This window comes from Cottoperca gobio, chromosome 14 (genome assembly GCF_900634415.1).
Source record: "Cottoperca gobio chromosome 14, fCotGob3.1, whole genome shotgun sequence".
NCBI lineage: Eukaryota > Metazoa > Chordata > Actinopteri > Perciformes > Bovichtidae > Cottoperca > Cottoperca gobio.
Genome location: NC_041368.1, coordinates 15,367,909 through 15,614,543, shown reverse-complemented (window position 1 = coordinate 15,614,543; position 246,635 = coordinate 15,367,909). Strand labels below are relative to the sequence as shown.

The 246,635-nt window shown below is 40.7% G+C and overlaps 13 protein-coding genes, 2 long non-coding RNA genes, 8 other non-coding genes and 1 pseudogene across 33 annotated transcripts; 16 read left to right on the top strand and 8 right to left on the bottom strand.

Annotated features, from left to right (window-relative positions):
* Window positions 1-9,959: 9,959 nt before the first annotated feature.
* Window positions 9,960-36,773, top strand: caln2 (calneuron 2). Its single transcript, XM_029448917.1, has 6 exons — window positions 9,960-10,730; window positions 16,214-16,338; window positions 21,397-21,540; window positions 23,315-23,427; window positions 30,166-30,316; window positions 33,303-36,773. Exons 2-6 carry the CDS (start codon window positions 16,221-16,223, stop codon window positions 33,428-33,430), a joined length of 654 nt encoding a protein of 217 aa, XP_029304777.1. The 5' UTR covers window positions 9,960-10,730; window positions 16,214-16,220; the 3' UTR covers window positions 33,431-36,773.
* Window positions 36,774-37,702: 929 nt separating this feature from the next.
* sdf2 (stromal cell-derived factor 2) lies at window positions 37,703-41,299 on the bottom strand. The gene is made up of 3 exons (XM_029447559.1): window positions 40,938-41,299; window positions 39,735-39,931; window positions 37,703-38,908 (listed from the first exon to the last, which is right to left on the bottom strand). Exons 1-3 carry the CDS (start codon window positions 41,119-41,121, stop codon window positions 38,609-38,611), a joined length of 681 nt encoding a protein of 226 aa, XP_029303419.1. The 5' UTR covers window positions 41,122-41,299; the 3' UTR covers window positions 37,703-38,608.
* A 138-nt stretch (window positions 41,300-41,437) lies between these two features.
* On the top strand, window positions 41,438-58,669 carry supt6h (SPT6 homolog, histone chaperone and transcription elongation factor). 3 transcript variants are annotated; one of them, XM_029447556.1, is made up of 38 exons: window positions 41,438-41,574; window positions 42,928-43,038; window positions 43,127-43,291; window positions 44,876-44,949; window positions 45,049-45,229; window positions 45,357-45,438; window positions 45,668-45,923; window positions 46,090-46,191; window positions 46,364-46,477; window positions 46,638-46,727; window positions 46,859-47,001; window positions 47,180-47,325; window positions 47,477-47,587; window positions 47,912-48,192; window positions 48,294-48,448; window positions 48,946-49,141; window positions 49,298-49,437; window positions 49,729-49,846; window positions 49,949-50,025; window positions 50,151-50,286; window positions 50,408-50,545; window positions 51,085-51,252; window positions 51,344-51,471; window positions 51,617-51,824; window positions 52,112-52,259; window positions 52,444-52,586; window positions 52,692-52,832; window positions 53,077-53,272; window positions 53,455-53,600; window positions 53,679-53,771; window positions 53,891-54,004; window positions 54,129-54,253; window positions 55,073-55,185; window positions 55,279-55,356; window positions 55,455-55,592; window positions 55,630-55,673; window positions 56,090-56,343; window positions 56,790-57,128. In XM_029447556.1, the coding sequence occupies exons 2-38, from the start codon at window positions 42,939-42,941 to the stop codon at window positions 56,980-56,982; spliced, it is 5,235 nt and encodes a 1,744-aa protein (XP_029303416.1). In that variant the 5' UTR covers window positions 41,438-41,574; window positions 42,928-42,938; the 3' UTR covers window positions 56,983-57,128. The 3 variants fall into 3 exon arrangements, with proteins under 3 accessions (XP_029303416.1, XP_029303414.1, XP_029303415.1); XM_029447554.1 differs by having other exon boundaries at window positions 55,455-55,673; window positions 56,790-58,669; XM_029447555.1 differs by lacking the exons at window positions 55,073-55,185; window positions 55,279-55,356; window positions 55,455-55,592; ... (1 more) ...; window positions 56,090-56,343; window positions 56,790-57,128 and adding an exon at window positions 54,402-54,559.
* LOC115018531 (ras-related protein Rab-34-like) lies at window positions 58,508-64,894 on the bottom strand. Of its 2 annotated transcripts, XM_029447558.1 has the most exons (11): window positions 64,716-64,850; window positions 64,304-64,352; window positions 63,699-63,790; window positions 62,765-62,830; window positions 61,597-61,698; window positions 61,016-61,080; window positions 60,861-60,912; window positions 60,680-60,761; window positions 60,008-60,098; window positions 59,797-59,904; window positions 58,862-59,579 (listed from the first exon to the last, which is right to left on the bottom strand). In XM_029447558.1, exons 2-11 carry the CDS (start codon window positions 64,349-64,351, stop codon window positions 59,518-59,520), a joined length of 768 nt encoding a protein of 255 aa, XP_029303418.1. In that variant the 5' UTR covers window position 64,352; window positions 64,716-64,850; the 3' UTR covers window positions 58,862-59,517. The 2 variants fall into 2 exon arrangements, with proteins under 2 accessions (XP_029303417.1, XP_029303418.1); XM_029447557.1 differs by lacking the exon at window positions 64,304-64,352 and having other exon boundaries at window positions 58,508-59,579; window positions 64,716-64,894.
* A 1,464-nt stretch (window positions 64,895-66,358) lies between these two features.
* Window positions 66,359-67,960, top strand: LOC115019239 (uncharacterized). The gene is made up of 5 exons (XR_003833449.1): window positions 66,359-66,444; window positions 67,088-67,160; window positions 67,346-67,392; window positions 67,588-67,666; window positions 67,858-67,960. It is a non-coding gene; the product is annotated as an uncharacterized LOC115019239 (long non-coding RNA).
* LOC115019490 (small nucleolar RNA SNORD65) lies at window positions 67,440-67,512 on the top strand. The gene has a single exon (XR_003833493.1). It is a non-coding gene; the product is annotated as a small nucleolar RNA SNORD65 (small nucleolar RNA).
* Window positions 67,711-67,783, top strand: LOC115019487 (small nucleolar RNA SNORD65). The gene has a single exon (XR_003833490.1). It is a non-coding gene; the product is annotated as a small nucleolar RNA SNORD65 (small nucleolar RNA).
* Window positions 67,961-68,001: 41 nt separating the features above from the next.
* On the top strand, window positions 68,002-68,074 carry LOC115019486 (small nucleolar RNA SNORD65). The gene has a single exon (XR_003833489.1). It is a non-coding gene; the product is annotated as a small nucleolar RNA SNORD65 (small nucleolar RNA).
* A 19-nt stretch (window positions 68,075-68,093) lies between these two features.
* LOC115019134 (uncharacterized) lies at window positions 68,094-69,547 on the top strand. Its single transcript, XR_003833431.1, has 5 exons — window positions 68,094-68,246; window positions 68,448-68,517; window positions 68,718-68,788; window positions 69,208-69,247; window positions 69,441-69,547. It is a non-coding gene; the product is annotated as an uncharacterized LOC115019134 (long non-coding RNA).
* LOC115019485 (small nucleolar RNA SNORD65) lies at window positions 68,293-68,365 on the top strand. The gene has a single exon (XR_003833488.1). It is a non-coding gene; the product is annotated as a small nucleolar RNA SNORD65 (small nucleolar RNA).
* Window positions 68,564-68,636, top strand: LOC115019484 (small nucleolar RNA SNORD65). Its single transcript, XR_003833487.1, has one exon. It is a non-coding gene; the product is annotated as a small nucleolar RNA SNORD65 (small nucleolar RNA).
* LOC115019483 (small nucleolar RNA SNORD49) lies at window positions 69,042-69,119 on the top strand. Its single transcript, XR_003833486.1, has one exon. It is a non-coding gene; the product is annotated as a small nucleolar RNA SNORD49 (small nucleolar RNA).
* On the top strand, window positions 69,288-69,360 carry LOC115019491 (small nucleolar RNA SNORD65). The gene has a single exon (XR_003833494.1). It is a non-coding gene; the product is annotated as a small nucleolar RNA SNORD65 (small nucleolar RNA).
* A 5,449-nt stretch (window positions 69,548-74,996) lies between the features above and the next one.
* LOC115018781 (calpain-1 catalytic subunit-like) lies at window positions 74,997-81,073 on the top strand. Its single transcript, XM_029447996.1, has 22 exons — window positions 74,997-75,116; window positions 75,206-75,464; window positions 75,627-75,714; window positions 75,833-75,948; window positions 76,049-76,182; window positions 76,688-76,880; window positions 76,966-77,040; window positions 77,161-77,246; window positions 77,376-77,447; window positions 77,802-77,956; window positions 78,088-78,248; window positions 78,415-78,426; window positions 78,542-78,744; window positions 79,031-79,115; window positions 79,206-79,289; window positions 79,381-79,438; window positions 79,549-79,604; window positions 79,774-79,842; window positions 80,010-80,088; window positions 80,220-80,333; window positions 80,475-80,527; window positions 81,047-81,073. The coding sequence occupies exons 2-22, from the start codon at window positions 75,231-75,233 to the stop codon at window positions 81,071-81,073; spliced, it is 2,154 nt and encodes a 717-aa protein (XP_029303856.1). The 5' UTR covers window positions 74,997-75,116; window positions 75,206-75,230.
* A 227-nt stretch (window positions 81,074-81,300) lies between these two features.
* nsrp1 (nuclear speckle splicing regulatory protein 1) lies at window positions 81,301-86,943 on the bottom strand. 3 transcript variants are annotated; one of them, XM_029448698.1, is made up of 8 exons: window positions 86,685-86,943; window positions 86,139-86,171; window positions 84,935-85,019; window positions 84,686-84,742; window positions 84,422-84,550; window positions 83,985-84,192; window positions 83,523-83,625; window positions 81,301-83,416 (listed from the first exon to the last, which is right to left on the bottom strand). In XM_029448698.1, the coding sequence occupies exons 2-8, from the start codon at window positions 86,156-86,158 to the stop codon at window positions 82,579-82,581; spliced, it is 1,440 nt and encodes a 479-aa protein (XP_029304558.1). In that variant the 5' UTR covers window positions 86,159-86,171; window positions 86,685-86,943; the 3' UTR covers window positions 81,301-82,578. The 3 variants fall into 3 exon arrangements, with proteins under 3 accessions (XP_029304558.1, XP_029304559.1, XP_029304560.1); XM_029448699.1 differs by having other exon boundaries at window positions 86,820-86,837; XM_029448700.1 differs by lacking the exons at window positions 86,139-86,171; window positions 86,685-86,943 and adding an exon at window positions 86,005-86,031.
* A 3,406-nt stretch (window positions 86,944-90,349) lies between these two features.
* ssh2b (slingshot protein phosphatase 2b) lies at window positions 90,350-109,807 on the top strand. The gene is given in 18 exon segments (XM_029448137.1): window positions 90,350-90,409; window positions 94,555-94,598; window positions 99,737-99,967; window positions 101,761-101,873; window positions 102,016-102,080; window positions 102,173-102,294; window positions 102,381-102,446; window positions 102,557-102,622; window positions 102,773-102,967; window positions 103,247-103,340; window positions 103,543-103,671; window positions 104,038-104,084; window positions 104,247-104,393; window positions 104,574-104,774; window positions 105,388-105,964; window positions 105,966-106,250; window positions 106,252-106,446; window positions 106,917-109,807. Coding segments are annotated over 16 exon segments (3,702 nt in total). The 5' UTR covers window positions 90,350-90,409; window positions 94,555-94,598; window positions 99,737-99,839; the 3' UTR covers window positions 108,189-109,807.
* Window positions 109,808-110,978: 1,171 nt separating this feature from the next.
* Window positions 110,979-125,616, top strand: coro6 (coronin 6). Of its 2 annotated transcripts, none has more exons than XM_029448365.1 (11): window positions 110,979-111,192; window positions 113,887-114,086; window positions 118,292-118,414; window positions 121,173-121,302; window positions 121,457-121,635; window positions 122,306-122,425; window positions 122,535-122,639; window positions 122,782-122,927; window positions 123,422-123,479; window positions 124,074-124,301; window positions 124,598-125,616. In XM_029448365.1, the coding sequence occupies exons 2-11, from the start codon at window positions 113,889-113,891 to the stop codon at window positions 124,676-124,678; spliced, it is 1,368 nt and encodes a 455-aa protein (XP_029304225.1). In that variant the 5' UTR covers window positions 110,979-111,192; window positions 113,887-113,888; the 3' UTR covers window positions 124,679-125,616. The 2 variants fall into 2 exon arrangements, with proteins under 2 accessions (XP_029304225.1, XP_029304224.1); XM_029448364.1 differs by having other exon boundaries at window positions 110,982-111,192; window positions 124,760-125,616.
* Window positions 125,603-134,787, bottom strand: LOC115019039 (von Willebrand factor A domain-containing protein 7-like; annotated as a pseudogene).
* A 1,468-nt stretch (window positions 134,788-136,255) lies between these two features.
* On the bottom strand, window positions 136,256-148,997 carry LOC115018427 (von Willebrand factor A domain-containing protein 7-like). Of its 4 annotated transcripts, none has more exons than XM_029447338.1 (17): window positions 146,570-147,207; window positions 146,353-146,400; window positions 143,974-144,173; window positions 143,544-143,816; window positions 143,176-143,269; window positions 142,909-143,043; window positions 142,064-142,250; window positions 141,789-141,964; window positions 141,525-141,637; window positions 141,327-141,443; window positions 139,575-139,757; window positions 139,354-139,486; window positions 138,883-139,032; window positions 138,615-138,707; window positions 138,259-138,536; window positions 137,874-138,167; window positions 136,256-137,352 (listed from the first exon to the last, which is right to left on the bottom strand). In XM_029447338.1, exons 3-17 carry the CDS (start codon window positions 144,160-144,162, stop codon window positions 136,948-136,950), a joined length of 2,820 nt encoding a protein of 939 aa, XP_029303198.1. In that variant the 5' UTR covers window positions 144,163-144,173; window positions 146,353-146,400; window positions 146,570-147,207; the 3' UTR covers window positions 136,256-136,947. The 4 variants fall into 4 exon arrangements, with proteins under 4 accessions (XP_029303198.1, XP_029303197.1, XP_029303199.1 ...); XM_029447337.1 differs by having other exon boundaries at window positions 146,353-146,397; window positions 146,570-147,206; XM_029447339.1 differs by lacking the exons at window positions 146,353-146,400; window positions 146,570-147,207 and adding an exon at window positions 148,979-148,997.
* Window positions 148,998-151,304: 2,307 nt separating this feature from the next.
* LOC115018606 (protein ABHD15) lies at window positions 151,305-154,033 on the top strand. Its single transcript, XM_075074143.1, is given in 3 exon segments — window positions 151,305-152,084; window positions 152,777-153,006; window positions 153,103-154,033. Coding segments are annotated over 3 exon segments (1,722 nt in total). The 3' UTR covers window positions 153,815-154,033.
* A 130-nt stretch (window positions 154,034-154,163) lies between these two features.
* Window positions 154,164-176,550, bottom strand: taok1b (TAO kinase 1b). 2 transcript variants are annotated; one of them, XM_029447673.1, is made up of 21 exons: window positions 175,972-176,550; window positions 168,785-169,043; window positions 168,111-168,182; window positions 167,474-167,575; window positions 166,900-166,945; window positions 166,664-166,760; window positions 166,461-166,574; window positions 165,960-166,051; window positions 165,626-165,719; window positions 164,159-164,240; window positions 163,155-163,325; window positions 162,716-162,922; window positions 162,016-162,150; window positions 161,538-161,774; window positions 161,286-161,414; window positions 160,763-160,846; window positions 160,276-160,395; window positions 159,930-160,169; window positions 159,608-159,820; window positions 158,707-158,889; window positions 154,164-158,314 (listed from the first exon to the last, which is right to left on the bottom strand). In XM_029447673.1, the coding sequence occupies exons 2-21, from the start codon at window positions 168,914-168,916 to the stop codon at window positions 157,796-157,798; spliced, it is 3,069 nt and encodes a 1,022-aa protein (XP_029303533.1). In that variant the 5' UTR covers window positions 168,917-169,043; window positions 175,972-176,550; the 3' UTR covers window positions 154,164-157,795. The 2 variants fall into 2 exon arrangements, with proteins under 2 accessions (XP_029303533.1, XP_029303535.1); XM_029447675.1 differs by lacking the exon at window positions 175,972-176,550 and adding an exon at window positions 175,414-175,508.
* A 2,355-nt stretch (window positions 176,551-178,905) lies between these two features.
* Window positions 178,906-192,506, bottom strand: smg6 (SMG6 nonsense mediated mRNA decay factor). Its single transcript, XM_029447892.1, has 19 exons — window positions 192,366-192,506; window positions 188,740-191,140; window positions 188,370-188,562; window positions 187,882-187,992; window positions 187,433-187,539; window positions 187,209-187,287; window positions 186,771-186,881; window positions 186,447-186,662; window positions 184,826-184,887; window positions 184,544-184,689; window positions 184,134-184,247; window positions 183,281-183,455; window positions 182,779-182,998; window positions 182,408-182,587; window positions 182,029-182,196; window positions 181,743-181,887; window positions 181,275-181,537; window positions 181,026-181,107; window positions 178,906-180,910 (listed from the first exon to the last, which is right to left on the bottom strand). The coding sequence occupies exons 1-19, from the start codon at window positions 192,454-192,456 to the stop codon at window positions 180,780-180,782; spliced, it is 4,995 nt and encodes a 1,664-aa protein (XP_029303752.1). The 5' UTR covers window positions 192,457-192,506; the 3' UTR covers window positions 178,906-180,779.
* Window positions 192,507-209,557: 17,051 nt separating this feature from the next.
* Window positions 209,558-212,033, bottom strand: ovca2 (OVCA2 serine hydrolase domain containing). Its single transcript, XM_029448260.1, has 2 exons — window positions 211,604-212,033; window positions 209,558-210,420 (listed from the first exon to the last, which is right to left on the bottom strand). Exons 1-2 carry the CDS (start codon window positions 211,755-211,757, stop codon window positions 209,900-209,902), a joined length of 675 nt encoding a protein of 224 aa, XP_029304120.1. The 5' UTR covers window positions 211,758-212,033; the 3' UTR covers window positions 209,558-209,899.
* Window positions 212,034-214,440: 2,407 nt separating this feature from the next.
* On the top strand, window positions 214,441-214,513 carry trnar-acg (transfer RNA arginine (anticodon ACG)). Its single transcript has one exon. It is a non-coding gene; the product is annotated as a tRNA-Arg (tRNA).
* Window positions 214,514-246,635: the final 32,122 nt, after the last annotated feature.

Sequence of the window (246,635 nt, the reverse complement as noted above, 5' to 3'; positions counted from 1 at the left end):
ACCTGTCAGTCATCTTTAAGCTGCACTAATAAAGATGTTTACAATAAAGATGAGGGTGAATATGAGACTTACATTCGTCACGTGGACAGAAAAATGTTGCTCTGCTGGATGTGTAAATAGGCAACTGTTTGCTAACACGTGTGCCATAATAACTGTGTCAATGTTGTGTTTACAGCTCGTTCTGCTGCCCTCAAGTTGGCAAACAAAATCCATTGATGCGGCTTCAAGATTTGATCCACCGAGAGACAGAAATTAGAAGAAGTAAGATTATTAATTTCCTAAATTCTTTTACAACTTGTTTGTTGGGTTAGAACAGAACATACATTATAAAGCAGTTCTCACTTGGTACTCTAATCTCCCTCAAAACTAATCTCCCACAGAGTATACTTAATTTTTTTCTTTCTACCTGTCTATCTTTGGCTCTTTTTCTATTCATCTCTGGGTAGATGATTTCTGCTCTGTAGATCTAGTCTCTGGGCCAGCGGTAAACCCCCAAACCATCAATCCCGCATCCTGGCAGCCCAAACGCTATATGGCAATGAAATGTTGCCACGTTTGTTGTGACAAAGCTGACCTCCTTTTCTGCGTCTCTGGGGAATGAGCCAGCAGGAGGTGAGAAGAGAGGATGTGGGAGGAATCAAGGGAGACGTGGATGATGAGAAAAGGCAACTGTCAACAATGAAATGAGAAAATTGGGTTTGTGGAGGTAAAGGTGAAGTATTGGAGTTAGATGAAATCTAAGGTAGAAGCACTGGAATGAAATGGGCGACTTGCAAATGGTGTGCTCAAGGCTGGGAGGTAGGAAAGTGGAGGGAAAGGTGTAGATTGAATGTGGGGAAAGGGGTGAGAACAGGTGGAGCTCAATCACTCTCTCTGGTTTCTGCCTCCTTGTGCCTCTAGCGTTGATTTACTGCACACCACCGAATGAAGATCCCCTCCACGGCCGTCTGCCTCCGTCTGCAGCTTAGTGCTCCCTCCCAGGGGTGGTATTAATACCTGAGGAAACACGGTGCTTCTATTCACCTGGAGCAGCGGGGACGTTAAAGGGCACTTCACTGCCAGAGAGGAAGAGCATGTCATCAGAAAAAAAAGTGTAGTGCTATTATTGTTACAAATTATTCTCTGCTTTGCAAGAGCAACACTCCACAGGGCTGTTACGGCCCTTCACCAGAACTTGAATGGAACAACACTGCCTTTTGTTGTCGCGCTGCACCCTGTAAACAGTCGTCTGACTGGTGCATTTACCTTTAAATGTTTGATGGTGTTGTCATAGAAATTAGCTCTGGTTTCGGCTGCGAGTTTGGTTCAACGAACATATGACTCAGAAAGCTAATATGTTGCCATGGCAATTCCCATGGCAGCTGAGTTGAATATTCCTGTCGCTTGAGTCTGACGAGCTGGCCACACATGAAACGACGTGTATTTCCATCACATTATTTTCCTATTCAGATTTGGTTTACAAAGGGAGATGTTACACAGATTGAGACACGCACATGGTCCTCCTGTCTCCTCATCAGCTGTGTTTGTTTACTGAAACCTCTGTGCTCGCCCCCCTCTCTTCGCTCCTCCATCATTCACTCTTTCTCCTTAACTTCACCCTGCTCTTTTTCCCTCTTCTCCCTCACCTCTTTCTCTCCACGACCTCTCTTTCACCTTAAATCTACATAAACTCTTTAGCTGCTTCTCTTTCCCACTTCTCTCCTTCCCCACACTATCCCTGCACAACATTTCCATCCTCTCCCCCCGCTCCTCAGTGATGTTTCATTTACTTTAATCTAATTTGATGTTATTTAATTTAGAGAGCCGTGACTTGTGATGGCGCAGCAGGGATTCGGGGGTGTAGCTGCACTCTCGCGTGTGTGTGCGCCTGTGTGTGTGTGTGTGTGTGTGTGCGTGTGTGTACTATCACGTACATGTGTGTGCATCTACGGGTCCGCAGTGTGCACACATGCACAGATGTGCCCTTCGGCGGAGCAGAAATGTTTGATTTTTGCAGCCTGAGTTTGTCTCCGAGAAAACAAACTAACTTCGAATCTTGCCAAGATGGTCATTACTTATTTACACGGCTGAGTAAGAGTTAGGAGACACTATGAAGAGCCAGATTGAAAGGATGATGAGGGATAATGTTCTGATAGCCATTGTGGGGAAGGAATGAATTCTGCAGGATGAGAAATAGATGAGAAGAGGAAGAGGAGTGACCTTGGGGAGGCCAGATAAACAGATGTATTGTGATTTATATGACTTCATGCATTATTGACATGATAAGTATTAACTGCAGGGAATGGGCTTCACTGGCAATAATCTCCAGTTTTGTTTTGACATGCTGCTATGAAGACAAAAGAGTATTCCCCATTTAAATTCAACCCAAAATCCTGAAAGTCCGAGAGATAAAGTAAAATCTTCTCCGAGGAATATTATCTGCGATGTGTATCAGCTGAAACAAGATGCCTCGGGGCACAGAGCCGCTTTATCAATTTTGTTTGACCTGTAGCTCGAGTCATATGAGAGTATTTCTGTCAAATTCTAAAATTTAAAAGTTTAAAATTGATTGTAGCAACAACAGTTTTTATTTAACATACTGTAACTCTATATATACTCTATATATAGCAGTATAGTACAGTACACTTTATACCTTTTACTGTAAGTATTAATATGGACACTGCAGAGCTGAATCTTTGCACATTTCTTACCTGATACTATGCATATTCTTGATATGATTCATATTATTTTCCTGTGCATTTATTTGCATATTGTATAGGATAAAAAAAAAGATTGTGCAGCATTATAGTTGCTTTACAAAATAATGAATAGAAATGCCTTCGGGTAACTAATATGAACGTAAGAAAATATAGGCTTTCACTGTAAAACAGGGTTTTGAGTTGCGTTTGCTGCTTTTTTTGGTTCCCTTAGGCTGAATCGACTCCTTTACCGTTGTGTTGTCAGAATTGTTTGTTTACTTTGGACGTCATGAAGTTTTGGGCTCAGATGAACTTGTAATCCTGTTCATTTTTATCCCTCAGAGTTCCTCAGAGAACAACAGTGATGCCAGCAACATTACCATATCATGAATTAAAAGTCATGTAATTGTGTTTTAATTAAACCTCATTTGGATCTAGTAACAGCGCGCGCGTGTGTGTGTGTGTGTGTGTGTGTGTGTGTGTGTGTGTGTGTGTGTGTTTGGAAGTGACTCTAAGCTTTTGCATGTGGTGCACACGAATGACTCCACAGTGAGTTTTTAAAGTAACCCCTCTAGTACATGAGCTTATAATGCTGCTCAGACCGAGACGGTCTTCTATGCTGCACTGAGAATTCTTTCTCATCTCATTGATTCAGTTACTTTTTCCATTTTACTTTTTGTTGTTCCTCTCTTGCTGTGGGTTTGTATTTACCTGTCTAAATTAAATCCGCTTGAGATGTGGCTTTGACTGTTGCTTTTCACACAGTTATACACAACGATACATAAAGATTCTGCGACACACACTCAAAATGTGTCCAGTGAAGTGTTTTTATTAGTTTGTTGACTCTGTCCACGTACTGTGTGTGTGTGTGTGTGTGTGTGTGTGCTTTTTGGAAGTAGTATCAGGCTGATTCAACGTCAAACCATTTGGAACCAGACAGGATACGAAGTATCCTGCTGTAGCTGTATTTGGGTGTCTGGAGGTATGATGGACTGGCAGCTGCATGGCTCAGAAGAGAAAACGGACTAGAACAGCTTAAACCTACCAAGGTGTGAAATGTATTCATGCTGTGTGTGGGTGTGTGCATGTGTGTATGTTTGCCAGGTTTCCGCTGATATGGGATTTGTAAAGGCTGATTCTTGATATTTTTGCATGGAAGGTTCCTGTAGCTGCTATTTTCTGCTTTACATTTGATTTTCATGCCAAACTCATAAGATTTCTAAGTATCACCTCATTTTTTTCTGAGGTGGAAAAATCTTCTAAAATAGCATTTAGCCCATCATGTTGCACTAAAACTTCCCCTGAAATCCCATAAAAAATTAAATGATTTCAGAGTTTAGCAGCTCATACTGAATGCTGGGGGAGACTGTGGGATAAATTGAGCTCTTAATTTACCAAAAGATTCCTAGATAATTAAATGAGGGAAATTAAATCTGCAACAACATAAAAACTGGATCTGTGTATCGCTCATGTAAACATTGAACGACACTGACTGACTGACAAGTAGCAGGATACTATATACTGTGTGTGTTTGTGCCTGAGTGTGTATGTGTGTATTCCGGAGTGTATCCATCTATTTAAGGGAGATGATGAGTCACCCAGTAATCTCCAAATGGAAGCAGGGTTACATTTTGAGAAAACATCCATCATGTCTCTTGCAGGTACAAGCAGGTCATCGGGGTAGTTCGCAGTGCACAGCTAACTCGTTAGCAGCTCTACCAGCCTCTCGCTTTGCCTGTCACCACTCCGGAGCTGGCAGTAATTCCTAATTTTATGGTCTGTGGACAGCAAACTATTTAAAGTTACCGTGACTAATGTCATTACAGGCTGTCAAACATACTTTGCTTTAGTTATTTAGCTGACAGCTTATAAACAGTGAGAAGGTGAAGCTTCGTTGACTTTCTTAAAGGCACTCTCTGTGCCCTAATTGCATGCTACAGTTTGTACTAATTGAGAAAGTGTTTTCATTACGCAAATACACCTCATTACTGGGGGGGGGGGGCTTGGATCAATTATGCTCACTAATGCATTCATGCAATCAAAAATTGCTCCTTTTTTGAGTGTGGTGCTGATGGACACCATTTCCCCATAGTTCAATCTACAGCTGGGAAGAAGTGATGGGAAAATGGCAGATGGTGGTGTGATGGTTCAAATATATCTTAACTACCACATGGTTTACATATTGTTCTATTTGTACATAATATGAAATGGTGGACACACTGACTGACAGAAGAAGGTTACTTCTTTTAAAAACTAGTTTTCTTAAGTAGGTACTTGTATCCAGTAATATAATCCTCCTCAGTAATGTATCGTGATCACATTTAGTTACTTTCAGTCATATCTGAGGCATAAAAGCACAGATAAAATATCTCTTTCCGTCCCATTGTTCCTTGTCGGTTCGTCATTGTTGTTACCTGGTGTGCTTCCTCGTGCTTCCTCGTGCTTCCTCGTGCTTCCTTGTGCTTCTCGTGCTTCCTCGTGTCTACCTCGGTTTGTTCTGTGCAGTTTTTCTTTGTACCTTGTTTTGTTGTTTTTGTTAAGCTTTTAAGATTAAAGTTCTCTTTTTGTTTAATAACTCTCGTCTGCATTTGGGTCCTCCCCTATACCACACCGTGACACATTTGTATTTTTGGAATATGTAGTGCCCTTACATTTAACTACCCAACCATGGACAGGATACCTCTGGCCTTAGCCTTAGTTCCCCAAGCAAAATGATGAAAAAAGAATTATATATATATATATTCTACTCAGCCTAGACAATGTCAGTCATTTGTATGATGTCTCATAGTGTCCATTATCTTGTTTAATGTTTCTGCGAGCAGCTGTGTCTGCACACATTCTTTTCTGCAAAGGTCTGGATGTAAAACCCAGTCTGTGTTGAATTATTGATGAGGAGTTGCAGACGTAACCTCCCTGGGGGGAACTTTAGGTTTTACCCCCAGCTCTTGAAAGTATTGTATATTTAACAGGACATGCATTTGTTTGTGTGTGTGGAGCAGAGACAGTGTTTTTTATAAGTGCACATGATGGCCGAGCTTATTGTTTGGCTGTCATGTTGCGATTTAATTATATATTTGTTTCAGCTCAAGTTCCAGCATTCACCTGTTAACCACATATTACAGTTGATCTCTGCCTCTCTGTTCATTCCCCAATCATTCACTTATTCAGGTCATTGTCTCACGTATCTGCTGATTGTTTCACTATCTCCCCCTGATCACAATCCTGTGTACATAGGTGAATGTGAAAGAACCTCCTTAGGGGTTTTAAAATTAATTTTCGATTATGGCATAAAACTCTGGCTGACAGGATCCTGTTTTTCCCCCAGGGAAGGTCATCGTTGCTGCAGGACTTGGAATACGCATGGCAGGGATGTGGAGTGGAATGGATGATGAAAATATTTAAATACAAATTAAAATGAGGTTAGATTTGGAAAGATGTTGAATGCATTATACAGCAGGGTTGTGATCTGAAACCGTAATCTGCTTTCTCATGTTCCTGTGGCTGCCATGTTCCCACTTCATGAGGAAGCAGGAAACCAGATCAGTTGAAACTTTACAAAGTGGACATAATTTATAAAATAAGTATTTTATATATATACATACATATATATATATATATATATATATATATATATGTATATACAGTCTATGAGTACCACACGTGTATACGTACAGAAGAGGGTTGTGTCACCTGCAGCTTTACACTGCAGTATACAGACTGAAAGGTGTAGTTCATTTGCCGTTATCACCAGTTTGAGCTTTATTATCATAAAACACACAAACTTTGCTGCCCTTCAAGAAATTACTTTCATTTTGATAAATACAACACTCCGAACGAGGCTCTTAAAGCAGCACATTATCGATACCTTTTACTGTCATGGAGGAAATAAATTGCCATATCTGAACAGGACCTTTGAAATGCGAAATCTTTCTTGTTCAGAAGACTGCTGTAGTGTGGCCTCAACAGAGACTCTTTCAGTCTATAAATTCATTATGGTGCATTTTTCTTTTTTAATCTGCTACTGCCTAATTTTTGTTTGTTTATTATTTTACTTATTTATCCAGTAGATTTGTCTTAATTTGAGTTTTGGGGTTATCGCAAATCCTCCAAGACTGAAATTCAGCTCTTTTAAGACCTTTTACTGCATGTAGTTCTCTTGTATTTCTTGACACTCTACACTGTCAGCAGCCTAATTTAAAAAATAATTTAAGTGTTAAATCTGTCGCTTCAGGCTATGTTTTCGTCATGGTCCCATTTAGTTATTCAAGCTCAGCAGGCAGGATAAAAGCCCGCTGTATCTCTATTAGTGAGCCATAAATGGTCTGACAGAGCAAACATTACTGGAAGAAATAGAGCAGCCACTTTTGATTGCCAACATGACTCCCTGTATTGATTTGCTGAGAGGTCATAGTCCATGTTAGCGTGTCCCTGTGGCTCTATTTGATGGTTTAGACTGAATCCTTTCTTTATATTTGTGAAGCCTGAGTTCTTGCCAATTGTTAGTTCTCTCGAGTCACTTAGCCGGATCCAGCTGTGAATGTAAAATCCATGTTATACTCTGGGTGTCAGTCAGCAGAGAACTGCAGCACAGCTGAAAATAAGTCAAGTTCCTAAACTCAGTGGAGAGGTTTGTATTGATGGAAACACAAAGAGGAGCTGCTGACACTTTTGTTATTATGTCAGAGTGGGGTTTTTTTTTTTGTGAATTAATTGGAAATGTCCCATCTTTGCAGGATAATGAATAGTGTATGACCAACTGAAAAACAATCCACTATATTGGATTTCTCAACACCTGAGAAGAAATTGTGCTCAATTTACCATGAGATTTAAATGATTACCTGCTGTGTCAAGTTAGGACAGCAGATGGACTCCAGTAAAAACAAAACCAGGACCTGCGTGGGAACCAGTAGTGGATTGAACTTTATAGTTTAAAATTGAAACATTCAAATAGTAATTTCACTTTATTTTATATTTAGTTATCACTGCTAAAAACCTGCTGATGGCAGGTGACACAGGAAAGGAAAAATGCTACAGAACTCACTGTATGGTTTGATGAGTGTGAGAATGATGTGTATCATAAGCTATGGCCTTCAGTCATCAGATCTCCGCCCATACGAGAGATTTTAGAGATCCTTTTCCATCACCATTTTCAAAACACCAAATGAGGGAATGTCTTTTGAAAGAATGATTTATATCCCTCTAGTAGAGTTAAAGAGACTGTTCAACCTAAAATCAAAAACCCATACCTGAAGTGCTATTTATCATTCAGTATGGTTTTGGTGTGAGTTTCTGAGTGTTGGAGATATCGGCCGTAGAGACGTCGGCCTTCTCTTGAATAAAATGGAACTAAATGACACTCTGCTTGTGGTGCTCAAAGCGCCAAAAAACTACATTTGCGAAACTCAACATCAATGTCTCTTTCCGGAAATCATGACCTGGTTACTCAAGATGATCCACAGACCTTGTTGTGAGCAGTTTCATCCATCCATCCATCGTCTACCGCTTGGATGGATGGATAAAACTGCTCACAACAAGGTCTGTGGAATCATCTTGAGCAACCAGGTCAAGATGATCCACAGACCTTGTTGTGAGCAGTTTCATGTAGGTGCTATTTTCTTCCTACCGAGCTACACTCGCCAACGAGCACAAGCCTCTCGTCCATGAGTAGATGCAACACACTCTCATACCCAACTCGTAAAAAACGGCAGCTTGGTCATTCGCCCTACCCTTCAAACTATGAAGCTCTAGGTACCCATCTCGAGTCAGTGTTGGAGTGTCAGGGACAGCGTGTAAATTTGCGCTCGTTATATGTATCATTTAAAATTAAACTTCTTTCTTCACAGGAAGTAAGGTTTATGCAACAAAACTACTAACAAGGTTAGGAAAAGATGGTGGTTGACGCTAACTTCAGCGACGAACGAGTCACGTGACAAAATGACCTTCAAACTTTTAGTTTTACACCAGACACGAACACCTTCATCAAACTTTATGTTGTTTTTCTTTATATTTCTTTGTGTGGACAGGAGATTTGGGCTGTTTAAGAAGTCAGAAAGGGGTCATAGAGTGTTATTTTTGGGGTGTAATATCATCAATGGTTCATCAATCCTCAGTGACATTTATATATCTATCAAATGACATTTATGGATTTATTATAGAATTAGAGGTGATGTATGAAATGGAAATAGCCTCTAACTCTCTCTCAAGATAATCCTGGTGCCTTCTAACAAACTCAAATCTAATACAAATTCGTATAAATCACAGGGATGCAGTTTAGGTTGTCTGTAAATGCTGACATGAGGCGCATCACATCACCTTCATTTGTCCTGTCTCTGCAGGAGAAAGCCCTTCAGTACCATGGACAGTGCCAAAGAAATCAGCACCACAGAGAAGAACGTGTTCAGAGAACTTCCACCTCTTTAACATGATTTATATGAGAATTAAAGGGTACATTAACTCTGTTTTCTTTACTTTTCATTGAAGCCTCAACTCCCATTGACTAACAGCAGTCCAGTGGCCATCACCCTGTAGGCGTACAGTTATTAACCTATTGCAATCAGCGGAAGGGAGATAGAATGGCTGGTTAAATAAGTTGACCACTTTTTTCAATTATAACATTGCAGCAGAACGAGAGACACAGTTTTCAATCTTAAGGCCAAGTCTGCAATTGAGCTGCAGCGTTTCCACTGGCAGGGGGGGGAAACAGAGGAGTCACACAGGCTATTACATAATTAGTATAGTGGATGTAGGCTAAATGGGATAGTGGTGGGGTATCTAATCAGAGGCAGAGAGCGAAAAACACAAACAGTCTGCGCAGAAGATAACAGAGAGAGGACGACTAGTTGCAAAAAGAGAGAGAGAGGTTTCGGTGGAGAAAAGGGCCTCAAATCTTGACGCCATGGCCCACAAAGAAGAAGATGAAGATTTTGGATGGTGGGGAGGAAAGAGGAGGGGGGGGGGATAAGACACACACTGCATCATTTAAGTACTGCGGCTGATGTCATTTCCTAAGCACCATAATTGGTCATCAATGAGTCTTAAAGCTGAGAAGAATGGCCTAATGAAAACACACACGCACTTCCCCAGGGAAATGTAGCCTTACTGATCTTGAAACCTTAATTGCTCGGACATCAGCCCCCCACCTCCCGTCTTTGACTTCTCTTCTCTCTCTCTCTCTCTCTCTCTCTCTCTCTCTCTCTCTCTCTCTCTCTCTCTCTCTCTCTCTCTCTCTCACACACACACACACACACACACACACACCTGAGCACCAAGGCGTCGCATATGCCCAGCTCACCTATACACAGTCGCACCTCTGCTGCCGTGGCCCCCATGTGGCCCCTCCCTTACCGGACTGGACAGATACATGGGTTAACTCTGTCACCGGGAGAAGCCGAGATACAAGCACCGGGAGCGTCGGGAGATCCCCTCCCATCACTCTGCTGTTATACCGATCTGCGCTCTAAGCGTTCACCAAGCATCCTCCGGTTTAATTTGACAGAGAAGATTAATTTCAAATCGTTTATTTTTATCATTTTATAAGAGGCGACAGTCAACAGCAGCAGCACCAGCTCCGCTTGTTAGACCCAGACCCGTGGGCGGCTGGGTGGCGTCCGACTCGGCGAGCTGATAGGACGAGGATTTGGCACTCTACCTACCAACTGCTTCATCCCAAATTCTCATGATATGGCGATGAGAAGTGAGATGTAGAAAACGAATGGGAGGCCATTCATGTGGGTCTGGGCTTCAGCTAAAAAGGACAAAATCTCCCAGCACCACCACTGCCATCCTCCTCATCTAACCAGTTGATTAATTTTTCTAATAACTATCTAAAAAGTGTGGAGCACATGACACGTTGGTGAATCTCCGAGGCAGGTCCCACACATAGACTGAATGAGTCCATCTTTGACTGTCGGACGGACTCCTCAAGAGCACAGGACGGATGCAAACAGACTAAACACATCTTGGCAATTCAAAAGACCCTCAGCATCTCCGCCAACGGTGCTCTAACCGAGCGCGGTGAATCTCACACCGGGGGACGAGTCTTTTCACGGACAGGTAGGCTATTCCCCGACGGCTCATTAGTGTGCCACCTCTGGGTTGGTGTGTTAAAGGTGATCAAGGTGATTACCGCGACTGACCGCCCATGCATCGGTCCCGCTGATGGCCGCAGAGCCGCGCATGAATCGACTGCACCTGTTGTGATCAGGGTAAATGTGCGGAGCGTGCTTGTGCGCGAGCGTGTGTAAATAGACCTATATGTATAGTGTTGACAGTCTATATGAGCTGTGTTTTAATGGCTGACAACGTAATCATGTCTGTGTCTATTTGCGTTCAGTATCCGACTATTTCAACTGCTCCTGAAAATCTCTTTCCAGCTGTTTGCGTGCGTCGCGCGCGTCAGTTCGCACTGTGTGGGTTTGATCTGTGTGATTAGGTGATTATAGGTCCATCACACACGCGCTATAAGTGTAATTACAGTGTAATTGTCCCAACACGCAGTGGGAAGTAAAGCACTCCATCACTATACATCATGCTTTATCAGCCGCTCTGCTGTTCACTCAGGCTCAGATATTGGTTCTGATAAATGGGGACTGGCTGCAGTCTGAAGCCCAATTGTATTAATTATCATTGCCAGATGCTTAAAACCCCACAGTCATAAAGCGTGATGGCCAAATCTGTCACCTGCCTCACATTCATCATCTGATACCCTGGGGGGCCCGCCTGTGGAGGGTAACTGATGGAGGGTGTTACAGTACGTGCGTAGTATTGGGCGGTCTGGGTGCGAGCATTTTGGAGGGTAGCGCGCTTGAGTGTTTTTCTCATACATTTTTTTATTTGTTATTCTCAGACACCCCATTCTCGGTGCAATGAGGTTGACATATAGCAGCGACTTTGAGCATCAGGCGGTGTGAGTCCAGCTGCGCTCCCTCCGCTCACTGCAGATGCGCGCAATGTGGCAGACAATCGTGGGAGTCCAACTCTTATCCCGTCGTGTCTGACTCATTTAACATCCAACAAGCGTCGTTTCAGACCACCTGACAGAAGACCAAGGGCACACACGTCCACATCTCCTCCTGCCTTGGCTTTTGGTGAAGCACCAGAGCTATTCAACTGGCGCAGCAGCTGGTGGTGGGGTCAGAGAGAGCGTGTTGGATGACCCATGTTGACCTGTAGACGGCTGTAGGCGACAAGATGGGCAGCCCACCCAGTGCCTCTGTTGAGGAAATGTTTTTAGAGTACTGTCTTGATGGGAGAGAGACAGCCGAAATGACAGCAATGTAGAAACTGCCTGTCTTTGCCCAAGGTGACTTCAGGAGGACACTGACAATGTGACATTGAGCAGTGACATACATGAGAGCTAGTGTTTTGATTTTCATTAATTGCTTTCATTATTATTTATTTAGCTGCAAATCTAATAAGAAGCCATTTTACGGTTGCCTGTTGAGGGAACACATGTCTTTCTTTGATGTGTAAAATGTGTCTGCTATCCATTTCGTTCGGCTTTGTGGTGTATCTGACAAAGCACAGAGTTGCAGTTTACCTTTATCCAACACTGGTGCGTCAACTGATCAGCTGTGGTCTCTGATTATATTTGGCAGGCGGCATGGGGCCTTATCTCCAAAACTGGAGAAGCCATGGAGAGCTAACTGACGTTTTAGTGGCTTGAAGTAAAAAGAGAATCATTCATTGATTTATCTTGAAGTCCCATACACATCACAGTGCTTTATATGAAGTTAAATCACACAGTTTAGCATGTTTTGATGGTTAATCAGTAATAGTAACAACTTGTTTTTTTTTGATCTGATGAAAAAAGGCTTGATTCTGTTGTCTTGTCTGGGCTGCCTGCTTGTGATGGCAGTGCTGTGCATGTGCTTTTGGGAAAAAGTACTGTTGTGACCTCTCAGCCATTCTGCTAATGCATTCCTCTCCATGGGGGCAGAGGGAGGTGAGGAAAAACATGATTCTCCTGTCTCTCCATATTCCCAGTTTTTGGCTCAATCTCAGTTGCTACTTTTCCCTTCATCTCCGCCGGTTCCATCCAGTCCCAGCTTCAATTCGTTCTCATCACCAGGCTACAGACTTGAAACTCAGCTCCCTGGGGTGCAGGTGACCCCACAGTTAAAACACCGTCAGCCATCCCGCTTTCATCCCCTTTGCACCCTCCCTCCTCCCCCTCTTTTTTTCACCTGTCTGTCTGTCTATCTGTCTGTCTGTCTATCTATCTGTCTGTCTTTCTGCCACTCCTCTTCCTGCTCTCAGCCAGGCGATGAGGCTTATCAGATGGAGGTTTTCTGCAAAAGCTTGTCCTTGTCAGCTCTCATGCCCGTCTCTGTGACAACAGTCTGTGTTTTCACGAGTGGAAAAAAACGCAATCCAAAAATATAGGGTAAAAAAAAAAGAGAGAATCAGTGTGTGATTGAGTTTGATGTGTGTGTGTATGCGTCTCTGCTGGTTTGTGCAACAAGTGAGTGGGTGTCAGTGGAACAATTGTGAGAGCAGATGGAATGTTAAAATATATTCTCATATTCATTTCATATCATATGTCTTATTAATTTGTTCACTGATTAAATAATTGCTGGGTTCTGTTTAATTTGAGGAGTTGAAGAATGTAGGGATTTCAGCTGACTGTGGCTTATTGAACAGCCATTAAATGTTTCTTTCATTTTTCATTGAGACTTTTCTTTTTTTTTATCTTGTGATTAATTCTTTAGTCATTTCCTTAAATGACTTCACTTGTGAATCCACCACACATCACTGGTTCATATTGACAAACTTCATACACCATAATGTAAATACAAAGCACTCTCATCTAAAAGCAACGAAAATAACAATAGTACATCTCATATACACGCATGATCCTAACATCCACACATTAACTTGTCTTACAGACATGCATGCACAAATGCACCAATAGGAAATATATATTCATTCATTTACAATTTCTGCAAGAATACACTCCAAAATAAATCTGGAAATCTGGAAGCGGACAATATTTTGGAGGTTCTGGTATATACAGCGGATATCCTTTTAGATTGTTGGTTCAATCCCCGCATGTTGACGTGTCCTTGAGCAAGATGCTCCTGATGTGCAGCAAAGCAAAATACACTTATTTCCAACATGTTTACTTTTGCACTCCGGATGACCTTATTAGTCACCACTAGAAGTAAACAACAACTGTTGTCAAGTGCAATATGATGCAGAGGCTTTGAAAAAGCAGCCATTTTGTTTTGTTTTTTACCTCTCTCATATTCATATTCATGTCTTTTATCTAAACCTGTTGCTTCCTGACAAATGTTCTATCCATCACTGAATGAACGTTTTTTCATTCAACCTTTTAGTTATTTCATCTGCCTTTGTGAGAAACTGAAGAGAAATGGCTCTTGTGCAGTTTGTAAAACAAACCTGATGCCACAGAGGGTATAATGTAGTAGAAGGGCTGCCAGTGAGAATCTTATTTATTCATTTAATTAAATCTTAAAACAAATTCACTCTCAAAATTAGTGTGGCAATATTTAATTGATATGGATGTGCGTTGCATAGCACTTTAAGGCGAGACCATGTCATTCTGCTAAACAGCTGCCAAGTGAGAATTGCATGTATGAACACAAGTATTAAAGACTGCAAAAGGACTCAATGATAGGTGCACAGCAACATCTGTCTAAAGCTGCTACATCAGCCACCTCAAGCAGCTGGGATCTGAGACTCACATCTGCAGAACAGATATACCCCGATGCAGTGTTTTCAAATGCGGGAAAACCCTCTAAAAATAGGCAATACACTCCTTTCCCATTGCCAGTTGACAAGTCTGCCTTTCTGTTTTTACTTTTCTGGCGTGTTGGGTTAGTAAACAACAGTAGTAAGTAAGTAGTTTAAATATCTGTTACTTTAGTGTCTCCTGTAAACCCTCGAACCAGAGATGGTGATTGTGTGAACAGTGGAAAGACTTGATGTGTGTTACAATACAGTAAAATGACTGTTTCTGTCAATGGAGTCTGGTGGCTTTAAGTAGGGCATATTAATTGTATGTTTTGTACGTTAATAAATTATAATAATTGTCCTAATCTCTGTTGATTTTATTGATCATATATATTGGTCACACATCATACCATCCGAGTCTCATGTGTCCATCACTGCCGACCGAGCCGGCACTAGCCACTAAAGACAAAAGGCAGATGTTAGTGGGTGTGAGAGGGGTTTTTTATCCAGTGGGAAAGGGGCTATACATGTTACCTTGTGTACCTTTAGTGTGCAGGTGGAACAAGACTAGAACCAGGAACTATGTGCACATACACACTTTTCTGCACACACACTGCGTCTGCTGTCTATCTTTGTCTCATGCACTCATACATACAGCTATTTTCCTGGTGTCCTCTACAGATCACCAGAGCAGAGTCGCACCTATCCTGCAGCTCTTAACCTTTTACACTGTTTTTGTCTTTACACTGAGTCTGTGTCCTACTCCTGTCTTAGCTCTGATCCACAATGATTCCCAAAGGATTAAAGTCTTGAGGAGAGGAGAGGAGAGGAGAGGAGAGAGAGAGAGAGGAGAAGAGAGGAGAGGAGAGGAGAGGAGAGGAGAGGAGAGGAGAGGAGAAGAGAAGAGAGAGAAGAGAGGAGAGGAGAGGAGAGGAGAGGAGAGGAGAGGAGAGGAGATGTTTATACTTTAACCATGTTTCCTGTAACAGAGACATCCCCACTTCTTTCTATCTCTATCTCAGTGTGACAGCGGCACGCTCACAAAATACTCTCGGGATCTCTATCTCTTCCTGCCTCCCTAACTTTCTCTCTCTCCCTCACCTCGACAGTTCAGCATGTACTATCGGCAGGAATATTACATGAAACATATCTCTAGTGTCAAAACATTACATTGGGAAAGCCGTCAGAGGGGCAACTCTCATGAATCAAAGCAGAGCGTCACTCTGATCATACGACAGCAGTGGTCATGACTGATTGATGCCCTGTCAAGCCCTGAGGTCTCCTGTGAGGTGTTTTGTGGCAGTGAGGATTGTCTGGCGGGACAAGAAGTCAGGAGATCTGACGGGGAGGGGGGTTAGAGGACACGATAGCGAGTGACAGGACTTTAGTGCTTTTCCCGAACAAAGAACAAGCAGGAGGAAGACAGCGAGAGAAAGATTGCTAGATTATACAGAGTTGCTGATGGTATTTATCAGAACAATAGCAGTGGAATATTTTTTTGTGACTCCATTGAAATATAATATGATTACATAACTTGTCACTATGATTTTGCCTTGAGGAGACAGCGGTTTCTCCCAGAAATGAGCATTAGCAGAGTGGAAGGAACATTGTTCCCTGCACAGGAGCTTGTGTTTCTAAAAAGGGCTCATGGTAGTCAGGATGTACATGCACACACTGAGACTCAAATCCCTCTTACCTGTAGTTTCTCGCACATACACACATGCAAAGTGTATTTATACTGTGTGTGTGCTTATGTGTGTGTGTGTGTGTGTGTGTGTGTGTGTGTGTGTGTGTGTGTGTGTGTGTGTGTGTGTGTGTGTGTGTGTGTGTGTGCTCTGCAGGGAGAAGATGCCATTCCACCATGTGCGGGCGGGCCTGCTCTATCCAGACAACTACCTGAGCAGCTCCCTGACGGAGGGCAGTGAAGCCTTCCAGCTCAACAGCATATCCTCAGAGGAGCTGGGAGGTGAGTGTGCTTACAGGGAGAAGGTCGGAGGTGGCAGGGTGCAGAGCAAAGTGTGAGCTACTAGCAATTAATGTTTCACTCCTGGAACAATGCAGTTGCAACGCCTCAATTCTCCCGGGGAGAGGTTTTTCCATTTAGCCATTTTGTCAGAGCTTGACTGGATGCATTGGTTTCCAATTATGGTGCTTATGTAATTCAATCAGTCACAGGACTCAGAATGACAGGAATAAAATATATACGTCCTCAAGTAGGACACCAATGTATTGATTTTTGTTTCGTAATTCAAGTTTTCAATCCATCTTGCATGAAAACCGATGCCATCAGGGCTCACAAAGGCTAGTTTGCTACATTATACAATTATATAAGAAATAAAACTTCACCGTGACAATTTGAGCTTAAGGGAAGTGAAAATACAAGTATCTCATTTTACATTCAATGCACGTTTTCTTTGGTAAGATTGTGGCTCAATCTTTGAATGTATTTATTACCCAGGATAATAAGTCCAAAGACCTTTCTGATACAAAACCCTTATGATTAAAGGACAAGTATGGTTTATTATAACATTATAACATTGCTTTTATCTTCGTAGCTTTGCTTTATTGGTTGTATCAGCAATGATAACGTTACTCGGTGTGGTGGTAATTAAAAAATGAATCACCTTCCGCTAAGAAATGAACAATTATAGAAGTTAGAGCTTTGGTGTTATTTAATGAAGAGTCCAAATGACAGATAACCTGCAGCTGGTCTGCTACAAGTATCTGACCCTGAGTATATAGAAACACAAGTCATTTATACAGTACAATTGCATTGGCAGGATCAGGTAATACAAATTGCCGTCTACCAAATGGGAACAAAAGGCACAGAGACATCCCACATGTTAATTACAATGGTTAACATCTGTCTGCTAATTGCCTGTCAATATGGTCAAAGTACCACCTACTGTCTAGTAGTACTAGCAGACTCAGGGACATCAGACATGTGTATGACAACTGTGAGAAAGCACAGGGTTAGTGACTGTAAGGCCAAACAACTTTATAGAGATAAAATATAAGAAGACTATGTGATAAATGTCCACGACACTCGGTACTCACTAAAGTAATCCCTGAGATCCAATGTGGCAACAAGCGTGATAAGTCCGATTCTTTCTTTTTTTCTGGCTTGCAGGTAAGATGTAAACATGGAAAGTAAAATGACTTGTAAACAAGTGTAAACCAGGACATCTGTATGTATACTGTGGTCTGTCACAGTGTTACGCACTCGCAGTCATTTCTTTAAATTGGCTTTACTTTCATGCAGTACAGCGTGTGTTCACTGAATGCACGACTGACCGCAGTCTGAAGGATCCTGAGTTATACTGTATGTCTTTACATTTGGCTCCTAATTATGACATAACCACACAAGTGCTATTTGACTGGCTGCACAAATCAAAAACTTCTACACTGCAATGGTTGCATATATTTCTGACAAGAAAGAAACAGCTCATCTTGACACCGAGCTAGGACAGAGAGGGTGCCTCTGACTGTGGCTGTTTGTTTATACATGTGGACTATTGTAGTTTGCTCAAATGAGTTTTGGTATGAAGTACTTTGTAGCAGAAATCTTTTAATCCAATGTCCCTTGTGCACAACTCGACTCAACCCAGTTCACTAAAACAGTTGCTTTGTTGTGCTGATGCAAAGCTGCTACAGTGACTGAATCGTCTCACCATCATTAGTCCGTTTGGCCTTTGTCTGGGTTTTGTTCGTCAAGGACAGTGAGAAGGGCACTAAAGTTTGGACCTGTATAGAGCTGTTATATAAATTAAATGTGGACTCTTAGACTCCAGACATCATGATGATGCATTATCTAAGTCCTGTCAGCCACAGATCCAACGCAACCAACAGGATTGTTTGATGTGGACAAAATATCCGTGATGTTTGCTGCCAGCATTTGAAAACTCCTAATCCGACTTCAGAGAGATGCTGAAGCTTCTTCTATCTGTTAGCGCAGATAGAAGGCTAGTTAATCACCCCTGTGTTGGATCGCGGCTATCCTTTTCTCTCGTTTTGAGGCGTTTCATCAATCACAGTGAGAACATGTACTGTCCTGGAGGGTTGGGTTCATATTACACCACCGCACACAGGCAGGACTGCATGTTCATATAACCACACAAACACACAGGCATTGCACAGTAATACATCAAGGACCAGCTCATTCCTACCCTGTTGAAAATGTACTCTTCACTGTTGAGTTGCATACAAATTCATCTCACTTTGTTTTGGGAGGCTGTACGGTCTCTCATGCAACTGACAGAGCAAAGACAGTTATAGGAGGCAGATCTAAGACAGACTTATTACACATAGGAATAAAGAAGCCGCATGTCAGGATGAGAATATTAATGACACACAGCCTGACAGAGACAGAGAGATAACTTCATGTAAAATTCATTGTTTTAACTTAGGAAAAGGATTAGTCTTATGGAAAGTGTGATATGACTTTCTACGTGCAGCAGGCTATTACTCTTCTCGATTGCATTTCTCCTGTAAAGATCTGCACAAATGTCGAATGGCAGCTGAAATGACACCCTCTCCTGTCCCTGAAGTGGAGAGATCCACAGGAATAAATGGAGTGCTCGCGGAGTGTGAAAAGATGTTGAATGAAGACTTGCAAAGTCTGTCTCTGCTGTCTTTATCAAGTCGATGAATTGGATCACCTCCACCCCAGCCCTAAGCTCCACCTCCGCTCAGACGGTGCCAACTGATTGGCAGGTAATTAGCCGGAGATTGACCGGGGTATTTTATAAGTAGGTCCTCCGAGGTTTGAGTAATTCTGCTGCACGAACAGATAGATGCCTCGTGAGCTGTGTGCGTTTACTTGCAATTTCAAGTTAGAAGGGAGCCTTTTATGTGGGAGGAGAGTCGGAAATGCACTTGGCACTGCTGGTGGAGATTGTGCTGTGTGGTGGGATTGGTACAGGCCCCTCTGGGTTTGTAAAATACAATAAGTATATAAAGATGTAAGAGAGACAAGGAAAGAGAGAGGGGGAGAAGGGACGGAGCGCAGGAGAGCGGGAGAGCGGGAGAGCGGGAGAGCGGGAGATCACCCTCACCTTGATGTGTCTCTGAGAAAGGCTGCTGCATTAATGGGAAAGTCTGATATCAACACCTGGGAAGCACCTTTTAGCCACCGTCTACAGACCTGCTCAATACTGTGAATCATTCATTTCATCTCATGGATCAGTCCAACTCCTGCACACCATCTGATGGCTCACTGTTACAGTGTGTAAGTCTTTAAGCAATTTGAATGGTTACAACTTCAACGAGTCCTCAAACCTAAACAGCAAATAGGATATGTTGTCATTGACACATGTCAGCATTTTCTGATGGGGTACCCCTATTGTCAGTCAATCAATTAATCAATCAATCAATCAAATGTATTTGTCACATGAAATTGTGCAAGGAACAACTTTGTGCACACGCCTTTTTTCCAGAGTCAAGACACCGCTGTTATGATCGCAATTAAGTCGTATGATTTTGATCTGCAACCATTACGGTTTAGGTTTGGTCAGGGTTGGCCAAAAACAACTGCTCGGTTAAATCTGCATTCAACAATCTTTTAGGTTGACATGGTGAACATGTTGGCAAACAGTTGCAGATATGGAGAAACATTAACATACATTTTGAGTAGTTTTTCTGTCCATCTGACACATGCAAGTCCAACATTCCCTTTCCTTTAGCTCTGTTTTTTTTTTTTTTATCTCTACCACCTCCTGAGAAATATCTGGCTCTAAAGCTGCTAAACGCTCCTCTGTGTTCACCACTAACTGTGTCTGTCTGATGTTTGACTTAATCATTGAAAACACTGAACCAAAACGGATAAGTTGTGGACACGGAGAACAAAAGCTGAGGAGAACTGCAGTCGGAGGATAATTCTGTGAGTTTATCACTACGAGTTCATAGACCACGGCCTCCACCTGCTGATTTTCACAACGAGAATCGTTCATAAATAAAAAATATATTTAGCGCTCTGATATTGCTTTGTTCTATTGTGAGTGCTCTGAATAATAAATGTATTCTTTGATTTTGAATTAGTAGCCTTATGACTTTGCCTTTATGGGTCTATGCATGGTTAAATCAATTACTTTTATTTTATGAAAATAAAAGCCCCTTTGCACTTTTTGAAAAGCCCCCTCAGTCAAATCACTCTGGTTTCTGGTCTGGGTGTCTGTAACTAGTCAATGTCATACATCACTAATATATGTCTATGTCTTTCTCAAAGCATATGCCCCCACCCCCGCCGCGTGCCTTGGAGTCATGCCCCCCTTGTTCAGATGCCTCCGCAGTCCATGAACCCCTTTAACATGCAAGAGGTTGTTTAATCCGTTCTTGGTATAAAATATTGATTAGAACCACTTCAGGGTTCGGGAGAGATTGTGGTAATGATTAAAAGAAACCGAGGCTGAACTGAGGTAAGAGATCCAGTGCCAGAACCACACAGTTTGATGGTTCAACCACCCCGACCTCCTCCCTGAGAGGTTTAGCGTCGCTATGACAACGTCACACTATTTCTGCCTTCACACGACCACAAGAATCCATGCCAGAAAAAATAAATAAAATAACATGTCATTTGTATGTCAAGTGTTTGTCGTGTATAGACAAGGAAATTATAACACGTGTTTTTATTGCCAATAAAGAATAAAGATGAACAAATATTTGAATCTGCTGTGATGAGCCCCCTGATCTTTAAGATGCATACAAAACAAGAAAATACATTTTAAAAAGAAAAAGATACATTCACATCTGACACCACACATGCCATTCTGGTCTCAAACTAACCAGAAGCCCTCATTCAGCACCAACAAGTCACACATTTAACTGCACATAGAAACTAAATGGATCCACCACAATGTTAACAAAACATTGCATAATATGCAGTTTATCTATTTAATTATTTATTTGCATATATACAGTAGTCGATCTCATCAATACTCACAGGATGATAACTGACCAAAAGACTCAAGCAGTAAAATATGAAGGCAGGCAGTTATGTACGGTGATATGTTGTGTATTTGTCGTGCAGAGATCCGTGAAGCGTTTCGTGTTTTGGATCGTGATGGGAATGGTTTCATCTCTAAACAGGAGCTGGGCATGGCCATGCGCTCCCTGGGTTACATGCCCAGCGAAGTGGAGCTGGCCATCATCATGCAGAGACTGGACATGGATGGTGAGGCACTACATAAGGACACACACTTGGGTGCATGCACGCAAACACATAGAGGGAACCTTTTCATAAAAGGCTGTTTAACATATACTGCATGTGTATAATGTTTGTGTTTGTGGTCAAATATGATGTGTAGAAGAAGAATATTTTCCTTCCAATTAAATCAAGTCATCAATGTGTTGAGTTTTATGTGCAAGGAATTAAAAAAACGCTGTTAAATTATGTCAAAAACACAGAACTTGCTCTTGCTTGAGGAAAAATGGAGAGTTTGAGTTACAGACCTCTTCAAATTGTTCTTGCAAAACTGCTTCTAAACTGCCTTGCCTTGTCAAAAATAAATACCCCTGGAGGTAATAAAGAGAGAACCTGTGTGTTCCTGCTCCTTAATCTCCAGCTCTGCTTGTAAATCCATAGACGATTGCAATTACTCCTAAGCAGTCCCTGAATCACAAACAAGCTAGTCAATCTTACAACTGGTTCTTATCTGCCTGCTCTTGATTTCCCAGCACGCGGTAAATATCAAAGGTCAAAACTAAAAGCTTTTTGCTTTTCCCTCCATGAGTAGTCCGACCATCTGAGAGCAGCGCTGCCATTTGGTCTGAGGGACAGTATCTCTCCAACTCTGACTTCTATCGTCTCTACGTCGGCGCTAATAAGTCACTGAAAGTGGTCGCGGACAACTAGTTTAAGAATGTTAATTATTATCAGGTGTTAGACAACCTGCGCGTTCCTTCAGATGATTCATTTCATGTCATTAAATCCATTCTTAGGAAATCTTAATCCTCTGATCTCTGGCATTATATTTGTACCTTTCCCTCAGGATTTAGGCAAAGTAGTCTTAAAATATAAGATTCTATCGTGCTAATTTAAAGCTGCGTTTTTGAAAACTAGTCAGGTTTCAGAACAGAGATCTAATGCTGTTTGATACTAACAGTATACTGTATTAGAAGGTAATATACATTTTACTGGTCTGCAATTTCCCTGGAAAGAACTGTGTAATTTGGCACTAATCGTAGGGGATTGAAAACTTAATTCTCCATACATGTTGAATTGCATGCTTGCCTGTCGACATTTTGCATGTTCAGCTGGGCTGCTGTGCACTGACTAAAATACTCTCTCGGTTAAACAGCAATTAATTACAAATCATTCATTGCAGGAGTGTCAATTGAATATTGTCTCTATTACCACTTTAATTAGCACCAAATTACATCGTTCTTTCTAGGGAACTTCATAGAAATTATTCAGAAATTACAGACCCATAAAATGAAGTTTCATCCTCCTACCAATACCAGCAGCACTGAGACTTGTGCTCTGTAAACCCATGCTGTGGGTGAGATGTTCATTGATTATTAATTCCACGGGTCGCTGGCTGTTGGTTGCTATCTCTAACAACATGCAGCAGTAGAATACATAATGCAAACACTTACAAGCTGTGTCCCTTGAATCTAAAATCCCAAAAAGTTCCACGAATTGTCGCTTCCCACATTAGCTTGCACGCAGGCACACACTCACACACACACTCACACAGGTGCACAAACCTTATTTAAAAGGTGAATTAGTGCTGATGAAGCCTTGGTGTTTGTCACGGATGAGAGCATCCATCTGTTGATCTATCTCAGGGCGCTTTTGTTTTGTTTCAGCAAGCGAATAAACTTCAGCATGAAATGTATTATTTAGCTCCTGTCTGCCAGCCTTCCTGTCTGTGTAACTGATTTTCTATTGTCCCGGTCTGTCTGCCCCTGTATATGTGTGTGTGTGTGTGTGTGCGTGCGTGCAGGGGACGGCCAGGTGGACTTTGAAGAATTCATGACGATACTGGGGCCCAAACTGCTGTCTTCTGACAACAGAGAAGGATTCCTGGGCAACACCATCGACAACATCTTCTGGCAGGTGAAAGACAAACCCTCCTCCTCTTTCCAACGCTGGAGTTTGTTTTGCATCACTCACAATCCTCATCACTTATCGGTTACATCCTTTACGCCTCCTCTTACTAACTCTGCCTCACCTCTCACTCAGTCTTACATCCTTAAGCACAAATCCTACTTTTGGAGGTACTCTGCACACACCTTCTTAAGTGCAAAAATACACACACAAAAACACACTCTCAGGCCCCCCACCTGCTTCTTCTGTTCTCTGAAAGAAAAACAGAGACTTTCTTTCTTTCGACTTAGGGCCTTGAAGGAAAAGAGACCTGCTGAGAATTAAGTATATTTCTTTATGTGAGTATGTTTTGGTGTTCGGGTGTGTTATCATTCAGACTGTTGCAGAGGGTATTAACATAATAAAGATTTCAGGGATGTGCCCCAGTATGTGGAAAGTCTGAGCTTGTGTGCTTTCAAGTGTTCAAACTGGGCTCACTGGTGATTAAGGCTGCAGCTCATCTACATGCTTTTGAACGTGCTTGCTTTGTTTTTGTAAATTGTTCCGGACAGAGAATGTGCTGCTCTCAGAGTGCTTCTTTGCCGCTTAGGTAAGGCATGCGACAATAATGAAAAGTGCAGGTGTGTGTGTGTGTGTGTGGAGGGGGGGCTGACAGCTCTCAAGACGCTGTTCTCTGCTTTCCTTGAGTCAGATGAGAGGAGAAACATTTAGCGTGTGACTCACTGAAATGAGGTGTGTGTGTGTGTGTTTCAGGTTACAAACACACACTGGGCCACATTTACATAAATGTTCTTTATTTTAGATTTCATTGTGCAATCATTTCAGAAAATGTTAAAAAAAAATCTATGCCATTCACAGAAACTTCTGATTTCAACATCAAGAGAATTTATTTCTAAAACGTAGGAAATGGAACGCCTTATATAAACAGGACACATTGCATTTTGAAGGAGGGACGGAATAAGACGGACTTGTGTGCCAGCCAGCAAGGCTGAGAGAGATGGGAGTATAGAGCTGCAAGCTGGACAATATGTGAGGAAGGGGAGGGTGGAGTTGGTGGTGTGTGTGGCGGGGGGGGGGGGGGGGTGATGCCCCATATAAAAACACAGGAATATAAAAGAAAACCACAAAGCAGGAGAGTGGGAGAAAATGAAACAAGAGGTACGAGAGCCTTCGATTCGTGAAGGTCACAGACAGTGTTCGTCTCAGGGGTGATTTAAAATGTTCACCTCCCACAAAGAGAAAGACAGACTAAAAGAAAACAGGAAGAAGGGGTACGAAACATTTTGAGACACGGAGAGAGGAGCAGGAGAGAGGGAGCGAGAAAATAAAGCAGAGAGCAAAAGAATATAGGAAGAGAGAGGAGGAGGAGGGGGGGGGATGAAATGGTGGGAGGAAGTGTGTCTCTGGGGACAGTGAGAGCGTTTTGTGGGTGTATGTTGTGTGTGTTTGTGTGTCTGTTTATATTACACAGACCTCAGAGGGAGACAGGAAGAGAGGGAAAGTCATTGTATTGAAAAGAGAAAGATGGAAGAGAAGGAGGCACATCATGGTGGACCATAATGACTCAGTTCAGCCTGTTCAGATAATATCCTCGCACAGTAAGATGTATAATGATTGACTTCTTCAAGGAGACTGGAGTTGGCACGTTTTGTGTATAATTACATTTTGTGTGCATTTGTGTGTAAGTGTTGAATACATTTAGTGTGTCTTTGTGATCCTGTTTTTTTAATTTTGTGTAGCATTAAAATATCTGAAAAGATATTTATTTTCCACATGGCCTGAGTAAAAGCTCAGGGAGATTTAGACATATGCTTTGAAAAGCTCCTGACACAAGTTACCACATTTCTGCTGACAGTCAGTAAATTAGATTTGGAAGCAGCCAGCCTGCGATTTCAAATGAAGCTACACTTCCTAAAAATAGAAAACAATACGTGTTTTTTTTGCCAATATCACAACAATGTTTATAGTTTATGAGAAATATGTTTGTGCTGAGAGGAAGCGAGACATCTGCAGAACATTCTACCGGTGTTCAGTAGCTGAAAAATGTAATCAGTGCCTAGTCTTTGCATATCGATTACTCGCCCCGTGTTACCTTGAATTTGTGAAGAAACCATTGTTTTTCTCACATGCCTCAACGGCAAACGAAAAATAAAAAGACAAAGAAAAGTCGTGATGAACTAAAGTAAATGGTACTGGTACACAGAGTGGCATGCCTGCGCAAGTGTGAGACTGTCCACAAGTGTTTTAAATAGTAAGGTGTAGGATACGAAGAGCATACGACTGGATAAATGAGACTTGGGTTATACTGCACAAGTTGCGTGAGACAAACAAATGTTTTGATATAGTTTTGCAGTTGTTAAACGCGGCCCCCGTTTACTTCTATTCATCTAGACTTTTCTGCGTTTTTGGATTCTTCATTCGCCGTTGAGGCATGTGAGAAAAACAATGTTGTCTTCACAAATTCAAGGTAACTGATATGCAAATGATCAATTCCTTTACATGGGTACAAACAGTTTTGGGGTTCTTGCTCAAGGACACTTGACCAAACATGTAGACAGGAGAAAATGGAGATTGAACCAACCCCCTTACAACTGGCCATTTTGAAAACCATGCTATAGTGTTTGGTTGGCTATATGCTTGATTTTATGCAACTAAAACAACTTGTTTTTAGGAATAGTTCAACATTTCGAGACATACACTTGATATACACAAGCTTGATCCCACTCTCACGTGTGGACAGTAATTATGAAACAGCCGGTTAGCTTAGCTTACACTGGAAACGGGTGGAATCAGCTAGCTTGGCTCGGTTCAACAATAACATAACAGTCCACCTACCAGCACCTCTAAAGCTCACTAATTAACATGTTATATTGTTTGTTTAATCGGTAGGAAAACTGTAAGAAAAACGCAAGTTGTGGTTTTACAGGGGCTCATGTGAAGGTGTGGTGACTCTCCACAACCTCACAAACCAAAGCTAAGCTAATTGGGTCTCTCTCTCGGAGAGGCATGCGAGTGGTATTGATCTGCTCCTGGCAACAAAGCAAAAAAGCACATTTCCCAAAATGTCGAACTACTCGTTTAACGTTAGGTAAAGATTGTGGTTGTGATTAAAAGAAACCAACATTGACTAATGATAGCAGATGGGACGTCAGGCATTGTCTCCATGTGTCAAAGTAATATGCAGTCAACCATTCACCTTCAAGACCTTTTGTAGTAATATGACTTGTGTTGTGCAATAACTAACATGAGTCATTTTAAGTACTTGAGAAACCTGCACTGTCATTTATTTTGGTGAGTCTCTCCAGCCGGCAGCCAATGATGTCGATTTATTTCCACAGTGTGAAAATCAAATGACTCTTTTAACTTGTGAACATCCAGTCTGCACTCATTTGTGTCAAAAGTCCCTTTAGGTGTTAAGTTAAAGTTACATCAAGTTCCACAGTTTTTTTCTACCATTAATTTGTACTTTTTTCAGTCGACCACCTGTCAGTATTATTGTCAATGAAAACAGACACTGAAGGAAGCAGAACGGAATAGCCGGCCAATGACAGGCTTATCACCGCCGTCTGCATCTGTTGAGACAGTCTGCAGCATTCATACTGATGACCAGTGATGCCAAATTAAAAATGTTACATAATAACTGCCATTTGGCGGATGGTTGTATCCAAAATACAATACTTATTTTAAGGCGAGACACTACAGACAAAAACATAATTCTTCATCCTCTGGTCAATTTTGAGAGTTTGTTTTCTTTCAGACTAGTGGAAAGGAAACACATTTAGGTGTTTATTCTACTTTGTCTATTTGCGTGTGTAGATTTCTCTTAAATTCAGCCAAAGTTAGCGTTAGATAACGCCTCATTTGCATATTTAAACACAACATTTAAGAAAATCTTTGAAGAATGTTTTCTCAAAATGAGTTTTCTTCTCATAGTCTGAGCCAGAAATCTCCACTTCAGTAGCAAACTTTCCAGTTTTATTTCTATCTATGCTCTGAAGGTTATTACAGAGGTTTCTTTCTTCAAATATCATTCATAACCTAATTTATATAGCATTTTATTCCTAAAACATGGCAAAACTAGATTTGTTTATGGCTGTTGACAGTATTTTCTCATTTATAGAGTGATGTGAAGAGATATCCAAAATATGTTTCCGTTTTTGACTCTATTATGTCAACAAAATTAAACAATATTTTTTAACCTGGCTTTATCCAATGTTTAGATTTCTGTTCTTGAAATTAATGCTGATAATCACATATTTAATAAGTTAATGCGTCTTTTGCATATTTAATCTTACAATTATAGAAAACTTGTAATATAAAAAATTGTCTTAGTGTAAGTAATCACCTGTGGAAGTATCATGCTGATATCTAATAAGTAAAATGTTTACCCTATTCACCTGCAGTGTCTCCCCTACACTCAACACATTCAATTGTGCTTTTGTGGATCTAATTCTTCTATTATTCGTTTGTGGTTTGGCAATAGGCCTTTGCTTTCTTTGTTAAAAATAACTTATCTTACCTGCAATGTCATACTGACACGTGTCCTCTATACAGTATGTGTGTGTTTGCATATGTGTCCATACAGTGTAGGGCACGTGTGCATCTTTAAATATACATTTCTTCCTCTTCATTAAAGCGACAGAAAAAGGAGAGAATGAGTACAGAATAAAAGAAACAATTCTTGCAGGTTGTCACTGGGTGACTTTTAAGAGAAGGACCAGAAGACAAAGCAGGTGGACGACTGACAGAAAACCTAGTTCTGTTCTGAGGCAGGATTAGGAGTGTGAGCACCTGTTCTTCTGATTGATGTGTCCTGGCTCCTTCGGTATGTCACGGGTCACTGCTCACGATCCCTTGCTGTTTTCCTGTCACATGCACAAACACACAGGCACACAAATTTGAGTTCATTCAGTGAAAGACGAAATGCTCAGACAGGCAAACGATCGATTATTTACATCCTCTGCTCGTCACTCTGTGTGTGTGTCTGTGTCTGTGTTTGTGTCTGTGTGTGTGTGTGTGTGCGTGTGCGTTCGTGCGTGCCTGCGTGTCCTTCAGAGACCAGGCAGGAGGAGAAATCCCTCTGTTGGTTGGTAACAGGTTGTGGCTTTTCCCCTCAGACAGACAGACAGGAACATTTTGTGCTCCTGCTCTGAGCTGTCATGTTGTCTATCCTGCGGCTGCAGTCCAAAAAGTTGTTCCTCTTTCCCAGCATCCATTCAAAGCAGAGACAGCTTTGGCAAGAAGGGGAGCCCCACAAGGTTGCACGAGTCAGAGCAGTTAAACGGGGGAAAGACACTTTTGTTTACATTTGGATTGTGTTGTTTACAATTTATAATGCTATAAGTTTGAATCTTGTTTGTTGTATCAGACCAACCCTCCGTCTTCAACTTCTCCTCTCACTTCTGTTTGTTTGCTATTCAAAAAAGCGTGTGAGTGAAACTGAGCCCTTTTAAAAAGCAAAAGGTTAAAAAATTAGTTTCTTCGAATCGATACCGCCACAGCTCGGAGACAGTTAGCTTAGTTTAGCATAAAGCTTGGAAGCAGCTTGGCTCTTCCAAATGTAGAAAATATTCTGCCTACTAGTATTGTAAAAACGATATGCTGCGGTTTTACGAGGTGTTGAGTCCCCACTAGTTGCCTGGCAACCTTATGGTGACGACAGGACTCTAGAAAGTCCCCCCCCCCCTTAGCTATAGTGGTTCTGGTTTTGGGATATAAGCGTGTTTTCCCAAATTGCCAAAAGGTTTGATAGCCATGCCTAACATTTCTAACCTCTCATCAGTTATTATTACCTTGATAAACCATATGTCTGTTTTACGCGAGGTGGTCGAGCTTAAAAGAATGTGTTTCTTTTAGCGTTGAGCAAGTGTAATAAAGCCTGAGCAGTTTTACCATTCCCTCGTTAAAATGAGCATCTCCTCATCACCATCACAACTATTTTACGTCTCTACCACAATTATCTGCCAGTTCTGTTTTCTCCATCTGTGTCTCCCACTACTGCCTTCATCTCAGTTTTCTGTGACCTCACCATACTTTCCTATTACAATATCACTCTCGTTCTCTCGAGATATTTACCCCATATTTTCTTCTTCTTTGCCTCGCCTGCCTCAGTATGTCCATCTGTTGTGCTAAACCAAGCGACTGATTGTATTTGCGGCTGTCGGGGAGGTAAATAACCTCGACATCGTTGGTAGTGGGTTTGATGATGGTGTGTGCAAATGTGTCTATGGATTGGATTGTAGAAGGGATCTGCAGGGGGGGGTGGGGGGGAACGTGATGTTTTAGAAGGGCAATAGGACAGAAGCTAAGATTCAGACTTAAAGCCCATTAATCATTTTAAACACAAACATGCGCACACAACTGAGAATACAATCACTTACAAGGGCATGGATGTGTCGGTATTTCCATTGTATTTCCATTAAACCAGTTGCACATGTATCCCCCTTCATCAGAGCACACACAGGTTTGCATACTGATTCAGGACACCCAAAAATAGCACCAGTGATGCATAGGCAAACATGCTGCCATTACATTACAACTGACATCATTCCTACTCATAGCGTACATAGTGTACCTGTACATTACGCATACTGTATATAGTCAACAAAACACAAATTCATACGTGCCATACTTTTGTGCAGCTTGTGCATTTCACACCTCATTCTTATCTTCTATATTTATCTGCCCTCATTAAGCCCATTTGTGGATGACATGTGTTTTTGCATTGATCGCCTTGTGCCCCTGCAGTTTGACATGCAGCAGCTGTCTCTGGATGAGCTGAAGCAGGTGCTGTTCCACGCCTTCAGGGACCACCTGACGATGAAGGACATAGAGAACATCATCATCACCGAGGAGGAGAGCCTCAATGAAACCGGGAACTGCCCTGAGTATGAGGGAGGTGAGGAACCTGTTCTCTTGGAAACTTTGCTGTTATAAAAACCTTTACTTATGAAAAGTAATTTCGTATTGTAATTCACATCAACTGTTTAAGTGATCCATTGACATTTTGAGAAATGCATGTATTTGTCTTTTTGCTGAGCGACCCAAGAGGCTGCTAGCTTAGCTTAGCATAGGATAAAACCCTCTTCAAGACATCGACCAACAGGAACACGATGACATGGCTGAATGAATGGAAACAAAATGGCAGTTCAGTCTGTTATCAGGTTTTGAGGAAACGGCTTGTCTGGCTCTCTGCAAAGTTCAAACATACATCCAGCAGGCGATTTGAGGGGGGGGGGATGCTATCCCCCTTGTTAGCAAAATGACCAAAATGCATGCCCTCTCTGCCATCCCCAGTAGCAGAGAGAGTGCAGGGGCCGAGGTGTTGTTTAGTTGAACAAATGAATGAACCAACAATTAATGCACGTAAATCCCTGTAAAACCACAAATTCTGTTTGTGCAGGGATTAAACAAACAAGATGCAATGTGTTAACTAGGGAGCTTTAATGCTTTTGTTCGGCATGTATTTGAACTTTGCACAGAGACAGGCTTGCTCTTTTCCCCTGCTTCCAGTCTTTTTGCAAAGCTAATTGCCTCCTGGCTCTGGCTCCAAACTTAGGGCGCAGATATGAGAGTGGTATCGATCCACAACTTCCAGCCAGAAAGAAAATTAATATATTTTCTCAAAATGTCAAACTACTCCTTAAAGCTTTAGACAAAACCGACACATTCATGAATCTATTGCTGCCTCCAGCAGTTGATACGACGGAACAGTTGTCTGTATTATGAAATCCCACTTGTCAACACAGGTGTTACTAAACCTACCAGAACAATGAGTAACATTTTAAGATAGGAGATTCAGCATAAGGAAATAGAAAGGGGAAATATTGAGCAGTGTGAAGACAAGAAGATAGGCGAGATCACACAGTGACAGTAGAAGACTAGTTCTGAAGTCTTTGGGCAGTTAGAATAAAGTAGAAACAACTAAATGTAATGTTGAGGGGATAAACAATAGAAATTAAAACTTTCTCATTCCCTTGGCGTCACCTTGGTTCCAGTAACTTGGTTAGGTTTATGAAACGATCATGATATGAGTTCAAATAAGTATGTTTTTTATTGGTGAGTGACATGTATACATAGACAATAAATAGAATATACGTAATGGACAGACATACAGACAATAACAGAGCAGTTACAACGATGTCTGGGATAATATGAAGCGTCTGTGAGTAAAGATCAGACAACGTTAAGCAGTGTATGTGCTGGACACAGTGAGGTATCTGTGTTGACTGATCCTGGTTGTTGTTGTAAGATGTTGTAGTGACCATAAAGTATTTGATATAACGGCACTCAAGAGGCAAACGAGAGGCTTGTTGTTTTTAGGCGACCTGGGAAGGAGACCGGGCTGTAAAAAACTAAGACTTTTTTAACAAATACACTTTTAAATGACTTGCTTTGAACATTTCAAGGTGAAAACCTTCATTTTAAATTTGCTGCGCTACCAACACAAGTATCCACCACAGAGGTTTCATCAGTAACGGGGAGATCCTGAGAGCAAGGTCACGAATGCTGAGGCATATTCAAGGAAATGAACGTTATATTTAAATCATAAAATCTATTAATCTCAAGGTCATGCATTTGTTTCTTTGGGTTTAAAGCCAAGAACGAGAACAGGTTGTTAATGTTGAGTGCAAAAGTGAAACGCACTAGGCATTTTCGTTGAGACATACTTTAAGACCAAGTTATGTTGCTTTAGAGAGAAGAGGAAGAGAATAACTAAATCTGACCCTGTGTTAGTTATGGTGCAGGGCTGGAAATTGCCTTTCTGCTGTGAAACATCCACAAGTCAGACTAGTACAGAGGTAAAGACAGATCAAACACGCTAAGAAAGTCTTAATGAATCCATTGGGTACTGGCCTAGCGTCTTGGGAAGACCTAAAAAGAGACAGCTGGGAGGAAATGGAGAAACTTAGCAGAGAAGTGACGGTGAGGGAGAAGATAAGAGGCTAAAGAAGGGATCAGGGAACTGCTGGCTTGGCACTCTCTTTCACAAAGTTTCTGGTGTTGAGGGAAGGAGTTAGGGAGAGGGAACAGTAGAAAGAGGAAGAATAAGAAAAGATGAAAATAACAGCTGTATTACACCCTACATTTAACCATCTTCCCACATCCTCAACTTCTCTCTTTCATGCATGCTTCCCATCTTCTTCCTGTCCGTCGGGACTTCAGGCCCCTTTCACAGTCCCTCTTAGATCCACGACTCAGAGCTCTGAGTTGATTTATTGATGCAGCGTGTGATTCTAACAAACTAAGACAAGAGGGTAGAAAGAGAGGAAACTGTTGGTTGTTGCTTTTGCTGCAAGGCCTGTTGGAGGACACATCTGTCTCTGCTCTTCTTTCTTTTTTCAATGTCCTGAGATTATATCTTTGGGGGGGGGGGGGGGGGACAACTTTCATCCCACATATATAGGTAGCAGAGCAGAAAAGTTCCATGTCACTCCTCTAGTCTTTGTTTTCGCTGCATCATAGAGAGTATTACAACAAGTTTGATGTTTTTACATTAAAGACACTTGATGATTTGGGTCACAGTGAACTGCAAAACATGACAACTAGAAATGTTAGCTGCTATTTCATTCATACATTATTTGTTTGGGTCAGAGGTACACAGAGCCAGTCCGGCGGTTTCTCCTTGCTCCCAGTCTTTATGCTAAGCTAACCTTAGCTCCATAATTAACACACAAACATGAGAGTGGTATCAATCTCGTTCTCCAACTCTCTGCAAGAAAGAACATAAGTGTATTTCCCAAAATGTATTTTGTATCATTATATTGAAGTCAATCAACGAAGCAATTCATTAACTAATAACTATCACATAAGAGGCACAAACTGGAGCTACAAAATGATAACTATACTCTCTTATTTCTTTTCTCTTCTCTTTTATTCCTCAGTCCATCCTAAGAAGAAGAATCGGCAGACGTGTGTCAGGAAAAGCCTGATCTGCGCCTTCGCTATGGCTTTCATCATCAGTGTCATGCTCATCGCAGCCAATCAGATGCTGCGGAACGGCATGGAGTAACCAATTGCACTGTGAGCATGGAGAGTGGACAGAACAGCCATGACCTCACATCGTGTCTTTGCAGCCAAAGCAGGACCAGCCACAACCCGAGCACGTCTCTAAACAATCAGATGAGTTTTTTTAGTTTAATTTGAATTTACCTTATAGAAGTAGACAACGTGAGAGAGATATAAATGTGTTCTGCATTGAAGATGTCACCATGTATAGTTACTGGACTTACTGGCCACAAGGAACCGGACCTGAAAAAGAATTATGTTTTTATAAAACAATAAATAGAGGGTATTATTTTGACGAAGACCACCCTTTAAACTTGATTTTCTAATTACCGAAAAATGTTTATCAGGTGCTTTGAGCCATTCCTAATTCAAAATACAAACAGTGGTTATTATGTACAACTGCTTATTTACCCTAAAGAAGTAGCGTTGAATGTGAGTGAATGTGGGCACTGTATGTTGGGCACAGTATTAAAATGTGTTGTAAATCCCTAACAGTTCATAGAGTCATGTATAAACATCACACTTTATGTGAAACGTCAATTTAGTCCACTAATCTTGTAGCTCATGAAGTCTTTATGTGGAAGGAGCACAACTCAATACTCAGCGAGGGACCAGTCAAGAATCATCACTGTCTCGCTATCTCCATTAAGTCTTAGCATTGATTGATTGATTGATTTATTAATTGCTCGATCCCACACTTAACATTTGTGTTGGTGTGTAAATGACAGTACATAATGTATCAGGAGAGACTTCAGATATTTAGTCCGAAGTATACTGGAGCACACGGATGAAGACAAAAAAACGGCAGGTCAGAGTCGACTCCTTTCGCAGGGAAACGTCAGTCTTTTTGCATTAAATCCGTGTCCTCCAGTATACTTTGGACCAAATATCTGAAGTCTCTCCTAATACATTACTGCCCTACTCTGAGACACAGGCCTGTAATTCCTTGTGAGGCGGTGGAAGCGCAGTGAACCTCTTCCTTCATTAGACAGTACATAATTAGCTCAGGCTGTCTGAGAGGAAATGTATGAAGGTTTATCACAAGTAACAAGTGTAGCTATGGTTGTGGTTATTAGTAGGACCAGATATAAATTCCCATGTTTTTAAGTTATGTGTTGGAAGAAAATATTTCACCTCAGCATCTCATTGTAACACGGCCCAACTGTGGTAAATATAAACTGCACAAACAGCATGCCAGTATATACACTGCCATATCAAACATTTGTCTAACTCCCATGGATTTCTCTGTATATATAGTTGAACTCATCCCGTGTAATCTTGTATTATTGTTCTCAACAGCAGAATGTATGAAGGGTAGAAACTAGTGAGATAAATCAGGGATATACAGTTGAGCTGTAACATGCTGTAGGTACAGCTGTTTTCTTGGAAAAGGTTGCAGCCTAGTGGTTAAAGTGAGAACTGCAGCTGAACGCTTGAACAACCATGTTTACAAGGTGTTCCGAAAATCAACACCACTGAATTTGAGCTTTGATATGTGTTGTGTCAGTTTCACAAGGGCAATTTGGTCTGTTTTGGTGAACATTCTCTACTTTTAATGGCAAAACCAAGTGTTCACCACCCCACACCCCCGACCCAAATTATGCTGTCTCAGCAGTGTGCAGCTCAGGATTGGATGAGAGACTGAAGGTGACTGCTGGAGTAACTTCGGTAGTTTCTGGGGTCATGGTTATGTTTTATGGTCCAGATCTGATACCGCTACAATTTTATAAAGCTCACTGGGGTGAAAGAGTTTGAAAAAAGACCCATCAGTCATGCTCCCATTCTTTTATAATGGAGCCATAATCCCAGTGACGCCTCGGTTTAGATTTGAGGATGTTTTTTTACGCGGGTGTAGAGCTGGGCGATGAAAAAATGTCCATGTCAATGTTTATCCACTGTGAGAATAGTGTCATTGTCATTCAAAACCAAGATTATGGCTGAGATTAAGTTCTTAAACACGTTTAGAGAGTCAGTGGAACACAGTTCATTACAGTGAACATCATTTATATTATTTTTTATGTGATTATTTTCTAATATTAATAGATTATCATGAAAATATTTTCATTAATATTGTGACAATTATTTCAACAGAATCGCCCAGCCCTATGTTGATGCTATCTTTGAAATGCACTTGTCAGTGTTCATTACTACTGATTATGTGCCATAAAAGCAACATAATGGATTCCTAAATTGCTCGGTGCTCCCCTTGGACATGATTGGATCAGAGACTGGTTGGGTTTCGTCACTACCTTGGAGCAATTATTTGTTCTCATGTCTGATGAAAAGAAAACTATATATTTCAATCAAAGTAATGTGCAGCAATGTGACTTTCTATGCTGTCCGGGATAGATGAAATACAAAGGGAAGAGGGCTTTCTCTTAAAATAAAAAAAACTAGCTTTGTAAGATCAAGTATCACAGCAAAAATGTATTATACTGTAAATCAGTATGCATGTTGTTGTTTAGATTTTCATGTCTTTGAAAGACAGGGAAATCAGTTTAATCTTTCTTTGTGGTGGCACAGCCTTGGTTTAAATGTAGGTATGTATGTACTACTTTCACATATTTGACTGTCCAGTTTATACTGTAATAGCCATTTTTCTAGTTTCTACCAGCTATTAATCAAATCAGAGTGCAGGAGAGGGCATTTTCATAAATATGCAAATACAAGGTCACATCTTCATCATCTCTGTTTCACGTCGTAAAGGGTACAGTCTTTAGGCCTCACTGTGGATAGTTCAAATTGACATTGAATACAATATATTGTGTGTTTTAGGTTTTTATTCAATGTTCTCACTGCCTCATAGTCCTGTATAAACTGCTGTATAATGTATGCTACACTTATCCTCGTGAGTCAGTTTATGTCTTTGATATTCTCAGCACATTGACATTCGACCAATGGACCATGTCCTCACCATTGTCTATTAGCGTCATGGTCCTTTTGAAACCAGCATAGACCACTTCATCTTAACAAATCTCTAATAATTGTGCCATTCCAACATCTTTTCATGGCTTGGTAAAGGGAACTCGTTTGAAAGACCTTTTATCAACACTTTTGAAGTTTACATTATTATACTGTACATCTGTAATGAGTTTCATGTTTTTGAAAGTTGCTTTTGAGATTTGTTTTTACCAAAACATGTTTTTACCTTGTAGATTGTATAGAGATAAAACTAAACACAGAAATGTAAACCTTGGCATGCTGCTTAGAAAAAGGAGAACGAAAACAGCAATAGTCGCCAACTGAATGGATATTTAAAAATGCAAATAACAAGTTTAATCTGTTTAATCTAAAAAAAAATATATATCCATATATGTTTATGCAATAAAACCTTGTTTTGATAGAAATATAAAGCGTCTGTGTTTACTTCAAGACCGACAACATGTACAATATCACCCAGTCACATGAAAAGGTAAAACACTCTTAAAAAAGGCACCTAAATGCAATAACTTGTGTTCCTCTATACGCTCGTGAGCAGGAACCTTTTCACTGACTGTTCGTAATTGCAAAAGTGAGTATAAAGCAGGCTTATTGCTTTACTTGTCACTTGTTATCATCCTTGCTGTGTCATTTTAAATACTAACCGTAAAAATAGAACACAGCGTGGTTTTCCCTGAGCGCCCTTTAGTCCAGTCTCCCCACGCAGGTACCAGAGCAGACATAAAGGAGCTGCGAGTCAGAAGCGCAGCCTCTTCAAGTGAAGAAAGCTCACTGCACTGACATCACCTTCACACATAGCACATGCAAGTCATGTAGCACTATCAACAACACAACCACCTTGAGTGATATAACCTTGGCGAGTGCGAAAGACGTGCACACAAAGGTTACCCTCCCGCCATTGAGATCTGCGTCTTAAAACTGAGGTGAATTTGCACGTTGGTCAACTTGTGTCAGAAAGGAGTGTCCTGAGCAGTAGTGCTGGCACCAGTGTTCCTCACCGTAAATCATGATGATTAGGGAGCACAGGTCAAACACAACTGGGAGTAGCCTCATAGCATATGCACTCAAACCCCATTAACCACCAGATAATGAACCAAAACAGGTCATTAAGTGGTCAAACAAGACATTATGCTCAGTACAATGGCCCAGCAGACATTAACATCCTTTATACTGGTTTCATTTTGTCTTATTACAAGAACCATCGGTCTATACTGTGTGCTGCTTTTATCTCATTGTTCATGTTGGTAAATTGGGAATGCAGTTATCAGGAAGAGAGTAGTTAAAGACATCAGTGATAAAATAATTAAATTTAAAAAAGCCAATAAAGAAGACATACTGGTATGCATAAAAATCACTTTAATATGAGGTATTCATTGCATGTTTGTTGCTCATATGAACCTCTGGAACAAAGAGTTGATCTAACACATATGTCTGCACAGACAGCATGAATGTAAAACACAGTACTTTCTCCCAGCACACAGCAAACTCATTTTTTTCTTTTCAAAAACACCTCAACAGTCAAAACTGCTTAATCTCTCATGTCAGATGGTGTTGGATCATTTATATGTAACACTGAATCTGACTTAAAGGGGCAAAACAAGTTATTTACCCTGGTAACACTGCTTATGAATTGTTTGAGTAGAATATGGCTTAAAAATACCATAAAAACACTTTTTTTGTTTGTTTCCAAAAGTTTAAAAAGGCTTCACAATGCAAACACCTACTACGTTAAAAAAAAAAAGGATAAAGGATAAAGTGTAACAATGTTTTTTAAGTCCAACAAAACACAAGTCTCACTTGATGACTTAAGTTTATTATCTGCAAAAACCTGCACTGCCTTCTGTGTTGTGACTGCTTATGTCAATTATTTCAAAATAAATAAACGCTGAGAGGACGTAAAGCCTCTCAAACTGTAAGAGCGATTAGTCTTTGTACAGTAAAAGAGCATTTTTAATACCTTTATGTTATGTTGAGTGTAGCAGATGGACCTTTTTCCAACTACTTGTTGGATTCAAGTGGTGTTTCCTAAAACATGCACGAGAGAGGTTAGTATGGATTGATAAGGTGAAGTCATTGTAACCTGATTCGTGACTTGGCAAAGTCTCCTCAAAAGATGACAGTCAAAAGGTGATGGGAGAGAAAAATGAGACAAGAGGTTGCTGGTACATGTGTTGTTAGAGAAAGGGTAGACAGACAGGACAATGGTAGGTGACAGAAGCAAAGGAAGAAAAGAAAGAAAAGTTCAGAACTCTGTGTGTAGGTGACTGTAGTCTCGACTGCCCAGCGGGATCTCGCTGGGCTTCAAAAAGATGCCCTCCATGGCCTTCCACAGGCTGTTCTGGCTGGGACTCGACATGGCGTGGACTTCCCTCTGACCGTGGATCGGCCGTCCGTACTGCTCCCCTGTCACTGACAGTAGTGCATCAGTGGCCATGTGACGGAAGCGGATGGCCTCCTCACGCTTCCACACAGATCCCCCACACTGAACTGTCCACTCGTCCAGGTGGTCCCCTTCCCCTTCGTCGCCAAACGCACTCACTTCCTGTGGACGGGTGAGAAAGAGAATAGAAGAGGTGGTTTACGATAACTGTGACATCCTCCCTTCAGTGAAGGTGCACTGATACCACTGATCCTAATGTTTCAAACTTCTCATGTGGATGAAGGAGGCCAGACAGGCTACAGTGTATTGTAGTATGTGTCCTCTTATATTGCTATAGTGATAAAATAACCAGACAGGAATGTCTACTTTCTGCCCATACCCATCTGTGAAAGAACTTCAACACATTGATGCAACAAGCCTGTAAAGCCAAAAAGGGCCATAAAGCAAAACTGTTTATTATTTTAAAACATTGTCCACAATGTTTCAAATACACCCAGGGATTGTAAAGGAATAACTCCCTTGGTATAAACAGTATACTAAAATGACACATTTCTATAATCGCACGGAACACATTTTCCAACCCCCGTACACTTCGTCCTGACAGTGTTGTCACACTGCCTCAATATTGGAAAGGTTTTTGGAGACCTGCGGCTGTTTTCCACGAGAGTTTGGTGCGTTTCCAGCGGTGTAAAAGCTGCTGTCACCTCAGATCTACCTCAAAGTGTTGTTCTAGGTTTCACTAAATGTGACAATCAACCCTGTGGTACTTCACATCTGACTACATATTAGTAATGTTACTGCTATGAATCTCTCAGTGGCTTTAACTTGACAGGGTAGTAATTAATTATAATAATATGAACATTTTCCCAATTAAGTTTGTTTTAATTAGTCAACCATCTTTTAGACATTAACATAACTTCCCAATATCTAATGCTTCACATAACACCAACCCTCTCCTCTGTCCCCATGTACTTCTCACACCACCCACCTGGTTAGAGGACAGCGGGGAGGCGAAGTAGTGGCTGTGCAGGTTACGGCCTGTGTTGACATGGGTGAGGCGGATATTCTGACCGCACTTGACCGGGTTTCCCCGAATGCACAACGTCTCCCTTGTCCCACGGACACTCCAGTAGCTGTTACTGTCTTCTACTGTAGTCACGCCTGTTACAGACTGCTGCCCGCTACCTGTCTCACACACACAATGAAGAGAAGACTGTTAGAGATACTCACAGTTAACAAACCCGGACAGTACTACTACTACTTTTTTATGGTTTTAAGGTGTGTAAAAACACTTAAAGAGTTGAATTGATATTTGTTGTATTAGGTTTAACTTTAGACCGAAAGACTCATGTTGGCAAACAGCTCATGTGGTTAACTTTGAAGGCTACAGCCTACAACAACAATTAGTTATTTGTAGAAATAAGATCTCCTTAGATTACCTTTTGAAATGTATTAGTGTATAGTGTATGTGCTTTTCTAAGAAAAATCCAAACATTAATCTTACTCATAAACTGTCACTGTCTAAAATAGATTATGTCACCAATCTTTTATGCAGTATGTGCCAACTTTACAACATAATGGAGTCAATATGAATTATATGTCAAATTAACACTTTTAACCTTTGTACATAAAAATCTGTCATTTCCACTGTTCTTACAACAATACTATTTAAATTACAGAGGTGGGAAATGGTAAAAGAAGTTAATCTTAATGGCTTTAACTTTTATATCCTTAAGCAAGTAAGATTAGCAGAAACAGATTGCATGATAATAACTGATATACATGGGGTCTTTATTCATCTCTTGAGATTCAATTTGTATTTTCTTTGTGAATTCGAGGTGAACAAATGTGTTAACTATGCTGGCTAAAAGAAAACAAAGATGTGCTTTCTAAGGAAAATTAATCTTGTTCATATACTGTCTTCATTTTCATCACTAGAGCAACAATTTGCTTAGTTAGTATCCCCTTACAGAGGTTATATGTCACCAATCTTTTATATGTCGGCCTACACTGTAACAAAAACGTTACATAATGGAGTCAACATGAATTATGCCTGTGTAAAATCATCACTCAACATTGTACATAGATCAGTAATTAATTAGTAATTAATTTAAGAGGTGGGGAAAGAAGTAAATGTTGATGAAAACACGATGATACTGTTTATTAATGCTTAATAATCGAATAAACTCACCGGAGCCGTAGCGTACATCGTGCGAGTGAAGTCTCACATTGTGCTTGATATTTAACAGTTTAATGACAGATCCGCATGTCACAAAACTCAGTTCCGTACCGAGTGACAGCCCAAATATACAGGATAACAATAACAAAAGGGTTGGTGGCATGTGTGGAAGAACAGTACAATCTAAGTTACCCATTCCTACTAAAAATCCCAAGAAGGAGCAGCCGCCGATGCCTCTCTGATATTTGTATTTTTTGTTACGCTACGTCAGTAAAGAGGTATCGCGCCCCTAGCGACTCGGAGTGGTCACTGCATATACTTTACGAGGATCTTTTGTTTATTTTTAATTTATTTGGTGTTAGTGTGCTATATTTTTTATATTTACGATAATATTACAATGTCTCCACTAAAACAAATAGTGGTTATATTGTGCAGTCGTATTTAATCGTTTTGTGTAGAATCAAATTAAACCAGCAGGGGGCGTTACCTTAGTGACGAGGATGGAAGTTCCCTCACTGCATACCGGAATTGCCATTCACGCCGCTCGTTGTCGGCCATTTTTACAAGTACAAGCTCCCGAAACACAAAACACAACACAACCCCGTTATAACTGTAAATATTTACGGAGTATACCACCGCAGTGATACGTGTAAGTCCAATGTCGCCGTGGTGATGTGCGATCTTTACATTGTGCTGCTTAGCTAACAGCCGTTAACTCGCTAACGCTGATGCGGTTGGCTGTTGTTGATGTTCAAGCTAATGCTAAGCTAACCTAATGATATGCTCAAGCATGAAATAACGTTAGACTGCGAAGTTGGCTGAGAGGGCCTTGGTTTACTTCTACAACGGTCAAATACGTTCGGTTGTTATTTTATTGTCATTCCTTGTATTGTTACGTACATTATTGTTCAAACGAACAACGTGTACCAGCTAACGTTACTTGGTAAGAGGTTGCTCGCTAGATAACTTGCATCGCTAGCCTAGTTAATAGCTTGGTGGTTGCTAGCTAACAGGGATAGTTAGCTAACGTTATTGGCCATTATTACCAATATAACATTACTGTTTGTCGACCGACTGCATATCATGATGAATTTAAGATATCATCTGGATAACGTTAGCTACAGGCAGATTAAATGCAAGTGGTTAACGTGTTTGCTTGATCACCTCCGTTGGTGTTGTGTGTGCGCAATGCGACATCGTTGTAGGTTTGTTTTAAGGTCGCCGGCTAAATGTAGTTTTGTTGTAACTTACTGACATTATAAGACTCAGATGGAATGAAAACCGTCAGCAGCTCACATACACATAAAAACATATTCTGTTGTTAATTATTATTATTATTATTATTATTACATTGGTTCAAGGTTGTTTGTCAATAACACGTTTTTGTGAATGTGCCAAAAAGCATTAGCGTTGCATCCATGCGTAATCCTGGGCTTTTTCATATGTTTACCTCTAAACTATGATTATCAAATAGTTTGAAAATGAATTGCATATTCAGTAAACATTAAACGACTTGTGTGAAAGGACACCATATAGTATACATGAAACAGACGTGCATTGTTGACCTCTTCAGTCCGTTAAAATTCATGCCACAGCACTTTAATTTAAATTCTTAAGGACATCTTAAACGTAACAAACAAGTTAGGCTGAGTTTTGGTCAAACAAAAGTACAATTATGACATTTTGAATATTTCCATTTGGTGGAATGGTGGTGCCTTTGAATATTTCACTCAATATAATCTTTAAATGTTATGAAGAGCCGAAACAAGCTCTTGAAGAATGCATATGCAATACTGTAAGACAGTGTGAAATAAGACGATTCTTCCAACCTTGAAACAGAAATGAAATGTTATGGGTTGAAATTGCAATTACAGCATAAAGCTAATGAGCATATCATATGTGTTATGTGGGTTTGGCTTTTGTATTTGTGACTAGTCTGGGAGAACAACTGCTTGGATGATTTTGAGAGCATTTACTAACAGCCTCTCACACTTCTTCTCAGGAACAACAGTCATGTCAGACTTTATTGAGAGCGAGGCTGAGGAGTCGGAGGAGGAGTTTCAAGAGAAAGACCTAAAGCCTAAAAAAACCCAGAGGTTTCTGGAGGAAGATGGTAAGATTTTAATCGTTCAGTTCTTGGTATGTATTTCAGGTGTAGGGGTGCATGATATGTGGAACACTTATCTCTCATTTCTCAACAGATGAAGAAGAAGAAGAGAACACAGAGGACCAGGATGAGCGAGGAAATTTACGCGGACTCATTGATGATGGAGACGAGGAAGAGGGGGAGGAAGAACCTGTAAGAAATGCAAGTGCAGAGGGGAGTGACTCAGAAGAAGAAGTGAGGCATCGACGTAAAAAACGCAGTAAGTGCATCAGATGTTAACAAAGGGTTACAGCCATCATACAGTCTGTTGTTGCAGGTTGTGGATCGAAGTCACAGGTGAAAAGGCTGTAATGGAGCTATTCTACACCTCTTGCCTTTTTACCATGCACGTTGACATTTTCCCCATTCCCAAAAATAGTAAGAATTGTCCTTGGTCCTTATGAAAATGCTTTTTACAACCTCTCGTATGGAATATGGAGATTTCCCGCTTTTCTTTGTTTTACATCATTAAAAAAAGTATCGACAAAACAAGACATTCACCTTGGAGTTTGAGAAACTGGAATGGACTTTTTTTTAAAAACTATTTTCCGACATTTTATAAACCAGAATAATAATCAATTCTAGAAATCTAGAAAATAATTGGCAGATTAATCCATAATAAATAATATTTGTTATTTGGAGCCCTAATTGTCCGGTTTTGATGAGTCACACATCTGTTAGACAGAGAGGAAAACAGGAAAAAGTTATTATGCTTATTATGTATCTTAAGGCCATTATAAACAGGGACGTTTTTTAACTGCTACAATGACTCCTCCGTCTTTGTAGCGTGTCAGCTTCACTGCATATTGAGTTTTGCCGAGTGGTGATGCAGTTGGTTATGCAGGGTTTCTATATTAAGTGGTACTGAATTGATTAACTGGGTCGTTTTAACTACGTCTTAATGGATACACATGGATTTTTATTGAGAAATGTAAAAACCCCCACATGGTTTCCCTGCTGCATTGCATTTTTACACAGTTCTGTTGTGTTTTACATGTTTCGGGGGCCACTTATCCGTGTAGCAGCTTCAGTTGATTATAATAGACATTCTCTGCTGCGGGCACGTGTCGCACCGCATCCGTGTCAAGTGTGTGTGTTTGTTTATGTTACGTGGTTTGTTTTTTAAATCGGACAATATTATCTTTTATCTCATTTTTCATTCAATCCAAATCATCTTGGACACGAGCTCTGAACTCATTTTGGATCAGCTCCTGGTTGTGTACCTTGTCTGGCAGAAATAATACAACTTACCTCATATTGGTGTTTTAACAGGAATCTAAGTCAGCAGTGATTTCCCAATATAATACAGATGCAATCGCATATTGGTTGCAATAACCTCAGCAGGTGGTGTTTGATGTTACTTCTCTGCTGGTGTGGTGTTTAATCTTCCTTCATATTTTTTTCTTCCTCATTATCAAAGAAAAGGAATGTGTTGTTTCAGCTGCATTTACCTGTGTTGAACCAAGTAAATAGATAATTGCCTGTAAATAGATAATTGCCTGTAAATAGATAATTGCCTGTAGCAGCTATGCAGACTGGAAATATGGATTCTGAGTCGTTGTGGTATAATGTCCCAAATATGGATACGTGGCGTTGGTAGGGCAGAGTTTTTTTTACCGGCTACAGACTGCGTCTTTGTAGCGTGGGGTTGTGTACCATCTTCACTGTGTGCATATTGAGTTTTGCCATGTAGTAATGCTGTTTGTTATGCAGGGTTTCTATAGTAACTGGTAATGAAGGAACTAACTGGGTCGTTTTAACTACAGGCTCGTGGATACACATTGATTTTGATTGATCTTTGCAGATTATGACGACTACTTGGATGATGATGATCTGGACCTAATTGAGGAAAACTTGGGTGTTAAAGTGAAAAGGAGGGTAAGAATACTATTTTCTCTTTAGTAACCTTTAGCCTCTCACATTTTTGTACGCTTAAAAGAGTTTATGCTAGCAGTGCTAATGCTTTACTTGTCACAGAAGAAGAAATATGAACGCGTAAAAACACTCGATGATGATGAAGAAGATGACGACGAGAAGGACCAGATTGCAGATGAGATCTTTCATGGTGATGCAGAGGGCGAGCTGGAGGAAGGAGAGGCCGTCGACGAGCCTCTACACCACGCAGATGACGAAGAAGAAGGAGAAGACGAGGAGTCAGGTAGGCCAGGAGTTTTAGATTTGTCTTGGAGTAACTCAAAAAACAGTCCAAACTCAGTCCCGACCTTGATTTCTAAATGATGTGGTATAGAATTGATTTATTTTCTAAATCTGCTTTTGTCCCACAGATATAGACGATTTTATTGTGGATGATGACGGCCAACCCATCACCAAAAAGCGGGGCAAGAAGTTCTCAGGATTCACAGATGCGTGAGTGTTGTAGTTAAACATTTATCCTTTGTGAGGCAAGAAGCTCCATCTTCCTTCCTGTATTACAAACAAGTAGGGTCTAAATTGCTTCCTCATTCGTGAAATTAAAAATATTTATGTAATTGGTAACAACAAGTAGAATAAACATAAAATGTCCGCTTTAAGATATGAGTCGAATGAAACACATAATCACTGCTTCTTCTCCTCTTCGCTCTTCATCCTCCCACAGAGCCCTCCAGGAGGCCCAAGAAATCTTCGGTGGAGACTTTGACTTTGCTGACTTTGACGCAGACACATACGACCAGGGTGAGGAGGAGGAAGAGGACCAGGATGAAGAGGGATGGGAACGACCCAAGAAGCAGACTAAGAGGAGGCAAGGGAGGAAGAGCATCTTTGAGATCTACGAGCCCAGCGAGCTGGAAAGTAGTCACATGACTGATCAAGACAACGAAATCCGCTCTACGGACATGCCCGAGAGGTTCCAGGTTTGTGTGCTAACCGTTTTGACGTACTGTTGTTACATTCGTATCCGCACCATACCGGTTTGTGGTGACTGCTTTCTCACGTTTATGAATATTTAGGCGGTGACATTTTATTTATACCGTGTTTCCTGATGTGTCTGCTTCCCTGACTCTGTTCTCCGTCTTATAGTTACGATCCATCCCTGTTAAACCTGCTGAGGATGATGAGCTGGAAGAGGAAGCAGAGTGGATCTTCAGACATGGCTTCTCCACTCTTACTATCTCCATGCAGGTACGACCTTTGCCAGACACACTCGTGAAATATTTACACACAACGGATGCAAAACATTGGATATTCAGTCATGATACCTCGTGAGGTACTCTTTTTGTGCGATACATTATTGTGCGTTCCTTGGTTCTAGATAGAAATCTTGATACTTTGTGTTTTTCTGTGCCCTAAATAGGAGAGCACAGATTATCTAGACAGGGGGACAACCACAAACTTCAGCAGGAAAGGCCCCAGCACAATTGCCAAGATCAAAGAGGCCCTCAACTTCATGAGGAATCAACAATTTGAGGTACAGTGAGCTCACCTTACCCATATCATACATTCCCTTCACAGTTGTTGCCTTTGTTTGAGGTTAATCTTCTCTAGAAACAATAACGTGTAACAATGTCTTTTAAGAAAGGATGCAGAATGTCGTAAAGAACTAATCTTAGCGTGTTCTTTTTTTCCAGGTCCCATTCATAGCTTTCTACAGGAAAGAGTATGTGGAGCCGGAGCTAAACATAAATGACCTGTGGAAGGTGTGGCAGTGGGATGAAAAGGTATAGTTGGTATTGCTTTTTTGGGAATGAATTACAGACTAATCTTTATCTTTATCAATCATTTGCATTTCATCAACCTGCCATACGTACTCCACTTCTGGTTTCTTGACTCCTACATTTTTATCCACCAGTGGACTCAACTGAAGACCCGGAAGCAGAACCTGACCCGCCTGTTTCGGAAGATGCAGTCCTACCAGTTTGAGCAGATCTCGGCTGACCCTGACAAACCTTTGGCTGACGGCATCCGTCCTCTGGACACCGCTGACACGGAGAGGTGCGTCTCGAGGGGGTTGAAGCTGAAACATATCGTCTCTTATGTGCTGTATTTGGTTTGCGACTGCATTAAACTAGTATTAATTGCAGGAAATTATAGGAGTTATAAAGTTCACACGGTGACCCACGATAAACGGCTCTTTTCTGTCCCATTCAAACCTGTTTATCTTTCTCTAAAGGTTGAAAGATGTACAGACTCTTGAAGAGCTCGGTGATGTGTACAACCACTTTCTGCTCTACTATGGCCGAGACATCCCCAAGATGCAGAATATTGCCAAGCCCAGTAAGAAGAGACTCAAGAAGATCAAAGAAGTGTCAGAGGATGGTAAGATGCTTGCTTCCAAATGGACCATTTCACTAGATGATGATGATGATGATGATGATGATGGACGAACACTGCAGAAATGTTCCGTTCTAATTGAAACAAATGTGTTTGCCATCTTGTAACAATTGATTTTAATGGGCTGCCTCTTCAGGGGAAGAAGAGGAATTGGAGGTAGAAGAAGAAGTAGAAGAACAGAAAGGACCTGACCTCAAGCTGGCGTCTCGTAGAGATATGTACAGCATCTGTCAAAGCGTAGGACTTGGTAAGCCCCCCTTTTTTTTTTTTACTTACCATAAATTCTGCATGTAATAGGGGTGTCGCGATATAACAGTATTGATGAAACCGTGATTTAATAATGAAAGAGATGTCATGTTAATAAATGCATAATAATACCGTGTAAATAATCCATCAGATTTTAAATATTCGCTTTTACAGTTGAAATAAAACAAACAATTTCACTTTTTCTATATTATCATGAATATCTGATCTTGTGACAGCCCTCGTATATAATAGTTAGATGTTTTGCAGTTTTCTTCCTAGCTTGCTAGCACTTCAACTTGTTTTTCTGTTTTCTTCCTTACTGCAGATGGCTTGGCTAAAAAGTTTGGGTTAACTCCAGAGCAGTTTGGAGAAAATTTGAGGGACAGTTACCAGCGTCACGAGACAGAGCAGTTCCCGGCTGAGCCCGTAGAGCTGGCCAAAGATTATGTTTGCAGTCAGTTCAGCACTTCTGAGGCAGTGCTGGAAGGAACCCGGTACATGGTGGCCATGCAGCTTGCTCGTGAACCTCTGGTCAGACATGTTCTCCGACAGACCTTTCAGGAGAGAGCCAAGATCAACATCAAGCCTACAAAGAAGGGCAAAAAGGTATGGACACATTTTGGAAAAAAAACCCACATCTAATCCGTAACGGAAAGCTTTTGAACTCCGATTCTAAACCTGCGTTGCCATTTTCTTACTTCCTGTAGGAGGTAGACGAGGCTCATTTTGCCTACTCCTTCAAGTATCTTAAGAACAAGGCTGTAAAAGAGCTGAATGGCGATCAGTTCCTGAAGATGTGCCTGGCAGAGGAAGATGGGCTGCTCACCATTGACATCTGTATTGACCTTATAGGAGTCAAAGGGTAAGCACAGTGACAGTACTGGTAATATCTTTTCAATTACGTTGGTCTGCCAGATCTGCTCACGATGAACCTCCTCAATTCAGATATATGTTCATTCATAATCATAGGCAGAGCATGGATTAAGGGGCTGGCCACTAACATTTACTCAGTTTTAATCATCCAGATAGAGGAAATCATAAATATACAAACATCCCTTGGTCTTATAATTCTTTTCATTTCTGTTGTTCATGCACGTTCCTTCGTCATAGGACATTTACCAAGAACAGGATCTGATGTGAGGAACTGTTGCCATCTGTATAGTTTGGCTGTTTGAGGAAAGGAGGGTTTGATAAGTAGGATAGGTCCCCGGAGTTTCATTTCTTTCCAAGCTGCGGCTTATGTTTTTATCCACATCCTCATCAGCAGAGCATGGGGTTTTTGAATTATGACTGTAGTAATGCTAAGGCACTCCTTTCTGTCTCCGCTTCTCCCTGCGTCCTCCCTCTGCTTGTCCTCAGGTATGCCGGGGACCAGACGTACTTTGATGAGATCAAACAGTTCTACTACAGGGACGAGTTCAGTCACCAGGTGCAGGAGTGGAACAGGCAGCGGACTTTAGCCATAGAGAGAGCTCTCACCCAGTTCCTCTACCCTCAGATGGCCAAGGAGCTCAAGAGCAAACTGATCACTGAGGCCAAAGAGAGCATTGTCAGGGTAATTCCTCATCATATCTGTCTCCATGTATTGTAATATAACAACTTACAAGTGCCTGTGAAATTGTACAGCAAAATCGTTACACAATGAATGTTTGATTAGTCTTTTTAACTTGGAACTCTTGATGAACTCTCTGTTCTCCATCTCTCCTCCTAGGCCTGCTGTCGTCGATTGTATAACTGGCTCAAGGTGGCTCCTTACCGACCGGATCAGCAGGTTGAGGAAGACGATGATCTGATGGATGAGAGTCAGGGCAAAGGCATTCGGGTGCTGGGTGTAGCCTATGCGCCCAGCAGGTATGTGCTCCCACAGTATTTTCAATTTCTTTCCCTCAGATATGTCAGTAGCTACATACTCTAAAAATCAATAGTCAAAAAATGAAAAAGGTAACCTCTACACACTGACTCCACTGACTGTGTGTGTCTAATTACTCTCTTTCAAATGAACAATACAGTGCTCACTTTTAAATGTGAGATATAAACTGCACGCTTTGAATTGCAAAAATATAAGACAAATCAATGTTTGCTGCATAAAAGACAAGCTTATGTGACAATATAGTTTGGTACTTACACACTTTGCTCCAACAGAGATACACCCGTTTTCTGTGCTCTGATCAACGGGGAAGGGGAGGTGGTCGACTTCCTGCGTCTGCCCTACTTCATGAAGAGGAGGAATGCCTTTAGGGAGGATGAGAGAGAAAAGAAGGTATAAGCCGATAATACAAAAGTGCCTCTGTGCAGTCAACAGATGCTTGTGTTAAGGGATTCATCTTTGAGATGATCACTCTCTTGCGTGTGTCATCTTCAGGCCCACGACATTGAAACTCTCAAGAGGTTTCTCTCTGGCAAGAAACCTCATGTGGTGGCTGTCGCTGGGGAAAGCCGGTAAATAAATGAATCCTTTCTGTATGTGCTGAAAAGCTACATGTAGACATTTTGAACAGCATTGACAAGTTACAATGGAGTTGAGGTTAAAAGGTTAAAAGGTTAAAAACATGCCGTTTGTGTAGAGATGCTCAAATGATCATGGAGGACATCAAGAGGTCTATCAGCGAGCTCGAGCAAGAGTCCTCTGTGCCTGCCGTGGGAGTGGAGCTTGTTGACAACGAGTTGGCCACTCTGTACATGAACAGCAAGAGGTCTGAGGTAAATACTGAACACTGTACTATCTTTATTAAACACAGTCTGTGGTTTCACTCTTCACTGTGGCCCGTCGCTCTCTTTTCCTCTCATTTTCTCATCATCCTCTGCTTTTCTCTCTGTGCAGGTTGACTTCAGGGACTACCCTCCCTTGCTGCGACAGGCTGTGTCAATAGCCAGGAAGATTCAGGATCCTCTGATGGAGTATGCTCAGGTTTGCAGCACTGATGATGATATTCTCTGCCTCAAACTACACCCGCTGCAGGTGAGACTGACGTTGAAGAAATGGTGGATTTGTGTGGTTTTATCTCCCATCTGTATATGTTTTGCTGTATGTTGGTTGAAGAGTTTCTCGTGACATCACTGACGGACAATTCAAATACATTTTGTGTAATGATACGGTTTGAAAACATTGTGGGTCGGATCTTTTACCTGCTGCAACATTAAAGTGATGAACACATTAAAGCCTGATAATTATTACACATATTATTCTGAAATTGTTCATTCTGCATAATGAGTACTTTTACTATTTGTACTTAAAGTGTATTTTGATGCTTATACTTTTATACTATACTACTATAACCATTTGAAAGCAGGACTTTTACTTGTAACTGAGTATTTCTACACCGTTTCTACTTTTACTAAAGTGAAAATATCTTAAGTGCTTCCTTCACCACTGCCGCTTCTCCAAACTCTTGAACATCAGTAACGACTATTACAAATACACGCTGTAAACATCAAATGTATCATGATTCTACAGCGACATACAAGTGCAACTTTGTAAAACTGTATTCACTTTCACAGGAACATGTGGTGAAGGAAGATTTGCTCTGTGCTCTTTACTGTGAATTCATCAACCGTGTCAATGAGGTCGGAGTGGATGTGAACAAGTCCATCGCCCATCCTCACACTCAGAGCCTGGTCCAGTTTGTCTGTGGTCTGGGACCAAGGAAGGGCTCCCAACTGCTCAAGGCATGTTTTTGCGCTGCTGTCATTCATTTCTGTGTCATTCTTTGCCTTTTCTGCTAGCCTGATAATCCTCATGGTCCTTGTATTTGTGCAGATCCTGAAGCAGAACAACACTCGTCTGGAAAACAGAACCCAGCTGGTCACAATGTGTCACATGGGACCCAAGGTTTTTATCAACTGTGCTGGTTTCATCAAGATCGACACCGCATCGCTTGGGGACAGGTCGGTACCTTTTGTACATGCTTGGTCTTTCACGATATTTCCCACAGTGCAAATTGTACCATTGACCAGGCTGGGAATGATTTACCACTGAGCCGGTTGTTTTAAATCGGCATTGTTTTTTTCTTCCCTCAAACCTTCCACACAGTACGGACTCCTACATCGAGGTGTTGGATGGATCTCGTGTTCACCCTGAGACGTACGAGTGGGCTCGCAAGATGGCTGTGGACGCCCTTGAATATGATGAGTCGGCGGAAGATGCCAACCCAGCTGGAGCTCTGGAGGAGATCTTGGAAAATCCAGAACGTCTCAAAGATCTGGACCTGGATGCCTTCGCTGAAGAGCTTGAGAGACAGGTCAGTGTGTGTGTGTGTGTGTGTTGTGACTTTAACCGTCTCATAATGCATTCTGTTGTTTCACAGCCACTCACCAAATATATAAGATCAGAACTTAATTGATCTCCCACTGGGGAAATGTACTTGTTAGAGCAGCTCAAGAGTCAAAAAGCAAAGGTAATGAATAAAAATGACATAAGATAAAAACAAAACTTAAATCAAATAGCTTTATACACATATATACACTATGTACACCTTTCGCTTGTACAGATGTTTATCATCGTGTCTTCTTTGTTGTGTCCACGTAGGGTTATGGCAACAAGGGGATTACTCTGTATGATATCCGCGCAGAGCTGAGCTGCAGGTACAAAGACCTGAGAGTTGCCTACAGAGTCCCCAACACTGAGGAGGTCTTCAACCTGCTCACCAAGGAGACTCCAGAGACCTTTTATATTGGTAATACACACCGCACTGAAGTTCACATATTTATGTCTTGAATAAACTAAAGAGAAATAATATATATAGTTTTAATCCAGCCGAAGAAGTTCAAAGGAGTGATGTTGCTGAAGTACCAGTCACAGTAGAAATGCAGCTCTGTCGGCCGGTGTGATTTTAATGCGTTTGCCTCCTCTTCTTCCAGGTAAGCTGATCACCAGTATAGTAACTGGCATTGCTCACCGGCGGCCTCAGGGAGAGAGCTACGACCAGGCCATCCGTAACGATTCTACAGGGCTGTGGCAGTGTCCTTTCTGCCAGCAGGACAACTTCCCTGAACTCAGCGAGGTAACAGGCACCTGAGTTTTCTTCTTTTGACGACTTAATTGTAGAGAAATGCTGAGAGCCGGACATCTAAAACAACATCTTTTTTGTTTTGCGCCCCCGCTCTAGGTGTGGAATCACTTTGACAGCGGTTCGTGTCCAGGTCAGGCCATTGGGGTGCGGTCCAGATTGGATAACGGCGTCCAGGGGTTCATTCCCACCAAGTTTCTCAGTGACAAAACGGTCAAGCACCCTGAGGAGAGGGTCAAGGTGAGGCGTTGTTTGGTGTCATCATTTGTTTTATATATTTTCTTTATTTTTCTTTTGGTAATCTCACCTGAGAAAATGTGAACGTGCTGAGAGCTTTCAGTGTGTGACATTTACACGACCTGACAGGTCTATGATTAAATTAGAAACAATTAATTGTTGCCTCTTGCTGTCCTTCCTGTTTTGTTTCCTTCTATTGTGGCACCGGCATAACCCTTCATTGTTCCTCTTCCCCCTCCTGCTTCAGGTGAGCATGACGGTTCACTGCCGCATCATGAAAATCGACATCGAGAAATTCAGCGTGGACCTCACATGCCGCACCTCAGATTTGATGGACAAGGCCAACGAGTGGAAGCTCCCCAAGGACAGCTACTACGACTTTGACACAGAGTCCGAAGACCAAAAACATGAAGAGGAGCTCAAAAAGAAACAGCAGCGAACACGTCAGTATAATAACAGGATTAATAAAACTGGTTTGAATCAAAACGGCTAATGAAACGGTACACTGTGCTACTTTTGGAGAATGTTCCTTCATAATACACTTTGTTTACCGAACAACATTTACTTCCACATCTCTGTCCTTATACCGTTTTGTCTGTGCTTTGCTTTCCCTCTGTCTCTCCAGCATATATAAAGCGTGTGATCGCGCATCCCAACTTCCACAATATCAGTTTTAACCAGGCAGAGAAAATGATGGAGACCCTGGATCAGGGAGACTTGATCATCAGACCCAGCAGCAAGGGAGAGAACCACCTCACTGTCACCTGGAAGGTAATGAACAGATAGAGGGCGACGAAACGTGGCAGTAACTCAACGTACTCCAGTCTGACTCTGTGTGATGTTTTGTAGGTGGCTGATGGCATCTACCAGCATGTGGATGTGAGAGAAGAAGGCAAAGAGAACGCATTCAGCTTAGGGCACACACTCTGGATCAATACTGAAGTAAGCTGTTTAGCATGATCTTGTGCTTCACAATCAAACCTGTAGAAAATAGACCGTGTAACATCAGTGTTGTTGTGGCTGCTGCATGTTTTTAAAAGAGTCTCTTGAATTCTCTGCAGGAGTTTGAAGACCTGGATGAAATCAGTGCTCGATACATTCAACCAATGGCGTCATTTGCCCGGGATCTGCTGGTGCATAAGTACTTTCAGGAGTGCAGCTCTGGGAGCAAGGAGGTAGATACTGATTTACTTTAATCTCATTCTTACAATGGGAAACATAACAACTCATCTCATTCTACTACTGGTTTAGTTTTTTGCACCTCTCATATCTTCCTTTGTCTCGTTCTCTCTCCAATAGAAAATGGAGGAGTTATTGGTCAGGACAAAGAGGGAGAAGCCTACTTTTATTCCTTACTTTATATCGGCATGTAAAGAACTGCCAGGAAAATTCATACTGGGCTACCAGCCTAGAGGAAAACCACGGTGAGCGCAAATGTTTGGTTTTCTCTTCTTTATTCTCTCTGATTATTCGCTGTAATGATGCAATGGATAGAAAACGTTGAATAAACAAGTTGGACTCATTTCAGTGCAGTTAAAGATGAATTGTTAATGTTGCTTTTCCTCAAAGCAGCTCAAGCTCACATTAAAACCACAGAAGCAGCAGATGACACCATTCAATGCTCTAAAGATCATGAATCACAGCAACATATGGGGACGTGCAAAGGTCCATAGCTACTACAGAAGCTCAGATTTGCACATCTGAATCTTTTTGACAGCGTTCCTACGCAGTATGGGAAAGTATGGAGCTTGATTTTAGTCATTTCCAGATCTGGGGAGTATGGAAAAATATTCCAGTTTCGAGACTAATGCTCATTCTAAAAAGTTGATGGCAAGGCAAGAAGCATGGCGTGCGACTAAACACACTCCTACGCAGAGCTGCCTCTACATCTGTAGGTCACAGCTCTGCCCCGAATGCAAAATGTCTGACAGTGGTATGTCATCCAACTTTCTGCGTAGGAGTGTGTACTGAACGGCCCCCCATGGGTAAATGCAAGCTTAGGGAATCTTGACAATCCCAAATATAAAGACTGGTTAGCTAAGGATTCCAAAGAGCAAAAGAAAGCTAGATGCAAGCGTATAGTGTAACATCGCTTGGAATCTTTTACATATGTAAAGGCCAAAAACAATGTAGTCTTGTTAAAGCGTTATCTGCACACAGTCACAAAGTCAAATGTGGTCTGAAGAAGTCTGGACATGTGAAATTAAAATGTGAGTCACACATGCCATCTTTTCTTTGTGTAGGGTTGAGTATGTGACCATCACCCCGGATGGCTTCCGCTACCGCTCACAGATATTTTCTACAGTCAACGGATTATTTCGTTGGTTTAAGGACCATTACCAAGAGCCTGTGCCGGGTACGGAACCGTTATACCTAATGTTTATTGTGAACATCTTGACAGTTGGATGATATTGTTGGTTGTTATCTAACATTTTCTCCTCTGCCAAAGGCATCACTCCCAGCAACAGCAGCCGAACAAGGACTCCTGCATCCCTGAACGCCACCCCAGCAAATATAAACATCGCAGGTGAGTCCTGCGCTCCTCCAGACACACATTTACATGTTCAGCATGAATGGAGTTGCAGTACATTTTTACTATTTCCTAATATATTCCTTCCTCCCTAGACTTGACGCGAGCTGTCAACGCCCTCCCACGCAACATGACCTCTCAGATGTTCAGTGCCATCGCCGCAGTCACAGGCCAGGGCCAGAACCCCAACACCACCCCCGCACAGTGGGGCTCCAGCCAGTACGGCTACGGCGGCAGCACCGGAGGGGGAGGAGGAGGAGGGGGGGGGAGGAGGAGGAGGAGGAGGAGGAGGAGGGAGCTCTTCTGCTTATCATGTGAGTGCAGCTTCTGACTACTGTGGAAGGAAAGAGGTCTGTTTTGGAGATGTTGATGGCTCCCAGGGCTGCAAGATTATTGGTACTGTATCCTCATAGAATTTAGTTTCTTTATACTTTCAATTAGTTATAATCAGAACTATGTAAAAAGATTAAAAACAATAACCTGCAATTAAATTGAAAAAAGTAAAATATAAGAAATGGGAAAGAATTAAGTTTGGATAAATATTTAAAAGTTCAACTGAATTTAAATTGTGCATTTTACTAAATGTGTTTTTTTTTTAATGTTAGAAGTGTTTAATAATTCCTCAATTCTTTGGAGTTCAGTGACGTTACTTATACCAGTATAATGTATATGGACTTTTCTTTGGTAAACGGGTGACCCACATTCATTACCATTACTTCCTCCTCTGCAGGTCTTTGCCACACCTCAGCAACCCATGGCGACGCCGATGATGACGCCCAACTACTCGTACACCACACCGAGCCAGCAGGCCCTGGGCACGCCGCAGTACACCAGCACCACTCCGCAGTCCTCGCACTCTCTCGCACACGGCCACCCACACGGAAGCCACGTGTCACATCACAGCAGTCACCACGCCAACTCGTCCGGCACGCCGTCATCCTCCACCTCATCCAGAGGACGGACGCCACAGCAGCAGCCGCCAAAGTAAGTACAGGGGGAAGACGTGTGAGCGACCTGATTAGGCCTGTCAACAAATATAAAACATTCTAATATTAAAACAGACATTTTATAAAATGTATATTCCATTTTGATTACATTTACTAAAACTTTTTCTTAGATAGTCAAACTGATTTTCATGTACAGTGATGTCAGCAATTACCTTTGACAAGTTTAACAAAAATGTTGCCGCCATCTGCATTGTCAGATTTTCCGTTCACGTCCAAGTCGGAATGATTGATGTCCATTTTGCAATATCCGACTCAAATAAACGAGTTGTTGAATGAAATCCATGAGTTGTTTGTTTTTCTGCCACTAGATGGCGCTAAACCCACAATCTGCATTATTATTATAAGGCGAAGCAGCAGCCTCGCCCTTTCATCTGTCACTGTCTTTAACTGAAACACCTCCCCTTCTGTCCTCCTTCCTTGCAGGGCCAGCGGCAGCAACGCCTCTGCAGTGGACTGGGGCAAGATGGCGGAGCAGTGGCTGAAGGAGAAAGAAGCGGAGGGGCGGAAGAAGGCCCAGAGGATGACGCCACGACCGTCACCCAGCCCCATGATCGAGAGCACACCCATGTCCATCGCCGGAGACGCCACACCCCTGCTGGACGAAATGGACCGATAGGACACGGAGGGGGGCGTCGCTACACGCCCTCTCCTACCCAACTCCATCCTCTGTACTGCTTCTTCAGCTGGATAGCCCTCCACCTCTTGTCTCTCCCACAACCCATCAGCCCTGTCCATTCATACGCTCACCTCCTGATATCGTAGCTGTAGTTTATGAAATCTGGTATCATGGTTCATTTCAACTCCTTCCTTCCTCTTCCTGTGTTCCCATCTCATCCCAGATGTTTCACCTCCTGACCTCCAGCCAACACCTCTGGCTGCATAGTGTTTTGTACAGTCAGACTAACACTGTATATGTCATGCAGAAAGTCAGTACAATGGCAACAAAAATAAAAGAAACTTGAATTATCAGACAGCAGTTACATATAGGATATGGACCTACACAGACAATGTCAGACAAGCTGTCTTACCTTTTAGTTTAATCCATGAATGGTTTTGACAGAGGGGCACAGTTTCAGTTTACAGAACCCACTCTTCCTCCGTAACGGTTGGTGGATTTTTGCGAGCTGTTGCCAAAAGAGCGCTTTGCCAAGCCAATCAGGAAATTTAATTTTTGTATCGAATGCGTCAGAATGAATAAAGACTGTTTTTTTTTTCAGTTTGAAGCTCAAGCCTCCGCTCTTCACATCTGTCAAAACAAACACACCTGTGACCGTACAGACACACACACACACACACACACACACACACACACTCTCACACACACTGAGTGTGAGGGGTGAGGCTGATTAAAACAAATGTAATTCAATGAGACACCTTCAGCTTGAGTTTCTCTCAAACATAAGTTACTTCTAGTTGTCTGTCTCCACATGCTGTATTATGATCAGCTATGTATTTTGGCTCCTGTAGATAGCCTCTATCGTACTGTTGACTCATTCGGCCTATTGACACTAACAACGTGCACTGTTAGAGGTAACTGTGGTTGTTTGCAATCACTTCATTTGCGTCTCTGCAAGGCAGAAGAAGTTTGTTTGCATTTTTAAACCGTTGATTTTAGTGACAATAAGTGGAAGTACCTCGTTCATATCGGTTTGTTTTTTTTGACTCAAATTTTGATCTCTTGTATCTTTAATGTTCGGTGAGTATTTCACTTTTGACACTGCTATATGATGTGATACGCCACTGCTGCAATTCACTCCCAGACAGTATCAACATTGAGATGTTAGAGTGGAGGATTTCAAAGTTCTCCGTGTCAGCAGAAGCTACTATCAAACTACGTTTATATCCCTAACTCTGTATAATATTCTGAAGTGCACGCAGCTATTTCAGTAGAATGAATATATTGTTGTTAAAAACACATTGAATCTCTTTTGTGATCGTCGTGCGGCAGTTTTAAGCCACTCTGCATCCCTCTTGACTTTTGCATTCGGTTTGTGGATGTTTTTTTCCGCTGTGCCTCTGTGCCACAGTACAAACAAGCAGCGCTGGTATTCAATGGTGTGCTTCATTTTGCAGTGTGCAAAGTATCATGGTCCCATAATATGCATATTGTTTTAAATAATTATTGTTTTTCAGTAAGCGTACTTGGTTTTTACGTCTCTTGCCAGATTAACATAATGCATCTTTCTCAGCTAGGCTGCGATCGATTCTCGGCGGTAGTTGGTGATAGAGGAGAAATGATGTCTCTGGCACTGCTGATGACCTTTTCTACATGTGATCCCTTTAATAAAAGTGTTCATATTAAACCCTGAGTCTTGCTCATGCTGATTTGGGAAACAAACTGGCAGCCTGGACATGTGATGGACATGTGTGTGCGTGTTCTCCGCCGTAATAATTTGATTTGCTGGGAACAGAATGTGAAGAATCTTCCCAACCTTTCTAATTTGTTTATGTCAATCAATCAATTTAGCTTCTCTATTTCAACAGAAAGACAAAACGGTGATCAAAAGCAATTTATTTACAGTTCATCATCCACGAGCTATAATAAAAGCCTGTGTTTGGAGACGAGAACATCTGCAGTCTGACGTAACTGAGCGAGCAAATTAATTAAACTCAGATGCAACTTTGTTTCTGTCCCTGCAAACAATCCCTCCATTTTCGAGATCATGAGATGTCAGAGGAGAGCGATGCGTTGTGGGCATGACTGCGGTCATGTGTGCTGGCGTAGGCAACACATTAGCAGCACAGACGCGTGACAGGAAGATGTTTTGAAGATGACCCAAAAACATGCACTCATGCAGATATTTTATCCTAAACAATGTTGCCAAAAGATCTAGTGGATAATAATCTTCCTTTTATTAAATTAAATTAAATGTTAACCAGCATCTTTAACCCCGACCAGCAGTACACACATTCCTGAGGACTTCTCAACTTAGAAATCATTATCTACAACCTACAGCCTCCTCTCAGGGTGTTTACGCAACAACACGAATACAATGGTGTTATTACATCGTTCTTTATGGGGTCTATTCATGATATCCATACCGAGCATGCTGTGTCCACATTTTAGTTTAATTTCCCCCCTTCATTGTGCAATTTTGTGGTGCATGTGTTGTCAGTACAGCGTATCCAGGCGGCCATTCTCTCATCATCATCAGCAGCAGTTGGATTTCCTCTTGGTTGGTTTGCGATCGGCTTCTGTGCTGTCTGTGAGCCCTGTGTGTGTGGAACGCAAATAAAAACACATGTTTGGCATTCAGATAAACATTGTGAGCGACAGTGGGGAGGGTTTGAATGATAACGCCGGGGCAATATGATATGCATGTCTTACTGTCAGCAAAGCCCATTAAAAGAGAAGAACAAATCCTAACAACGTATGAAGTAAGTACGATGCTGGTTTGTTAATAATGCCACTTTATTAAGCCTCACTCACTGATAATGTCACCGACGTTCCTCACGCCACTTTTCTCGAGTTCGGACAAAACGTTGGCCTCAAAAGTCAGAGAGGCCACACGGAAGAAGAAATTCCTGACACCATCTCCTGAGACAATAAAGAGACGGAGGAAAGAGTTTAGAGAGGATAAATCAGAAAATGAAAAGCATGATGGCTGATTTGTTCATGTCGATGTGTGACTGACGCCCACCTGACTTAGCAGACACAGCCCAGTACTCTGCTTTGATTTCCTCAGAGAGTCTGATGGCTTCCTGCTCAATCTGAACCAACTGATCAGGAGACTGAGGAGTGTAATACAGAGAGAGAAGGCAATGTGAACAAGGGAGCGGGGAAGCAAAGAACAAGCTGCAGCTCATTGGTCACTATAGAATTAGGCTGATCATAGACGAAAAGTAAGAGTCGAGAAACCAGTTAATCGATCAACAGAAAATTATTCTGCAACTCTTTTGATAGTTGAAGCAGAAATGGCAACTATTTAATGGTTCCAGGTTCTCAAATGGGAGAATTTACTGCTTTTCTTTGTCTTACATGATCGTAAACTGAATGTTGTTGGACTATGGCCAGTCAAACAAGACATTTGATGACACCAATTTGGGTTCCAGGAAATTGTCATGGAAATGTTCTACTGTTTTCATGAGTTATACTATTTAGCAAGAATGATTTAATTGATGAAATAAATAGTTACTTACAGCCCTAAAGATATTGGCAAGAAAGACATCTGGCATTTCTACTGAGGAAAAACAATTACCGGAAGAATCACTCCGGCCAAAACAACATTAAAACAAAATCATTTTAATTCATTGTTGCAGATTTATTTTCTGTTGCTCGAATTACTGACTCATTTTTGATTAACTTCACCCACACTAAGGTCTTTCTTGGTACCAACAAGGAACAGTAAAACACTGGATGGGTCATTTTCCTTCATGGCGTCCTCCAGCCACTGCCTACACACACACACACACACACACACACACACACACAATTATTAGCCCTCAAACTGTATTTTAATGTACATAATTACTTCATAATTGGGTATTTCTTACCTGGCATGAGCTAATGAACTGACGCTGCTTAAGTCAAACACCACTATAATGGCTGGAGAGACAAACGGTAAAGAATGAAAACGTTTTTGTGTGTGAGAGACAACTGTGTTCATAAACTATAGTGAGATGTGTAAGAGAGACTGAGCTGCTTTCACCTTGTGCTCCTCTGTAATATGTTGAAGCGATGCATTTGAAGCGCTCCTGACCTGCTGTGTCCCACCTGAAATAGATCAGTAAACCTTAGTCATCAGCTTTATTCAAACAAGAAGTCAACAGCTATGCTAACAACTCCTACCTATATGCACTGGTTCGAGCTAAATGCTAATGCTCACAATGACAATGTGAACATGCTGATGTTTTGTCCACAGTCTTCTTTAGGTTAACATTTGCTAATAAGCACTAAACAAGTGCAGCTGAGGCTGATGGGAATGCCATTCGTCCGTACAGACTTTCGTGGCAATCCATTCAATTGTTGTTTAGATATTTCAGCGACAGACCGGCGCCGCAGCCCGTAAAGCCACATCTGTGGGTTTTCTGGAATGTCGACCTTAAAATTGCACTAACTCTGAACACGTTCACGCATGACCAAAACCACAATTACGGCATTTAAGGCCCCTAATTAACGTCAACACAACTAGAGGATGTTGTATAACCTTGTTAAACAGACCTTTTGGCCCTGACGATCAGTCAGCACAGTAAGTGAGTTAGGTAGGGTCAGGGCTCAGAACAGACTTACAGCTGTAAACTGAAGGGAACACCGAGCACCTCGAAGCGCTCCATCTCAAAATCCACTCCTATGGTTGCTTTGTAGTTCTTATCAAACGCACCCTTACGAAACCTTTAAGGAACAAGGGAAGAGCGAGAGAGAGCAATTATTTTTGAGCTGCAACTAACAATCATTACCATTTTTTAATTAATCAATTTAGTCTATAAAATGTCGACTGTGAGTTGTTCACTCGTTATGAAACCGTCTCAATTTAATACTGAGTCCTCTATATGACCTACATAAGCAAATGAGACCATTACAGACAAGATTTCCTAATTGTATAAAGTTATTCTGAAAGTCTGTCACCGGGTCCAATTCCCCGCGGCATCAGATGAAACGATTTATAGCAGGAGACTGGAAGAGTCTATGTTGACATTATCAAAGGCAAAGTTTTGTTAGCCAGTTAGAAGCAAGCAGGAGAAGATTTTTCTCAAGATATTCTTATTTTTTATGTTATATTAAGTTATGGCTAAAACTGGGGCAGCAAAGAGAAAGAGTAAAGAGTTGATCGAAGAACAAAAGAAAAACTGAATTGACATTTTTCCTACTTTCCAGGTTTCTAATCATACAATACAGTAAAGACAAACAATGTGAGGTTTTTTATATCTCACTCCTGTATCACCATCAACCTGAAGTCATTTAACCTAGTCTCTGCTCTGTGCACAGGTTGACTGAAGTGCGACTGAACTCATCATTACATGAGGAGTTGACATGACATGTGGAGTTTTGATTAAGTGCATTTATACGTTTTTCAGACACAAAAATATAAATAAAACAGCATTAAGCTAAAAGGTAAAATAATTGACCTGTGATGAGTTTAGTCATCTAAAACCTATTGATTTTATGTAATGATGCTTTATCAAAAAGACATTTGAAGCACTACAACCTGAATTTGAAACACAATTAGGGACAAGAGTTAAAAATGAGTTTTGGAACCATGTTGAATTGCATCATCCCTATCAAATCAAATGTTATTTGATTAGGTTCAACCGTCTTTTTGTGTAAAACTATTTGAATGATGTCCCAAAGCAGTGCAGCTACATACACCGCAGAGGAGACACGTCAACAGGTAATACACTCATAGTTCAAAGCAGACCAAATTGATTATTATTGATTATTATTAATGACGGCTTCTTACCTGCTGATCAGACACGTTTTCCCAACTGCAACATCTCCCACTACGACGACCTTGGCGATATTAAAGCTGGCAACAGAAAGCCATTACAGTCATTCAGACAGCATGAAACACAGCGACATGATCACAGACATTCATTAATTAACAGCTTTAATAGCCTTACAGCCTCATCTCACTAAGGGGCTATTAGTTACACTTAGTTAAACTGTTGCATTCTAAAAGTACATAACTTAATCCTTAACAGACTTTGTAAATCATTTTAATAACTTAATGAATTTAGATTTGATTTAAGCAGCATTAACTCACAAATTGAGAGGAAACGTGTTATTATTGACGCGCTCTTACGCTTTCTAAAAGGATTACTTTCTGCTAATGCTACGATTCAACATTTATTTACAACCTTAAAAAGAATTATGTGGAATTTAGCTTTATCATTTCAATTCATTAAATGTAGAGTTTGCTTTCTGCACTTGTTTTGTTTCAAAATGTCCTTGCCAAAGTAAAAATGTAAATATATTAAAAGTCATTAAACTATTTAATGTGTTTCTATGACGCACAAGGTTTTCTGCATAACTCTTGTTATCAGAGAAATAGAAATGTGTATTACTGCACGGCTGATTGAGGATCTTACTGAGCCTTTTCTTTTTTCTTTAATGAAATTAAATATTTGTGACCAGTTTGTCAAGATTTACAGACGGAGTACAGAAGCTGGAAAGTTTTGAGAAGTTTCTTTAAAACAATCACCGGCCTCATCCTTTAAATAGAGCACCAGATCAATGCAGTCAGATGTGATGGGCGAGGTCGACGGCTGTCAGCTGACACGGCAGACATAGCATGACTTAAAGGGCCCTGCCATAACTAATTCATTTATTTTAGACACGTCACAGTGTGAAGTAGCAGGACGGGTGTGTTCTCTTATTAACCCTTCTGATCTCACCTCACTGTGTCTGTCTTCTGTACCTGGCAGGCAGCCTTCACCTTTGGGTGGAAGCCATCTTTGGTGTGCAGCGCTGCATTCGGACTGAAACACTGTGAGGAAAGTGGGGAGTGGAAACAGAAAGAAACAGAAAGAAACAATGGCACATTGAACAGTAAAACCAAAAGGGGATTTATGGCTAATAAAAACAATCTTAGAATCCTCCCACAAATAAAAGCAGGAACAGCAACGTCACAAACTTAAATCCTCCCTGCTTTCCTCCACCTCAAAACATCTGCTTAATTGTTGCTGTCCAAATAAAACCTGTTAAATCCTGTACAACTTTACATTAGCCATGAAAACAGGCCTTGCTAATATCTTAAATATAACTTAAATATCACCAAGGCTGAAGTAACAAGATTTTGTGAGGACAACAGCAGTCTTCAAATTTGCAGTCTCCACTTTCAGAGAAACAAAGAGCAGCATTTAGGCTCTAAATAACCTCCAACGTTAATAGTAACGCTGTTAGTTGTAATTGCATTTGTGTGTGTGTGTGTGTGTGTGTGTGTGTGTGTGTGTGTGTGTGTGTGTGTGTGTGTGTGTGTGTGTGTGTGTGTGGTACTAACATTTGGGAGTTGAGTAATGACCCGGTCCTTCTTCACAGGCGGCAACATGCTGCAGTGGACACACACACACACACACGCACACACACACACACACACACACACACACACAGGTAAGATGTCACGCTCACTGACAGCAGACACAATGTTGGTTTCAACATAATGGGCAGTAAACAGTGTGCAATAACATCCTAGGTAGCTGATTCAGGTTAGAAGAAATAAAGGTATTGTCTTGTTGTGTGGCAAAACTGCAACAAACGTGACATTTTCTCATAAGAAAATGTATAAATCAAGGTTTAAGGGAGGTGTGGTAGAAGCACAGTGCATTTGCAGATAACGGATGGAGCATCAGCAGAGCAGGGAAAAAAGAAAAGTACGTAAAACAGAAGAGTTTAAATAAGTCTAACAACTTTACCTGAAACTGCTGGATGTTAAAATGCAGAAGAAAATGTGTTCCGGGTCTAGAGATGTGATGTGATATCCAAAGTCTGCCGAGAAAATAAAGAACAAAACAAAATGACGTTCGCAGCAACGACCCGAGTCTCGAGACTGACAGCAGACACACAAACATGCAATTAATGAGATCCTCCATGTATTAGTGAAGAAGACACGTGAAACAGCGCCCCCCGTGGACACATGTTATTCTAACTAAATGTACTGATCATTAATAATAATTCATGTATGTAACTCTAAATAACATGTAGCAACATTTCCTTTCTAAATTAATGGTTTTTTTTAAATTACATTTTATTTTGTATTTTTTATTGGCATGTTACATTTGACAGTAAGTAGCCTATTTAGTAGGGACAACATAGACACAACATAAAGACAACGTCTTTTTGTCCCCCTCTACAACTTTATTGAACTAGGTCATATGATTAAAAAGGCAGAGGACCAATGAACAGAAAATTAATAAAAAGAAATAGACAAAAAATAAAACAAAAGGTGACGATAAGAAAAAGCTACGAGCTTATAGTTGTATATGTATTTACTTTCATATGTATACGAGACAAGTGTGAGTTCAATACAATATTTTATAAAAGAAGGTGGAAGTTTGAAGAAATCTACACTTTATTTTAATATCATTTATGTTCTAGTGTGGAGGTGGAGCTAACTTTAACTAATTGATAAACTTTTGGGTAGTTTCACCAAGAACATGTCATCATTTTTTATTGGCTGAGCACACACGCACACACACACACACACACACACACACACACACACACACACACACACACAGTAAATTAATCCAAAAACACAACATAAAGTTGTAATGTTCACATTCTTTTTCTCAAACTTCTTTTATTCAATGATCACAAAATGATATACAAATCAAGAGGAAACATACAGTAACAACAAAAAACAAGAAGGGGTACATAGGTTAGATATTTAAATAATAAAATATGTTTTAAGGCATTGTATGCTATGACCATAGTCGTGATGGCTTTTTGATGTGCCTGTCCTTTTAGTGTTTCAAAGTACAGTTTCATTTCATGCTTTAACTGGTGTTGGTTTTCCTTTCAGACCATTTGCATTTATGAATATAAAACTTAACATATAAAATGAGAAGATTTGGAAAAAAAAAAGACTTCTGTCGAGATATTTTTTCTGTTTTCTGTATATTAATCTTAGTCTCCCACGTCACATGTCAAATAGTGTAGGCCGACGTGTTCAACATCAATCCAGAAGAATTCAACATAAATCGATTCATCAAATAAATGTTGAATTGTTGAAATGTCAGTATTACAGAATATACAGGATTCAGAAATATTTAGTGTAATTGTTGATAGATTAAATGTATAATTTTTAAAATGGCCTACACTTCACAAATCTTTATGTTGACAAAATACGTATTTGTTAAATACTTTCTCAATAACTGTTCTCAAAGTGATTATTTTAATAGGGTTTGCTACGAGAAGTCTTATTACATTTGTTATCCATTATGTTGACTGCCAACATCAGATTTAAACATTGACCACGTGGTTTACTAGCGCGCCAAAACTAAAGAACAAGTGACGTTTAATTCCTGCGACATTCAGGCTTTAAATACTCCGACATCGCGACTTCACTGTCTCTTTTGAAATCGTCTGATCGTTTCGCATGTGTCTCAGTCCCGGTTGTTTCCATTGAGATTGTAAAGAGAGGTCAGTAAATGCCTGAACATAGTACTTAATGTTTAAACAATACTGCACTCGTGCAATAGTTTGTGAATTTAGCTCCAACGTGATATCTGCGAGGTAAAGTGTGACGTTAGCATTTCCCTCACGGGCCCTTACAGCAGCCACGTGGAGAATACTGTGAAATGGACAAGATGAATGACAAAGTGTGTAGGTTTACTGAAAACATGTTAGTTATCTCAAAGTCGTGTGGCTTGAAAATCCTACTCATGAGAGTGTTTGTCAAAATTAAATGACATTTAATAACTAAATATGTAACCGTATATCAATGTAGTCAGACGAGCCATGTTGCTTTCTCGATTTTTAAGTAAAATTTCCAGTGAGTTCAGAAACTTCCTCTGCACTTTATATTTATTTAACCTTTTATTCAGTCAACTCCATGGAGTATCTTTTAATAACTTTTATTGTGTGTTTCAATGTGTGATTTTGTTTTTGCATAGATTATGCACATGCAAACCAGAGACATTTCTGCCCTTTGCATGCAGGAAATTAATTTGTCTCTTGTGTAATCTGAACCAATATGAATACTAAGTAAATGCATTGTGTGCCTGTAGTCTAGAGAAGTATTGGTATTATTTGTTAAACCATGAATGTCTTGTTTCTCCTCCAGATGGACTCCAGTCCAGCAGCTCTTTGTATGACTTTTACATTGGATATATGGAGTCTCCTGATGTCCCTGCAAGGTGAGTTATAGGGAAGAGAACTCCACTACCTGATCTCTTAATGCAGATATCGGTGATAAACTGGGAATAGAAAGTGCAGTCTGATGATTTTTCATACTCACTGTGCTGAGCCTTAAACTGCAGTTGATTTAATCTTAATAAACTTGTAATAGAAGTTGCTTATATATTTTTTTTATTTATTTAAGACTGGTCAGAAGGGATCCAACCAAGATGATGGAAAGTCCAGACTGAGGTTAGTTGAATGCTTCTCTACCCGCGATGTGTTGTAGCCATTAAATGTAGTGATGAATCCCAAACTGAAATAGCTGGAATTACCGGCAGACTGTTAGTGGTGACATTCGGTTTTCTGAACATTAGCTGACGCAGTTCTGTAAGTGTCAATAAAAATGGACTCTCCATTGAACTGTTAGTTTGTTTCCTCCTGTAGCTGAAGAGCCTGTGAGCTGCCATAAGAGGTTATGCTCCCAACCAAACGAGCTGACGCAGGATGACTCCTAATTGTACAGGTGAATATGCATCTTTCATTAAAAATGACAACTGGCTCCTTGTGTTGTGATGAATCCCAAACTGAAATAGCTGGAATTACCGGCAGACTGTTAGTGGTGACATTCGGTTTTCTGAACATTAGATGATTTAGTTCTGTAAGTGTAAAACATTATTTACTCTTATTTAACTGTTGCCTTGTGTCCTCCTGTAGCGGGAAAAGCTTGTGAGCTGCAATAAGATGTTTCGCCATGCAGCGCTGCGTCTGCTCCCAACTAAACCAGCCGACTGACGACGACTCATTTTGTCCAGGTAAATGTGTTTTCTATTATAATAAAAAGGCAGCTGGTTGCTTCTGTTGTGATGAATCCCAAACTGAAATAGCTGGAATTACCGGCAGACTGTTAGTGGTGACATTCGGTTTTCTGAACATTAGATGATTTAGTTCTGTAAGTGTAAAACATTATTTACTCTTATTTAACTGTTGCCTTGTGTCCTCCTGTAGCGGGAAAAGCTTGTGAGCTGCAATAAGATGTTTCGCCATGCAGCGCTGCGTCTGCTCCCAACTAAACCAGCCGACTGACGACGACTCATTTTGTCCAGGTAAATGTGTTTTCTATTATAATAAAAAGGCAGCTGGTTGCTTCTGTTGTGATGAATCCCAAACTGAAATAGCTGGAATTACCGGCAGACTGTTAGTGGTGACATTCGGTTTTCTGAACATTAGATGATGCAGGTCTGTAACTTGTCAAATGGGCTAAATTTAAATGTTTTAACACATTTCAATCTTGTTTCCTTCTGTAGCTGAAGCGCTTGTGAGCGGCCATGCAGCGCTGTTATGCTCCCAACTAAACCGATGACTCATTTCATGCAGGTAATTATGAATCTTATGCAGGATAAAAAATGGCAGCTGGGTTTTATTGTGATGAATCCCAAACTGAAATAGCTGGAATTACCGGCAGACTGTTAGTGGTGACATTCGGTTTTCTGAACGTAAAATTGCACAAACCCGTCTCTACTGGACTTTATCTGTGCACGTATTCACCATTTAGATTTCTGTTCTGGTTTCTCAAGGTTGGGCTTGTTTACGTGAGAAGTGAGTGACTCATCATAGACACCTGGAGCTACACCTTAAGACGGACCTTGTAAGTTAATTTCACTTCATGTCTTTACAATACTAAGCTTTTGCTCACCTTTGTACAATAACACTCAGTACTTGTACTGTAAACATCTGGATTACATACATTGTTTGTATTAGTAAAATTGGGTCTGTTCAAAGTGGACATTAACCTCAAAGTTGTGGCGTTAAGTTTATCTAATACTGTTGAGTCTCAGGTACTTTGCCTCGTGTTGTACAAAGGTGAGTTGCTTATAAAGGGTTGATCCCTGTGCAGCTTTGTCAGTGATGAAAACCTGGAATAGGAAGTGCCGTCCGATGCGACAACTGACGATTGTTTATAATCCTCTTTTCTGAGTCTTTTAAAAGCTACATTTAAGGAAGACTGTGTTTTTCCTTCTCATATCTTGTCTAATCTCATTTCCCCACTTTTTTTTTTTACTACAGGTGTCGTTCTGCCAGTCTGATGCTGTGGTGATTTTTACAGGTATATGTTCATCTTTAGTACACGTGTATGTTGTCCATTGTTGTGATGAATCCCAAACTGAAATAGCTGGAATTACCGGCAGACTGTTAGTGGTGACATTCGGTTTTCTGAACGCTAAATACATAATCACACGATCCACTGGTGTGAAATAATACTTAGTTCTAACTAACCAATACACTTTCCTCTCCTTCAGGTGACGAGAGGACTCGTGGACACTGACCTGAAGATGGATGACCTGTTTGAAAACATTTCACTTTGCGAAAGCAAGACTTGACTGATTGTAATAAAGTGTCAAAACAGCCTGTGAACTGGAACCTATTTGTTTTGAGACTCAACTATGAAATGCAAGATCATTTTCTATTGTCTAAACTTAGTGATTCCTCCCAACCTTCAGAAACACTAGACTACTAAACCACCCATAGTCATACCTGTCAACCCTCCCGGTTTTCCCTGAGATTATTCCGTATTTTTAACCTTTCAAAAATAAAAATAGGCCTAATATTTTAAAAGGTGTACAAGGTAGAGAAGGTGGCAGTATTGTGTTTAACATGAGCTAAAAAAACATCTGGCAGTAAACAAATAATAACCGAAGGTGAAGACGAAAACATGGATGAGTCAGTGAACGGGAGATAGATGGAGACTCAGTTCTACCTGCCAAAGTTCAAACTTTATGCAAGTGTCTAGCTAAATGGGAGACCTTCCCTTATTTAATAAAAAGCAGTCTGGCAAACTCATGCTTTTTGAGAAGTGTGCATTCAGGTGTTGCATTGCACACGGAGGAATAAGCGATGTTCGCCAGCATGAAAAATCCCCCAAGAGGCACAAACACACTCAATGACTTCATTTGTGACAAGAACTGATTCAGAGTCAAACCAAGTGACCAAAGCTCAGGGAAAGATGTCGATGCTTTAGCACGGAAATCCTCGTCAATCATCAAATAAATTGACTAAATAAAATGCGTCTTATAAACATGCCTGTACAAGTAATGCATACTTTAAATAAACATGTATTTCCTGAATGTGTATATAGGACTACCTACCCGTCCCTTATGTGTTGACATTTACATTGTATTGGCTGGGGGGGCTGACGGTTGTTAAAATATGAGTCTGCCAAAAAATGTCCCTTTTTTTAAATTTCAATGTTGACAGGTTGACATAGCATGCTGAACCTAACTAAAGTGCAAGCAGCCGCCTCCGTTTTATGTTAACCCTATGAATCCAGACATTTCAAATACTTGCCAGAAAATTCAATTTTTTTTAGAAAAAAATTACATTTGCACGATTTGGAACAATGAGTGCCTCTTATTTCACCTTACAATACAGTAAATAGTCATATTGAAATATAATTAACAATATAAATGTCGTTAGGTAACTTTCAAAATTAGCAAAAAATCAAATTTGGCTTTCAAAGGCTGCTGCCTGCAGTGCACGGATAATCCACCAGAGGGCAGAAGACCTGTCGGATTGCTTCTGGAAAAACCTGTTTAGGTTCGAAGCCAAAACATTTGTCTTGAAATTGAGATTTTGGACCTACCAAAGTTTGCAGCATGACATGGGGTAGACTGATTTAAGGTGGAAATCTCAATCCATCAAGACTTTACTTCTATATTGAGTCCTGTCATGGAAAATGAACTCGTTCTTAAATGTTTTTGACTTGTTTTCATGTCTGCTTAATCCCGAGAACAGGTGACATAACGCAACACAAACCTACCAACAAATCTATGCTCACATTAACATGTCGATAAATCAAAACTGAGGTTTATTGTAGGTGGGCAAATGAGTATATTCTGTTTCTGATCCTACAGAGTTTTCACATGAGTGCATTGGGTTGAATGGGCTCCGGGGCTCACATCTGTAAGCCCCCACCTCCTCGCCTACCTAGGAGCAAGACACTTTACTGTCTCTTTGTAGCCATGTGTGTGCTTATGGGAATTTTGTATCTTTTCATGAACATTTTGCCTAATCTCAGCCTACACCTTCTCAGTTTTGTAACAATCTAATTTTACAAAAGCCCAGAAATGATATTAACCAAAATAACTTAAACAAATAAACAACACTGTTTAAATACAGCATGTTGACAACTAGTATAAGAGGAAGTCTTACATTTATCAAGTACATTTAAAAACAACCCACATTGTCCAAAGTGAGTCGCTAAAATCACTAAAATAAACATAAATATCAATGCACACAACTCATAGGCATAAATAAACCCATTGGCACAAGTCTACATCAGCCGCACACCTTTACAGAGGCAGACTTACTGAAAGTTCATCCCTCGGCAAAGAATATGCGGAAATATGTGCTGACATGAGACGAGCTGATGGAAGCTTGTTATTACACTGTGCAGCACTATATGCAAATTATGAACCACTTTCCCAGAAGCTGTCATACATACAGGTATATGTATATGTACTGTCTATGCAAGATTTCCCCAGAGGACAACTGTGAACCTTTAAGTGGGAGAAAACATTTTAACAATCAAAGCAAATGTATTTGTATCGCCCAATATGACAAATTATACATTTGTCTCAGTGTGCTTTACAGACTGTACAGGATACGACCCCCTCTGTTCTTAGACCCTCGCATCGCACAAGGATACGGAATAAGGAATACGCTGACAGATTTATTGTCGTATCAGGACTTGCTGAAACTGCGTACAGTGTTGCTGCAGCAGGTGTGATCGTAACACACTCAAATCGGTACTTATATCTTTACACTCTGCTCTCAGGATGAATTATTAATCAGATTGTGATAAATAATTTATCCCAGGCCAAATAAGCATGACATTAACATTACACAGATCCAATATACAATACTTAATCAGAATGACGAGGTAGTATGTCACAGTTGTTACTATCTATCTATAGTCATCACTTTAAAAGTCACACTTTTGGCTTATTTATTTTCATCTTTTCAACTTTCTCAGAGTCTCAGAAATACCAAATGTAAGTGTTCTGAATAAAAACGTGCCCCTTTTGTTGATGTGTGTGGTTGTATAATCATGTATTGAGTCTTATGTGAGTATGAATGTTAGGAATGTAACATTCCGTTCTCATTGTTGTGTTATTATGTGACTTTCGCTGTGATGGGAACCGAGTAGGTCAGTACTGTAACCAGAATGTCGTGTTCTTCCAGCCAAGTGAGTGATGATGACTGAGAATGATGAAGTCGGACTGACAGGATTACTGTCAATGCAGATTCTTGTGTGACAGAGGCTGTGTGGTTTTGGAAATGCACATGCAGGTGGTTGTTATGTATAATTATCAGACACTCGAAGTGAGCCTCTAAAGCCCCAGCTTTACTGTTGGGCAATTAGTCTGTCATGTATTTTACTGCTAAAGCACAATATCTTGTTCATTTGGTGCCATTTAGAGTAAAATATATGAAAAAGCATGGTATGATTAAAGAGGAAAGGGCCTTCCCCTTAATGCTGCCACAAAGTTGGAAGCACACTAGCATCTAAAATATCATTGTATGCTGTAACATTAAGAATCCCTTTCTATAAAACTAACAGACACAGCTCAAGACCATAATTCCTCCTCCACCGAATGTGTCCGTCAGACTTCCAGATGGTAAAGGATAGTTAGTTAGTTAGTTAGTTAGTTGTGGTTTTTAAATTGAAATGTTGGTCTAAAGTAACAAACGTTGCTTGCTTTAAACAATAAATGGCAGTTGGTTGTTTTGAATGATGAATGGTAGACAGTAGCACAGCCCAGTTGATTATCAGAGCAACACTGTTTCAAATAAATCAATTGACATTTCATAACTTTCATTATTCTTTTGTAAGTGTTTTCATTACTTCCTTCTTTTAAAAAAAATAATTATTCTTTGTTACTTCCACCATTTTGACATTTTCCTTAAATAATAGGCTGAATGGCAATTTTGTAAATGATGAATGTAAGACGGGGAAAATTATGAAACTACAGCTAAAAATCAATCAGCATTTATAATCTTTGTTTTTTGGACTATGATTATTATGGGTGCAGAGAATGCAGATCTTATCACATATATCACCATCAACATACCGTGCTGCACTACCCAGTGATCAGAAAGTATAACGGTATGCTGTCTTATATTACATGCAACCATCAACCGTTCCTTGTAAACCGTTGTTATGGTTCAAACGAAACAATAAGAAATACTTCAACATAAATTAAAGCAAATTAAGTATTTTTCATGTGCGGCAGGATTTCAGTATTGTAAAGCAATGTCAGGTGACTTTTAACTTGGAAACAACTGATTGTGGATTCATTGCAGGACCTAATAGCAAAAGAACAAACAACATACACATAACTGTTCTTGCATTAGGTTTATTATTTGTACTTTCAATGCACATTTTGAGCAAGGCCAAGTTTAAGCACATACAGTGTAACTATGTGAGTCGTTAGAGCCAGTATTGTCTTTTGTAAATGTGTGCACCATGTCCTCATTCTTTTGTAACTTCTTATGACATGTTTCGTTGGCTGAAATATGCGAGCTGCAGTCAGTTTTCCAAATTCCTTTAATAACTACTTTTAAGCATCGCGTACTGACATCTTGTTAAAGAAGAAATTGGCCAGAGGGCATCTCTTAAACATACCTTTCCAGAAGCAGACTTACTTATAATTTAGAGACATTGTTGGAGAGACATTATGGATTTAGAGTCTAAATCCATAATGTCTCTCAGCAAAGAATGTACAGAAATACATGCTGAAATGTTGAGAGTTGAAAAAAGCTTGTTGTTTTTACAGATAGGTACAGCACCATTGCATCCAGGTGCAACAGGGTGCTGCAGCAGTATATGCAAATGCCTTGAAGCTGAGAGATTTATTGTCATATGTCAGACGTGTTCCTGCTGCAGGTGTGTACGTGACATTAACGCTGACATTAAATGTCTGCTTTGTGTCTGATTAGCAAATCAAGCAGAGTGTGATAAGTTATTTATTGCATTAATTCTGCAGTTCAGTAGCTATTTCACAACCCAAGTCCAAATAAGCATGACATTATTTATTTATTTATTTGCATCAGGGGGACAGTAAAACGCAACAACTAAAAACAATGGTGAACTCCCCGCGTAGATAAAATAGCCGACAGTTTAAGATAAAAAATGTGACATTAGCGAAACATTGTGCATTACATTTGAGCAGGAAGCATCATTAATGTGAGAAAGGTCCGCCTCCTCTCGTCCCACCGATACTTTAATATCGGGGATGATGGATTTAATACTACTTATTTATGAAGCTTCTAATCTTACTTTTTTATAAATGTTTGTGCCATAGATGTAGGTTCAAGTTATTGTTTTTGTTAAGTCCCCTTTTAGAGAAAAACACTCGAATCCATTGAGATCTTATAGTCCATGACATGAATATGATATTTACTTCGATTAGATTTTACATCATCCAAAGAGCAACACTTCAATAAATTAGGTGTAGAGTTTTCACATATCTCAGAATAATCATAGAGTTTTTGTTGGTTTCAAAACAAAAAGATAAAACTATGTTGTCATGTTCTCTCAAATAAGCAGGAAAACAAAAAAACACACTTACAGCAATGCTGTGCTACCGGTTATAACGTAAGAAATACATAAAAAGTACAAATGCAGCACAATTATGTAAATAATGTCAAGAAACAGTGCAGGGCTGACAGGAGAATGTAACATTTAACTGGGGGGTGGTGATTTACACCAGAAAACCAGTTTACCCTGTCAGAAGCCTCTCAGCCCCCTGTCATCTGCTTGTTTGAACATTCTGGGTGATGGGTCTGACTTCAGCCCGAGGTAAAACAGTGTGAATATAAGGGAGGGTTAGTCTGCTGCAAAGACCAGACTGGGTACCTACAAAGTCACTTCTCTTGTAAGGAAGCAGCAGCAGCAGTTTGCAGCCGTCTCGCCGGTAATTATCTCCATCCATCTCTGAAACACCACACAGCTTTAGCATTATAAATTACATTCAGATATTTTGCCTTTCTTCTTGTGTCACAGAGTTTGTCTGAAGCCTCTTGCCAACATGCCTGGAACCTGCACCTCTATCATCAACTTGCGCTTCCAAGATGGCAGCGAAGGGAGTCCTTCTAATCCTGCCAAGTTCAACAACCAAGACTATGCGCAGCTGAGAGACAACCTCGTCCGCAGGAGGCAGATGTTTGTGGACAGAACCTTCCCACCTGACAACCGTTCCCTGGGAGACCTGTCTGACTTGAGCAGCCGGCGTGAAGGCCAAGTGAAGTGGCTTCGACCAGCTGTAAATACCTTAAAATCAGTTTTTCCCTCCTCCTAATGTTAATAGGTCATATTTATGTACATTTTCTGCAGTAAAGGAATAAACATTTTGACAGTTTTACTTATGTAAATGTCTTTACATGCTTGTCTACATCTGATTTCTTTCCTTTTCTGTATTGTCCAGAAAATCTTGGAAGCACAAAACAACAGCAGTGATCCTACTTTCTTTACCAAAGGAGCCTCACACCTTGACTTTGGTCAAGGCAGTGTGGGTAAGCAAGGATCTCTCTTACAGCTGAAGACACCAACAAATGAAAACCTGGCATTATAGGTGAAATGTAATCTATGTGGCAGCGCTTGATATATTTTTTTTTTTACTCCATTTACCAGGTAACTGCTGGTTTCTGGCTTCAATTTCCTCACTGACGCTCCAGAAAGGCCTGTTGGTGCAAGTTGTGCCTATGGATCAGACCTTCAAGACCTATGCAGGGATATTTCACTTCAGGGTAAAGGATTATTTATATACAAGTGTGATAAATCAATGCTTTCACAATACACTCTGGTCATCAGCTAACTTGTCATTCTTATGCGTTCTTTCTGTGTCAGTTCTGGAGGTTCGGCCAGTGGGTGGATGTTGTCATTGATGACTACCTGCCAACACTCGACAACCAGTTGCTGTCTGTGTACTCTAAAAATGGAAATGAATTCTGGGCTTCTCTGCTGGAGAAAGCATACGCCAAGTACGAAACCAACTCACTCACTCTCATAGAAAGTACTTTAATGGGTGTCAAGACATACAATGCTACATTAGCAACACTCTTAAGTAGACACGCAGTCGATGACATGTTTTGTCATGAACTGGTCAATTTTGAGAGTTTGTCCTGTCAGACTAGTTCAAAGTAAACATCCAAAATACATATTTAGGTCATTTTTGATATCCCAAATGTCCTCAGTAAAGACATTTGACTAATATGTAAACAAAATAAAATAAGAATTTTGAACATGGCTTTATCCAATGTTCTGATTTCTGTTCTGAAAATTGGTATCCAAATGTGCACATATTTAATATGATAATGCTTTATTGGCATGTGTAACCATAAAACTTGTAATTCAAAAAATATTTGTCTTTATGTAAGTAATCAACTACCCTATTTGCCTGTAGTGTCTCCCCCTTAATCTCACCATGGATGAATCCTTTCCATTACCTGCATTTACAGTTACATCTTTGTTTTCTGTCTCCCTCAGAGTGTGTGGTTCTTACGCAGACATGTCCGCTGGGACTCCATCAGAGGGATCCAAGGATCTCTGCGGAGGCGTGACCATGGATTACGAACTCCAGGGAGCCCACTCTGCAGGCCATGATGTGGAACTGTGGAACTCCCTGTGCAGAGCCACCGGGTGCCAGTCCATGATTTGCTGCGGGACAGCCCAGAAAGGGGTAAGGACCAATTCCTTGTGGGGGGGCGGTGGGGTTGATAAAAATGAAAGTCACTGGTGTGATTTAAATGCTTTGTCTGTTTCAGGGTGTGTTGGTGAACACTGTAGCAAACACTGGTATAGTGGATGCACATGCCTATTCTGTCACAGGAGTCACTGAGGTAAAGTCCATGTGTGCATATAAGGCAACTGAGAAGAAAGGTTCAAATAAGAGCTCTTGGTGTTTAATTGCAAGCAATGTTATGTTTCTGATTTTTATCGATTGTTCATTTCTTCTTAAGGTCGTGTATTACGGCTCCAAAGTGAAGCTGGTACGAATCATGAACCCATGGGGCAGAAAGGAGTGGACCGGAAAGTGGAGTGACAAGTACTTAAACTAATCATACATCCACCCATATGTGCATGTTATAGCAATACACAAATAAAAACTAGGTTACTGCACTACAACTGAAGACTAATAATGTATTTATTTATTTATTTTCCTCCTGTCTCTCAGGTCCGAAATGTGGCAAAGAGTAAGCCCAGAAGATCGGGAGAAGTGTGTTGACCGTGACAATGGAGAGTTCTGGTAAATTAGTTACATTAAAAGTATCCTGTGAAGTTTTCACACGTGTGTTTCTTGATGTGTTACCACCTATCAGTAGGGCCTATACAGTAATAGTGTGAAACCAAAGGCTTCCTTGTCATAAAGAAATGCCCCCTTAACGCGTCTAGTGTTCAAAAAACTTCACAAGACACCTTTACACAGCGCGGCCTGATCATGAATGAACAAGAGCGAAACATTTTCTACTTCATGGATGGAGTTTGAATACTAATAGTGAAACTAAAACCATAGAGTTGTTTCTCTTCTTGTTTTTGCTTAAGTGTGCATCCCTGTGGTTGACACCTGGCCTTTTGCTTTTGTATATCTTTTTTCTGTCAGGATGGAGTTGGAGGACTTCTGTCACAATTTCAGCACGTTGTTCATCTGCTGTGAGAACCCCAACTTTATTGATGGGGACCTTACCTGCCAGTGGAAATCCATGACTTACGACGGCAGCTGGATCGCAGGGAAATCTGCAGGCGGCAACCTCAACAGTGAGTCCATTTATTTTACATTCAGCCGCAACGACAGGATGTTTGTTGTGTCTTTTTCCTTTTATTTGCGCAAGTGCAAAAACCACCACACTGAAGTGTTGTCTGACATCGTTAATGTTTCTCATCCACAGAACGTTCCTTTGCAAAGAATCCTCAGTATCGCATGCAGGTGACTAAAATAGACGAGGAGGAGCAGGGAGACAAGAACATCGTGCTGTCTCTGATGCAGAAACCTAAGCAGCAGAATCGCAAAAAGCAATCATCCTACCCAATTGGACTTACCGTCTTTAAGGTTTGCATCCTGAGTTTTGGTTCATTAAATATTAAATAATGATTAAATAAGACAAAACAGCAATCAGCAAATTATTCTTGCTTTAGACTGTCAGGCTTCCAAGCATCTTTGACTGATTTGAAAACATTGTATAATGATATTCTTCTTCTCATTTCACATCCAACAGATTCCTCCAGGGGTAAGAACAAATATCACACTCCACCTGTGCACACAAAAGCCAATTCCACATTTAAATAACCTGAATAATGCAATTTGCCACTCAGTATATTAAATAAGGCTTGTATTGTTCACAGACACCACAAGGACGCCTGAGTTACTCCACCATTAGGAGAATGAGACCACAGAAGCAATCACAGTCTTACACCTATGCCAGGGATCTGACTGAGCAGCACAGTCTGGAGCCTGCAGAGTATGTGATCATCCCCTCCACCATGGATCCCTACATGAGTGCAGACTACGTTCTCACTGTCTACTCCAAGACTGAGGCTAAGATCAGGTTAGGACTTAATGATACTTGTCATATACTGTAAGCATTCTACTAAATAAACTTACGGCTGTTGTTTATTAACCCAAAGAATTAAATAAGCGTGTTTTAATTTTGGTTTGCAAATACGCTCACTACAATAACTTTAAAAATGATAATGTGTCAATGTTGTGTTGCAGCTTGTCAAACAGTTCATTCAATTAGCAATCAAAACAGCCTTAAAGTCAAAGTCTCTTATGATGTGTGAGTAATTATCCTCAGATTAAAATGATTTTAACACATTCTCCTCTGCATCTAGTCCCCATAATGAAGATGATGAAGACGATCATGACCACGAAGATGAGGAGGAGGAGAAGGAGGAGGAGGATCTGATTCTTCCCGAGGTATAACATATAAGAATGCAGTGCATACTTTAGCTGTTTGAGAGAGCAAGTTAAGATCTCCAATGTGATCTATTACCTTTTCTTCTGTAGATACCAAATGGCAATGACAAGGAAAAGGACAAGGAGGAGATCACTGACCCCTCCCGTGCCTTGTTCAACCGCTACAGTGATCAGGTGTGTTATTTTTCTGTCTCTATTCATCCGTCTGCTTGGCCATTTCTCCATTTTTTTCTGATATCAATCGATCACACTTTCTGATTGTTAGAATGGTGAGCTGAGAACCAGGCAGCTCCAGACGCTCCTGAATGACAACTTCCCTCATGGTGAGTTCATTTACACACCATGTGCTTTGAGATCATTCAAAATCCTAATTCATTTGTTGTGAATTACGGCAGTTTTACCAGTCGAGTTACTCTGTGTTTACCATTCACAGGCACCTACATGGGCTTTGGTTTGGATACCTGCAGCAGCATGGTCGCTACGGTGGATGTATCCTAAAAAGACAAATGTTAATGTTCAACCTTTGTTTTATTTATTTTCTTATCTTACAAATCCCAACACATTAGAAAGAAAGTCCACATTAAATCACAACATTCTGATCAGGACTTAAATTGTTAAATTTCATCTGTTTTTGACGAGACATCCTTAACATGCAAAGACCGACCAAAGGATGACGATGACCTTCACTGAGTTCTCAATTCTCTGGAAGAAGATTAATGAATACAAGGTAATGCAGCAGATATGGGCGTGATACAGACATATTTTAATTCATATTTACCCAAGATCCTTTTTACAAAATGGTAGACTTGGACTCTTTGATGTGCAGATAATAAAAACCGACATGCATGTTTAAAGTGCTCTTAGTTTCTGAATGTAGTTTAATCTTTTTTGCAGAAAAGCTTTCAACGCGCAGATGTAAGTCAGAGTGGATCCCTGTCTGAATATGAGCTCATGGAGGCAATCAAAGCTGCAGGTAACACTATTAACCAATTTAAATATTATTCAAACTTAATAATAAGCTTCTACCGACACAAAAAAAAGGGGAATACGACACATATTCACGATTGTAACGGTAGTACTTTTTTCTCCTTGTGTCAAAACCAGGAATTGACACGAGCGACCACATGGTGAGGCTGATGATGTTCCGGTATTCGGGCATTTCAAGCACCTCCTTGGAGAGCTTCATTACGCTCATGTTACGCCTGGAGAAAATATCAAGTGAGTGACATGGCAACTGCCAATCACATCGCTTTAACAAATCATGTGATGACAGATTTGAACCGTGCACAGTATCATAGCGTATGGAAATGTGTTTGAAGCTTAAAGAAAAGTGATATTTATGGTTGGTTTTCTTTACAGATATTTTCAAGGACAGATCCTCAAATGGAATAATCAACATGAACTGGAATGAGGCAAGTCTATTTCCACTTAATGCCATGTATTCATTTTCTTTCTCAAGACATCCAACATACAAAAAGATAAGCAGAAATATTCACATCAACTGCTAAAGTAAATGTAACTGCTGCATTGACAATGTCTCTTAATTACGTAACTATTATTCATAAAATAGATATTATATATCAAAAGTAAAGAGTGATTATAAGGCAGAATTGCATTATTATTTTATTGGATTATTATTACCAATGCATAAATAGCATTTTATTGAATGTTACACATTGTTTGGGTAGTTTTATCTAAAACAATTAATCATATTTTAGGAGCACATCTTAGGTTTTGTGCATAAAATCATAAACCTCTAAAGTATTTAGCAGATAAAGCTGTCAATTAAATGTAGTGAAGTAAAAAGTACAACATGTCACTCTGAAATATATTAAATGTACTTTACCTTGCACCACTGTGTAGAAATAAGTCATTAAAAACATTAAAGATACAAAACATTCTACAAACTGTCTTTTTTTGCTTTGTTTCAGTGGACCACCTTCGCCATGTACAACTAGAAGCGGACACAGGAGACACACTAGAGAAGATTCCTTCAGTCAAACGCTGTTTTTCTGAGAATTGATTTCTTCCTGTGCAAAACCTGTAAAGCAGTAACGCGTCCTTGTGATCAAATTGTGAAGTAAACGTTGTTACCTTCTGAATCATGAGCTGAAATCTTAATTCTTGTACACACTTTAACATCAAACTGCAAGTGACGGCATAACAAACGGGAAGCAACAATGTGGACCAGAAACGTTTTCTTTTTATTAACTCATCACTGACTACATCAGAAAAATACAAAACTTCAACAAAAAGTGATCAAACACAACATCACTGGCTCACACGTTGTTCCACATTTCTTCCGAAATGAAACAATAAGATAAAATGTCCTATTTACATTCTCCTCTATCCTGTGTGTGATGTTACAAGGGGCTCTCGGTCAAAACTCATATTTACAAGTCAGTGTTCTTATTTTCACAATAATAAATCCAAAAATCCACCAATTTAAGTCCAAAAGAAAGATATTCTCGAGGTCTCTCCCTCTCTCGTCAACAAAGACCATGAGCACACTCTGCTGTTTGAATCTGCCCACTGCAGTGTATATTGGAGTCAGCAATTACAGAATAAGGTTAGCAATATTTAATATTTTTCTTGTTAACAAATCCCATGAAAAGACTAAAATTGATCCTACTAACAATTCTGCATAGCCAAAGCCTGCTATGAGTTATTATCGTCACAGCTACCTCTAAAGCTATTACAGCAAGCCCCACAGTTGCACTGGGTGACGTGTTCTTCACTACTATGAACAAGGTCGGCCCTCATAGTTCATTCTGAATCAATCCCAGAAGCACTGTATCAGCGCTGTAAATACTCACTTGTGTACCACATGTGTATTTATCAACGGCTGAAAATAGTCCCCATCAAATGCACTTTTTTAACAACTAACAATTATTTTTTTATCGATTAATCTGCAGATTATATTTTTGATTAATCGTTTGGTCTAAAACAAATAGTGAAAAATGTCCGTCTCAGTTTCTTAAAGTCCAAGTCTGTAAATATGTTGTTCAGTTTTAGTATTACAGAAAACAGAGGAAAGCAAGAAATCTCCAAATCTTTGAGACTGAAAACAGCATTTTCTGTCCTTGTTGCATGAAAAATGACTTAAATGATTAATTGACTATCAAAATAGATGGCGATTATTTTTCTGTCGATCGACCAATGGCTGAGTCGACATATTGTTGCAGCTCTACCACAGTGGCCAGCTGTTGTAGGAAATCATTGAGCCTCGAAAAGAGTCCGTTTTTAAAGATTACAATCTTCAGAAGGAGCTAATGGGCTTGGGTAACTGGGCAGGGGAGTCAGAAAGTATTAACAGAGGAAGGAACTAACTCATTGTTGGTTTTGGTCTTTTCATTGGATTTGTTGAAAAAGAAAGACATAAAATAACATCAGCCTTCTACTAACTATGGAGATAAAGGTTGTGGGCAAATCAGACATGCTTGCGTCGTGTGCTGCACTGCTCTCAGTCCTCCTCCTGCTCTATATAAGTCTTACAGGACGAGCGTGCCATTTGTCTGGCCATGTACCTGTCTCTCGCCGTATTCACAGTTTGATCCGTGCTACGCTTTGCAAACTTGTTTCCCTTCTCCTCCACATCCTCGTTCTCCTCGCCTTCCTGTTTCTGTTCATTGTCTTTTTCCCCTCCGTCTTCTATGACTGCTTCCTTATGTTCTGGATCTTTTTCTTCCCTCTTCACTGCCTTCTCCTTCTCTGGTTCCTTCTTTCTCTCCTTCTCTTCTTCCTGATCTTTGTCCTTCCGCTTGCCTTCATCTGGATTCCTCCTCTTCTCTCTTTCCCCATTCTTATCCCTCTCTCTTTCCTTAGGGCTCCTCTCCCTCTTCCCGTGCCTGTCTTCCCTGTATGTATCCTTTCCTCTGCTTCTGTCATCTTCTCTGCCTCTGTCATCTTCTCTGCCTCGGTCTCTGTCCCTGTCTCTCCTTCCATCCCTGTCATCTCTTCTTCCTCCGTGCCTGTCATCCCTATCCCTTCCCCTGTTTCGGTCTCTATCTCTATCTCTATCTCTATCCCTTCCCCTGTCTCTGTCTTGATCTCGGTGGCTCTTCTTATGTCTGTCTTTCTCCTTCTCTTTCTCTTTCTCCTCTCCGCTCCCTGATGAAGGTGACCTCTGTCTGTATTGGCGTTTTGAGTGTGCAGAGCCTACCCCGGGCTTGCTAAACCCAGACTTCTGCTCATGTCCCTCCTCACTGTCGCTGCATGAACTTGGGATATTGTCATGGGACGTAGTTGAGGGAACAGGTGAAGTCCTCTCTGCGTCTTTTGAAACCTTTGAGTTTTGAGTTCTATGAAAGTACAGAGAGACACAAATAAAGGTTTGGAATAGTTTTTTTTGGAATAGTGCAATTGTCGTGTTTACGGGTGAGAAAGTAATGCGGAGCAATGACTGACTTGTTTGCCGAGTGATCCGGTATCGCCTCCTCTCCTACAGTCTGATTCAGCAGGTGCCGGTAGAAGCCGCTCAGGTCTTTTTGTTTCTTCACGTCCAAAGCCGCTAAGCAAAACAGAAATAATTCAAAGAAATCATTTACATTGTTTCATATCGTGGCCTCTTTTCTACAACTCTTTGGCGTATCTCTTCAGGTCATGGTGCCGTAAAGGAGGAGATACTTTTCCAAAAGCCCATTGGCTTGATAATATGTATAGAAACTAACTTACTAAACATATTTGAAAGACCATTGGGCTTTTTCCAGACTGGCAGCACAATTATTATTATTTTTGTATCCAGATTTAAAAAAAGAATTTAAGCTTCATGTTGTTTGTAAAGTCTGGAGTTTGAAGTCTCAGCATATCACTTACAACTAAATCTTATCTGCCTGTAGCTTAAAAACAGTTGTAGAGTATCGGTCTAACCTTCCAACGCATCCCGTCTTTTCTCTTTCTCCAGCTCCTCCTTCTGCTCCAGCAGTTTTTGCTTGTAGGCTGAGGTAACGTAAGCGTCTTTATCTGCAAACTGTTCTCCCTCTGCCTCTCTTTCCTTCTGGATCTTCCGCTCGTCTCTTCGTTCTTGTTCTTTTTTTCGGTCCTCGACTGCTTTCATTAACTGGTGGATATACTTTGGCTGTAATAAAGACACAAAGACGAAATTAAGTTGTTGATGTTCAAGCTCACATTTTGCCTTTTCTTCACCAGTAGGATGGCAAAACAGCAGCACCACAGCTCAGTGTCATGCTTATCGTATTTATAAATATTTTAGCAAAGTGCATGCTGGGCAGCCTTTCTAAGCATTGCATCACTCTGGAATCCCAGTGTTGACAAATGTAGCTATACAGGAACATAAAATAAATTACCTTTTTGTCAGCACCTCCAAGAATTTTTTTGTTGCTCTCAAGTCTCTGTTTTTGAATGTCATCGTACACAGCATCGTAGTCATATACAGTGCTGTCCTGGTCCAGGGCCTTATGCATCTCCAAACGTGTCTTTAGACAGAGAGAAAGACCAGGGAAATGTGAATCACAAAGGAGCTACTGTTTTTAAGAAAAGAAAAGATAAGGTGAACTAGTTTATAGCATTAGGTCTCAAGTCACATCTATTATTTTAATTCTTCCACTCACCTGCTTCATCATCTTCTTTTTGACAGCTTCTTTCTGCAGACTCTCCCCAACTGTGGTCTGAGGAACAAAACATCTTCAGTTTATTTGGACAGAAGTCGGCTGAAATGCAAACTGAAACCTGGATATATTTTTGAATTATTAATTTATTCAGGGGGTTTTTTATACAGAAAAATCTGTTTAGTTTCCATCATAATATCTGAAATCACATGCAGCGATCTGTGAATGACGAGACAAATTATATTACTCTACCTCATCATCCGAGTCATCCTCGAACACCGAGTGTTTCTGCAGGGTCTTTGACAATCCTTTCTTCTGTGACAAGACCAGCCCGTACCTGTGCACGATCAGGAAACCAGGCTTATTAAACTACCATACCAAAGTCATCTGTGCATGTATTTCACATGCAAGTTGTGAGTCATCGGGAAAAGGGTTCTCTTTACTGGGATAAAATGCTTTGCATCGGACACCAACACTAAAGCAAACCTTTTGATTGAACAGTCAAAGAAAGACCTTAAATTGCAGTGTTTTAAACTTCATTTTGAGGTTTACTATCTAGGTAGTGAGGATTAGAGGTTTGTTTCCAGCCTTTTAGAAAACATTCCCATATCTATTAAATGCTGATATTCACTGTTACATATACTTCTACTCCACTAGGAGGAAAATATTGTACTTTTTACTGCACATTTATTTGACAGTGTTATCGTCATATCGTTAATAAAATACTACTAAGAATAAAAGTAATCTAAGAATAATAATAATAATGATAATAATAATAATTAATCTAATAAATTATGTATTATAACAAATTTAACTAGTTTTACTCCACCTTTAACATCTGAAACATTACAGGGATGAACACACAATAATTATAGTACAATAATAATAATTATATATATTATTCTGAAAGAGGCCATCCTGCATAATGAGTCATTTTACTATTGGTATTTTAATACTTTTGTAGTTTTGTAGTTTTGATTGGGGACTTTTACTTGTAACAGAGTATTTCTACACTGTGGTATTAGTACTTTAAAGGAAGTAAAAGGTTAAATGCACTTAATAGTGCAATACGTTATGCACCAAAAAGAGAAACGCCTAAAATATATGCGAAATCTACCAAACTAGATAATTTGAATAACGTTAACCGTGTTGCTCTCCTGGACAGTTATTCTTTGGTGAGGCAAAACCCCTATTTTTTGTAAACGTTAACTGGCTGCTTTAACGAGCTTAGCATAACGTTAGCATAACGTTAGCATACCGTTAGCATGTCGTTAAGTAGCTGTAGGAGCAGCAGGAGGCGAACCATCGTAAATAATCCTCACCTGTAACGACGCGACTGCTACAGTTAATTAGGTTATTTATCAGAGTTATAACTACAACTACGACCAAATAATTCAGTCGTATTTTATTGTTAATAATAAAGTAGCAAAATGACGTTAGCTTGGTTGTAACTTACTGTTTTGTAGGGGCCGCCATCTTGCTCTGCTGACTGTGAACGAGCACGACAGATTCGACACAATATTTTAATAAATTCATACAGGACAATGAATAACGCTACCTCATACATGTCCGATATTTTACATGTATTTAAATACAGCATTTGCTTCGAAAAACTAAATATGTGTTGTTGCGAATGTGCGGACTTCCATTTACAGATTGCAGCAAAGTGACCACATGAACAAAATGTGAATTCTCACTCATTTGTGCAATATAAACAAAATTACTAAAATACGGCGATATTAACCCTTTCATGCATGAATTATGACCACCTCAGGATTTTTTTTACCAAGTGTTTGTATTGCTCTCTTGGCATAAAAAACAAGATTTGAACTTTAGTTTTTTTTATCCATCTTTTTCAAAGATATTTGTATATGTCCACTCAGGTGGACAGCATGCATTTTGGTTTTCAACTGAAGAAATATGTATTTAACAAACAAATTAATACAATTATATATAAAGATTTGAAAACTATAAAATGATATATGTAAGAAAATGTGCATACATATCCAAAACACCATTTAGGAATACTCTCTATTCACGCTCCTGTACATGGAAAGAGTAGCCTACACACACACCACTGGCATAAAGTTAGACTGTCCTTTAGAGTCTCTGTTACAATAACTGTTCTTACACTGACCACAAATATAAACAACACTTTTGTTTTTGCTCCCGTTATGTATGAGCTGAAATCCAAGATCTAAGACTTTTTCTATAAACACAAAAGGCCTATTTCTTTCAAATATTGTTGACAAATGTGTCCGTGAGCATTTCTCCTTTGCAGAGATAATTCATCCACCTCACAGGTGTGGCATATCAAGATGCTGATTAGACAGCATGATTAGGCACAGGTGCGCCTTAGGCTGGTCACAATAAAAGGCCACTCTGAAAATGTGCAGTTTCTTCACACAGCACAATGCCACAGATGTCACAGGTTTTGAGGGAGTGTGCAATTGGCATGCTGACTGCAGGAATGTCCACCAGAGCTGTTTCTCTATATGGTGGTCACACCACATATGGACTTTTGTCCTGCTTTTTGTGTACATGGAAAAAGTCTTAGATCTTTGATTTCAGCTCATGAAAAATGGGAGCAAAAACAAAAGTGTTGCGTTTATATTTTTGGTCAGTGTATATTGAACTTTTAAAAACTGAGGGGAGTGTGACACTAATAACAAGATCCTTCATTAGAGAAGACTATCTTCTATGATAATTGGCAAAGCACCCAGGGCACAAAGCCACAAGACACTGCATGCAAAATATAAAAATATACAAAAACTTCAAATTACATTCTAATAACATAAATAAATAGAATTACAGCCAAAAAGGGTTACTGCAGATGAAGTATTTTCAAGAACAACAGTAGCAAGATTGTAGTATAGCCAGTGATGCATGATGTCCAATTTACTGGAATTGTAATTTCCTCCAAAATATAAAATCAATACTTTGTAAATTTATGAATGATATGATTCCTTAGTTGTTACTGCAAGGGTCTCTTTCCATAGAAGAATTTGCAAGATATTGATGAGTGACTGGATGTTTCTGGCTGTCTGTCTGCCATCTTGGTTTTGAGAAATGTATCTTGCACTTACCACAGCTTGCCACTGAGTAGCAGTGTATGGGATGATGCAATAGCCTTCACTTTAGTGGCTGATGTGCAACTATACCATCAAAACCCATGCATATACAAGAAAACAGCTTTTGTCCACTGTTGTGACCTCTATGCCTGAAAGTGTTAATCAAAGAACACTGTCACCTGTAAAACGTTACAATGGTATTGCTTTGTATTACCAACAGATGGCGTTATATCTCCAAATCACATCATTGATCAGTCTCTTGCAAATAACATAGGCTCATGATTAATCCCAGTAATGCTCGGGTCTGGACACAGAGCAACTGTCACAATTAGATCCAGAGAAATAAAAGTTGAAGGTTTCTCCAGGTATTAAAGGAGGTTATACAGCAGTGAGATAACTGTAAACTAAATTATTTAGTATTATTTAACTATATTCTATAGTTAGTCTATAGTTCTTTAACTAACTATCAAGAATTTTAACTAGGTCAAATTGCATTTTAAATTTGAATTTTGCAGTTTTGTGAAAATACTGGAGCTCTTGTTTTGATGCTTTTCATGTTCTCATTTCATTGTCCTGCTGAGTTAAGAACATTTGAAACATGCTGTAGGATAATGTCAAAAGTGAATTTTAAAAGTTTGCATACATATTTTTCACTTGATAGCAACATTTAATTTTTAATATCAAAATGTCTATTGGTATATTGGTATACTACCCCAAGACCCATTAAACATAACCTGACATTCAGGTTAACCAACTGTGTATCCCCACAATGACCAGAAACCAACGCTTTTAATAAATCTACATGCATTTTTTTATTTGGTTCCTGTGACTACACATCATATAGCAGCAACGTGCTACATCAAACATATAGCAAATTTTACGACAAAAGATGTAAGTGAGTCTGCTTTTCTTACTGGAGAGGAAAGAAGACTCTGGCTACTGTCCATCTAACTAAGAGCAAATAAACTGCTTTCCTTTCATGTCATTCATCATTTGTTATTTTTAATGCTGTCAGCTGCTCTGTTCTAAACCTGATAAGTCATTCTCTTGAATCAGATCAGAGAGCATGTGCCTCACCTGTGATTAAAGCTGTAGCTTTGTATTCCCACTGCCTCCTGAGTGACTCTAAATCCAAACACCATTATCTTTGTCGTAATCTCCATCTCATCTCATCTCTGGCCCCACTGCTAATCCCTCTGGTACAAACAGAATGGCCAAAACTGCCTGATGGATGGGTGAATTATGGGACGGTTGGATAAAAGGATCGTTAGACAGAAGGATGGATCAAGTGATGGATAGACAATAGAAATGGTAAAGTTAAGGTGAACAATGTGAAGGGAACAAATACCATTTTATATAAATAACTGAGAGGCACATTCTTCCTATCTTTGTGTAATGATGTAGCAATAAAACACAGCTGATGACAACAAGCCAATACGGTGAATTATTTAAATCATCTTGTAATATTTTAGCCTGGCTCAAGACCTCTGAATAGTTGCCCACATCTGTAGTTTTTGGCAATCCAGTATGATAGTATTATTTACGTGTAGCAGGAAAGGGAGATAAATCATGGTTTATACACAAACTGCAATGATAGCAGAAGTTCTGGTGCACCAGATGCACATACCTGCATTGCAATCTTGGCTTTGTTACATGCGCTGATGACACACACACACACACACACACACACACACACACACACACACACACACACATATCACTCACATTTGAGTGTGTGGTTTTGTGGCGGGCTATGATTGTTGCTATCCCTAAACTGTGCCTTCAGGCAGTGAAGAGTGAGCAGTGCAGGTTCAGACAGGCAGGCTACACTTCAGGAAGGATTGAGGATCTGACTTCACTTAGATTCAAGTGATGTGAAAAAAAAGTAACTTTTCTGAAAAAAGCACTTCTCCATTTAAACTTAGGACTTTATTTTTGTCTCAAGACTTTTACATTACAGGTCATTTAGCAGCACATTTTTAATGAAAAGCCTAAAGTTACAAACGGAGGTGAGCATTTTGAAAGACGGAGGGTCTAAATATATCAGTTGCATCATGGGTAATGTAGGATCCAGTGTTTTTGGAGTCATCAATACTAAGTACTAAAAGTCAGGATATTTCGGCCTCTGCTGCACCGATTTTGACAAAAAGAAACTTTAAAAAGATTTGTGTCTCACGAGTCCCCCAATTTTATGGAAATATAATATATATCCCTTTAACACATACATTTTCTGAATGTTATTGTTGACGATGGAGGTCAATACTTACTTAGCTTTAAACATAATTCACCACTAAATGAGTAGCGGAAGTCAGGTTTATTGTTTGACTGAGAGACACTTCTCATCTTTGTTTACGTCCAGCACACAAACGGTTAATCGGGATTGACAAACTAAGGATAGTTGCGCATGCGCAGCTGACGCTGACAGAGGAAACAGCCGGGGAGTAGTCAAATAGTCTACGGTCAGAGAGAAAGAGCAAAGAAAAACAAGAGAAGACCAACAACCCGGGTTCAGCTGGGGTTTCTCCCCCTAAAATCAATTATGCTCGTCTTGCCGCGGTCGCTTCATCTCAGGTGTCTGCTTCCCGGTCGCTGAATGGCGCTGGTTACCGTGCAGCGTTCGCCGACCCCCAGCACCAGCTCCAGCCCTTGCGTTTCGGTAAGAGTCGCCTTTATTGAACCCTCATCCACTCCCGCTGCCGCCACCACCAAACCCAAATCTCATTGCTATTGAAGGCGATTTGAGGCTTCATTTCCGCTGTCTTTTTGTCGGCTACTGACTGTCATAAAGTGCCTTGCCTTTGTACTCCTGCGCATGCGTGAAATATAGCCGCTCATCATTTTCAGTTAACATTACACTATCAGTTTATTTACTTGCTGCTAAATTAAGCTGCTCTGAAATGTTTTGTTACTTCTGTTTGATAACGCAGTGACGTTAGCAACGGACCGCTTCCCCTTCTGTTTTTATTGTACTCCACTGTTGACATAGTTCCTGTATGCACATTTCCACCAGTTCAAAGGTTCAACTGGCAGTTAGCTCCTACTGACCAAGACAAGAGAAACACAAGACTTTCATCGATAGTGTGTTGTGATTGTTAGGTTTTGCAATATACTGCTAACTCACTAATGGTTTTCAGTTGCGGATGTGTAGTTTAGCTATCTACAAAGAAACATGTCATGCACTTCCGCTCGTAATAAGCGTCTTGTGACACGCATGAATGCGGTATTTACTCTTGCATAATTGCTGTTTGCTGTCTCTGTATGTAAACACGGTTGTAGACGTGTGTCTTTCTTTTTGTCTGTTTGTCTTTGTCTTCTGTCTCCTCTTCAAACTCTTGATCCTTGTGCGTTTCTCTACCTGCCTGTGTGTGTGTGTGTGTGTGTGTGTGTGTGTGTGTGTGTGTGTGTCCATGCAAAGCAGAGGTGCAGGTTCTTGTTGCTATTCTCCCGGCTCGTCTTGTTTCTACAGAAGAAGGGAATCCATTCATAGAATTGGGGAGTAGTATACAAGCATGCACTCTCTGTTTCCCATTCAAATGTTGCTCTCTGTCAATTTCACACAACTTTATACACTTCCTGTGTCAGTTCTGCTCAGTGTATAGTTGACAGACAGCGTACCATTGATATATATTGTGATATAGTGTTTATCGATTAAATGACCAGACTGCTGTTAGGGCAGAACCAATATCGACATACTTAAAGTGAGACCGATACCCATAGAGTGCTTCATTTGATACCTTTCGCATTTTATTAATTTCTTTTAATCAGACGCCAAAGGAGTGGAGTATAACCATACTTTTGAACATTTTGGTGGCATGTTGGCATGCTGAATTGCCATCTCAGGTCGCATTAAATTGAAGATTACTTTCAGTTATTGGATGCAAACAAAACCACTCAGAGATATTTTTTTTTTTTTAGCTAGATCTGGGTCTAAAAGGATCGAATGCACTGCAGTTATCGTTTGACTGGAGAAGTTTAAAACCTACTTGTCACTGGGTTATTTTGGTCCATACTTTAAAGATATCCAGTTCCGATACCCAGGAAAGTCTCTTTTTGTATTATATACCAGTATTATATACCTGTCAAATAAAGTTCAAAAGTCAATTGTTGTTATAAAGCAATCCTGCTCATTGAATTGCAACTTTCCCCACAATAACCTTGAACACCCAATGGAAAGCTATCATGGTGTAAACATATAAACATTATAGCAAAATCTTTAATTGTTGACAGCTTTACCTCGCTTCACAGTATGTATTGGCATATTGCATAACCCTAATGTAAAATCAGAACCGACTGCTTCATCTGCTAGATGGACCCAGTAAAAGATAACAATTTGCGAGTAACATCTTGATAGTTTCTACCCCCAACTTATGTCCCAAATCACAAATTGCTGTCAAGTTATTTTTCACCAAGAATGTCACAAACAATCAACTCAAACAAGTACCGTGGCCTTGAAACGGGACCCTGCCTTCACACCTTTTGTATGCTCTGAGTAAAACAGGTTCTGTGAGTGAGTAGGCATAATGATAAGTGTCTTGCTTTGTACACACACACACACACACACACACGTAGTAATTTGATCTGTCTTTTGGAGTGAATCAAAAATAAATACAAGAGTAGATGAAACAAGACTTTTTAGATTGTCAATATCAGTAGCAATCATCTATCAGTGTCAGGCAATACAAAGTCAAAGTTCTGGATGATAATGTATGTTAGAGATGTGGTAGTGAGACAGGGGAATCTGTCATCATGACACAGCTTTAAAAGTAGAGGAAGAAGATATGCATATGTGTAATTTAGCAAGGTGAGGCAGACCGAGGTGCTGAAGGATGTTAAGCATGTTTTTTGTAGAAATATGCTTTCAAGTTACAACCCGTACATACTGTACATACTGCACATACAGTGATAACGTGTGTGTGTGGGTGTGAGTGTGTGTGTGTGTGTGTGTGTGTGTGTAGTCTTGTAAAAGGTCTCTCATGTCTGTTTTCTTCTCAACCCTCTTTACTTGGACCTTATGTTGAGCCTGTCACTGGTATGTGTCTGCTTCATAATCAGGGTGTTTGTAGGGAAAACACCAAGAGTGTACTATACATTTATGCTTTAGGGGAGAAGCCTTTACTAGTTTTAACCTGGTGACTCTTGATGCTGTAACTCGTGACTCCCAGTGCAGCACAGACTTGTCTCCTGTGTTGCAGATCCCTGCCCAGCCTGCACATTTCCATAAGGGTTGGAAAAACCCTCTCACATTTTCATACATGCAAAAAGTATTTTTCCATCTAAACAAAGTTTGGTTTATTTGTCACAATGTAGGACACAACAGCTGCAACTCTGTCCAATCTAGTGATCTAAAATTAAAACGCTACTACTACAAATAAACAAAGTACAAATAAATGAATACAAATTTATTTCAGAGATATCCCACTCATTATCAATGTTGTGTCACATCAAGATTTGTTTTGGTGTTAAACAATTCACAAGATCTGTTTTAAACATTCCTTGTGCTATTGATCCTGAGAGCCAACAATGTAAACCTGCTATGGATATTGTGACTAAAAGATGTTCTGCAACAGTGTCACAAGTTCCGGCGGTAAAGTCTGGTATCCAGACTCTTCCCTGCTTTGCTTCAACAATAACTTGGACAAAACTTTACAATTCTATACTGTGTTACACTGGAATTTGCACACACTTTGCATTGGCTGTGTCAAACATTGTTGTGCATTCGCAGATAATAAAAAGTAAAGTGATATCACCCAGCTTTGGTTAGAATAAACACATTGAGGCAGCCCTGCAAGTTCATCTTTCTGTCTGTGCTCATCAACCTGTAATCCATTTCTTTTGTAATGTAGTTAAGGCTACAGTGTAATCGAGATAAGTACCAAACCCTGCCAGATAAATGGCAGGTGTTAATCTTCCACTAATACTAAGACCTCTCATTTAGCAAAGCTTCATATTCCACAATGTGATTTGGATTTGTATCTTATTTCTCTTCCTCATCTTGCTGCTTGTTTTCTGTGTGAATGTGTTATTTTCTGACCGGCCACACCTTAAAAACAGACTGAGGTCATTTTCCTGGAGTGTGCGCAAATTGAGTTGACGCTGAACTCTGCTTTCCCCGTCCGTCTCTCTGCACCGCTGCTCTCTGCTCAGGCAGTCCTGACTGCTGTGTCGGATGCTACTTGTACTTTCAATGTGTTTGTGCATGTATACTGAAGTGTGCCTGTGAGTGTGGAAATAAACAAAGTACTCTTTTTGTTTTACCTAAAGTAGAACCGTGGGACTTTAGACTTTATTTACGTTGCTGTCTCACTACTTGTTTGGTTCAAGTTAAAACTTATTTAATGTTGTGATTATGATCTCTCTGATTTGAAGGTGGGCGTCGCTATAATAGTGATGGTTTTATTGATACAGAACTTTTCTAAAACGGGTTACTTTATGAGTCCTTTGCAGAGCATCATACAAATAATCAAATTCTGCAGGACCAAAATTATATTATTATTCACAATTCTCAATCTTTATAAACATTACTAATACTTTTTTCTTCTTTTAACTGCATACATTATCAGCTATTTCCTGCTGTAGCACAAATAAGTTCTAGAGGAAGGTTTTCACATTGCTGATAAAGCTTGTATGTTATCATCGATATTGTGATGTAAAGAGAGTGCTACAAAATGAGGTGATCTTAATGAATTATAAAAAATGTAATGTTATGTTGTGTCTCTATGTCCAAATCTCAGTTGTTGACAGTCCTATATTGTACTACATTAACACACTATTAAATGTCATTTTCTCCTCTTATCTCGTTAGGAGTCCGGTAGCGGGGAGGATGACCGCCGCTCTCAGCCGAGGAGGTAAGATACTTACAGATATTGTGCAGCATCACCCGCTCTGTCTCAAACAAAGCTTAATCATATTTCCCCTCTGGGACCTCAGTACAAAAACAAGTTTCTTCCTGTTTCTCTGCAAAGATGATGTGCAGTGGGATTTTCATAAACCAGAAGTTTGGATCACAGTGACATTGTTCCCGGAATTTAGTGCCAGGCCGTGTTGTTTAAGACACAACGAGCATCTACTGAAGTGTCTGAGCAGAGGGCCTGTTATGTTGCTGCCCCTGACCTCGGACCTTGACATGGCCCAACCTAAACTAACGGGAGAGAAATTACACTTTACCTGAAGAAGCACTTGATGATTAATCATTAAATGTGTTTGGCCCTGCAGGACTTCCTTCCTTTACTGATACAAAGAGCTGCTGTGCTATTGTGATAGTTTAGTGGCCTCACAGTCATGTGCTGTCCCTTGTTGCCTCTGGCATTGAACTGGAGTTGGAATCTGGTTTATCCTGTTTCGCTCAACCACATTTGCAACTGGTTTTAGTACACCAGCGATCTGCAATTTCCTTCCACTGCCTACTGTGTTTATTTGTTCTAGATACACATGATACCAGTGAACCTTAGCTGCAGAAACTCTCTTATTATCCATCTTTGTTTTATTTGGCCCTTTTAATAACGGATGAAATCCTGAAATCCTCTCATGTATGAGATAATTAACAGTAGTTCACTCGCTGTCCATTAGAGGGCAGTAGACTCCCCGTGAGTCAGGTCTGTGTATGTGGGTCAGGGGAGCTGCACTGCTGATCCAGGGGCAGATTGGTAGCCCCTCCCAAAGTCAGAGCGCCTCTGTGTCTGTCTGGTCATTGGAGCTCTGTGCCATCCAAATGAGAGGGCTTTCTGTATTTGTGCAGCTGGGAGTGAAATCTATATTCACATAGTCAGGCCGTGTGTGTGTGTGTGTGTGTGTGTGTGTGTGTGTGTGTGTGTGTGTGTGTGTGTGTGTGTGTGTGTGTGTGTGTGTTTGCACAGAGAGAGGTATCAGATCAGATGTCATTTTGATTTACTGTATTTTATAAACCAAATATTATTCTAAATATCTTGTTTTGTAATTCTAAAATGACCATTGACCCTTATGCTCTGCTTTCATACTGTCACAAAGGAGCACGTATGAATATCCAGTTCCTAGTGAGGAGCTGGGCCTTGTCTTGACTTAAGAATAACCTCTTTAAATTTCTTTATACCAGTGAGGAGCTGTGTTTATTATATAACTATTACTTTTCGTATTTCATTATTCCAGGCTGCAAAAGCCAGGAGATATTGTAATTTGTTTGCCATCTAAATGGTGGAGTGTTGTTAGACGTTAAGATTGGTTAATTTACCATGTTTGAACTTGCTGTATATGAGCTGCTAGTCAGTCTTATTGCTCTGGGTAGTGGCTCACTACTTCTCTAGCGCAAAACTTTATTTCAAGACTCGGAGGATACTGACATTTTCATTCACCTAGCATCACAAGTGCAGCTCTGCATACTATGCCACCTTTGCTGTATAGTTCAACAATGCACAGAAAGTAATGGATGTAGGTTTTATTCCTCAAGATCGTAAAGCTACATTTATTTGTTTAACAACGTTTTTAGGGCCATTATCGTCACATAATATAGGAGCATCACAGGAGAAGAGCACTTGTCCAATTTCTTGTCGAGCAATTGTGAGCAACTAACACGGGATTACATTTAAAGAGGGAAGAAAATATTTAATAAAAGTCAGCCCACGCACTGAAATAGTGTTCCCAACTGCTGACGTCTTTGCCTGTCATGCTGTAGAAGCCAGCAGCTGCAGCAGAGCTCATCTGTGACACAGGTAGTGACATTCATTCAGACTGTGATGAGGCTTTAGTGATGCAGTGTGTCTGTCTGCATAAGCAGGGCCTGCTGCAGTGCTGCTGATTAAAGTCACTGACATCAGCAGAATACTGACATCAGCTAAAGCAGCAACGTCACTGGAGGAACGACGGAGGAGAAAGAGGAATTAACTATGACGCTTATTTCTGGTCTTTTATAATCTACATCATTCTTTAGTCGGATGCAAAAGAAATAAGTGCAATCATGAATTGAAGGACACATTTTGATTTAATAGTTTGGTATTCTATTCATTTCTATTCGCCTTAAGGTTTAGTTTGTGCACCTCCTAAGACTCCCCGATGAATCATGTTCACTCACTCCTGATGTAATCTAATACATTTTGTCTGACAGATTGATTAAACTGTAAATACACAGATTGACTTCCTGCATAATACATACAAGATTCAACGCCTCAGAGGATAGATACAGTGTGTGTGTGTGCGTGTGCGTGTGCGTGTGTGTGTGTGTGTTTCAAATCAATAGATGAAGTACTGAATAGCCGTGTGTGTACTGTATTGCATATGTGATGTTGTAATCACTAAGGTGACTGCCTGTGTGTTTGTACACACGGAGACGTAAGATCAACAGAGGAGTGTCCGGTGTCTGTCTGCATGTAACAACCACATCCTGCCCATCACTGCTGGTCATTGGACGGTGTGAATTTCAGCAGTCAAATGAGAGAACCGTGAGATGGGTCCAACATCACAAACATAAACATGTGGGTTGTTGTGACTCTATGGATGGGACTGGAGAACAATATTATGATCCAGCATGAGACTGTTGACCTCGCTAGATCTATAATGGCTTAAAACAGATGTAACAGATATTTCTTGAATTATTGAGATTAGGAATCTACCGAATGTTTGTTTACATTCAAATTTTCTATTGAGGTTTTCAAATGAAGCTTGACTGTTTTTCACCATCTTTTATGACATAACACCCTTCCACAAAACAATTTTGTTATTGTGGTTATATACATGTAATTTATTGTGTTGTTGATTTTGAAAACGTTGTTTTTAAAAGGCTAAACACCCACAAATATGGATTGAAGCAGAATATTTTTGTTAGATTAAAACAAAAATATGATAACATCTATCTTTTTTTCAATACAATTTGACTTTTGGACTTTACAACGCTGTAGAGTTATTAGAAATGTTTTGGATCACACGAGTCAAAAACAATCCTACGCAGCCACCACAGGATTCTACAAGTAGTGTAATACTAATAACATTTGTGTACCGGCTTTAAGTGCAGAAAAACAAAACAAAAACAAAGAAGGCTGTGCAGCATTCAAAATGTTGTACTAATGTCAACGTTATGAATGAAGCTTCAAACTATTCGGTACAGATGAGACCAATTAAAGAAGGAGGATTCGAGGTCGATGTCTGTAACACGATGGAGTTAATGGACCCACGTTGTCTTGCTACTGAATCACACCACTTGGCTGATTGATCAAAGAGGGTCAATGACTGCATATAAGTGTTCATAAAACATAAAAACAACACACACCGCTCATGCACACAATATTACACCAGCCACAGATGGCTGTAACAGAAAAACACCACTGCAGTTGTTGTTTATCCTGTGATATAATTGGGCAGTCAGGTGGTGGCCAGACATTTGCATCCAGTACTTTGTAATCCATCCCATAAATTGAAACCACGAGGGATCAACAAGCAGCGTAACAGGTCAAGTTTATTCTCAGTTCAAGGGTCCCCTGATGTCTCCTTTTTGATTTCTCAATCCTTTTTCCGTTGTTGTTGTTGTGCTGTTGCGAGAGCAGCGGCACATTAAGGTGTCAGGTGTCTCGGACTCTGGTGAGAATTTCCGTAAAGGCTACAGACGGTTGGTTACACAACTTCATCACAGGCAACACAAGTGTGATCAGTGTGTGACCCACACTCTCCAGATGATGCCCCTCTGTGTATGGGAAATAATTAATGCTTTATCTGGACGAGTGTTGTCATGGAGTTACCAGGTGTCTCGTGCTGTTGTCGCCATAAGAAAAGAGAAACGTGTCAACCAGAAAACGCTACCTCACCGATGGAGATTATGTCTTTAATGTCTGCAGAGAAAGAGAAAAACATGTCATGTTGTATAGTTGTTACTCACTAAACTGAATAATTTTCAGAGATTTAGGGTTGGGCTGCAGGATATGAGGAATATATGTGTTTTGCAATAAAGTAATATCGCGATAACTATATTACTTGCAATAAATATACAGATATTCAAATCCCCTCAGTTCTGCCTTTCTGCTGCTTTCAGTATACTGCTAAAATACAACAAGTTGCTTGTTGAATTAAAAAAATGTAAGGAAATTATTTTCAAGCAGCCTATATGGTTTGTAAAGGGGGAATAACTGTTTTTAAGCTGCATACATATAGTGATATGTCCCTGGTTCAATTCTCACTGTTTCCTACCTGCTTCTCTACTGTGACTTACTAATACAGCTAAAAAAAGAACGTAACAAATGGACAATCAAGTAAGTAATGTTAACATTAACTCAGAAATCCTATAAAGTTACTATATCCCCTCCCTGACCAAACCTACGTTCAGTGTTGTGCCAGAAGGATGTACCATAGGAAGGTATTCCGGTTTGTCTGGTCTAAAACATCTGCTGTGTGTGTATACAGTAAGCATAATGCAAGGGGCATTCTTTAAACACCACTTCCTGCTGCATAGTATGTGGTAATATTTTCCCCTACATCAGGAACAGTTGGGACTCAATGTGCAAGGAAACCTTCATGAATTGCAGTAACATCTTGCAACTCATGTTTTAATACATGTTGTAATAATGGGTCACATTAACAATTTCATTAGCCAGTAAAACGGATGAAATTTAATAAAAATAATTAATTTGGTATTCTTTCACAAGATTTGTCTGTCTCTATTCAAGTCCTGTTTTTTGTCAATGGCAGTAATGAGTACCCCCATTTTCATTGTGGCACTATTAACTCCTCATACAGCCTTCGACAGACGGCTGTTTTCACCGATTGGACCATGTGTGTCTCCTCCCCCCCCCGCGGCACATTTTACCGCAGCCTGCTGCACACTGATGAAACAGTAGGCCTATCACTGAGCAGATGTTAGGCGACACCTGCTCTGCTACAGCATGTGCTAAATATGTCAATATCTTGGCCGTTTTTGAATATTATATTACCGCGCTTTTTAAACTATCTTGCATTATAACGTGCCTCACGGATAATTCCCTAAAGTCGGGATATCCATTAAAAGAAGTGACAGTTCTGCGTTTTTCACAAGTACCCTGGCAGTGCGGAGTGACCCCCTTCCTCCACACCACTACGGCGACTATCGATAACTACAGACCGCTTCTGTGCGCCCAGCCCCCGCCATCAGAGCAGCGATGCCTCCCGGTGTTGTGACCGAGCCACGGAGCTCATCAGCCGACTGCTTCTGCGCCTACTGCGGGGGGAAGATGAGACCTTATTTCACCGAGAACTCCGTGATTTCTCAGGGGGAAATGTATCAGCTGTAAGTTTACACTGAGCTCAGACTCCCAGGTTTTCTGTGTAAAATATATGTAACTAAGAATTGCAGTAAAATCTTTAGGATAGTGTGAGATGCAAAAATGAAGACTGCTAGAGTCTGATTTTAGTTTGAATAATATCCGTGAGTGGTTGGACTTTTTTTTTCTGACTTGAAGCTTACTTGGACAGTACCCTTACAAACCGCCTTCACACAGGGCATATTCTCATTCGGCCTGCTTTCCAATATTTGGTTACAGTGATCTGGTTTGACAAAGGCATGTGGTTTTCCCATGAAGACTTGAAGGGAAGGATATGACAGCAGAGTCAGGGGCTGCAGGCAAGAGGTTTCCTTCCTGTGAAATGTCTGCCAGATGCCATACTCATCGACTGCATGCACTCTCCTCCACCCACCTTTTTTTGTTTTGTTTTGTATTTTAGATGTGACTAAAATGCATCTTGAGGGGGCACAGAGGGAAAGGCACACAGTGTACCTGTGACAGATTGTTTATGAATCAGAGGAAGTGGTTAAGACTGGTCCTTGAAATTGAAGGATTTCTTTAGTTGTTGAGAGCCCCTACATTTTTCACAAGCGGTAGAGACTTTTAAAAATCTGAGTAAGATGTGGGTTGAGACTGTTTTCAGAAAAGTTTGTAACATTAATTATGTGGATGTCGCAAATATCTAACTTTACTCTTTCATATTTCCTAATTGGGACTTGTAATTACTGCATTTCCTCTTCTCCTTCGTCCTCACAGCAGACCGTGACAGAATCAGACTTCCTGTTTCTGACCGTCCTTCCTTAGTCCTTGGCCTATATTTATCGTTGCCTTCAATATTGACAAATATGGACAGTCGGGGATCACTTGTATTAGTGGTGAATCTGCATTCACTCCATCGTTTCATAACACAATGAAGCTTCCAATTCGGTGTCAGCTAAGGGCCAGAAAACTCTCGTTGAACATTGGGTAAAATCGTTGCTTGCTATGATTTTGGCAGTGAGTCAAAAGACGTCAGAGCAACATCAAAATCAAAGGGATGCATTGGGCATCTGAAGTCCGTTACATAACTCTATTGTTTATGCCAATTTCATGCCAGGTAGTTGTTCCATTATGTGCCATAAAGTACTGAAGTCTCAGCCACAGCCAGTTAACTTGTAATTCCCCGTAGAGTCCAAAGATAAAGGTCTGCTGGTTCATGTGAAAAAGAGAATTTGACGGTTAAATGGGTTGACTGACTCTGTGACTCCATATGCCTTTTGTCTGTTGTGCCTCCTGTCATTTTAGGAACATGTTCAGTTAAGCCAGCATGTTATTGGAACCAGCTGCTGTTGTTGTTGTAAACTGCACAGTGAAGTGTCTTGAGCTCATAAAGGCACAAAAAATCTCCCATTATTGTTTTGTATACGTCGTTTGTACAGGATGTATTTTCTAAGAAAACATAAGATTAAATCACCATTATTGAAATCCATTCAACTTTTAGACGACAAAATCCCCCATAGTGTTTGCTTTACATGTTACAAGTGTCTTTTTTTATATTGCCAAGTTTACTATCACATGAAATTGAGAAAATCTTCACATTTAAGAAGCTGAGACTTACTTTATTATCAAAATATATTATCTTTCTATCGATAACTAAGTCCTACATTTGCACAAAAACACATCTTTTCTCCTTCTTTAAACAAATGGTGTGTTTTTAATTATTTAAAAACGTAAAACAAAAGTCACTTCCCAGGATAAATCTTGTTACTAGTTGTATGTGGTTCGCACTCACTTACATGTTTTCTCTCTGTCTGTCCAGCATCAGTGAAAGTTTCCTGACAGTTAAAGGAGCTGCTCTCTTCTTACCTCGAGGAAATGGCTCCTCTTCTTCGTCTGCCTCTCGCTTCTCACAGCTGCGCAGCAAACATGCAGGTGAGATGAAAGTTCTCCTTCAAGAACAAATGACTGGTTGACTATCAACAGTGCTGTTGGTAAAAAAAGAAGCTGCCATTTATGCATAGCTGTAGTTGTTGACACTGATCCAAGATGTTTTTTATTTCTGTCATCTTACCAGGAGACATCCAGCAGCATCTACAAACCATGTTCACTCTCCTCAGACCGGAGGACAACATCAAACTGGTGGGTACACACTATTACGCAAAAACAAAAATCAGTCTTAAGGTCTTCACTCGGCTGTAAAGACATCATCAACTGTGTTTTTCCTGCTCCAGGCGGTTCGTTTGGAGAGCTCACACACTCAGATCACTCGCTACATGGTGGTGGTCTCCACCAATGGTCGTCAAGACACGGAGGAGAGTGTGGTGCTGGGGATGGATTTCAGTCCTGTCGACAGGTGAGACGGTAACATGCACACATTGTTTATGTGCCTGCCGGTTTTTAATATGTACAGTTTTAACTTATTTTTCTCCCCCCTCCCAGCTCCTGTTCTGTAGGGATGGTTTTGCCCTTATGGAGCGACACTTTAATACATCTGGACGGAGATGGGTAAGAAAATATCCAACATGTTTTAATCACAGAGCTAACGCACACTAAACACCAGGCTGCTGACATGTCTGACTCTCTCTCCTCTGTGCTCCCTCTCTTCTTGCTCCCAGGGGTTTCAGTGTGTCAACTGATAACACAATACATGTATTCAAGCCGGTTTCTGTGCAGGCCATGTGGTGAGTCACACTGCATAAATCACACCACTTGGTAGACATGGATATCCTATCCTTGTGTTTTTAATATCTAAAGCATGTCCCTGGCATTTATTGATCTCAAACTCTCCCCCTTCATCTCCCGTCTCTCAATATCCTTTTTCACTCTCGCAGGTCGGCCCTCCAGTCCCTCCATAAAGCATGCGAGGTGGCTCGTTGTCACAACTACTTCCCAGGCAGCTTGTTCCTCACCTGGGTCAGCTACTATCAAAGCAGGGTCTACTCCGACCAGGCACGCATTAACGAGTGGAACGCCATGCAGGACGTGCAGTCGCACCGCGCAGATTCGCCCGTGCTCTTCTCTGACGCGTAAGTATCCTGATCACACGGAATATGTTTTTCACTTGTTATTTTCTCCCTCCCTAGATGACATGATCGCATGTATTTGTTTGTCTTGATGACATTACACGTGCACAAGATTACAAGATTAACTTGAGAAATGTAAATCACTACCGTTCTATACTCGAGTGCAATACACATAGTGACCATGAAGTGGTTTGGTCAGACGTCTCCTCCTTAGGGCTTGCTGTATGTTTGCAGTAACACTTAGTTTATATATCGTATTTCATTGTCATGTTGTGTCTGCAGATCTACAGAAAGAGAGCTGACAGAGCGCCAGATCAAAAGCAGTTTGAGGGAGATCATGATGCAGAAAGACCTTGAGAATGTCACCTGCAAAGAGGTGAGTCAGTGCTTCATGACATTTCATTGGGTCCTTCCCAAAAAAGGAATTGCTAAAAATTGGGAAAAGCACATGTTTGAGTTCCTTTTTTTAATCCCCAGTATTTGACTACAAAATGTAATGGCTGCCTTTTTGTAGGTTTAGATTTGCTGTTTTAAAGAAGTGTGTTTCTATCTCTTCTCCGGCTGCGTGTGTTCCGTAGATCCGAACAGAGCTGGAAATGCACATGACATGCAACCTGCGAGAGTTCAAGGAGTACATCGACAATGAGATGATTGTCATTCTGGGCCAGATGGACAGTCCTACGGAGATCTTTGATCACGTCTTCTTGGTAGGTTTCCTCATCACACCTCTGGAGTACCACTGCTGCAGTACAGTTTTGGCTCTCATTACACTGAACTCCACAGGATGAAGAACTGCTAGATCACAGATGAATTGATTAATTGAACACATAAGAATAGAAAGCAGTTATTTTTTTAGAAACATGTATGAACATTGGTTGTACATCATGCTGAAGCCATGTCTGGGGAAGCTGGTAAAATATGAGATTGTCCTCCAAATCTTAGGGTACTTTGTTCTTGTTTGGTTTGGAGTTCACATTGGATGTCGGGCATGCCTTGCAACAGGATTTAAGCATTATGAAGAGCTCAGTTGAAGGCTCTGAGCTAGTCTTGAGGATTGCTTTTGTTTCCTACAGGGATCTGAATGGAATGCATCCAATATGGAGGAGTTGCAGAAGAGCGGGTAAGGAGAGAGACAAAAACAACAACTCAGAACACAGCACAAGCTGCACTGAAGTCAACACAGACATACAGTATCATGTAACAATCTTTTCTGTTCAAATATTCTTCAATCTGTTATCCAAACATCTCTCATCTTCTAATCTTTCCTCTCATTCTCCCTCAGGGTTCAGTACATCCTGAATGTAACGAGGGAGATTGATAACTTCTTCCCCGGTGTGTTTGAGTACCACAACATCCGCGTTTACGATGAGGAAGCCACTGACTTGCTTGCTTATTGGAATGAAACCTACAAGTTTATATCTAGAGCCAAGTGAGTTTCTGTCGACCGCATGTCATCTATTCTTTCTCTGATCTGCTCATCTTGTGAGGGCAGAGTCTGTTCATGTCACTTTTTTTTTTTTAGGAGTTATCTGCTTTTGAAAAACTGCTTTACAAAACTGTTGACAATAATAGGCTCATACGTCTGCTTGATTCTTCATATTTACTCCAGGAAAGCTGGATCTAAATGCCTGGTGCACTGTAAAATGGGCATAAGTCGCTCTGCAGCCACAGTGATCGCGTATGCCATGAAGGAGCACGGCTGGGATCTGAAGAAAGCCTTTGATTACGTGAAGGAGCGTCGAGCTGTGACCAAACCGAACCCCTCTTTTATGAGACAGCTGGAGGAGTATCAGGGCATACTGCTGGCCAGGTACCCACAAAAAAAACACAAGTATTTTTCATGTGATTTGTGGGTGTAGCATGACGCCAACACTACATGGACTGCATGATTTGCTTAGGCTAATAAAACCATCTGTCAGGATGAAACCGAAAGGCACACCAAGCTAAACTACTTTAAACTGCTTAAAGATGTGGTCAGGATATTAATGTATAATCTGTGAATCCATACTCCAACTACAAAGAAGTTTTATGAGTTTGCCCACAGTTCAGTTGTAGCTATATACTGAATGAACTGTATACACACCATTGCTAATATATAACAGTATAACAGTTGCTCATTTACACATCCAGCAGGCATGGAGCGACATAAAGAATCATTTGGATTTGTGTTTATGGCCACTTATCAATATTTAAATAATTGTTACTATAAAAATATATGTACATTTGTTAAGTGCAACTTTTAAAGTGCATTTCATATCAACATCATGTGTATCTGTGACACATTACATTTAGCACATAACTTTAAGAAATGACTTTAAAAGTATAAATGTGTATGTTTATATGTATAGAGGATAGGAATAACATGAAAATACTTTTAATATAGTTTTTCTCTTTTGCCATGTTTCTTCCCAACCCTCCTACAGCAAGCAGAGGCACAACAAACTGTGGCGTTCTCACTCTGACAGTGACCTGTCTGAGCACCATGAGCCACTGTCTAAATCTCACGCTCAACCGCACAGCCTGGGTCACTCCGACCCCCACAACCAGGCCGGCAGTGTGTCTGGTCCCTCTGTGAAAGAACTGCTGGATTCACTGGGAACTTCGACCATCACTGGCAAAGCAACACACTCCACTAGCCAGCCTGATACTGGCATCCACTCCAATCAGCTCAGCTCTTCATCCTTTGAGGGGTTGGCAACTTTATCAGGCGATGCTGAAGCTCAAAGCCTTGAGGCTCCTTCTCCTTCTGCTGTGGTCCAAATCAGCCAGTTGGACTCCCCTTGTCCTGAATCCACAGCCGGCTCTGTGTCTCCGTTATCTCCGCCGCTCTCCAACGGCTTCTGTGACTCTGAAGAGCAGCCCTCATCACCTCCTCTCTCCCAGCCAAGGGCCGCCACTGTGGTGCCTGAGCCTCAAAAGACAGACATGTTGACTGTTGCACAGACTGTTTTAGTTGGCCAGCCTCACTCGCCTCCATCCTTCCACCACCTCCCCCTCTCTCCCTGCTCCATCCCCGCCTCCAGTCTGCATGGATGAGGTTATCAAACTGCAGGCGTTGTCCTGCTCTCTGCCTGTGATGAGACCGATGCTAGTGTCGGTGCCTGAGTCCATGACAACACCAAGCACACAACAAGCTGGACCCCAGTGTCTGTCTGCACCAGTGCCTGTTGAAAACACAGACTGTGACCAACAGATGTGTGGATTGTCTTTGGACTGTTTAGCAGCACATCCTCCCTTCACTAGTGATTTTATCAGCTACCCCGGTGCCATTCCACAAGACAGCGAGGCTATTGTTCGGCCACAGCGCAGATCACATTAACTTTTTCAGTGCCAGAGAAAAGTTCAAGGGAATGAGTCAAGATGGTAAAACTCAGTGTGCTGCAGTGCAGCAGTCGCCCCAGGTGAAGAGTTGTGGCAAGGAACAACAACCACTACCTCAAGAGGTTTCCACTAGTGAGGGGAAGGAGGAGGAGAAACGAAAGGTAAGGATACTGCTTGTAGAAAAACTATGGCACACTTATTTCCATTGCAAACACCAACATTAGTATCTAAGCTTTGGGTCACAGACTTTCTTCAGAGCCTCTCTCAGGCTCTTCTCATGCTCTGACAAAGGTCTCGATTTGTGTGTTTTGGAGATAATTGTGCAGATGTTTTGATCTTTGTAATGCTTGTGTAAAATGCCCAATTTAATATAGATTGTCCAAATAATTCTTAGGTAAAATAAAAAAATGTTAGGAAGTGTATTGAAGTCACAGCAGTTAAATTTAGTCTGAAATGAGTAATTAATAGTTTTCTTGAATCCAAAGCGCCACCTGGTGGCTGAAGGTGGAATGTTCCATGCAGAGTATCTGTCACATCAGAATCCATTTGACTTGACTTGAATACCTTTTTTATAGATGTATTAAAACTTTTGTTTGGCTTTTTAACTGAATGATCTCTCTTTTCTTCGTAGGGAATGACCATCCCTGTGCACACAGAGCCTCAGGGCCCCCAGGACCAGGAAGTGAGGAAGTCAACTCAGGAAATAGAGGATGGAGATGTTTTATCAGAGAACGAAGTGGAGAATGTTAAAGAGGAAGTGGAAAACAAAGAAGAGGAGGAAGCGGCTCCTGCTCGTCTCTACAGCGATTGGACGAGGGGGTCCGTGCGTCGCGTCACCCGACAGCTGGAGCAAAGAATGAAACAGGAGCATGAGACTCCGTCACCCTCCTCATCTCCACCGTCCCTCTCCGGCAGCTCCTCCTGCTCTCAGCAGCGGCGACACAGCGTCCATGCTGTGACAATGTCGAATCCACAGGATGCATCAGTTGGCTCTCAGGTGTCAGACGTTAACAGTGTGCAGGAAGATAAGGATGATAAGTTTGGACCAGTTGAAAGGGAGAGTAGTGATTTAGTTGAGATGGGGGCACTAGCAAGTAATGACGTAAGCACAAAAGCACACAAAGTCCAGCCTGCTGATAATAGATTGCTCTCTACCTCTTCTTCTTTCCACCGCTCTGCCCATTCTCCATTTGCCTCTGTGAACTTCCTGTGTTTGGAGGGCGTGACAGAGTTTGAGTCAGTCACAGACTGGGACTGCTCCACAGAGGGACCTCATAGTGACATTATCATGAGGGAGACATGGGAGACTTTGTGTGAGCTGGGTGCCTTCCTGCAGCAGGTGAGCAAGGACAGAGCCTGCAAGGCCCGGTGTGTGGACCACGTTTTTGGCCTCAGTGCTGGAACCACTCAGAAGCGAGGTAGCGGCAACCAGAAGAGGGTCAGAGAGGTGGAAGCAAGAATTCGCCAGGCAGGACTGACTCCTCCATCCCTGATGAAGCGCTCAGCCTCTTTGGCCAAACTGGGCTGTCTGGAGCTGCTGGCCAATGACCTGAGTGAGTGGGAGCTCAGCCGCTCCTCTGTGGCTCCGTCCTCAGCAGAACCTCTGATCCACACAGCTAACGATGAGTCCAAGAAGCAGCGGGTCCACAACTCTCCTTCCTCAGCCGGCCAGCAGCCAGAAGTCCTCGGGACTGGTGTGGAGAGGCTTTCTGAAGCTGGAGAAACCTCGCCACGAGTCTCTCCACCATCCAGTCCGCCGAGAGGAGAACTCGTCAACTCTGACCAAGATTTTCTACACTTGCCTGGGCTGACACTTATGGCAACAAGGCAGCAGTATGGAAGGACTCACCCCCTGAGTCAACTTAAGAAAAGAACTACTAGTACCCTTTACAACACCATGTAACTGTAACTGTGTGTGTGTGTGTGTGTGTGTGTGTGTGTGTGTGTGTGTGTGTGTGTGTGTGTGTGTGTGTGTGTGTGTGTGTGTGTGTGTGTGTGTGTGTGTGTGTGTGTGTGTGTGTGTGAGTGAGAGAGAGAGAGAGACACACACAGTGAGCGAGAGGGATTGTGCACACTTATGAGACATGGAAATCATGTGCATAATGTTGGACTTATTCAGCAAAACAAACCAATGCCTCTTGCCTTAAAGGAGATGTTGAGAAGTTTCTGTACATTTTTACCCTGCAGATCCAAGGGACTCTGTGAAATCCGAGATGCTTCTCTCAGTGACAAGGCTATGAAGGGTCCGGTCAATTGAAATTAAAACATTAAATGAAATTGGAAGAAGCGCTGTGGCAGTGTAAACACTTTTAGAAGAAGCAGCAAAAACTATCATCAAAATTAAGAACTTGTTTCAAATGTTAATATGCCTGAGCCTGCACATCTTCACTCTTCACATCATTGCTGGTTCCTCCATCTTGAACTTGATATTTACTTGATTGCTGTTGGTTTATTGAATAGTCCGACCTGATGTTAGGTGGAATGTAGCCCGTTTTCCTCTCTCCTCGTACTTTAATGTCTCTTCATCAATAATCAAGTAATACCAATCAAAGTCAATTATGCTGTCTGGAGACTGCTTTTTAAACATGTGTTGTGCCATCAGCAGCGCATCTAAACATACAAAGAGCTCAGGTCGCCCCGCAGACGCAACAGATTAGTGTTCTCCCCCCTAAAGAAAGATAACCGGACCATCAACCGGAAAAAGACTGCATGGTTGTGCAGACGTTTTATTGAATCAAAATGCAAAGAGGAAGAGGCTTGCTGTTTTTTTTAATGTTTGTTTTGACTACACAATACCTCAGTCGGTCTGAACCAAATCTGACCTGCATAAACGTCAGACTCTGGATTCCTGGAATGTTTCCGTCTGTCAGAAACAATTTCCACTTCAGTACTCGAACTGACGTAAACTCGTCTCTCATGTCCTCTCACAGTTCTGATGCCACTCAAACTAGACATTTTCTGTATGTATTACTGTGTGGGAGAAAGGTTCGGGGATGGGGAGTTGAAGGCAGAGTGTATATTTGTGAGTTGTCTGCTATGTTCTCTTTGGGATGTAAAGGTCTGTATTGTGAGTGTTGACATTTTTGGAACTGTACATGTTTTTTTATAACTGGTTTGTGACTGTGTGTGAGTGCGACTGTGTAGCACAACTTTACTATCTGGGTGTGTACTTGTTTCGTTTTTTTGGTTTTCATTCACGGTTCTCTCTTTTGTACACATTTTAGGAGTGTGCCTGTGACTGGCAAGTGAAGCTTCTCTGCAGTCTATCAGAAATGTCTGTACAGGGAGGTCTGTCATACATGCACTTTACTCCCTTTTTCATTTTAATGTGGCTTTTTTTTGTCAATGTGTGGTTGCTACTTTTGGGGAGCATGCTTAGGTAGTAGCAGCTGTTGGGTATGCCTGTCTATTGTCAAAAACTGATTTTATTTGTTTTGTTTTTATTTGAAACTATCAGTGTAAATATTCTTTTTTTTTTTTTTATCATGTGCTTCAACTGTGACCATTAAACAATGGAAAGTATGGAGTCTGTTTTGCTGTGCTGAGTCTCTACAGTAATGTCAGGTGATGAGGAGATGCGTTTTTTACATTACTTAGCATTTATAACATCTATTTATTTATTTTTAGATTGTTTAGTCTATAAAAAATGTCCAAAGATGGTGAAAAAATCCACAATTTTCCACATCTTCAATTTACTTTGTTTTTTTATTAACAATTAAAACCCCTAAGATATTCAGTTTGCTAGGATTTAAAGAAATATTAAAAGTAGAAAGTCATTACATTTATATAGATGGGACCAGTTCGTTTCTGCATACATGTAGCCATGTCAGAACACATTCACAGTGAATGTGTTTACACTTCCTTGTTTCTTCTTTGGTTAACTTTCACCATGTCGTACAGCATCGTGATTGTTTTTCATTCTATGAAGTGAGTGTAATCTGTTACTTAAATAACTACATTTAAGTTTTCAGATAGAAAGTAGTTTCAATGAAAAGGTTTTACATGAATACACTTTGTTGTGGAAAACTGCAGGTAAAGCCTGTAGGAAAAGTGTTTGTATATATTATAATAGTTAAACCCAAATGTAGTTATAGTGAAGAAAGTCATTAAGTCTGGTGAATATCTTGCAAACAAACTGTTTTTAGGTCATTTTGTTAGTGACAACGTTTTGTTTTTGGGAGGCAAATATCTGTTGGGATACAAGAGTTGATCCTGAGATGTGTATGAAGTGCTGCATTAGTGCGTTTGAGATAATGACATTAAGCATTGTGCTGAGCTGCATGTTGGTACAGAGAAGTGTGTAATGAGTTTAGAGTTTTTGTTTAGAAAAACATGAATGACACAAACTTGGGATAATCCAACATGTCTTTTTATTTATTTAAATCCTATGAAAACCAGCAAGTTTCCACAGGTGGTCAACTTAAAAAAAAAAAAAAAAGTGTTCTGTGCTCATAGAAAAAAACTTAGTTGCAGGAGTTAACATGGAGCACTTGAAGGCAGCATGGGAGTCATCTCGCATGTTTGCCGTTTTATTACGTGTGTTTGTTTAATGTCCCGCTGTCCTTTAAGTCACAGTTGTGACACTGACCCCCGGGGACGCGCTGGCCCCCTGTAACCGGCGCGAGTCACGTTTCCCCGCACTGACAGAGCCTGTTCCAAAATAGACGGCAGCACCCACCCACCCACACCCTCCTCTCTCCCCTCACTCTCCCTGCTCTGCCCCGGTACTCTCTCTTTCCCTGCCGAGGAGCGTCACGCAGTTGTCCAGTGCGTCTCCTCAGAAACTCCAGGAAACCGGATCGCAGGGAATATCATTCAAAGGAATAAAAGCAGCAGAAGGTGGAGAGACTACGCAACAGAAACCGTGAGAGTTATCCAGGGAAAAGGGGTCTCCCCAAAAACCTGAGGTGAGCTGTCATGTCTTTTCCTAATATGTGTGTCAGTGTCGGCGCTGCAGTGGGGTGCGAGGTGCGTCAGCTTCTCTACTGCACTGTTGGAGAGGACTCAGTGCGTCCCCACCTTTTGGAAATCTTAAAAATAATAGAAGACACAGTCGGTTCATTGTGATTATGCACTTTCCCTGTGAACGTAGCAGATCTTGAGTCGTGCATGGCAGCTGTGGGCTACTTTAAGGAGCACGTTGTAGGCTATATTACTAACCCCCCCCCCCCCCTCTCTCTCTCCCTCCCTCATATCTCCTGTGCCAGCCTATGTCCCCGTGTTTATGTGTGTTTGTATAGGCAGAGTTTACATATACGGTCCAGTTAGTTAACGATAATGCAAAACTGGCTTCATTCTGGGACTATTTAGGATCATGCTGGCGGGTGGGAGGAGCGGCTGGCCCGGGTGGGACAGTGCAGTTTGTCATGTCTATATTAGGAAAGTGGCAGTGTCATTCTTTCGCTCTGTGTCGACTCTCCAGAGCCATGCGCGACAGAAGAGGGCTGTCTCATTAACCTGAGGCAGAATTAAAGGAGCCTGTGGAAGGTTTTAATGTACTATAAATTCCATTACATATTTATTACTTTTTTAAGTATGAGTATTTATCTCTAATAGGAAGTATCTCCTGCACAACTTTTTCTTAAAGTCTTACTGTCTTTTTGTATATGTGCAAATAAACAATACTAATTCTGCCAAAGGTTTCCCAAAGCATATGCCTAAATGCTTTTAGGGTTTATGCTTTTGTCATATGTTTGTAAATAAATACAGATTATTAAAAAAGTAGTTTTGATTTAGGCCACGGAGCATCATATGTGGGGAAACAAACACAGAATTGATATGCTATTGTTACAAGTCTCTGACACAGTATCAATGCACAATATATAAGCATGTATGATATGGTGCCCGCCATGAACTGGCCCGCAGCTGGCCCGACTGAAGTGGTCGCTGGAATGTAAATCTCTTGATAACGGAGAGCTTCCAGGAAAGAAACAAGAGCTTCTGTCCTCCCATCAGTCTGGTTGAGTCATGCATCCCACAGTCTTTAGGTTTGGTTTGAGGTTGAAAGTCAGATATCATAACTGTCGACACTTTATGTTTACTTCACGACAGGCCTGATAATTTGACAAATGTCCACAGAAAAAGAGCCAGACTGTGACCGTAGTTGTTGCTCCTTATGGTTATATTTTGACTGTGAAGAGCCAGACAGTGTGGGTTTATGATCATCCACTAAACAAGAGGAAGAACTCTGCTGCCTTTATTAGAAGTCTTCAGGGACTGATGCAGGCCTATTTCTAAATTTGGGTTTTTAGTTTTGGCCCTATGTAAGCCACTGCTGTCTGTGAGTGTATGTTAGATGAGTTTTAAACTACCTTTTCCATAGGGATTGTATCACATGGGTGTGATTGGATGTAGTTTATGTGCTATGTTTGTATCCGTCATACATTAGGTTCTCACCCTGCCTTTTATCTGTTCTCTGTGTCTTAGTGTTTGTCTTTGATGTTTGGCCATCACATAGTTTTTGGGGGGCACAATCAACTATAAATATCTGCACTGATGGCAGGCACTGTTATAGAATATCTTCTGTGTTTTGGAGGATTACCGTCCCTCTGGCCAGGTGCCTGGGGCAGCCGCACAACAGCAAGTAGTCAGTCAACAAACATATTATAGAGATCATTATTCAGAGAAATGAAAGATGTTATTTAAAGAACCTGAAACTTTGCCTTGAATTCAAAGTATTTCTTTACAACATCAAATATTCATGACTAAATGTGCAACATCAAAGTAAAAAAACACATAGTTAGGTATTACGTATTGTGAGTTTAACAAGCAACATCTCATCTTATCAGGAATGCGTATGTGTGACTTGACATTAACATTATAAACCTGCCTACTGTCATCAGATTCTGATTGAAATGTTAGTAAGTCCTGATTGGAGCATGGATGTAAGTGAAATCACACTTTTCTAACTTCAAACCAGTGGCATTAGCAAAAATGTTAATTGTTGCTAATTATTGTAACTTTGACAGTGTATGGAGTCCATCACTCATAGCAAGAGGCTAAATGATCAAAAACAGGTTTTTGGGGCCTTTAAAATGTATTAAGGTTATTCAGTATGGATGTCGGCCTTATAAGTCAGTTTCACGGTGTTTGGGACAGTGGATCTATTTTATGTGACTTTCAATTGGATCAAAAATAAATACCAAAGGTGAGTAAACTGCCCTTTCAAAATATAAAGCTTGAATGCATCACAGAGGTACTGAGTCATCTTCACCCTTGAAAACAAATGACAGCCAAATGAGCAGAAATCTGCTCATAACAAAACATAAAGTGCGTTACTGTTCAGCAAGAACACATTTATAAACACTGTTCAACAGCTGCTTGTTTGACAAAGACAGTGACAGCCTAAATACTGTGGAAGAAGAGGTAGAGCATGAAAAGTACAGATTACAGAGAGGGGTGAAAGGATGTTAACAAACTCTTTCAAAGGCTCAACATGGAAAAGTTAATTTTGGTGTCATAGGTGATGATGCTGACATATTTAGTTAACTTCTTATCATCTCTCCTCCCATTTCTCTCTTTCTGTCTTACTTCCCTCTCTGCTCATCCTCCCTCTTGTTTCTTCATCTTTACTTCCTCCTCCCTTCCTCCACTCGCCTCAGCCATGAGTCGCAGCATCGTGCGGCAGAGTAAGTTTCGCCACGTCTTTGGCCAGACGGTCAAGGCTGAGCAGGGTTACGATGACATCCGTGTTTCCAAGGTGACGTGGGACAGCTCCTTCTGCGCCGTCAACCCAAAGTTCCTGGCGGTCATCGTCGAATCCAGCGGAGGAGGAGCGTTCCTGGTACTGCCCCTCTCTAAGGTCAGTAAGGTCAAAGAGGGAAACACTTCTGGGCTGCAGAGAGTGGAAACACAACAGAGTGTCCATGAGTTCAGTGTTCACGTGAAACCTGAACATGTACATGCTTTACAGAGCAGTGTATGTGCTTGTGGTACTTAATATTTAAATGAATCCTCTACCTATATTTTCTATACTTTTTGTTTGGATTTGTCCATCCACACAAAGATGTTGGTGTTGCAATAAGTTATATAGAAAATTAAATATGCCTCATAACAGAGGAGAACATCACAGAATAAAAAAAAATGTATGACCTTATTTTGCTGCAGAGTGAATGTCGATCTTATTGTGCGAGTAATAAGATTTGTTTTGGGAAAGATTATATCTTTTTATGCCACACTGGCTCTATGGATGACATGTTGTTCTGTCTGTCAACCACTTAAATATCTCAGCTAGTAATGGACGGATAGACATTACATTTTATATAGCTATTCATGGTCTCCACAGGATGAATCCTAGAGACTTTGGTGATCCTCTGACTTTCCCTCTGGCACTATCATCCAGTCAAAATTTCATTTCAAAATCATTTTTGTTAGTATTTTGGTTAAATGCCTGCAAAACTGATGACATCCCACTGTACTGTGTGTTCAGTGCTTATTACCTATGATGGTGAACATGATAAACATTATACCTGCTCAACATCGGCATATAAGCAGTGCCATTGTGAGAATGTTAGCATGCTGATGTTAGCATTTAGCTCAAAGCACCACTAAAGACAGCCTCACAGAGCCACTAACCTGTAGACTTCACTGCTGGCACATGGCAACAAAATAAGATCAGCCTACAAGGTGTTTCTTCCTGTTTGGATGTGATTTGAGTGTGTGTAGGTTGTTGTTTGTGCACGCTGTGAACAGATATACATTTTCAAATTGTTCTTTTATTACGTGTTTGTCAGTATTTTGAAAGAAAACTGTAGTCCTTTCAATCAACCTCCTGGGTCGCCCATCTCCGATGTTATAAGCAGGGGTGGTCTTTGTAGTACAAAGGTCAGGCAAAACAATAAGAGAGGGAGAACTTTACAGGGAAAGAGGAAGACAAGTAAAGATATCTTGCTACGTTTTTTACTAAAGGGACAGTCCGTAACCTTTATTGCTCAGCTTATCATGGTTAAGCATTGCAATGCCATGTTGAATACTGGAATCAGTGCGGCCAGAAGTATATGATATCCATGTAGTAAAGACAGTAATAGTAAGGAGGGTGAGCTAATCTTATAGGAACATTAGACAGACATTAAAATAATCATATATCCTTGACAATTTACGGTACAGTGTAATGAACTACAAACATATTACACTAAGTTCTCAGTTTTGTCCAGATGTGGCATCAGATTCCTTAACTTAGCTTCAGTCCTGTTTGGAGGCTCTTCTCAGCAACCAAAAGTTCTGTAATGTTTAGCTATAAGTAGCTATGATGGGATCGATGTTGCATGACATAAGCCTTCGGCAGGCAGCTCTGTACTGAGGTCAAATAGTGTCTAATCTTACTATAATTGAAATGTAATTCTTAAAAATCGCAGGAAAACAGAAAACAAGCCTCTTTGCCAAAGCTGATCAGTGCCACGTCCCGGCATCAGAAGTGCGATGGTTGTTTTCGCTATAATAGGTTTTTTTTATTAAGTTTGATTTTGTCTTACTTTTAATATCAGAGGATATACAATTAGTTTCTAGCTGTCATGTTGGGGAAAAGCCTGGAAGGACGGCATAATAGCTGAAACAGAAGAACAGTGCCAGGACAAACAACAGATCAAACATTTAAAGATGTCGTGGAGCCTCGTGATGATGACAACAACATCGCCTTAAAATAAATGATGGATAACAGAAAGACAAAACTAAACTTGCGTCAATATTTTAATGTGGGGGGAGATAGTATTATTATTATCATGTTAGATACTCCAGTGATCCAATTTAAGTAAAAGAGATTACTGGTACTGTACTTTATGCAAGGCTAAAATAGAATTAATATAACATTTTATTCTGATATGATAAAAACGGTGATCTAAAATCCATATTTAACTGCTGTAGTTGATTCAATAATGCTTACTTACTTACTAACTAACTAACTAACTTAATTACTTAATTACTTACTAACTAACTAACTAACTAACTAACTAACTAACTAACTAACTTAATTACTTACTTACTAACTAACTAACTAACTAACTAACTAACTAACTGACTTACTTACTTACTAACCAACTAACTAACTAACTAACTAACTAACTAACTAACTAACTAACTAACTAACTAACTAACTTACTACTTACTTACTTACTTACTTACTAACCAACTAACTAACTAACTAACTAACTAACTTAATTACTTACTTACTTACTTACTTACTTACTTACTAACCAACTAACTAACTAACTAACTAACTAACTAACTAACTAACTAACTAACTAACTACTTACTTACTTACTTACTCACTTACAAACAAACAAACAAACAATCTCTTGCTCTGTACTTCTTCTCCAGGTAGTAGGTCTTGCTCTCTTTCTTTTTCCTTGTGGGCTCCCTGTTAGCGCCTGCTTGGAGATTGATTTATTTAGTTTTCTGTGAGTGATGCATCTCCAGCTTTATTTCCGTCTGCTAATTTGAAGGTCTATGAGTCGCTGATACTGCAGTAAAATGTGTTACGTGTTTAAAAAAACCTGCGTCTTTTTGAGAGCAGTTTTACAGTCCGTCCAGTTAGCTGCAGATCACAGCTCAGGGTGTAACTCTCCAAATAACTACCGACGCCGTCACGCCGCTATAATCAGCCAAGTCTGTTGCAATTTCCACGCAGCAGGTCTCAGGCCTGCTAACACCAACTGCCAATCACAGTGCAGCATTACAAGAATTTAAAAGAAGTTTATTGACTTGTCAGAAAAATACTGCAATGTTTTGCATTATTATATAATATTGGTATTCAGAACCTGTAAAGAATGTTTATGTTTTAAATGACTTCAACCCACAAGATTTATGGTATAGTTATAATTGGACTAGAGAGTGAAATAAGCAAAATAAAATTCACTTTTTGAGATAAATAATTTTGAAATTTCATGGGTCAAGGTCTTCACTGCTGAGATTCATCAGCATGTCAGCAGTGATAATTAGTTACAAAGAGCTTTTTGGCGACACGGGGGTATGGATGTGATGTGATGTGACAGACATGCTATTAATACACACCAACGTGCTCTCGTCCTCCATCTCCCCCTCCGGGTCCCCAACAGGCCAAAAGAAAAACTCCCCTTTCAACGCCTCGTCGCTCAGCTATAAATACACGTCTCTTAGGGTGTGTGTTGTATGTGTGCGGAGGGAGAGATATCGCATAAGTTGATACACATGTTCACACGATAGGAACCAGAAGACATGGAATAACTTGGACGTGACATCATGAGTTTAATATTGTAAGTTCACCATGATGCTACACGTTTTTGGGAAGGTTTTGTCTGTCACAGTTGTTCTGGTTTACAACAACAGGGTACCTCTACAGTAAAATACCTACTAATGCAGGCCCTACATTATTACCTAATGTTGTACCCTCTGGTATAGAGGGACCCTGTGTCAAAACGTAATTTAACACGGGTATGGACTACTGTGCTCACATGGTGCATATTCCCTGTTAACAAACCTTCCATGTATAGTCAGCTGAGGGCAAGAGGTGGGGGGTTAATAGGAGCCCAACAGCAATGTTTTGCCCTGTGACCCGCTAACAGGATCATTGTTGTTTCAACAGGATTCCAATGACTCTATTTCAACATATAGGCTACTGTAGCTTAGACCAATAATCTCACCACAAGGTCCATTTTTTATCACATGATCTTCAACAGCACATGAAGCTGTTGTGGTTTACCACAAGGTCCATTTGGACAAGAAAAGATATTCGAACATCTATAATTCCAACTAAGCAAACTTCATCCGCAGAGGAGGATATGTAATGTGATCAAAAGCCAGGAAGTAGCTACTAAATGTACGTAGTTTGGAACTGTTTCACATTGAAATAAAGTAACTGAAATGATGTAACTTTACATGTCTAAAAAACATTTAGCCTGGTTTTAACTTACATTTCTTCATGTTTCTTGACCGATAAATCAACGCTTACCACTGTTTTACGAGGAATGGATGATGGTAAGTTATTGTAAATACTCCTAACTCAGTCCTGTGTGTCACTGTTGCTGTGTGTTGCAGTCAGGTCGAGTGGATAAGAACTACCCGCTGGTGAACGGCCACTCTGGACCTGTCCTCGATATCGACTGGTGCCCTCATGACGACAACATCCTGGCCAGCTGCTCGGAGGACTGTACTGCAATGGTAACAACAGTGTGTGTGTGTGTGTGTGTGTGTGTGTGTGTGTGTGTGTGTGTGTGTGTGTGTGTGTGTGTGTGTGGTTGTGTGTGGGTGTGTGTGTGGGTGTGTGTGGGTGGGTGGGTGTGTGTGTAGGGTGTGTGTGGGTGGGTGGGTTTGTCGGTTGTGTGTGTGTGGGTTAATGTTTAGAAACAAGTTCTGAGTGGGAGAGAGAATCTGCAAATGCATGCGGAGGAGTTTGTTGTTCGGTGACTCAGATAACAGTCATCGCCTGTCATCTCTTCAGAAATCTGCTCGTCATATTTTGTCCCTGGCGAGTCGGTACCTCTGTCTGTCGGCAACCAACCTTCGTCATTGTAACGCTTCTGCTACTCCTGCTGACCCAACCGTTCCCTTTTTCTTTGTGTTTGTGTGTGTATATATATATATAAATTAGGCAGAGTATAATAGCACTTATAAATTGTCTGTGTGTGTGTGTGTGTGTGGGGGGGGGGGGGGGGGGATCTACAGTGTGACATCTTCCCGACACTCTCCGTTCTCTATTTTCCTGTGCCTACGTTAAGTGGTTTGATAATCTTTCAGAGTCCTTATGTAAGACCAGAAAACACACACACACACACACACACACACACACACACTGTCGAGAACAGTTTGTAATGGTGATTATGTCCTGCTGTTACCTCACACCTACAGGAAATAATCTGTTAAAATCACGTCACTTTAGAGACTCTGATTTATCGTCCATGTGTTCTTGCCTTTTACTTGGACAGCATTTCATTACAAGTCTGACACTGAAGTTTAAATTGAAATCTGATTGTTAATGCATGTTGTAGTTCCATCTTAAATGTAAAAGATGTAAAGTTTTACAGTTATTAGATTCACTGCAGGAATCTGTGGCCCTGAAGCTCATGACTGCGATCAGTCAGCAGGGGTCACTGTGAGGCCTGGACTGCAGAAGGTGATACAGATAGATCAAATATTATAACTATGTATTATTATTCATTCAAATAACTTGCAGAGTGACACATTAACTGATTGTAAAATCCCTGTATGGCAACTAGGATTGAATTCCCAGATTGTGTACAGTATTTTCTAACATCCTGCCATTATAAACATAATTTTATTCCATAGGGTTTAACAGAAAATGATATTATTGGAGAACTTATCATGGCAGTGATAAGATACAAACACAAGCCCAAGCTCTCCAAAAGTAGGTTTCGTGTCTGGGATGTAACACATTTTGTTTGGTGATCTAGATTAGGGCTGAGACTAAAAATACATTTCTCGATTAATCGTTAAGACATGAAATTACATAAATATCCATCACAGATACCTAGTCTCCTTCCGTAATTAACATAAATAATATGTTATATTTTATGATAACATTTGACTCACCAGTGTGTGTGTGTGTACAAATATGCAGTATGTCAACATGTGTCAATTATACAACATTTTTGTCTGTATTATGACAACATGTCTGTTGACTCAGCATGTATCTGTGCATCAGCACAGTTGCCACTGAGGACAGATTTGTCCACACTTGTTCACAACTATATCCCAGGAATCTTTGTGCGATCGCATCATTGAATCGCTGCTCCTCCTATGGCAACAGCTGCTGGGATGCTGTGTGTGTGTGTGTGTGTGTGTGTGTGTGTGTGTGTGTGTGTGTGTGTATGCTTTGTTTTTGTCCAGCACACAGGGGGGACAGTTGCAGCTGTCCAGTTTTGGCAGGGTTGCTGCTATGGAGCAGAAAGGTCATAACTGTGATGTCATTGTCTTCAGTTCACAACGACGGATCATTGTGTCATCTGATAAATCTCATTAGAGTGTGTGTGTGTGTATTTGTTGTGTGTGTGTATGTATTTGTGTATTTGATTAACCAATCACCTGCTCTGTAGTGTAAGTTAAAAGGGTCACTTTTGTTGTTTGTGTTTGTGTGTATTCTACAATTAAAGGAAGATTCTGGTATGATTTAAACCCAAATTTCTTTAACTTAGACCATTTCAGGAAAAACTTTAAAACTAGAATGGCACTCGGAGAGCGCAGGCCTCCGCCACGGCCCTTTCCATAAGTGAAACAAAATGTGTGTACCACCCTGTGATTCAAATCCGCTCCAACATTTATTGGGTTCTTCCTTGGCTCATGCTACACTCTTCCACCAAGCTTCATGAACAGTCCAGCAGTTTTCCTTAACTCTGCTTACAGAAAGACAAAACAACAATCTGAATAGAAAACTTGGGGGAGGCAAGAAAGAGACTTTCTTTAAATGTTTGAAAATGAATGGATTGATTGTTTAAATATTAATAAAGTACACCCACTATTGTATTTTTGACATGCACACTGAATGTATAATTATAAATAAGTGTTGATCACAGTTTTTAGAGCAGAAGCCTTAGTGAGCAGCCTATTGGAGTCGCACACAGGTGTGGACTTTAGTGTGTGGGTGTCATCGGTTGTACATTTATGAACCAATTAAAATGATTAAGCAGTAAATCTATGGCAGTGTGCTGAGTTTAACGGACAATGAAAGATGGGGCTATTTAACTATCCTCTGTGACGTGTGGGTGATGTTTGTATAGAAGTGTAGTGTAAAATTAATGCGGTAGAAATACTGCACTCTGATATATATCATCTTGATATGCTGTAGAATGTCAAACTCTAGAAGTGTGAAGGCTTTTTTTGTACTCAAATTAAATTCTTCACTTCAATTTAAAAACAATGTGGAATTTCAATTATAATACTTTTCTCCATCCCATCTCTCCAGGTGTGGCAGATCCCAGATCACTCACTGACCCGCCCCCTCTCCGACCCCGTCGTCGTCCTGGAGGGACACTCCAAACGTGTTGGCATTGTCACCTGGCACCCGACCGCACGCAACATACTACTCACTGCGGGTAGGACACACACACACACACACACACACACACACACACACACACACACACACACACACACACACACACACACACACACACACACACACACACACACACACTTCATGTAACAGTGTGAGTACATTCAGATGTCCATCTTTTGCTCTGACCCCAGGCAGTGATAACCTGATTATAATCTGGAACGTGGGGACCGGCGAGCCCCTCATCTCCATGGACGACCACCCAGACCTCATCTACAGCATCAGTTGGAACCGAAACGGCAGCTTGTTTTGCACCACCTCTAAGGACCGACGTCTGCGTGTCTGCGACCCCCGCAAGAGGGAGGTGGTTGCGGTGCGTGAGTAGAAAATACTAATAAATATATGCCTGACAGTGTAATTCATTCTAATACAATAACATTCCAAGATCTTTATCAACACTTTATTATTATATTGTATATTATATGTATTTTTACTTATACGGGAAAAGACCCATTGAAGTAAAAATTCGAAATTTTGAAAACAAATCGCTTTCTTGAGACATCTGTCTGTTAAATTAAGAGCGGAAGTCCCTCCCCTTCCAGTGTCCCCCATGGGACTTTATTTTCGGAAAAATATACAGCATGTACGGTATCAACCGCGAGAGACAAATCATTTTTGATCCCATTTGAATTGTGCCATGAATTACAAATATGATGTTTGTCAATTTAAAAGATTATTTTCCAAGTCAAGAAAGTCGTAGGTTTGTCGCAGTACCATTTCGTTTTGTGTGAAACTGCTCAGTGAGCTACATCTCGATTCTTCAACTTGAAGTTAGAGGGACGGGACCTCAGGACACAGGGAGACACAAAACCATGACAACATTAAATCTTATTTTCCCGGTTAACATAAACAAAATAATCTATGCTGTCAGCTGACCTGAAGTGAATCCCTAAATCTCCTGAAACAAAGGTTTACAAAGATGAACAGTGAACTAGCTCATAGCTTTGACTCGTAGTGAAGTCTGACCCTCCGCCAACCAACAGGAACGTCTGGCTCCACATGAGGGGATCCGGCCAATGAGAGCCATCTTCACCAGAGACGGAAACATCTTCACAACAGGATTCACCAGGATGAGCCAGAGAGAGCTCGGACTCTGGGACCCGGTAACAAACAATTACATTTCCCATGTTGTTCATGCACATCACAAGGAGCAGAAATATACATTCACTAACATGCATCTACGCAACAATTCATTACTTTTACTCTCCACAGACAAATTTTGAGGAACCCATTGCACTGTTGGAGTTGGACACAAGTAATGGAGTGTTGTTACCATATTATGATGCAGACGCCAGCATGGTCTACCTCTGTGGAAAGGTACAGAAACAAGCTTATTGGTTCATCATTTGGTTTGTAAACGTACTGTATAATAAGTACATAAATGTGTGCATATCAATTGTATTTTCAGCCTTAATAATGATACATTTTTGGCATGTTTTATATGTGTGTTTGTTTGTAGGGGGACAGCAGTATCCGTTACTTTGAGATCACAGATGAGCCGCCGTACGTGCACTACCTCAGCACCTTCAGCAGTAAGGAGCCCCAAAGAGGGATGGGCTTCATGCCTAAGAGAGGCGTTGACGTCACCAAATGTGAGATCGCTAGGTAAGACACTGATCATGCACTACATCACCCGAGATTACAGCTTTGCAGCATTGTTTCATGAAATGAGTTTGCATTTGTTGATTGGGATGTAAAGGCTACAGATGTTGCATGAGAGTGGTGAAGCTCAAAGTGCTCACCATCTGCCCTCTTAACAGCCTTTTGTTGTCCTTTTTGTGTTTTAGGCATTGGTTTTGACAATATATCACCCTCAACAGTAAAGGTTGATGGCATTTACAATTATGGATATGTTATTTATTTTCATTAATCAGTGAAGATAGGATCCATTAATTGTCCATCGAGTACAAGAATACATATTTGACATTTCAGTTTGATCAAGTCTCACTATTAAATACCTAACACACTCTCTCTAAGCATTACTCAACGGTATCTCAGAGTGAATGAGACTCTGACACTTTACACTAACGAATGTAAGGTGACAACTGATGGGTCTCTTTTCTCTCTGCTCTGACTCGTCTCGTCACTTGTCCTCTTAGGTTATTCAAGCTCCTTGACAAGAAGTGTGAGCCCATCACAATGACAGTGCCCAGAAAAGTAAGCCTCGTCATGCTCTGCAAGCTTTTGACTTATAACAGTGCTGGAAGGTAACTAAGTACATTTATTTAAGTATGATGTTTAGGTATTAACGTTCCACTACATTTCAGAGGGAAACTTTTCACTCCACTTGTACAATTTGTTTCCACAAAGCTATAATTACTAGTTCATTTTCAGATTTATATTTTCATTCAAAACATGTGATCAGCATTACAGCATTACAGGTCTGCTTGTGTCAATGCATAAATAATTGTCTTCTAATAATAATAATTTCTGTACTTTTATATAAGTTATTTTAGGAATACAGGATTTATAGTTGTGGAGTATTTCTTATAGTATGGTATTTATACTTTTACTTCAGTGAAGGATCAAAATAGTTATTCCACCAATGGACATTTAAATAATTCAGAATCAGCTCATTCACTCTTTCCCACTCTGCTCTGTTCTCATCTTCTCATCTTCTCATCCTCTTAGAAAGAAAGAAAGACAGAAATAGATAGAAATAATTTTTATTAATCCTATAAAAACAATTACATTTCAAAACAAAACCACATCCGTCTCTTTTTTATTCACCTCGCCAACTGTCTTCCGCAGTCCGACCTCTTCCAAGACGACCTGTATCCGGACACAGTGGGGCCCGAGCCCGCCATGGAGCCTGAAGAGTGGCTCAGCGGCCGCGACGAAGATCCACTTTTGGTGTCCATGAGGGGGGGCTATGTGGCTCCCAAGAGCCGAGAGTTCAAAGTGTCAAAAAAGAACATGCTGGACTCCAGACCCACCACCCGACGCAGCACGTCCACTTTGGACACCAACAGTCTGCCGGTAAGATGTGGCATGCATTATATTACCACATGCTCACATAATGTAAATATGTATAGAGTATATAATATCTGGTATACATTAGTGTATTCTAATGTGTGTTCACAATACAGGCTTCTAAAGCTTTCCTACTCTTGATGTTTGTAGCTTTAATTTTGCTTTTAAAAAACAATTTACTTCTTAAGCTTTGCAGCCCATAATCTGAATGCATCGTTGCTCATGAACATCTGTCTCTCTGTTTAACACGTTTCTGTTTATCTCTCCTCTATTTGTACCTGCCCACAACTTTTTCCCCAAAGCTCCCTTCTTTGTTTTGGTTTATTTCTCCTAGTTGCTCACTGTCCTTGACCTATTTTTCCTCTCTTTTTCTTTATCCTTAATTTCCCCCTCCGTGTCACTGTCTTTTTTTCCTTTCTTCTTCTCTTCTTCTGTTTTCCTTCTCTCCACTCCTCTCTGTCTAGCCTGAGTTGCTTGGGAGGTTGTTGGAGGAGATTCAGAATCTGAAGGCCACAGTTTTGTCTCAGGAGAAGAGAATCTGCGACTTGGAGAATAAGCTTTCCCAGTACACCAATGGCACTGACTGACGTGCAGGAAAAACACCTTCTGAAGAACTGGTCTAACATTTCAGAAAAACCATCTATATAACTATTATAGAAACACATTTTCCTTGTTTTGACAAGGAACCACTCTCCTAAATACTCCAACAGTGTTGCTCCTTGAAAAGGTACCATTGTGTAAGAATATGAATGTGGACATTGTAAATGCAAATTGACGGTCCAAAAATTTTAAACAAATTACATCCATATCTAGGGTAATTGTTGCTTCATCCTACATAATCCACATTCCAGTTTTAACATAATGTACCTTTATTGCTACGGCAAAAATATTTTTAATATATTCACACCTTTACAGTCATTTGTAAAGAATAAGAAGAGTACACAAGTGGAGTGAGGGAGCTGTAGGTTAGAGGGACACGTGCAGGTTGGGTTAAAGTTCTGAATAAAGTCAACACTGTAATCACTTTTTCAACAATACTGCCAGAAAAGGACAAGTATTTAAAAAGTAGCAAATCAAATGCTTGAAAAAGAATGGTTTGGTAAATGACACACACACACATACACACACACACACACACACACACACACACTTAGTCTTTCTGAAAACTTTTCAAAATGTAAATAGCGATAAAAAGGAAGCAGGAGGAAAAATTGTTGAACTTGTAGCAAAATGTGAAAAGCAAAATGTTGTGTTCTGTAAAGCATTATTCATTAGACACATTATGACAACAATAAAAAAACAGTGTTTTTTAAAATGGTCAGCCTCTTCAGTTTGTTACATCATTTCCCTTCAAGTTCAATTCCTGATGAGAAATGATCACATGCCAGTTGGTCTTTAACCATCTCCGTCGACCTTTATTTAACAATTTTTTTCCAATGAGCATTTCTCTTCCTGCTGTTCAGTGAAATATATCCACTGAACAGCAGGCAGAGCACAACAGACACCAGGTTTTAAAACAGCAGCAATAATCCTAAACAACCAGCGATAAATGCCACATATCCAGAACCTTTATTTGAGATGTAAAGCTGAATTAGTTTTTTTTGGACACAAGCGGGCAGATGAAGCTCAGAAAGTGCCAACATAGCCTTATTAAGTTTATAATAAATGGATAGTAAATTAGCAAATAATCTCCTACTTAAGCCCACTTTATTATTTCTGCGTGCAGCCCAAAATGTATGACAGTCTGGAACACATTCGTATACTCAGACACCCAATGTAGTATAAACAGAACTCCGTGAGTCTGGCCCGCGTTGAACTACTGGATGCCCAGTTATGTCAGTATATAGAGCCCTAATGCCACTATGCTTAGAGCAAAAAGAGGCGACTGAGTGACTTTGGTGGACACAGACCGAGTGTAGAAACAGGTGCCGACATTACCCACTCGATCCTCAACCAGCAGCTCCACATCAGGGAAACAGCAAGACGAACTGTAGGTCACCAGCGTTATGTTCTCGTTGTCAACGGCCAAGCTGGTGGTTAGAGTCCCAGTTGCCCTTACTGAGACCAACGCGGTCGACACCCGTCCCTTCAGCCCCATCAGTCACCCGGGCAGAGAGCAGCCACATCGATGCGTTGCAGACATCCAAGCAGGGGGAATTCAGGTTGAGCAGCTCACACACCGGCGGAGTGAAATCGGTCACCTATGAGGAGAAGAACAAAGTAGATAGTCAGTTTTACATCAGTGAGGAAGAAATAACAATTTATTTGATGAGTTTGAGATTTTAAAATAATTTCAAAGAGGTTTTCCAGGGATTGAATGTCACTAAGTACATTTTACTCAAGTCCTGTACTTAAGTACACATTTGGGGTATCTGTATTTTACACACATATTTAGTAAGTAAGTATTTAGTCAGTGTGTAGCAGGTCAGCTGAACATGCACACATTTGAAAAGTGTCTACAGGCAAATGTACACTTCAACACAAGAAAGATAAAGTACAATAATAAATAAAGAAAAGTTTTCTTTCAAGGAAATTAAAATGTTCTCTATAAATCAGTAACAAATGACAGACATATAAAACAAAGATTTGTATTAATAAATGTGACTCTTCAGTGGGAGTATTACCGTGTTAATGATCGAGAAACGCAGCACGATATAGTTTGTATCTTCGCCCCCCGGAGTCCTCGGCCTCAATGGTCAGGATGACGTCAGTACCAGACGGGGTGTTAAGAGGAGCTGAGAGGGTCACTGTATCGTTAGCACTCATTCCAGTTCCCAGGATTAAATGGGTTGGAGACGTCGAGTCAAAACCTTGGCTGTTGGTGGCTCGGATGGTGAAGTTTCCCCCTATTCCATTGGTCTTCACAGAGAAGGGCACAGAAAATGGTGTTCCTGGTACCAAGTTGCTATTTGAATCAGCCTAAATACAGAGGGAGTCAGACAAGAGTCGGTGTTAGTAGAAATGATTTAGGTGGACAATTACATTTTTAGTTACTGCATCTTCTCTCATGATTCTCATGTTTGATGGCATGATCCTGTGACACAGTGGTGGTCTGGGATGGGTACTCACAGTGATAGTCAGATTAGAGGCTCTGAAGCTGGTGGATGACTGCCTTTGAAAGATTGTCGAGTTGCCATTCTGCCCCTTCACCCGCACCACAAACTCCTCTAATGGCATCCTGTCAACGTGAACTAAGAAGTTTCCACTCCCTTATGGCTCCACGACTCCTTTAATCTCCCTCAGCCCCGACGATTCAACCAGAACGACTTCTGTCACCGTAGCGGAGTCGCTCCCCGTTAAAGACACCAACAGGCTACCGTTGACACCTTTTAGAAATAAAATTAAATGTATCATGTTTGACTTGATGATGTTATGTAACATCAGTATGTCATCAAATTTACATCTTAAAAGTTTTGCTTACCTGCTCTAGGACGCGTGTCAAGAACATCAAATCCTGTGAACGGGCTCTGCGAAGCCTCCACAAAGTCGAGCAGGAAATCAAGAGGACTCTGACCTGCAATTAAAAAGTCATAAGAAAAAAGAATAAGCGACCATATAGAGTTTCTTTTAACGTTTTTTTTCCTACAAATCTGAAACATAATACTAGAGTTTTCTATCTGTATTCCAAATAAAATAGGTTACCACGAGGCCTACTGTTGGTGGATGAAATTGAAGATGATTGTGCCATCACTTAAGTCAATACTTTTATGAGCTGTAGTTCAATAGTTTGCATTTTATCTTCGTTAATATGACAAGGCGTTCAAATAGCTTAGAATATGGTCAGGAAACCTAAGACTCATGTTTTAGCTTTCAGAAAGAATGATGAAAGAAGACTAAGAGTCTACAGTCGTGCTAGCAGCTCTGTGAGGCAGCACTTGAGCTAAATGCTAACATTAGCATGCTAACATTGATAATATGTAGGTATAAGCGTTATCATAATAGGTACTATTTGGTCACACAGTAAAGTGTTTGACAATTTGACATTTAACTCTAACATTCATTTTGTGATCACAATGTTTCAATCATAGTAGTCTCACCTATGACCTTCAGAGTGTAGGGATTAGTTGACACCATCTGTATTGTCCACAATCCAACTTGGTTTTTTAGCTGCACAGTCTGGAAGTTCCCCACTGACTGGGATGCAGTGATCAATGATCCAGTGGGGTCTGTGCTTTGCTGAGAAACCGCTTTAAATAAAAACACAGGAAACAGTTACATTAATAATGTATGTGACATGCTGATAGTGATTTCATTCATTTGTCAACAATGTGATGTTCTGCGTTACATTTAATCCTTTTTTTTCTAACATTATTTGGAAAAGACTCCAAATTATTGAATAAGTGATGGTAGCCATATCCCTTATGACATACTATACTATGAATTCTTTCTGAACATATATCTGACATTATTTATGACATTCCTTCGACTTATTGGACATTTATATTTAATAATTTTTATGACAAGAAATAGAAATAATAAAATCTGAGCGAATGAATACAATGTATTAAATCCTACGATCACAGCGATTCCACTGAAATTGATTTTACTCCATTTTTAGCAGATATAAACGTTCCCTTGATGCAGTACATAAAGCAAACAAGCAAATTCCACTAAATCCTGCAGATTGTGTTAAACAGGGTGTTGGGTGATGACGTACTGATGATGAAATGATGCACATAATGCCTTAACTGTCGCGATCATAAAGAGAGAAGATTTCATTCAGAGGCAGTATTACCTGTGGGGCTTACGACAGTGAAAGTGATGGCGGTCCCAGTGATGTAAACTATAAGTTTTTTTACTGTTGCATCAACTATAAAAGAGAAAGTATCCGTCTTCCCTGGGCTCCTGGCTGCGTGCAGAAGGGTCACCTAGAAGATTAACATTTAACAGATGACACAGCGGAAATCTTTGAACTGACAAAACTATCCATGAGTGAGATCTTTGTGGTAATACCAGAAAGGGACTGAAGGAATCTGTTATGATGCTGGTGGCCACAAGGAGCTCACTCTTTGTGACTTCAATAGCCAGACCTCCTGAAGCCCGAGCCAGGTCGCTGTACAGCTCAGCATCTGATGCTGATATCTTGGTTTGTTTCTGGTTACTCCGTCTCCTACGATTAATCACCGTTGAACCGGAAATCATGAAGTTCACCTGGTAAGAAAAAAGGGGAATCAACCAAATCAGAAAGGCCTATAATAACCATTAATGTGAGTAAAAAGCACCATAACATAATGATTATCTGTCGATTATTTCCTCAACTAGTCTTTACAATGTCCATCCCTTCCCAGAGCCTGACGTCATAAAGAATATTCAGTTTACAATTATATAATTATTTGAGTTTCCTGTCAATCAACTAACCGTTACAGCTCTACAATGTTTTGTCAGGTTCAGAGGAATCAGACAGACTCAGGTGGGTGTCATTGAAACAGTCTTAGTCCTACCCATAGTTGTGGCTACACTCAATTAGATTAGTGAACACCTCGAAACCTGCCACAAGATTATACCAACAACACATCCCAAACCAGCTTTGTGTACTGTATATAGTTAATCATCAATAACAAAACGTAAAAAAAGCAAAAGCTCACAAGATAAGTGAGCAATACTATAATGACTAAACATTTGTCCATACCTAGATACTCACCACTGTTTGTGTCCGCTCTATGAGTGCGATCACTGTGCTTTTCAGGTGTTTGTCTTTAGCAGGTGCATCCGTGAAGAGGAAGATCTCAGAATTTGAAGGAGCGCTAGCTAAAGCCAGCTGTACGAGGAAGAGAGTGTGGAATAACAAGGACAGTTTTAGTTAAAAGTGTTTAACCCATCAACAAGATGTTGAAGTCGTAACAGCCATGCAGCACAGCACCTGCAGCCCTGAAAGACTCAGTTCCTCATCATCTCTTCCACCGGCTGCTGATAGTGCACTAATGGCAGTCTTGAAGACGTTTGGATCTGTAGTCTTCGTCAGTGGCCCAAAACCTAGGAGTTCAGGTGGAGAAAACACCTTGATGATGCTTTTTTTTATTACAACAACAACAACATTTGTAGCATCGTACAAATCCTACCTGGATCATTGAAAGGTACCAGAATGAAAAGTGAGGGCTCGTTATCTGTTCCCACTTCACTGTTGATTATAGACGAAGTGACGGCCTTCACTGCTTCAATGTCATCGCTCATGCTTTTTGTGGTGTCGATCACGAAACAAAGAGCTTTACTGGATCCTTTGGAGATTCCCAACATCCTGAGGGATGGAGAGAGATGGATGAAACAAAGAGATATAATATTTACTGTAAGGAGGCATAGAGTACAGTATATAAGTGCAACATGCAGAATGGGTTTCATACTGGAGGAATGGTCTGTCACCAGCAGCACTTCGAATGTCCCCCAGTAGCTCACTGGTGGCAGCCATCGCCAAATTTGCTGCCTTAGTGTGGAGGTGTCCGTGGCTGGCTTTGACAGTGTCTTTGTTGATACCACCTTTAGGTTCGATGTCGCTTGTTTGATCAACTGCTCCTCCGTGACTGCATTTTCCTTTTCAACAAAAGATTATGAGAGGGAGATGATAAATACACAGAAAACACAACAGGGCAAAAGAGAAGGGGAAACAAGGTGTTACCTGAAAACATTAGAAAAGTTCAGAATGCAAAGAAAAGTTTTTCATATGTGTGAATGGACAGAAACAAAATCTTTGTCCGTTAAGGAAAGACCCAGGAATGTGCCTGCTGAAGTGATTTACAGTCGGCACCAAACAGCCAATAAACAGCTTGTCCTGAAAAGAGGTGGGTTGCACACGTACAAATGTAGCACATCATTTATTCCTCATCATCATCATCATCATCATCACCACAAGTCATCACTGTTCTGCAACTTTCATCAACTCAGTTTTTTAGCTAAAATAAAAAAAATTGAAACATTTTCAACATGAGTGAAAACATCGTTGAGCAAACCAGCATGCAATAACTTTGTAGGAAATCTAAATTGAATTGAATAGAGTAATGATAAAACTAAATGAACCTTTAAAGATTAAATCTGTAACTTTCCACACAATTTGTACCCTACAGAGCATGTGACTCTGTGACGACAGCGAAGCTGCTATTGTTTTCAACTTGTGAGTCTGTCTGTGGGTGTGTGTGTGTGTCATCATTGCAAAGTGTGTTCCTGGAGACACCAACTGTAGCAGGAACTACCACAGAGGCAGTTTAGAGTGCTTTGTCACTGCGCTGTGCAAGATGCAGTCACGCAATTACAGGTGTGTAGTTTATAATGAAAAGGCAAAATGAAAGCTGAGGTGGGTGTGGTCCAAACAAGAGCGATGAAAGTGCGTGAATTGCCGTTTTTGTGAATCATAATGTAAGTTTCAGAAGCCTTAGTGGTTGAATACAATTAATCACCTTTTGGTTTGGTTGAGATTACAGGCACAACACCAAAATATCCAGATGTCAGTATCTTCTCCTCTATGATGTCCTCCAAGATGTTGTTCGTGCAGTCGTCTCCATCGCAGTTGCGGCACGTCGCTCGGCTTTCATCTGTGGAAAGGTTCATCAAAAAAACATTTTCAATTATGTTTTCTTCTGTGAAATAAAAACTCCCTACTTCCACACCCATAATGCATTCCTCTTTGATACCAAACTAACCACATATTATTACTTCTTTACCTGCTATGTTACCAATGCTGGTGTCTGAGCGGATCAAATTAGAGTTTGGGAGTGTGTTGCCCAGTTCCACCCAGTTACTGTGACTGTAGAAGTCCTTCAAGTAAACAAGAGTAGATGAGGGTTAATAATCCATTGAGTTTCTTTTAAAAACAGCCTTAGTAATACTCTTTAAAATAATGATAAATACCTGTAAAGGATGTGAAATCTCTCCCACTTTCTGCCTTGCTGCCTCAAAGTTTTCTTGCTTGTTGCTTGCTTTGATCACTATTATTCCCTCAGTGATGATTTTCCTTCCTTGAACAAACATTTCGTCATCAAAGTGGAAGCTTGCATTAAGGGCATGACGGAGGTCCACCCGTATATTCCTCAGTGTGATGAATAAAATGGCTTGGCGGAAACTCTTGGCCGACGCTGGTGTGCCGCAGGCCACAGCGACAGCCTCTGCAGTGAAAGGCAGTGCCTAAATACACAAAGTCAAATCAGAACATTACTAAAAGACATCACTAATTTTTAGTTAAGAAAAAAACTTAATTGAAGGGTATTCTTACAGGAAAAGTGAAGTCTGTCCCCTCAGCTTGGGCAAGATCATGGCACACTCTCACAGTGACATTTAAAATTGCTCCCTCTGTGATTTCCAGGTGACTCAAAGAGTCTCCTGGCAATATCCCAAATCCCAGAGCTCCAGGGAGCAGGAGACACAACGCAGCCAACCCCAAAGACATCACTCCTCAACCTGTCGAATAGTCTGAGGAAGAGAAACACACATTTATAGTTTATCACCTGGTAGACTGTATTAGTTCATTTATTCTTTAGTTTAATTAAAGGTTTTCTCAAAAACTCCTAAAGTCAACTAAATTCATGAAGGTGTGTTAATGGTACTGCAGGCTAGTGAGTGTAAATGCTTCTTTTTTATTTGTAACGGACCGAGTCGGGTTTAAATGTTCTGCTGTCACCAAGAAAATAGATTGTTTACTAGATATGATCAAAACATCACTTTTCAGCATCAACTAATACACTATATATATATATATATATATATATATATATATATATATATATAATACCAGCAGTGCTGTTGAACTCAAGCTCTAAAAACTACATTTGATGCAGTGGAGACACACACACACACACACACACACACACACACACACACACACGACCATGTAACTCAATCTTCTCTTCATATGCTCACAATAACACATTTTGTTGAGTATCCTGTTTAATTTGTACCCCTAAATTAACTACAAGGTGTGCTGTCAGAAGTGTATATTAACCATCTGCTTTGTGATTCATATCTTGTGCTGTATCTTACTATATTTGTGTTTATTTCCTAGGATGAGAAGAGGCCGTGCACAGAGCTGGAAAAATGTGGGAGAGAACCTGAAGAGCTACAAAATTGGTCAAGCTCGATTGTCAGGGAGAAGATAAAACTGCTGCCTTCAGCTTTTGAAAAGAGTTTAAGGAATCTATCTAATCTGAAATCTATTTACTTTGCACCACCCATGTCATGTCTCTTTTCATCACATCCTACCTATTTTTCAAACCAATGTTTAGACTGATCCAATAAACGTTTGCGACCATTTAATAGTTCGGGTTGGATTAGTTTCATTTTTAGGGTTAGTGTTAAGAGTTACTGTATAAAACATGAACTCTTCTTATTCTAGACAAGTTGGTCAAATATATTTAAAATACTATTCTCCCAACTCAGACAGGTTATCCCAGTTCACACATCTCCATTCTGTCACATGCCACCTTTACCAGAAAACATGAATTTTCGTGGCAGATATGTAGACCTACAAGTATATGGTCTTCATATTGTAATACAGATATGATGTCTATCTTTACATTATGTAATTATGAGTTAAAAGAGTACCGTACCTTAGGTGTTGATGTTGTCCTTGAATCCGTGTCAAAGTTATTGTGTCAATACCTCAGTGATGAACAGCCTGGGCGGAGCCATGCAGGACTTGTTCTACCTGTTGCAAAGGTATGAGTTAGTAGGAAGGGACTTATATGAAAACACCAATGGAGCTCTTTCACTTTAAGATTTGGTTTTTGTGTTTTATGACAAAAGATTTGCTGAAATGTGTGATAATATGACGTCTGGTAAATATGACGTATTCTGTATTTCCAGGTCATTTCTTTCAGAATCATTAGCTAAACAGTAATTATAGAGTCTGTTAAATTTCTAATTAACTTCTGATAAACCTTAACAAAACTAGACCTGGCAAAGACTGGCAACTGAATACATTTTTAAACATCTGAAAAATACACAATGAATAGATAGATCAGACACAGTGACAGTCAGACAGTCACTAAGACTGGAAACGGGGGGAAACCGCAATGATGGAGTATCTCTTGGCTTGGAGCAGTATTTTCCTGGAGTCTCTACCGGTTGCTAGTAAAGAATCGACAATTATTTTGATCAATTAATCTTAAATTTTACGACACAGACCTTTTCCAAGTGTAAGACAGAACTAGAGAGAGGCGAAAGCACCCCACGCTGCACACCAGAAGTGTCACAGACAGGTGGGAGACGGCTCCTCACCTGCCAGCATCGTGTTGCAACGCTCTCAGCACATTATACTGTCACCTCTGTGAGAAACATAATACCTCATGAAGTTGTCACAGCCACGCTCGTGCCATAGTGTTTTCTTGTGTTTCCCACTTCCTATGCTTCCCTGTCTGTCTGTCTGTCTGTCCGTCTGTCTGTCTCTCGCTCTGGCTCCGGGCTCCCTGTTTCACTTGCACACCTGTCGGCAATCAGCTCATCACTTCTCCAATATATCAACACCGGCTCTTCCTCCACTCTTCGCCAGATCGTTTGTTGTCTCAGCTACAAGTGGTGGTCTAACGTCTCACGTCTTCTCAGCGTCTAGTTTATCTGTGCACTGTTTTTGCATTGCTTCATAGCCTGACCTAACAGTCTTTGCCCTTGTATCCAAGCATCGTCACCTTCACCCCTCTACCTCTCCCTCTATCTTCTCTCCACTCCACCTCCCATCGCGGTGGGCATAGTAAATCCTCTCTGAACTCCACCTTTGTGTCCTCCAGTTACAACATGACAGATGTCACACGGGAGGTTTAAATGAGACACATCTTTAAGAAGATATACTCTTGTCCCCCTGATGAACCTCATTTCTGACTTAATATCAGTGAAGTAAATTATTTATTTATTTAAACATCTTGTTAGTTTGATATCTGTTTGTCAGTCACTTGATATGATATTCACAGAGTGCAACAAAAGGGTTTACACTGATATAGCCTACATTAATTTATACAAATTTAGGGCACTTGATCAACCGTCCAAGTGTTTGTGCTTGTGTGATCTGGTCTTATAACACTAACTCTGTTACCATCATTACCACATTTGGTGTCAATGATAGGTGATTAACCAGGCTGGCTCTATCACTGGTTTGACTTCGAGACGGTTTTGAAAGGAAAGAAAAAGGAAGAGAGTTGAGACCATAGTTTCAACGTCACCCCCTGTTTCTTATATTATTTGTTTTCACCAAAGTATTAGAGCATTCCATGCAATGATTGTCGAGATATTTCAGTCCAGAACTAAGTAGTAGAAAGTCAAATGACTTTGCAATCCCTCGAGCCATGATTAAAAAAAGTCAAATGCTTCACAGAATGAATGTATAACTTGTAAACGACATGTAGTACTCGTTTTCCTGAGATGTGGGTTGTGTTTTTGACATACTTTGTGTGGTTTAGTGGGTTCCTGATCTTAAATCTGAGCGTTTGTGTGTTAGTGTTGCCCTGTTGTAGCAGGATGTCTTTGTTATGTTATTTGTCACCATGCTTGATGACTAAACAGGTTTAGAACTGGTTTATAATGTTATCTGATTGAACTCAATCCTTGTGCGCAGTGAGGAGCCCTTATTTTTTGTCCCTGTCCTAACCCTAAGGAAGAAGTTGCATAAATTGTGAGCCACGGTGCTGTCTATAAACACATTACTCGATTCAACTGTTGCTCCACTAGAGGGCGCTCTAATAGTTTTGTACCTGTTGCTTCCATTTTTGTTCTCTGCTGCAGTTTATGTTTGGACTCGTGTTTCCTTTTTCTAAATGTTTTTTTTGTTCTCAAATTTTGGTGATAACCATAGATGAGGTTTAATGTAAATAATGTGATTAATCACAAGATCTTATATTCCTAAGATTGATGCTGGGTCTAGAGGTAGTCCACAAATTACCACAAAGTTGAATTATACCTGTAAAAATGTCAAGGTGCAATTAAAAGGAAGACTGTCGTGATCTTTTATTTGGGGACTGGAGTGTCAGCGTTGAATCAAACCAGCAAACTTCTTAATTATCTCAAAGTATTTATGATATGGCAGCATAGAAAACACACACAGCCGTGGACAATTCAGCGTCACCAATACACAGACCACATTCAAGCAAATTGTGTCGATTTGAAAGGTTACAATTTGCACAGTTCTATCCCCTCGGGCATAGTCCTCTCCGATTGGTTGGCTGGGGCCTGAGTTCCATAGGCCCCTTGCTGGCGCGTAAGCATGTCCACGGCCTTTTGCGCTGACGTCATCTTCAGTCGCCCTCAAGAGGACAAGAGGAGGGGCGTACCTCTAACATGTCTTCACACATACATATTTAAACGTGCTCAGTTTACATTCATGTGCATAATACTTCTAGATAGTGATAAACAGATACATATAGTGGTTTTCAAGTGTGGATTAAAACAGTCAGGAGTTTCTTATATCACACGACCAAAATGCACACACAGGCAGATAGTGAAAACAAAAAGCAAGCCTTAATTAACAAAAGCTGAAATACAAAAAACAGGTATAAAACTAAAACTGAGGAAGCAGGCTAAGATAAAAAGAACAAACCAGGCTGGAACACCATCCTGTGAGGAGTTGGTGGCTGTAGAAACAGGAGGCTACATTACCCACTTGATCCACAACCAGCAGCTCCACATCAGGGGAACAACAAGACGCATGTTCTTGTTGCCAGCGGCTAGGCTGGTGTTCATGGTCCCGTTATGTCAGTATATAGAGCCCTAATGCCACTATGCTTAGAGCAAAAAGAGGCGACTGAGTGACTTTGGTGGACATAGACCGAGTGTAAAAACAGGTGCCGACATTACCCACTTGATCCACAACCAGCAGCTCCACATCAGGGGAACAGCAAGACGAACTGTAGGAAACCAGAGTTATGTTCTCGTTGTCAACGGCCAAGCTGGTGGTTACAGTCCCGTTGCCCTGACTGAGACCAACGCGGTCGACACCTGTCGCTTCAGCCCCTTCAGCCCCTTCAGCCCCTTCAGCCCCTTCAGCCCCATCAGTCACCCGGGCAGAGAGCTGCCACATCGATAAGCTGCAGACATCCAAGCAGTTGGCCTGCAGGCTGAGCAGCTCACACACTGGCGGAGTAAAATCAGTCACCTATGAGGAGAAAAGGTGGATAAAGTCAGCTAGTTTGACATCAGTAATTCAACCAAAACACACAATAATGAAATGATTAAAGGTCCCATTTAATTATAAAGCATGTCTAGATGCTCCATCAATACTGTGAAAGTATCAAAATGCACAATCCACAAAGAAATGCACACAGCCCATATTCAAAAACTGTGCCTTTGAACGAGCCACCAGAGCTACCGTAAGCTTGTGATGTCACAACTATACTAGAGCAGATGCGGAAGAACGGAAACACTGACCAATCAGAGCAGACTGAGCTTTTTCAGGAGGGGAGCTTGTGACAGGCGTTAAAACAGAGCGTTTCAGACGGAGGGTAAATAAAACTATATTCAGATGGATAGTATGAGGAAAATAATGTATGTAAACATGTTGTAAAACCAAAGTACAAGTACGAACCTGATAAAGAGCATAATATGTCTCCTTTAAATAAGCTAGAGTAATAATTCTCTGCCTTAACATTTGTTGAAATTTGATTTGTGGTGAGTTACCGTTTTAAGGACGGTGAAACGCAGAACGACATAATTGGTATCTTCGCCTCCTGGATTTTCGGCCTCAATGGTCAGGGTGACGGCAGTACCAGACGGGGTGTTAGGTGGAGCTGTGAGGGTCACTGTACCGTCAGCACTGATTCCCGTTTCCAGGATTAAACTGGACGGGAAAGTTGAATCAAAACTTTGATCATTGGTAGCTTGGATTCTGAAGGTTCCTCCTGCTCCGCTCGTCATCACAGAGAAATGAACTGAAAGCGGTGTTCCTGGTTCTAAGATGTTGTTCGAGTCAGGCTAAAAACGGAAGAAAACAGTCAGTATCCGTTGAATATTTAAAAAAACTCTGGTCATATCATTGCTTTTTAAATGGATGCATTTTACTTACAGAAGTAACAGTCACAGTAGACGCTCTGATGTTGGTGGGGGACTGTCTTTGGAAGGTCACTGAGGACGCTCTGGAGGATCCATTGTTGTTCTGCCCCTTCACGAGCACCACAAACTCCTCTGCTGGTATCCTGTCAAACCGAGCTATGAAGTCTCCTCCGCCCTTAGCCTCCACACTGCCAGTAACTTCTCCCAACCCAGACGATTCAACCAGAATGACTTCTGTCACTGTGGCGGAGTCACTCCCGGTTATTGTCACGACCAGGCTACCATTAACACCTTCACAAAAAGAAAAGAATCCACTGAAATATACTGAAGTTAAGTGAAGTTAACTTTGGCATATCTGTTTCCTTTTACCGGCTCTCGGACGATTGTCTACAACATCGAGACCTCCGAACAGGCCCTGCGATACCTTCAAGAAGTCAAACAGGAAGTCAATGGGACTGTCACCTGCAAAGAAAACAAGTTACAAGAAAAGAAAATCAACCGAAGAGGCAGAACGTAGCATTAGATTTGAATGATTTAGATGAGCCAGTCCTTCAAGGTAAGGGATAGTTATACCTAAAATGATAATACATTTAAATATTTATTACGTGATTCAAGCACATAATCATGGAGTGCTCACCTACGACCTTCAGAATGTAGGGATTTGTTGACACCATTTTAATTTCCCAAAGTCCAGTTTGTGTTTTAAGCTGCAGAGTCTGGAAGTTTCCCACTGACTGGAATGCAGTGATCAATGATCCCGTTGAGTCTGTGCTTTTCTGAGACACACCTGGAAGCAAAGCAATGGCAAGAAATTAAAAACACTGTTTAAAAATACAAGAGGTAAAACAAGCTTTTTTTTAAATGTAACATTTAAATTAATTAAATCAGTTGTAAAATAGTAGCGTGCATTGTCACAGTGCCATACACAATACTACCACCAGATGGGGTCAGGAGTTTTCACAAAAGGTGGCTTTAAAATACCTTTTCTATGCCAACAAACCTTCTGCCTTGTACCGTGTGTTGTGTGATTTGTAAATCATTGCTTATCAACTGCTACAATGATATGCCACCTTTTATATATACAGTATAATCTGCAAAGAAGTATCACCTGAAGGATTGATGAGAGTAAAGGTGAAAAATCTCCCAGTGATGTAAACTGTGACGTTTCTTACTGACTCGTCAACCGTGAAGGTGAAAGTTTCTGTCTTCCCTGGACTCCTGGCTGCTTGAAGAAGGGTCACCTAGGATGTTAAATGAAACTGGTGAAACAACTGAATCTTTTTGAAACTGGAAATACGTCATTGGTATGGCAAATGAGAGTGTTAATACCAGAGGGGAGCTGGAGGACTCTGTTGTGATTATGGTGGCCACAGGGAGTTCACTCTTTGTGACTTCAATAGCCAGACCTCCTGACGCCTGAGCCAGGTCCCTGTACAGATTGGCATCTGATGTCACCTCCCGACTGTGTCTTCGACGACGAAGTCCCTTTAAGTTAGTAATCATGAAGTTCACCTGAAAAGAAACCAAAAAGGTAAAGTGAATTTGAGGTGATAAGCCCACTCATAAGGGCTTTAACCTCTTAAAATGGGAAACATTGTCAACATGAGTGAACACATCTTCAAGCAAACCAGCATGCAATAACTTTGTAGGCAATCTAAACTGAATTGAACTGGTCTTTTCCCTTTTCCAAAAAAGCTCTCTAAAGATGTTTGTTTTCCACTCATTGTTGCTTGTGGGCTTTTTTTTAAAGTAAAATATCACTTGACTGAGACGCGCAGACGGATGTATCCGGTGATTTTTCAAAATAAAATCTCTTTCAAAATAAAATATTTTTTTATTCATGGACCGGTGGTTGGGGACCACTGCCCTACAGAGCATGTGACTCTGACTTTTTGTGAAAGTCTGCTGTTTATTAACCATATCAGAAAGGTCTTATCCATTTATGTTTTGAAAAATGAATTGCCATACATGCAATCAAAAGGCAAAAGTCATGATGTAATATCTAATGTATCAAAAATGTTGAGCACATGTTCAGCTTCCTGCCCTACTGTTAGCTACAATGTGATCAAGATAAATGCTAATGTTAGCTATCCAGCCAACTTTGAATATGTTAAAAGTATGACTCATTGTTTCCTAATTTCATTTTAGCATGCCAATCTCATAACTTTGCCCTAAATGGTTTGTTTTTGAATATTTCATCATTTTGATTTATTATGTCAAATTGAATAAGTGTGATGTATTGTAAAAGCATGTGAAAGTTGTGATATTGTGTTTTTATATCCATATACAAATACATGAACAAATATGGCCACTAATATAATAATGTAATAGCCAGCATAAAATGCATTAATATTATAATATATGAACAAAGTTTTTATGTTTGCATGTTGTTCAGTGTTCGACAGTCCAGCACTTTGGCCCAAATATTGGATGGATTGCCAAGAAACTTGCTACAGACATCCATGTCCCCCTCAGGATAAATTGTAATAACAGATTAATCTTTAAACTTTTCATCTAAACTAATGTCATTCCCATCCGCTGCAGCTATAGGCTACTTTGTTTAATGCTAATGAGCAAATGTTAGCATGCTAACATGCTACAACTGTCATTGTGAGCATTTTAACATGCTGAATTTAGCACTTAGCTTAATGCACTGCTATACCTAAGTACAACTTCACTCATAGTGTCTTTACACTAAGTTTTTACATAATTTATTTTTATTTTCTATTACTTTACACAAAGTAAACTATCATTTTCAGCATCAGAGTTTCTCAAATGGGGGTAGCCTACCAGTACTAGGGGTACATAGGAGTACTGCAGGGGTTATGTGAGATTTATTTTTCTACTAATGTTTATTTAAAAAATATCAGTCATGCATAATTCCTTAAATAAAATGTAAACCTAAGTTTGATACCACATTTTATACTTGTTATTACCTTTTTCAATGCATTCGCTAAGGCTTTTGTTTTCCTACCAAATGTTTTTTCACGTTGGTCATGGAGTACATTATTGAAACAACTTTAAGAACCACTGTTCTACACCATATGTTTGTTTGTTTGTACACTAAGAGTAAATACTCACCACTGTTTGTGTTCGCTCTATGAGTGCGATCACTGTGCTTTTCAGGTGTTTATCTTTAGCAGGTGCATCCGTGAAGAGGAAGATCTCAGAATTAGAAGGAGCGCTAGCTAAAGCCAGCTGTATGAACAAGAGACGATACAGAAGTTTTACTTTTTTGTAGAGACATATTTGTAAGTAGTGTCAAAGACATCACAGTACCTGAAGCCCCGAAAGACTCATTTCTGGAACATCTACTCCATCGGTTAATGATAGTGCATTAATAGCATCCTTGAAGACGTTTGGGTCTGTAGTCTTCGTCACTGGCCCGAAACCTGGGTTCAGGTGGAGAAATAGAATTATTTTAATCTTGATCTTGTACTTGTTGAGTTCTTTGTGAGTTAGTGCAAATATAATTTTGCTTCACTTGAGAGGGAAAAAAACTAACTACTACACCAAATTGTAAAGTCTGGGGCATAAAGATACCTGGATCTTTGAAAGGCACAAGAATGTAAACTGAGGGGTCATCGTCTGTTCCCACTGTATTGTCGATTATAGAGGAAGTGACGTCCCTCACTGCTTCAATGTCATCACTCATGCTTAATGTGGTGTCGATCACGAAACAAAGAGCTTTACTGGATCCTTTGGAGATTCCCAACATCCTGAGGGGGAAGAAAGAAGGGTGGAAACAAAGAGATAAGAATCTTTGCAATACACCTCCTTACAGTACATGAGTGCAACATGCAGAATGGGTTTCATACTGGAGGAATGGTATGTCACCAGCAGCCCTTCGAATGTCCTCCAGTAGCTCACTGGTGGCAGCAATCGCCAAATTTGCTGCTCTCCTGTGAAGGTGTCCGTGGTTGGCGTCGAACGTGTCTTTGTTGATCCCACCTTTAGGCTCAATCTTACTTGTTCGATCAATTACACCTCCATGGCTGCATTTTCCTGTTTAGCAATAAAAATTATACAGCTATCTTTTTTAGAGAAAAACCAGGGAAGAGACTATCTAAGCATCATGGCTCTATCGATTACAATGTTGGTCTGGCAGTTGGTTCTCCACTTTGCGATAGACTGACATATTTTAACCTCTAATAGATGGATTGCAATGAAATTACGTATCGACGTTCATAGTGCCCAGAGGATTAATTCTAATGACAGAACTAACAGCAGGAAAAAGTTTTCAGAACTGTTAAGTGTGGTGATGGTCTAGTGGTACGCCTTCCAAACAAAACTCTAGAAGGCTACCAGGCTGCCACCATTGTACCCCTGAGCAAGGTACTTAACCCAGAGTTGCTCCTGGAGGACTGTCCCTGTACTTAGTTCAATGTAAGTCGCTCTGGATAAGAGCGTCTGCTAAATGACCTGTAATGTAATTAAGTGTCCCACATTCATACTACATATTAGCAGGTTTTGAATATAAAAAAAACACTAGATTTTTTAGTGTGCTTTTGATCAACACAATATCACAATGCAATGCACAAAGGAAATGGAGGAGCTGCTCAGGCTCGCTTTATAACCCTAATGAAAAACATGAATTTGAATTTCCCATGTAAATGTAAATAATATACAATTCTTTAGGTAGGCAGGTAGGTGTGTAATTTACCTTTTGGTTTAGTGGAGAAAAAGGGAACAAAATTAAAATATCCTGAAGTAAGTATCTTTTCCTGTAGGATATCCTCCAAAATGTTGTCCCTGCAGTCGTCTCCATTACAGTTGCGACATGTTGCCCTGCTATCAGCTATGGGAAAAAACATTATGTCAGTGTTTTCTTTTGTAAAATGATCTCTCTAATCACATACCTTTTCCACATCTCTGTTTATTTTGTTTTGGTAACAAAGCCAAACACACTGACATTACTTGATCTCTCTACCTGCTATGTTTCCAATGCTGGTTCCTGCTCTGATCAGGTTGGAGTTTGGGAGTTTGTTTTCCATTTCCACCCAGTTACTATGACTGTAGAAATCCTATCATTAAAAAAGAAAGAGAAGTTAAATATTGACGCATCTATAATCCAACATCTATATCTTTTAATATCAGTTTCTCAGAAGTCTTTAATAAGGCATTTTTCAGATGTCAACTTTAATAGGCTGTTGTAAAATTAAATAAATTGCATTGCATACAATTTTGAAAGAAAACTGACCTATGGAAATAAACTGTTGTGCTGCTTACTGAACTTGAGTGTTAGTTTTGAAGTGCAACATTTGTGTAAAAAATGTAATTAAATTAAAAATTAAAAACCTGTAAAATGTGTAAGATTCTTCCCAGTGTTTCTCCTGCCGCCTTAAAGTTCTTCAACTTGTTGCTGGCCTTCACTGCTGATAATCCTTCTGTGATGATTTTTCTTCCCTCCAAAAATTTTTCGTCGTCAAAGTGATAGTGTGCCAGCATGAAAGAAAATATGTCTACTTGTCGATTCTTCTTTTGGATTAATTTGATAGTGTTTCTGAAACTCTTGGAAGATTGTGAGGCTTCACATGCAACTACAACAGACTCAGCAGTCAAAGGCTGTGGCTGTGGCCATACACACACACACACACACACACACACACACACACACACACACGCACACACACACACACACTTAATAACACATAATCATTTTTAACAATACAGGCACTGGTCATTTGAAATAGAAAGTCAAAATAATTTGATTAAATGTAATCCTTACAGGAAAAGTGAAGTCTTTGCCCTCAGCCAGGGCCAGAGCGCGGCACACCTGCACGGTGGTATTTAGGATCGCTGTCTGCGTGATCTCCTCATGAAGTATTGATCCATCGTATAGGCTGAATAGGTCTATACCAAACCCGAAAGCTCCAGTCTGCAGAAGTAGGAGACACAACGCAGCCAAACCAGACATAGCTACACAACCTGTCGGAGAGATTAAAAAAAACACAGCTACTGTTCATCATATACAGTTGATGGCCTACGAGGGCTACACAGTATTAGGCATTAGTCAGTCGTCAAGAGAGTCAACTACAAATAAGACTGGCATGATATTTGGGACCTTCATTCATCCCAGGAGAGGGATCCCTGAACATCCCTGGTGACCCCCGCCCAACTAACCACTAGAACCACTAACAGGTTAAAATGTCCTTTTATTTGATTTGTTTTGATCCAAAATAAATTTGGTAAAATGTAAGATAAACCTAACTGCTTGCACACAAAGTTGCTACAAAGACAAATGTAGATTTTTTTTTAAGTCAGAAAATCAACCAAACATAACTATATATATATATATATATATATATATATATATATATATATATATATATATTTATTTTTTTACCACAATTCATTTATCTAATTATTTCACATTTACACAAAATGTGCATTAAAATGGATTTGACCTTTGTTTTTTAGGTCAATTGATGTTGAATTTCAAAATTGAAGGATACTTAAATGTAGTCCTTATATAAACATTTCTCATTATGATATAGATTCATAAATAGACTTGGAATCAAAACACTAAAAACAGTGACAAATGTTTTTTGGTACTAAATAACAATAAAATAAATTCTAAATTATTTTATCTTATGTAATGTAACAATAATGTAGATGCTTACTCATATAAAACATAAAAAAATATAACTTTACTTTTGGCAAATTGTATTTTTTTTTTACCAATAGTTATCAGAGATGACTATACTGTACCTTAGGTCTTGATGTTGTCTTGTAGACTATTTATCTATTATGACAACTTCATTTATAATGCTCCATATTCAGGATGGATATATTTCGGTGCTCCACTGGTCTGACCGGTTGCCTTTGCATAACATCATGTTTATGATTTGGTTAGGTATAGATCTTTACAAAGATCAAACTTTTTTTTCTTTCACTAGAAGATGTAAGAACGATAGTATGGGTTGGTATGTCTTTGGACAACATGCCTTACGCTGTGAGACTCCTGAACTCATCCTACAAACTCCACCAAGAAAATACTTTTTTTCGTTTTTCTTCTAACATGCAGATGCAAACTGGATGCTTAAAGATGTACTGCTCCTCCTGTAAGGTTACTATTGAAAATAAACAAACAACCGAGCCTTCTACTGAGTTTGTTTGAATTCTTTCACTTTCACTTATTTGAGGAATCCTTTTTGGCCTGGCAGCAGATTAAAAGGACTGATAGAGAACAATACTCCCAACTCATATCATTAAAACTGAAAACACTTTAAATAAAGTTTTAAATGGTATTAATTATTCAAATGTAAAATAAAAGTAGCTTGAGTTTCTTTTTATGTCTCATGTTGACAGGAAACTAGTTTCAGCAAAATAGCTGAAAAAACAGCTTTACTTTACTTTCATTTTCACGATAACAGTTTGCATGAGACACCTGCTCTAGCAGATAAGGTACCGGTGGTGTGTGCTACAGTACGAATAAAGGACTGACAATACTCCTATCGAAGCAAACAGAGCTTTCTGCTGTGTTCGTTTGAATCCTTTCACTGTCAGTTATATTTACAGGTTGTGTGAGAAATCGTTTTAGTCAGTTAATTAAATAAAAATAAAGAGGACAATACTCCCAACTCATATCTTTAAAACTGAAAACACTTTAAATGAAGTTTTAAATGGTATTAATTATTCAAATTTAAAAGAAAGTAGCTTGAGTTTCTGTCCCATGTTGTGTTCCTGCATAGTTTGCATTGACACTTTAACTTTAAATACTATTTTAAAAGCAATCTGATGCAATTCACAATGAATTTAATAAAATAAAACGTGTCGGTGCATGAATTGCAAGTGCATCGGTCCTAAGAACTGCTTGTGGTAAAGGAAGTTTCGTTAATCGGAACAATGTATGCCAAACATGCCTACACTGCATTATCAAAGCGGTGCAATAGCTGCAAGTGAACAATAACAGGAAACTTCAAGAGGATACTCAAAGCCTAACTCCACTCAGAAAAGTTATTTGCTTATTGGTACAGCTTAGCCCCTCCAAGAATCAGCAATTTATCATGGCGGGGGTCTCCCAAGGTAAATTGACTTCTCTGGTGGGGAAAGATTCAGCTAGTGAGGGAAGTGGAGCGGTAGCAACTAGATATAGTTGACTCACCTGGCGCTGGGTCTGGAACCAAAATCTTGGAGAGGAGCTGTATATCTGCTTAAGAGAAGATAGGTGAAAAATGTATTAATTCCAAGGGAAATTGCTGTGCAGCAGTTGCAACACAAAGTGGGAAGAGTACAATTATAAAAAATGGAAATCTAAAATTCTAAAATAAAATTAAGTTGCAAATCTAAAATACAATATACAATATATAAAAACAGGTTACCTGTAAGGATCAGTCTAGGTAGATTACATACAGAGATTTATGTTCAATATCAAATGTTGAGCTGCTGAGTTGGATCAGTTGGAGGATACCAACGACAAAAGAATTCCGTCAAGCAGAAGAATCGTGTGGTTCTTTTCTTTTTATGTCTCGTGTTTCTGCAAAATAGCTGAAAAAACAGCTTTACTTTACTTTCATTTTCACGATAACAGTTTGCATGAGACACCTGCTCTAGCAGATAAGGTACCCGTGGTGTGTGCTACAGTACGAATAAAGGACTGACAATACTCCTATCGAAGCTTTCTGCTGTGTTCGTTTGAATCCTTTCACTGTCAGTTATATTTACAGGTTGTGTGAGAAATCGTTTTTGTCAGTTAATTAAATAAAAATAAAGAGGACAATACTCCCAACTCATATCTTTAAAACTGAAAACACTTTAAATAAAGTTTTAAATGGTATTAATTATTCAAATTTAAAAAGAAAAGTAGCTTGAGTTTCTGTCCCATGTTGTGTTCCTGCATAGTTTGCATTGACACTTTAACTTTAAATACTATTTTAAAAGCAATCTGATGCAATTCACAATGAATTTAATAAAATAAAACGCGTCGGTCCTAAGAACTGCTTGTGGTAATGGAAGTTTCGTTAATCGGAACAATGTATGCCAAACATGCCTACACTGCATTATCAATGCGGTGCAATAGCTGCAAGTGAACAATAACAGGAAACTTCAAGAGGATACTCAAAGCCTCAGTGCATCAGTAAAGTATTCATACCCCTTCACTTTTTCCACATTTTGTTATGTTAAAGCCTTATTCCAAAATGGATTAAATTAATTTTGTTTCTCTCAACATTCTACACACAATACCGCATAATGACTAAGTGAAATTGTTTTTTTTAAATCTTTTGCAAATTTATAAAAAAATAAAAAAGTAAATATCACATGTACATAAGTATTCACACCCTTTACTCAATACTTTGGCAGCAATTAGAGCCTCAACTCTTCCTGAGTATGATGCTACAAGCTTGGCACACCTATTTTGGGGCAGTTTCTCCCATTCTTCTTTGTAGATCGTCTCAAGCTCCATCAGGTTGGACGTGGAGCGTCGGTGCACAGCCATTTTCAGATCTCTCCAAAGATGTTCAATCGGGTTCAAGTCTGGGCTCTGGCTGGGCCACTCAAGGACATTCACAGACTTGTCTCGAAGCCACTCCTTTGTTATTTTGGCTGTGTGTTTAGGGTCGTTGTCCTGTTGGAAGGTGAACCGTCGCCCCAGTCTGAGGTCCAGAGCGCTCTGGAGCAGGTTTTTATCAAGGATCTCTCTGTACATTGCTGTATTCATCTTTCCCTTGATCCTGACTAGTCTCCCAGTTCCTGCCACTGAAAAACACCCTGACAGCATGATGCTGCCACCACCATGCTTCACTGTAGGGATGGTATTGGCCAGGTGATGAGCGGTGCCTGGTTTCCTCCAGACATGGCGCTTGGCATTCAGGCCAAAGAGTTCAATCTTGGTTTCATCAGACCAGAGAATTTTGTTTCTCATGGTCTGAAAGTCCTTGGTGCCTTTTGGCAAACTCCATGCAGGTTGTCATGAGCCTTTTACTGAGAAGTGGCTTCCATCTGGCCACTCTACCATAAAGGCCTGATTGGTGGAGTGCTGCAGAGATGGTGTTAAGATAATCTATAATGAACAATGTCTTATTCATTAAGTTTACATTAGGGGCCCTATGTATAATCCATACCATATGTGCATAACAGGATGTTTTGACATGACATGATCATTCAGTACTCCTATAGAAGGATCAGATTCTCTTTGTCAGTTGGGACTTTACACGATTGTATGCTTGGAAGCAGGTAGTGTTCCCATTATTTGTTTGTTGCGCAACAAAATAATAATTAATCAACTATATCTGTGTTTTATTGATTCCTCTCCGTTTCATGCTTTCATGTTGTGAGCGATAAATATCCACAACAATGGTTGTCCTTCTGGAAGGTTCTCCCATCTCAACAGAGGATCTCTGGAGCTCTGTCAGAGTGACCATCGGGTTCTTGGTCACCTCCCTGACCAAGGCCCTTCTCCCCTGATTGGTCAGTTTGGCCGGGCGGCCAGCTCTAGGAAGAGTCCTGGTGGTTCCAAACTTCTTCCATTTGCGAATGATGGAGACCACTGTGCTTGTTGGGACCTTCAATGCAGCAGAAATTGTTTTGTACCCTTGCCCAGATCTGTGCCTCCATACAATCCTGTCTCGGAGGAAGTCTACAGACAATTCCTTGGACTTCATGGCTTGGTTGTGGAAAAAGTGAAGGGGTATGAATACTTTCCGGATGCACTGTAGATTTACTTCTCTGGCGGGGAAGGATTCAGCTAGTGCGGGAAGTGGAGCGGTACCAACTAGATATAGTTGACTCACCTGGCGCTGGGTCTGGAACCAAAATCCTGGAGAGGAGCTATATATCTGCTTAAGAGAAGATAGGTGAAAACTTTATTAATTCCAAGGGAAATTGCTGTGCAACAGTTGCAACACAAAGTGTACAATTATAAAAAGTGGAAATCTAAAATTCTAAAATAAAAGGTTACCTGTAAGGTACAAGTGGCCAAAATGGGTTTTCTCAGACGGGTGGCTGGCGTCTCCCTTAGAGATAGGGTGAGAAGCTCAGCCATCCGTGAGAGACCCGGAGTAGAGCCAATGCTCCTTTGCGTTGAAAGGAGCCAGTTGAGGTGGTTCGGTCATCTAGTCAGGATGCCACCTGGGCCCCTCCCTAGGGAGGTGTTCCAGGCACGTCCAGCTGGGAGGAGACCCCGGGCAAGACCCAGTGGAGAGATTATATCTCCTCACTGGCCTGGGAACGCCTCGGGGTCCCCCAGTCGGAGCTGGCGGATGTGGCCCAGAAAAGGGGTTTCCTACTGTAACTGCTGTCCCCACGACCCGACCCAGGATAAGCGGTAGACGATGGATAGATGGAAAATACAGTAATACATTTAAAACCTTATATTATGCTAAATTATACAAACACATGACATTTTACTATAAATAATATAGTAAACTGAAGGAAATGCAACCCTGTTACTCTAATTATAGTAACAGGGTTGCAAATCAATGTTAATATTAGCTTTCACCTCAGGAATTAATGCTAGCTGCACAATGTAATGCTACTGTCAAGGAATAGACACATTTAGATATCTAATTAAAGAAAGATATGTTTGAAATTCATTTGTTTTAGTCTCATAATGTGAGTACAAACGCAACCCTGTTTGTGTGATTGCCACACTCCATCAAGAGTGAAAAAATTGGATATACATTAAAAATAAAAGGGAGGACTCACCTTTGATCTACCCATGGTAGTAGCACATGACTTGCTGATGTAATTTCGTCTGTGTCATGTGACTAACAGTTTTTTCACTTCCTCTTCCAAGCTAAAAAGGTTTTGGTAACAGGGTAGCGCGCATGTTGTGGGACACACTTTCAGTGTAAAATTACTGTTATTTAAAATATGTTTATGATTTAAATAATTGATTTTACCATTACAAGAGACATATATCAATAGAATAATACCAAAAAAGTAAATAAAAACCCTATATTAAATGTTATATTTGACATGCAAGTTGGTCACCAAAAAGCTGGGACAAGAGAACAATGCTATTTTAGGGGTGTTTGAGAGCTATTTGATATTTTAAATAACTTTTTCTGCAACTTTATATACACTTTGTCTCAAGACAAGTATATTTAACACAACAAGTGCATGGTTTAGCTTTTTGGGCATGGATTATTAGATTTTTTATATGTGGGACATGAAATGTCCTCCAATTCTGAAGCAAACAGAGCTTTCTGCTGTGTTCGTTTGAATCCTTTCACGTTCAGTTATATTTACAGGTTGTGTGAGAAATCGTTTTTGGCAGTTGAATAAAAATAAATAGAGGACAATATTCCTATTATACTCATGTATCTTTACAACTGAAAAGGCTTGAAATTTAAATGATATTCAAATGTAAAGAAAAAAAGCTTGAGCTTCTGTCCCATCTTGTGTTCCTGTATAGTTTGCATTGACACTCATTATTTTTAATGCTGTTTTTAATCTGTTGCTGTTTTTAATCTGCAATCTGATGCAACTCACAAACAGTTCATTAAAAAGGTAAACTCGTAGATCAATGAATCGCAAGTACATCAGTTCATAAAACTGCTCTTGCGAAAGGAAGTTTTATAAATCATGAGAAAATTAACATTGAAAATTCCCTTTCAGCCAACTTCCAAAGGGGATGATAATGTAATATTAACTTTAAGACCTCTTTATATAGTTTTATAAATTTCACAAGGACTGCTGTATCAACAATCAAAACAATATTCACATGTTGCCTGGGGTAAGAATGCAAGAGAAGTAACGTCTGACACAACCTTGACGCAAGGTCAAAGACTATAATCACGCTCACAGTAATGGGACAGATTTATGTGGCCTGTGTTTGCTCAGTTTCTATCTGAACTTGTGCTTGCAGTAAATGATTTATGGAGGAAGGTGGAGCAGCAGCAGGAGTTGAGAGACAACAATTTACATGACCCACTCTTTTCCCAGTTCTCTTTTTTTGTGTCCACTTTGTCTCTGGAGAAAGAAGACCAACATCCCAGCACATCGTTCCACCTGTGAGGCAAGACTTTCACACTGGTACATGAAGCAACAAGGCAGGAGGTCAGGTGTTACTGAGGAAATCACAGCAAACATTTCCCAGAGAAAACATTGTTTTTTATGTGAAACTGCAATCTCCTCTATTTACCAATGGCATCATTTGTATGGAGTTATTTGTTCTCTTTGCTCCCATCACTGCTACTTCTGCTGCTGTCTCTGGCTCTCCGCTGGCCCAGTGTACGTTGTTGGACGAGGCTGGTTGTCAGCGCCGCAGGCTGGAGACTCTGGGTCATTATTTGCCTGATCCTGGAGCTACCGCTAGACAGGAATGTAAGAACATGGACCAAGGAGGCTGGATCGCCAGGGGAAGATGTTTTGTCAGGGTCAGGTCAGGCCTCAGACTGTCCCAGGCTCATCTGCAAACCCACTGCACTGGCTAAACATCTTCTCCAGCACTGCGGCTCTCTGGCAAGACCGAGACTGGCCTCCTGGCCCAGGGGAGACCCCCACCTCCAGACTCTGTCCAGCCTGCTGTGTGGACAACATGGAGACACATTACAGTTCACTAGAGACAACCTGTTACTGAGAGACGGGGGTATTGTGGCTCTGGACTGGGCTGTGGGAACAAGACTGAGTGAGGTTGGAGGGAGGAAGAGGTGGGAGGGGAGGAAGGAGCATCAGTCAGGGGGAAAGGCGCTAGGCTGCTTCACCGCAACACCCCCTATCCTCCTCCTCATCCCAGAATCCTGGGGAGGGATAACCCCCCACCTAAAGGTGCTGTGCCATCAGGCCGTGTGTCAGGGCTTTTACGTGGTGGTGTTTCATGCCCGAGGCACGGCGGGCTGCCCGCTGACCACAGCGCGCCTGACTGAGTTTGGAGACCCAGCTGATCTTGAGCAGGTACAGAAAGATGGCAGTTGTACACTTCCTATTTATCGTGACATGTTTGTTTATTCTTTTTAGAGAAAGTGGTTTTATAATAGTCAGACTATTGTAAATTTATGCTGAAACAATTAGTTGATTAATCATTTTCAGCCATTTATCAAGCAAAATATCCATTATTTAATGGTCTAACACCATCTTTTCAAATGTGAGGATTGGCTTCTTTTGGGTATTGGACTGTTTGTTGGATAGAATTAGCGACTTTGCTCTCTGGAAAATTGTGATCAGCTGAGCTAAATGCTAAACTTGTCATTGTGAGCATCCTAACATTGACAAGTAAAATGTTTACCACATTTACCATCTGCTTTTAGCACGTTAGCATTCGCCTGATATCAGACAGAAGAATTGTAAACTTGTTTCACTCCTTTCACAAGGTCTGTACGCAGGCAATGTTAGCATGCTAATCTTATCAGTAAACATACGTTCTACAGATGGGGCATTACTTTTGCAGGTATTTGGTCATAAACCAAAGTGTTAGAAAACTGAAACGATGGCGCTTGGTGACAAGGGGGTTACCAAAGATATTAGGATTCATCCTCTGGGGACCATCAAACAGTCGCTGAGATATTTCAGTCTTTCAGACATTTTTAAAATTCAATTACTTTATTTTATCCGACAGAGATTACATTATTGATATCTTCTATTTTCAGGCGGTGGCTTATGTCCACAGCCGTCACCCGTCCTCTGTAATGGTTGCAGTGAGCGAGGGTTCAGGCTCAGGGACTCTTCTTTCCTACTTGGGGGAGTGTGGATCAAGTTCATGTCTGACAGCAGCTGCAGCCATCTCACCAGTACTCCAGGGACAACTGTGGTTTGAAACACCCATGCCTCCTATTTATCGCTGGGGGGCGTTGTTTCACCGGAAACTGCAGCTCAGTAGGTGAGAGAAATTAAAGCAATATGAATGTATGAAAATGTAATGAATGGACAGTATCATGAAAACTAGTTTTTTGTCTTCACATGGCGCCGTTATAAGATACGAAAGTTCCTTCAGAGGAGTCTTGAATGTGGATCGGGCCCTCAGCTGTTCCTCTCTCAGAGACTTTGAGGAAACTCTCTCCAGCTCTTCAGCCCAGCTTCAGCAGAGAGCCCCAAGACCTCCACTAAGCTCCCCGAGTTCTGGACTGAGCTCAGAATCTCCTTCCTCGCGGGGCCTGGCACCCTCAGTGGCCTGGGCACTGGGCGAGAGGGCTTACCCAGCCAAGGACTGGGACAACTACTGGGAGAGGAACGAACCACTGAGAGAAGCAGATGAGGTGGCGGTCCCTGTGCTCTGTATCCGCAGCCATGACGATCCTCTCCTCCCGCCTGCCTCCACTTTACCCCTTCACCTTTTCCAGAGCAATCCTTATTTCTTTCTGGTGCTGACCGACAGAGGGGGGCACTGTGGCTTCACTCTGGAGGGCCAAGAAGAGACGGAGGGAGGGAGGACTGGAAATGAGAAGGAAGGTAACTGGAGTCATATTGTAGTTCTGGAGTACTTCAGAGTAGTGGCTGATTTCCTGAAAGGGGAGGAGAAGGATGGGGAAAATAGTCAAGCTGGGCAGAGGAGCAGGACCAGCAACATGGGTCCCCCTCGCAGGAGGAGAGCCAACATGACGAGGAGACAAAGACTGCAGCCACCTAAAGAGAGCAGTGTGGATGAAGAGGAAGGGAACTTTACCTGGAGGAGGTCTTACACACGCTGAGGAGGAAGAGATGGTTGAGAAGGATGAGTTCTACAGAGAGAGACTTTGGACAATATTTGTGTTTTTGTCTCGTTATTTTAAAGTCATATCTGTAGCTGGAGTTTGAAAATTATGAAATTACAGTCCAACAAACAGCAAAATACGGACAGTGGACAGCTGCAACAAAAAGTCATTTGTTTTTAACTGAGACAAATTAGTGAAATTGATGAGGACACATGGCCTATGACAAAAATTGTACTATAATACTATTATGTTATTTATGACATGGAGTATAAAATAAAGATATTTAACTTAAGTTACTTTTTGAAGCTTTGTCATGCTCCTCACACACAAACACCATGGGACAAAGAAATATTAAAATTACTTTATTACAGATGATTCTTTATCCAGTAGCCCTCTTCCAACAAAAAATAGTAATTACAAACAAATATTACATTTATCCCCTAAACTTTGTTTCTCAATTTCTTTTATACATTTTAAATCACTTTTTTCATCTGTAAGGAATAGCTTTTCTCTTCTGCTATGCGACATTCAGCTTTTTGCACAATCTATACAATTTAATACAGGTCTCTGGACTACGGAGAATAAAACAGCAAGATCCACCAAATGACAGGAGATAAAAAGGGAATACTGATAAACTGTACAGAGACGTAACCCTGCCTCCCGCCTACTTCCAGCCAATGGCAGCCGTCCCTCAGCAACACTGAGGGCATCACAGTAGACTCTTTAATCTGGTCAATCACTTGTGCAATCAGTGCAACTGATCCAGTTCAGAGTGACCAAGGTCTAAAGCTAGACTCTGCCCCGGCTGCCTTGCAAAACACCTGGGAGTTCTCGTAAACATAAGAGGTTTTAAAATCTGCCACTCGTTTTGGCCCTCTGCAGACATCTGGAAAACAAAATCACCCTTTCTGGCTTAAAAGGGAAATAAAACAATACAGAACTGGGAAAAAGGGGGTCGATAATAGATGTTGGGTACAAATGGCATACTGGCTGAAGAGGAAAGTGGCACAACCACATTCTGTTTTCAGAACTGAGCCAAGAAAAACAAAAAAGGATTATAAATTCGGAGTGCGGGGGGGGGGGGGGGGGCGGGGGGTAAGATTAAAAACAAGAGTCACACTGAAGTGTAGTGTGAAAATGCTTTGTGTGTAACCACAACATGAGGGGGAGAATGTTTCAGAAATCAAGTCCAAATGATATCCGTGGAACCCACAACACCTAAGAGTAACCCCTTTGTAGATATCAAAACAGATATTTGTTCACCATCTTGTGCAAGAATGTGGGTTGTGAAGCACACTAAATATTGTTTATGCATATTTATAGATCTTTGAAAGACAATTATTTATTTTTCTATGTTATTATAACCTTTACTTTAGGCTCGAGTCTTCTAAAAAACCATGAAAAACCTAAATAGACGGGTTGAGTCTTCTATATCATGTCAGTAAAATATAGCCGTTGCTAAGGCAAAGGCTACACCTAACTAGATATCAAATTAAGTGCAAAATCATCCTCATTCAGCATTAAACAAAAAATGTTGCCATGTACTCAAGGCAATCTGACTTCTGGAGTTGTGTTGTTATCGTTCACAACAGAATATCTGTAACAACCTTCAGAACTCGCGGCTGCAAGTCGGACAGTGAAAACCCAGCGGCTTTGAACTCGAACGTACATTTGAACACCGCTGGTACCACATCACTGTGTCCGCATCACAACTACTTCATTTGTCGATTAGATTTCCATATTTTCAAATTCAAAATATACAATATTAACAAGTTTCCTGTACATTCCACCTCTGAAAATCATATAATGCATAATCTCTGCATTTCACAATAAGACATCCACCTCTATATTTCTCTATAATCCTTTCTTATAGATTTATCTAATAATACATATTTATATTTGTTTCATTCTTCTTTTCTTTCACTTCAAGTGCTATTCCCAAATAGATCCGGGAGGGGGTGAAGACCACACCAGGCTCTGGAGGGGAGGAAAGAAGGTGGAGGGAATCAGGGAGGTCGATGGTCAGAACATGACGTCGGGGTAACGGGAGGGGTGAGACAGAGCGGGACGTCAGACAGGGGAAAGTTGCAGGGGCATAGCAGCGGAGATCACAGCATCACCGCCCATCCACCAAACGAGACATTCAGCAGTCACCAACCAGCAGAGGGCTAGTGCAGCTCCTCTTTCACTGCAACAGTAGCCCCTTATAATGATCTTTTATTTATTCTTATTAAAAACACACGGGGACATTTTAAGGCAACTGAGATCGGTATTGTCGCCCCGACACAAATGCTGCCGGAGTGTGTTGCTCATTTACAGCGAACTCAACTAACAACTGCTGAGTGCGTTATTTTTCAAAATTTCAGTTCTTTCTTTAAAAAAAACAAAAAACACTTTTATGTCCCAATTCCATTCTCACAAACGTTATCCCTGTACATGCATTCATCAACCAAGTGTGCAAAGGGACATACTGTTTAACTGGGGAATAAAAATCAAATAACTATTGTATGTATGTATGTGTGTGTGTGTGTGTGTGTGTGCGTGTAAATCTGATTATCACTTGGCGTGAGTAAAGGCCTGCGCCAAAGTGCAAGTCATTGTCAAGTCACGACACCCTGCGGTGAAGCTCTGCTCGAGTGTTCTTGAGGTAGACCAACAGGCATGGTTCATTTTTTTTTTTTTTTTTTTTAACTGCGTACAGCGTAGTGCATCGCTTTCATCGACCAACACAGTGCCAGATTAGACCAGAAAAGTAACTGCAGACAAGTGAGGAGTGAACACTAGTTCTGATTCTATTCAAGTAGAGGTTAGGTGCTGCTGAAAACCCACCCCCGTCATGAGGACTGTGGACTCATAAGGCTACAGCATCCCTCAGACTGGTCGTCCACCGGGCAGGCGTGAGTGAAGAGTGGGCAGATTTCTGTGGAAACCCGAGAACCGAACCAAAGAGGCCGAGCGTGCACGAGAAATGACTCCCTTCTCTCCTCCAATCCAGCAACACATGCATCTAACTTGGCCGCATAGTATTACCTGAAGTTCTACAGACATCTCTGACACAATCTCATTAAATGCATAACAGCATGGATACTTATAATGAAACATCGGACCTTACGTTTGGCATCTTTGCAGCCCTGCTCACAGTACACAATAACTGCTGAATACTATTATAGTAAAACACTGCTCACTGCGATTTCACTGGTTAGATTCTTGGAATTAAAGATTGCATACTTTTAGCTATTCATGATACCGTGGACGCCCCGGTGCTACTACTATGAAGTCAGAGATACCCACCGGTACTCACTTACAACAACCTTCTCTTTTCATGTTCCTTCTAGAGTTGAACATCACATCCCTACATAACCTCTTGCCTTCCCATCCGTCTGTAACTGCACATAAACAATAATCTCATTAAACTTTCTATCAGTAAGATATCTGTGCTGAACTCTCCAGCTGGGACCATTTTGAATGTTATTCTAAAAATTGCAACTTATTGTGCTACCGCATCAAATGAAAGCATGAGATGTATATAAAACAGCATACTGCAAACAAAATACTGATAATAAACTGCATGGTAGATAATATGAACATACTACTTCGAGTCTATGGCAACGGAGACTAACATGGCAACACATAAAACAGCTGTAGGCTGCAGTAAAAATGACACTATTGCACTGTGGCATACTGTGTACGGCCCTCGGCCATCTTGGATTAGTCTCAAGACTTTTGGGTTTCCACAGACTGCTGCTAGAAGTACACTGATGTAAGAGAGCCGTGGTGATGGGAGGGGAACCGGGCTGAGGTGAACCCAATGCAGTGCGAGTCAGACGAACTGTGGGAAACAACAAGTGTATGTGAAGCATGTGTGGTGTGTGTCTGTGTAGCGTCAGCTCAAGAATTTAACTTCAAGACAATTATCGTGTTGCTTGTGTGTGTCGTGTGTGTGTGTCGTGTGTGTGTGTGTGTGTGTGTGTGTGTGTTCTAGGTGTACGACAGGTGGGATCCGTTTGAGATCTGAGAGGTGATGCTGGTGCTCCTGCTCATGCCCTGTTCATTTCTCCCCCCTGATGACGTCCTCCTCATAGCCTGCGGGCTGTTCCTCACCCCTCCTGCGCCCCCCGCGCTCCCCCTCTGATTCCCTCCTCCGGGGTGGTGGAGGCTCCAAGGTGGTGGGCCCCCAGCCAGCATGGGGTGACCCCAGGGCTGCTGTGAGCTGGAGCCCCCCTGGTGGTGATGACTATGGTGGCCTCCTCCTCCTCCTCCTCCACCTCCTCCGGGCCAGTGGCCTCCCCCCTGAGCCCCCTGGCCACCTCCACCTCCTCCTCCTCCTCCGCCCCAGCCTGGCTGGGAATCGGGAGCCAGGTTAGTGAGCACCATGTTGCTGAAGCCCAGCCGCATGGACTCCGAGTCAAAAGCCTCGATCTCTCGAGCCTGGCGCTCCAGCAGTGAGCGGATTCTCTCCAGACGCTCGTTCTGCAACGCAAGCATTTCCTCCTCAATCTGCAGAGACAAACACAGCGAACAAATGAGTTCAAAATGAATGCTCAGTAATTGTGCACAAAGCAAAGTCTGCCATTTGTCTGCCTTGCAAAGGACAATCGATTCTAAAGTTTTTGATGGAACAAACTAAAATGACCTAAAAAACAAATATAGAACACAAACAATTATTGCATACAACTCACACAATGAAATACTACGTGCAACCACTCTTAAAGCATGAATACATTAATGGCCTTTGACTTAAAGACACAGCACATGAGACACAGTGTGTGAATGTCAACCAAAGGGTAGCCAACATTTAAAAACACAGCTTTGGTACCTACCATCACTTCCAAATGTATTTACAATCATGACACTAGACAACACTAAACGTAGTCCAGGGACTTTCTTACTTTCTGCTCCAGCAGAGCCCTCCGCAGAGAGACCCTCTGCTCCAGCTCCCTCCTCTCCTTGTCGTGCTGCGCGTCTGTTTGCATCTTGATCTTGCTCTGGTACGCATTGAGAAGCTCCAGCTCCTGCTGCAGCTGCATCCTCAGAACCTGACACTCCCCCTCTTGAGCCTCGTCTAACCGCAGCTGAAGGAAGGCAAGTGAAAGAGAAAGAAAGACATCAAGAGAGAAAGGGAAGCACTATAGTGTTTATTTTTATGCCCAATGTCAGTCATTTTATATCCTAAGAGATCTTTTAGGAATATAAACAGAATAACTTCATTTGCAATTGTCATTACTGACAGTGACTCAATAATTCTGCATCTCATTTAGAATGAAACTAATATTTGACAGGATTTATGTGACTGACAACAACAAAAGAAACAAATAAATAAATAGAAATACATAATGTTGAACACAGGATTTCCCTGACTTAAGAATTATTTTGTTAAATGTAATGACTTTTCATTGGGATGTGCAGGGTCAAGACCGGACCTTACACATGGACCGAAATGAGTGTTGCAAGTTGTCACCACATGCTCGGTTGGATTCTTTATTCATGTTTAAATGTTCTTAAATGAGATATTTCCAGATTTAAATAATAACTTTGCTCATTTTAATATTGTATTATGTTCTTGTAAACGTTTGAATGGATTGAAGAAGTATAGCTTATGTTAGTGTAGAAAATCATTTCTCTGTTCTTTAATGTGAGGTATTGACAATGCATGTTGGTGTCTGGTATTGTATTGGAACTAGTACTGAGACATTTAAATCAACAGTGAGATTAAAACTACATGAATAAATAAGGATCATTTTATATATTGTTGTTTCCCAAACTCTTTTGGCTTTATCTTTGGGTACTCACAGCCTGCGTAGAGAGCATTTCATTGATGGAGTGGTCGTACTGCTCAGCCAGGATGGCCAGCTTCCTGGTCTGCTCCTCCTTCAGCCTCTTGAGCACCGCCTTGTGATCAGACTTGGGCGTAGTCTCCAGCAGATGGTTCCTGAGAGCCTTGTACTGCCTGGTCTGGGTTTTACAAGTCTCCTGAAACTGCTTCTTAATTTGAAGCTCCTTAGACTGACGAAGACAGAAGGAAAATTAATGACGATGTTATGTGGGTGAGTGTGTGTAGTGGGGTCAGTTACAGGACTGTATCCGAGGGAAAACAAATAAACAAACTACGTACCTTGAGGCTCTTGGGCTGCTGTCGGACTTCCATGACATGCTTGCGCCTCAGCTCCCTCTCCCTCCTCTTATTGTATTCCATCTGGTTGGTTAACTCTGTCTGGTGCTGCGTTCGGATCAGATCTGCCCGCGCCCTCTGAATCGTCCCCAGGTGCCTGAACTCCAGCTCCTGCATCGACTCGTGATGTCTGAGCAGCATGGCGTGCTCCAGGTCCTTCTGTGTCTGCCGTTTGTTCAGCTCCTGGACAAGAGGAGAAAATGCTGGGTGACAGAAGTCAAATAAGTAAAATCAATCAGAAACATAAGAGTGGGTGGTGGTAGCTGCTTCTCTTTGTGTGACTAAGTACCTCTCTGGCCAGATCCTGCTCCACATTGTGTCTGGCGATGAGGATCCTGCGTTTGAACCGCCGACACTCTAGCTCCAGATATTGCCTCTGTCTCCTCAGCAGGTTGGCCTCCTCCTCCGCCTGGGAATGAAGTTGTGTTAGTAAAGTATTTTCAGTGGGTTGTTCAATCAGTCTATGTATTCTATTTTCATTTCATTTTATATTTGTTGCTTGTTTCAGTGTAATCAAGACCGCTGGCGAGTCTGTGTCTGTAAGTTATGTTTATTTATAGCCTCAGAGACCTAGGCACCGGTTGGTGCAGAGTGCACTCGAGTTTTCGCCTTAAAAAAATTAAAATCTCCACAACTGATGCAGAAAAAAAAGGGTAGAAGAGAACGGAGACCTTTTGCTGCAGTGTTTATTGATGTACGTGCATGCTGCAAATATGATTACTGGTTTTTAATTTGATCATTATTCAGTGGGTTTTATTTGTCTGACAGATCCTGACCTGGAAGTGCTGGATGTTCTCTTTCTGCTTCGACAGCCACTCCTGCTTCTCTTTCTTGGGAGTCGACTGGTTCTCGCTCAGTTCCTGCCACACACACACACACACACACACACACACACACACACACACACACACACACACACACACACACACACACTTTAGCTTTATGGGTATTACAGTTTACAGCACAGGGTGAACACTCACAAACTTCCTTCTTGCATCTTTCTGTTATTAAATTAATATCAACAGACCAATTAAAAAAACATAGGCTTCAAGCTCTTCCTGGTGTCGATTAATATATTGTTTATTATTATTATAACAATCTAGCTATCTAAATAAATAAGAAAAAGGATATAGGTGCACATGTATAGTACACAGCAGAGCCAGTTCTTGGTGTTTACCACAACCACACACCTAAACAAGTATAAGTATATTAAGTGATGTATGTTTAATTGAAGTGGGTAAATCATAGTCAGATGAATCATAGGTTGTGGTGGAGATGTATGCAGTTCAGGTGAGTTACCTCTTTGAGCTGCTCCTTGCGTAGTTTATATTCTCGCTTCTGTGACTCCAGGAAGCTGCTGAGCTCCTTCTTCTGCTGCACCTGGATGTGCTGCTGGAACTTCTTCTCATCGTTGGTAAACGTCTTCAGCTATACCAAACATTAAAAAAAAAGGACACAAGCGCTTGCTTCAGTTGTAGGAACATGCTTTGAAAGCAGTAATTAAATACCATAGTATCAGTACGCCACTGTATTCTTCCTTTGTTTACATACGTCTTTGTCCAGAGCCGCCTGGTGTTTTTTAAGCAGCTTCTCCATCTCCTGGGTGAAGTTGTTCCTCTGACTCTCCAGCTCTTTGTCCAGCCTCAGCCTGTGCTCATCCATCTCTCCTTTCAGCTTGTTCTCCAGACCCATCAGGTGCTTCTGGTGTTGCCGTCTCATGCGTTTGTATCCTGACATCTGCTCCCTCAGCTCCGAGTCCTGCTCGTGTTCCTGCATCTCACGGGTCACCTGCAAGAGGGTGACACAGCAGAGAATCAGCGCAGTCCATTTACATTCAGATTATTTGTTTGTGTTTGTTCAGAGGGATAAATACATCTTACGCATGTACGCATAACAGCGATGTTGAAAGAGTTTGTTAAATGTAGAACATTGTTAAGTAATTCAGAGCCTTTTTGTCAAACATATCTGGTCACTTATGAATAAAATAAGTAAGTGAGATGCATGGAGGAGTAGCCAAGTGTATTCTCACGAGTGACGCTGTGCGTATGGTGGCAAAGTGCTCTCTGTTGCGATAGTGCTTCCTCGGGTTCAGAGCTGGTGTTGGCTGGGGCTCAGAGGGTTCACTGCTGGCTGCCTGCTCCCCAGAGAGACTCTCCTCTTCTTCCTGGAGACAATAAGCAGCGGAATTAACACATTATCTTGTTACAGTATTTAATAAACAACACAAAAAAAAGGAAGGATTGGAAGGCTTGGGATAAAAACGAGAACGAGATCAAGACAGAACAGAATCAGACACAAGCTCGTGGGCCACAGAAACGTTACAATAGGACATTTAAAATGATGTTTTACTCAACATGTTTCTGGTCATGTTTGGGGACCTGCAAGATTAATGGTCAAAATTGATGCAGCAGAGCCCAAGATGCCCCGACCTTTAGTCCTGAGTATCATATTTAAAAAACACCTATATTTCCCATAATGCAACTCAATAGCCTCTTTCATTAGACCTTCCCTGAAAGGTATATGTCAATGTCCTTCAAACTTGACGAGCCCAATTTGCAATACTGGGTTTGTGTTAAAAATGTATTCATTTCCTCAGACTAGACAAAGCTTCCACCAGAGCCACAGACATTATAAACGGATCCTTATGTGCTTTTTACTCGTATATAATAATGTATATAATGCTACATACTTTCTAAACAGTTGGTGTGTGTCGGTGTCACTTAACCCACCGGTTTGAGGTGTATGACGGAGCTGTTTGACATGACTGTGTGGTCTCCCTCCATCAGGTCCAGCTCGCTGCGGCTGTCCTGGGCCGCTTCGTTCAGACTGTTGACAGAGCTGCTCTGGGAGCTGGCGCTGATGGACATGCTGGGAATGGACTGATTGCTGCCGACACTGTTCACCGTTCCCGTCCGACCTCCGCCCGGCTCCAGCTCCTGGAGAAAGAGAGAGACAGCCAGGGGGAGAGAGAAAGCCGGAGAGGAAACAGGAGAAAGACCAAGAGACACAGACAGACATGCATACAGACCAATGCATGTTTGGTTATTCTCTCAGCACAGTCAAATGTCATGAACGTGGCAAATGTATTTCTGAGCTTTAAAAAAACAAACAAACGTATTCTAGCACTGTTGCTTTAGTTTGATTTTTAATAAACAAACATCCACACACCTCGTCTCCATCCTGGGCTTCTGCTGCAGGTCCGTTGTGGTGGACCTCCTGAAGGAGGATCTTCTTCATTTTGCGGTACTGCAGGTTGTCCAGTTCTCGCACTGCATCCTTGGTCCTCTGGATAAGATCCATCAGCACGGAGTCTGGACGTTCACGCTGCAGAAACGCATGCTGGAGAAGAAAACAATGGAATGACTGAGAGTTTATGAGGAGATCAAAGGGTGAAGTTGTTTTTGTGCCATAAATTGCACAAACATAATGAGTGGAAAATGTCAAATATCCCAATAAAAGGAACGCTCCCGGTTAGCTCACAGTGCTGAATTAGCTATTAGCTTCAGCGATCTGGTCAGAGACCTGGGGTTAATGAGGCTGTAGAAACTGCAGAAAGAAAAGCCTGTATTAAAAAAGGAAGACAGCTCACTGTTACTTTGTTTATGGCTGTTTATTTAACATTGCTAACACGTGTCAGGCTGTGCAGGAGTTTCTTTTTAAGATTAGCTTCGTTCTCCATACATTTTGCTGGAATGTAAAGCTGGGCCAGAAGTCCCATTATAGAAGATCGCATTGAGAAGCAGTTATAATTTAATTTAATTTAATTTAGTTTGAAAACAAGTAGTTTTGGAACTTGACATTTAAAGAAGAAAGACACAGAGGGCACTGCTTCTATACCCCAAGGACAATTTCCATTAACAATAGTGAGAGTCCATTAGTGGGCTAAGTGACAGCTGCTCAGTTACTTAACGATGGATGCAGAAGTCGCATCTCTTCAGTAATTACGTCTGTGTCTTTCTACAAAACCGAGCTCACTGTGTATGTGTGTATTTGTGTGTGAAGCCGGAAGTAGAGGATTAGTGAATCAAAATAGAAGCTTATGGGGCCAGAACAGAGCGTAAACATCAGAGAGAGAGATTTATCACCAGGGGGCTTTGTCAATCTCCCATCTTATCGCACTGACCCTGCTCTCTGTGTCTGTGTCGTGGTGTACAGTATGTGCATGCACTTACACCCAGCATGTCGTCAGAGTGTGGTCTGTCCTGGGGGATTTTCTGAAGGCAAGAATCGATAAAGTTTCTAAAGTAATCCGTCCTGAAAGAAAGATGACAAGAGAGCAGGTCAGACACAGAGGTCAAGTTGACCAAATATTTTCCGTCATTGACCAAATTCTTTTAACAATGACGAAAAACATCTGAAGGCCGTTTGTCATTTTGAAAGATTTAAACACTGATCTACCGTAACTTTAAGTCATTCACAGCTCAAAAGAAGAGCTACAGCCTGGAGGCTTTGGTGCACGTCTCCTCTCTGTAAGGAGCAGCGCCGGCACTGCTGCAGATGGACCGCAGGCAGCGGGATTTCCTCCCGGTGAAGCTAAGGCTTGCAAGATCGGTAAATAAAACCCCACATTCAGAGAGTCTTGCAGACTTCTGATCACTTTACCAGGGAGAAATGTTCCCCGACTTAGAAACTTTGTCTGAAGCGCCGCTGCCTGGTAATTCAGTCTCCAGTGCGGCAGCAGAGCAGCGCGGGTTCAGCCGTCAAAATTAAAACGGAAATGAGAAGTATTTTGTCCGAGGCACAGACGCAAAAACTAATTTTGTGAAATTGAATTGTTCATATTACAAAACAGTAACCGCAGTGTTTTTAGTGGCCTCGGCTGTGAAACAAATCTTTCATCTGCTTCATGTGTGTTCACATGAAAAGTGACCTTTCCGTACCCTTATGAATGCATAATATATAAGCTTGTTCTGTATATTAATAAACTATCCATCCATCCATCGTCTACCGCTTATCCGGGGTCGGGTTGCGGGGGCAGCAGCTCCAATAAGGAACCTCAATCTTCCCTTCTCCGGGCCACATCCTCCAGCTCCGACTGGGGGATCCTGAGGCGTTCCCAGGCCAGTGAGGAGATATAATCTCTCCACCGAGTCCTGGGTCTTCCCCGGGGTCTCCTCCCAGCTGGACGTGCCTGGAACACCTCCCTAGGGAGCGCCCAGGTGGCATCCTTACTAGATGCCCGAACCACCTCAACTGGCTCCTTTCAACGTAAGCCGACAGGGAAGCTTTCCAATCCTAATACATTCTCCGGCCAATCTCTCGCTCCATCGTGCCCTCACTCGCAAACAAGACCCCGAGGTACTTGAACTCCTTCACTTGGGGTAAGGGCTCATTGAAGCATATTCATTAATAAACTAAAAAAATTAAAATAAAATGCTATTAAATATGCATTAATATCATAAGAAAATGAAAATGGCAGGTAACAATACATTTTTACGAGAGAGAAAAATTGCGATCCTGTCACTGACACCAACAGCCTTTAACAAAAGTCAACATCATCATCATCATCATTTTAGATGCAAAACATACAACGTACTGTATATGTATGTGATCGTGCATATGTGTGTGTGTGTGTGTGTGTGTGTGTGTGTGTGTGTGTGTGTGTGTGTGTGTGTGTGTGTGTGTGTGTGTCATCTCACCATTCACTGGATTGCAGTGTGGGGCTCTCATTCTGCGCTATGTGGTATAAGGCACTCATTGCATTCATGTTAAACAAGGGAGGCTTCCGTTCCGCTGGAACAGAAAGGCAACAGTTGTATTCCTTCTTATTAAAATCACAGGTTTATTCACATATGTAAATAAAGTTTCTGATAAAAAAATGTTTGGTTTTCTCAAATGATAACTGAAAATACAGGACTGTTTTACTGCGCAGTTCATAAAAATGATTGAACAAATCAAACAATTTAAAAATATTATATTTTCTTCTACTGCAGTTCCATTTTTAATAGATAAAATAGACACAGTGTTACCTACCTAATTCTATACAGGTGATCCCTAAGGACCAGATATCCACCTTCCCATCATACTGGCCCTCGTCCATCGCTAGAATCACTTCGGGGGCCATCCTGCATGAAGTGGAGGAGAAAGATAAAGTGAAGGTGGGAAATAGAGAAGGAGGAGGTTAGCAGTAAGACTTCCATGGACACTCAGCCACACTCCTGTCTTTAACTGTGTTAAATATCATTCTGCAAACTCCAAAAGCAATAGAGGTGTGTTGCATGAGTCATCTAAGTACTTTATCAGCAGCATAAACAACAACAAAAAGCATAATTTTCTGTAAATAGAGTATATATGTAATCCTGAATATGTCAGCAGGCTGCCCTTTTTTATTTGTGTGTGGACATATACGCAAATTAAGGTATATACTCTTTACAGTTAAATCCATCTGATGAATCGATGCTTCTTTAGGCAGACTGTTTATTACGTCAACATTTAACACATAAAATACTTTGAATTATTACAGTTTTCACTCACCAATATGGCGTTCCCACAAAGGAGTTGGCAGGTGAGGCAATGGAGGCGGAGCCAAAGTCTGCCAGTTTGACCAGCCCAGGCTCAGTCAGCAGAATGTTACCTGCCTTTACATCCCTGAGAGATCAAAACATACACGCGTGAGAAAGAGCAGGGGGATACGTGGGGGATGTATGGTTTGCAGAAGTCATGTAAAAATCATTCACCTGTGGATCATGTTGTGGGAGTGAAGGTAGGCCAGCCCCTGCAGAGCACCATGTGTAATGGCAGCAATCTCTACTTCTTGTAAAGGTTTTTTATGAACTGAAGGAGGAAGAAACAGTTTGAATCAACACCAGCTGGTGAAGACACATCAATATCCATGTTTATTTTCTGTGAGCTCTGATAGTCAGTCCTACATCTCATCTCTTGTGCAAGAGCCAAATCAAAAACACCCACTCACCTTCTAGCAGATCGGAGGCTGACCCAAGACAGTACTCCATCACCAGCTACAAACAAAAGATAAAGTCAAGAATAGAAATGTATAGACACATGGAAAGTCCTTACACATTGCCTCTTTCCCTCCCTGCCCCCTTACAGTTAAATTGGTAAAGATCTAATCTACCAATTTTTCATTATAGATGTGTTTTTTTTTTTGCAACAGACTAGGTAAGGCTCGTTTTTAGTCAAGCCGATTGCCGGAATTGCCTTTTGCTACTAATGTTGAACACTTGTGGCCCCTAACGGCCGGTTAAGAGAAGTGAGGAGTCAAACAACACGATTAATTTCTCAAAGAAAGTCACCGCAACCACGAGAGACCTTGAGCATAAAGTCATAGATGAGCACAACAAATGTTAGGCCGATGGGTCTAGTAGCATGCATGATTAGCTGCGGACAGACAGATACACACACACACACACACACACACACACACACACACACACACACACACACACACACACACACACACACACACACAACCGAACACATGAGACAATAATCTTCCAGTTGTATACTGTCGTAAACAGGTGACTTACCCATGCTGTGTGCTCTCGGAGGTAACAACCTTTGTATTCTATACTGTTGGGGTGCCGGATCCTCTGGAGAAACTTCACCTCCTTTATAATGTCTTGCCATTTCTGTTGGGGGTAAAGAAGGGATTTAACAAATAAAGCAGCTTTATGCGCTAGAGGTGACTGCGTGTTTGTGTGCAGCAGATTGTCTTTCAGTGCAAATAGGTGTAACGTGGTTCCCTTCACAGATTATGTGTAATCTGATCATAGCTAATTGGAAATCATGAGCAGTATCAGAGACTTGAACAGTGAAAGTGAGCACACAAGGGTGACCTTTTGCTATTTGACGTGAACACTCATTGAGGATATTCATTCCCGATTTGTTGCAAACATTCATTGTATGTGAAGATTTATATCAAGACCTTGTACTGTCAGAATGTGGCACAGAATGTATAACACAGAGCAGCTACATTGATATGAGGTGTCATAAATGCACAGAATTCACAGAAACATTAATGTTTAAAAAGGCCTTTTAATTAAAGAATAAATAAGTTAAGAATAAAGAGTTAATAGGGAATGATTTGAAGCAGAATACTTCCCATACTGCGTGAAAATGTTTATGGTCTCAACTATTATGTAAATGTAATCGATCTCGTCTCACCTCAATAGACTGTTTGCCATTGTAGGACATCTTTTTAATTGCCACCACCTCATTCGTGCGTATATCCCGTGCCTGGGAAACACAAAGTGCATCGTCAGTACACTTTTCAACCATAACATACAGTTTATTTCATTCTCTGTACATTTCTCTCATCAAGGATGTGGTTTTTCCAAGAGCCCTTGATTCTTTTTAATTGTGTGCAGTGTTCAAGAACAAAAGTCAGAGCAGAAAGCTAGCGTGAGTCACATTACTCCACGTTGATGACATTTAACTCCATCATCAGCAGGTAAAATAACTTTGATCATATCGTTTCAGTTCCTAATTGAGGATCAAATAGCTTCAAATGTTATAATTGTAAGAAAAGCTCCAGCACATTGTAAGCCCACTGATGTATTGAAACAAAATATAACCTGTATTTGACTCGGTCGCTATCTTTAATTTGCAAGTCAAGTGGCCTTGGGTTATTGCATTATTCAACAAAAGGAATTCAGCAGCTCATCGAATATCAGACAAATTTGGTTTACAAAATGGATCACTTAACCTCCACCATGAGACTGTGTAGAATCTGTATTTACTGTAATGTAACTGATCATATCCCTGATTAACATCTATGATACATCTATAAAGTGTATTTCTCTTTTGTGTGAGCCAACGTGAAGATGTAGTTGCCGTACAAAGTAGACAGCGCCAAAGCTGCCATGGCCAATCTCTCGGAGGTCAGAGAACAGCTTCTCTGGGTCTTCTTTGAAGAAAAGCTCAGCCACATCTGGATCCTTCAGGCTCCCTGCCCTTACAGAGGAGGGCATCCTGGTTAATGTAGTCCCTTATCACCCACGCAAAGGGGATGGGACTATCTGGGTGCTGAGCTACACCAAGGCAGCTGTAGCTTCATCTGCAGTAATGGATGGGCCTAAGGAACCAGCACATGGGCACCTAGACGGAAAGAAGGGGTGACGGAAAGCGGAGAGAAAGAGACAGAAGTATTAGCAAGGACAAGATAAAACACTCTGAAACCAGCACAGTATGAAGAACAATCCATTTGCTCTGCTGATGCGAGTTTAAAGATACAAGTGAAGCATGACGGACTCACAAGTCACATTTTTCAAAGTCTGCTTTTAATCCATTCAAGCCATAACACAGAACAAAGTTACACGACAAAAGGAAGCAAAAATAAAACGCTGCGTTACATATCCTGGAAAAAATCTGCTACAAGAGTAGATACGGGGCTCCAGGAAGACACCTAAAGACAAAATGAAAATGAACGTACTACATGTTGTTCCCCCATTTTCATTAAACTCCTTCCGAATTCTCTTTGTGTCGTCTTTGAGAGGATGTACATTTTGGAATGAGGAAAAATAATAAATATAAACTAAAGAGTAACTTCAGTCCTGTAACTAAATCACTCACTTTGTGGCATCACATTGAATAAAGTGAGCTACACAAAGTAAAACAATAATAAAAAAGGTCCAGGTCACACCTTCCAAGTGCTGAACCTAATAAAATCTACTAATTGCAGAGTCATCACAAGTTCATTGGTTCAGATTGCTTCAGTAATTATTGCAGATCTGTAAGCTACTGGAATGGCTGGGCAATGCAAATATCGATTTCATGTCCACTGCTATGAGGTGGAGCTACAGTAATGAGGTTTGAGCTGCATCGGAAGATCAATTTTGTTCCAGTTAATTCATGGAACAGGCATGTGAGATTATTATTGTGTATGTGCGCACATGCAACGTTTTGTAGAGCATACTGATACTGCTGAGTGTATGTGTATGCATATTGCGTTTTGTACCTTATACTGCGATTTTTGCCGACTTCTAAAAGGTCTTTCGTTGGAATATACTGTGGTAACAATCAAAACAAAGACAGTTATAGTAATGAAGACTATATTAGATTCCATACAAATTAGCATGCCAACACCTTATATACTGTATAGTACAAGTGACACTGCTCTGATGCGTTTGCATAAAAAGTTTTAAATGTGCGTGTTTGTTTGTACTTGTTTTGTCGAATCAGCTTTTACCGTCTAAAGTCTATAAGTAAATAATTTGTCTTTTCTGACGTTATGGCTCGATGTCAAACATGCCTTACGTGCATACAGGGGTTACACCTCAAGAGTGGAAAGGAAATGTACAAAGCACTCTCCTCTAGTTTGTGCTATTCCTATCAAAAGACAACTGCCAACATGCAGCCTTAATAAATTACTCCACCTTTTCCCAACTTCAGCCACTCAAATATTGGCAACAACCCCCCCCCTCCACACCTAAACACCACATCATTACAGAAAACACTCCTAGTCGACTCTTTCGGTTTAGCTTGGGATCTGCAGCACCGCTAACCTAGCCTGCTATAGTTATCAATACAGCCTGGGATCCTGCTGTACCGAAACCACACTGCTGGCTGATGTCACAAGATTTGTCCTGCTGAAAAAGCTATCCAGCTGACTGAGAAAAAAAAAAGAAAAGCACAAGAGTCAAACTCATATACCAAGACACGCAGCCCTCAAGGACAACAAATCTCTTAGTGGAGAGAAGCTAAAAAAAAAAACTGCTGCTGAGGGGAAACTTTAGTAACATGAGCAGAGATCCAGTCTTTTTGAGCCTTATAAATGACACTTAAATCAAACTTAATATTCAGGCGTAGGGAAGTTGCTCTAATCTTGAGTTGTTGATGTGCACGATGACTAAATGCAGGTCCTAAATTGTGGAAAATTATTCATTTCCTAGTCGGAAAATTGTCTTAAATATGTACTGTGAATATACCAGACGTATAGAAAGTCAAAAGGAGAAGCAAGGCGGCTTTCCATCCACATTTACCAAGTAACACACTGAACATCTTTGAAGAAATTTGGAAAAAGAAAGAATGAAATTAGGCAAATGTACTGTGTGTAAAGATTTAATAACATTATGGGTTCAAGCTATAATGTAAACAGTGCACATAGAGACATTTGACCCTCAGTGTATTAACAGACAGAGCTCTCCATGTCTGTGTGTTTTTGTGTATTAAATACTGACAAAGCATCAAAACAATGTTATTAATGCTCTCCTGTCAAAGCTTTGTTGTACTTTTTGTGATTGTACTTCCTCGTGAATACTTTGCCTGACTCAGCACACACACTCAGTAATGTCTACAATGTGTGGCCATGAAATCACAAATCATATTCTTTTAAAAAGGAAATCATTTTATGTTCCTTGTAAATGGGATTTAGAGCAAGCAAAATAATCTTAAATAAAACAGGTGTTTTTAACAATTCTTAAGCACCTTCTTGTAAATGTGACATCACAGCAATACTTACCCACCCTCCCGGATGTGTGAATTAATTACATTTTATTACAACTATGGAAAACGAGATACAAAAAGGAGCCAAGTTGAATTTCATTGAAGTTACATATTGTCTGCATTTCTATAGTTCAGATGAAAAATGTCCAGTTTTTGCACATAAAAGGGAACTTGAGAGCAAGATTTGCTTCTATTTTGGACTTGACTGACAGACAGTTGTTTTATTTGTCAAGTCTTCCACATGGTTTTGTTTTCTTAGTAAGTATTGCTGACAAAAACCTTTATAAACTTCATAAACGGCATCAAAGCACTTGTTTCTTAATTGTTCCCAGAAACAAATGATATTCTTTTTCTTGGTGGCTCAGTGGACTGAAGTGTGAAAGCATCATAAAAAGCTCTAAGAGATGGATGGCTTACTAATGAACAGGAAAACTGTATTTAAGAGCATCTTCCATCTTGGTTGCTTAATTTGATTTCCTGATGAAACTGTATAATTCAATAGGACGAACATGGGGAGGGAGGAATAACTCAAAAGCATTAACAAATACAAAAATCATTTATGAAAAGAACGTCAGTCTTTCTTGATGACAGGACAGAAAGTGAAGAGTTGTTCAAAATGAAAGACGATTTGCTGGTAATAGTACGATAATATAGTTACCACTTTATTAGATATGGGGAATGGAAAGGTTCCCATTGTTTCATTCTTTTACTCTAAGAATAATTAAACTACTAGACACGCTTGACTGTGTGTACACTTCTAATAGACTAGATACTGTAACACACTATCACAAAGAACAGTGTGTTCAAGAAATGCACCGAAAGTTGTTTTGCTTTACTGCTCGAGAAAATGGATTCTCTCTTTGTGTATTATGTGAATTGATTTTCTCTGCACTGTAAAATCACCAAGAAGCCTAATGAAGAGGCAGCCAATACACCAAGCTGAGTAGCAAGGGGTGTCGCCGAGAGGAAGCGAGAGAGAGAAATGGAGAGGGATGATAAATAATCAAATACTATATTGATCCCTTTTGCGAAATTCTTTTAGCTGCACAGGGTCAGCTACAGAGGAGCAACCGTGCTGCCGGCTGATTTATCAAAATGCAGAAAAAGAAGATGTAGCAAGTTAGGAAAGACATAAAAAAAAAGAAGAATGAATTAAAAAGGAAAAGCTGAATAAATCAAGGCCCGAGACACACATCCATCCAGCCCAGTTCCTTTACATTTGTTGCTGTTTAAAACCCCTAACAACTAACCTGCATAAAGCAATTTCTCTTATATCATAAACCAGACTCCAGTGTAACACTTGTTTTGCTTAGTAGTCAATTTTACAAGGTTTTACTTTGACTAGCTGTAATTACAGTTTTTTTGTTTTTGCATACTGTGTACCTAACTGACATCTTCCTGACTCTCATGGTTATTCTGCACCTGCTAAGGCAGGACAAGCTGCACTGTTATGATTCTTTTAGGTACACGAGTTGACGTCAACAACTTAAATGTCAACCTGAGAAGAAGTCTCATTAATCAGAATCACTGATATCATGTTTGGGTATGAAGGGCCTTTAAACCGTTTCTACAGATCTGTGGAAACTCTAGTAGCAGTTATTTTGATTTGCTTCATTTCTCACACAAATACACATCTCAACAGAAAATATATGCTTCAAATATACTTTCATACTTTCAAGATGTCCATCAGCGAGATGCTAAAATGCTGTATTGCTAAATAATTCAAAGTGTGAATGCAGGGAGCGGATACATCTTATTAAATGACTGTATCAGCCAGATGTAACTGGTCCACATGAAATACTTTTCATTCTTGCGTTGTGAAATTGCAACGTTGTATCAACAATAAAATTGAAATCATCACAAACCTAAAGGCATTGAATTCCATGTCAGTGGAGAAAAGATGGGTTAGGTGCATCCCCACTTTAAAGACCAGCAGCCAAATGCCCATTAAAACAGCAGTGCAACATCACAGCTGTTTTAGCAGAGACCATGTTAATTTCATGACCTACATGTGCGCTGTTGTTCAAATGGCTTACACACTACATTTCTATCCCCCAAGATGGAGGGTGGGGTGTCCTGCTCCCCAGACTGATTACAGACTGTGGCTTTCACTGAGTGGAGGAAGTGAAAGCTCTCTAGCTACCCAATGTCAACAACAACACATCCTGATTTGTGGTACTATAAAGATGATGGTGACAGGGGAGAAGAATGGAGTGACCAAACACTAAGAGGATTTGACTCATCCCATTTCACTCACAGAGATCCATTTCCACTCTTCCTGCTGGGATAACTGTCCCAGACAAAGGACACTTGAAAAAAACAAAAACAAGACAATCTCCCTTTAACAACAAGACATACAGGCATCCAAACATACTAGTTTACAAAGTTGTCTGAACCTGATGAAGATCAAGTGATTGAAACATAATTGTGCATCCTATAATTTCAGAAAATGACAGACCCTCACTATTGTGGATATTTGTTATTGTTTGCACAGCATGTGTCCTCTGTAAATCACCTGAAAAATATCTTTGGATGTGCCTATCCTCCCCCTTTTTCTTGTACTCATCAAATATACGATTGGTTTTCAACTCTTCAGCAGCCAGCCTCAGTCAAAGACCTTGAGCAGATACTTAGGAACTCCTTTTAAGGAGGGGAACATAACTTTATTACCCTACAAGTTTCATGTCACTGAAGATGTCACCGTTTGTTGGGTTTGTCAACACAAATAGAAACCTGAGGATCACTGTCATTTGATCAGCCATTAGTTTTGCCAGCTGAAAATGTGCACATATATACACACACACACACACACACACACACACACACACACACACACACACACACACACACACACACACACACACACACACAATAAAGTCACTATAGCATTATGGTCAGTAAGATAAATAGGGTCCATGCTATATCACATATCTCAAATCATTACAAAAAAAAAGTTATAGTAGCAGCACTGCAGTGGATCATTTTGTGGAAACAGCTCTTGTTCTGCAGTGGCTGACTGTCACTGACTGACTTGGATCTAGACTTTAACAAGCAGGGCAGGCTTTGCTCCAGTGTCTAATCCATTTTTCCTGGGAGACACTTAAATCCATTATGCAGTGTGCCCATATTCAGCACCCCCTGGTATAACACTGACAAACATGAAAACACAACTTTGCATAGGCTTCTTGTGCATCGAGATGTCCACAGTCAATAACAGCTGCGTACCTCTCATCATCAGCTTGCAGCAAGTCCTTGAAAGTAAAGAAGGGGAGCTGTTCAAGCCTGCCAATGCACCGTTGTTTTGACAAAGATGCAGAGGCATTAATGAACAATTGAAAGGTGCTGCAGATCAGCACAGGTTACAGAGAACATAGGACAACAGGGACAGACAGCCTCGCCAAAATCTGTGATTACAGGGTAAGAGAACAAGTTGTACTTGCCATAGGCTGTATTAATAAAATGGACAGTCTGTTCATCGCGGTCTAAAGACACCAACAAAGATAGGTGGACTGTTCATACTGCAGTGATTATTTAACAAACAGAGTCCCCTATACATGACACATAAAGCATGTGCAGGTGTTTGGGCATATCAGCCATCAAACCTTGGACATCACATTTGACAGATCACTATAACAGAGCGCAACGTGTCTTGGTTAAGTGAATGGTAAACTTGGTGTCACAACACTGACGCGATTTTAACCATATTCAAAGTGTTATGGTAAATACTTGTGTAGCTTATCCACTGTGTCATACATACGTTGAGCGGCGAAGTCACATAAGCCAAGAAGAAGAGTAGCTTGCTGAGTGAAAGTCAGTGTTACGCAATATCAACACAGAAAACAGAGGAATGCGACTCACGTCAGTGCACAAAAACAGCCATCAGCAGCAGATGGATGCGAGCTTTCCTTGTCGCTTACACAATGATAATCACAATGACTTGTCAGACTCTCCACTGCTTGTAAACACAATGCCATATCATGTACGTGCGACAAACATAGAAAGACTCTTGATCAATGTCACCTACCGTCACACAGCTAGCTGTTCAGACAGTGTGTGAGTCACAGTGTCCCTTACAGATAAGCAAACTTCTAAAACAGACAGCTCCAAAGCAGAGTTTCACTAAACGTACAGCCACACTGGACAACAACAAAAACGAGGGAGTGGCACTGCTTGCAACGATAGTTGCATAAAGCGGATTAGCAAGCTAACGTGACTAGCTAACGCTTCTTAGGCAAAGCAATCCGTTACCATTATTAACAACAAACCATACACAATTTAGCTCGCTAGCCCGGCTCCCCGTACGATGATATAATTTGCTTTAGTGTTACACTGGCATTTAAAACAAACACATTTATGCTAACAAGGGGTGTCTGAAATTACACAGTAAAGCATACTAAGAGCTGTCAATGCGACAGAGCATACAAGTTGTGACAGCAACTTTTGGTTAGCTGTCGAGTAGCAACAAATATAGTTAGCTTGCTAGCGCGCTAGCTAACCTATGTTGAAATCCACTGCAGCATGTTGGAGAACACAATCTACCCATCGTTAGTTAACAGAAGGCTAAAGTTAACAAATAACTCACCTGGTTCAAATGAATCCACACAGGTTGACACTGCAGACTGAGTGGCTGACGCTAAATCACAGACGAGGCAATGCAGTCCAGAGAAATCAAAGTGTGAACTCGCTAGCTAATAATTTAGCAATGCTAATGTAACCGCACAATTGCCCTACCCAATATAGACGGTAACGCTGACTTCAAGGCTAGCAAAATTGTTTATAGCAAGAATCTTTGTCATATATACTGGTCGGCTGCATGAATAGTTTATATCAACGTGAAGCAGGCTGCCCTGGCTAACTACTGTCAAGCGTTAACTGTCACAACGAACTGGTAGGCAGGCAAGCTACTGGCCAGCTAGCTAGTTGCTAACGTCAGGCAGTAGCCAGTAGCTAGCAAAGTTTCTCTCTTCAATAGGCAGTTCCCCTAAAAATGGCGGCGAGGAGAATCACCTCCCTTCCATCGTGAAGGAATCAAGGAACAAATTAATCGAAAATGCAGTCGGAGCGGTACAGTCAGCTTAAACTGAGGCGAGAGTACACGTGTGACAGTTTTTGAGAGTCTTGTTGATGCTGTCCAGCTGCACCCTACAGAGTAAATGTTGCCCCCTCCCTAATCTCAGAGTATGGTAGGCTACTGCTGTGCCACAACTGCAAGTATAGGAGTGTGGTGTGGATGGAGAGAGCATCAAAGTGTCAACACAACATGAGTCCTGGTGCACTCTATAGCAGGGGATAACCAAGTATTGGACATTACTCTCTCTCTCTCTCTCTTACTATGTGTGTTTTTGGCTTTGTGCACTTTCAGTCACTGAGCTCTTAATGTGATTAACAGTTTCAGTCTTAATCTGGTGTCTACTATAAATAGCCTGTCGTTAACTCAGTCGATTTCAAAAACTGTTAATATGTATCCTTGTACAACAACCGATCCTCTCAATATGCCAGGAATGGCTGTCCAGAGACCTCATTTTGCAGTTCTTCAGTCCTTGCCCCTACTATGATGAGAACAGTTGGTTTTGCATCACAACACCATCATTTATTATAGTAAACAGTAATACTAATAGTAGCAAACTAAACAATACAATCTAGTTTTGTGCAACATATAATTACAATACTATATGATTAGATCCTCTGAGTTTACACTCTTTGAAACCATTTGGTGTGTACAATACCTTATTAGTCTATGACCTGGCATGATATGACTTGGTATAACATGGTTATATAATAAGAAGTATAATTTAACAGTAAAGTGGACAGATGCCAGACTGATGCCATACATATTTTTTAGGGTAATTTAACACCTCAGTCCCCAAACAGTTTAGCAACTGACACAAGTCCATTGATGTGCTACAGATGTTTCCATTTCTGACACTGTCAGTTTCTCACCATGCTGTGTTTACATCAGGGAAGCATACATGTGTAGCTGAATCCTCTGTTTATATTATATTCCCAGAAATACATTTCTCTAAGATTTTTTAGTTCTAGCATGAAAACAACTTATCATATCAGTATAGATGTGACACCACATCCCAGAGGATTACTTGTGTAGCTGTAATCTGCATCCAGGAAATATAGGGTATATGCAATGTGCATGGCAGCAGAGAGGTTAAAGATGGGCATTCCACAACAGGCTGCAGGCTGAGAAACCAATCAGCTTGCAGAACAGAGCTCAGAGGGCTTTGATTGGTTGCTTGGTAGCCCTGTTGTCATGATGATGAGAATTGGGTCCTGCCTGTGTGGTCTGTATCCAGGCACAGAAGTACACTGAAGCAAATGATATGGATGGATAGGCTGCAGAACCTTCTGTCCCTGACACACATATATATATATGTGTGTGTATATATAATGTAAATACATAAATCCCAGGGTACATCATATTCAAACTAGAACTGAACATATCTGTGATGTCTGTGCTTGTTTACAGATGTTATATGCTGAAAAAGGATCTGTCCCACTTATGCTCTCTGAAGATGCACATTCACAAATAACTGAGAGTGAGTTATATCATGTAACAGTGAATACCAGGAAGCCTCCAAGCATTGATCTTATTCAGATGGTACTCAGACTACACTGAGGGTCTTCATTAACACTGGGAGTTTAATATGTGACTATTAATCAGCCCTAAGAATAGATATCAGGACTGAACCAGAGCAGTTCAGTATTTTGAGGCATGTCTCGATAATGATCATGGCTATTCATTTTTTGATGTTCCTGTGACCGGTAGATTTCCTCATGTTTGTCTATTTGATCAGTTCATCAACACATTCCCTACTGAAGTGCTACACTAAGAACTTAAGACTGACTCTTTGGTTCCATCACTCCTGCCTGTGTCATCTTTATACCACTACCACATGAGGGCACTCATGATAAGGTTTTGGTTTGTCAGTCGTTTAAATACAACTTTCTGCAGATAAATTGATTATGTGTAGTATGCATTTTGAGTTGTCGATTATTTTAGTACATTTGAGTATGTTGGTTTACTATGGATTCTATTAAATTTAAGTTAATAGAATTAAATCATGTCAACATTTGAATGTACTAAATTCCTCTGTGTGTTTAGTAATTAAACAAGTATTTCAAACTCAATTTTCTGGTTATAATATAATTTAATAAAACACAAGACCTTCAAATATCCACTGATGATCTGGCTCTGTACGTTTGAAGGTTTAAGATAAATTTAATGTGAATATTAAGAATATATTTGTGCCACACAACTATAGGCCTCCTTCCCAGCAAACATTTTGACATGTCACAGAAGAAAAGCACAGGTGTAAATGATAACATTAATGATGTCTGAGTTCTATTTAGATGCTTCTGTTAGTATAATGAGGAATCATTAGTAACACCTGTGCTTTTCCTGTTATGACAAGAAAAAAATGTCTACTGTAAAAAAAAAGGGCTTTTAAAAAAAATAATAATGTCACATCTTCTTTTGCACATTAATGAAGAAAAAAACAAAGTGTGCCATCAAAACATTTTATTGTTGGTCGATGAAAACGTGTTAAATTGACTATGTATTCACTTCAGCAGAGCCACTTAACACAGTAGATTGCACTGAGCATACAGTAGCACAAAAACAGAGGGGCTGAAGAAACTAATAAACCTTTCTAGAGGTTTTTCAAAAATACTTAAACATCAACTGCTTATGGAAGTTTTACGAGCCTACCTAGCTGAAAAGGTACAGGACAAATACAACGCAGGGTAGCCACTTCTACATACAGTATTATTCTAAATTTGTATGATCAAACGGTCACAAGTGAATGATGTATTGTGTATGATGCAACATAACAAGATAACATAGGTGTAGATCTATTTTGAGCATCCAGACACAAATACAGACAGAAACATACACTATAACTCAGTATCTCCTGAAACTGTGTCCTAAAGCAATCCAGAGCAAGCAAAAACACAAACACACATACTGCCTTTGTGTTGAACGTTTGTTGACAATGCATCAGCAAGGTGTTGCTTAAACTTGATGGAAACTTTACAGACTGTAATTTGTGGCGGTATACCTCATGTATTATGTATTCTAAAAGAAAAGAAAATATGGGACCTCGAAAGAAAAGGAAAAGAAAGCACACTCTGAAGAGGAATACTGTTATTGGTGATTAAAAACATTTCATGAAAAGGTAACTGCTGTGGTGGTATGCACTGAAAAGTACAAAGAGTGTAAAGATGAATAGAAAATAAAGTAAAATAGTCACCAATGGTACTTGATAATAAAGCATCTGCCAGTCAATGTGAAGGAAGAACTCTCATCCTAAAATCGTGGGTCAAACTGTATTTGTTAAGTGATAGATGGGTGGAACTTCTCTCAAAGGGCTACATCCCAATGAGCATAATGTTCTGGAAACCAACTGAGTAGTCTTGATATCAAATATCAGGAATTTATTATACTGCTCAAACACAGAAATAAATTATTTATAAATCCATCTGGAGCTGGAAAACATGGGAAAACTTGGCAGATGCTTTTTATCAGAGTCTACAAAATGAAAAAAAAAACCTTTTACAAAAATAAATAATAACCAATGCGTTGTTGACTTTTTCAAAACGTTTTCTTAAAATACCCAAACTTAATACTAGCATCAAACTGGAGGAACAACCAAAGTTACCAAACAGGCATTAAACACTTCCTGGGTTAGCAGGAAATGCCATACCGGCAAGGGATTCCTTGGAGGTGCTGAGGTTGCATTAGGGCTCGATTAACCCTCTCTACACTTCTTACTGTACTGACAAAGACCTTCCAGCTGTGCTTCTCTCTGCCTACCTTTCTCTCAGCTCTGCTGTAGAGGTCAAAGCAGTTTATGCAACTGGGCCCTAAGAGAAGTGTGGAAGTGCCAGTTATGGCCTTCATTATCGTTGTTTGTCATCAATTAAATGACCATAAACACTCTCCCTCTTTCATCCACCTCTAATGTTAATACCGCTTGCAGAGTTCACACTCACCAACTAGGAGCAGAGGCTCAGGGCTGGACCAGACAACTTACAAATCCAATCACTCCATTTGTACCTTTCCTGCCTTCCAGTCCAGCCTTTCTGAGACTTGTCAAGTCTCCCTGTCTCTTTCCGGGGAAACTCACTGATCTGATCTGCACTCACTCACAGACACACAGACACACACACAGACACACACACAGACACACAGACACACACACACACACCTCACTACATTTGCTTGTATTTTCATAAGAAGTGGTTCTATTCTTTCTTAATCATTTCCTCTCCCCTGTTGTCTCCTTTCTTCTCTTTCTCTGCTCAAGTGTGTCTTCTCTTGCGGCTGAGTGGCAAGCAGGCTTCCACAGTTGGGTTCCTTTGATTCCAGCTTAGCCTGGTTCAGCCCACTTTGGCCCAGCTGAGGAAAGCGGGGATGTCTCGGACTGGGACATTGCGAGTCAAAGCTTTGACGCGCAGGTTACGGTCATCTGTAAGGAGTACCACCTCCCTTTGGAGCCTCACGGTCCCATCTGTGTGTGTGTGGGGGGGAAATACACTTAGATGACTTTATTCACATTAAATTACACGGTTGCTTATGTGTTAGGAAATATGAAGACTGATTGAATGACAGTCAATGTTACTTACTTCTCTGATCAGGCATGAAATCTTTAGCCTTGTCTTTGCAGTAGTGAAGGCAGCAGGACAGAATCACATCATCATTGGTACCCTGAGGAAAAATAGAAAACTAAGTCACGAGAAACAATACAAACATTTGATGTAAGTAGTATCCGCAGTCAGCCACTGCTTCGAAGCAAAAGAAAAAGCTGAATAATATCTTATAAAACAAAACGAAAACAAAGAAACATTTTGAGATACATTTATTTGGGCTCTCACCTGCTGTCCAGAGGTGTCTTCACTGCGGAAGGCAATGGACTCGAGCTGATTTCCTCTGCTTGTCAGGGCTCTGAGGTACGGTTCCCTGGCTTCGAAACCTTTCTCTAGGAAAGCCACTGCCAACCGGGCCTTCTCCTGCACGGCCCGCACATGGGCTGCACTAACATTATAGTTGCCACGACCACCAGTGCCACGTCCCCCTGACCCCACTCCTCCACCAAAGTTGTCCTGGCCTTTAGCTAAGCCATCTAACTCTGTAATCACTGCGAGAGAACACACATTTCACTATGAGTATACATGAACAAAGATGTGCCGTTTCTACACTTAACACCAGACACATGGGGCATTATTATCATTGTATACATGTCACAACACCACCATTTAATCCTCCTTCATCCCTCTTACTAGAGAGCGTACTCATCCATTCATTTATTTCCTCTTTTCTTTGTTTCTGTCTTTCAGTCTTACCGATGAGTGGCAGAACTATTATGTATGTTCCACACTGAAGGAGTCTCTTCAACCCTCCCAGGTGATCAATGAATCCATTGGTATCTGGAACCAAAAAGAGAGGCCTCACTTCCAGCTCCAACTGCCCGCCTGTCTGCAGCACTGCCTGGAACACACACAAATTACATTTTATATAACATTTAACTGTGGCAACTCTTATTGATAAAAAAAAGAAAAAAAGAATACCCATCACAACTCATTTCCAGATTTGAATATCTATTGTTATGAACGGGTATTTCTATTTCACCTGTATTTTATCTCTGCGCTTCTGCTGCTGTGCCAGCTTGTTGGTGAGGACATTGCGTCGCGCCTTCAGCTGCCTGATGTCATTCTCGCTGTCTCCCGCCTCCTCGGCATCCTCCTCTCCTTCTGAAGCGGAGAGAGACGACTCTGCCTCGACTATGACATCGTCAGCCTGCCACACAGACACGGATAAGATACATTTTCAACAATCTGGCTCCCACTACTTTAAATAGCATCTGCTGAACTGAAATGAAGATTTAATTTACATAGTTTCGTGTCGTGTCAAATTTTGAAAGAAAGGAGTGCGATCAAAGATGAAAAAATAAAGGGAGCAAAGTGAAGAGGAAATATTATTAGAGTGAAAGTAGGGGAAAGACAGTCACCTCTTTCTCTGTTAGAGAATCCTGCCTTCTCTTTGTATCCATTGAGTGGTTAGGGGAAGGAGAAGTTGCCACAGAGATGTATTTGCCTCCCTTGAAGGCCAACAGAGGCTCTTCCTGTCCACACAAAGCCTCTAGAAAGTACTTCAGCACCGTCACTCTCTTACAATCTGCTGCAATTGCCTAAGGATAGAAGAGGTGGGTTTATGTGCATGAGAACAGGAAGAGGACAATTACCAGTACGTGTCAAATCTGGCACTCTGACCGTGACAGAAAAATAAATCAGTAGAATATTCAGTAACTACACAGGAGGAAAAGCATGTTCCAAGGCTTCAGTGTTACCATATAATGAGACACCTTTCATTTCCACTCACCATGTCAGTGTGTCTGTCTGTGTAACAAGGCTCCTGTGGTGCAGCAAGCAGTGGTACAAAGCCAGCAAGCAGCCGGTCCTCCTTCAATTGCAGCACAGTCAACTCCTCCTCTCCCTCGACTTCTTCAGTGTCAACTTTGTACAGCGGCACTTCCTCGTGGTCCACATGTGCCAGCATGTTACACAGGTCAGCCAGGCACTGCCAAACATCAGGGCTACAACTTGATGAGAGAGGAACATTAACTTAGTATTATATTATTTTAACAAAATACTGTCTGAAGAGAGTTGGTGTGTGTGTGTGTGTGTGTGTGTGTGTTTGATGTGATCGTGACAGTACAGGCCATGAGCAGAACCAACAGTAGTAATTGAAAGTATGTAAATGTAAATATATTTTGCTTTCAAATTTAATAAATGAGGACATGCCAATGTTGTATTCACAACTTGTTTCCACTGCCCCGAAGTGGACAAATAAAAAAAGGTTACTGCAGATTTAAAGTACTCACTCTATACTGCACGGTGGTGGGTTCCACTGGTCTGGTTGTCCCAACATCCAGTCAGACCACACCTTGATGCTTGGCAGCAGTTCTCTAAGGTCTAATGGGAAGGCAGAGACCCTCATCATACACTCAAGATCCTCCCCTTTACTCTCCTCCTCTCCATCTGCCATGGGGACTGGCTCTAAAAGAGAGAAAGAGAAGTTTTTAAAGTACAATCCTTCAAAGGTTATTCTCCTCCCCAGTCCCTGGGTCTGAGACAGAGTTGATGAGTAGTGCTGTTTTATGTAGAGATTAGTAAATCCGATTTTTGTAAATAAAAGCACCTTAATCTATTTTTGCAACTCAAGCTATCTTGTCATCTCTTCGTCAGTTGACCCACGTTGTTTTTTGTAATACACTCAAACAAAAACAAAATAAAATTCACAAAATGTGATCACAGCTGTACAAATAAAAGGTGGATTATGATTATTCCAACTGAAGTTAGAAAACTCGACCCTTTTGGAAGTCAAAAACCATCAAAATGATTTGCTTTTATATTTTCAACATCATTTTACTGTTACAAAGTAAAACAAAGTGTCTTGGGGTTTATCCAGAAATTTCCAAAGATGGATTGTTCAGCCACGTAGCCGACCAATAGTGTATTCTCTAATTAATAGTAGTACATGATACTAGGTAGACAGAGCTGTCTGCCCAGTCATATACAATGTTACCAATTAGGTCTATGAATAATGTTCACCGATCGACAACCAAATATTAATATTGAGGTTCATTTCAAAACTACCTGAATTAGACGACTGTAGAGCCACAACTTCAATACATGCTGCTGATCATTATGTTGTGGTGCCGACTGTGTGCGTACCTGTAGGAGTATCCCTGAGCAGCTCTGTGCAGCGCTGCACCATTAGTGCGAACATGCCGAGACCCAGGGCAGTGCTTTGCTCTTGTAAAACAGATCGCACTTCCTTGTCTTCAGCTGACAAACAGAGACAGACATTTTGAAACAGCATTTCCTCAACACGCTTTGTATCAATATTACAAATGACATGTGTACAGCTCCAGCACTTGAGTTCATTTAGTAATTGTATTTAAGTTGGAAAAAGAACTGCATGTGAGAAGATGAGGTTAAATGCTACAAACATGGCAACAAATTAACATGATTCACATTTTACACGAGCAGAAAAAACTAAAAAGGTTGTTCACCAGCCATGCATTTGTATTTATTTAGCAGATAAACACAATGAGTGTGTGTGTGTGTGTGTGCAGCATCACCTCTGCTGTGGGCATTGTGTATGGTGAACATGTTGATGGTGATGATCTGCAGCATGTGCGTGCTGCCCAGGAGTGAAGGGCCATGCTGGAGCAGCGTCTTAAACTCCTGCAGAACGCGGGTGGCCACTCCAGGGAAGGATTCCATGCTGTATAGGAATAAATACACACATTCATATAAAACAATTCAGAAAGAACAGACACAAAAGAAACACACAAAACGATTTAAATTCATTCAAACTCATTCAGTCTGTGAAGAGCTGGAATACATGAGACGCCACTCACCCCACTTTAGTGAAGAGCTTTCCGTGCGCATGCAGGAAAATCAGAATGAATCTCTTATTTAGCTGGAAGAAAAAAAGAAAAGGCCAAAAGAAAAGTATTACTAATCTTTTGGTAACAGTTTTATTTAGCTACAAGCCCTAAAGCCCAGTACAGCACATGATAAGAAAACACATGTCTTCATCCAGTACACCCGAGACTTTGAACAATAGTGGTGGGAGGAAATGGACTGAAAGGGTACTGAAGCTGGAAAGAGCAAAGAGGATACTCGTACAGATTCCTCTTCCAACAGGATACACTTACAAATAGTGCACAAAAGCAGAGTACATAGGAGAGAAACACAAATGTAAATAGTTTAAACGTAAAGAAAGTAAAAATAGATATATTATTATTATACTATTTTATCTGCTATTTTAATTATGGTACTTCAGACTCATTTACATCAACACTGTGATTATTGTACTGTAAATGCTCTTATTCTAATCTTGTACTAATTGTTATGTTTTTGCTGTGAAGCACTTTGGGCTGCAATTCTTGTATGAAAGGTGCTATACAAATAAAGCTTATTATTATATTATTATTACCACAAAGCTGCATTCTGCACTTGTGTAGGATATTTAAAGCTACTTAATAATTAATAATGAACGTAAACATGAAGACAGTGGTGTCAAAAAGTGTGCTCTTTTCCTAGAAAAACCAACTTCTGACAGCAACCAATGATTCGCTGTGTGATGAACCAAACAAACACAAATGAGATCAGAGCCACCACATCTTAAACCAAAGCTCTCTCACAGAAACAAGTGATTTGCTTCTAGCTTGTAACCAAACCAGCTGATAAAGTTGGGCGCCTCCCATTGGTGGGTTACTGGATGCACACACCTGGGAAGACATTTACAGAAAGCCTAGAATCTGCAGGAGAACGACATTATGTCTCCCAGTTATCTGCAATATTTGCCACAATGTCAAAATTGACAGAATACCTAGCGAACAAAAGGATGGATGGATGTCCAATTACTTTGTATAATTTAAGTATATACAATTATTTTATGTCCATCAATAGCCTGAAGAAGACATGTCGAAACATTGATAAAACATTATTTTTTTCAATTTCATTGTAGCTTCACACAATTAACTCCATATAAACACTTGAGAAAATAGCCCGGTCCACTTAATAAATACAGTACATGGTGAATCATTGCAAGCAAAAAAACTAAACAAACAAAAAAAGGGACAAATAACTAAGAGCTGAAAGATGTGGAGAAAGAGATTAGAGAGTTAAAAATATCTTGAAAACCAAAGATTAGTAAACAGAAATGAAGGCCCCAGGATGAGAAACAAATTAAATGACGACAGCAGGAATAAATGTCAGTCAAAAGAAATAAAACGTAGAGGACACACTGAATGAGAGGAAAGAATTAAAGCAGAGGAAATAATAAATTGATTACAAAGAAAAGAGGGGATATTAAATTCTCTATAAAACTGTGTGGGAGACGTATGCAGGCACTTGTGTCTCCAAGTGTTTTGAATTTTTTTTTAAATAAATATACAAAAATACCTGTAAAATATGCACACGGAGACCAGTGTCTCTGCACGAGAGAGGGCAAAAGAAAGAAAGGGATCTTACATCACTAGTGCTGAGAGTGCCCAGCTCTCCATCCTGTTCAGAGTCTCTGCTGGATTCACTACCTCCTCTCTGAGAGGATGGGGTTGCCGCTTGTCCGCTGGGGCGAATCCATATCTCCACACGGGCTCCATCTTCCCCTCTTCCTCTCCCTCTCACTGCCGGGCCCCTAGAGCCTCCTTCATGCTCTTGTCTCCTCCTTCGCTCAAGCTGCTCTGTCTACAAAAACAAAAGTCTCTAAACAAGAAGCACTTGAGCTGCCTTAAATTTTTGGTCCAAAAAGGTGAATTATATAATTCAAGTTAGTGACTGAAGTTTGTGTCTAACCTTTCGCTTAGCTTCCTCAAACAGACTCATCAGGCTTTCCTTTGCAGTCAGGATGGGGTTGGAAGCTGCCAAGCTGCGCATGTAATAATACACAGCATCCAACTTCCGCTTCTGTAAGTAAAAGAGATGGAAAGAGAGTGAGAGAGGGAGGTATCTCACAAAAGGACACACAGTGGGTGGGAGTGACAAGACTATTACTCAAAATATAGTTGTATTTTTCAGTAATGGCAGGAGAAAAACAGTCAAAAAAGTAAATGCCTTAATTACATTTATCCAATTAGGCCTGCAGAGAACTTTTTCAGCCTAAAATCCAATTTTCAACTTTCTATTCTTACTTAATTACAGGTAATTTAGCAGACGCTCTTATCCAGAGCGACTTACAGCGAACTAACTGCAGACTACTACGCCATCACCTCCCACTTAAACTACATCACTTACTGTATAGACTGCCAGCAGGGCCAGCTGGTTATATGGTCGTCCATTTTTGGGTGCAATCTGCTGGGCTTTCAGGTACCAGCTACGAAGAAAATTGATATGTGTAGTCATGAGATACCATCAGTCATTCAGGATAGTCCTGACCACTCGTTTTTGGACACAATATTTTGACATTATAGCCTCCCAACTCAGTCTAATTTAAATGTTTAATGCCAACTACAGCCTACCTGCGAGCCTTGCCGTAGTTGGCCGAATCACTGGCTTGTTCCCGGTAACGTGCGATATCTCCCTGACAAATCATGCAGCGCTGAGCACTGATGATTGCATACTTCACCTGAAAAAAACAGAAACACAAAATAAACTTTTAACAATTCACAACATACAATGTTCAGTTATAATTGTAGACACAAATAACAACTAGTAACTAACTAGTTGCTAGTAACATGAGATTATCTCATCATTGCCTGGCTCATTAAATGACCGTGTGACTGCCACTATGTTACTTTGGTAAAACATTTTACAAGCTTCAAGTTGCATTTTTGTTGCCCGATTCAGCCGTACACATTGGATATATAAAGTATATCTAATACATTTTAAGAAGCATTATCTGATTATTCTTTGAACACATGTTAAGTGCACACACAAACACGTAAGACTAAAAGGAGTATTGCTTTACCGTTTTGCGTAATGGCCGAGCCCTGACAGCCATGCCATCCATGTAATCCTGTAACTTAAACTGGTACACTGTCTGCAGCTTCTGCAGCAGCGCATCAAAGAAAAGTGCCCCCTGCGAAACACAGACAATGATCACAACAGATAAGTGAAGAAAACAAATATAGTTCGACATCTTTAATGTACACAAAATGTCAAATGGTTTTGGACACAAATATTTTCAGGATTATTATGCAAAATAAAAATAAACAATGTATATTTTAGCAAATTACATACAATCGTACTAATTCTGCATTTTCTTCCCAATCAATATCTAATAAAGTGCCCAAAGAGACTGTTAGCGTTTGTCTTGACGTATCCTCAAGCAAGATTATGAATCCTGTACACAGATGTTCAATGCTATACAAACCCCTTAAATTTGCGCCCCTTGCAAAAACCTCTTCATATTTTTGTGAAACTTTGCCTCGTCTGAATTTCCCACACATTCCTTACCTCGTCAAGCAGCGTGAGCAGCATGTTCCTTATATGAGGGGTGTTGTCATAAGTGGGGTCTTTGAGTAGCTGCCGGAAGCGCTCAATGACCTGGTAAAACACATTCTTCCACAAAGCCTGATCCACGTTCTGTGAGTCTGAGTAGTCGATGTCTGTCAGGATGACCTGCTCATATTGCCCCAAAAGGTCGGCTCTAGAAAACAGGACAGGCAAAACAGGACAGGACTCTTTCAATAAATCTACTGACTCAGTTCTGATGAGTATATTATTAATGAGTACGAAGTGGCAACTGACAGCCAAACAAGTAGTGTAAGAGTAAAACATAAACCAAGCACCCATATAGGACACATATTTTGCCCCAAATCCTAACCTGAGTTGGGCCATGCGATCCAGTCCTTCAGCACTCATTCTGTCCCTGGAAAGCAGATTACTGAGCTGGAGCTCCTGTGCATCTGCAGCCCTCAGCATCCTCCCCAGCTCCCCTCGGGCTTGTTGCTCCACCTCTTCAAATGTCAAACTACCTCCTGCTCCAGGCTGGGAATAACCTGCTCCCCTGTAACTCCCACAGAACTGACCCACACCAAGGCCAGGGTACATGCCATTTGGGGGAGCCATTTGGTAGGGCCCCATATGATAAGGATATGGATAGCGCTGGCTGCTGGTGGCACCGGGACTATGTGGGTTGCTGGTGGGCATGGGGTGGCCGTAGGGGTTGTCAGAGTTTTGGAATTTGTAGTAGGCCATGGCAGCAGCCTGCTGGGATCGAAAGTGATCACCCTGCGACACTGGAGGACTGCCTGCTACCTCATCGTCTGTGTCGAGAAAGTGAAGTTGTCCAATTCCAGCCCCAGTCTGAAGATATATAGGCTGCTGGAGAGATGAATGCTGTGAGGATTGGGTGCTGGTAAGAGCAGGTTTCTGGTCGGGATTATTTGGATCCCAGAGCCGTCTCACTCCTCCTCCTCTGCCTCCTCTACTCCTGCAAGGTCCTCCTCCCCTGATTCCACCAAAAAGAAGCCTTTGCCCGACCTCTGGGGAATTAGAGATGTCTGTGCGAGCTGGAAGCACCAGGATACCCCCACCTCTGCCACGAAGAACCAAGCCTGGCTTGCGATGTAGAGACAGCCCACTATGTGACGTGGTACCCGGCTGTTTTTCTATAGAAACCCTTAGGATTCCCCGACCTCCACCTCCGTTTCCCTTTGGTCTGTTCCTTTCTTCCCTCCGCCCCTCTGCACTTAGTTCTTCCCTGCCACCTCTCCTCCTCCTGTCTTCTGCTTTGTCACTCATCTCACTTCCTTCCATTGATTCTGTAGATGATTCCCCGTTGGTTGTCCAGCTTTGTAAATGACTCCTTCGTCCTGCTCCACTATTGGCAATCCCCTCTTTATGCTTAGGTTCCAAGCGTGGCCACTTGGTACTCTCCACATTCATCGCTACTCCAGGACCATCCAGGCTGGTGACACTGCTGGCTGAGCTACTGCTGTAAGTTCGATTCCGTGAGCGCCGAATATCTGATTTGGAATAACGTTTTGAGATTGGTGTTGTGCTGTTAGAATTGGATTTGTTTCTGTTGCATGCTTCTACTGCCCTGTCTGGATTTCTTTCCGTCTTAGCATCTTTTTCAGAGTCTCTGGACCTATTGTTGTTGTTGTCTCCTCTTCTGCGATTATCTCTTCCTTTGCTTTGGTGTGTATCTGCTGTTTTACCTGGTTTATTATCCACTTCTGCTGCTCTCCTGTCTCTTTCCTTCTCAGCTTTCCCCTGGTCGCCCTTTCCTCCACCACCTGCTTCATCTTCTCCTCTTTTGGAATCCTGAATCCTCTCTCTTTCCTTCTCCCCTCCCCTTTTGCTGCGGTTTCCCTTTTCCTTCTTCTTCTCTACCTTTTCATCCTCCTCTTTTGTTCCTCTGCCTTGGCCTCTCTTTTCCTTATCAGTTGTTTCCCCTCTCTTGCAACTTAACTCTTCAACAGTTTGGCCTTCACATCTCACTTTACCCTTTTCTTTCACACTGAGTTTTTCTACTTTGCTAGTAATTTTGTCCACCGAAGCATCAGAGGGTAATGGGGTTTTTTCCACATCTCGGCCTCCTTGCTTTTTGTTTGTCTCACTAGATTTAGACAATTTTAGGTTTTCCTGTATATGTTTTACTTCTTTATCGTTCCCTCCCTGCTTCAGTAGAGATGTTTTTTTGTCCCCTTCCTCTGTACTCAACTGGGATTCTGGCTCAGCTTTCTGCTTATTCTTTCTAAGGTCAGGCTTTTCCTGCTCTTTTCCAACTCCACAGTCATTTTCCTGAACGGTCCTTCTGCTTCCAGGTTGATAGAATTCTCGGTCTGGTTTGCGGGCTTTCCGTGAGGGCTTAGCAGCTCCAGCAGGTTCCTGGTGTTCGCTGTCATTTTCAACAAAGCCTTTCTCTTGATTTGTTTCTAATTTAGATTGTGATTGGACGCCCTTTCTATAGTTCTGAGTGTTACTACCATCACCTCTCATCCTGTCTTCTTCCTTTTTGTCGGTGCCTGCCCCACTGTCTGTGCACACATGTCTCTCTAAAACTTTTTCAGAGACACCCTTTTTCTCACTTTGGGGTGGTTTATCATGGCCATGTGACTCAGCGGCCAGGGGATCACTTTGACAAGTTTCTCCCTCCTCACTGTCACGGTGACACCGTCCATGTCCAGCTACCGGCTGGTAGCGCTGAAGTTCAGGGCGCGGGCGCTTTCCTTCCCGTTTCCTTTGCTGCTTGTGTACATGATGCTCCTGTTGCTCATCTACAGAAAGACACATAAAGAAATTAGTTGGAGTCAGAGAAATCTGAATCAGTATGTAAGACTTTTAAAACATCAGATTCGGCCAAGAAAATTGCAGTCGGTGCATATCTACTTGATCAGCTGTGCACTGTAGTTCTTTAGCAAACATAACTTAAACAGAAATAAACGGTGGATTTGTTGGGAACTATTGTTAGCTGTGAATAAATAATGCAATTGGTGCTTAAGTAAGTATTGATGGCAGGAGAACGATGCATGTTGGACTCAAAATAAATGACTGTCAATGTGTGAACAGGTTAATGCAATGGAGTGTCTCATTGATTTTTTGTTTTGAGACAACAATGGTGGGCTACCACACAGAGGGATAAGCTACACCAGGCTCTTTTACAATAAGAAAAATAAACAATGTAAATGACAACAATTGAAATTATGCCTGTTTGGAACCAAGTCACTGGAGATTATTTTCATAGAAGAATAAGAGTTTAGGAGGGAAACAAGTGTGCCCATTCACACACATTTAACTTTTTCTTTTCAACTGCATTATCCATTCACAACAAGGACAAGTAGACGGTCACTACTTTTTTAATGTAGCTTTGCAAACCTGCTCTTTTTTATTTATTGAATCGTTTTTTGTATTAATGTAATTGTACGCGAGTACTTACATGGGTGCAATGTTTTATGCTGTTTGTGTTTACAAATAAACATGAAATACATCCCACAAAATGAGAAACACACATCACTGTTTTGACAACTTTTTCTATAAAGTTTTTAAATAAACGCTTTTTTCTCTTCAGCGGAAAGACGAAACTGTAATGGTTGGCTGACGTTAGCTAATTCTCTAACGTTAACTAACGTTTAACTATTACAAGAGTCGAGCTTATCTGTCGTAACACCATTTAACGGTTAACGTTACATTCACATATTACGGACACATTTCTTCTTCTAATGTACTTAAAGTATTGGGACTAAATGTAAAAAACAGGACAATGAATATTAGAAACGTGGTTAAATCGTGACCAGTCACACATAAAGTATCCGCTGTTGAAGGGGGCGTTTACAACGGACCAAAGAATGGACAGGCAGATAGCTAGCTAGCTAACAACATTAGCTGGTTACACACTTAGCAACTCCGTAGGCTACTTCTAGCTAATTTGGGATACTTCCGCTTGAATTCATCAACTTTTTTATAAATATATTTCCTCCAAGGATGTAGTTCAATTTCTCTCACCTTTCTGACAGTCAGTAATATTAATTAAATTCGACGCTTCAGCTCGGAGTTCCGCAGCTGAGATTCGCACTCTGTCCAGTTCGTTCGCCATCTTTGACTTCACTAAAACAAAAACACAACAAGTACGGTGGCCCAACTGGCTCAAACATAATCACCGGGTGACGTCGCAGTCGAAGGCATTCCGTTAATGTAGTACCGTCCCCTTACTACAATTTGAATTTTGCGCACGATTTTATTAAAGCAGTTTCCGTTATCCATATAAGCAAAAGTCTTGAATTGAAAAGTTTACTAGTTTGCTACTATTAGCTTTACTACTATACATTCTAATGAACTTTTACACAAAAATATCCTTATTATTCTTACACAGAATATCTTCATGTGAATCAGTAATATATGTTTTTTTCTCTTAGCCTTTTATTCATATCTATAGCATACTACATTCTTATTGTGGCTATTCATCTTGATGTGATTGATGTAATGTTATGTCATATCTAGTTATATCTTGTTATTCCTATCCTATGTATACTATAATATACGATGTGTTTTCTAAAAATTAAAAAACATTTTGTGCTGCCTCTTCTACCAAAAATCCCTTTAATATAAAGGGACATATTGCCACCAAATCTGTTAATGCAGACATCGATAAATGATTTGATAAAAACGTTTTTTTGATGATTTTCCAATCTTGCACCAGGCTAAATTGTTTTAATCGGAACACTCCTTATTACCTTCCCAAATAGACTCATGGTTAATTAAACATATTATTATATATATTATTAAACTCTATCATTTTAATAAACATTTTATGTTACAATTTGACAAAATGTGTGTCATTAAAAAAATGTGTAGTTATGTAATTCTTACGTAGGCCTTGACCTACATATGAGGTCTGGGGGAAGGGGGCTTAAAGGTCTTACATTATATAAAGAAAAAGACAGACAGATATGCTACATATATACACACCCTCAATTTCTCACAAATGCCACTAGATGTCAGGATTGATTACTTATTCTCAGTTTTAGCTCAACTGCCCTATTGTTGGGCCAATGTCTGGATTGGCCCAACAATGAACTTTATCCCATCTACTTTTGTTTTCCATCAAAGTCATTTATACAACGGAAGTGCAACATGTCCACTTTATCACATATTTCCTGTCATGTCTTCCACTCATGACTTTGATGTGAACTGACAAACTTCATGAGGAGGGGAATTGTGGGACTGCAGAAACAAATGACAGAATTATACAGAAAGACTGGATGCGTATGTATGTGTCTGCGCATATGAGGGGGCTGCGTGGGGAGTTCAGGCAGACATCATCGGTGTGGCTGATGCTAGAGTAAACAGCTTCATTTCCCTAGCAACACAAAATTAAAGGGGCAGAGTCTTGTGTCCTTCCTATAAATCTCCCACACATGATTTTTCATCCAAAGCCAAACCTCCTCTTTTTCCTTACACACTCCTTCATCATGTCACTAAATTATTCATCCAAGGTGCTGGATGGCTCACTTCTTTGGCAGATATGTCTACACATACTTATTAGTGTGTAGATTACTTCTTACACTGATAGAAGTTATTTTTTGTCTAATTACAGTATACCTACCCCCATATTAAAAGAAGAACATTGGGCTAATTCTACAATTTTACAGACCATCTATTTATTGTTATTGTTTCACAAGGTTTTTAATTGCTCCGGATTTGGTTGAACTCTCATTGTATTGTCTTATTTCATTATTGTCTAATTGTTTTATTAATGAATTTATATTTTATGTAAACATGTTGAGCATCATTATTATTATCATTATTACCCTTTTATTCCAATCAATAAAGCTTTCTCTGTTTTTCATATTGCTGTCACGATTACTTTTATGTGGCATAAGCGATAAGCCACATTGTGTGTGAATGCAGAATACTGTTTTGATGTAGTGCCAGCAGTGTCTCTTGATGAAGCACTGGCACACCAGGGGTTGTAGAATGTTTCGTGTCTGCAGTGGAGAGGTGTGAGAGAGGGAGAGGGGGGGCTACCGGAAGTGGTGGGCGTGTGTCTCCCTGTGTGTGCGCGAGTCTATAAGTGTGTGTGCGCGTGTGCCTCCGTGTATGTGTGCAGAGTTCTGATTGTCAGTGCTGCACCACAGTGCAGGTGGAGCAATGCAGGATGATAAGAGACACAGAAGGACAGAGAGGGGGAGGCAGGGAGGAGGTGAGGGAGGGATACAGAGAGAAAGAGGAAGCGAGGGAGAGAGGTGAGGAGGCATGATGCAGGAGGAGAGAACAGGGGGAGGAGAGACTGTGAATACAGATGAGAAAAGCGGGGGAAGCAGGGAGTTTTTGCAGGTGAATTTCTGACACCAGGGGGTTTCTCCAGCCCAATCATAACTCGATGTCTCCTGCCCCCATCTCATCTTCTCTCTCCTTCCCTCTCTCTGTCTCCCCCACTGGGACAATGGGAGGTGGGAGGAGATGACTTTTAGAGATGACTGGAGTGGAGGAGAAGGACAGATGGGGGAATACAGTCAGCAGAGAAAGGTGGGACATTGTGGTTGAGGGTGGAGGGGAATGAAAACGCTGGGGTTGAAAAATGAGTAACAAATAAAAGAGAATGAAAATGGCAGAGAGACAAAAGTGAGATGACTGAAATGGGATCCACATAAAAAGTGGTGAGACAGACAGAAAGGAAAGAAGGCGTGTGTGGAGGACAGACAGACAGACAGACAGACAGAAAGACAGACTGAGGCCAGAGGCTTGTGTGACGCATATTTGCTGGCACTAGATGTTGGAGTATATCAATTTCGACTGGTTTTAAATGTCTAATTCACAAAAAGAGATGGAGGGATTGACAAGGAAGGAATGAGCGAACAGACAATATGAGATAGAGTATGTGGAGTGACGTGTCAGTGCAAAGCCAAACAGAAAATAGAGAAAGAAGACAGAATGTAACACAGATTGTAGCAGTGGAAGATATTGACTGTATTTCATGACCTTATTCAATAAAAGTTTTATTAAAGACCAAAATGATATTCCTGACTATGTTATGCACCACTTATTCAACAGTATATTCCGTTTTTAATTAGCTTCAGGGTTGTTAAAATCATCTAATTCCTCTTTGTCTGACAGCATCTCATTCATTAAATATTCTAGATTAGCTTGTTCCAACTGTTCCATGAAATTCAATAAAATTTGAGTAAAAAAAGCCAAGAATGCTGCGTTCAAGTGTAGCCTCCAGTGCTATGTTGCCACGGTCTGAAAAAACTTCTGCAGGCTTTTACATGGTTTGTTTTAACTGACTGTCTAATATATGTATCCAGGACTGGAACACAGTGAAAACAAATTGATTGCACAGCATGAGTCTGTAATGACTGGCCCACATGTGCATTCATTTATTTACAGGTAATTTTAAGATGTACATGGAAACTCCTGCTCTAATTTCATTTGGCTATGTATATGCAGTAAACACGATATTAGGATATGGCGTGGGCTTTGACACATTAATACAGACACATATGCTACTTAAAATATTCCTGGTGATCGGCACTGAATATTCCAATGACACTCGTGCTGAACTCAAACAGGTGCATGCTGCAAATATGATTACTGGTTTTTAATTTGATCATTATTCAGTGGGTTTTATTTGTCTGACAGATCCTGACCTGGAAGTGCTGGATGTTCTCTTTCTGCTTCGACAGCCACTCCTGCTTCTCTTTCTTGGGAGTCGACTGGTTCTTGCTCAGTTCCTGCCACACAGGTGTACACACACCCACACACAGACACACACACCCACACACACACACACACACACACGCACACACACACACACACACACACACACACACACACACACACACACACACACACACACACACACACACAAACACATACAGCTGGCGTTGCACACTAATTACATTCAGCATATGACTTTGGCATAATGTTGTGAAGTTTTGTGTGAGTCACTGTTGGAGTTACAGTAGATGAGACGAGACGACATATGACTTTGCAAAAGGACAGCCCATGTAGGCATCCTTCCTTTGCCACAGATGCTCTGGAAATGTAATGAAATCAAATAGTTTTGTCATGTGCATCTCAGGTATAAGTCAATTTTGCTGGAGCCATTTAATTGGCTCCAGAGGTGTAGGAATACATGTTACTGAGGGAATACAAGCGCCATTACACGCATGTTTCTTCCTCTTACTCTGTCACACAACATTTAAAACAAACACACATATTCAAAGTTTCTGAGTATGTGTGTGTGTATGTGTGGGTGGATGTGGAGTTGCTGCTGTGCGTGAGTGTGGGTTTGGATCGCACAAATCTTGCAGGCAAGAAGAGCATGGAGACAGTGGAGGTAACGACGCGGGGGCGAGAGGGGTTTCACTAATAAACACCCTCTCTTTCCAAACCTCCATCTCACTCCGACACACACACATCCACCACCACTACCACCACCACCACACACGCAATCCTCCTCCTCTGCTCTCTTTTGACAGAATCCTCATTACGGGCACGTTTGGCAGCACATAGTCCTCCTCCTCCTCCTCCTCCTCCTCCTCCTCCTCCTCCTCCTCCTCTCCTTCTCTGTCTCCATCCCTCTGCTCCTCTCTCCTTCTCTATTTTATTAATTTGCTCATTCTCTCTTGCCCTGCTCATTGCGTTCGAGCCAGCTTGGCAATCAAAGGGAGAGAAAACACAAATGAGAGCGGAGGGTTGGGGGGAAGAGGAAGCTCACTGGGATTTCAGTATGAGTCAGAATGGGAGAAAGGGAGGTGGGAAGGCAAGGTAGGCGGTTGTGAGGAGAGAGAAGAGTGTATGGGAGGGATGAATTTTTGTTTCTTTCTCTCTTATCTGACTGCAATCTCTGTTTGGAATACAGATGAGGTGATTGAGAGCGAGCCAACAACTGGGCATGACAGACAGATGAGAGATTTGAACAGGAAATAATCTGCATCCTGATTCACAATCAAGTTCGGAGACACAAGCACGTTGAATGTTGAATATGAGTTGAGGGGGGGCTACCTGAGGGCTGATCGCCTGGTGTCAAAACAAGAAGCATAAAGGTTAACATTTACAAATGATAAAATTAAAGATGTTGAGAAGAAAAAGTAAAAGAATATGATACTGTAGCAGTGTGTGTGCCTGTGTGTGTGTTTTGTATGGCACTATGGGGCCAGTAATGGGAGGGAGTGTAAAATTAAGGAGGGAGTAAGTGAGAAACTACTTCATTCACACTGCTTCAGTCATTCATCCCCCCTGCTTGCATATTCATGTGACGTGTAGTATTATAAAATTGGATTGTGTATGCTTGTGTACACACACTTGCACAATGCTTACCCTCCACCCCACGTCAGCACATTTATATGCTGTTTGTTTGCAGTCAGTGGAGATTCTACACTTTTGAGGCCCAGGGCTGAGAGATTCACACCCCTCCTCTTCTGCAATAATTTCTAAAGCGAGTTTACTATAAAAGCGGAAGAAAAAAAGAGCAAAGTCACCGACCAAAATGTAATAACAGAGTGAATACAATGAAATGTTGCCCTTGCCTCTATGGATGCATTTTTGATTTCTGAGGATTCTTTCTGTTAAGCCTTAAGCATACACCCCAGTGGGCTGCCTCTAGTGGGGGTATGAAAGTAGATTTTAAAGTCATAGATGTAGTGAGCAACGGTCAATACATCATTTTGCGTCCTTCTTCAAACATCACTACAAGCAAATAATAATAGATCTCCTTGTTTTATAGACACGCTGCATATTCTTTATAACAAACTGGGCTCATAAATATTTTATTATTATAGAAAAATCAACCAGTCCTCGAAAAGATGTTTATATTTAAACAGATGTGTATGTAAAATGTATATTCTTCACCTTGTTTTTTATCGTAATACAACAATGTGTCAGTTTGTGACAAGTCAACCAATTATATATATACAGATAGGAAACAATGGGAGAGAGAAGGGTATGGCATTAACAAAGGTCCCTCGTTGAAATCAAATTGGGGAAGTTATGGTGAATTGGTATGCACCGAGTACAGAACTTGGGTCACTTGATAACAGGTGGTACATGGGGGAGAATGTAACCCCTGTCTATTCTAGGGTTATTTCTGCTGCACAGTTATGTGTTCTCAAGGTTAAAATCAACCTCCAAGCTTAGGAAACTCTGGATTCTTTGCTTCTGGAGTCCTGGCAGCCTCTCCACAGGTGAAGCTAAGGCTCAGTGGGAGTGACCTTAATAACCTTGAGAAATATCATCACAATATCACCTGCTGTTTAGTTTAATGAAGAGTTCATCCAGTCACAAACTGAAACTATGTGAATGTTAGGTGAATATTGCCTTTAAGAGTGGCGCAATGAGTTTGGGTTCCTTGTGTCAGAAACACTTTTACAGCTGATAAATGTTTACAACTCAATCAATTACATTATGAATGTACACATTATTGTAATTTTAAGTCATGTTTTATTCTACATGTGCTCCTGTGACATCGTTAAGTCATAACGCATCAAAGAAGAGGCATGACAGAAACTTCCCCTCAAGACTGCAGTGGCTGCCTTTAAAATGATATTGCTTTGAATTGGACCTAACTTTAAATTGAGCTTTGAATTATGGTTTACTTTTCTTTTGAAATCCAAAGTTGGTAAGAGAGGAATTTATCTCTAATTTATCCAGTAAAGTAGAGGAGGTGTGTGTGTGTGTGTGTGTGTGTGTGTGTGTGTGTGTGTGTGTGTGTGTGTGTGTGTGTGTGCGCGCGCGCGCGCGCGTGTGTGTGTAGGTGGGTTGCATTACGAGACGGACCATAAGCCGCACCTGACGAGTGTTTGGAGGAATGCAGGGCCATATAAGTTTTCTCTCAACTTTCACTCTTGCGTGGTGTGACGCTTCCTCAACTAAAGAGGGCATCTTAAGAAAAAGAAAGATCATTTTAGTCCTGCGTCCAAAGTGCGTCTAATTTACAGGAGACTCTCACTGCTCACGCCCACGTCTGTCTGACACACTTCTTTACGCACGAGGGTCTCCCCCAAATTCTTCCCTGAATGTGTTGCGTCGGGATGGACTTACGCACGACTCCTGTCACATCTCTCCCGAGGTTTCTACAGCTCTGTTAGAATCTGGGTGGTCTATTTGAATCACATTTTATTTCTGAAATGACATCAATATATATATATATATATATATATATATATATATATATATATATATATATATATATATATATATATATATATATATATATATATATATTAAAAATCAGTGCACTGTACCAAACATTTTCAGTCACTCTAAGCAGGCAGCCGCAGTGATTCATCGCCTAATTTAAACATCACGATTTGCTCATCGCTATCATCACTTGGTAAACACATTTTGAACATATTCGAGTATAAGTGTCAGCTTTAGAGACATTCTTTTCGAAACCCTATTGGTCTTTCAATTTTCTCCAATAAATAGACTGCGTCGAGAGAGAACTGAAACTGTAAAATTGTATGAGGATGATCTGATTGACTGATTAAAAAATGCAGAATTGTCGATGCAGCAAAGTATCAACTTGACCTGAACATAATAATCACCGAAGCAATAACTAAACCCTCTGACAGTTGACAATCTGAAATGCATCCCTTGCGAATTTAACGAGAGATAAGTGTGTAATAAATACGCTGTTAGAAGATGGAAATACGATTCAACTCACTAACGAGCACCTCAGAGACTCCAAATGTCTGTATATCACAGGAATATTATCGCAAGAGCTTTTAATATTTGACATCTTATTGTAAAAAGAGACAAACACAGCAAACATGCTATTTCCATCCTCCGTTTTAAAGACCTGCACAGTGATTCAGGATATACTTTTCTTCCCCTTTATAAATAGCTGCACTCCGCTCAATGACGTGGGATACGCGCGTACATGTGTAGGTGAATCTTTGAATGAGCTCTCCCTCTCCCTCTCCCCCTTCATCCCCCTCCTCCCTTCCTCGTTCCCTCTACTAGTTACTACGGGATCTCTATAAAAAGCCTACGGTTGATGGGAGAGCCCGGTCTGTATGGGAAGCGACTTTGGAGAAGAGGGACGACAGCGTAGACAGCATGGCACAGATTTGCGGTGACAGTTTCATGTTGATGAAGACAGCGAGTTTAGAGATGCAAACATATTTCTACAGCAAGGAACAGAAGCCATAGCCACACAGGGAACTTTGTCTGAGGTAAGTTACATTTATATTTCTAAAGACCAGATTTTGTGTTATCCGAATCCTTGGAGGGGGGGTGGGGGGGAAATCACCTCTGATATTAAGTGCAACCTGGGGACAAGGTGTATTGCACAGACCGTCCTCTTAAGAAGCCCCATAGTCTGCTGTTACTGACACTATTCCCATCTTTGCTCTCCGGTTAGAAGTTGCTGCAGTGTGACTCATTTTCTCTCCCATGTGGGCAGATTTCAGCCTGCAACTTGAGAAAATAAAATCTCAGAAAAGACAAACTGCCGACAAAGATTGCTTAGAAATGTTGTATTTTTTCTGTCAGTCTGGTTCACTGTTTCAATTACGCACGGTACAAGTATATATGTATACGTCTTTGAATCACCTGTCATACAGGTTGCAACTGGTTCACAATCAAACAGGTAGACGCTGTTTTGGTTGCCACTCAGGCAGCACTGGATCCTCTGTAGGCTATTCAGTGTTGTCCATCTAAAATGTGCAAATGCCACCATGAAATGTACACCGACGGCGCATACACGTCTACTGTGTCCCAATGTGTGATGTGTGTGTATATGCAGGTATGAGCAGGTTGTGGGGGGGGGGGGGGTAGGGGAGTGTTGAGGTGGGGGTGTTCCTCACCAACCTCTCTATATTCTCGGGAGCGCGTGGCACCGGGAGGTTTCCGGTGATAGTGATGACATTATAGCCATCTCTTTCTTCCGGTGTGGTGGTACACTCCACGCCTCCACCTCTCCCTCCCTCCTCCCCCTCCTCCCCCTCCCTCCCCTTCATGCGCTTCCGGTCGGCTTTTACTTTAACTTTTTTCAATCTCTGTTCTGTGACGTCGTCAGCCAGTGAAGTCAGCTCTGCGTCATTCTTGCGCACTTTGCAGATGATACGCAGTCACATACTATAACCCATTTAAAGGCATAGCGCTCACGCACGCGCACACTGCAGTGTGATCCTTTGGCGTGCGGGGGTGTGAATGCGCAATGTGAGAGGCTCGTGCGCGGAAAACACGAGGGAGGAGTGGGTGGAGCGAGTCAATGAAACCCCTTGTTCATTCACAACTCGTTGTTGTGGCTACTGTTGCACTGCCTTTGATCAGACACTGTTAATCACGTAAAGTGGCCTGAAATATTGTAATGTTGTAATATAATATATAGAGATAATAGATTAAACAGCTGCTATGATAGAATAGTGTGTATAATACCAGAGCAATCATTTAAATCTATATCTATCTATCTATCTATCTATCTATCTATCTATCTATCTATCTATCTATCTATCTATCTATCTATCTATCTATCTATATATATATATATATATATATATATATATATATATATATATATATATATATATATATATATATATATATATATGCAACAGCCTAATGCTGGAATCTTGAGAAGTAATAGAAACTTTGAGATGTCTTTCTTATTATTAAGTTGTTTTCAATGATACAATACAAAGACAAGAGTGAAGATTCACCAGAGTCCAGGCTCAAGTTTACGGCTCACTTTTTAGGATTCCGTGCGTATTTTACTGGACGCTCGTCAAGTCGAGCAGTTTCTCCCCGGTGCCATGGAAACCGAGCCAGACCAAGCCACTGCCCACGCGCTCTGATAAGCCAGGCGGCAGAATGGGACGAGAGGCGATTGGTTTGCTCCAATGTGACGTCATATGCCCATACCCCTCAGGCCTCTGGCTTGTCGAGCAGTGAGAGCGTGACGGTGCTCGTCACATGGCCAACATCTATTCGGTAATGAGAGCAGAGACTGCAGAGCCTGTGTTCCACTTCAGAAACTAGGGGTTACAAAATGAACTTTTAGAGTTGCATTATATAGATGTATTATATTGTTATGAGGTCAAAGACACGATGCTATTTTAAAGACATTTTAAATCGTTTGAGTGTATAAATTAGACTTTTAAGTTGCATCTCCACTTCAGCACCGCGGACAGCGCCGAGCCACAAAGCCACTGTGTCGCTGTCCCAGCGCCGTGGTGCTGAAACACAGATGAAAGAGAACCTGTTGCAGAAACACCCTTATTAACAAATATTTTTTAATTAACAAGATATTTTCTTGTTAATGTGAAATGAAGCTTTGTTAGTGAAATATCCTTTAAAAAGTGAAAGCTTTCTGTTAGGATTGTTCTCGCAAGACAGATTTGCTGTGTATGAATTTCCTAGTTCTTACAGAGTAAGCTGTTGGACTGGTGTCAGTTGTCATCATCATATTTTACCATGGTTGATTAGCTTTGAAATGTCCCCTGTACTTGACTAGTGAGCGGATATTATCAGGTACATCTTTAGGTTAAAGGGCCAAAAACAAAACAGTTTAAGGGTGAAAAAGTACAATTATTTTTTAATAACTCAGTAAATGAGTTGGCCAGATTATAAAATTCTTATTAAACAATGACTTGCTTGGGGCTAATTGAGGATGTGGTAGCCAATGCAATAAGCATCGAAATATTTAACATATTCCCAACCTGATGGAAGGCCATTGGTGTACACAAATGGGGGATATTCCTTAAAAGTTCTTATTGTCCTCTTCGATATCTTAAATATAGTCAAAAAGTAGATCTCTCCCTCCTTCTCTCTTTTTGTCCCTCTACCTCACTCACTCTATGCTATTTCACTCTATCACACACACAATTGCATACATAAACACTAAGTAGGTCAGAGACAGGAGAAACAGTGGGTAGATGATGCGTGATGCCAATAGTTTTTTTAATGCATGTTTATAAAGTTTTGTAGGGTCTTACATTCCGATAATAATATGACCTGGATGCCTTTATCACTACTTCCTCAGATTACTCAGTTGTTGAAACATTAGTGTAAATAATGGTATCATCTGTAAAATAATATAAAAAAAAAAACCCTTGTGTTAATACCATGTCTTAAGCTTGGTCCTACGTTACTGCAGCCCTGTTGTTTTTCTGTCATCACATTAGTAAATCAGTCTTTGGTAGAAGATCAGGATTGATTGCCAATGGGACACATTCTACCCCCGTTTAGAGCATAGCAGTAAAAACTAATTTCCCATTGCCTTCATCTCAAATTTTAGTCAGCTACATGTTATAAAGAAACGGCACATGGTCGCAAATAATGATGCAGAGATGGTGCTACAACTACACGTTACTGAAGAAAATATTACCGAAGCAGTACTTTTTCAGCATCTTATCCAGTCAGTGTAGTTTTCCCACAATTATTATTTAGGTCACTGGGATGCCCCTTGTCATTGAGGACTGTATTGATCAGCTTTCACCTCTTGGGAATTGTGTCTGGCTTGATTCCAGTAATGTTATACCTATATCCTCTCCTCTTTTTTTTGCTGATGCAGGTTTCCACAAGGGGAGTGTTTGCCTCTCTTACCATCTCGTCCTCATCCTCCTAACTTGGCCAGAGCATCAGCACCTTGGCTTTAGACTGCTTACTGCTTATACAGTGTCACAGTACAGTAACAGTCTACAGTCATGGCTACTGAAGCCTGGCAATGAATGCATCAAACACCACGCTGAAGACAACATGGACATGGAGAGGCCATGTCGTAGTGATGCCAATTTAAAGGAGAAAAAAAACCCAGCATGGAAATACTGTCTAGTGCACTTTGTATGTTAGATCTCTCTCTCTATCTCTTTTCTACTGCTCAGAAAGGAAACCTGTGTGGGCTTGCATTGGGGGAGTCCTACACCATGTAAGTGCGTAATATCCACGCTCAAACCAATGAGACCTTGCAGTTTTCAGTTACCATGCCAACTCCTCATCCACCCTGCTGTCTCCATGGTGACCGTGGCTTTAGATTGTTACTCTAGCAGTAGCACCATGGTAACAGTCTACAGCCATGGTCGTTAGGGGCAGGTGACACCAGGAAAGAAAAAAAGAAACAGAAAAAGTGAAGTTGCAGCTCATACTTAAGTTTGCATTTGATTTACATGTTAACATTGTCTTCTCATTTAGAAAAATAGATCACAGGTCGCTCACTCATCCATTTACAGTTGTCAGACTGATTTCTTCATGAATGCACATTTTTCTTGATAAGATACCAAAACATGTATAAAGTGATATAATTCTATCTGATGCATCAAACAAAGTTTAACAATCCAGTACGCAATGACACATATGGACACATATCGCTTTTCACTTTTACTTTATTAAGTATATTGTGTTTCTTTATGGTTTGATCATTGAGTACAGTAATGAATGCAAAGAGCACATGCTGAACAGATGAGTCAGCCAGATTCAACACCTGTTCCCCTCTGTATTTATCAAATAAGAGCAGCTCACTTCAAAGCAGCACAGCCAGGAACTCCCAGTAGGCAGCACTGTAACCTGCACGCAGAAACAAACCACACACTGGGCCCCACACAGATGGGCTAACCCACATGTAGGCATGAACACGTGCAGCTACAAACACACACACACACACACACACACACACACACACACACACACACACACACACACACACACACACACACACACACACACACACACACACACACAGAATGCACTAGTCTTTGGCCCACTCCTCTCCAAGCTCTACTCTACGATATCCAGAGTTATTCTGCCCTCTACAGGTCAATATCTGTCTGTGTCACTGCTTATAACAGAGCTACTAAACATTTTCCAAGCTGAAACATTTTGCAGAAAAACATGTGCCTGATTTAATAAAAATCTAATAAAGAAATTGTCAGTGTTTTGTGAATAATTACTAACAAAGCTGCCTTTCAATGTTCCACTAAACATGTGTTCAGTTCAGTGTGTACCTGATGCGACAGATGGTGGTGTTATTTAAGGTCTGAGTAGAAGAGTTGATTAAAACAAGGCAAAAAAGATTTGAGTGACTCCAGATTGCAGCATGACAGAAAGGTAGATTTCTCTTTCAAATGATGTGTGGCAGCTGTCCAAATATCCTAGACATTTGGAGTTTAATTAAAAGTAAAACATTTTAAAAAGCTGAAATATACAGAGAACTGAGCAATTCATGGTGCATGTTGTCAGCTTTAGTATAGCGATGCATCAGAAAGTCAGCACTTAGAGCATGGCTGCATAACGGCAAAATTTGTTGACTTGACTTTTTCATTCTTCAAAGTGATACAATCAAATGATGCACATAGCGTTGTCACTACTTATCACAAAGTATACTAACTAAAGATTTCCAGAAGTTTTTTGAGAAAAGACTATTTTACTCTTCATCGCATCCTTCAGCCATCACATCTCTGCCACGCGTCATTTTCTTTGTCTCTGAAGTGATAAAATATTTGTTGTGTGATGACTGAAAAGAAAAACAGAAAAAAGAAAGATGGAAGAACAGATGTTTATCCTCTGCCTCCCTGCACCGTAAAAGCTCATGTGCTGACAGATAAACAACAGCACATAAACTCTTACTGTTCAGGGCTAACAAGTACATGTATCCAATACACACACACATATAAATATTAGTATAGCAGTCTTAGACCTAGTCTAGTCCACACTCCCAGTGCAAGGCTTCAAAAGTCCTGTGTAACTGAACACCCATCAAGGTTTTAAGGCTTTTTTGATGGTCATTACTACAGAAGCTATTTGATTGTTATTGTTTTTTTGTTTCTTTAGTCTGCATAGTATTCCTCTAAAATATTGAGCTGCAAAGGCACAGCAACGGCTCTTGATGCCATCTTTGTAACATCCCTTTTTCACCCTCCAAACTTCTTGATAACTTTCTGAAACTAAACAAGATTGCGCAACAGTGTTCACATTTTTTGGGTAAATGTGAGCCAAGACATGCCTCTCTCTCTCTCTCTCTCTCTCTCTCTCTCTCTCTCTCTCTCTCTCTCTCTCTCTCTCTCTCTCTCTCTCTCTCTCTCTCTCTATATATATATATATATATATTATCCAGACTCTACCACAGTCCTCCTCCATTGTCACTATGACTAATATTTACCCATGTAGTGTCAGTTAGGCAACTATAAGGACAGCCAAACCACAGCTGTCCTCGCCAGGGCCCAGCCACGGCCTCTAAAACAGTCCAGTAAAGCACACAAGCAGATGACATCATACATCAAACGGCCGCTGCCCTAACTTCAGACGGCCTCAGCTGTGTCCTCAGTTCACCTCTGTCAACATCAACACTACTCCTCAACATACTTACATCTGGTATTAAAGTTATAACCGGAAACACCCACATTGAACCGGTTGAGAGGTCAATCACATGCAGGATGTTGCAGGAGATCCAATCTGTGACTATTTGTTAAGAGGATGTTTTCCCAGGTAGCAGGATCTTCCAATACGTCTGTAATCAGTGAGAGGGACAGCTACAATGTTAAGTTTGATGACTGGACAGAGACAACAACCAGACAAGTTTACCCCTTGCCAAAGTACATTTTGTCCACACAAACAAGACAACCGCAACCAGAAGTGTGTGAGTATGCAAGTATGGAATAACAATTGACCAAATCACACCCATATGCAGGAAAAAAAGTATTAAGATACACACTCACCCACACAAGCATCCTCTGCTCATTGTTTGGGCCTAGATATCAACTAACACTGCAGCATAAATGTCTTCACTGTGTAGTGTCATGTCATTAGCTGACATCAACTGACTTTCATGCTTTTTCTGTTCTTTAAATAGCAATTTGACTGACAACGCTAAATATACTCCCACTGTTCCCTCTTTCATATGTCAACACACGTCAATGTGCTGCATATCTAACCAGCACCCACATCTCGGGGTTACTTTCTTTTTCTATGGAAAACTATGCAGGCGCCCATGCACCTAGTCACAGACAAACACACCAACCCACACATACAAACGCAGGAAGCAGAGAGGCATGGCTTAATCCCATGTGATACTGGACACAGGCCATAGCTCTGGAAAACCTCCAACATGATGTTATGTCACATCCATCTGCACCAGCATACCAATTTAACAGTGCAAGTACACACACACACACAGACACACAGACACAGACACAGACACACACACACACACACACACACACACACACACACATGCATACACTTGAATTGAATGTTCACAGAGGTGTGAAATATCAGGTAAAGAAAAGTATACAACAGTCCCTCTGTCATTCAGCATCTTCTCTTTGTTGGTATCAGAACATTGTAGATTACAGTGACGACGAAACAACAACAAAAAAGAGGCATAAATGCCTGTAAATCCAAAAATTGTAGGCCAGGTGATGCAATCTCAAGTCCTCTGCTGAATATCACAGATTATTCCCGTGGGAGCTGTCAGTAGTGGAAGCAATAGTAGCAAGTTTGGTCAACTTTGCCAGCAGCTGGACGAGCCCGGGCCGAGGGATGACCAGGCTCTTTGGAGTTTAAGTGCAAGTCTTATATAGACACACTCACCACGTAGCCCCTCCCCTCCTTCCGTCTCCCATAACAACACACCATAATCAAAATAGAGCCCATCTGTGCTCTGACACACCCCTCTGTCCCCTGCTCCATCCCCCCGTACTCCACCGGGGGAAGAGGGAAAAAGTGATCCTTCAATCGCGGGCGAAAACTTGAATGTGCCCTTACTCTCCCTTTTTAACCGCAACAGCCAGGGAGAGGGAGTGGGAGAGGCAGAGAGGATAACTCCACCCTAATCTGTCTCTGTCTCTGATTCCATTATTTCCCGGTTGTTGTGCAATAGGGGGAATGGATTCCTGAGAAGGGAGTCACGGGCTCTGTTGTAAAACTTACTGGCAAGAGTGACCCCTCTGTGTTTTTCTTTTACCGTTTCCCTCGCTCACTCACTCTCTCCGTTCATTTCTACTTGTTATCAAAACCATGTGTATGAGTGTTCTGTTGTGAGGTCTTGGAGGGACACAAGGGCCACAGGGGAGCACAGGACACAATGAATTTGAGGGCTGTGATGGTGAAACGATACCACGTAGCCATGATGGTATGTATGCGTGTGCTGGTGTGAGTGGCAGGGGTGGCCTATTAGATGTTGAAACAGATAACATGTTATAAACATTAAGACAGAAATGAGGAAGTTGATGCTCAGTACAAGATGTTTTACTGTGGAATTTCATCTCAGCAAGGCAAATAAGCACCCAAAACAGCCTACCATTTTGTAGCTTTCGGCTCATTTCGAGATATCCAGACATCTATTTTTGTCCATGTCATTAATGCAGCAGACATGTAATAAAGGTATGTTGAAGCTGAGGACATACAAGATGTGAAGGGGAGGAGGATGTTGAGGAGAGTTCGAAGCGAGGTGGAGGCCGGTGGGAGATGAAAGCGAATAAGGGAGAGAAAGAGGTAGAGAGGAGAGAGTACACATCTGGAAACAATCGAATGAGTGCAGTCTGACGTGCACATGCTTCAGCTATAAAAGAACAACATGTCCCTGAACTTTGTGCATTTTAGCACGTGCGAAAACCTGTCTCTATAACTCCCATAAGAGGAAACACCTTCATGCATTCCTATAAGCAAACACCTAAACCAATCATTGAGATGCTTTGCCTCTGGATGACAGACCGACTCTTTATTACCCTTCTCAGCTGATGGGGTCAAAATGACTCAGTCACGTTTAACGGCTCAAAAAAATTGTTAATTCTCCTTTTGATAAACTGTCCAAAGACTGTTGCGATACTACAGAAGTAAAACAGTTTGCAAAGCTTTGTTATGCAACACATTACTTAGACTTATTAAATCAAGGTTTCCACTGTGGCTCAGATTGAAAAATTCTTGTCATAACGTTCCACAATCATGGTGGAGTTTTCCCAGAACCTGAAAATGTCAGAACACTCCTGGTGTGGAGTTGTTTTTATAAAGGGGACAATGTGTTTTAGATTTAACTATTGAGAAAGCAGCAGGGAAAAAAATGGAAAATACATTTACGTTTAGTCCTTTTACTAATATTTCCTGATATTCTTCTAGTTCCCAAGCTAAAATTACCTGGCTGTTCCAATATGCTACTTTATTGTAACAAAGCCATCATAAATGTTCTAAGTTATACTTGTGTTTATCCTGCTAGAATATCTTAATACAAAAGGAAAAGTCATACATTAGCTCAAACAATATAGTCTCAGTAAATAAACTTTAATGATATTACACAGCTCACAAAAGAGCAGAAAAGAAACATCAAAAAAACAATTGTCTCTTAATTCATGGTCTGTTACAAGACATCTTCCCTGAGAAAGACAGCAGTCATTGTTCTGTATGGATGGATAAGATCAGAGGAAAAGATTGCTTGCAGAGAACAGAGGTCACAACTCTGAACTTGGCATTTATACCCAAAGTGCATCTGCAATCAATTATGGTGTCACAAGATTGTTCTGAAAATTAAATAATCAAGATTCTTTGGTTTGGTTCTTATTCGATGCTCTTCACTTATTCAGCCCAGTTTCTATGACTTTCGTTTGTCACTGGAACCTCTTGAGAAAGTCCTGGTAAGCTTGTCTGTGAGCAGAGGCAGCAGGAACAAAATGGCCACCAGGATGTGTCAAGACCTGAGGGTCTTGGAAGGAGGGGAGGAGCTCCCTGCTCATGTTGTCAGGGATGACTCGGTCTTCCAGTCCAAACACATGCAGGGAGGGGATCTGGAGGGGAGGGTTGTAGAAGTTTTGGTGCTTCTTACATGCGCTGGGGAAACCAGCGACAAGAATGGCAAAGTGGAAGCTGAAATCTGGCTCCAGTTTTTGCTCCTGAAGAGAGCACAACATGGCCACAAAAGCTGCTCCCTGACTGAAGCCCAGGATGCCGTCAAATGGACCTTGGACCTTCACAGCTTCTCTCACAGCCGCCACACTCTCGTCGAGCCCCAGACTTTCCTCACACTGCTGTTGAGCGCTGAAACTCCGAGCCTGGACGTCAGAAAACCACCAACCCTTGGGGTCCTCGTCACCTCCAGGTCCAGGACCTGAGCCATTCTCCTTCTCTGGAGCTTTTGAAAGGAAAGAAGAAGAAAGTGGTTATTCTGCTGTGTTAAATTATGTACAATTCAAAAGGGAGGCACCACAGATGAGTGGACCAAAGTGTATTTTAAAATCTGAAATGTGCATGATTTGAAAGTTATTTTCAGATCACAGACAATTCAAGGAGAACGAGAACGCGGGTACAAGCGGCCGAAATGGGTTTTCTCAGACGGGTGGCTGGCGTCTCCCTTAGAGATAGGGTGAGAAGCTCAGCCATCCGTGAGAGACTCGGAGTAGAGCCGCTGCTCCTTTACGTTGAAAGGAGCCAGTTGAGGTGGTTCGGGCATCTAGTAAGGATGCCACCTGGGCGCCTCCCTAGGGAGGTGTTCCAGGCACGTCCAGCTGGGAGGAGACCCCGGGGAAGACCCAGGACTCGGTGGAGAGATTATATCTCCTCACTGGCCTGGGAACGCCTCAGGATCCCCCAGTCGGAGCTGGAGGATGTGGCCCGGAGAAGGGAAGATTGGGGTTCCTTACTGGAGCTGCTGCCCCCGCGACCCGATCCCGGATAAGCGGTAGACGATGGATGGATGGATGGATGGATGGAGACAATTCAAGGAAAGTTGTAAATTGATGAATGAATGAATTATCCTATTATAGAACATATTTTACCATAGACTTATTTTACCAGCAGTCTGTAGCTGTAACTCATTCTTGATTTGTTAAGGTTACAAAACTATAGCAATAGCAACTACATAGCATAACAATATCATTCTTAAAGTTTACCAATTTAGTAAAAGTTTACCAATTTAGTAAACAATAACTGATATGTGCATAATTGTTATCAAGACCACGTATATAGCGTGTGACAGGTGACCATGGTGATGAAGTTGGTCCCAGATTTGATGGACTGGTTGATAAAGATTCAAGAGAATAATAATAAAAATGTCATAATTGAAAAATGGTTAAATCAAAATTGTCACTGACCGTGCGAAATGTATTAAACCAGCTGCATTCAAGTAATTATTTTGTTGATTATTTAGCTTATCCTTTGCATTGTTATATTTGATGTGTAACTACGTCCTCCTTAAGGGGTCATTGTAGAACACATTTAAATAATACAAGTGAAAGCGAGCTTGGTATCATCATCTCTATACTTTCAATAACAAACAAGGCAACTCACCTACACCTACAGTGTTTTGGACAACCCACCTTCACTGCTGGCTTGCTGGACACTGTGAGGTGCGCTCAGGTAAACGAGCTCCACGTGTTTCTTCAACAGCTTCCGCAGCGCTCCCGTCTTTTCCCGGAACGAGCTGCCGTTCTGACGGTAACCGTGAATGCACAGGACCCGGAGAGGCGCCATGGAGTGGTTAGCCTAGCTAACTTAGCTAACGCTAGCCAGAGAAGTTAGTTTCAATTACCGGTTGGAGGATATAACCTTAATATATATGAATAACAAGTCTTTGTCGAACAGCACACACTTGTAAGTGATCAAATAAAATACAGAGCTGAATATTTGAACGACGAAAGACTTACTTAGCTATTAAAATAGCCAAAGTTCAACGAATTTGGTAGACTGCTGGAAGTCAGCCGGAAGAAACTAAAAGTACTTCCGTACATTATTTTCAAAGTAAAACCCTTGTTGCTAAACATGACGACTGTGAAAATAAAGAATACATTTAAAGGAGAATATAAAGTAAATGTAAGTTAACATAACCTCAGTAGTTTTGTTTAAATTACATTTAAAATTGTAATGGTACACTCTGACAAAATTTACATATTTATTACGTTAATTAAGAAGGAAATCGGATTTGCTTGACCACAGTAAAGAAGAGAAAGAAAAAAGCGACTGAATTCAACAGTTTATTAAATGTATAAATGTTATTATCTGTGAAATTTGTGATTCAAAGGTTTTATTTCTCGCATACAAAAACAATATGTGTGGTGAAATTCAGTGCTGTTTTAAAAGTGTGCAGTTAATAAACATGTGCAAGGAATTATGTGGAATAAGGGTATAAATAGGAGTTAGTTTAAAGGATAAAAATTCAAAGATATATTTTTTTATAAATGACAAAGGATTCACAGATGACAATGTGCTAGACCAGTGTTTCTCAAACCTTTTAAGACCAAGGACCACTTAACCAATAAAAAAACACTCACCACCTAACTCCCCAAATATCCAAAAGCAATAGGCCTGCTTACCACTCCAACAATATATTACAAATGACAGCCTAATAATGACAGCTTTATGTGGCCTTCTCTATAGCGCTCGTTCACACATTAAATCAAAAATACAAATACAACTACGGATTCTGCAAGCATTCCGTTCATATGCTTTGATTTGATGCCAAATTTGATGTAGTCGCTGTGATATGTTCTCTTCACTTTAGCGCTGGACCTTCCGCGTTCAAGCCGAGTTTCACAGCTTTCAGCCGGGTGGTGGTTGGACGGTGAACCGCTCTCCTGGGACTCAGTAACGCACACAAAACCACTTGTTGTCGCTGCGGCTGAACCACTTGTAGCTGCTGAATCACCTGCATCAGGACGATGCACATTCACTGTCGCGTCAGATTTTTGATTTAATTTTCTTTTAACTGACCCTGTCTTGAACCATCGATCCATCTTGTCAGTTGACCGCGCGCAGATCATTTATGACGTAAAATCGTAAAACGAACCTAAGCAGCTACGCTACATCTATGCTACACTCTAGTAGATACTAGTCATTTGTAAACAGTTTGAGAAACAGTTAAAACTTATAATATATTAATTTCAAATGTGACATTTTACCAATATACTCACGGACCACTAGCGGTCGCTCACGGACCACCGGTGGTCCGCGGACCACTCTTTGAGAAAGACTGTGCTAGACAAAGCCAAGGATATACAGAGGTCAGATTTCACCATCCTGATGGCCTGAAGAAAGAATCTTATTCTTAGTCACTGCGTGTGGGACTTGTGGCTACAGAGGTGTTTTCCAGAGCATAGAAGTACTTATCATTTAGTGTATCTAATGATGATAATTATACATACGCTTAAACACATCCAAAATGTCTTGTTATAGGAAAATTATACATCTATTACAGTGATATTGTTTTTATCAATCATTTGTCTTCGGATGACACTACACCAACTAAAAGTGTCAGAATTTTTGACAGCCTTTTTCTTGTAAATCACTGCCTGCATGCTCTGCTTTTCCTGAGCAGCAGCTCTGATTAACAGCCTGCTAAACATATGGCTCATACTGATGATATTGCAACCATTCAAAACAGCTACATGACATGCTGCAATCTTGTGACTACATGATGTTTTCTTACAGGAAAACATATAATATCGTGGGTCCATTATATGCCTTTCACATAACATTTTATAACATAAAGACTATGGTAATATAATAATATAAATATATGGATATTCTTATGTCTCTACTTCTCAAATTATTGATTGACAAAACATTGACTGACAGAAAATGAATCCATTAGATTTTTAATAATACATTGTGTGCCTACTGCATGGTAGAGCTTTACACATTTCTGTAGAGAAATGCAAATCAGTGGACGAGTTGAAGACATTATAAGGTTTTTGAGATATACATTTCTTAGCCTTGAGATACCATCAGGTTAAAACCCAGAACTAGCCTCAGCAACTTAGTTTATCACCTGTATTTATTACCCAGGAATTACAATAAGATCAATGGTAACAGTAGCCAAATGTTATTTCACACTAATGATCTTAATCATTCGGAAAAATCTAAAAATAATCAACAGTACTTTCTCACCTCCTCAGATTTATAGCATATGTATTTTACTGTTTGACTGCTCAACTTATGCCGTGATCGTACTCTGCGTTGTGGCCGCAGCAACCCCGGTTTGAATCCGGGTCACGGCAGCGGTACTAAGCTGCTTTAATGTTGTTGCTTTAATTTACTCTTTCCTCCGCTTCATTGTAGATAGTTTTAAACCAGACAGCTCCCCACACTTGTCAACAAAGACCACAACTGTTTGCATGCCAGGGTGTGAGAAAGAAGCTGCTACAAAAGCCAATACATAGGGCTAGTGGCGCAATGGATAACGCGTCTGACTACGGATCAGAAGATTCTAGGTTCAACTCCTGGCTAGCTCGTATTTAATTTAGCTTGTTCCTCATTTCCTACACTACAAAATGTCTATTGAAGTAAACGTTCATCTAAAAGGAAGGAAATGATGGGTGTATGGCCTTTCAAAATGTGCTAAAATGTGACTAAATTCTTCGGTTTAAATCAGTCACAGCTTTCATAGGCCTCCATTGCTTTTCTAGTGTTACTTGCTGATCATCTTTCTTTGAAAAACAAAACAATTAGTCCCTCATGGACAGAATCATCAATGCTAGATAAAAAAAGATCTGTTGAACTGTCATTTGTGATTTAGGAAACCCATGCGGAAAAAATAAGAGTGCATTTGATATTCAGGGTTCCAACTATGCTATCATAACAACACGATTGTATAATGGTGATTACTCTGTGTTGTGGCCGCAGCAACCCCGGTTCAAATCTGGGTCTCTTTGAGAAAGAAGTTGCCACATCAGCAAATTCATAGGGCTAGTGGCGCAATGGATAACGTGTCTGACTACGGACAACGTTCCTTCTTCCTGAATAAAAAAGGAAGGACAGAAACAGGGTTTGCTTGCATTTCAAAGCCAGGAGGATGGAGTCAGCTGGTGGGAGGATGACCCCTAAAGTCAAAGATGAGAATGTCTTTTGCAGCGACATCTCAGACGAGCCAGGTGATACAAAACCATTTTTGGGAAGTTAAATCTTTCATCTAACTGCAACGACACAAAAAAGAGGAATTTTAGTTTCTACACAGATAAAAGTGAAATGCTAATTCTAGGCCACAGGAACTCACTTATCAGACTCTCTTTCAACTTCAGTAGCAGCGCAGTTGTCCCAAAGGACTCTGTCAAAAATACAGACATTATCTTTGATTCAGATTCCTTTTGACAAACATATGAAGGCAATATCCCAAACACCATATTCTCACTTCAGAGTGATATGCAGGAGTTGGCTTTTAAGCAGACCTCCTAAGGGTTTGGGGATGGCCCAAATCAGTGACAGCCATAGAATTAAATGAGGGATGGATGCATCATACGGTTGCCCACTTTTTCCTATAATCTCTTGGCATCCAATATACACACCATGTTTGTTTAAATGTAGTATTGGTGTGTCATTTTCTCTTGACTCATCTTTAACATCTTTTCACTGAGGCACACATACTAAGATGTTTACTGAGACTATTTGTGAGCGTTTGGTGAGCTCAGGGTTTATCCAGTTTGGACGTGATATTAAAGCAGGGAGGACACCGACTGTTTCGTAGGTGCGGACTGAAGACAAGGCAAGCTTCTAATTCGGTTTCCACTGCTTCTGACTCCGCGCAGGGACTCTATCAACATGCAATTGTTTTCTTTGATTATGTTTTTGGAGTGGTCTCACATACAGGCTCTGTCAATTTGGTTTAGTTAAGGTCTTTTGTTACTGAGAGAGCGCATGTGTTGCCTTGCCATGACGCACATGCTAATTAGGGAGAGTGAAAGAAAACAAAACCCCCCAAGGGACAAGGTTGCTGTTGATGTTCTCCAGCCCTGGTGAGGAGCCATGTGTCCATCCCCCAGGGAAGAGAGAGAGAGAGAGAGAGAGAGAGAGAGAGAGAGAGAGAGAGAGAGAGAGAGAGAGAGAGGAGAGAGAGAGAGAGAGGGAGGGAGGGAAGAGGGATATATGCGAGAGAAACTTTAGCGAGGATATAGAGAGAGTGTCTAGATAGAGAGAGAGAGACTCGAGCCTATATCGCGGGCTACGCGAGGGCTCGCTCTCTCTCTCTTTCTTGCTCTTTCTCTCGCGTTGCTCTCTCTCTCTCTTTCTCATTTCATCGCAGCGATCGGCGCGTCTCTTGTGCTCTTTCGCCGATCTCTCGTTCTCTGCTGCTCGCTCCCTGTGCTCTGGCTCCGGAGCGCGCGACTCGCGCGTGCTCTGCGCCATCTCGCCTCTCTCGCGGAGCTCTCTCGCTCCTTTCTCTTCCTCTTCTCTCTCTCTTTCTCTCTCTTGCAGCTCGCGGGCCTCTCTCGCGGTGCTCGCGCGCGCGCGCGCGCGGGCGGCTCGCGCGCGCCGCTCTCGCGCGCTCGCTCACTGCGTCGACACGCCTCGCGCTTTCTCAGCAGTCGGTCTCTCGCTCTAGCTCGTTCTCCTCTTCCTCTCGCGGCGACCTTCAGCTTTCGTCGCTCTTCTCGCTTCCGCGCGCGTTCCGACCTTCTCCTCAGTGCTCCTCTCTCCTCCTCTCGTAGTGCCGCTCGCTCTCTCGCCCGTGCGTTCTCTCCTCAGAGGAGAGAGAGAGAAGAGAGAAGCGAGAGATGAGAGAAGAGACGAGAAGAGAGAAGAGAGCGAGGGCGAGCAAGAGGGAGAGAGAAGAGGAGAGAGAGAGAAGAGAGAGAGAGAGGAGCGACAGATAGGCAGAGAAGAGAACAGAGAAAAGAGAAGAAAGAGAGAGGATGGGGATACAAGAGAAAGAGAAGAAGAGGGGAGGGGGAGGGGGAGGATTAAGAAGGAGAAAAGCGAGAGAGAGAGAGAAGAAGAGGACCAGAAGAGACAGACAAAGAGAGATTTCGGGGGCGCAAGAGAGAGAAGACGAAAGAGACGAGAAGGGAAGAGAGAGAGAGAGAGAGAGAGAGAGAGAGAGAGGGGCTCTTCTGGTTTTTCATCAGACACACCCAGAGCCGGATTAACTGGATAGATTACACGAGGCAGACTGTACTTTCCGAGCCCACTAACACACATATTTAGATATTCGAAAAGAAAACACAAATGACTTTTAACAGCGACATGATTTTCAGGGGCAGCACCAGAGAATTGCAATTTGGGGAGCTACGCCTCTGGATTGTTTATTGCATTAATTTATTGCGTATTTGGTGCTAATGAAATTGAATGCAACAAACAATAATAAATAAATTAATAATAAATAATACTACTATGGAAAACGAGATTCAATGCACCCGGGCTAATATGCTACACAATTGAAATGCATGTACTATATGAGACTTAAGGAAACATTCCTAATTTGTATAGCTTCTATCGATAATCTTCATATGTTTTCATATAGCCTATATAAATTATGTTTTTTATTCTATAAATAATTGTTAATGACATCGAACATTGTTTTACATATATTTAAAAATATTTTCATTATGTAGGCAGTTCAAGTGCGTCTGTCTGGGCCCCCTAGAGGCAAGGAGCCCCAGCATGTGGCTCGAATGCCTCTGCGGAGATCCGTCTCTGGCCACATCTCGCTGTGGGAGGGGGATTGAAGCGGCTGCCTCGGAGCTCTCCGGTATCAGAGACAGTAGACGGCACTGACGCACACTGACGATCCACACACAGCACATTTTAGACTCTACCTGACCTGCAGCCTGACGGAAGAAAGACGATGAATACATAAAGGAACTTTCCCCTGTTTATGTGCTTGTTTCCAGTCCGCTCTTGGGAGAATATTTCTCTATAATTCGGGCATGAAATAAAGTCATAATGCATGTTATTGATTCAAAAACACCAGATGGCGGTGAGTTGAAATATCACTAAAGTGTGTTCGGACGGGACAAGGTGCTTTTTCTTCACCTTTCTTCATCGCAACTGCGGACAAGAAAACTTCGTTACCGGTGGCAAAGCTTTTATTTTGTCTTTAATTTTGTCCAACATCATCCAACCCCCTCCTCCTCCTCCTCCACCACCCCCTCCTTCTCCTCCTTCAAACGTCTTCACTTGATAAAACAACGGCCACCGCGGAGACAAGACTACACTCTGCCAGCCTGCCTTCCAGCGGTCAAAAGGAATCAAAATAACAATTTAGCAACCAGCAGCACAGGATTGGACCCTCACAAGGATGCTACTCCAGCACAGACACCACTAGACGCTCCAAACAGCCGCTGCCAATATGTTTAGGCGAGGTAAGAGAAAGAGGAATTCACTTCTTTTTGTTGCTGGTGGTGAGCCGTTTATCGGTGTATGTGTGTGCGTCTGAGTTGGTACACAATATTGGGAGTGTTTCTTTATTTAAATTACATTACATTTAGGCTTAATTGAGTTGTAGAGGAGCCTCTCGGTGCTGGCTTAAACACTTACCAGCTGTCTTTTATCCGCGCTGGCAGCCGGGTATGGAAAGGGAATTAAATATTTATCCACTTCATGTAAAAATTATTCTTAAAATAGCGAACCGCTGCCGCACTGCAGTTTGTAGGACTTGCCTGCTCGGGGATGGATGGTGCTGTTGCTGCGCACGCCAGTGTGCGTTAGAGAGAAATAGAAAGAGAGCGCGTGAGAATGAGAACGTTAGGAAAAAGTTCACAATTGTGCTTTTTGTTACTAAAGTTTCACCCGTTTGGGCACTTTGAGTGCGCGTGCACCTATAGCATGAGTGAGCGCGTTTGTGTGTGCGTGTGTGGTTTCATTGGCGTGACAGAAGGAGGCGGCCAGCCTATCAACAACATTATATTTTGACTTCTGTCTGAACTAACGGAGAGGGTGGCTTTCCCGTTGGACGAGTAGACGAGAGAATAACAACACGCGCCCCGCAAACACCTTGCTGTTTACTACCACACTGACATGCGGCTGTTTTGTGGTGAGAAAAGGTATTAAGTTTTACCACGATGACCTTGCCTGTGTATGTGTTGACAGGGAGGCTCAGACCCCGCTGTCAGCCTCCTTTTCTGTGCATGCAGGCGGACATGCACGTGCACGTGTATGACAAAGAGGTCAGATTAACATAAAACACATCAAATCAAGCCATATCACAAACTGATGTACCATGTTACAAAAAATACCACTCATTTAGTCATAATTGAAAATACTGTAAAATATGAAAGAACACACACACACACACACACACACACACACACACACACACACACACACACACACACACACACACACACACACATTTGAAAGAGAAGTCTTTGTGGAGTGGTGACTCACCACCCCCCCCCCCAGAAAAAGCAAATTAGAGTGGGGCTCCGTCAAAGGAAGATTGTCAGTGTACTGCCTTGTGATGAGTGTAGCGCACGGCTGACTGAACCCTGAGAACATAATAGAAAAAACATTCTTTAATAGAGACACTGGAGGTCTGTCATTTGTCATATCAATGCAGCCCAACGCTGAGGAGGGAAACAACATGCATACATCCATGCACATCATTATCTATTAGCCCACTTGGTTGGCCCGAGTCAGGGCACAAGCTTGGCGATCTGCTCATTAAGGGTAGGACTTAATGGGCTTGACAGAGGGCTGATTAGTGCTGTCAATGTATGTGTGTGTATGTACTGTATGACAGAGCAAAATAAAGACCTTGCTGGCTAGAGGCAGACAAGCTTTAATTTTAATCTTCCTGTAATTTCAGATGGGTAACACCCACACACACGACACACAGTGGTGATGGCTGATGTGTTGTGCTTTGTATCGCCTCCTACAAATATGTGGCTGTCAGTAACAATAATACAATTCTGAGTAATTGTGCAGTCTGCTTGAGATAGGCTACAGCTATCTATGTCTGTCACCTTTACCCACACTATCTCTATGTGGTGGCATAAAACAAGAGAGAGAGAGAGGGAGAGAGAGAGAGAGAGGGTGAGAGAGAGAGAGATGGAGAGACAGAGTGAAGAGAAGGAGGTGAAGTGTTTTTGTGTAATGAAAACTCCTTCTCTCTTTGTCTGTCTTCCGTTCTTTCTCTATCTCTCTGCTTGGCCAGTTCCTGCTGCCAGCTGCAGTCTGAGAGGAGAGAGGCCTGGCAGGCTGATTGGCTACTAGCTGGCTGGTTTGGGTAGCTGCCGAAGCTTTGTTTCCCAGCTTGTTTGAAGCTGGATTTGTTTCCCTTACTTGACTTTGCCTCTGTCTCCAAGTTTCTGTCTTTATCTACTGCTTTTCACACTCACGTACACACTGACACTGTGTGAACAAAACACATGCCAAACCTTAAAATTAGTTATGAAAAGCAAAGCGCTTTTATCAAGAAATACACAATTGAAAGACTTTATTATGCACAGTCTGTAAAAAAGCACACACTCAGAGTTGCATTTGGATTTGTAGGCCTGGCCTGCAACTAAGGATTATTATTGATTCATCTGCCGATTGTTTTCTCAATTAATCAATTTGTCTATAAAATGTCAGAAGATCCTCACATTTAGGAAGCTGGAAACAGCAAATATGTGGCATCTTAGTTTTAAAGAATCACTGAAATTATTAATTTCTTATTAATTAATTTAGTAAATAACTGATTGATTGATATAGCTCTATTTTCTGCATATTCTATCAATGTTTAAACACATTAGTTTGTCAATACCTTTAAGTTATTAATTTAAGTGTTTCTATTTGCTTGCCACATGTCAGTAATCTGGTGATGTTCTTAACTAATAAAGCCCATGCATATACAGATATTTCCAAAAGCTAAGCACTATTCATCTAGTTTTCTTTTTCCTTTTTAGAAAAATGCAGATTTGCAGCTTTTTGACACAATTTATACACAATTACACACACAAAGCACAGGTAAGCCCATGATTTAATTTGGAAAGCACCGTCGTTCAGTGCAAGGCGCAAACACGAACAAGCAGAGCTGATCAGCAGTAAGACTGTGCGCATGAATTTAAGAGTGAACATGACCATGGTGGGTCCGACAAACAACAGTAATTGACCAAAAAGCCTTTCTTAGGTTTCTTTTTCAAGTATGCACCATCATACTCTCCATCATCAGCCCATTATTCTAACTTCAAACAAGGCTACATAACATCATGATATTATGGCCTACTACATTAGAATATAATATGCAGTTACATTGATGGTGTGGTCGAGGGAGACTTCTGAGAGTATTTGTTAATAAGCAAACTTCTGTCTCCTGGAATGTTTATTTATGTTTATGGAGTTTTCAGAAATATTTAAGATTCAGAACTTAGAAGACGAGTATGCAAACAATTGCAAAATGGGCTTTGGAAATACATACAGTGATAAATACAGTGGAGACATTGTTGGATGAATGCAGTTTGAGTTAAAGACAATGTAACCCCTGGTTCTGTCCACATAGAAATGTGCTGTGTCAAGAATTTTATAAAAGGCTAATTGGAACTGAGAAACAGTTGTGGCAATAATCAAAAAGCATTATTTTTACTTTGGTTAAACTGTTTTGCTGATATGGTTTGTAATATCACTTCATATTATAACGTGTTGTTATAGCTACACATTTAGTATAATGGTTTACATTTTGTATACCATTAAACGTATACTGAGTTCACTGTTAGAGTGCCTGTTTGCAACACACCTATGGATTTACAGAAAACGTTTGATACTAAAGAAATCTTGAAAATGTGATGATTCAACAAGTTATGATTACAGTTTTTTTTTCTTATGACTTCTAAGCAAATTTATGGAAATTTATTCACAATGAACACCAGAGATACATTATGTTATCTATATTATTATATCAGTATATTTGCCACATATGTGCCCCTCCTTCAACCTTTCATCTGAACAATTTGTCAATGTAGTGTCCATGGATTTGATGCCGTTTGTGCGTCACATTGCATTCAATACACGTGAAAGACAGCAGGATGCTAGAGTTTTGTATAATCAGTGTGAGTTTGACAAGATAGTTTCCCATTTTTGGGGAAAGATGTTGTGAAATGTGTGTACTTCCTGAGTTGGAAACTAGAACTTCTGAAAGGCACGACACCATCTCTCTTTTTTCTCCTTCTTATCATTACTTCTTAATATGATTTCATCCTCTCGCCTTCGCTGTCCGTCCGTCCATGACTGTAATCCACGAAAATTTGCAATATCTGAAGAATGTTCTGTGATATTACCTTCAGCCATGATAATATACAGTATAACTAACTCCAGCTCAGTACTGAAATTCCACTGATCAATATCAATATACGATGATAAAATTGCAAGTCACTGTTCATTCAGACTCAACCTCGCTCGAGGCTTGGCCCAAATGTGAATAAAGTCTGGCCTGATTATGAAACTTTCCAGGAGTATTAAGGAGTTCCTGCTCAACTTGAGCTTTAACGAGTGAGAACTTTGTCCTTAGTCAACCCAAACGTTTTTATATACATCCTACTGTATATGTTCATGCAGAAATGTTGACTTGTAGATAAGTCATTAATGCTAATCAGGTGGAAATATATTGTCATCTTCAAGCGTGCTTTCACATAGGATGAATTTCATTTTATCTGATGGCATTGCGACAAAGACTGATGTCGCTTTGTATCTCTGAGCTGACAGTTGAGTTGGCACACACATACATTTTGCCTGCAGGCCATTGTCAAGTCTACAGTCAACAACAATTAGAAGCTGTTGTTGCTGTTTTATGTTGCTGTGTGTTTGAGTTTACTTGCATCTATGATAGAAGTGGTGGATGATAATAACATATGGATTAGTGACAAAATGTTTATACGGGTCGTGAAGCACCAAATGGCGGGGTAATTGAGTGCTGAGATTGATCCAAATTTGCTCTTGCAGTACTGACATCCAGAGGCAGTAGAGAGATTTTACAGATTAGGAAGAGGTACACAATATAGGGAATGTGGTACTTTGTGTGGATATATCATATTAAAGAACTCAATCATCTTGAGATTTGATGACTGGAATGGAATTTATATGATAATCAATTACATTTTTAATGCAAGTCACAGAGGAGAACGGGATGAAACGCATCACCACACACACAGCGAGCGCTCGTGCGATGGCCGTGCATATCAATGACCTTTGCAACCGCTCTTCCTGCCTGATCTCAAGGTCACTCACAGACTCCTTCTTTCTTCTGCTGTATCCTGAGCTCAGTGTGGTCTGCCTGCTGAATTCTATTTAATCATTAAGTTGCACAACAATTTTCTGGAACATGCGTAGCGTTCACCATCGTTCCGGCGTGTTTAAATGCGTTAAAATAATTATGTTTTACAGCTCCGAGCTTCTAAACTGGTGAACTCTCACAAACACAACGTAAAAAGAAAAAAGAGAAACATTTAATGAGCAGGAGATGTTTTGATGCAATGTAAACAAACACCAAGTGCTACAAATTATGCTGTACAGAGCATGAAATGGCATTTCACAATGGCCCTGTGGTGTGTTATTCCAACTTTCTTGCCAAACAAAGCTCTATCCCACATTTATCTTAATGTCCACACATACATTTCAATATTCTTCACTAGGTCACGGTGCAAGTTGATGGGAGCAGCCATAACAAAGAAAACATTACTCTGCACAATCTTACATTGTTAAACCAATAAAAAAGAGGTAACCATAAGGCTGGCACAGCAACATGACATGGTTTATGACTCATACTACCTGCCGCTGCAGTAAAGTTGTTGCTGAATTGTTGGTAAACATGGTGCACTAATTGGCTTATGAATCACCACAGTTCACCTTGAGAGCTGGCTACGCACACACACACACACACACACACACACACACACACACACACACACACACACACACACACACACACACACACACACACACACACACACACACACACACACAGCAGGTAGGTCCTTTGTGAATAAAGTGCCAGGACTACTCCCTATCAAGAGCCCTGTGGAGACCTCTGATTGCAGGTTCAGCAATAGCTAGGGCTAGGTGTGTGTGTGTGTGTGTGTGTGTGTGTGTGTGTGTGTGTGTGTGTGTGTGTGTGTGTGTGTGTGTGTGTGTGTGTGTGTGTTTCAGACTGATTTTCAGTTTGGACCAGGAACAGTTGGACAAACCAATCGCTTGCAGCAGCATCCTTGTTTGCCGACTGAAGTACATGAGGCACAATAACTCATGTTGACACTGGCATTTCTTATCTTACAATATAAGATAAGATCAGCCTACATTGATCCCCAGAGAGGAAATGTGGGTTGTTCATGCAGCACAAGCACAGAAATAACTACAGATAAATAGAGAAAGGTATAGGGAGGTATTTTTAAAACTAAAATAAGAATAGAAGTAAAAAGAGAAGCTATACACGAGCAATTAAAGACAAAATTACAAGGAAAAGTGATAGTGGTGAGATGTGATGTGATAAGTAGCAGCAAGGTCAGCAAGGTATGTAAACAGCAATAATATGATTACATAATGATACTTAGAGTTTGTCCGTATTAATATTGAATATAATGTTGTAAATCATGTAATAAAAGTATATAACATAACATTGTATAATACAGTATGGGATATAAGATGAAGGCCTACTATAAGGTAAAATGGTGGGGCTTGGGGAGAGTGTGGGGTTCATTGAGGTGGCACTCCCGACATTTTAAAACTTAAACCTAAAATGTCAGTGAGATTAGAAGATGGATATCAATCTCATGTCTGTGCTTTAAGTACAGCTAGAGTAGCTTAGCTTAGCATCAAAGCTGAAGGGAGTGGAAAACATCTAGCCTGGCTCTGCCTAGAGTTATATACCTAAATACATCAAACGCTTTCAAAATAACTGTTAAACCTGAACAAATATAGAAATGTAAAAATGTGTGACTGTATGGGGAATTGCGTGTTTGAGCAATAACGCAGGTTGCACTTTAGTCTCTGTGCAGGCACATTGATACCAAACCTCTCAACCTCTATGTGATGACAAGACTTCAGGTTCAAGTTTTTGTTTACCAGAAAATATATCAAACTCCCCCTAAAAGCACAAGCAGTTGCCTTTTTACATTTCTCATCATGCACTCGTTGAACAAAATACAACATGTGAATTAGTGAGCTTTAGAGGTGTAGCAAGGCTACTTTATTTCATGAAGTGCACAGCTAGCCTTGTTCTGCCCATATTTATATGAATACTTTCTCCTCATTCTCAGACAGAAAGCAATGAAACCAAAATGTTGAACTCTTCCTTTAAAATAAAGCCATCAATATCAACTAACTGACACAAGACTTAAAGTCCCATATGTGTTAATGGCTGCTGATGCATTAGTCAAAAAGTAAGACCACATGGCACGTTTGTGAACACATTGACAAAGATAAGAAGAACATCAAATGCTTTGTGTCTAACTCCCATGCAGGATATATCTCCTCTATCCCCCCCCCCCTCTCCCCTCAAATCTCCTCTCCTCCCATGTCTTCTCCTCTGTAGCTGGTTCGCTCTGTACCTGTTGAATAATTGATAGCTGTTTTGGTTTCCGATAAGGCGTTTGGGGTCCACAGCTCTCAGCAGTATGGGCTTGCTGCTTTCCTCACGGCAGATCACACGGCTCAGTCCATCCTTTCACTCCCTCTCTCTTCCCCTTCTTCACTCTGCCTCCCTCCTGTTTTTATCTCGTCTTCTACTATTCCACATTATTCTGATACGCACCACTCGTATTCTTTGTAACATATTTGCATGCATGTACCAAATAGCAAACAGACAACTATTTCAGGTTATATTCCAGATAAGCTCTTGGTATCCATCTTCTCCTTGTTACAACCAGCAAACATAAATAAACAGATTTCTTTCTAGATATTACCATGGAAACAGAACTTGTAGAGACAGAAAAACAAGAAAATAAGATAAGGTGCAGCAGCCTTAGTATCAATGTTATTGCATGGGATCTGAGCTTCACCTTGGTCTTAACAGGGGGTGGACAAAATACCAGGAACACTCATATCCCAGTGGGTTAGTTTCAACCTTAGACTTTGGTTCCTCTGAGATAAGTCAGCATCTGGTGACTGTCCTCAAGAGAAAACGACTGCATTAGATGTTTAGACTTAGGCTTTCAAACTCATAAATCTATTACTCCAAATTAGCTTTCATTCATCATATTTCATCGTCTCACAGGTACTGAAACCCTGAACGCCTACTTATGTGGCCTATATTAATGCTCACCTGGCAAGAACTTTTATTGGCCATACAGATTGTAACTGTTGACTATCAGGAAGAAAAAGATGGAAGTAGTGTGGCGTTGTCGTCGAAGCTGACGCCTTATAGGGAGGAGGTTGAGGTGGATGGCTTGGTTAACTAAGTGTGTGACTTTGACACGGGAGATTGCTGATCATTTCCTAACAACAGATAATGTTGTTTATTTTATTCATGGCTGCAATCTTTGCCGAGCAACGTGATTATTTTAACCATGACAAAACAGTTGTTCCAAACTTTAACCAAGTTGTTTTGTCCCTAAACGTACCTTTACCAGATGTTTGTCATAGTGATCTGATACATTTAGAACGCACTGATGTTGATGTGATCCGTTACGGGAGTCAGATCAGAAAACGCTCTCACTGGTCTTCGTGGAACGGGGTGCTTTTGCCTAATGTTGTTATGATTTCTGAATAACTCAAAAGCTCTCTTTAACATGTTCTCCCTCTCTCTCTGTACTGCAGTATAGACAGACAGGAGCGGCATCAGTAGCAGGTCTTACATAACTACATCACTGCATTAACGAGCCCATCTGCCTCTGACTGGTGCTTACACTTAGAGTTAGAGCTTTGTTAAAATGATACACAGGGTACAATATACAAGACTGTATACCTGAACTGACAGACTAAAGCTTCCCTATTGTTTGCTTCTGCAGAGCACATTTTCATTGCTCATAAGGAGATATAATCCTTATTAATGACACTAAATGCAGCTGCTTTGAAGTTTGAATGCCATTTTTTACTTGAAGTTACGATCAAGGCAAAAAGCTATTGACAAACAATATACACCCATTTGTTTATTATTAGGTACACCTATCTAAAAGTATTGCAGTCTAATATAACTGTCCTTCAATAAATTCTACCTTCATGAAGGTTATAATATTTACTATTTTAGAGAGGTTCAAATATTTTGAATGAAAATATAAAAAACCTCCTTTCAGTATGACCCATAGACTGAATTTAAACAGCTGTATATATGACAGCTCCCCAAATGTGAAGCCAAAACATCTGGATCCACCTAGTGGCTGGCTGCAGTATAGTGCATTAACCCCGCCCCCTCCATGTTAGCGGATGGGACATAGGACAACATAAAAATTCAAAGTACACAACAAATACATTTTTCCCCTCCAAAAATATAGTTCTTATCACGTTAATGTATGTTCAAGTGCTCATTTTTTGGATAGCTTTGGTTTTGATAAGTTATTCTAGAAAAAGCGGGCAAGATGTCATGATTGACAGCTGCTCTGAGTGGGAGGAAGTGGAGACGCGTCGTCCATCTATATACAGTCTATAATATAACACAATACAATCCAACTGCACCTCCAAAACCATTTAAACACAGATTAACACTATAATCTTTATGAAGGCAGAAAGTATTGCAGGAGTGTTATTAAAGTGCATTACTTTAAGGTAGGTGTACCTATTAACTGGCAATAGTATATTAATGGGTTAAAATATCTTTTTTTACACGGCAGAAATGAAATTAAATAAACTTCCAGTATCTCTTAAACTCATTGAAGTAGAGCAAAAAATACAGGCTATGAAAGAATGACTAGCAAATAGTCCGTCACAATAAGGACATTGCACAAATTAATTTAGCGTGTTGTGCGTTTATGTTTTTAAATTTTATGAGATTAAATGGATATTTGCATTTGTCGGTCTTGCCAGAATAGACATCTTGTCTTTTTCCCTTGGACACCATTCATCTGTTATTTCTGTGTGGATCTGTGTTGTACAGCTGACTCACACACACACACACACACACACACACACACACACACACAAACACAGACATTTGCCAGGACCCACTAGTGGGTTTAATGAAGCTTATCCTGTTCCATTTTTACTGATGCTAAATGCAAGTCTTGACTAAATTCCTAAATTAGCCCGAGCACACATAGAGAAAAGCCAAATATGACTTCACATAGCAAAGCCCACGCATAGGTGCACCGGCATACTACACAAAGACACTGACGCATGAAATGGCTGAAATTCGAAGAAGCTTCTATTTTGTGGCAGTCCGTGTTTGATGAGTGCTTCAGAGTGACGAAAGGAAGTAAAGATGGAGTGATGTGAGAGAACAGGAGATGAGGGACGTGTGAGAAAGTGTTGTTTGGCTGCTGCCACAGCTTGTTTGTGTCTTCAGTCTGAGTCTCATTATAACATGGAGGCACTTGTGTGCACGAATGAGCACGGTCTGTGTGTGTGTGTGTGTGTGTGTGTGTGTGTGTGTGCGTGTGCGTGTGTGTGTGTCACACTTAGTCTTACATAACAATCTGATGCTCAGCTGGGGACACTATGAAGATGAATCCCAGGACGTCCGTTATTGGATCTAGTGTGGAGGTTTTCTAGAACGAACTAAAAAAGTAATCAGAGACAAACTTTTTCAGAGCTGCAAAAGTCATAAATGTGTACTCACTCGAATATTCAAGTAAATCAGCATCATTATCATACATCGCTGCACAAACCCGCAGCCATTTTTACGACATTACATTTATATTTTAACCACCTCTGATAGTTTTAGTTTTATTCCCTTGCCTGATTGAATTAAAGTCTGGAAATGCTATTTCTGTAGCTGAGTTATTCATTACAATACATGTAGTACTATATGTAGCATATTGTTGATTGCATGATTAAAATGGGAGACATATGTTACCTATATTTCCTCATCAAGGGGATACATTCAAAACATTAAACCAGCACTGATACCATGTTCTGCAAATTAGAAATCATTCCTATATGATGGGCTCAAGGTATTCGCTGCAATAATCCATAGTGAGTTTCCCTTTTATGTAGTGAGCTTTGATTTTATGTCAGTAATCATTCAAGTGGTAGAACATGGCTGGGAATGAAACATCTCATTTATGGCATGGTAACAATTGAACAGTACATTTGCCTTTGAATTATGGAGAGATTATAACAGGTTGATATCATAAGAATGGACCAGAATGTTCTCCCAGAGCTACCGTATGAGCTAGGAGAGACAGCATTAAATATAGTGAGCCATAAATAAAAGTGTCACGATGGTATAGCTATTGTTGATAGAGTTGGTTTATGGGTGTGCTGCTGTCCCATGTAAGTGGTGTTTATGGGAGACGTGTCCCTCCAGCATCTGTGTCGGCACAGTTAATGTTGAGGGGTTAGGGTGTGGGATTACTACAACGCAGAGACCATCGCGTGGTGGCTCACAGTGGCAGTGTTACAGCGGTAAGAGGGAGGACAGGTGAAGACATCCACAGTGCACCCTCTGAACTCCCTCGCCCCCTTTAACCAATACTGCATTAATCTTCTTAAACTGTCAGCATGGCCTAAAACCGATGATGCACAAGTGCGCAGAGAAGAGGGGAAAACTCCCGCCAAGCAGACAACAGCTTGTGACTAATAGTGAGTTTAGCGCAGCTCACCATGCTCATAACTGAGTTGTAGCACCCTCACCTTGGCACAATTCAATTACTTCTTTGAGAAAGGTGCTTACCGCAGATGTTTCTGTGTGAAATAGCGAGGAAAGGAACATGTGACAGAGAATGAGAGGGGCAGGCACGTGCAAACAAATTCATGCTCATGAGCTTCACAGGACTAAATGTTTTACACCTTTTGCTTGCACCTGTTATTTAGTGATGTAATGACTTAAGAGTTCATCACAACACAGCAGAAAACTACCTAATAATACAGTCAATCCAAAAAGCCTGTATGACCTGCGTTGTTGTTATGATTACTACAGTGCTACTGCCCCAATAAGGTTCTGGCTACACTGCAGCAGCAGAACAGCTGTCATGAAGATGGGCTGCCTGCCCAACACCAGCTGTGCCAGCCCAACCATCTCTTAATCATCCTGGGAGGGAAGGAAGGAAGGAGGGAGGGGGAGGGAGAATGAGTTGCGAGGTTAAAAAAAGAAACAGCAAGTGGTGAGCGTGAGGAAGTTCAGAAGAAGAGAGTTGAAGGAAAACTGCAGGAAGGAACAATGGAGGAGGCACAACAGTTAGGGGGACAAGTGAGGGAGTGGTGAAGGACGGCGGGGATGCAGACGCTTAAGCAGGAAGGAAAAGGTGATGGATTTGAGAAGCAAGGGATGCAAAGAAGGAGAAACGGATGTAGGAGGAAAAACACAGAGGTGTGAGAAGCAGGGTTGAGTGGAGCAAGAAGTGAACTGCAAAAAAACCTAGACAGATGAGGGTGGGGTGTTTGGGAAACAGTAATGGCGGCGAAAGTGACAAAGTGGAAAGTTAAGAGAGATTTGTAAAAGGAGGTAGGGGGCTGAGGTGAAGGAAAACGGCCTTACTCTGTCGAATGATGAAAAGGACGAAGTGTGAAAGAGCATGAGCGTGATGGAGGAGACGATGATGTCAAACATGTTTTAGGTCGATTTCTCAGCCGGGCAGATCAATACCGCTGCAATCGGTCTCGTAATAGCAAGAGCGGTATGCAACCACACACAATGTAGCACACTATATTGAGCCGACGCTAACTTCCGACAGATTTTGTTCAAACTCCAGGCCTTGAGGTCTGACTGCAGTTAACATCTCCTAATGAACCTCACCAAATGCCACAGTAAGCATTACACTGAGGATGAATCAGACGACCTTTTAAACTAAACAAACATCATTGTACATCTGTCTCTCTTCTTGATCTACCTATCCAACCGTCTATCATACTCCTCTAATGCCTTTTCTCTCTCCCCTCTCTCTGAATACGTGTGACTAACATCATGTCAAGCCAGTCTCTCAGAGCAAATCATCCGTCCCCAGGGCGGATTTGTGCTGCACCGTTCAAGATTTAGGGCAATCGAGGCGAGTGCATTTATCTATATTGTAACGACAGGTTATGCTTTATCTTCACGCTGACTAACGATGAATCAACGCTGAAATGAGGATCACTGATACGTGAATGTTTAACATAAACATATTTTACTGCCAAGATAAATATGTCTGGTAAGTTAAAGTGAGTGTTTTGCCCTAACACGATCAGTTAGCAGAGATTGATCTGAGTACATCCTGGAAATATTTGTATTGAACACAATCAGCTACTCTCACATTCATTGACTCAGAACTTGGGATAAACTAATTCATATGGACAACTCCCAGCTTGTGCTGTAGTGCTGCAAAGCCCGGGTTAATTTATTTACATGGAAAGGGAACTGGGGCCACGACGGCTGCAAGAAAAAAAAATTGATTTCTGTGGCCAGTAATGGGCAGCAAAATAAAGCAATTTCTTTGTCTCGGAAAACAGAAGAGTAATCTGTTTTTATTGTGAAAAAAGCAGGTTTATGCAAGTGCAAAGCAAATGAACGATGAAATGAAACATGAAAAATGTAATCAAACTGAATCATAACTTTTTTTTTATCCTATCATAAATGTAAAAAAACCCCCATTTAAACGGTTATAGGTATGACATTAATACAGAGTGCCAGGGTTTCCGCCTTTACCTCTCATAGGTTCTGGTCTGCATTTCCCTCTGCCTGCTCCTACCTACCCCATCTTATCCCATCTGTCTCCCCTGCTATTCTGGGGGACCTTACACGCTCTGTTTGGCAACAGATCAAGACAAGCTACATCTTCTCCAAATGTCATTTCACAAGCATTTCCCCAGACACGTTCACGGAAGAGGTTTTTCATGTAGTCACATGTGCATGTATGTCGCTGGTTGTACAATGTGTTGGAGTTGAGTCTGCTTCTGGAGGCGCCATATCTTTGTCTGGATCAGCCGGTGTAATAACCGTCTATGTCTCACGTGTATGTCATGAGTGTGCTAAATAGATTACATATTTTGGGAGGGTGTGGAGTAAATAAAGTGTTGTGCTGTTAAAATTGGGGAGTCAGAGAAGGAGGGACTTAGTTCCTCTTAAATCATTTCGAGAAGTCACCAGAAAAGAGGAAAATAACATGTAATCCACTTCCTCAATCCTATTGCTGCCAGTTGTTGGACATTAGTTTGGTGTTTTAATAACCCCAAGGCTGCTTCAGCAAAAATATGTGGGATTAAATGTGTAGAATAGAAACTAAAACTATAAGAACACACAAACTCTCTGTCGCATCCTTATTTATTTTTTTACTTTGTTTATACCTCCATCACACCCAATACATCGCAATTTCCGTTTTATACCACAAGCCATCCGTGTTAACCCACGAGTCCCCTGTGGTCCAGGGATGACTGAGCACAGGCTTACCTTAAAGAGTTAGCATGGTAATACCTTCTGGAATAGGAGTCAGTCAGCCAGGCCAGAGCAGAGTTAAGCCCTCGCTCTACTCACATCAAAGGGGACAAGCCATCCACAGCCATGTCCCCAGGAGAGAGAGAGAGAGAGGTGGGAGGGGGGAAGACAGAGAAGAGGGGGGGCTGTCATATATTCCCTTTATCACAGGGAATTTAATGGTTCAGACCTGTGATTCTGAGAGGAGTTTTATGGGCTACACAAAGATGGGAAGCTTCAATTCAAAACTAGAGCTGTCTCATCACTTCCCAAGGTGTGTGTGTGTGTGTGTGTGTGTGTGTGTGTGTGTGTGTGTGTGTGTGTGTGTGTGTGTGTGTGTGTGTGTGTGTGGTTGTGTTTGTGAGTTTTGGCCCACTTGTGCTAACTTTACCTTTCCCTTTACTTTAAAGGCATTTTTAATCATCCTGACAGTTTATTGTTTATCAATCCCACTTTGGACAAGCTGATTCATGCACTGCCGCTGCTTTCCACTCAGACCTTCATTTTGAATTGAACGCTTCTCCACGAGGGCGGGAAGAAAAAAATAATCAATTAATCAATTCATTTAGGGGGAAAAAGTTGTGTTGCAGGTTGTTTCTCTTTTCTTGTAATCAGCTCTGTCATTTTGACGCCAGCGTCCTTGGAAAACATTATTACTTTTAGGTGCACTCGGGATGTTTTATGGGTGGATTATCAGATTTGCGTAGTCATGCCTGACAGAGATATTATCATCGGATGACGTGGGCGTCGTTACATGTTATACATAAATGTTTGAGTAAACGCTCCAGTTACGTTGCATTAGTGAAACATGTTCTCTAGAGATTATTCATATTCTGTTTTAATTAGGAAATGGTCTCACTACACAATAAGCCTCTTATCTGACTGTGAGCATCAGTTTATTTCTAAATGAGCCACTGATATCCAAAGCACAAGCATGTGCCTGCACAAGCACACACGCACCACACATATACAGCACCTAATGCAACCATTTCTCTAAAGAATTATTATTATATGCAAATACTTAGCATTTGTGTAAAGTCCCTAAAAACCTACTATCTCAGCCAGCTTACTATAAGTCCTACACGAACACGCTGTTTTCTGTCATGTTTTCTCATATGACAGATTTCTGTATGTGTTCCAGTTCTGGGTTTTCACGCCAGGTTTAAAGAGTTGCATGTTTCACAGCTCTGATGGAGAGTTTGTGAGTGTTAAACTCCTAATAAATAATAACTATGGGTGTTCTTTTGATTGTTGCTGAAGATCTGAGACCAAGTTTTCAGGGGCTGTATTAATTGTTTTGCAAATGCAACATTTTTACAAATCATTTTGCAGAAACATTCACACAGACAATCTTCAAAGAAACAAGGAGATGAGTTCATTGTTCAATACTTTATTATAATTGTAATTTATTAATAAACACGTAATCATTGTGGCCGTAGCGTACTTCTGTGTCTTATCCGCTTCAGTTGTCAAAAATCATGAGTCATTGGCACATGTTTGAATATTTCACCACGTAATTTGATTAACAGAGGCTTTGACAATGCACATTGCATCATCAATAACAACAGCTTTCTCAGACACATGACTTTTCATAGATGAAGTAATTTCACACTGCAGTATTTCTAAGAAGTTTCAACTAAACTAAACTAAATTAAGTTTCAGCCAAAGAGCAAGGGCTTCCTACTTTAGAGGCTATTTTGACCAACATTCAACAAGTTAACAGTACAAACACGGGTTGTAAAAGACGGCACAGATGCACATTTCTCCAGTAATAGAAGCATCGACACACCGAGCTGTAACATAATGCAGCAACAGCTTGCATATTTGTGCTTAGGATACCATTTGATAGGATAACACTGCAAAGTTTTTAATTTATAATTTAGATTTTATTTATTTTAAATGGGAAGTAAAATTGTTTTCTCAAGAACTGGTAGGTTATGACAAAAGTAAAAAACACACCGCTCAGAGGAATGGGAGGTCATTTAACAAGCAATAACAGGTCACATGTCATCGTTCCACTATAGAAACCACGATGTTGATGTTTTAGACGACCCACGTGTGCTTATTACATTAAACACGCTGAAACAGGTTCACCTTTGGTTTCTTGTACAGCTGGTGATGCATACATAGAGGCTTAGTCTACCGTTATGGTAATTGCTAAGTACTCAGTGTAAGAGCGTCATCATACTAAATATTAATGTATTCTCAGGAAAGAGCAGTTCACTGTGCTCTTATTATGGAACAGGCTGGACCCAAAACAAAGTACAGCATTATGTTTAGTCTTTCAAACTCTACTGCAGACTCTCTGTCTGTCTCAGTCGCAGTATTGGCCATATTGAATGAAATTCATTGTACTATGTTCATTGACTGTCACCGTGGTATTTGGGATAAACCGATCAATTCCCCTTCATCTACGAGGAAGCTAGAGAAGCACTAAACCTGTCTACGGAGTGGCATTATGCATTATGGACAGGCCAATTAAGAAAAGGAGACAGAACTCCGGATGGAGATGAGACACTGAGGCAAAACACTGAAATATGGGAAGACAACTACGCAGAGAGAATATGCATAAAGTCAAATGGATGGTGTTGGACAAAAGAAGACATGAAAAAAGAATGATTTTAATGGATATGAAGAGAAAGCGTCTCATCAAGCCAACAGAAAGAGATCGATGAACAACGTTAAAGTCTCCAGTTAATTGGAGCAGAAAGTGTGTTTTTGCAGTGATATAAGATCAGTTCAATAACTATCACTCATCCAGCAGATGGGGGGATGGTATAGTGGAGTAGATGGCGCTGTTTTAGAATATATAAGCACAGCTGTCGCCTACAGCTAAAGCAGAACGATTATAGCTTAACTCCGTAACATCTGCTACTCTCGAGTCGGGCACTGCAGAGTGCTGGAAAATGTTGTAGAGAGAACATTTAAAGACAAGGGTTGGGGCAGGGCAAAGGGTCCTTTACACTGTGTCAGTGTCCATCCTATCTGCGGCACCTCTTCTTGTGATCTCTGTCGTTGTCCCACTTTCCGGAGGCGGAGACGAAGGGATAAAGAGATGGAGAGGGAGAGAGTGAAATGTGTAAAACATTGACAGATGGAGAGGAGATTTTGCACCAAAGCCACAAGAGTCTGCAACACCACCCTGAGAACTGGTCGGGTGTGAGCGCGCATGCATGTCTTGTGTATGAAAACAGAGGTTTGGCCTCATTAGGAGCTTGTTTGGGTAGGACAGGGCAACGTTACCGTGAGAAGGAGGATCAAGAGGGAGCAAAGAGGAAGCTTGAAGTACAGCGGGGATTGAAGTCAGATTGAAGGCTAGTGTCTGCAAAGACTGCGAGAGAAGCACATCAAAGAAATGCAAGAAATACAAAGTTAATGGGCTTACTCATATGTGCAGGGCCATTCATGTAGCCTTGGCTGAACAAAACCTTTTAAGTAAGTGGAAAAGCAATAGGAAGAGGAAATAATTTCATGTATGAATTATGGTTTCCATAAAGAATCTATTTACAAGACCATAAATAATTGAATGCAACCATTGAAATAACGAGGCTTAAAGTCTTTACACTCAAGGATACAAAAGTGTTGGAATGACCAACGATTGATGATTCAAAGCCTTTCCGGGACATTGTTCTCACTGAGAGTGATGCTTGAGGAAAGGATAAGTGGTCAATAAAACTAAAATGTCTCTGTGATACCACAAATTTTTGACTTCATCCCCTATTTTCGACTTGCCAACAGTTTTTGGAGCTCCCTGACAAAAGCCCCAGTTCACACATAGAGCTCGAGCTCTATGTGTGAACTGTTCAAAGACGCAAGCTGAGAGGCACCTGTAACTGTGCTACGTGTTGCAACATGGACCAAAGCTGTTGTTGCACCTGGAGGAAACATATAAAGCTAGAAAGATATAAATAGTAAAGAAATGTGGAAACAGGCTATTTTGTGAGCACACATCAACAAACATGACTATGCGCATGGTATTGCCGACATACTCGGCTTCAGATATTTCTTTAGTTCAGTGTAGATATTTTGGCCTGGAGGTGGCACTATAGGAATGTTGGGGATCAAACCCAAATAATTAATCTTTTTCTGGGGAACATGAATGTTCTCTGGATATTTCATGTAATTCTGGAGGTTCGGTTTTAATACTGCATCTTGTGTAGTAACACAAGAGAAAGGTTCTCTGGATACTGTGCAAATCAACAGAAAATGTAATGGAATTAAGTTTTATCATGTAAGAAGTTGGCAATTTGACTTGAGGGTTGATTTATTTTATCCCTATACAAGTGGACTTCTTTGCTCAATGGTGGCACAAACGGAAAGCAAGTGGGTCACAACTAACATTAGGATTATTCCTGTAGGGCAGGGGTCTTCAACGTTTTTCAGGCCAAGGAGCCTTATTTTTTTTTGTTCTCTCCTCTCATTTCCTCCGCTCTGCCTCTGACTGTAGGTGTGTGTGCACGTGCGTGCGTGCGTGGATATATTTTTTTGTTCACTCCTCTCCTTTCCCTGACTCTAGGTGTGTGCGCACGTGTGTTTGTGTGTTGGGAGCGAAGCCCCGCCCTCTGCGAAGCCATATGGCATCATCGAAAGAGCTATAGGTGCCCGACCCCTGCTCTAGGGACTATAAATATCAGCAAGTAATGTAATGAAAAAAAAAAATCAGTATTATTTTATTTGATATTTTATCCGGATTAGAATTCATATCAATAGGACCAGTGGTATTGGACAGGCAGATGTACTGACCAGAATCCATCAGTGACATAGTATCAAAGAGTAATACAGTCACATTACGCACATGGTGATTTTATTGAACTTTTGCTTTTACTGCTTGAAAGTAAATTAGATGTTAATGTGAGAGTTTCCTTTGTGCTAGGTTTTGTTTACAATGCAAGCTTTGGAGAAATATGCAGGTAACGATGTTGTGTTATGACTCCCACACCTACAAAATTTCACACAGAAACATGTACAAACATCGCAGCTGGGCAGAAGAAAGAGATACACACTGAATGGGTTGTAACTGAACTATTTGGTTTGCTATTTGTACACAATAAATACGCAAAATTGTGAAAATAAATTTTTAGAAAAACAACTTTTTTGTCACTAAAACCCTTTTGACCAATATTTATTTTAGTGTAGCCATTGCTGCAACTGTAATTATGTTTATAAAAAATACATTAACATAAAAAAGCAATTGTATTGTGTTTGCCATAATTTAGCTATTTGACCATTGTGCACATCATAATACTTGTACTGTGAGTGCAGTAAGATCAAATTCAAGTCTAGTAATCTTTGTCAGAGAGAATAAGTAGACGGCGAATTAAAAGCCACAGCGAGAGGAGTGAAAAAAAGAATTTGGAGCAGAATTGATGAGGTGTAAAAAGAAAATGGGGTTGCGGTGGCTTTGATGTTCTTCACACAGCATCCCTGACAGCCATGCTGCAATGGGACTAAGAATTTTTCACATTATTTAATCCATGAATGTGAAGAGTCTACCTAGTTAACATGGAGGAAAACAGAAAATAACCATGTAAGAGCAAGCAATCTTCAATGTAGAACGTTGGTTCGTCTAGAGAGGTTTCTATTGAGAGTTGTGATTGAGTCTGAGTGGCTGCAAAAGGTGACTCACATACTGTATTCCATCTGTGTACTCACATCTAAATAGTTTTCAAAGTAGTGTAGTGTAGCATTACAATATTTGTTTACATTGCTTTAACAAACAGTTGGCTCCCCACTGCCGGTATAAAGCAACTCGTTACATTTTATTTTCTCTACGTCGTCATCACAGTCACCCTGCATTGCTCCGTTTTAAAAGTGTCGTAAAGACACACATGTTCTCAAACACACACACATAATCTCTCACTCCCAAATGCAGACTCATATGCATGTGTTACAGACCAACAGGTAGACAGAAGAGTGAAAACAGACCGTTTCTCTCCTCACACACACAGATCTATGGAGGTCAATGAGGACATGCGGCTGATTACATGGAGGAGGTTTCATAACATTGTCCAGTGTCAGAGTGTACAGAATTAGACACAGAGCCTGGGGGGCTTATGTTCTGTAATCAGAACCGAGGAGCAGGGTAAACAGGAAATAAAAGAGCCCTGTTTCTTTCTGTGTATAGAAAATATATGTGTTTTGTTACAGAAGTGATCGCATTGTATGTCCAACAGTCAAAGGTTGGGATTGCATGTTTTTTTTTTATCTCTATGCTGTTGAATTGCAGGCAATGTTGAAAATCAATGAGCACGACTTCTTTATGCAAATCAATACCAAATACTTATTCGTCACTCAAAGGTAGTATGTCAATAGTTATACTTATAATTTCCAGGTTAATTGCATGAATGTGACCTTAAAGGCTCCCTGTGGAGTTTTTCACCACTAGTAGCTCAACAGAGCAATATCTTTACATGCAGGTTTCCATTGTGTAGGCCTTATTTATCAAACACACTCACACACATGCACTCAAAGTTAACATGTTCCTGCTATTGGTTTCACATTATTTAACTAATCGACGGGTGGATTTGATGCGCCAGTAAGAACGCAATGCGGCGGCAATGCGCCGGCAATGCTAGGTTTGAAAATAATAAAAAATGGTCAAATGTTTTATGAGGAAAGAAATGCATGAAACCTCAAGGATACGCACAATGTGTGTGTGAGGTTTTACTTGTACACAGATGCTTAACTCAGCTCAACTTTCAGCAGCTGACTGACTTCACCTTATGTAACTTTGTTTCATATTTCATACTCTTCTAGTTCAGCTCCTCCCCGCCCCAATGTTGGAGGCTTCGTAGATTTTAGGCAAAGAAATGTGAGAGATGTGACAGACGTGTTGATAAAAAAAGGAGGAGAGGGAGAAAGAGGGTGAGGGAAGCAGAGGCAGACAGCAGACATGGGAGTGGGCTGAAATGGAATACTGGAATACTCAGGCGTGCACACAGACCTGCGTCAAACAGCATTTACAGAAACTTTTCATAGTTTGCCATTACTTTCTGAGATGCTAAATTTAGAGATTTACCACCCGGAGGACAGCGTCTGAAAGCCATTTCCGCATACTTTTCCATGACTGACTACTTACCTGATTCGACCTGACGGTTTAAACCCCACACATCTGGCGAGGTTAAACTGAATGCTAATATTTACATACAAAAGTGATGAGTGCCAGGTATTTGGGCGTTTTAAGTGAAAAAAACGTGTCTACGTGACATGACGTCATGCCTGTAATCCTATAAAGACACTAGCAGGAAGAGGCGTAACATTCAAACCCTCAGCGAATATTGTTCAGCTGTCATACTCATCAGAGCCTGATCCCATTTGCGGGGATCAACGCCCCAGGAACATAATCTCAAAATAATCTGTCTCTGTTTATAAACACAAGTATCCCAGTTTTTGAATCAAATGTATTTTGTGTAATAGAACAGAATGGACTCACTTTTTTATTTCACATGTCCAAATCAAAAACAGCAACACAGTAATACTGGCTATTTAATGCTTTTGTGTGAGATGCTTTCTCATCATTTTTTTTTGTCTCCATCGCCTGGAGGTTCACATTAAATCGTTTTCCCATATGCCTCAGACAACAGCCAAAACACACACACACGCACACACACGCACACACACGCACACGTACGCACAATCTAATCCTCCTTTATTGTCGCAATCCACATCTCCTTTCAGAGGGCCGCAGGAGGAAGGCATTTATGCAAAACAGGCCCAGCTCACTAATATGGATATACACAGACAAGTGCAATCACACATATGTTCATATCTACACACACACACACAGACACGCACACACGGACACACATGGACACACACACACACACACACACACACACACAAGTAGATTTCACTGCTATCACTGTATGCAAATCTCAAACTTATTTGAAAGAAATGCCTTCCCATCAAAAAAGTGTTTTTTAACTCTCTATTTTTGTCACATACATGCACTCGCGACACAATCAGAAACACTCAAGTACACCGGCACGTCAACGCTGACAAACTATGAGGCGTAGCAACAATAGAATCTGTCCAAACTGGAAATGATAAGACAGCTGTGGCAGCACATCATAGCGCCGCAGCGTGTTCATTTGTGAGTTGCCTGCAGAGACTCATGGAAATGTGTGAAGTCTGCGTGGACTTAGAATATGCATGTACACAGGTGTTTTGTGTGACTTGAAAGGAGGCGAATATTCATAGATTAAAATGTATTACAATAAACTGAGAAGGTCTGCAGCAACACAACCCCTCTCGAAGTGGAAAACAAAGCAATTAAAAGTGAGAGAGAGATGACGGTGTGTAGTCAGTTACAATCACAGTCAATTTTAGTGGCAGAAATTTCAATTTTAAATGACTCTGACTATTACCGTTTCCCCCCCACTGAGGACTACAGCTACAGTACAAAACATCTGGGACATCTTCCTGATTTCCAGCTGCAGTCACAATTTAATTATCATAAACGTTTTACTGTTTCTCATCAGCTTCGGTTTATCAGCCTGTTTGCATGTTCTGTTTAACTTTGTGATTGATATTTAATAAGGGAACTCCATAAGAGATAATGGCTTTTTGTCTGGATTCACCTCATCAGTGTACTTGATGGAAACAGTTGCCATCCCTAATGTGTTGCACATCCAGTGCACAGCTCCATGCCCTCTGTGACTTGAGAAATATACCAGCATCCTGTCAGCGGTGGCAGCTCTGTCCATTTTCGTACGTCAGCGAATCACACTCTGGAAATCCTTTCTATTACCGCTGACAAATATAACTCATGTCAAGATTTTCTCCACACCAAAACAGACACAGTTCCTGCAGCTAAATGCTTCTCTCCTTCATCTTCTCCACCCCTGTCGGCTTTCACCTCTGTGACAAACCTCTCCTGTTCTCAAATCTGTGAGATCTCAGCCACTGACTACGCCAGACTGGTTGCAGTGGGCGGGAGAGGATGCCCAATGCAGTCGTGACCTCAACCACCTGATTCACACAACCCTTCTCCCAGCACTGCTCAGAAGAAACTTGCAAAGGAAATTGCGAGAAATTGCAAATTCAGCCTTGGCGTGACTTGCCGAGTCCCTCCACCCCAAACTTTTGCTGTCACGCATAACCTCAAGCAATCTGCTTAAGAAGTAAACACAGACCCATTTCCAAAAGCTGTTGAACATGTTGTTCCATCGCAGCTATAAAACGTACCTTGACGACAACTAACTCTCCACTCTGTTAGAGATTCAGCTAATCCACTTTCAGAGTTAAACATAGCACACAAACTAGTCACATTTAGTATCTAACGCAAGCATTCTGTTTGACACGTTCACTGAAGATGGAAATCAAATGTACATGGAATTGGAGGATTGTTGTATTAAATACTTTGTTTAGGCAAAACAACAATGAACGTATGATCCTTTGTCTAAGTTTGAGGCACAAACAATGGGGCTGCAGTAATGTGGTGGGAGGTGTTACAATAAGTCTCCGCTTAAACTTTTTTACAGTTAAGAAAAACACTGAAACATTTAGAGCTCATAAATATCTTAACTCTAAGTAACTCAGTAAAATATGTATCATAAGTTCATTGTGCAGTGTTGTCAATTAAAATGCTGATATCAGTTTATAATGTGGTAGCTTATTGTTGCTATAGCTCATAGTAACACACCACATCTATATTGTTTCTCAACTACATGGCTTTCTGAGTGTACTGTAACAGTATTTCACATTCACATAATGTCAGTTTAGATGAATGATGGTTTCTAAAAAATAAAAAGCATATTGCAAAGAGTGGGAAGAAAATGATTTCATGTTATGATAATAATGATGATAGATCTTTCAGCACTCGACAGTTATGAATGAGGCCAAACCCATCTGAGGGTTTCAGACAATTTCCAAATGACCTTTACATCACACAAAGAGAGTTTCATCTGCTGGAAAAAAATGAAAGCTATGAAGCACAAAGCCTAGAGTGGACAATGCAAAGAAGGCAGCTGTAGATCAGTGACGATCACGTTTAACACATCTAGTCGACACAAAAGCATCCTAATATGTTTGCAACACAATTGGAAGAAGTATCCACTCAACATTACAGTGCATCACAAGTGTAAGGGTTTTATTCTCGGACCAAGCAGTGCATGAGGCAGAGATTCTCCGGGTTTTATCAGACTTCTTATTCAACTCAGGCTCTGACTTGTCTAACATTCATGAGCAAATGTTTCCAGACGCTGAACTTGCAAAGTTATATTCATGTTGTGCAACAAAAACAGCTTCCCTTTTATGTTTGGGTCTGTCATCTTACTTCAGAGGATAGGCACTCAGCTTTATAAGGTTGTCAAAATGTGATGTCATATCTTTTGATGAAGGTTAAAACAAAGTGACACCGTCTGAAAAGAGAGTTTCACAGTGCTGTAGTGTTAAAGAAGGAAAGGTTATTCTGTTTTATAGGGATTTTAGAGAGCTTGTAGATTTGTAATAAAATGATGCAAACTAAATTCTTTCTTCAAACACTCCAATCTGTACCTGGACGTTTGTGAGGATAGCACAGAAGTCCCGAAGAGTACAGAAGAGTTGATCAGTCTTGGCAGCTGTGTCTATGGTGGTTTTCATCAACAGTGGAACGTTGCTGTCATTTACTTGCATCTGGAGTTCGAACACAACTCACTCAAAACAATGGAGGAAACCTCCGCATTTTGAAATCTGTCAGTGATCATACCTGACAGACCTTAATGCCAAACATACTTTCTAATATTTAAAGTTAGATTTTCATGACATCAACCTTTTTTTCTGCAATAATAATTAATTGCATTTAGTTGTTACCACATAATATAGTAGTTGTCATTGTTAGTGACTAATTCTCAAGGAAACAATGAATATTAATGAATTATTCATAATTATATCGCCTTGATACCAGCCTCATTGTTTACTGTTTGTTCTCCTTACACTGTATTAGAACTGTTTTAAGTGAGTTGTTGCTCATGCAAATGGTATATTTCCTACAGATGTTGCCGTTAACAGATATTGTGTTCATTTATCAAAAATGCATAATGTTCTTCTTCTTTTTTTAGTGGGTCAGTTTTAATTATTGCATGTTTTCAGCAAAACCATGTGTAGCATCAATCTTTTCTGTTTTCTTGGTGGACTGCTTTATAAAAACATATGTTTAATATTTGGCTTCACTGTAAACAGATATACTCCAGTAGCTGTTCAACTAGTGTTGCAATGTTAAACCACATTTGCCGTTATCACGTTAAACACAGGTGTTGCAATAAAAAAAACAACAAGTCTGAAATCTTTATTACAACTTAAAGAGAAAATGGGTTGCAAACGCCGTTACTGGCATAATTAAAATGCAGCCAGTGCATGCCACTGCACAGTGGGGTTGCATTAGGACTCAAGATGTAGGTCAGTTCAGATGGTTGAGAGCAACACTTAGGAGCGTTAAAACAACCAGAGACAGACAGAGCCCTGAGAGCCGCTCTGGCAACTTTTCCCTGATACACCACTAGATGTTTTTGCACACCACTATTTTCTTTCAAATTTCCTTCAAAGTGTTGTGTCAACGGATGGTTGAAAAATTTAACAGCTGAGGAGCATGCAGGAATAGATTCACAGTCAAAGAAAAATACAACTCGTAAAGCAGAAGATGTCAAAGTGCCTTCATCCAGACACCTCATCAGCATCCTACAGTACTCTGGAAAAGGCCACTGCTACTTATGCACATGAGTGGCATGACAGCAGGCCCCCCAAGTGCTCATCCCTTTGAGTCAGAGCCAAACTTTGGCTTCCTTTGTTACAGAGCAGCTAAAACATTTCTGAAATTTCAAATAGATACCCCAGTGGTGACCTTTTGGTTAAAGGAACTGGAACACTTAGAGGAGACCAATTAACTCCAGTAGAGAAAAGAAACTAAAAACTCAAAATGGTGAAGTTGGACCACCTTGACTAAACAATGCAATGAATCCATGAAGATAGTCTTTGCATAAAGGTAAGCATCAGAAAATCTGATTGAGAGAGTGGCTCTGATCTAGACTGCTGTCAGGTGAGCTCTCCCTTGATCCGGTGTTCATGATGCACAATGCCAAACAGTTAGAGAACGTCCTATAGATTCAACGTAGACCTAAAGTGCTTTCCAGCGTGGCAAAATCCTCACTCAATACAAACCCTTTGTGACAGGCATGATTACAAAGTACAAAGCCCCTATTCCATTTTGTTCACAACGTTCCCTGCTGAGTTGGATGATTGAACAGAGAAAAGGTAGTAGTTTGTACAACCTGATGGGCTTTTGTAATCATGCATGATGCATAATGTTCAATGTAGAGGTTCCCAGCCACCTTTATGAAAAACATTTTTCTTGTTATACAATTTAAATATTTAAAAAATCTCATCTGATACATGTGCATGCACCTGCCCTCTAATAACGGGTGTTTCATCAACAATTGGTTCAGTCTGAATCTGAGTCTTTTTAGTGAATCTGGTGCGATAATGATTTACTCCGCAGACCGAGACCACTGTGCTCCATATGTAAATATTCTCCCTTAAATCTCTGTCCATAGTCCAACAGTACTGTTGTATATGCTATCTGCATGCACCACAATAATCCAGAATTCATTATGCATATTCTACTTATGAAAACAAAACCATAATTACTCATCGACATGGCAGCAGAACGTTGCTTATGAATCATGTGTTTTGTAAATAGCTCTTTTTGTCAAGCCAGTCATATAACATACTTTTGTTCAAAACAAATGTGCGGCAACAGTTTTCTTTTTCAAACAGCTCTGGTTCGTGTACATTCAGGTCAGCGATGTGCGCAGCATAACTGCAGCCCTCTGCTGTCAATCCCTTTGATGTTTCTTGCTGATGGAGAATTTTCAAAGTCTGTCCTTCCTTTAAAACACCTACATGCTTGGCCAGCATGTATTTGTAAATGGTACACACTGTAATTTAATGTAGTTTAATTTATTTTTAATTTCCTCCTCCTCACTGTGCAGAATGATGTACTGTGCAAACCCCCAATATGCAACGTAAACATACATAAAGCCTCCAGTGCACATACACTGACAATCCACTTTTCAGCAATTATATATTTTGAAATGAACAATATTTGCATATTCATAGACTCTGGGTTTGAGGATGGGATGTTAATTCAAGAATTAACAAGGTAATTATGGATAAAACATATTAGACATAAATGATTATTTTAAGCAAAGTATTTTTACTATCTTTAAGTATGTGTGCAGTGCGGTGTAGCATAAACACATCGCCCTATAGAAGTGCTGAATCGAATCGAATGATGCTGCAAAACGAGTCACAAACTCAGATTGGCTCGACATCTCTGCTAATGTGACTACACATTCATAGTTTTATTAAACAGTTATAGCTTTTGGCACAATGTATCTTTCAACTACTTCATCACTTACTACACAATATAAAAAGGAAACATGTCCTCGAGCTATAGACCAAATCTCCCAAATCTTTTAATAAAATGTGAAGCGACTGTCCTGCCTGTGTGTGAGTCGATGTATGTCTCCTCTTACCCATTTTCCATTTAAAATGTTCCTCATTGTAAAAACTGTCACACATGAAGTCCTCGGGGCATCCTGGTGGCTCAGTTGGCTCAGCGGTTACCATGTACCAGCGATGTCCTGGTTTCATGTCTGTGATATTTGTCTCATGTCATCACCCAGAACCTATTTTTTGTCTGACTCCACTGGAGACTGTCAAATAGAAGGAAAAAAAAAAGACATAAGTTATCTGTTAAAATAGCTCTGGTGTGGTTTCATCTGCACCAACACATTCACACAGTTAGCCCACAGGACTTGCAAGACTAGCTTTTTCAAACAAGGCCTCCAACAAGGTACTGCAGTCTTTTCTCTTCCCCACTCTATTACTGTCATGCTCTACAAGAACACTGCATTTAGTACTGTCAATGCTGCTGTAAGCGCTGACCTTTTAAAGTCTATTTCCAATCCGTGGATCTGTATCTTCAGTGGTTTGTGGGCATTCATGTTGCAGAAACTCTTTCCCCCAATAAAGCAGAGAAACGGCACAACAGCCGTCTCATGATTGTGTTTACTGTGCACTTTATAATCTGGTCTCAAACATTTCGTGTGATTTATGTTCACCTCGGTGTGCTCTAGGTTTATCAAAGGTACCTGGTCAAGTCTTGAGGCTGTAGCTGAACATGATTTAAGTTGACAGAAACTACTACTAGGGTG

What these genes read in the sequence shown, in the direction of transcription:
- caln2 (XM_029448917.1), top strand. Translation starts at nt 16,221, where the DNA reads ATGCCATTCCACCATGTGCGGGCGGGCCTGCTCTATCCAGACAACTAC. An exon ending in ATCCTCAGAGGAGCTGGGAG is followed by an intron (nt 16,339 to 21,396) that starts GTGAGTGTGCTT and finishes TTTGTCGTGCAG; the next exon opens with AGATCCGTGAAGCGTTTCGT. An exon ending in TCGACAACATCTTCTGGCAG is followed by an intron (nt 23,428 to 30,165) that starts GTGAAAGACAAA and finishes GTGCCCCTGCAG; the next exon opens with TTTGACATGCAGCAGCTGTC.
- sdf2 (XM_029447559.1), bottom strand. Translation starts at nt 41,121, where the DNA reads ATGGGTAACTTAGATTGTACTGTTCTTCCACACATGCCACCAACCCTT. An exon ending in CGATGTACGCTACGGCTCCG is followed by an intron (nt 39,932 to 40,937) that starts GTGAGTTTATTC and finishes TGTGTGAGACAG; the next exon opens with GTAGCGGGCAGCAGTCTGTA. An exon ending in CCCCGCTGTCCTCTAACCAG is followed by an intron (nt 38,909 to 39,734) that starts GTGGGTGGTGTG and finishes ACCCGTCCACAG; the next exon opens with GAAGTGAGTGCGTTTGGCGA.
- supt6h (XM_029447554.1), top strand. Translation starts at nt 42,939, where the DNA reads ATGTCAGACTTTATTGAGAGCGAGGCTGAGGAGTCGGAGGAGGAGTTT. An exon ending in CTACAAAGAAGGGCAAAAAG is followed by an intron (nt 48,193 to 48,293) that starts GTATGGACACAT and finishes TACTTCCTGTAG; the next exon opens with GAGGTAGACGAGGCTCATTT. An exon ending in TGAACAGCAAGAGGTCTGAG is followed by an intron (nt 50,287 to 50,407) that starts GTAAATACTGAA and finishes CTCTCTGTGCAG; the next exon opens with GTTGACTTCAGGGACTACCC.
- LOC115018531 (XM_029447557.1), bottom strand. Translation starts at nt 64,892, where the DNA reads ATGGAGGATCTCATTAATTGCATGTTTGTGTGTCTGCTGTCAGTCTCG. An exon ending in GTTCCCTTCAGTTTACAGCT is followed by an intron (nt 61,081 to 61,596) that starts GTAAGTCTGTTC and finishes GATCTATTTCAG; the next exon opens with GTGGGACACAGCAGGTCAGG. An exon ending in AGTTCATTAGCTCATGCCAG is followed by an intron (nt 60,762 to 60,860) that starts GTAAGAAATACC and finishes GTGTGTGTGTAG; the next exon opens with GCAGTGGCTGGAGGACGCCA.
- LOC115018781 (XM_029447996.1), top strand. Translation starts at nt 75,231, where the DNA reads ATGCCTGGAACCTGCACCTCTATCATCAACTTGCGCTTCCAAGATGGC. An exon ending in CAGGGATATTTCACTTCAGG is followed by an intron (nt 75,949 to 76,048) that starts GTAAAGGATTAT and finishes TTTCTGTGTCAG; the next exon opens with TTCTGGAGGTTCGGCCAGTG. An exon ending in ACCGGAAAGTGGAGTGACAA is followed by an intron (nt 77,247 to 77,375) that starts GTACTTAAACTA and finishes CCTGTCTCTCAG; the next exon opens with GTCCGAAATGTGGCAAAGAG.
- nsrp1 (XM_029448698.1), bottom strand. Translation starts at nt 86,158, where the DNA reads ATGGCGGCCCCTACAAAACA. An exon ending in AAAAGAAGATGATGAAGCAG is followed by an intron (nt 84,551 to 84,685) that starts GTGAGTGGAAGA and finishes CTCTGTCTAAAG; the next exon opens with ACACGTTTGGAGATGCATAA. An exon ending in AAGACGGGATGCGTTGGAAG is followed by an intron (nt 83,626 to 83,984) that starts GTTAGACCGATA and finishes TGTTTTGCTTAG; the next exon opens with CGGCTTTGGACGTGAAGAAA.
- coro6 (XM_029448364.1), top strand. Translation starts at nt 113,889, where the DNA reads ATGAGTCGCAGCATCGTGCGGCAGAGTAAGTTTCGCCACGTCTTTGGC. An exon ending in CAACATACTACTCACTGCGG is followed by an intron (nt 121,303 to 121,456) that starts GTAGGACACACA and finishes CTCTGACCCCAG; the next exon opens with GCAGTGATAACCTGATTATA. An exon ending in TGGTCTACCTCTGTGGAAAG is followed by an intron (nt 122,640 to 122,781) that starts GTACAGAAACAA and finishes GTTTGTTTGTAG; the next exon opens with GGGGACAGCAGTATCCGTTA.
- LOC115018427 (XM_029447339.1), bottom strand. Translation starts at nt 144,162, where the DNA reads ATGTCTGGTTTGGCTGCGTTGTGTCTCCTACTTCTGCAGACTGGAGCT. An exon ending in TTTCTCCACTAAACCAAAAG is followed by an intron (nt 142,251 to 142,908) that starts GTAAATTACACA and finishes ATTGCTAAACAG; the next exon opens with GAAAATGCAGCCATGGAGGT. An exon ending in TACTCTCATCAATCCTTCAG is followed by an intron (nt 139,033 to 139,353) that starts GTGATACTTCTT and finishes CTTTGCTTCCAG; the next exon opens with GTGTGTCTCAGAAAAGCACA.
- taok1b (XM_029447673.1), bottom strand. Translation starts at nt 168,916, where the DNA reads ATGCCCTCCTCTGTAAGGGCAGGGAGCCTGAAGGATCCAGATGTGGCT. An exon ending in GATCACCTGTATAGAATTAG is followed by an intron (nt 165,720 to 165,959) that starts GTAGGTAACACT and finishes TTTCTGTTCCAG; the next exon opens with CGGAACGGAAGCCTCCCTTG. An exon ending in GCAAGGAGCAGCTCAAAGAG is followed by an intron (nt 160,847 to 161,285) that starts GTAACTCACCTG and finishes TGTGTGTGGCAG; the next exon opens with GAACTGAGCGAGAACCAGTC.
- smg6 (XM_029447892.1), bottom strand. Translation starts at nt 192,456, where the DNA reads ATGGCGAACGAACTGGACAGAGTGCGAATCTCAGCTGCGGAACTCCGA. An exon ending in AAGCTCTTCACTAAAGTGGG is followed by an intron (nt 184,690 to 184,825) that starts GTGAGTGGCGTC and finishes ATTCCTATACAG; the next exon opens with CATGGAATCCTTCCCTGGAG. An exon ending in GCTCAGGGATACTCCTACAG is followed by an intron (nt 183,456 to 184,133) that starts GTACGCACACAG and finishes TCTCTCTTTTAG; the next exon opens with AGCCAGTCCCCATGGCAGAT.
- ovca2 (XM_029448260.1), bottom strand. Translation starts at nt 211,757, where the DNA reads ATGGCGCCTCTCCGGGTCCTGTGCATTCACGGTTACCGTCAGAACGGC. An exon ending in CCAGCAAGCCAGCAGTGAAG is followed by an intron (nt 210,421 to 211,603) that starts GTGGGTTGTCCA and finishes TCCTTTCAAAAG; the next exon opens with CTCCAGAGAAGGAGAATGGC.